General features: G+C 44.2%; 2 protein-coding genes and 1 long non-coding RNA gene across 7 annotated transcripts in view; 1 reads left to right on the top strand and 2 right to left on the bottom strand.

Moving 5' to 3' along the window:
* The window catches only part of TNFRSF19 (TNF receptor superfamily member 19), an 87,303-nt gene extending 65,892 nt beyond the window's left edge, over nucleotides 1-21,411 (bottom strand). Inside the window, exons 1-2 of one of the 2 annotated variants that reach the window (XM_056561764.1) lie at nucleotides 21,254-21,411; nucleotides 3,141-3,242 (exon numbers count right to left, since the gene is read on the bottom strand). In XM_056561764.1, coding sequence (XP_056417739.1) covers nucleotides 3,141-3,212 — 72 coding nt within the window. In that variant the 5' untranslated portion in view covers nucleotides 3,213-3,242; nucleotides 21,254-21,411. Of the gene's footprint in view, nucleotides 1-3,140; nucleotides 3,243-10,710; nucleotides 10,733-21,253 lie in introns of those variants that run through there. The other variant, XM_056561765.1, reaches the window with a different exon arrangement.
* Nucleotides 21,412-132,460: 111,049 nt separating this feature from the next.
* LOC130358466 (uncharacterized) lies at nucleotides 132,461-167,685 on the bottom strand. The gene is made up of 6 exons (XR_008889531.1): nucleotides 167,673-167,685; nucleotides 162,598-162,649; nucleotides 148,786-148,903; nucleotides 135,414-135,476; nucleotides 134,607-134,674; nucleotides 132,461-133,476 (listed from the first exon to the last, which is right to left on the bottom strand). It is a non-coding gene; the product is annotated as an uncharacterized LOC130358466 (long non-coding RNA).
* On the top strand, nucleotides 157,383-248,274 carry SACS (sacsin molecular chaperone). Of its 4 annotated transcripts, none has more exons than XM_056561760.1 (10): nucleotides 157,383-157,399; nucleotides 169,855-170,265; nucleotides 189,882-190,032; nucleotides 205,931-206,018; nucleotides 208,395-208,480; nucleotides 209,984-210,095; nucleotides 212,957-213,103; nucleotides 214,487-215,969; nucleotides 218,900-218,991; nucleotides 235,827-248,274. In XM_056561760.1, exons 2-10 carry the CDS (start codon nucleotides 170,243-170,245, stop codon nucleotides 247,373-247,375), a joined length of 13,731 nt encoding a protein of 4,576 aa, XP_056417735.1. In that variant the 5' UTR covers nucleotides 157,383-157,399; nucleotides 169,855-170,242; the 3' UTR covers nucleotides 247,376-248,274. The 4 variants fall into 4 exon arrangements, with proteins under 4 accessions (XP_056417735.1, XP_056417736.1, XP_056417734.1 ...); XM_056561761.1 differs by lacking the exon at nucleotides 157,383-157,399 and adding an exon at nucleotides 157,520-157,628; XM_056561759.1 differs by lacking the exon at nucleotides 157,383-157,399 and adding an exon at nucleotides 160,357-160,656.
* Nucleotides 248,275-267,117: the final 18,843 nt, after the last annotated feature.

Raw genomic sequence — 267,117 nt, 5'->3', positions numbered from 1 at the left:
AAACCATTCCTAAACATTATCCTGCTGAAAGAGGACACTGCCATTAGGAGAAACTGGTGCCATGCAGGGATGTACTTGGTCTGTACAATGTTTAAGTAGGGCCGGTACATATCAATGTAACATCTACATAAAGGCCAGGACCAAAGATTTCCGTATAAAACAACCCAGGGCACTGCCTCTTTCAACTTATCTTCTTCCCATAGTGCATCCTGCTGACAGCTCCTTCCTGGGTGACACACATGCACCCGGCTATCCACAAAACATGATTCAGGTGAAATTCTTGCATTGCTCCAAGGTTTCAATGCTCAATGTAGGTGATTTTGCCAGTTTACAGGAGTCTACATGGGCATTCTGACCAGTCTACTGCTAAAGTCCCATAAGACAGGGCTCTACAAATCCCAGTCACCAGGTCGACTGAGAATTTCTCCCTGGCGTCTAGGTGCTTGTCAGCCCTGGGACATGTGTGTGTGCAGCTGCCTGACAACCAGGATGACAGCTCGCACTTGTGCCGCACTTAACATAGACAACTTTACCAGATTTGTATCCCTCTTCATGGGATTCAGCCTTCATTGAGAAGGCTCAAAACTGGCCTTTGCCTTTCATTGGCTCTCTGAAGCGAGGGGTGGAGTGAGAAGCAGTTGTTGTAAGCAAGGGTCAGAATGATGAAGACAGCCACCGTTTTCATGGTATGGCCAGGTGAGCTGGTGGGCTTGGTAACTGAGCCTTTCCTGTTGCTGGGATGAGGAGCCTGGGCTCACTGAATCACAGCATACTGCTGAAGGGTGATCCCCTTCCCCAGCCATGACATAAATTTACATCATAGGTTGTGTGAGGGAGTACGATGTGCGACCAGAGCTACAGCTCATGGTGCAAAAAATCTGAAAATTTGCTGGTTTAAAAAAATCCTGGCTCTTAACTTTTCATGCTGGCTTCTAGAGCCAAAACAAATTTGTCAAGCCCTGCCATGAGGGGTAAGCAGAAATGCACTTTGTGTGCCTACAACTTTCCAACATAGCCAACATTAAAGGGGTACTCCGGTGGAATTATTATTTTTTTTTTTTAAATCAACTGGTGCCAGAAAGTTAAACAGATTTGTAAATTACTTCTATTGAAAAATCTTTACCCTTCCAGTACTTTTTAGCAGCTGTATGCTAAAGAGGAAATCATTTCTTATTGAATTTCTTTTTTGTCTTGTCCACAGGGCTCTCTGCTGACAGGAACTGTCCAGAGCAGCATAGGTTTGCAATGGGGAATTTCTCCTGCTCTGGACAGTTCCTGATATGGGCATCAGGTGTGACAAAAAATAAATTCAAAAAGAAAATAAATTCCTCTGTAGCATACAGCTGCTAAAAAGTACTGGAAGGGTAAAGATTTTTTAATAGAAGTAATTTACAATTCTGCTTAACTTTCTAGCACCAGTTGATTTAACAAAAATAAAATGTTTTCCACCCCTTTAGCTTCTTTAGCACTTTGTTCTACAGTAGTTTTTCTGTGGTTAGACTCCCTTACACCCATCAAAGAGCCTTGGGCACCCTCGAACCTGTATGGTTATTAAGGGGTTAAAGGGTCTTCAAAACAATAATGCATCTAGAGCTGCTGGACGATAAGTAGTGGAGCACCAACGTAAAAGTACAAATTTTACTGTACACCAATAATACTTGTGGTGGCAATCTAACAAATGGAAAATAATCTCCCCAGCCAACCGCAAGTAATATACAAGTTTCCTACTTGGTAGCTTATTAGCTTTAACCACACGTTTCTCTCCGTTTATATGGTATCTGGATTCAGTTTAAATAGGAAGACTTTGAAGTAGTTGAGTGTATTATGTGGAGACACCACAGCTATGCCGAGCGTGTTTGTACAGGACGCTATGAGATTATTCACTGGCTGTTGATAAACAGGATTCTGTACTCCAGGGTTTCCCAACGAGTGTGCCTCCAGCTGTTGCAAAACTACAACTCCCAACATGCTCGGGCAGCCTTCAGCTGTCCGGGCATGCTGGGAGGTTGTAGTTTTGCAACAGCTGGAGTCACACTGGTTGGGAAACACTGCTGTAATGTGTTACAGTATATACTGCGAGGCCGAGCTCTACAGAGTGGAATACGAGGCCGAGCTCTACAGAGTGGAATACGAGGCCGAGCTCTACAGAGTGGAATACGAGGCCGAGCTCTACAGAGTGAAATACGAGGCCGAGCTCTACAGAGTGAAATACGAGGCCGAGCTCTACAGAGTGGAATACGAGGCCGAGCTCTACAGAGTGGAATACGAGGCCGAGCTCTACAGAGTGGAATACAGTACGAGGCCGAGCTCTACAGAGTGGAATACAGTACGAGGCCGAGCTCTACAGAGTGGAATACAGTACGAGGCCGAGCTCTACAGAGTGGAATACAGTACGAGGCCGAGCTCTACAGAGTGGAATACAGTACGAGGCCGAGCTCTACAGAGTGGAATACAGTACGAGGCCGAGCTCTACAGAGTGGAGTACGAGGCCGAGCTCTACAGAGTGGAATACAGTACGAGGCCGAGCTCTACAGAGTGGAGTACGAGGCCGAGCTCTACAGAGTGGAGTACGAGGCCGAGCTCTACAGAGTGGAGTACGAGGCCGAGCTCTACAGAGTGGAGTACGAGGCCGAGCTCTACAGAGTGGAGTACGAGGCCGAGCTCTACAGAGTGGAGTACGAGGCCGAGCTCTACAGAGTGGAGTACGAGGCCGAGCTCTACAGAGTGGAGTACGAGGCCGAGCTCTACAGAGTGGAGTACGAGGCCGAGCTCTACAGAGTGGAGTACGAGGCCGAGCTCTACAGAGTGGAGTACGAGGCCGAGCTCTACAGAGTGGAGTACGAGGCCGAGCTCTACAGAGTGGAGTACGAGGCCGAGCTCTACAGAGTGGAGTACGAGGCCGAGCTCTACAGAGTGGAGTACGAGGCCGAGCTCTACAGAGTGGAGTACGAGGCCGAGCTCTACAGAGTGGAGTACGAGGCCGAGCTCTACAGAGTGGAGTACGAGGCCGAGCTCTACAGAGTGGAATACGAGGCCGAGCTCTACAGAGTGGAATACGAGGCCGAGCTCTACAGAGTGGAATACGAGACCTCCAGGGATTTCCAGATGATTCTAAAGTAGCAAACTTCTAGATTACTTACCAAGCATGTCAGGATTAACCACAACATCTTTATCAAAAATAGTCCTTTCTTCTGAGGTGCTGTACAGTCCATGTCTTTAGTCACCGCTCAATCCTTGGGTACCTGAATGAAACAACAGAAGCATGACCAATTCTGAATTATGTGGAGTACCATCACCCAAAAAACACTTCATATAACATTTCACATCATATAACTTGTGTATGCATAAGAGGACACACGAGTGGTAAATATTAATCTTTTCCTAGTATAGTATACAAAGTAGATATAAGGCATACGTGAAGGGGGGGGGGGCACCTACTGGTCATAAATATTAACTCACATTCATATTGGGCGTTGTTCACACTGGCCACATATCCTGTCTAGTTGCCATTGAAAATACTATGCTAATATTCCTATCATGTACAAGGCTTTCTAATGAGTCACGTACTAACATGGCACTTCTGGAGGAGAGCTAATTAGGAAGAGGCGTGTCTGAGGCAAGCACTGAGCCCGCCCTCACTCACCATGCATTCACTACCTCCCTGAGTCTGCTGTGATGTGCTGGGTCTCTTAATCCAATCACTTCAGGCTGCTCTGTAACCCCCTCCTATCCGTTTTCAGACAAGAGTCCGATTGGACAGGAGTGAGCCCAGAGGAGTGCTAGTCCCGCTCTCACTTACTGGACATTGTAGCCTGTATGGGGACCCCTAGTGTTATTTTTTATTTATATATTTTTTTTAATAAGCCATGATTTTTATAAAAAGAACTAAAACATTTTTGGGAAGTATATTGGAAAGGTGGGGCCTTCCCCGGATACTCACAGAGCCAACCTAAGAAAATCTGGACTTTACAACAACATCTTGACAGCTGGATCTATGCAGATTACCATATTGTAACCTGGTCTTGTTAATATGTAATGAGCTTTGTTTATTATTCTATGTACTTATCTTTACTGCCAAATATCTGTTTTAAAGAAAAATTATTTAATAATAAAAAAATATAATAATAATAAAAAAAAAAGGTTATGTTTTTGCCAGGATGTACAAAATAAACGTTTCTGATTCTGACACTGCCCATTTAAGGCCTTTAAGTCCACCGATTCATGCTCCCAAGTTAGTACAGCTAATCTCATCTGATCTCCGAGAAACAATGGAACAAGGCCTAATCATTAACTTTCTGACAAATTCAAAGCATCCTCATCCATCCCCTCCACACATTGAAGCCTTCACATTGAAGTAGTAATAACTTACTGATAAAAATCGCAGTCTTGGAGTGTGGCGTCGTGCTTGCTAACTCCGAGTTTATGGTGCATTTAAATGTTCCATGATAACATGGGGCAGTTTTATGCTACATAAACCTCCAGAGACGGCAGGAAATTAATTGAATTGCTTATCGTAAAAACAATGGAGACTTAAGTTCAAAGCTTCAGCCGAGTCGTCCGGAGGAGATTTTGGGAAGGCAAAAAAAAATAAATAATAGAAAAATAAAAAAGACCAGAAATTCCAAACACATAATTCTGGAGGTAAATGACTGGATGAGGATGGTTTGTAGTATTTTCTTCTAAGAGCAGCGATTTCCTTCCAGAAGAATTCTCTCACACATAAAAGAAAAAGGAGACTCACATCTACATATTTAGATAATTGCAAGGTCAGAACTGAAAAGACCCCGGGTTCAGACTGCTCGGCACGGTGTCAAGACCTGCAGCTGAAGGCGTTCTCCTGCCGCCGGATCTTGGATGGCTTCAGTCTTTTCGCATTCTCTTTAGAATGATCACTTTCATCTCACTTCCCCAGGCTATCGCAACAACGGCCATTAACACAGAGCCAGAAGGCTCGGAGAACAGGTATTTCTTTTCAGGAGTTCCTTGTCCCACAAGGCTAACAAGACTATTAATAATGGCTGCCGATCTCATTGCCGTGTACCGACTGAGAATTAATGCAAATAGGACAAAAATTGGGGTCTGATGATGAAGAAGGACAACGCCATTTTACAGCTTGTCTATGGAGATTGGTCAAAGCCAGCAAGAAAAGCCAAGGCTGTTACATAGAACAGTTCTATGAACTTTCACCTTTTCGGTTATGGTAACACAGTATTGTGAGCCATTTTATAAGCCATAAAATTGCCTTTTTATGCCCCCCCAAAAATACCAATAAGACTAGGTTCACATTACGGAATTTCTGATTGGAATTTCAAAGCAGAATTCCACTTGGAAATTCCGTTGTAGCAGAATCCAAGTGATGTTGATGGGATTCTGCTGCACAGTTTACACACGGAAGGTCAGCGATGGATTCTGCCACCAAAAGAATGGTCTCACCCATTCTTTAGGCCAATCTGAGCCACAGACATTGTTGTCTATTAAAACGGGAATATCTGTGTGGTTCTAGCACTGACTGATTTAGTTGGTGCTGGCTGCACTCGGAATCTATAAATTCTGTAGAGCGAACCCAGCTTAAATTATTTTTTTTTATTATTATTACTGATTTCTATTGAGCTCAATGAAAAAAAAAAAGCTGGATATTTACAATTAGTAACATTTTACAGCCATAAAACGACGTGCGAGGCCTTTTCGTTTTGTTCCCATTTTTTGGATGAACGAAAAAAAAAATTTTTTTCTTAGGCTACAAAACCAAGAAAAAACATAACATGTACATAACCTTAAACAAGATCCACAAGTCAAACCTTGTTTACCACTTTGTTCCTCAGCTATATTATCATGCTACAGCAGAAGCTCTGAACAAGAACCCTGCATTGGGATCGGGAATCCCCGGGAACCAATAAAAAACTTACGGGCACTAATGAGGTTGTTGTGGGCGGAGCGAGCAGTCAGAGCATACAGCTGGTCCTGCAAAAATCTTGAAAACCTCTGAAATGAAACAGGGGGCTGATAAAATGGAATAAGGGGGTACTATCTCTAAAAACTGTGACAAAATGTTTGCAGGAGTGAGCAGAATTGGACACACATTTTACGGGATAGGAGCGGGATTAAAGGGGTATTCCAGGATTTTTTTTTTATTTGATTATGCTACAGGGGCTGTAAAGTTAGTGTAGTTCATAATATAGTGTCTTTACCTGTGTGTGAAGTTTTTTTTCACAATTCTTATGTGATTTTCACCACAATATTTATTTTTAACAGCATACAAAATGACTGCTGTCTCGGATTTTTCCCAGCTTGCAATGTGGTCGAGACCTGACACACTAGTCCTCTGATGACAGGGAGCCTGTCTGCTTCAATGGGTGGAGAGAGACATCTGCAACTAATGCAACAGCTGGAGGCACCCTGATTGAAAACCACAGGTCTGCAGCTCATTTATGTTTCAATGGGTGGGGTGGCTGATGTGTGGGAAGGAGGGAAATGGAATCACGGGATTTGTAGGCAAACAAGAAAACTGAAAACAGGAAATACAAGTTCACAAAAAGCTAGCCACAGTGTTATGGTAATCTCACAGTATAGCCATTTAGCCCCAAGACAAGCGCAGATCCTTCCTAAGCATGTCCATTACTGTCTGCCAGGTACGTACTAAAATCACCTTATGCTGGATAACCCCTTTAAGAAAACAGTCCTATGCAGGGCTCTACTCTGCAACTTTCCTGATAAGGCAAAAAGCTACCTTTTATTTCCTCCATATGACAGGATTGGGGATAAGAATTTAAAGAGAACCTGTTACACTGAAAATGAAGTGCAATCTAAAGGCATCAGGTTATAGAGCAACAGGAGCTAAACAGATTGATGTATATAGTATTCAGGCAAAAAGATTTCTGAACAACATTTATTCAATTAGACCTCTGCTCATTCTGGGCTAAGTAGTCATGTGGGCGGAAATACTCAGTGACAGACAACTATCTATGTATAAGTGTGTATGTAGAGAGAGCTGTCAATTACTGAGTAGGACCGCCCACTTGACAACTCTCTCGATTATATATATATATATATATATATATATATATATATATATATATATACACATACATACATACATACACACACACACATACACACTATACAGCTATCATTCACTTAATCGGACCGCCCATTTGACTCCTCCCAGAACAAGCAGAGATTTACAAGAATAAATAACACATTTTCCCATAAAACTATATATCCTGCTCTATAACCTGATACCTGCAGATTGGCCTGTGCATTCAATGTAACAGTTTTCCTTTAAGACAGAATACCCCTTTAACTTGGAATATCCTAATATGGTATCAAAAGAAGTTTTCTACGCTGTTCTTTCTCATATGTATAAGCAAGTCTGGCACTGCGCCTTACTTTATTTCTTTAATAAATGACAGTACATGAGGTTATGAACGCGCAGTATGACAAGAGTCGAGCTGTATTTTTGCAGCACTTTATTACGGTCCTCTGCAAAGTCCGACTTGGCGTAGGCTTAATCCAACCTTCAGCTAAATGAGTTACTTATCACAGCTAGCGGTATCATAAAGGAAAAATATCTGGAGGCTCCGTCCTTAGATGTGTTTTTGATATAAATCCCTCTGATCACTTGGATGGAGCGTACAGTATTTGGAGGCCGGCTCGGCTCTGCCGTATATATTGTACATCTGTCTTTTGTTGGGTCTCAACCAGACGCGCAGAACAGTAGCATTTCAGGTAACCCTTGCAGGGCTGGAGCCGGCGTACAACAGCTCGGAGATCAAAAGTTTTCTGCGCTTTCAATGGTGAATGTCTTAAACCATATCTAATTGCACGAAGAATTACCATTCTGTATCTATTTACAGTGTCCATGCCAATGAGAGAACAATGGGTTCACGTCTCCAGCAGCTTACCGTAGGCTTTTTTTTTTTTTGGCATGAAAGATGTACAAGGATAAAGTGACTGGTTTCTTTTAAGGAGTCCGTTCCACGAGTCTTAAGAATCCATTCATCTTACGGTGAAAAAGGAAACCTCTGATCGCTCTTGCTGGCTAACCGAAAAAAAAACAGATCACGTCTAATCTGTAAGGGATACTTTTAGAAAACAGTTCATACGCCAGGGAATGTGCCATGATAGCGGGAGCAGACTATGGCAGAGTTTCCCAATCAGGGTGCCTCCAGCTGTTGCAAAACTACAACACCCAGCATGCCTTCGGCTGTCCGGGCATGGTGGGAGTTGTAGTTTTGCAACAGCTGGAGGCACATTGGTTGGAAAACACTGCTCTATGGACAAGAGTGATGCTCAGTATTTTTTCTAAGTGTGGATTTACAGTGTGGATTTTTCTAAGTGTGGAAAAATTATGCAAAAATAAAAATTGTCATTTAAAAGGGAATTTAAAAAAAATGAAAAAATTTAAAATTTAAAAATTTAAATTTAAAAAAAATCCCAGGAATAAAAAATTAAATTAAATTAAAAAAAATAATGTTATTCGGTATTACAACTTGGTTCCATTTACTTCAATGGTTCCATTTTATGCTAGGGACGTTAGGGACCCACTCTAAATAGGTGGCCTTGACGTGGCGAGTGGGCTTGTACTTTTTGATCAAAAATGTATACTAACTACCTGTTAGTTTTTGATATTATGCTGAGAAGCAATTAGATCATTATGCAAGATTGTAGATGTGCGACCATGCCTGTTTTTTCTACCTGAATTTACTTCAATAGAGCCGAGCTACAATACCACACACAACCTGAGGACAGGTGCAGTGCTTTTTTTTTTTTTTTTTTTTTTTTTTTTTAAGAAATCAGTTCTGCTTTCTATTCCCTTTCAATAGATTAGGGTGCCCTGGTCACACATCTTTTTACAGTTTCTTGATACTCCCTCCCGTTCCTGAGATATGAAGGCTTATATTTTGTCAGACAATTCAGGGAATCGGTCAAATGAATCGGTCAAATGGGAGTGAACTTAATTTTAATAATGGGAGTGACTATTAGGTGATGGGTGGGATTATTTAGTCAGGGGGGGTGGAAATTTTACATTGAAGGGTGTGTATGCCTAATACATGCCCCCTGACTGTATAATCCTGCCCATCACCTGATAGTGACTCCCATTATTAAAATTAAGCTCATGCCCATTACTCCCATTATTAAAATTAAGTCCCCGCCCATCTGACCATTTTCTGAATTGTCGGACAAACTATAAACCCTCATATCTCAGGAACAAAAGGGTGTATCAAGAAACTGTAAAAAAAAAAAAAAAAAGGTGTGTGTTCAGGGCAGTGCTGGGTGGTATACCATTCATACCGAATACCGAAATTTTTTTCCTGCACGATATGAATTTTTCCCATACCGCAATACCAGTTGGGCCCCTCGAATGAATGAATTATCAGCCGCAGCGCACTGTCCCAACATCGGGCAACTAATCATATGTGACCCGCGGGCGCTGTTCTGCTTCTCTTCCGCCCCAATGAATTATCAGAGCTGCGCTGACCCCCACATCGGGGAACTAATCATATGTGACCTGCGAGCGCTGCTACTCTCCACCCCCCCCAAATAATTATCAGCCGCTGCGCTGTACTGTACTATCTGGAGCCCGGGCTGCAAAAATAAAATAAACTTTAACTCACCTTTCTACGTTCCCCCGTTGCTCTGGTACCGGCCTCATGGTCCCTCCGCTGCTCTTGTTGCTTCCTGGGGATGGGAACGTCACAGAGCAGTCAGTATATAACCGGCCGCACCGATGTCCCGCCTCAGCCGGTGATAGGCTGAGTGCACTTTCATGTATGGAGCCGGCCAGCTTCTTATATGACAGTGCGCTCAGCCTATCACCGGTTGAGGCGGGACATCGCTGCGGCCGGTTATATGCTGACTGCTCTGTGGCATTCCCATCCCCAAGAAGCAGCAAGAAGATCACATCGCTGGACCATGAGGCCGTTACCGGAGCAATGGGGGTATGTAGGAAGAAGAGTTAAAGTTTATTTTGTTTATTTTTGCAGCCCGGGCTCAGGATAGTGCAGTGCAGCGCGGCGGCTGATAATTATTTTTTTGGGGGGGGAGAAGCAGCGGGTCGCAGGTCACATATGTTTAGTTTCCCGATGTGGGGGACAGTGCAGCGCTGGGCTGATAAACTCGGGGTGGGGTAGAAGCAGAACAGCGCCCGCGGGTCACATGAAGGGGGGGGGGGGGGGGGAGTACCGTTAAATACCATGGAACCGCCATAATTTACAAAAATACCGTGATAAACCTGTCCAGCGCTGTATGCTAATTAGTGGTGGCGGGAGCGGTGTGGGATCCTCAGGTAGGTAGTCACTGCACTCGAGGCTGCAATTACTCCTACTGGTATGATTAACAGCTTGGGCTCCTCTGACGGCACCGCTCTGTTCCTTCTGCACATGCCAGCCCAGAAGCAGCTTCATTCACAAGGATAGCGCTGCTTCTGGGCCTGCGTGAAATTTTGTAACAAACTGGTGGCGTTAGAGGAGTCTGGGCTGTCAATCACACTTGAGTAGGTGCGGTTCCAGCCCAGAGCACAGTGACTACCTGAGGATGCCGCACCGCCCTGGAGGCGACTAATACTAATTAGCATACGTTGCGGGACAACTTATTTTTGTCATGATCGCTGCCGACCCTGAGGACATGGAGCCATGGTATCATAGAAATCATAGTTTCCCTACAGTCCCTACAGAATATTCAAGCTATGATTACTCTAACTATGATACTTACCAACCCGAGCATATCAGAGTAATCCATAGTGTCCTGGAACAACGATGCTGGCACCAGTTTTATGCTGCAGATCACCCCGCTCTAAAACACATAGGAAATGCTGGCTCAGTCATTGACTGATGTAAGGCTATTTTCACACCACACAGAATTTCCGTGCGAAATTCCGCGGAAGAAATCCGCATGGAAATTCCAAAGCAGTTTTTAATGGGATTCTGCTGCACTGTGCACAGGGCAGAATTTCCCGATTCCTGAGTCCACAAAAATAATAGACATGTCTATTCTTTCTGTGGAGTCCACATGGAAATGCATGGCCGTCTATGAGACAGCACATTTCTGAGTGGTTCTAGATCCAGCATGTTCTGCCGGTGCTCTACTGTAGGGGATATGTCCGCACAGAAATTTTCAGTGTGGACGTTCGCCTGTGTGAACATAGCCAAACAGTGACCCACTTCAACCAGACTCTTATGTGTTGAGAGTAGAGGAGGGAGCGATTGGCAGTGCGGACAGACGCGGTTGGAATAGCAATGGAGAGAGATCAGTGTCAGGACAGTACAGATTCTTTTTCTTTTTACTCTGGGGGAATTATGAATAGTCAGAAAGACATAGACGAACACCAGAACATTTTAACAGTTCGCTGGTTTGAGATGAACAACATACAGCAGAGCCCAGTAGACCAATCCAGAACCAAGCTGGTTTGGACTCCATCTGTAACAGCAACAGGACGATTTATACATTTCTAGTCATACTGGATCCCCCACTATTTCCGGATCTGTATTATAACCCAGCACCTGTATTATAAAGTAAACAGCTGTCCATTAGTATAAGGGTATGTTCACACGGTGGTTTACCGACACCCAGCTGTGTAGAAAACTGCAGTTGACCCCATATATTCAGGTAAATAGGATCACACTGCAGGTCCCTGCACCCCTGGGTGGCTGTCAGCCATTGTTCAGGGGAGATACAATAATGGAGATACACCAGTCAGTCAGCACCATGGGCCTTTCCATCCTCAGCATCTTCGGGGTCCCAGAGGTCAAATATCGCCAATTATGTGATGGCAAATCCATACCCCAAGTGTATGGTTCAGGTAAGGGGCACATAATCACTACTGTTCAGAGTCCACTCTTTGTCCAACCATGGAAAATGGCAAGTCTTGTCAAGAATAGGCCATGTTGGCTTCAGCTATTCTACCACATCCCCGGCATCCTCTCAGGCACAGGTGGCATTAATAACACTGCGATTGCACCCCCCAAACATTGAATATCACTTATGTGCCCAGCACAACAAAAAGAGCATCACTTTACAATAATGATACAATTCTCACATGACCTGGACTGTGTAAAGCACGAGGCCCATATCACATATACTAACACAGAACAATACTACAAGTTAAGTACTACAGCTGAAAACAAGTACCCCAACAAGAATGCTTGGATGTATAGGGAGAGGTATTAGCAGTAGAAAGAGAGAAGTCCTCATGTCACTGTACAGAACACTGGTGAGACCTCACTTGGAGTATTGTGCGCAGTACTGGAGGACGTATCTCCAGAAGGATATAGATACTCTAGAGAGAGTTCAAAGAAGATACTAAACTAGTACATGGATTGTAGGATAAAACTTACCAGGAAAGGTTAAAAGACCTTAACATGTATAGAAGAAAGGAGAGACAGAGGGGATGTGATAGAGACTTTTATATACATAAAGGGAATCTACATTGTAAAAGGAGGAGAGGATATTTAACCCCTTAAAGGGGTACTCCGCCCCTAGACATCTTATCCCCTATCCAAAGGAAAGGGGATAAGATGTCAAATCGCCGGGGTCCCGCTGCTGGGGACCCCGGGGATCGCTGCTGCAACACCCCGCTATCATTACTGCGCAGAACGAGATCGCTCTGCACGTAATGACGGGCAATACAGGGGCCGGAGCATCCTTACATCACAGCTCCGCCCCTCGTGACGTCACGGTCCGCCCCCGTCAATACAAGTCTATGGGAAGGGGGCGTGGTGGTCGTCACGCCCCCTGCCATAGACTTGCATTAAGGGGAAGGGGCGTGATGTCACGAGGGGCGGAGCCATGACGTCACGCTACTCCGGCCCCTGGATCGCCCGTCATTACGCACAGAGCGAACTCGCTCTGTGCAGTAATGATGGCGGGGTGCTGCAGCAGCGATCCCCGGGGTCCCCAGCAGTGGGACCGCGGCGATCTAACATCTTATCCCCTATCATTTGGATAGGGGATAAGATGCCAGGGGCGGAGTACCCCTTTAAGGACCAAGCCCATTTTGACCTTAAGGACCAAGCCCATTTTGACCTTAAGGACCAGGCCAATTTTATTTTAGCATTTTCGTTTTTTCCTCCTCGTCTTCTAAAAATCGTAACTTTTATATTTTCATCCACAGACTAGTATGAGGGCTTGTTTATTGCGCGAACAGTTGTCCTGCGTAAGGACATCACTCATTTTACCATAAAATGTATGGCGCAAACGAAAAAAAATACTATTTGGGTGGGGAAATTAAGAAGAAAACCGCAATTTAGCAGATTTTGGAAGGCATAAGGCTATCCTTCATATAAGATAGGGCAGGGACTATTGATAGTATTCAGATTATTGGGTAAACTAGATGGGCCAAATGGTTCTCATCTGCTGACACAGTCAATGCATCAGGTATAGTCCTAGCAAAAGTGTCCAACAGTGACTGAATGCACACTATATCACAAGAATTGACTTTATTCATAAGAACTCGTTCCCACGTGGTTTAAAATAAATGCATTAAAACACCATTATAATTGAAGAAACAAAAAAAAAAAAAACTACAACACAGGTCACACAGGAAAATGCTACTTTTGATGCAGTTTTTGTGAAAATTGAGCCCCACTAGTAGTAAATGCAGTGAAAATATTCTACTCCTAAAGGAACACAAAAAAAAAAAAAAAAAAAAAAAAAAACAACAGGGCCAAAAATACCTGGGAATCAATAAGGTATGTTCACATGTGCCAAAAATGCTGCAGATTTTCTGGGTGGGTGGATTTGCATACTGAGACTCTAGAGAAGGAACAGCAAAGAAATCGACCCGGGTTGCGTATTTTAGAATTAGGACCAATGCAGATTTTAGCCATGGATTTCAGTGTGCCGGTGTGAAGTCCAAGGTGTCACATGTACAGGATTTTCTGGTTTTGGGGCCCAACACATTGATGTATTACGGTTGCAAGATCCAGCCTGACTACAAGTGTGATGACCTTAAAGGGGTAGTCCAGTGGTGAAAAACTTATCCCCTATCCTAAGGATAGGGGATAAGTTTGAGATCGCGGGGGGTCCGACCGCTGGGGCCCCCTGCGATCTCTCTGTACGGGGCCCCGGCTCTCCGCCGAGATAGTGGGTGTCGACCCCCGCACGAGGCGGCGGCCGACACGCCCCCTCAATACATCTCTATGGCAGAGCTGGAGATTGCCGAAGGCAGCGCTTCGGCTCTGCCATAGAGTTGTATTGAGGGGGCGTGTCGGCCGCCGCCTAGTGCGGAGGTCGACACGCCCCCTTCCCGCGGGCTGTCGGGGCTCCGTACAGGAGATCGCAGGGGGCCCCAGCGGTCGGACCCCCCGCGATCTGCAACTTATCTCCTATCCTTAGGATAGGGGATAAGTTGCTCACCACTGGGTCACCACTGGACTACTCCTTTAACTCAGTGTTTCCCAACCAGGGTGCCTCCAGATGTTGAAAAACTACGACTCCCAGCATGCCCGGACAGCCAACGGCTGTCCGGGCATGCTGGGAGTTGTAGTTTTGCAACAGCTGGAGGCACCCTGGTTGGGAAACACTGCGTTAAATGGGCACTCTCAGTAAGGGTGGGTTCACACCACGATTTTTTATACAGTTTTTGGATACGGTTTTAAAAAAACTAAAACGTATGCAACTGTACAGAAAACCGTGCCCATAGACTTTCCATTCAAAACCGTATGCACCATATTGCATACGGTTGTCTCCGTTTTTCACACCACACGGTTTTTTACTTTTTTTTTCTGGACAGAAAACCGTGGCCTACCACTGTTTTTGGTCCAGGTGAAAAGCCGTATTGACCCGTATACATTTTTTTTTTTTTTTTAACATGGGAGTCAATGGGAACTGTACAGAACTGTATGTGTGTACAGTTTCATCCAGTTTTCACCATACGGTTTTTGACTTTGCACAGTTTTTTTTTCTTGGAATTTCAATCAAACAAGTGAAACTTTATTCATAATGGAGTGAAAAGTTCAAAACGTATGCGGTTCTTTTCTTAAAAAACGGATGCAACCGGACATCACTTTTCAAACCGTATACAGATAAAACTCTGTACACACGTTTTGATACAGTTTAGTCAGGTTTTGAGGAATCCGCTTTTTTTATCACTCCAGGCTGCACTTCCTGTGTTTGGGCTTCAGTCCAAAGTCTGTGTATGAGATGGGAGAAAAATGTGCTCTTGAGCTCTCCCATAGATTTTATTTTTTATTTTTTTAAATCAACTGGTACCAGAAAGTTAAAACAGATTTGTAAAATACTTCTATTAAAAAAAATCCTAATCCTTCCAGTACTTATTAGCTGCTGAATACTACAGAGGAAATTATTTTCTTTTTGGAACACAGAGCTCTCTGCTGACATTATGACTACAGTGCTCTCTACTGACATCTCTGTCCATTTTAGGAACTGTCCAGAGCAGCATATGTTTGCTATGGGGATTTTCTCCTACTCTGGACAGTTCTTAACATGGACAGAGATGTCAGCAGAGAGCACCGTGCTTGTGATGTCAGCAGAGAGCTCTGTGTTCCAAAAAGAAAACCATTTCCTCTGTAGTATTCAGCAGCTAATAAGTAGTGGAAGGATTAAGATTTTTTAATAGAAGTAATTTACAAATCTGTTTAACTTTCTGGCAAAAACTTTCTGGAATTTTTTTTTTTCCATGGGAGTACCCCTTTAAGCACAAATAAAACATAGAAAACATAATTTTTTTTAAACAAAGTATATTAGAAATCTTTTTTATTTACCATAAGGAGTGCAATAGCAAAAATTAGAGTTTTTTTTAATGAGAGTTACCCTTTAACTGATCTGAGAAGACAGAAACCTCAACTACTGGAGCCCAGCCACAACCAACCGAACCATTTTCCCTGCAGCGCCCCTAGAGACAGAAATGCATATTGCTCTTCTTTAAAGATTGCAGTCTCAGGATCTGAATTGTTCCAGTTTTTTTTGTGTAGTTTTTTTTCCAGATTTTTCCATTCTTTTTCCAGGCCTTCCCATATCTACCCTTTTTATGACGCAGAGTGGGCGTGGATTATCCAAGTAGTAAAACAAGGTCATTTTTTTTTGTCAGACCATCTGACGCTATGGTCGCGTGTAGTATTTTCTATGGGTGTAATAATTGCACGCTCTAATGTTCAAACAGCTGAATTTCCGAGCAGAATCCGGCAGAAAAATCGGGCTCAGAAATTTCTGCGGTGGGAACATGCGCTGCGGAAATTCCGATTCCATCCTCTGCAGAAAATTGTTTTTACATATCAATACTTCGTGCGGAATCCGCCTGGAAATGCATTGTTGTCTATGCAGACAGCCCATTCCCAAACAGTCCTAGCGCCGGCAGGACAATTCAGAAGTTTTTCTGGCAAAAATTCCAATGTGTCAACACAGCCTTAAAGGGGTACTCCACTTTCTTTTTTTAAATCAACTGGTGCCAGAAAGTTAAACCAGAGTACTTATCAGCTGCTGTATGCTCCACAAGAAGTTTTTTTATTTTTGAATTTCCTTTCTGTCTGACCACAGTGCTCTCTGCTGACAACTCTGTTCGTGTCAGGAACTGTCCGGAGTAGGAGCAAATCTCCATAGCAAACCTCTCCTGCTCTGGACAGTTCCTGAGACAGACTGAGGTGTCAGCAGAGAGCACTGTGGTCAGAAAGAAAAGAAATTCAAAAAGAAAAGAACTTCCTGTGGCGTATATAGAAGCTGATAAGTACTGGAAGGATTAATACAGTGGTCCCTCAACATACGATGGTAATCCGTTCCAAATGGACCATCGTTTGTTGAAACCATCGTATGTTGAGGGATCCGTGCAATGTAAAGTATAGGACAGTGGCCTACAACCTGCGGACCTCCAGATGTTGCAAAACTTCAACACCCAGCATGCCCGGACAGCCAACGGCTGTCCGGGCATGCTGGGAGTTGTAGTTTTGCAACATTTGGAGGTCCGCAGGTTGAAGACCACTGGTATTGGAGGTTATACTCACGTGTCTGTCACCGCTCGTCACCGCTGCCCTGGATGTCGCCCTCCAACCCTGTCGCTGCGTCCCCATGGTGTCCCCGACGCTCCGGCAAGTCCTCTGCTTCCCCTACATCCTCGCTCTCACGTCACCGCCATCACATCGCTACACACGCCTCTCCTATTGGATGACGGAACGGTGTGCGCAGCGACAAGATGACGTCGATGGAGAGCGCCGACAAGGCAGAGGATCCCAAAGAGGATGCGTCGGAGCCCCGAGGACAGGTGAGTGATCGTCACCGGACCACACGGGGCACCGTAAATGGCTATCTGGTGGCAGCTGAAGCAGTCTGTGCTGCCGGACAGCCGTTTATGCGATGGCCCCGACATACGAAAGCATCGTATGTTGATGCTGCCTTCAATATGCGATGGCCTCTGAGAGGCCATCGCATGTTGAAATTATCGTATGTCGGGGCCATCGTAGGTTGGGGGGGGGTCATTGTATTTTTAAGTAGAAGTAATTTACAAATCTGAAAAACAAAAAATGTAGCCAGCACCTAAACCCAATACACGGGTGCACGCTGCTGTGGCAAGTACAAAACATGTAAAAAAAGAAAATTAAGAAAATGGCAGCAGCACACTTGGTCAACTTAATGGAGGCTCTTAGCGCACTTTTCGATCAAAACGTGTCCCCCCATCCACCACGCGGAGGTGGCCTCATATCGGATGGGACCCTAACACTAACTCACCTCTGCTGGGCATACAGCCTCTGACTGGGTGACATGTTGGATCCACTATCATTCCAAACCACCTCTTTTTTTTTTTGCTGTGCAATATGGGGGAGTGGCTCCCTCTGTAGCCATGCACCCCCCCCCCTCCCCTATTTCACAGGAGGTGGTTTGGATTGATAGTGGATCCAACATGTCACCCAGTCAGAGGCTGTATGCCCAGCAGAGGTGAGTTAGTGTTAGGGTCCCATCCGATATGAGGCCACCTCCGCGTGGTGGATGGGGGGACACGTTTTGATCAAAAAGTGCACTAAGAGCCTCCATTAAGTTGACTAAGTGTGTTGCTGCCATTTTCTTTTTTTTTAACATAATTTACAAACCTGTTTAACTTTCTGGCGCCAGTTGATTTAAAAAAAAAAAAAAAAAAAAGATTCCCAGTGGAGTACCCCTTTAAAGAAGTAGTGCAGCCATAGAACACTTATCCGGGCCAATGTGGACCATAACAGAAAATAACACAGAGATATATACGCCTTGCACGTCGGACAGTCAGCCATTAATAATAAATACCCCCATGTTTAAGCACGGCTTAATATATATCTAAAGAGCAATGTAAATAGATCATTCCACAGGCTACACTTGCACCATCCTACACTATTTTAGGAAACATCAGAAAACAACCTACATTTCTCTCCACCAAAACGGCAAATTTCCGCTTGGATTTCGCACCAATTCAGCACAAAATCCACATAAGCGGAATTGGGGCGGATAAGCTGAAATTCTGCCGTGTGAATAGACCCTCAGGCCGTGTTCACATGTACCTTTCGGAGCGCATTTTGAGGCACAAAACGGCCCGTTTATGTTCGTTTTTTTTACTTAAAGGGGTACTCCACTGGAAAACATTTTTATTTATTTATTTATTTTTTATCAACTGGTGCCAGAAAGTTGAACAGATTTGGAAATGACTTCTATTTAAAAATCTTAATCCTTCCAGTACTTATCAGCTGCTATATTCTCCACAGGAAGTTCTTTTTTTCTTGAAGTTCCTTTCTGTCTGAGCACAGTGCTCTCTGCTGACACCTCTGTCAATTTTAGGAACTGTCCACAGTACAAGCAAATCCCCATAGCAAACCTCTCCCGCACTGGACAGTTCCTAAAACGGACAGAGGTGTCAGCAGAGAGCACTGTGGTCAAACAGAAAGGAAATTCAAAAAGAAAAGAACTTCCAGTGGAGAATATAGCAGCTGAGGAGGATTAAAATTTTTAAATAGAAGTAATTTACAAATCGGTTTAACTTTCTGGCACCATTTGATTTAAAAAAATAATTGTTTTCCAGTAGAGTACCCCTTTAATAAATTACAATGAATTGAATGGGAAAGGTCTTGACAGTTCGCGCAGTTCATTACTATGCAAAAAATAATAATAATAAAAAAAAAATTGCACGTAAAGGCTTCAAAACACTTTCAAGCTGCCAACAAAGTTCTGATCTGCATAAAATAAAAAAAATACAAACAAATTGTGCAAAAGAAAAAGAAAAAAAAAAAAGAGGCCTATTATGCCTGTAAAACAAGTACATTTTTTTCAGCCTCAAAATTCACTGTATTCCTAACAGCATAAACTAGAAGTAATGTATTCCTCATAGAGTACAATCCATGCATTGCTCACGTCACCTAACTTCAATCTAGAGCTGTGATTCCCAACCTGCACTACAACTCCCAGCAGGCCCTGACAGCGGGGGGGGGGGGGGGGGGGTTGTCATTTTGCAACAGCTGCAGAACCACAGGCTGAAAGGAGGAGGGTCTAAGTGATCTATAGGGTTTGCATACAAACTATTGGGCTGCAGAAAAGTAGCATGATAGGAGTTTATAACAATACAATGTAACATAACATAAGGCTCTAGGGAGAACTTCTAGAAATACTTTAGGCCAGTCACAGAGACATCCGAACAGCAAAAAAGTATAGTAAAAGTAGAAATAAAAGTATACAAAAGTAAACTACGGTGTAAACTATAACAAACCTGTACACTATGTAAAACTATTTTTTTCCCATAAGTGTATACACAATGCAGATTCACTGTCGATAAGGTGCAGAAAATCTTCAGTATTTCTCCACCAAAAGAAAAAAAAAAAAAAAAACAACAAATCCATGTCAACAAAATCTGTTACAGAAAATCTGCAGCCGATCTGCATGGTGTGAACAACAGCCTTTGCGTAAGTTCACACAGGGCTGATGTGCTGCCAATTAGGACTTTCCTAATGAAGTTAGTTGGGAGAATCCAAAACAAATCTGCATTTTTTTTTATTTTACTATATAGTAGCGATTTTTTGCATACAATAGAACACATTTGGGGGGGGGGGGGGGGGGGGGGAAATCACATGCCAGATAGATATGAGATAGATAGATAGATATGCCCCCAAAATGTGGCATAAAACATGAAGAATACCCCATAAAATAGTGAAGGATGGTGAAGTGCACCATAGTTGTGAACATATAGAAATACAGTGAAGGGAGGGATCATAGAGCAGCGTTCTTTAACAACATGTGGCTCTCCAGCTGTTGCAAGACTACAACTCCCATCATTGCCCAGTCACAGTCATTGTCAGAGCATACAGCAAAATGGTTGCAAAAGATTTTAGTTAACATCAGTGTTTCCCAACCAGGGTTCCTCCAGCTGTTGCAAAACTACAACTCCCAGCATGCCCGGACTGTCCGAGCATGCTGGGAGTTGCAGTTTTGCAACAGCTGGAGGCACATTATTTGGCAAACACTGATGAAGACTAAAACTTAACCTATCTAGTGCACATAAATCTGTGCATGATTGGATAGATAGATAGATGATTGAATAGATAGATAGATGGTTGGATAGATAGAGGATTGGATAGATAGATAAAATTGCATGTCCTGTATACAAACTCTAAGTATCTGTGCATGATTAGAAACATAAATATGATAGACATAACTTATATACAGAAAAAGCTAAGTATGGGTAAATAGATAAAAGATAGTAGGACTGCTCCGTTTATTGTTAATTATAAATAGATAAAAGATGCAGTAAATAGATATGAAATAGATACAGTATATGCAATTCTATCTACAGATACTGAAAGCATTGTATCTAAGTTCTAAGTATGTGTGCATGATGAGATAGATAGATAGATAGATAGAAAGATATGAGAGATAGATAGATATGAGATAGATATGAGATAGATAGATATGAGATAGATAGATAGATATGAGATAGATATATAGATAGATGGATATGAGATAGATAGATATGAGATAGATATAATATAGATAAATAGATAGATAGATAGATAGATAGAGATAGATATATATGAGATAGATAAATAGATAGATGGATGATAGATAGATAGATATATTAGATAGGAGATAGAATTCTATCTAATCGTACACAGACCCTCAGAGCTTAGATACAGTGCATGCATTCTGAGGACCTGCACATAATTACACATATACGTAGATACTAGATAGATAGGATATACAATTGCACGTCCTGTATCTAAGCTCTGTATCTACACACACTGCATCCCCACAGCAGGCTCAGGACAAGGAATTCGCCGCACACATACACCGGGGCGCCCACCTGCTGCAGCCGGTCCTCCTCGGTGCCTTCCCCGGCGGTGTTCCGTGCAGGGTCGCCGAGGCTGACAGTTCACCCGGCAACAACCTCCCCTCCGCCAGTCAGCTCCTGCGCGGCCGCCCGGAGCTGTATGACCAGAGCAGCCGGAGCAGCGGGAGAGCTCAGTGGCGTCTCCTAGGAGACAGGCCACGCCCCCTTCACTCTGTTCCGCCCCCCGCCTCCCTCCATAGGGGCCGTACATTGTAGAGAGCGGAGCCCGGGGAGTAATGATCCGAACAAGGAGTGATCAGTGACTGAGCCCCAGCTCGGGGAGTAATGATCGGAGGATATAGAGATCTAGGGAGTGATCGGTGACTGAGCCCCATATAGTGTACTGTGATACCGGAGCCCGGGAGTAATGATCGGTGGAGATAGAGAACTAGGGAGTGATCAGTGACTGAGCCCCATATAGTGTACTGTGATACCGGAGCCCGGGAGTCATAATGATCGGAGGAGATAGAGAACTAGGGAGTGATCAGTGACTGAGCCCCATATAGTGTACTGTGATACCGGAGCCCGGGAGTCATAATGATCGGAGGATATAGAGAACTAGGGAGTGATCAGTGACTGAGCCCCATATAGTGTACTGTGATACCGGAGCCCGGGAGTCATAATGATCGGGGGAGATAGAGAACTAGGGAGTGATCAGTGACTGAGCCCCATATAGTGTACTGTGATACCGGAGCCCGGGAGTCATAATGATCGGAGGAGATAGAGAACTAGGGAGTGATCAGTGACTGAGCCCCATATAGTGTACTGTGATACCGGAGCCCGGGAGTCATAATGATCGGAGGATATAGAGAACTAGGGAGTGATCAGTGACTGAGCCCCATATAGTGTACTGTGATACCGGAGCCCGGGAGTCATAATGATCGGGGGATATAGAGAACTAGGGAGTGATCAGTGACTGAGCCCCATATAGTGTACTGTGATACCGGAGCCCGGGAGTCATAATGATCGGGGGAGATAGAGATCTAGGGAGTGATCAGTGACTGAGCCCCATATAGTGTACTGTGATACCGGAGCCCGGGAGTCATAATGATCGGGGGAGATAGAGATCTAGGGAGTGATCAGTGACTGAGCCCCATATAGTGTACTGTGATACCGGAGCCCGGGAGTAATGATCGGAGGAGATAGAGAACTAGGAAGTGATCAGTGACTGAGCCCCATATAGTGTACTGTGATACCGGAGCCCGGGAGTCATAATGATCGGAGGAGATACAGAACTAGGGAGTGATCAGTGACTGAGCCCCATATAGTGTACTGTGATACCGGAGCCCGGGAGTAATGATCGGAGGATATAGAGATCTAGGGAGTGATCAGTGACTGAGCCCCATATAGTGTACTGTGATACCGGAGCCCGGGAGTAATAATCGGGGGATATAGAGAACTAGGGAGTGATCAGTGACTGAGCCCCATATAGTGTACTGTGATACCGGAGCCCGGGAGTCATAATGATCGGAGGATATAGAGAACTAGGGAGTGATCAGTGACTGAGCCCCATATAGTGTACTGTGATACCGGAGCCCGGGAGTAATGATCGGGGGATATAGAGAACTAGGGAGTGATCGGTGACTGAGCCCCATATAGTGTACTGTGATACCGGAGCCCGGGAGTCATAATGATCGGGGGATATAGAGAACTAGGGAGTGATCAGTGACTGAGCCCCATATAGTGTACTGTGATACCGGAGCCCGGGAGTCATAATGATCGGGGGAGATAGAGATCTAGGGAGTGATCAGTGACTGAGCCCCATATAGTGTACTGTGATACCGGAGCCCGGGAGTAATGATCGGAGGAGATAGAGAACTAGGGAGTGATCAGTGACTGAGCCCCATATAGTGTACTGTGATACCGGAGCCCGGGAGTCATAATGATCGGAGGAGATACAGAACTAGGGAGTGATCAGTGACTGAGCCCCATATAGTGTACTGTGATACCGGAGCCCGGGAGTAATGATCGGAGGATATAGAGATCTAGGGAGTGATCAGTGACTGAGCCCCATATAGTGTACTGTGATACCGGAGCCCGGGAGTAATAATCGGGGGATATAGAGAACTAGGGAGTGATCAGTGACTGAGCCCCATATAGTGTACTGTGATACCGGAGCCCGGGAGTCATAATGATCGGGGGAGATAGAGAAATAGGGAGGGATCAATGACTGAGCCCCATATAGTGTACTGTGATACTGGAGCCCGGGAGTCATAATGATCGGGGGATATATAGAATTAGGGAGTGATCAGTGACTGAGCCCCATATAGTGTACTGTGATACCTGAGCCCGGGAGTCATAATGATCGGGGGAGATAGAGAAATAGGGAGGGATCAATGACTGAGCCCCATATAGTGTACTGTGATACTGGAGCCCGGGAGTCATAATGATCGGGGGATATATAGAATTAGGGAGTGATCAGTGACTGAGCCCCATATAGTGCACTGTGATACCGGAGCCCGGGAGTCATAATGATCGGTGGAGATAGAGAACTAGGAAGTGATCAGTGACTGAGCCCCATATAGTATACTGTGATACCGGAGCCCGGGAGTCATAATGATCGGTGGAGATAGAGAACTAGGAAGTGATCAGTTACTGAGCCCCATATAGTGTACTGTGATACCGGAGCCCGGGAGTCATAATGATCGGAGGATATAGAGAACTAGGGAGTGATCAGTGACTGAGCCCCATATAGTGTACTGTGATACCGGAGCCCGGGAGTCATAATGATCGGTGGAGATAGAGAACTAGGAAGTGATCAGTGACTGAGCCCCATATAGTGTACTGTAATACCGGAGCCCGGGAGTCATAATGATCGGTGGAGATAGAGAACTAGGAAGTGATCAGTGACTGAGCCCCATATAGTGTACTGTGATACCGGAGCCCGGGAGTCATAATGATCGGTGGAGATAGAGAACTAGGGAGTGATCAGTGACTGAGCCCCATATAGTGTACTGTGATACCGGAGCCCGGGAGTCATAATGATCGGAGGATATAGAGAACTAGGGAGTGATCAGTGACTGAGCCCCATATAGTGTACTGTGATACCGGAGCCCGGGAGTCATAATGATCGGAGGAGATAGAGAACTAGGGAGTGATCAGTGACTGAGCCCCATATAGTGTACTGTGATACCGGAGCCCGGGAGTAATGATCTGAGGATATAGAGAACTAGGGAGTGATCAGTGACTGAGCCCCATATAGTGTACTGTGATACTGGAGCCCGGGAGTAATGATCGGTGGAGATAGAGAACTAGGAAGTGATCAGTGACTGAGCCCCATATAGTGTACTGTGATACCGGAGCCCGGGAGTAATGATCGGAGGAGATAGAGAACTAGGAAGTGATCAGTGACTGAGCCCCATATAGTGTACTGTGATACCGGAGCCCGGGGAGTAATGATCGGAGGATATAGAGATCTAGGGAGTGATCAGTGACTGAGCCCCATATAGTGTACTGTGATACCGGAGCCCGGAAGTCATAATGATCGGTGGAGATAGAGAACTAGGAAGTGATCAGTGACTGAGCCCCATATAGTGTACTGTGATACCGGAACCCGGGAGTCATAATGATCGGAGGATATAGAGAACTAGGGAGGGATCAGTGACTGAGCCCCATATAGTGTACTGTGATACCGGAGCCCGGGAGTCATAATGATCGGAGGATATAGAGAACTAGGGAGGGATCAGTGACTGAGCCCCATATAGTGTACTGTGATACCGGAGCCCGGGAGTCATAATGATCGGGGGATATAGAGAACTAGGAAGTGATCAGTGACTGAGCCCCATATAGTGTACTGTGATACCGGAGCCCGGGAGTAATGATCGGGGGAGATAGAGAACTAGGAAGTGATCAGTGACTGAGCCCCATATAGTGTACTGTGATACCGGAGCCCGGGAGTAATGATCGGGGGATATAGAGAACTAGGGAGGGATCAGTGACTGAGCCCCATATAGTGTAGTGTGATACCGGAGCCTGGGAGTAATGATCGGGGGATATAGAGAACTAGGGAGGGATCAGTGACTGAGCCCCATATAGTGTACTGTGATACCGGAGCCCGGGAGTCATAATGATCGGAGGAGATAGAGAACTAGGGAGTGATCAGTGACTGAGCCCCATATAGTGTACTGTGATACAGGAGCCTGGGGAGTCATAATGATCGGTGGAGATAGAGAACTAGGAAGTGATCAGTGACTGAGCCCCATATAGTGTACTGTGATACCGGAGCCCGGGAGTCATAATGATCGGAGGAGATAGAGAACTAGGGAGTGATCAGTGACTGAGCCCCATATAGTGTACTGTGATACCGGAGCCCGGGAGTAATGATCGGTGGAGATAGAGAACTAGGGAGTGATCAGTGACTGAGCCCCATATAGTGTACTGTGATACCGGAGCCCGGGAGTCATAATGATCGGAGGAGATAGAGAACTAGGGAGTGATCAGTGACTGAGCCCCATATAGTGTACTGTGATACCGGAGCCCGGGAGTCATAATGATCGTAGGAGATAGAGAACTAGGGAGTGATCAGTGACTGAGCCCCATATAGTGTACTGTGATACAGGAGCCTGGGGAGTCATAATGATCGGTGGAGATAGAGAACTAGGAAGTGATCAGTGACTGAGCCCCATATAGTGTACTGTAATACCGGAGCCCGGGAGTAATGATCGGAGGAGATAGAGAACTAGGGAGTGATCAGTGACTGAGCCCCATATAGTGTACTGTGATACCGGAGCCCGGGAGTAATGATCGGAGGAGATAGAGAACTAGGGAGTGATCAGTGACTGAGCCCCATATAGTGTACTGTGATACTGGAGCCCGGGAGTAATGATCGGAGGATATAGAGAACTAGGGAGTGATCAGTGACTGAGCCCCATATAGTTTACTGTGATACTGGAGCCCGGGAGTCATAATGATCGGAGGAGATAGAGAACTAGGAAGTGATCAGTGACTGAGCCCCATATAGTGTACTGTGATACCGGAGCCCGGGAGTAATGATCGGGGGATATAGAGAACTAGGGAGTGATCAGTGACTGAGCCCCATATAGTGTTCTGTGATACCGGAGCCCGGGAGTAATGATCTGAGGAGATAGAGAACTAGGGAGTGATCGGTGACTGAGCCCCATATAGTGTACTGTGATACTGGAGCCCGGGAGTCATAATGATCTGAGGAGATAGAGAACTAGGGAGTGATCAGTGACTGAGCCCCATATAGTGTACTGTGATACCGGAGCCCGGGAGTCATAATGATCGGAGGAGATAGAGAACTAGGGAGTGATCAGTGACTGAGCCCCATATAGTGTACTGTGATACTGGAGCCCGGGAGTAATGATCGGAGGATATAGAGAACTAGGGAGTGATCAGTGACTGAGCCCCATATAGTGTACTGTGATACCGGAGCCCGGGAGTAATAATCGGGGGATATAGAGAACTAGGGAGTGATCAGTGACTGAGCCCCATATAGTGTACTGTGATACCGGAGCCCGGGAGTCATAATGATCGGGGGAGATAGAGAACTAGGGAGTGATCAGTGACTGAGCCCCATATAGTGTACTGTGATACCGGAGCCCGGGAGTCATAATGATCGGAGGAGATAGAGAACTAGGGAGTGATCGGTGACTGAGCCCCATATAGTGTACTGTGATACCGGAGCCCGGGAGTAATGATCGGAGGAGATAGAGAACTAGGAAGTGATCAGTGACTGAGCCCCATATAGTGTACTGTGATACCGGAGCCCGGGAGTAATGATCTGAGGAGATAGAGAACTAGGGAGTGATCAGTGACTGAGCCCCATATAGTGTACTGTGATACCGGAGCCCGGGAGTCATAATGATCGGAGGAGATAGAGAACTAGGGAGTGATCAGTGACTGAGCCCCATATAGTGTACTGTGATACCGGAGCCCGGAAGTCATAATGATCGGTGGAGATAGAGAACTAGGAAGTGATCAGTGACTGAGCCCCATATAGTGTACTGTGATACCGGAGCCCGGGAGTAATGATCGGGGGATATAGAGAACTAGGGAGTGATCAGTGACTGAGCCCCATATAGTGTACTGTGATACCGGAGCCCGGGAGTCATAATGATCGGGGGAGATAGAGAACTAGGGAGTGATCAGTGACTGAGCCCCATATAGTGTACTGTGATACCGGAGCCCGGGAGTCATAATGATCGGAGGAGATAGAGAACTAGGGAGTGATCAGTGACTGAGCCCCATATAGTGTACTGTGATACCGGAGCCCGGGAGTCATAATGATCGGAGGAGATAGAGAACTAGGGAGTGATCAGTGACTGAGCCCCATATAGTGTACTGTGATACCGGAGCCCGGGAGTCATAATGATCGGAGGAGATAGAGAACTAGGGAGTGATCAGTGACTGAGCCCCATATAGTGTACTGTGATACCGGAGCCTGGGAGTAATGATCGGGGGATATAGAGAACTAGGGAGTGATCAGTGACTGAGCCCCATATAATTTATTGTATCTCTATAAGACTCCACTTTACACACAGAAGTTTATTTCTGTCAGATCTGTATATAGAACCTGAAAAGATCCTGCATTTCTTTACCCCTTACAGACGCAGCGATTTTTCATTTTTGCGTTTTTCTCTCCTCACCGTCTAATAGCCATGTCTTTCAATTTTCCACGTGGAAATTCCGCCGTGTGCACGGTGCAGCAGAATCCAGCTGGAAGCAATGGGACTCTGCTGCAACGGAATTTCCAAGTAGAATTTTTCCACAGGCTTCTGTTAAAAAAATTCCATCATGTTAACATGGCCCATAGCTGCACAAGGGTCCCAAAAAACTCATAAAGTTTGTAGGGGGTCATATGGGGAATAACTTTTTACAGGACAAGTGTTTTTTACTGGTGCCCTTAATTTTACTATAATGTTTACTCCACAAAAAATATTTGTGGGGTAATAATTTTTTGGGCTCATTGTACTGTAAAACTGATATTCTATGAATAAATATAATTCCAACTATACCAAATTTGTATACGTTTTGTTTTGTTTTACGGGAAAAAAAAATTAGCACATTTTTTTTTTACCATCTGTGCTTAGATAAGACTTTGTATCACTCTTTATTCCATTTTTTGATGATGTCATATGATCAATAATCTGTAATTTTTTATTTTTTATTTTGTGCATTGACCATATACATTAATAACCATATATTTTATAGAATAGACAATTATGGCAACACCAAATATGCTTATTTATTTTTTGTTAACTTTTTATTATTTGGAAAATGGCAAAAGGGGTGACTTTAATTTTTAAACATTTTTTTTTTTTACTTTTTTGATTGCTTATACAGATCAATGGAATTCATATACAATACATTGTTGTATTTTAACCCTAGCGTGAGATTTTACCATATATATACCCTGTGGCAATGTGTTTCATATGGTAAAATCCTCATCCTCACCATCCCCGGGGGATGTTCCTACCGCAGGATTGGTGAGGATATACAGTTAGGGTGCATGCACACCACGTTTTTGCTATACAGTTCCCGTATACGGTTTCAAGTTAAAAACCGTGCGGAACTGTATAGAAAACCGTATGCATTGACTTAACATTGTAAACTGTATGTCAAACGCATCATCCGGTTTAGTCCGTTTTGCGTCCTATACAGTTTTGTCAGTTTTTTTTTACCTGTACCCAAAACCGTAGTCTACCATGCTTTTTGGTCCGGGTGAAAAACTGTATTAAACCATATACGTTTTTTTTTTTTAAACATGGGAGTCAATGGGAACTGTACAGAACCGTATGTGCGTACGGTTCCATCTGGTTTTCACCATACTGTTTTTGACTTTGCACAGTTTTTTCTTGGAATTTCAATCAAACAAGTGAAACTTTATTCAAAATGGAGTGAAAAGTTAAAAACGTGTACGTTTTTTTCTTAAAAAACGGATGCAACCGGACTTAATTTTTCAAATCGTTTACGGGTTAAAATTTGTACAAACATTTTGATACAGTTTAGTCCGGTTTGGAGGAATCCGCTTTTCATGAAAAACCTGATACGGGAACTGTATTGCATAAACTTGGTGTGCATGCACCCTAAGAAAGTCTGCCGCCCCATAAGTAGTCCCCTGGGTGGGGAGCTATACTTACCCAGTCCCTTCCTTTCCAGCTGTAATCACGTCCCTCAGCGTGATTGACAGCACATGTCACCACTCTGCTCCCTGTCAATCATGCTGAGGGGGCGTGTTTACAGCCATAGAAGACGGGACTGGGTAAGTATAGGGTCACAGTGTATTTCACGCTGGTGATGTGCCGATGGCAGTCGCAGAGGGACTACAAAACGAGCTCTCGGCTGTGGCAGGGTAGCTCTGTGTGTCCTCTCTAGTAGTGGCGGAGCCGGGAGCTCGCTCTGCAGTCCCTCTGTGACTATCGTTGGCACAACCGCAGCGTGAAATACCCTGCGCATGCGCTCAGTGTGACTCTGTCCTAAAGGGTTAAAATCTGCTCTGTAATTTTCACTCTAGTGTTTTGCTGGTAATGTAATTCACTAATTATTGGGGGAGATTTATCAAAACCTGCCCAGAGGAAAAGTTGCCCAGTTGTCCATAGCAACCAATCAGATCGCTTCTTTCATTTTTCACAGGCCTTTTCAAAAATGGAAGAAGCAATCTGAATGGTTGCTATGGGCAACTCAGCAACTTTTACTCTGGACAGGTTTTAATAAATCTCCCCCATTGTCTGCGCAAATTTCCACTTAGAAAATCTCCAATAAAACAGTCTAGTGTGCATTTTCCCTATAAGAAAACCCTTAGGGAGACATTTATCATTAAAAGTGTACCCTACTCTTTTTTTACTGGTCTTTTTTCCTTCTAACTTTTTGCTTAGCAGCGTGTAATTTATCATCTGTGTCTACCTAAGATAATGAATTCCCCGCGGCTGTTTGCACGTTTGTTTGTTTTGCGCAGGGTAGAGAGATTTTGTACCTGTGCTTTTGGTATGCATACTTTTGCGCCTAGAAATCGGGGTTAGCGCAATATTTTGCGACTTATTACAAATGTCGCATATGATAAATAAGGGTGCAGAGCTGTCTGAATCAGAAAACGGTGTACTGCTACGCAAAACGCTAGGAAACTTCTATTCAAAAAGTCGCATATAAGTCGCTAAATTTACATAACTGCGACATTCAAGCGCCAAGGATAGACGGAAAAAAACGTCTATATTGAATGATAAATGTCCCCCTTTGTGCGCTTCCTTTGAAAATCAGAGCAACACAAAGGGGGAGATTTATCAAAACCTGTGCAGAGGAAGAGTGGTGCAGTTGCCCATAGCAACCAATCAGCTCGCTTCTTTCATTTTTAAAGAGGCCCTTTTAAAAATGAAAGAAGCGATCTGACTGGTTGCTATGGGCAACTATACCACTCTTCCTTTGCCCAGGTTTTGATTAATCTCCCATTTGAACCCATAGCTGAGTATAGGTGGCGGATTATACGGCTGTGTGCATGAGCCCAAGGGTATGTTCACACTACGGAGTGTGAACGGAATCTCCGCTCGCAGAATTCCGCGAGCGGAGATTCAGTCTGGCAGCCGACGGCGGCGGTAGGACCGCGCGGCACTGCGCCGTCACCATTGACGGCTAGGCAGTCCTCGCGGACTTCCGCGCAAAGAATGAACATGTTCTTTCTTTGCGCGGAACAATTTCAGGCTGCTGAAATTCTGCAATGTGAACGAGACCCATTCACACTAATGTTAAGTTCACACCGCGGAATTCCATGGGAATTCCGTAGTGTGAACATACCTGTTACGCCGAGCGCTCCGGGTCCCCGCTCCTCCCCGGAGCGCTCGCTTCACCTCCTCCGCTGCAGCGCCCCGGTCACGTCCTCTGACCCGGGGCGCTGCGATCCTGCTGCTAGCCGGGATGCGATTCGCGATGCGGGTAGCGCCCGCTCGCGATGCGCACCCCGGCTCTCCTACCTGACTCGCTCCCCGTCTGTTCTGTCCCGGCGCGCGCGGCCCCGCTCCCTAGGGCGCGCGCGCGCCGGGTCTCTGCGATTTAAAGGGCCACTGCGCCGCTGATTGGCGCAGTGGTTCCAATTAGAGTTATCACCTGTGCACTCCCTATATTACCTCACTTCCCTTGCACTCCCTTGCCGGATCTTGTTGCCTTAGTGCCAGTGAAAGCGTTCCTTGTGTGTCCCTTGCCAGTGTTTCCAGACCTTCTGCCGTTGCCCCTGACTACGATCCTTGCTGCCTGCCCCGACCTTCTGCTACGTCCGACCTTGCTTCTGCCTACTCCCTTGTACCGCGCCTATCTTCAGCAGCCAGAGAGGTGAGCCGTTGCTAGTGGATACGACCTGGTCACTACCGCCGCAGCAAGACCATCCCGCTTTGCGGCGGGCTCTGGTGAAAACCAGTAGTGGCTTAGAACCGGTCCACTAGCACGGTCCACGCCAATCCCTCTCTGGCACAGAGGGTCCACTACCTGCCAGCCGGCATCGTGACAGTAGATCCGGCCATGGATCCCGCTGAAGTTCCTCTGCCAGTTGTCGCTGACCTCACCACGGTGGTCGCCCAGCAGTCACAACAGATTGCGCAACAAGGCCAACAGCTGTCTCAACTGACCGTTATGCTACAACAGTTGCTACCACAGCTTCAGCAGTCATCTCCTCCGCCAGCTCCTGCACCTCCTCCGCAGCGAGTGGCCGCTCCTGGGATACGCTTATCCTTGCCGGATAAGTTTGATGGGGACTCTAAGTTTTGCCGTGGCTTCCTTTCCCAATGTTCCCTGCATCTGGAGATGATGTCGGACCTGTTTCCCACTGAAAGGTCTAAGGTGGCTTTCGTAGTCAGTCTTCTGTCCGGAAAAGCCCTGTCATGGGCCACACCGCTCTGGGACCGCAATGACCCCGTCACTGCCTCAGTACACTCCTTCTTCTCGGAAATCCGAAGTGTCTTTGAGGAACCTGCCCGAGCCTCTTCTGCTGAGACTGCCCTGTTGAACCTGGTCCAGGGTAATTCTTCCGTTGGCGAGTATGCCGTACAATTCCGTACACTTGCTTCAGAATTGTCCTGGAATAATGAGGCCCTCTGCGCGACCTTCAAAAAAGGCCTATCCAGCAACATTAAAGATGTTCTGGCCGCACGAGAAATTCCTGCTAATCTACATGAACTTATTCACCTAGCCACTCGCATTGACATGCGTTTTTCTGAAAGGCGTCAGGAACTCCGCCAAGATATGGACTCTGTTCGCACGAGGCGTTTCGTCTCCTCGGCTCCTCTCTCCTCTGGTCCCCTGCAATCTGTTCCTGTGCCTCCCGCCGTGGAGGCTATGCAGGTCGACCGGTCTCGCCTGACACCTCAAGAGAGGACACGACGCCGTATGGAGAACCTCTGCCTGTACTGTGCTAGTACCGAACACTTCCTGAGGGATTGTCCTATCCGTCCTCCCCGCCTGGAAAGACGTACGCTGACTCCGCACAAAGGTGAGACAGTCCTTGATGTCTACTCCGCTTCTCCACGTCTTACTGTGCCTGTGCGGATGTCTGCTTCTGCCTTCTCCTTCTCTACAGTGGCCTTCTTGGACTCTGGTTCTGCAGGAAATTTTATTTTGGCCTCCCTCGTCAACAGGTTCAACATCCCAGTGACCAGTCTCGCCAGACCCCTCTACATCAATTGTGTAAATAATGAAAGATTGGACTGTACCATACGTTTCCGCACGGAGCCCCTTCTTATGAGCATCGGATCTCATCATGAGAGGATTGAACTTTTGGTCCTCCCCAATTGCACCTCGGAGATTCTCCTTGGACTTCCCTGGCTTCAACTTCATTCCCCTACCCTGGATTGGTCCACTGGGGAGATCAAGAGTTGGGGGTCCTCTTGTTCCAAGAACTGTCTAAAACCGGTTCCCAGTAACCCTTGCCGTAACTCTGTGGTTCCTCCAGTAACCGGTCTCCCCAAGGCCTATATGGACTTCGCGGATGTTTTCTGCAAAAAACAAGCTGAGACTCTACCTCCTCACAGGCCTTATGATTGCCCTATCGACCTCCTCCCGGGTACTACTCCACCCCGGGGCAGAATTTATCCTCTCTCTGCCCCAGAGACTCTTGCCATGTCCGAATACGTCCAGGAGAATCTAAAAAGGGGCTTTATCCGTAAATCCTCCTCTCCTGCCGGAGCCGGATTTTTCTTTGTCTCCAAAAAAGATGGCTCCCTACGTCCTTGCATTGACTACCGCGGTCTTAATAAAATCACGGTTAAGAACCGCTACCCCTTACCCCTCATCTCTGAACTCTTTGATCGCCTCCAAGGTGCCCACATCTTCACTAAATTGGACTTAAGAGGCGCCTATAACCTCATCCGCATCAGAGAGGGGGACGAGTGGAAAACGGCATTTAACACCAGAGATGGACACTTTGAGTATCTGGTCATGCCCTTTGGACTGTGCAATGCCCCTGCCGTCTTCCAAGACTTTGTCAATGAAATTTTTCGTGATCTATTATACTCCTGTGTTGTGGTATATCTGGACGATATCCTAATTTTTTCTGCCAATCTAGAGGAACACCGCCGGCATGTCCGTATGGTTCTTCAGAGACTTCGTGACAACCAACTCTATGCCAAAATTGAGAAATGTCTGTTTGAATGCCAATCTCTTCCTTTTCTAGGATATTTGGTCTCTGGCCAGGGACTACAGATGGATCCAGACAAACTCTCTGCCGTCTTAAATTGGCCACGCCCCTCCGGACTCCGTGCTATCCAACGCTTTTTGGGGTTCGCCAATTATTACAGGCAATTTATTCCACATTTTTCTACCATTGTGGCTCCTATCGTGGCTTTAACCAAGAAAAATGCTGATCCCAAGTCCTGGCCTCCTCAAGCAGAAGACTCCTTTAAACAACTCAAGTCTGCCTTTTCTTCGGCTCCCGTGCTCTCCAGACCTGACCCTTCCAAACCCTTCCTATTGGAGGTTGATGCCTCCTCAGTAGGAGCTGGAGCTATTCTTCTACAAAAAAATCCTTCCGGGCATGCTGTCACTTGTGGTTTTTTCTCTAGGACCTTCTCTCCAGCGGAGAGGAACTACTCCATCGGGGATCGAGAACTTCTAGCCATTAAATTAGCACTTGAGGAATGGAGGCATCTGCTGGAGGGATCAAGATTTCCTGTTATTATCTACACCGACCACAAGAACCTCTCCTACCTCCAGTCGGCCCAACGGCTGAATCCTCGCCAGGCCCGGTGGTCTCTGTTCTTTGCCCGATTTAATTTTGAGATTCACTTTCGTCCTGCCGATAAGAACATTAGAGCCGATGCTCTCTCTCGTTCCTCGGATGCCTCAGAAGTTGATCTCCCTCCGCAATACATCATTCCACCTGACTGCCTGATCTCCACTTCTCCTGCCTCCATCAGACAGACTCCTCCAGGAAAGACCTTTGTTTCTCCACGCCAACGCCTCGGAATCCTCAAATGGGGTCACTCCTCCCATCTCGCAGGTCATGTGGGCATCAAGAAATCTGTGCAACTCATCTCCCGCTTCTATTGGTGGCCAACTCTGGAGACGGATGTTGGGGACTTTGTGCGAGCCTGCACTATCTGTGCCCGGGATAAGACTCCTCGCCAGAAGCCCGCTGGTTTTCTTCATCCTCTGCCTGTCCCCGAACAGCCTTGGTCTCTGATTGGTATGGATTTTATTACTGATTTACCCCCTTCCCGTGGCAACACCGTTATTTGGGTGGTCGTTGATCGATTCTCCAAAATGGCACATTTCATTCCTCTTCCTGGTCTTCCTTCTGCGCCTCAGTTGGCTAAACAATTTTTTGTACACATTTTTCGTCTTCACGGGTTGCCTACGCAGATTGTCTCGGATAGAGGGGTCCAATTCGTGTCTAAATTCTGGAGAGCTCTCTGTAAACAACTCAAGATTAAATTAAATTTTTCCTCTGCATATCATCCCCAGTCCAATGGACAAGTAGAAAGAATTAACCAGATCCTGGGTGATTATTTGCGACATTTTGTTTCCTCCCGCCAGGATGACTGGGCAGATCTCCTTCCATGGGCCGAATTCTCGTATAACTTCAGGGTCTCTGAATCTTCCTCCAAATCCCCATTTTTCGTGGTGTACGGCCGTCACCCTCTTCCCCCCCTCCCTACCCCCTTGCCCTCTGGTCTGCCCGCTGTGGATGAAATTTCTCGTGACCTTTCCATTATATGGAGAGAGACCCAAAATTCTCTCTTACAGGCTTCTTCACGCATGAAGAGGTTCGCGGATAAGAAAAGAAGAGCTCCCCCCGTTTTTTCCCCTGGAGACAAGGTATGGCTCTCCGCTAAATATGTCCGCTTCCGTGTCCCTAGCTACAAGTTGGGACCACGCTATCTTGGTCCTTTCAAAATTCTGTGTCAAATTAATCCTGTCTCTTATAAACTTCTTCTTCCTCCTTCTCTTCGTATCCCTAATGCCTTTCACGTCTCTCTTCTCAAACCACTCATCCTCAACCGTTTTTCTCCCAAATCTGTTCCTCCCACTCCTGTTTCCGGCTCCTCGGACGTCTTCTCGGTCAAGGAGATTTTGGCTGCCAAAAAGGTCAGAGGAAAAAATTTTTTTTTAGTAGACTGGGAGGGTTGTGGTCCTGAAGAGAGATCCTGGGAACCTGAGGACAACATCCTTGACAAAAGTCTGCTCCTCAGGTTCTCAGGCTCCAAGAAGAGGGGGAGACCCAAGGGGGGGGGTACTGTTACGCCGAGCGCTCCGGGTCCCCGCTCCTCCCCGGAGCGCTCGCTTCACCTCCTCCGCTGCAGCGCCCCGGTCACGTCCTCTGACCCGGGGCGCTGCGATCCTGCTGCTAGCCGGGATGCGATTCGCGATGCGGGTAGCGCCCGCTCGCGATGCGCACCCCGGCTCTCCTACCTGACTCGCTCCCCGTCTGTTCTGTCCCGGCGCGCGCGGCCCCGCTCCCTAGGGCGCGCGCGCGCCGGGTCTCTGCGATTTAAAGGGCCACTGCGCCGCTGATTGGCGCAGTGGTTCCAATTAGAGTTATCACCTGTGCACTCCCTATATTACCTCACTTCCCTTGCACTCCCTTGCCGGATCTTGTTGCCTTAGTGCCAGTGAAAGCGTTCCTTGTGTGTCCCTTGCCAGTGTTTCCAGACCTTCTGCCGTTGCCCCTGACTACGATCCTTGCTGCCTGCCCCGACCTTCTGCTACGTCCGACCTTGCTTCTGCCTACTCCCTTGTACCGCGCCTATCTTCAGCAGCCAGAGAGGTGAGCCGTTGCTAGTGGATACGACCTGGTCACTACCGCCGCAGCAAGACCATCCCGCTTTGCGGCGGGCTCTGGTGAAAACCAGTAGTGGCTTAGAACCGGTCCACTAGCACGGTCCACGCCAATCCCTCTCTGGCACAGAGGGTCCACTACCTGCCAGCCGGCATCGTGACAATACCCTTACACTTAGCCAGTGTTTTCCAAAGTGTGTCTCCAGCTGTTGCAACACTGCAACTCCCAGCATGCCCAGACAGCCTTCATGCTTTATATATATAAATATATATATATATATGTATATATATATATATTAATAATGCATAGTGACTTTTACTTAGAGGACTTGTATATCCATAGCTATGTACATTAGTAATTCGCGCTCCCAGTCCGTCTCGCTCTTGTAGCTATATTAGCGCTGCCTTTGTTGACTTTAGCGAAGTGGTAGTTTGCATTACCGCTGACCTGTAGATAGTCATTTTCTAAATTAGGTGTGAAGTAATGTCTCACTCTGACAAGTCTCTATTATAGTGTACAATGGCCACTTTGAAATCTTCTTTCCAGGAGTGAAATAAATGTTTTAGCTCTAGTGACAGCTCGGTGGAAATCTCTGTATATTCTTTGTTTATACAGGTAAGAGAAGACAAAATAAATGGAGGCAATGTGCTGGTCTTCTTCTGCTGTAAAGTTTCGTCACTTAGTCCAAACCTTCCGGGAAGACCACCCCTTTGAGAAGACCCCCTTCTATCCTAGATCAGTTTTTTCTGTGAAAAGCTTCCTCCCATTATAGTCCAGGGAAGCCGCCCTTCTATAAGCAAACGACCCCCTTATTTGACCAACGACGACTTTTAAAGCATTTTTTTCAGTGGAAACTCCCTCTTCATAGAACCATATATTAGAGCTAGGCCATATTCACATGGTGTCAAATGTGCAAGATGTCTGCCCTTAAAAACAGGGGCGGAAATTTCACACATTCAAATAATCCGGGGGGAGGGGGGTATGGGGTTGGGGGCACTAGGGCCGCTTGGGAATCCGCTGTCTCATAGACAGCAATGCATTTCCAAGCGAAATCCGCAAAAAAGAATAGACAAGTCTATTGTTTTTACGAACGCCGTAATCACGTTTTCCACCGGGTGAAGAGTCCAGCAGAATCCCATTAAAATGAATGGCACTCTGCTGCAACGGAATATACATGCAGAATATTACAGTGGAATTCCTCAAGGACATTCCACCGTGTGAACATACCCATCGTGCTCTGATTTATCTCAATGCGGACATGCATTGTGCTACATCACCAAACTGGAGCAAGAAGGAGTAGAAGACTATTAAAGGGATACTCCAGTGGAAAACTATTTTTTTTTCTTTAATCAACTGGTGCCAGAAAGTTAAACAGATTTGTAAATTACTTCTATTAAAAAAAATCTTAATCCTTCCAGTACTTATTAGCTGCTGAATACTACAGAGGAAATTCTTTTATTTTTGGAACAAAGAGCTCTCTGCTGACATCATGAGCACAGTGCTCTCTGCTGACATCTCTGTCCATTTTAAGAACTGTCCAGAATAGGAGAAAATCCCCATAGCAAACATATGCTGCTCTGGACAGTTCCTAAAATGGACAGAGATGTCAGCAGAGAGCACTGTGCTCGTGATGTCAGCAGAGAGCACTGTGTTCAAAAAAGAAAATAATTTCCTCTGTAGTATTCAGTAGCTAAAAAGTACTGGAAGGATTAGGATATTTTAATAGAAGTAATTTACAAATCTGTTTAACTTTCTGGCACCAGTTGATTTAAAAAAAAAAAAAAGTTTTCCACCGGAGTACCCCTTTAAGGGACATCATTGGGGCCTAGAAAAGCAGGAGGGGCATTTTCAGGACCAACAAGCATAACTGGATAAGAAAAGGGAAGATGTCGGTGATAGGAAGGGTGCAACCCACTTCATGAGGCATTGGGAAGAGGTGCAGTGATGAACTAAAAATGAAAGAGGGAGCCATCATAGGGACCAGGAATGAGAGAGGGAGCCATTCTGGGGACAAGGAATAAGCTGGGGAGTCATGCATGGGACTAAGAGTGAGAGGGAGAATTATGCTTGGGACCAGGATTGAGATGGGGAGCCATGCTGGAGACAAGGCATAAGCTGGGGAGTGATGTATGGGACTAAGAATAAGGGGGCCAAAGAGAAGAATGTCCAGCAATCAAAGTGCAGTGAATCATGAACTCTATATTATCGGATTATATGACATACAGAGGACAGAACACTGACGTGTTTCAGATCAAGCAAGATTCTTAATCATGGCATGATTAAGGATCTTGCTTGATCCGAAACGCGTTGGTGTTCTGTCCTTTGTATGTCCTATGATCCGATAATAAAGAGTTCCTGATTCACTGCACTTTGAGCGCTGGACATTCTTCTCTTTGATTCTGCAATCCTGTCCGGGGATGCTGCCGGCCAGCCTGAGCGCAAGTGCTTGTGAGTATGCAAGTGTGAGCTGTCGACAGTGTTTGATTCGCAAGAATAAGAGGGTGATCCATGCTGGGGACAAAGTACTAGGTGGACTGCAGAGTGTCAGCACAACTGTAGTCAAAGGTAGAATAAACATTACATCCAGTAACTCACAGGTGGCGTCTTCTTTGGTGTCAGTTTCTGGCCCAGACAGCCATGATGCTCTCTTCTTTTTCCACTTCACACAATTTCCTGACACTGTCCAGCATTAGGACCTTGTGTGCCTTGCCACACAGTTGTTAGGCCAGGCTTTCCTGACTGAGGGGTTTGTGTTATTATTTTCTTCTTATACAAGTGTTGGCACCACCTCCATCTGAGCGCCACCCTAGGCTCTGGATATTTAATACAACCATTGGATGGGAGTGTGAATTTGTGGGGATGATGTCAAAGCACTGTAGATATCACTAATGCTATTAATACAGCTAATATACTGACACAAAGACATGGTGGGTGGAGTTTAACATTTAAGCTAAGTCTCCACTTGGGTTTTTGCACTGCATTTTTAGGGATTAAAAAAACGCCTGAAAAATCGCCAGTTCAATTGACGTCTTCATGCGTTTTTTCTTGCGTTTTTTCTTGCATTTTTTCTTGAGTTTTTTTCATTTGTGTGGAAATTGCACCTTGGCGTTTTTTTTTTTTTTGGTACCCAATATTTCTTGGGTACCAAAAAAAAAAAAAAAGGATGCAGCAGTGATGGAATTTTTTTTATTAAACGCAATGTATATATTTTGTAACCCAATTTTTATTATTTTTTAATTAAGTGTGTGTTCCACTTTTTTAATACATTTTTAAAAATTTTTATGTAGTACTACTACTCCCAGCATGGAACAGACTGTTCCATGCTGGGAGTGATTGTACCTGTACTATAGACATATATCGACCATAATATAGCAGAGAAGCGAGCGGGTCTATACAGCGCTCGCCTCTCTGCACTATACTCCGGCCACTGATGTCAACAGAAATTCATATTTCCCACCCAGAGCTGTGATTGGCCGGATGGTTTCAGCCAATCACAGCTCTGAGGAAAAGATGAATGAATGAGTGGCCGGCCCGGAGTATAGTGCAGAGCAGGGATGTGAGCGATGTATACAGCCGCTCCATCTCTGCTATAGACAGGACGGTCACAGAGGGTGTCAGTAGTGACATCCACTGTGATGTGTCCTTAAACAGGCACTACTACTCCCAACATGGAGCACACTCTGCTCCATGCTGGGAGCTGTAGTACCTGTATTAATAGACAGATCGCAGCGAGTGTAACTTCTGACATCCGCTTCGATCTGTCTATTAATGCAGGTACTACAGCTCCCAGCATGAGGCAGCATGTGCTCCATGTTGGGAGTAGTATTACCTGCAGTTATGGAAAGATCACAGAGGGTATCACTCCTGACACCCGCTGTGATGCTCCTGTATAATGTATGGATGCGGCGGCCGCTCTTCTATGGTCCCCTGCACGGCCGTATATATACACATGTTCCTATTTCTCACAGAGAGCTGTGATTGGCTGGAACCATCTGGCCAATCACAGCTCTGTAGGAAATATGAATAAGTGTAAATATACGTCAGTGCAGGGGACCATAGAAGAGCGGCCGCCGCATCTATATATTATCCAGAAAGATCGCAGCGGGCGATCTGTCTATTAGTACAGGTAGCACTACTCCCATCATGGAACAGTGTGTTCCATGCTGGGAGTAGTAGTACTAACTAAAAAAAATGTACAAAATAAAGCAAAAAAGTGAAAAACACACACACAATACATTTTTATAATTGTCGGCTACATTTTTATTTCCCCGCACACATAAATTGATCCCTGTTTAAAAAGTAATAGTTTTTTTTTTCAATAATATACATTTCGTTAGATATAATTTTTTCCTTCACTACTGTATATTTTTGAAATAATTGTTTTTTAATGGTACCCTACGAAATTTTATTAAAAACAGCTATCTACATCCGTTTTTTGGATAGCTAAAAGTCCAAAAAAGTTTAAAAACCGACTGCAAAAACGCCAAAGTTAAAATCCACATAGTGTTTTTCTTGGCGTTTTCTCACTCCCATAGACTTCTATTGGCGCAAAACGCCACGATTTTGACAAAAAAAGCCGGTTTGAGGGAACTACAGCGGGTTTTTTTTAAATGCCAAAGAGCAGAAAAAAACACTGAAAAAGTGAAAAAACGCTAAAATGATTAAAAAAACGCCAAAGTGAAAAAACACAAAGTTTGGGATTTCTCATTGGCTTACAGTTAACATCTGACCTCAGCGTTTTTTGACCCAAAAAAACGCCATGCGGCAGAATTGGCGTTTTTCTTTGCGTTTTGCAAAAAAAAAAAACAAGTGGAAACTTAGCCTTCATGAGAAGCGAATGGACCCAGTGGATTTATTCCATCCTGCGCTAACTCAATCCTGATTCAACAGAGCTGAAATATGGAACATTACACACACAGCGACCAGCTACCATGTCTACTACATTGTTTAGTATACTGTATACTGTTTAGAATTGTGACAGCTTTTGTTATGGAAAACATATTATATTTTTAATACATTTTTCAACTAAATTTTATTTCATAAAGTCTTCAATGTGATTTCCACCCTTTTTGATGCAAAGTCCTGAACCCGATGCAGTATCTTTACATTTCCGTCAACTTGAGCCCATTCATTCATGATGCGTTTCTTCAGATGATCCGTATCTGTGATTTTCATTCAGTACACCTTCTCCTTTAGCACTCCCCCAAAAAAGAGGGTCTGGTGAGCGAGGAGATCATTCCACATAACCATCTCATAACATCCAGTTAAAGAAATTGTCCTTCAGCCAATCTCTTACCACCTTAGCCAAATGGGAGCCACTCAGGGAATCCTCCACTTAGTTTTGGATAGGGGATAAGTTTGATCAGGGTCTACCGATCCACGACAAATTTAACTATAAGTGCGCCTTACAGACACACCTATAGTTAAATGCAGGGCTCAACTGATTGAAGAGCCATTGGCTCCTCGCCCAGTCAATCACTCTTGTGGCCGCCCACGATGCAGACAGCCACAAGAGGCCGCTGTACTACAATTACCTAAAGGGAGCTGCTGCACTACAAACACCAAAGGTGGGCTGCTGCACCTGCAATTAACTGAGGGGGGTTCCGCACTACAACTACCTGAAGGGGGCTGCTGCACTACAACTACTTAAAGGGGACTGGTGCACTTCAATTACCTAAAGGGGGCTGCTGCACTACAAACACCTAAGGTGGGCTGCTCCACCTTCAACTACCTGAAGGGGGCTGCTGCACTACAACTACTTAAAGGGGATTGGTGCACTTCAATTACCTAAAGGGGGCTGCTGCACTACAAACACCTAAGGTGGGCTGCTGCACCTGCAATTAACTGAGGGGGCTTCTGCACTACAACTACCTGAAGGTGGCTGCTGCACTACAACTACTTAAAGGGGATTGGTGCACTTCAATTACCTAAAGGGGGCTGCTGCACTACAAACACCTAAGGTGGGCTGCTGCACCTGCAACTACCTGAGGGGGCTTCCGCACTACAACTACCTGAAGGGGGCTGCTGCACTACAACTACTTAAAGGGAATTGGTGCACTTCAATTACCTAAAGGGGGCTGCTGCACTACAAATACCTAAAGGGGGTTGCTGCACCTTCAACCACCTATAAGGGGCTTCTGCACTACAAATACCTAGAGGGGACTGCTGCACTACAACTATCAAAAGGGGGCTACTGTACCTACAACTATCTACAAGGGGCTGCTGCAATAAAACTACCTAAAGGGGTCTGTTGCATCTACAACGACCTGATGGGGGCTGCTGCAACTACAACTACCTTAAGGGGGCTGCTATTACAACTACATAAAGGGGACTGCTACTACTACAACTACCTAAAGGGGCCTGCTATTACAACTACTACCTAAAGGGGGCTGCTACTATTACTATCTAAAGAGGACTGCTACTACCACTACCTAAAGGGGGCTGCTACTATTACTATCTAAAGAGGACTGCTACTACCACTACCTAAAGGGGGCTGCTAATACTACTACCTAAAGGGGGGCTGCTGCTGCTACTACTATATGTAGGAGGCTGCTGCTTCTACTACTATAAACAGGGGGCTTAAACTATATACAGGGGGATAGTATCTGCAGGAGGACCTACCTACGGAGTGTAACCTCTACTTATAGGGGGCTGTTACTACCTAAAGGGAGTAACTATCTACAGGGGCAGCTACCTACAGGTGGCACCTACCTGCAGGAGGTACCTACTTACTCAGGCCACCTGCGCAATGGAGAAAACTACATGAAGAAACCTGTACCTATTGGAGTGACCTAACTATTTAATAGGGGGGTGGGGGTGGGGGGGGGGGCTACCTACTCTTGCCCAACCCACTCTACTGTGTAGGACACTAAGAGGGTTTTTATTACTGTTTGGAAAAGTGCAGATCCTACCATGTTTGTCTGGCAGGCTCTGTGGAGACCAGTTGTGGCTGGAAGAAATTGTCATGACTGTCTGGGCTGAATGGAGAAGAAAACGGAAAATGAACGACTCCAATTAGAAAAGACGTCACCTGTGAATTACCTGTATGTAATCACTTATATGATCTGCACAGCCTGTGTAGAGCTGATATCTACCACTATATGGTCACTGTATGGGGGAATATTTTCTCCTTGTATACTGGTATTATTGGCAATATTGGTCTCAGTATACAGGATTTGGTCAGTCACAGTATGATGATAATATGTATGGTGATAATTTTCCTCCTTGTATACTAGTATTGTTGGTAATATTGGTCTCAGTATACAGGATTTGGTCATTAACAGTATGATAGTGATATATAAGGTGTTAATATTGCTCCTTGTATACTAGTATTATTGGTATTATTTGTCAGTATATAGTATTTGGTCAGTAATAGTATGATGATAATATGTATGGTGATAATATTCCTCCTTGTACTGGTATTAATGGTAATATTAGTCTCAGTAAACAGGATTTCGTCAGTAACAGTTGTAGTGGCCTAGTACGGGAGGTGCTCCTGCTGTCCTGTCAGGCAGCCTCCCAAGGCCCCCTTCACTTGTTTCCCCATTGTAAATATGTTTTACCATGTAAAGTGTTATAAAATGTAATGTTGCTTTAAGTGTTATACCATGTGATATGTCATATGATTGTTACCCAGGAGGTACCAGTGACCAGGTGATCCCAAGAGTGACCTATGGGCTCCCTGCTAGTCTCCCCCATATAAGCCCTGGGGGGAGCTTCTTTCTCTTTGTGCTCAGCTCTTCTGCTTATCTGAAGTCCAGTGCAGTCTCCTAGTGTGTGTGTCCAGAGTGTTGGAGACCTCAAAGTCAAGTCCTGCAGCCACCATCAAGTCAAGTAAGCTAAAGTCACAGCTTTATTAGTCAAGTCAGTCCCTGTCATCTGTCAAGTCAGCATGGTCTGCATTCAATTGTCCAGTCCTACTACAAGTACCAGCAAGTCTTAAGGTCCCTGCGTCACTGGTCACCTCCTTGGGCCCTGGCTTAACTGTATAGACTTTACCATCTGTCTACCCTCAGTATAGCTACCGTTGTCCGTAACTTGGCGTCGGAGTCTTTATTGCTCCTGTGCCTAGCCCAGGATCCAGCGGTATACCTTCGGGTGGTTATAGGCTAAACCACGCCCTGGCATCACAAATACAAGGGGTTAATGCCGTCTGCCCCTTGGGTAACAACATTTGCCCTGCACCACACACAACGCCACCACACAGTATAATGGTAATATGTATGGTGACGTATCATGCCGAACTATGATTTATATTTCGCCCTCCCCTTTGTGGCTCCGCCTTCCTATAGCCACACCAATGACCGAAATGGGCTGCTTAGTCTAAATTGCCCGGGCCTATTTTTTGTCACAGTCCAGCCCTGAGTTTGATGCTGGAGTACCCGTTTGAAACAACAGAAGAAAATTTGAATGCCTGCACTTATAATTCACTTACCGGTGGCTCTGTTTTCAATCTAGGAGGCAGAATGGACCGGATTTTACATCCTGTGATCACTGATCTGACTTGCCGAGTCGTCTTCTGCTGTGTGGACCAGAAGTCACTTTCACTGTTCTTTTCTATGGAACGTTCAATAGTGTTCCCATTGTGTTACCACTATATTCCTCCTTATATACTGGTATTATCGGTAATATTGGTCTCAGTATACAGTATTTGGTCAGTAATAGTATGATGGTTATATGGCATTCCCATTGTGTTATCACTATTCTAGAATGCAGCTACAATAAATGGAATTGTTGTAAAAGGAAGACTATCTATTGGGAAAGGAAGACTATCTGAGCTGCATGATGGGCTTTATGGGGTAATGTTTTCTCAGCTCCTTCCATAGCTCCAAAGACTTAAAGGGGTTATCTACCATAAGGTGATTTTAGTACTCTACCTGCCAGACAGTAATATACATGCTTAGGAAGGATCCGCACTTGTCTTGGAGCTAAATGGCTATGTTGTAAGATTACCATAACGCTGTGGCTATCTTTTTGTGAACTGATTATTTCCTGTTGGAGTTCCTGTTTGTCCCTTTCAAACACACCCCATGAAACATACCTGTAATCCCTTCAATGCAATAGAAGAAGGTTCTTCCAGTTGTTGCAAACCTCCAATTCTCTGCAGAATGATCTCCACCCATTGAAGCAAAGACAGGCTCCCTCTGATCACCTGACTAGTGATGTAATGCCTTGGGCCTCACTGCAACTTGGGACAACCCTGTGGCAAAAATCACAGAAGAATTGGGAGACCACCATGAAACACAGGTACAGACACTAACTTTATAGCCCCTGTAGCACAGTCAAATGAAACAAAAATGCTGGAATACCCCTTTAAGTGCACAAGCGAGACCACGGCTTCATTAGATTATATGAGGACAGTGACTAACGAAAAACTGTGAATGTGGGTCAAGGGACCCCTTTGCCTCAGAATAAGTAAGACTGTCACATATGAGACACACATGGAAAATAGTGAGGGTAAGTAATAAATGATTAAAGGGGTTATCCACGAATCGAAAAACAGAGCTAATTTCCTTCAAAAACTACTCACGGTCTGTCCCCAGGTTGGGTGTGGTATTACAACTTGGCTCCATTCACTATAATGGAACTGAGCTGCAGAACCACACCCAACCTGGAGATAGACAGGAAGACATTTTTGAAAGAAATTAGCTCTGTTTTTTTCAATTCCTGGATAACCCCTTTAAGTGTTAAATACCCCTTTTACCTAGGTAATAGTTTTCGAAACTGCGCTCTTTAAGGTTACTTTCACACTACCGTTGGTCACGTTAAAATTTTGACATTGAAGTCTATGGGTTACAGATGTTCACAATTGACATCCATTAGTGCCCGTTATTTTAACGTTTGTTAGGAGACATTATTTATGACTTTGTGTGATTGGTTATTTGGGGACATCATTGTATGTTCATTTTATTTATGTTTATGGTACCCAATGCAAAATGTGTGTGGTTGCACTGGAAAGGAAAGTAGGACAACCCCCTATAAAGAAGGTAGATTTAAAGGGGTATTCCAGGAAAAAACTTTTATATATATATATATAACTGGATCCAGAAAGTAAAACAGATTTGTAAATTACTTCTATTAAAAAATCTTAAGCCTTTCAATAATTATCAGCTGCTGAAGTTGAGTTGTTGTTTCTGTCTGGTAACAGTGCTCTCTGCTGACATCTCTGCTTGTCTCAGGAACTGCACAGAGTAGAAGAGGTTTGCTATCGGGATTTTCTTCTAAACTGGGCGGTTCCCGAGACACGTGTCATCAGAGAGCACTTAGACAGAAAAGAACAACTCAACTTCAGCAGCTCATAAGTACTGAAAGGATTAAAAAAAATTATAGATGAAATTTACAAATCTGTTTAACTTTCTGGAGCCAGTTGATATAGAAAAAAAAGTTTTTTCCTGGAATACCCCTTTAAGACTTTACCTTCTGTACCAGTGTTTCCTAACTAGGGTGCCTTCAGCTGTTGCCAAACTACAACTCCCAGCATGCCCGGACAGCCAAAAGCTGTCCGGGCTTGCTGGGAGTTGTAGTTTAGCAACAGCTGAAGGCACCCTGGTTGGTAAACACTGTTCTATCTTATAATACCAAAAAAACAGAAATTTCACATTTGCAAAAACTAGATGTAAGCCTTGCTGGGCACAGAAATAGGGGATTTTGTCTTAAAGGGGTACTCGGGTGAAAAACATTTAGTAAATCCCTTCTATTTAAAAATCTTAATCCTTCCAGTACTTATCAGCTGCTGTATACTCCACAGGAAGTATTTTTTAGGCTAAGTTTCCACTTCTTTTTTTTTCTGGCAGTTTTCGGATATCTGCCACTGCAGTTTTTGAGCCAAAGCCAGAAATGTATTCAAAAGGAATAGGACATATAAAGGAAGGACTGACACTTCTCCTCCCTTTTGGATCCACTTCTAACTTTGGCTTAAAAACTGCAGTGGCAGATATCCAAAAACTGCCAGGAAAAAAACACCAAGTGGAAACTTAGCCTTAAATGTATTTTCTGTCTGACCACAGTGCTCTCCGCTGACACCTCTGTCCATACCAAGTACTGTCCAGAGCAGGATAGGTTTGCTATGGGGATTTGTTCCTGTTCCTGACTGTTCCTGAGACAGACAGAGGTGTCAGCAGAGAGCACTGTGTTCAGACTGAAAATAAAAGTAAAAAGAAAAGAACTTTCTCTGGAGCATACAGCAGCTGATAAGTACTGGAAGGGTTAATATTTTTAAATTTACAAATCTGTTTAACTTTCTGACACCAGTTGATTAAAAAAATTAAAAACAATTTTACCTTTAAAAAACCCTTCAAAATAACAGGTAATGTATGGCCGTATACCGAAACACCACTATAAATACACCACTGATCTGGCAGGACATGAACAAAGGGTATCGGCCCCAATGGATTCACATTAGAATTCATATTGTAACGTTTGTTTGCATCTGCTTTTTGCTACATCTTGAATACATTTTAAGCACAAACTTTCATGCAGTGTTTAGTTGAGCAATACAAGTCATTCACCAGTGTGACGGGTTTAAAGAAAATAACGTTGCGGACATGTCTCTGTATAAACTAAAACCCGGTGTTGCTGTTGCTGTTATCAATCAGGATTATATAAAGCCCCAGGCATGGCTGTTGACAAGGAATTATGGATGAATTTGTGCCTGGACTAAAAAAAAAAAAGTTAATCTTAAAGGGGCCTTGCTTATAAAAAACGTATTCAAATAAGTAAAAAAAAAAAAAAAAACTTACCCTCAGCATGATGCGATTTTTAAAAAGTGGCACTGAGCCGTGATTTTATACTACCTGTAGTATGGCCAAGTGCATAACCGATTACTGGGGTATATCCAAAAACTAAAAAAAATGTAGAAATCTTTTTACCCCTTAGGCCTCATTCACACAGTGGAATCTGGTGAAAAAATTCTGCTCTTAAATTCTGTTGCAGCAGACTTCCATTGTTTTCAAAGGGATTTCCCCGCACTGTACACACTGCGGAATTTCCATGGTGGAAACATCTGCCGCCGAAATTTAAATACTGGACTCCGTAGAATGAAGACACATGTCAATAGATATCTATGGAGACGGCACATTTTCGAGCGGTCCTAGTGCCGTCTTGTTCTGCCTGCTGCCTGCGGAATGTCTGTCTGGAATTATTCTGGGCGGATATTATGCCATGTGAATGAGGCCTTAGTGAACATGCCAACTGGGACCTTATTGCCCAGTTTTCTTCACTTTTTTTTTTTTTAAAGGGAATGCCTCACCAAATGTAATATCTATTTATCTATCTATCTATCTATCTATCTATCTATCTGTCTATCTATCTACTGGAATCAGCCCGCAAGATTTGCGGACCAAGGGAACAGCAGCTCCAAAAGGCGCTTCACTTGGGTTCTTGTATAGATGAGGAAATTACAATAAACGGGGACTGAGCCGGACTTGGAGAAAGAAAAAAGGTTCTTTATTCGGAGTATAGCGCTGGGACCACGCGTTTCGAGGGGAGGGATCCCCTCTTCATCCTGACGAAGAGGGGGTCCCACCCCTTGAAACGCATAGTCCCAGCGCTATACTCCGAATAAAGAACCTTTTTTCTTTCTCCAAGTCCGGCTCAGTCCCCGTTTATTGGAATTTCCTCATCTATACAAGAATCCAGGTGAAGCGCCTTTTGGAGCTACTGTTCCCTTGGTCCGCAAATCTTGTGGGCTGATTCCAGTTGTTCCTGCACCGACTGAAGTTCATCTCCAGACGAGATAAGCTCCTGGCTGCACCCCGGACACCTGCCCGTCATACAGGGCGATACGCTACAGTAGATGTTGTTCTCTAAGTACAACATCAAAAGGTGAGCACCCACTCACTACCTGTTCTTTTCTAATTTGAATATATTTACAGCCCTTAGGTGCGCACCTTTGTCTGTCTTTTTTTCTCTTCCTTTAATATACAAGATATATATATATATATACATACACAATCATGGCCATAAATGTTGGCACCCCTGAAATTTTTCTAGAAAATGAAGTATTTCTCACAGAAAAGGATTGCAGTAACATGTTTTGCTATATACATGTTTATTCCCTTTGTGTATTGGAGATAAAGCAAAAAAGGGTGGAAAAAAAGCAAATGGAACATAAAGTCACACCAAACTCCAAAAATGGGCTGGACAAAATTTTATTGGCACCCTAAACTTAATATTTGGTTGCACACCCTTTGGAAAAAATAACTGAAATCATTCGCTTCCTATAACCATCAATAAGCTTCTTACACCTCTCAGCCAGAATGACACTGATGCTCCCTGAGCCTGTAGGACAGCTTGAATATCTTTGGAACTTGTTTGGGGCTGCTTATCCACCATCCGGACTATCCTGCATTGACAACTTTCATCAATTTTTCTCTTCCGTCCACGCCCAGGGAGATTAGCAACAGTGCCATGGGTTGCAAACTTCTTGATAATGTTGCGCACTGTGGAAAAAGGAAAATCTAGATCTCTGGAGATGGACTTGTAACCTTGAGTTGATATTTTTCCACAATTTTGGTTCTCAAGTCCTCAGACAGTTCTCTTCTCCTCTTTCTGTTGTCCATGCTTAGTGTGGCACACACAGACACACAATGCAAAGACAAAGGGAACTTCTCTCCTTTTTATCTGCTTTCAGGTGTGATTTTTATATTGCCCACACCTGTTACTTGCCCCACGTGAGTTTAAAGGAGCATCACATGCTTGAAACAATCTTATTTTTCCACAATTTTGAAAGGGTGCCAATAATTTTGTCCAGCCCATTTTTGGAGTTTGGTGACATTATGTCCAATTTGCTTTTTTTCCTCCCTTTTTTGGTTTAGTTCCAATACACACAAAGGGAATAAACATGTGTATAGCAAAACATGTGTTACTGCAATCCTTTTCTGTGAGAAATACTTCATTTTCTAGAAAAATTTCAGGGGTGCCAACATTTACGGCCATGACTGTGTATATATATATATATATATATATATATATATATATATATATGCTATACCTTTAAAAAAAAATTTCGTTGCTATAGCCATGCAAGGGCTTGTTTTGTTCTTTTTCTTTTTGTTTGCTGGACAATTTGTACTTTTTGATCATAACATTTTTGGGTTCCCGTAACTTCTTACATTTTAACTTTTTTTTAAAGTTTTTTTGGGGTGGGGGTGTTATCAATCGTGTGATAAATATACAATTATAATTGTATTCTTTAGGTCATTGTAATTACAGTGATACCAATTGTAATTACAGTGATACCATATATACCATTTATATCACATTTTTTGTTTTGTTTTAGTAGTTTGGCAGTTGGCACAATAGGAAAACTTTTGTAACAAATAAATTAATTAAACATTTAATTCCTTAATTAATTAATAAAAAAAATTGTTCACACATTCCAAGACCCAAAACTTGTATTATGTGGAAAAACATGTCATTGGTATCATTTTCTGGTACGTACAACCTTTTGACCCATATATTTTCCATTTTTTAGAAGGCTGCTAAACAACTTTCACCAGCGATCTTCTGATCGTTCATATAATACAGTGCACGGCTATTGTAATGCAGTGTATTATGCTGATGGGCGATGTATATAGCCGTTCCTCTGATCGTGCCAATGGGGTCACAGTCGACTTGCACTGGGGAGTTAGGCTGCCGCCATAATGGGGCGGTGGCCTAGCCTAAGACACCTTGGGTCACTAAGTGGTTAAAATAAACCATTTACATATCATTATGTAGAGAATTGCAGAGAATATGTGAATCATAAAACAAGATAATACATGCAGAAAATATAAAAATATATATAGTTTATACATAAAACATTTTGTTTGTTCTTTTTTTATATGGCCATTATTTTGGCTACTGTTTGCTAAGCATGGATTTTTGTTTAGGAAATGTGCTTCATAAATCAGATCATCATTTTGGACAAGCGGGGAAGTATCTTATTGAGAGGATGAATAAGCGTCCAACTGCTTGTTTAACTAACAATTTCCTCCAGCCATAAAGACGCAACACTTGAAGTAATTATCTACAGCCCTCGGGTACATCATGTACACACAGGACAGATGGAGGCTACAAAACCAGCTATAAACAACATGAAAATCTGCAGCGCTGCTTATACAAACAACATAGACTAATCTTATTGCCGTCCAGATGCAGAGACAACAAACATAGCCACTAGAATCTCTTAAAGGGGTATTCCGCCACAAAGTAAAGGGGATAAGATGTCTGATTGCAGACAGTGGCGTTGCTAGGGTTGGTGTCACCCGGTGCGGTAGAAAATGGTGTCACCCCCATACCTCCCCCCTCCCCCAGTAAGTTTTTAGCCTGTTGTGACAGACACCACTGTTGTAGCGCATTGTGAGAAATTCCAGAATAATAATCAGATATACCAGTTGCCACAGAATGGGAAAGTGTTAAAGAAGTTTTCACCATTTAAATATACAGCTCCCAGAATTACTTAAAGGGGTACTCCACTGGAAAACATTTACTTTTATATCAACTGGTGCCAGAAAGTTAAACAGATTTTTAAATTACTTCTATTTAAAATCTTAATACTTACAGTATTTATAAGCTGGTGTATGCTCCACAGGAAGTTGTGTAGTTCTTTCCAATCTGACCACAGTGCTATTTGCTGACACCTCTGTCCATGTCAGGAACTGTCCAGAGCAGGATAGGTTTGCTATGGGGATTTGCTCCTACTATGGACAGTTCTTGACATGGACAGAGGTGTCAGTACAGAGCACTGTGGTCAGACAGAAAATAAATTAAAAAAGAAAATAACTTCCTGTGAATCGCTTATACAGCAGCTAATAAGTACTGGAAGGATTAAGATTTTTAAATAGAAGTAATTTACAAATCTGTTTAACTTTGTAGCACCAGTTGATTAAAAAAAAATGTTTTCCAGTAGAGTGCCCCTTTATGCAGTGGTGAGGTTATGCTGGGAGTTGTAGTTTCACTGACCATAACTGTAGAACTGACAAGCGACTACAGCTCTGATAGGACATAGTGAGGAGAATGTACAATGATATCAGTGGCTACAGGTGACGTCTTCTCTATAGTGAGGAAAATGTACAATGATATCAGTGACTACAGGTGACGTCTTCTCTATAGGGAGGAGAATGCACAATGATATCAGTGACTACAGGTGACCTCTTCTCTATAGTGAGGAGAATACACAATGATATCAGTGACTACAGGTGACGTCTTCTCTATAGTGAGGAGAATGTACAATGATATCAGTGACTACAGGTGACGTCTTCTCTATAGTGAGGAGAATACACAGTGATATCAGTGATTACAGGTGACGTCTTCTCTATAGTGAGGAGAATGTACAATGATATCAGTGATTACAGGTGACGTCTTCTCTATAGTGAGGAGAATACACAGTGATATCAGTGATTACAGGTGACGTCTTCTCTATAGTGAGGAGAATACACAATGATATCAGTGACTACAGGTGACGTCTTCTCTATAGTGAGGAGAATGTACAATGATATCAGTGATTACAGGTGACGTCTTCTCTATAGTGAGGAGAATACACAGTGATATCAGTGATTACAGGTGACGTCTTCTCTATAGTGAGGAGAATACACAATGATATCAGTGACTACAGGTGACGTCTTCTCTATAGTGAGGAGAATGTACAATGATATCAGTGATTACAGGTGACGTCTTCTCTATGGTGAGGAGAATACACATTGATATCAGTGATTACAGGTGACGTCTTCTCTATAGTGAGGAGAATACACAATGATATCAGTGACTACAGGTGACCTCTTCTCTATAGTGAGGAGAATACACAATGATATCAGTGACTACAGGTGACATCTTCTCTATAGTCTTCCCTTATCTAATTCAGATGGTACATACCGCCTGGTCCAGCTAAAACTTCTCTCTGTAGAATGTGACGCCCAGACGTCTCCTCACTATGTCAGCGCATTCTCATCCTCTATATGAAAACAATAATTATTATAAACCTGCCAGACACTGTATCCTCTAAATATAATACTACTATACACTATACTCTTTGATTATAAACCTTCCATACACCATACCCACTGAATATAATAATACCACACACTGTACATTCTGAATATAATACCATCACATACTGTACCCTCTGAATATAAATCTGCCACATACTGTACCCCTGAATATAATACTATCACATACTGTACCCTCTGAATATTATACCAACACATACTGTAGCCTCTGAATAATATACTACCACCCACTGCGCCCTCTGAATATAATACTTAGAGATGAGCAAACTACAGTAAATTCAACTCGTCACAAACTTCTCGGCTCGGCAGTTGATGGCTTTTCCTGCATAAATTAGTTCAGCTTTCAGGTGCTCCCGTGGGCCGGAAAAGGTGGATATTGTCCTAGGAGAATCTTTCCTATGAATGTATCCACCTTTTCCAGCCCACCGGAGCACCTGAAGGCTGAACTAATTTACGCAGGATAAGTCATCAACTGCTGAGCCGAGAAGTTCGTGACGAATCGAATTTACTGTAAGTTCGCTCATCTCTAATAATACTACCACAAACTGCGCCCTCTGAATATAATACTACCACCCACTGTGCCCACTGAATATAATACTACCGCAAACATCGCCCTCAGAATATAACGTTGCCACACAGTGCACCCTCTGAATATAATACCACAACCGCAGTAACACCCCTCAACATCCATTAGCTGATGCTATTACCACGGGAGGGGGGTATTGGTGGTGTTGCTAGTGGATGATCGGGGTGCTACTACTGGGGGGGGTGTGTTGCTGAAGGATCATGAGGGTGCTACTGGCCATCCCCCCTGGCAGTATCACCCCCATCATCCATCGGCAGGATCATCCTCCTGGCAGGAGCACCGCCATCATCCACCATCAGGATCTGCTGATGGAGGTACTGCTGCTGGGGGGGGGGGTAGTTGCTGGCGGATGATGAGGGTGCTACTGCCAGGGGGGGGGAGCATTAGGTAGGCAGCAGTTCCCCCACATTAGGTAGGTAGCAGTTTCCCCACATTAGGTAGCATCTTTTCCCCACATTAGGCAGCATAGATTCCCCACATTTGGTACCAGTTTCCCCACATTAAGTAGGTACCAGTTACCCCACATTAGGTAGCAATTTCCCGACATTAGGTAGCACAGTTTCCCCACATTCGGTAGCACAGATTCCACACATTAGCTAGCATAGACTCCCCACATTAGGTAGCATAGACTCCGCACATTAGGTAGCATAGACTCCCCACATTAGGTAGCATAGACTCCCCACATTAGGTAGCATAGACTCCCCACATTAGGTAGCATAGACTCCCCACATTAGGTAGCATAGACTCCCCACATTAGGCCGCAGGTTCCCCACAATGCGTCAAAGTCTCCCCACACACACACACACACACACATGCACACACATGCACACACACACACAACACAGAGAGACACACACACAAACACACACAGTCAGAGAGACACACACTCACAGACAGACACACAGAGTCACACAGTCACACACACACAGAGTCACACACAGAGTCACACACACACACACACACACACACACAGAGTCACACAAACACACAGTCACACACAGAGTCACACAAATACACAGAGTCACACACACACACACACAAAGTCACACACACAAACATAGATAGAGACAGACACACACACTCACCCATCCAGCGCAGCGATCCTTCTCACCGGGCGCAATGCGAGTGACGTAACTGACGTCCCCCTGCGCGGCCATGCGGTGTGAGGTCAGGCCGGCGCAGACGTGGGAGCGGAGGCCGGGCACAGTACTGGTGACGGTGAGGGGGGGGGGCGTGATGACGGACGGGCGCACTGAAAGGGGGGGGGGTTGCTAACGGACGGGCGCACCGCACACACAGCACGGGGGGGGGGGGGGGCTTGCTGACGGATGGGAGGCCGGTCGGGCACATAGGGGGGTGTCAGTGTAGCTGGGGAGGGGGTGTGGGTGCGGCGGAGCGTCTTGGTGTCACCCCATTAGGTTGGTGTCACCCGGTGCGGGCCGCACCCCCCGCACCCGGGTCGCAACGCCACTGATTGCAGGGCCTCTGGCCGCTGCGATTTCCGGGAGGCACTCCGGCTTTTCTGAAAATTTTTGTTCAGAACGCTGGGTTCAGGGGGGCCATGATCATGACGTCACGCCACGTCCCCTCAATTCATGTCTATGGGATGGGGCAGGATGAGTGAAGACATGAGACATGAATGAAGGGGGAGTGGCATGATGATCACAACCACGGCCGGCCAAACCCAGCGTTCTGGGCAAAGTGTCGTCCGGAGATCACAGGGGTCCCAGTGGCTTGACCACCCATGATCAGACTTCTTATTTCCTATCCTTTGGATAGGGGATAAGATGTCCAGGGGCAGAGTATCCCTTTAAGGGAAGAGACACCTTTTATTGTTCAATTGTATGTAATATAAGAAAATGAAAGCAGACTTTGCAAAAAGATTTGACTGAAAATGTCAAATTATTTAAAATTTACAGCTCCTATAAATTCCTAGGTATCGCTATGGTAACAGACAACATACAAACCCTGTGTAGTCTGATCCTGCCTACTAGTTCCTACTTACATATATTTGGCATGTTATCAAGAAGAAGGGGAAAGTTGGATGACAATATTATTTTTGTGATAAAAAAAAAGCAAAAAAATAAAATAAAATCTCTTTTCCTATCTAGCCAATCCCACAGTGACCCGGCATAGAGGCTCTAGTGGTTGCCCCAGTGTTTGTTTACAAGCCAATCACTGTCCTCAGTATTTATGTGTTGGACTACTGTCATCACCATGTGAAAGGACCCTGATCAATAAAAACACTTGACAAGTCAAATTCCTCTGATCTGCTGCTTAATTTTTTGTTTCTGACAACCACTGCTCAGGATAGGGAATGTCTGAGGAAAGCACTGAGGCTGCCCTCACTCACCATGCATTTACTTCCATCCTGAGTCTGCTGTGCTGTGCTTGGTGTCTTTATCCAATCACTGCAGGCTGCTCTGTAACCCCCTCCTCTCTGTTTTCATGCTGCAGTCAGGACAGGAGTGAGCACAGGGGAGTGCTAGTCCTTACTAACTGGACATTGTCCCAGCCTGTGCTTCAGTTTTGACAAAGACGATGCTGCAGCCAAACAGGATTATGTTCTGGATGGTATGGGGACCCATAGTGGCCTTTAAAAAAACAAAAATGATTAATGATTTCTATAAAAAGGAGACATGCTGTTTAGTTGACTTTTCCTACCAATTGTCTTTTCTGAAGCTATTGTTTAAAATCCAGCTTTTCCTGCCAGTGGAGGCAGACACTTAAGAACAGTGCCTTTGGGGTTTCATACTTGTTCATGCTTGAACATGGGTGCTCCGCTCATACGGCTCATCTTTGCAGCTTAGCTCAGCCAGGGGGAAGAGGGTTAAGTGAAGTAGTAGTGTTTATACCAACATAACAAATCAGGATCATGATTTTTGTTGCACAATTGTCATATTTCTTGGTTTTAACATTTACGCTAACCATAATTCCCCCAGTAGTTATCCTGGTGATCTGTCCTATTGGCTGCTATATTGCCACCTTTTAGGCCCATTGAAGCAGATTTTGTATCTTCTCTTTTTGAAATGTTTTTCCATCTGTGGATCATGTTGCTTCAGTTGTATCCCTAAGTCCTAGGCATCCCCATCTTTTCTTCTTTCTTCACCCACCCACCCATACTATCTGTAGTATTTATGTCTCCCACAAGGAAGACAGAACCCCTACACACTGTCAATACAGCACTGGAAGAGACTAAGTAACTTCTTGTGCCACAACATTTTGCAATGAAAGGGGGATGAGAGTTTATTTCCTAACAACATTAAATTAATAAGTGCATTATTGCAAAATTAGAATTCCCTTGGTTTTCACCCTCTATCCCGCACCAGTATGCGAAAGTTGGACTTCAGATGCAGAGGAGATACCAGGTTGCTTTAAAAAAGAGTGATCCCTATAAAAACCCCAGTGCCAAGCACCAAGGATACAGGCAGGAGGAGCAAGCTGACACTGTAGGTGTCATTAGAGCAGCAAAGCAGAGTTCAATGTAGCAGCTGAGTTTGTTAAACAAATGAGCTGAGAAGCACAGATGCAGCCAGGTGGTGCAGGCTTAATGAGAGCACATGTGTGGTTGACAATCAAGGTCAGGCACAAGAGGTCAACAAGGTGCAACAGCATCAGACAGAGTCTGAAAACAGGTTTAGGTCAGATACACAAGAAACACAGTACAGACAACTTCACAAGCAGACGAGCTACGCTGAAATATTTCTCAGGCAACAAGGAACGGGGTGGAGCAGGGTTATATAGGCGGTGGCTGACAGGGATTGGAGGAGAACCAGAATCTAGGATGTGCACAAACCCTTAAAGAGACGGTAGGTGCACCTGCATGGCCCCTACGGTGTGTGCCAAAAATTGTAATTACATTACTGCATACCATTGAATGTCTTTCAGTTTGGAAGCTGGATGATTGGACTCACCGAACCAGCACTGGACAGGGCAACACATTTCGACGCGTTCCCTCATCTGGCGATTAGAAACACTGGACGCCGGATGCATGTTGTCATCAGTTGTGGCATCAATTGCATCAAAATTTAGGCTGGGTTTACATATGCCGTACATCGGACATATGGTAATCCTTGCCTTAGATACAACTAATGTTGGCTGCAGGCTGTAACAAGCAATTGATAAACTAGTTTATCTTGGGGCCCCTCTTGAGGGTGTTGTCTATGTTACCCCTAGATTTTCATCCATTAACCCTCTCCTGTGAGGACTTGGTCTTCACTGCTAGGAACTACCAAGTTGCTACCTCTGAGAGTCGTCCTGGTGAGATGGTGGCAAGAGACAACAGTTTAAAGCACGAAGGGGGACAGAAGTAAGTCTAGGTTTAGATCTTGGGCTAGTAGTTTAGTAGTGTAGTCAGGAAAATTTAAACAGGTTTGGGTAAGCTTAAAAGGTTTGTGGTTACCTGTCCAGATCATACACAGGAGAGGCAATATGGTACCGAGGATCAGGCAGTAACTCAGTCAGGTAGTAGGGATCAGGTCATACACAAATAAATCCACATGCAGAGGTTTACTTTCACCGGAACACAATGAGACATTTGCTTAGGCAAGGTGGAGCAAGTGTGACTTCTTAATACAACAGGTGATTGCAAGGGGAGGAAATTAATGCAACCACTGGCCCTTTAAGAATCAGGAAGGGAGTGTGTGCGCACCCTATGGTCAGAGCCATAAGTGGCAGTAACAATGGTAGAATACTTCAGAACCAAGTACTCTGTATCTCTGGTCATTGTGCCCCATAGCCTTTACTAAGGAGAAGAGTCTACACGACGCGTACTGGCAGCAGATGGAGGAATTTCATTAGGCAGAGACGTGTTGTTAACAATTGCTTTACACTAGTAAGAGGAATAATAAAGTTTTATGTGACTACAGACATGACTACTATCAGCTAATATTACATTCATAATGACCTGAAACTGGAAAATCCGGCCAATCCTTGTCATGTTCTATTCTCCTGGGTTAGGGTTAATGGTTTATGGATTTATGAGGATGTATAACAAGATGCAACAACATCCACCACCCATCATGGCCTATCCCTGACACTATATTCTGTGACATTGTAAAGACAGACAACTGAAAATCGTGAATATTACTATGTGCTGCAGCTTTAAAGGGGTACTCCACCCCTAGACATCTTATCCCCTATCCAAAGGGGGACCCCCGCTGGGGACCCCCGCAATATAGCATGCGGCTCCCACCTGTTTCTTGTCCGGAAGTGCTGGAGGGTCTGGGTCGCGACCACGGGAACGGAAGTCCGTGAAGTCATGACTCCGCCCTATGTGACGTCACGCTCCGTCCCCTCAATGCAAGTCTATGGGAGGGGGCGTGACGGCCGTCACGCCCCCTCTCATAGACTTGCATTGAGGGGACGGGGCGTGATGTCACACGGGGGCGGAGTTGTGACGTCATGGACTTCCGTTCCTGTGGTCATGATCCAGACCCTCCAGCACTTCCGGACAAGAAACAGGTGGGAGCCGCATGCTATATTGTGGGGGTCACCAGCGGCGGGCCCCCCGTGATCAGTCATCTTATCCCCTATCCTTTGCATAGGGGATAAGATGTCTAGTGGTGGAGTACCCCTTTAAGGCTTTTACATTGGTGAACACTTTTTATATACAAGAGTTGATAAATTGATTGAAAAATGAATATATTACAACGCAATTGTGTAAAATATGGTAAAACTTTGGAGAATGGTGGCAAAAACAGCTAGAATGTAGTAACAATTTGTGAAAAATGCAGTAAAAATTCAACCTGTGAACACACCCTAAAGACATCGAACCTTAATAAAACACTAAATTGTTATTATAGGTCAAATAACTTTCTTCTCATGGCAATATGTCTTTACAAAATGCAAAACACATGAAAACTGCAGATAAATGCAAATTTACCTCAACCCACTTATGAGTCTAATCACCTGGATTATGTGTAGCTACAGGAGCCTAATGAGATGACCCGCTGCAATAATCAAACACTGCACCCTCAGCCAAAGCCAGAGGATTCATGAGAAATGTAGGCTGCATTACAGAACCCACATTATTGTGCATTTGTAAACCAAAATAGAGCCTATCCCATGACTGCTACATGAGCAAAATTCATACACAAAAAGCTTTACATCATTCTTGTATAATAGACTAAACTGCAAAAAAAAAAACAATCCACAAATACTTCTTTAACCCCTTAAGGACACAGGGCATACAGGTATGCCCTGACATCCTGATACTTAAGGACACAGGGCGTACCTGTATGCCCTGGATGTTTCCGTTTGAACGGCACCTATCACCCTTTAGCAGCAGGAGTGAGGCGCCACCTCACAATCGTCCTGGTAACGGCCGACTAATCCGGACTTCTGCTGTGGGGGTGTCCCTAACGGCACCCGCTCCGCCCCTATTCCGGAGGGCGAGAGCGCGTGCCGGGAGTAAATACCTGGAGTGGGGGCACCTGATCCCCGGCATTGGCGCCACACCAGTGGGATGTAAATGCTCACTGCACCCCTTATAAAATTCTGTGAGGTGTGTAGTTTCCAAAATGGGGTCACATGTGGGGGGGGGGGGGTCCACTGTTCTGGCACCATGGGGGCTTTGTAAACAACTTCCATTCCAAACAAATTCTCTCTCCAAAAGCTCATTGGCGCTCCTTCTCTTCTGAGCATTGTAGTTTGCCCGCAGAGCACTTTACATCCACATATGGGGTATTTCCATACTCAGAAGAAATGGGGTTAAACATTTTGGGGGCCTTTTTCTCCTATTACCCCATGTGAAAATGAAAAATTTGGGATAACACCAGTATTTTAGTGAAAAAAATCAAATTTTTCATTTTCACGTCCAACTTTAGTGGACACCTGTGGGGTGTAAAGGCTCACTGTACCCCTTGTTACGTTCCTTGAAGGGTGTTGTTTCCCAAATTGTGTGCCATGTGATATGTTTTTGCGGTTTTAGCACCATAGGGCTTCCTAAATGCGACATGCCCCTCAAAAACCATTTCAGCAAAATTTGCTTTCAAAAAGCCAAATGTGGCTCCTTCTCTTCTGAGCATTGTAGTACGCCCGCAGAGCACTTTACGTCCACATTTGGGGTATTTCCATACTCAGAAGAAATGGAAATACTAATTTTGGGGGGCATTTTCTCCAATTACCTCTTGTAAAAATGATAAATTTGGGGGAAAAAATGCATTTTAGTGAAGAAAATAAAATGTCATTTACACATCCGACTTTACCAAAAAGTCGTCAAACACCTGTGAGGTGTTAAAGCTCACTGTACCCCTTGATACATGCCCTGAGGGTGTAGTTTCCAAAATAGTAAGCCATGTGGGTTTTCTTTTTGCTGTTATGGCATCATGGGGGCCATCATGTGACATGCCCCCCCAAAAACCATTTCAGCAAAATTCACTCTCCAAAATCCCATTGTCACTCCTTCCCTTCTGAGCCCTCTAGTGCACCCACAGAGCACTTTACATCCACATATGAGATATTTCCTTACTCAGGAGAAATTGGGTTACAAATTTCGGCGTCAGAGTCTTTATAGCCCCCGTGCTTAGCCCAGGATCCAGCGGTATACCTTCGGGTGGTTATAGGCTAAACCACGCCCTGGCGTCATGAATTCAAGGGGTTAATGCCATCTGCCCCTAGGGTAACAACATCTGCCCTGCACCATACACCCTGCCACCACATTTCTAATATGAAAGCCCCTCAAATCCACTTCAAAACTGAACTGGTCCCTGAAAAATTCAGATTTAGAAAATGTTTTGAAAAATAGGAAAATTGATGATGAACTTTGAAGCTCTTTCATGTCTTCCAAAAGTCAAAAAAAATCTCAACTTTATGATGCAAACATAAAGTAGGCACACTGTATATGTGAATCAATATATAATTTTTTTGAAATGTCTATTTCCCTTACAAGCAGAGAGCTTCAAAGTTAGAAAAATGCCAAATTTTCTAATTTTTCATGAAATTTTGGAATTTTTCACCAAGAAAGGATGCAAGTATCGATGAAAATTTACCACTATGTTAAAGTAGAATATGTCACGAAAAAACAATCTCGAAATCTGAATGATTAGGAAAAGCATCCATGAGATACTAACGCTTAAATTGACAGTGGTCAGATGTGCAAAAAATGGTCCTTAAGGGGTTAAAGGAGTCCTTAAGGTCATAATTGTCCTTAAGGGGGTTAAATGAGTACTGCAGCCTAAGACAACTTATCCTCTATTCGTTGGATAGGGATAAGTGTCTGATCGCGGGGGGTCCCCCATGATCTCCTGTACAGGGCCCTGGCTCTACTGCGTCTCTCCCCATGACGGAGGCGTCGACACTCCCCCTCCATGTATCTCTATGGGAGAGGAGGAGATGCAGCTTTTGTGCCTACCCACCTCTACCATAGAGCTGAATGGAAGGGACGTGTCTGTTCACCTCTTAGTGAGGTCAATGACACAAGCATTATCCACGCAGAGCCACAGCACATCCAGGTCCCTGTACAGGAGATCGCTGGGGTCCCAATAGTAGGACGCCCCACGATCAGAAACTTATCCCCTATCCTGCCGATAGGGGATAAGTTGTCTAAGGCTGCAGTACTCCTTTAACCCCTTAACGACGCAGGACGTATATTTACGTCCTGCGCCGTCTCCTGCGATATGAAGCGGGATCGCGCCGCGATCCTGCATCATATCGCATCGGTCCCGGCGCTCATCAACGGCCGGGACCCGCGGCTAATACCACACATCGCCGATCGCGGCGATGTACGGTATTAACCCTTTAGAAGCGGCGGTCAAAGCTGACCGCCGCTTCTAAAGCAAAAGTGAAAGTGACCCGGCTGTTCAGTCGGGCTGTTCGGGACCGCCGCGGTGAAATCGCGGTGTCCCGAACAGCTGACAGGACACCGGGAGGGCCCTTACCTGCCTCCTCCGTGTCCGATCGGCGAATGACTGCTCCGTGCCTGAGATCCCCGCAGGAGCAGTCAAGTGCCGATAACACTGATCACAGGCGTGTTAATACACGCCAGTGATCAGCATAGGAGATCAGTGTGTGCAGTGTTATAGGTCCCTATGGGAGCTATAACACTGCAAAAAAATTTAAAATTTTTTTTTTAATAAAGGTCATTTAACCCCTTCCCTAATAAAAGTTTGAATCACCCCCCTTTTCCCATAAAAAAAAATAAAACAGTGTAAAAAAATAAAAATAAACATATGTGGTATCGCCGCATGCGTAAATGTCCAAACTATAAAAATATATCATTAATTAAACCGTACAGTCAATGGCGTACGCGCAAAAAAATTACAAATTCAAAAAAAGCGCATTTTTGGTGACTTTTTATACCATTAAAAAATGAATAAAAAGTTATCAAAAAATCCGATCAAAACAGAAATCATACCGATAAAAACTTCAGATCACGGCGCAAGAAATGAGTCCTCATACCGCCCTGTACGGGGAAAAATAAAAAAGTTATAGGGGTCAGAAGATGACATTTTTAAACGTATACATTTTCCTGCATGTAGTTATGATTTTTTCCAGAAGTGCGACAAAATCAATCCTATATAAGTAGGGTATCATTTTAACCGTATGGACCTACAGAATAATGATAAGGTGTCATTTTTACCGAAATATGCACTGCGTAGAAACGGAAGCCCCCAAAAGTTACAAAATGGCATTTTTGCTTCGATTTTGTTGCACAATGATTTTTTTTTCTGTTTCGCCGTGCATTTTTGGGTAAAATGACTAATGTCCAATGACTAGAATTGGTGACGCAAAAAATAAGCCATAATATGGATTTTTAGGTGGAAAATTGAAAGGGTTATGATTTTTAAAAGGTAAGGAGGAAAAAACAAAAGTGCAAAAACGGAAAAACCCTGAGTCCTTAAGGGGTTAAAGGGGTGCTCCGGTGGAATACTTTTTTTTTTTTTAAATCAACTGGTGCCAGAAAGTGAAATAGATTTGTAAATTACTTCTATTAAAAAATCTTAATCCTTCCTGTACTTTTTAGGGGCTATATACTACAGAGGAAATGCTTTTCTTTTTGGATTTCTCTGATGTCATGACCACAGTGCTCTCCACTGACCTCTGCTGTCCATTTTTGGAACTGTCCAGAGCAGGAGAAAATCCCCATAGAAAACATATGCTGCTCTGGACAGTTCCTAAAATGGACAGCAGAGGTCAGCAGAGAGCACTGTGGTCGGGACATCAGAGAAATCCAAAAAGAAAAGCATTTCCTCTGTAGTATATAGCCCCTAAAAAGTACTGGAAGGATTAATAATTTTTCATAGAAAAAAATTACAAATCTGTCAACTTTCTGGCACCAGTTGATTTGAAAAAAAAAAAAAAAGGTTTCCACGGGAGTACCCCTTTAATACATTGTCTCAGCCCACTGTGTGTTATTCAAGCAAAACTACAATTTCCAGCATGCCCGCACAGCCGTTGGCTGTTCGGTCATGCTGGGAATTGTAGTTTTGCAACAGCTGGAGACACCCCTGGTTGGGGAACACTGACCTATACTATATACTACTACAGTGATCCCTCAACTTACAATGGCCTCAACATACAATAGATTCAACATACAATGGTCTTTTCTGGACCATTGTAACTTGAAACCAGACTCAACATACAATGTACAGACAGTCCAGATCTGTGAAACTTGTCACAACTGGAGGAACTGACCAATCAGAATGGGCATTCACTGGTAAATCACCTCTATTACTGAAGCATAAGCACGGACTGGTGTCTGGTAGCGCCCCCTACAGTACAGGGAGGTACTACAAGTTCTGTACTACTCCTTACCTGTGCCAGGGTTAGCTGCTCCTTTTGGACACCAAGTAAGGGTGGCTCCATTTGGGACACTGTGTGTACTGTATAGGACCCTGAAGAAGCTCCTGTCCTCTACATAAACCATTGTTTCCCAACCAGGGTGCCTCCAGCTGTTGCAAAACTACAACTCCCAGCATGCTCGGACAGCCAACGGCTGTCCGGGCATGCTGGGAGTTGTAGTTTTGCAACAGCTGGAGGCACCCTGGTTGGGAAACACTGACATAGACAGTGATTTACAGCTCCCAGCAGCTATTTCTTACTTTTATATGTAAGGATTTGCTTCATCTGTATCAGTTATTTACTTATTTTTCTTTAATCCTCACTTTTTCCTATTTTTGGATGACATTTTGGTGGCTTCAGAACCCATTACCAGGTTTCCATAGAGTTCTGGTCTCAACATACAACGGTTTCAACATACAATGGTCGTCCCGGAACCAATTCATATTGTAACTTGAGGGACCACTGTATATAGTCCAACATGCTGGGAATTGTAGTTTTCGTTTGGGGCCGCATGTTTTAATAAAGTTTGGAAAAGAACATACCTTTGGCTTCTACTTCATCCTGTTGGAAGAATCGGCAGCAGAGGAATAATCCCAAAAAAATCCAGTGTGCTTGATCCAGTTTACATGCCAGTCTGGCGTGGGATACCTGCATCAGCCATCCAGCATTTGAATAGTGCGATCCCTACTATACCCACAAGGTGAGCGTAACACTCACCCTTTGATTTCTCCTTCTGCCTAATGATCCTACACATAGAAGCGCTCCTGTTTCTTTCTGTTTTTTATTTATTTCAATGGGTCACACAGGGTCAGGTAGTGACTCAGGTTGACTCATTTTCCAACCATATCCATTTTACTGCACTTTTTAGTCTGGTTCGAAAACCGAATACAGATATAAAATGAGCCAATTAGAGACACTGGGAAAATGTATTGGTTGATAATTCATAATTAATAATGGGATCCACTAATCGTCTGATCGTGCAATTATTTGTGCCGACTCCGATCCTGAAAGTGCTGAACAGATGGATCAGGCTTTATGAGAACGGCAGTAGCTGGGGAGTAAGAATGGTAAGTATGTTTTTTTTAATTGTTTTTGTTTTTTTTCACATCTCCAACTCCCCGCATACCCGTTCAGCTTTGTCTGGGTATGTTGGGAGTTGGAGTCTTGCGACATATTCATGAGTGAACAACATATTCATGTCATTTAAATTTAAATAATGTACAAATTCTTCAAATTGTAATTCATCTCCATCCCAAATAATAAGGATGTCATCCACATATCTCAGGAATCCCTTCACAAAACGTGTGAAGGGATTCCTGAGAGTGTGGACGTAGGTCTGTTCAAATACTGCCAGGTATATATTAGCCAGTGTACATGATACCGGTGACCCCATCGGGGTTCCATGAATTTGTCTATACCATTCTTCATTAAACATGAATGTGTTGTTACTTAAAATGAATTCAAGGGCTTCACTAACAAAATCTATGAAATCTTTTGATTTTCCTGAATGGGAAAGAAAATGGGTCATAGCTCGTATCCCTGCTTCCCAGGGAATACGCGTATAGAGACTTTCCACATCTAGCGAAACTAGTTTGTATGAATCTTGCCAAGTATACAGTTCTAAAATACTGAGTAAATCACTTGTATCTCTAACATAAGAATGAATACTGGGGAGCAAGGGTGAAATTAACCATTCAATATAACTAGATAAATACTGTGTCGCTGACCCGATCCCCGCGACAATAGGTCGGCTGGGGGGTCGGGTCAGCGACTTTTGAATTTTTGGGAGTATATACCAAGTAGCGGGTTTTGGATGATCAGGTAGGAGTTTGGCAGCAGTGTGTTCAGAATAAATAGTGATCCAACCACCTATTACAAACAAGCAGAAGATCTGAAAAAAGACTAAAAGAAAGGAATTATCCAAAAAATGTAATTGATAAAGCATTTATGAAAGCAGAATCCAGAAAAAGAGAAGAGCTACTAATTCCCAACAGAGTAAAAAAGAGAAAACAATCCAATCTCAAACAGAAGAAATTTATTTTTTCGTTCGAAAATAGCCCTATGAACACTGCCATAAAAAATTCTATAGGATCAAATTGGTATATGCTGGAACAGGATCCTCTCGTATCAGATATAGCAAAAAACAAACCTATTATTATATTTCGAAAAAATAAAACAATAGCAGATGTAATTGAAAAAGATAAAAAAAATAAAGTAAATAAATCCGATTGGCTAAATAAACAAGCACCACATGGAAATTTTCCATGTGGGCATTGTAAATATTGTACTTTTCTATTAAAAAAGAAATCATTCCAATTAGGAGGTAATGTTATTAATGTAAATCAATTTATTTCATGTAAATCGCAATTTGTAGTGTATTGCATAGTATGTCCTTGTGGACAATACTATATTGGACAAACTAAAAGAAATTTAAACACAAGGTTCAGAGAACATATTTACTCATTAAAATCCAAAATAGGAGCGACACGTCTTATTACACATATAGAAGAAAAACACGAAGGAAAGTTTGAATGCATGAAATTCGCAGGCATAGAACATATCCCGCTACAACCGCAAGGTGTGGACATGCACCTTAAATTAATTCAAAGCGAAGCCAGATGGATAATGAAATTAAAGGCATTGGGCCCAATGGGATTTAACGATCGGAACGATCTTAGTTCTTTTCTATAAATTATAATATATGGTCCAGCAGTTAACAATAAGTATCCATGATAATAGGATTTATACTGTCCTCTCTGTTTTTAACTTTTATTGTATTCCTATGAGGTATTTTATATTGGTGATGGGTTCACTCCTCCCCTTCCCGTCTTTCCCGATATATACCTGAAAAGTATTCCAGAGAACCAGGAACCGGAAGAAGCGTGGATAACGCGAAACGGTGCTGTTGTTCCTGACAGCCGCTCCCAGTCTCCTTGCCAGGAGCAGCTCCCCCTCCCTGCACCCGGGTGTTTTTGATATTGTTTCTTATGGAACTCTGAAGACGCTTATAAAGCATATCATATTTTCTACGGCATGGTGAGTGCGGACATCATTTCCTTCTTTTATTGTGATTTTATCAGGACTGTTACCTGTGTATGTCCAGCACCATATCCAGCCACACCCGGGAATACTGATTATATGTCTGCATAGTGGTTTTTCAGCAGTGCCCACCCACTCCTCTCTTACTACTATTAATTTACAAATCTGTTTAACTTTCTGGCACCAGTTGATTTAAAAAAAAAAAAGTTTTCCACCGGAGTACCCCTTTAACATAAATTGCTGTATGGAACCCCTTTAGATGTACGTCTGACTTCTACATCCAAACAATGGATGCTGTCACGATCATAATTTAAAGGTTTTATGGTTTTATGACATTTATTCAAGTTTTCAACAAATTCTAGCAAAGATTGTTCGTCACCTTTCCATAAACTCAAAGATGGGTGGGCTCAGCGCCATCAATATACAGGGGGTGCTGCTGTACGTACCAAACCAGCAAGCACTACACCAAGAAAAAAAGAAGCACGTAATATAGCGCACACCCACAATCTCTGTGTTACAAAAAGGACTTGTCTTTATTGCACATACATAGATACAGAAAGCAGACAGTACAGTTAAAATCATTTAAAAGGCCAAAAGGGCCACCTGCACAAACAGGGGGAGACCCCTGTAAAAGGGGAACTCCAACCAGGGCACCTGCCTATAGAAATATGTAAACAGCCGGTCACAATGATTATGAAGACAATATAGCATCAATGCATACTCAACGCCACAATAAATGACCCTGATACAACCTGAATGGTCTATACTGGTAAGATGGGGAAAGGACAGAGGACGGCTGATGGGGGAATAACCAGGCAGGTGCCCCCCTAGGACCCCATGCGTTCTGTTGCCCGTCGGCAACTTCTTCAGGATGTTATATTGTCTTTATAATCATTGTGACAGGCAGCTTACATACAGTGACCCCTCGACTTACGATGGCCCCGACATACGACAATCTCAACATGCGATGGCCTCTCAGAGGCCATCGCATGTTGAAGGCAGCATCAACATACGATGCTTTTGTATGTCGGGGCCATCGCATAAACGGCTATCCGGCAGCGCAGACTGCTTCAGCTGCCGCCGTATAGCCGTTTACGGTGCCCCGTGAGCTCCGGTGATGGTCACTCACCTGTCCTCGGGGCTCCGGCATGTTCTCTTCGGGATCCCCTGCATCGTCGGCGCTCTCCATCGTCGTCATCACGTCGCTGCGCACGCCGTCCCGTCATCCAATAGGAGCGGTGTGCGTACAACGTGATGGCAGTGACAGAGAGCAAGGATGCCGGGGAAGCAGAGGCCTTGCCGGAGCGTCGGGGACATGGCGACAGTGATGGAGGGCGACATCCAGGGCAGCGGTGACGAGCGGTGACGGTCCGGAGCGGCGGGGACAGGTGAGTACAACTTTCTCTAACAGTGGTCTCCAACCTGCTGACCTCCAGATGTTGCAAAACTACAACACCCAGCATGCCCGGACAGCCAACGGCTGTCCGGGCATGCTGGGTGTTGTAGTTTTGCAACATCTGGAGGTCCGCAGATTGGAGACCACTGTCCTATACTTTACATTGCACGGATCCCTCAGCATGCGATGGTTTCAACAAACGATGGTCCGTTTGGAACGGATTACCATCGTATGTTGAGGGACCACTGTATTTCTATAGGCAGGTGCCCTGGGTGGAGTTCCCCTTTTACAGGGGTCTCCCCCTGTTTGTGCAGGTGGACCTTTTGGCCTTTTAATTGATTTTAACTGTACTGTCTGCTTTCTGTATCTATGTATGTGCAATAAAGACAAGTCCTTTTGGTAACACAGAGATTTTGGGTGTGCGCCATCTTACGTGCTTCTTTTTTTTCTTGGTGTAGTGCTCGTCACCTTTCCATGTCATGAGTAGCGAAGCCACGTGGATGGTGTGGTCATGGAATTTCCAAACACATACCGCTGTTCAACGTCTGCCATAAAAGCATTAGCGACACTCTGTGCCACTGACGACCCCATTGAAACACCATAAATCTGCAAATAAAAAGTACGGTCAAAACAAAAATAGTTAAGTGTAAGTGCTAGAGATGAGCGAACTTACAGTAAATTTGATTCGTCACGAACTTCTCGGCTCGGCAGTTGATGACTTTTCCTGCATAAATTAGTTCAGCTTTCAGGTGCTCCGGTGGGCTGGAAAAGGTGGATACAGTCCTAGGAAAGAGTCTCCTAATACTGTATCCACCTTTTCCAGCCCACAGGAGCACCTGAAAGCTGAACTAATTTATGCAGGATAAGACATCATCTGCCGAGCCGAGAAGTTCGTGACGAATCGAATTTACTGTCAGTTTGCTCATCTCTAGTAAGTGCCATATTCAGAAGTCCCATAAAGAATGCAATTTTTCTATTGTCAAGTGAAGAATCACTAGACAGTAGTTCACGCCTGCATGACATACCTTCGTTCAGTGGAATATTCGTGTAAAGACTTTGGACATCCAAAGTACACAAATAGTCCACGTCAGTCATTTGAATATCACTAAGATGTCTTAAAAAATCAGAGGTATCAGATAAGCATCTGGGAAGTTTTTGTTTACCAAAGGTTGGAGATAGTCATCCACAAGGAGCGCGAGAGGCTGAAGCAGGGAGCCCAATTCAGAAACTGGGCTCTGGTGGCTTCTTGTGGTCCTTGTGGATTTTAGGAAGGAGATACAAAACAGGTGTTCTAGGATATTCGGTAATAAGTGCTTTATTGTTAGAAATTATACCATCATCTACGTGAGACATAATATAATCATAGAAGCTGTGTAAAGAAGTGTTCAGCTCACCTCCCACGTCCTGCTGCGCTCGGACTGGTACGGACCGTACCCAAGTGTATGCAATGAAGAAAGAACTGATGTCCAGCGCTGCTCCCGTATAAAAGTAGAATTCTTTATTCAAAACATGACACCAACAGGTACAGGAGACACAGTAGTCACAGGTAGGTGACGCGTTTCAGCCCACCAAGGGGCCTTGGTGGGCTGAAACGCGTCACCTACCTGTGACTACTGTGTCTTCTGTACCTGTTGGTGTCATGTTTTGAATAAAGAATTCTACTTTTATACGGGAGCAGCGCTGGACATCAGTTCTGTCTTCATAATATAATCATCTACTGTACGTTTGTATTGTAATATAGGATCTTCTTTAAGAACTTTATACACATTACTATGAGATAATTGCCGCAAGGCCTCATCGATATAATTCACCCTATTCATAACCACAGTGGCCCCTCCCTTGTTGGCTCTTTTGACAACAAGGGGGGGGGGGGGTCTCTGTGAGGGCTGCTAGTGCTAGATGCTCATCCTTAGTTAAGTTTGGTTGGATATATGGAACAGATTTCCATTTGGAATCTATTTCTGACGGAACCCCCTGTATAAATGTGTCCCAAGTCCCGCTTTGTATATCGGGATCGTATGATGAAGTTTTTCTGAAATTATCAGGAATGTCTTTCAGAAGTGCTCGTTCTTGGCCCTTGGTCACATCATACAAGTACATCTTCATTCTAATACCAGAGACAGATCCTGTAAAAATCTACTTTAAGATCAAATTTTGTTTTTTCAAACAAGGGGACAAAATTTAGACCCTTATTTAACACCGCAATCTCAGTTGTAGTTTTGCATTAGCTGGAGGCACTCTGGTTGGAAAAACACTGGTATAGTATATGGTGCAACATTCCGGGAGTTGGAGGATTGGTTGGATAAATACCGCCCATTGCATTGCTGTATTTTTAATATAAAAATACCTGCAGGGCGGCCAAAATACCGGCTGTGCCAGCAAAATTCCGGCCAGGTGGCAACCCTAAGTGTTTGTGACCTGCAGATTGGACCTGGCTTAGTTCTGGTACCTGTCTTCAGGTAACAACCACTTGCCATGGCTGTACGGAGCTACAAGGTGTAGGAGCTATAATACAGCACCCAATACAGCACTTCTTAACCTCCATTTACCTCCATAAGGGCTCCATGCACACAGCTCTGCCAAGTGCCGAGGTCAATTGTCACCACCAAAACAAAGTCCCTGTATTTACTGAAATGGCCCCAATTATGAGCTAATCTCAGAGCCCATCACATATTGGGTGAGGGTTGTGACTCATTGGGAAGTTCCATTGAAACTCATTATGTGGTTGTACAATGAAATATTACAGACGACACTTTATTAGAAAAAATTAGGGATCATTGAGCTTGGTGACAGGTTAACAAGGGCGACTTGTGTTAAAGACTCCACTTAGTAAATAAATGCTCAGTCGGTTTCCTACCTGAATTTCAAGCATTTACTTGAACAGAAGCCAATTATGAGTGACGCCTAACCTGAGACATGTCTGTCACCATCAAAGGGTCACTTAGGCTCTTGGTATTCAGAGCATTGTCCATGAAATAAGTTCAGATAATCTGTCTGGACGAGGTCAGAGGTGCCTGAGAAGACTGACAAGGTTATTCTAGGCTCTTCAATAAATGGCATTATTAACTTAAAGGGGTACTCCAGCCCTAAGACATCTTATCCCCTATCCAAAGTAAACACCTTTATATAATTTCATACTTCTGTACAGGAATTTTATACTTCTGTACAGTAAACCATTTACATTTCTGACATTTTATGTAACCATCATTTTTTTTATTTGCTTGAAATACAACGGTTACATGCTAGCAGTTACATATAACGGTTACATATATTGAGGAGCACGAGGTTGGGCTTCCCACAAGGGGTTAACATTAGTGTCCCAGGCTACATTGGAGAGCCGGGACTGTGTTATTGACGGATTCACACTGACCACAACATTAATGGCAGCGGCTGAGGCCACTGGTACAACAGTTGGTGCCGGTTGGTTCGGCCTCACCTCCTTAGGTGGAGTAGGCTGTGGCACATCAGTCGGTGCCTGCTGATTAGGCCAAACCTCCGGCTTCGGAGTAGGCCTAGGCACATTGGGTGGTGCCCGTAGGTCAGGCCTCACCTCCTCAGAGGGAGTAGGCCTGCGCACATTCTCCGTTAAAGATGATACTGACGTGGATCTCTTCATGAACTCAGGCGCCATGATGGGTGCTTCATACATGAACATTTCTTCTTCACAGGCTGTGTCAGGCAACCTCATCGGCCAGATTACATGGGGATCTGCATCACAGTCGTCCGATAGGAAGTATGTGAAGGGTATCTGAGTTTGATTTTTGGGCCTAGTTATGGCTGCAGCCCATTCACCCTGCAGACTCTTGACTGGGGTATACTCTACTATCTCCCCTCACTCTAGGGAGTGATATCTTGTAGGAAGGTAGTCTCGCTGAATGGCCCTTCTGTTGACTAATATGGTCCCTCCATGCTGGCAGTCCTGAAGGGTACCAAAGCCTCATGCTTTATTAAATTTAACAACTGTGGAGCGTCGGCGCTCTAAGGGTGCCTCACCCTCTCGATGATAGTCCAGCATGCATATATATAGAGCTTCCAGCTTTTTAGTGTCCATCTGTTACTCTACTTGGACTTCATAAGGGAGGCGTTTCGGCCCATATCTCTCACTATGCTGGGCCCTTAGCTTTTCAATGATGCTGTGGGGACTTCCCTGGCTGGGGAAGGACGTGGTCCCACATGTACTATATGAGCTCAGGCTCGTCGCTGAACACCCACTGTGCAAGGGGGGGGGGGGGTGACCGCGGGCGTGCGCTAATGGGTGCAGACTTCTGCACTAGGGGTTCCCTGTCGGGGCTGGAGGAGGATGAAGGACTAGAAAAAGCGGCTTTGGCCGTCGTACTTACATCCAACTCCTTGGTTGCGATCTCCGCCTAGGATCCCCAGGATCTGTGGTGAGGGAACAATCTCACCGGCGATGCAGGTCCTGAAGTCTGCGGTGATTCACCTCTCGGGGTGACTGGCCATTTGTTGTCCTCTGGAAGTGGGGGGAAGGTTGCAGGACTCCTCGGCCCCAAGGGACAACTGCTGCAAGCGGTCAGCTAGATTTTGGAAAAGTTGCGCTGCAACCGCAGCAACTTTCCGTTGCTCCGGCACCATCTTGTTGCTCTCCTCACATGTTCCGGTGGGCTACGCCATCTCCGTACACCTAGCTGCCATCTCCGGACTGTAGAGGTCTGGCTGCGTGGCTGCTTTTACACATGGCCATAATACAATATTCTAAACCTCCCCCCTTACTTTTTCTTGCGCCCCAGCCAAGCACAATTTCAGCAACAATGTCCTGTACACTTTTGGGCGCAATTTCAATCACTACTTGTGAAAATCCTGGACAGTACTCTATACACATATTCCTGCATAGGGGGAGGACTAGTGGCACTTGCAATAACGGTGTACACCCGTTTTTCATTGCGGGTGGTCAGGGTAGCTGAGATATTAAAGGCACACACCCGTATCCTGTTCGTAGGACGCCAAAAGACATGTGGTGCTGGGGTGTTGCAATGGTGTAGCAGGGTCTGATGGTATTAGCCCTGTGAGGTAAGGTGTTATTAACCCCTGATTAGTCGTGATGCCAGGATGTGGTTGTTTCGGTATAAGGCCCTGCTGACAACCAACCCAGAAACGGCAGGCAATAAAGGAATGTCCACAGCAGGAATTGTGAAAATAACCAGAACTTTTACTTGGAATTCTTATTAAACAGTCTTTACAAATATGCAGTTTCTCTAGAGGCAACCGGGATGCAGGATACCTCACAGGCTTGCTGGTACTTATAGTATTGAGATGATTTATGCAGACCACTGTGCTACTAATATTATTCTTGCGTTGAGTAGTAGTCACTAGAATTGTAGATAGAGCTTGATAACTCACGTTTTGAAGTGGCTGCAGGTTCTTTAGGCTTTGGCCTAGATGAGATGAATTTAGATAGTACAGGTATTGTGCTTTCTTATGAATCCAGGAATTAAGAGAGAGATAGTTTAGAGACTACAGCCCCTTATATACTAGGGGGGGCTGGACTAAAGCCCATTGGTTGCAAAGCCTGTGGTTCCTGCACTGCAGGAACTGCTCTTCTTAACCAATCACTGACTGAGACGGACACTTCTGCGGGCACTGATTGGCTGAGGGTGGCAGGAATGATGCATCATCAGGAACCAGGAAGTAGCCTACAGGATCAGGGACCAAAAGTTCCGGCACAGTAGCTGCAGAGGATCGGGGTAGGTGAGTATACCTTATTTATTTATTTTTTTTATACCAGGTTGACCAAGTAGGACTACCCCTTTAGGTATAATTATTGTCTAATAAAATATTCTGCAGATTTCTAATACACTTTGGCCAACATTTATCAACTGGAGCCAGTTGATATACATAAAAAATTTTTTTTCCTGGAATACCCCTTTAACTTTAACAGTTACTAAAATTGTAACACCTTTACTATGTCAGGGTGTGGGTAGAATAAATATACAACTTTTTTTGCAACTTTTTACTGGGTTACTGATGCACAGACTTTCCAAAAATGCTAAGACCAGAAAGAAAATGAACAGCAGCAGCAAAGCAAGGAAAGGGTTGCACAGATCACTGCTGCTGAGATGAGAGGGAAGCCTTGGTTTGGACAGTTGCAAGGACAGTTGGGACCCCCCGCAATCTCCTGCACGGCACCCCGGCTCTCCCAAGTAAGGTAGGATGTCGACCTCTGCACGAAGGGGCAGCTGATACAAACCTCCATGTATCTCTATGGGAGAGCCAAAGATATACGAACACAGTGAAAGGGGAATGTCAGCCGCTGTTTCGTGCAGAGGTCAACACACTCCCTTCCTGGGGAAAGCTGGGGCGCCGTGCAGAAGATCGTGGGGTTCCAGTGTCGGACCCCCCCCTGTGATCTGCATGATCTGACACTTTTTCTCAATTCTTTGGACAGGGAATAAGTGTTAATGCACCACAGTAGTCTTTTAAGTTGTGTTTTAAGTTTTTTTCAGTTTTTCAAAAGCTTGAACCAGACCCAAAGCTGGTTGACCATTATGAACCGGCCAAAAGGCCAGAAAACTAGGTCTACTGGTTGGCATACTTAGAAAGTTGTTGCACCACATCAAAAGAAGCGCAGCCAAGGTCAACATAGAGAGCGATCTGTCAGTCATCAACTTTTTGGATGACCGTCTTTAGTCAAATGATGAAAACTTTAGAAGGACAGTGTAGGTTATAGTGTTAGAAGATTCGTACCATAACTTCTAAGACCATGCACAACATGTAGACAATCTGAGTATACCTGAGGGTGGCCAGCACCATACAAATTGCCTTTACACTAGGAGCATGGGAGTAGTCTCTAAAACTGTCACATGTCAATTCTGGAATTTACTTAAGAAAGGAAAGTCACACTAGACAATTGTGTACTTAGAAAGTATGAAAGAGAAGCAAGTGTAAATATGTTCTAATAACCTTGGGCACAGGTAAAGGCATGACAACCACTTAAAAAAACAAACACCACTTACCTATGAGCACTACAGAAAAAGTACAGCTAAAAGCGTCATCCTGAGAGGTGCACGTCATCACAATAGAATATATAGCCCGGTGATGCGAAAGTAAAGACACCGAACACCATTGAAAGGGAAGAACAATACAGTATATACTATTTATTCATGTTATTTGAATACGTTATATAGCACCAACATATTCTGCAGCGCTGTACAGAGAACATTCATTTACACCTCAGTCCCTGTCACCATAGTTACATTTCTCTATTTCAAAAGGTTTCCATAGAGTTATGGTCTCAACATACTATGGGCGTCTTGGAACCAATTATTATTGTAACTTGAGGGATCACTGTATAAATAAAAGTGTGAGGGGTGGACTCACTTTTGGGAGATACTGTGTATACATAATGTAAGGAGTGGATTTACTTACCGTATATACTCAAGTATAAGCCGAGTTTTTCAGCAAGATTTTTCGTGCTGAAAACGCCCCCCCTCGGCTTATACTCGAGTGAACTCTCCGTCTGTCAATCCCTTCTCAGTGGTCTTCAACCTGCGGACCTCCAGTTGTTGCAAAACTACAACTCCAAGCATGCCCGGACAGCCAACGGCTGTCCGGGTATGCTGGGAGTTGTAGTTTTGAAACATCTGGAGGTCCGCAGGTTGAAGACCACTGCGGCCTTCGTCATCATCCAGACCCCCCTTTAGTTTTCTACTCACTTCGACTTGGTGGGAAGGAAGGGTGAGCTGGATCGGGCCATCTATGCTGCAGGGACCGTCCGGTGGGGAGGGTTAGTCGTTCCGGGCTGTCCATCTTCATCGGGAGGCCCTCTTCTCCGCTCGGGGCCGGCCCCGGACCAGTTACGTTGCCATGATGACTACGAAATTAGGGGCCTCGGCTTATATTCGGGTCGACTTATACTCGAGTATATACGGTATGTGATTTACTCTATACATATATATATATATATATATATATATATATATATATATATATAATGTTTTTAATGCTGGTGTTTTTAATAATGCAGATTAAAATTGCTATAAAAATGGCACATATGTCAAACAGCGTAATTTATGTTACAATTCACTTCTATGGCAGGAAAAAAAAAAACACCATCCTGAGAGCATGCATGCATGTTTAAAAAAAATGCCAAAAAAACCCATTAAATAAATTGAAACGAGAACTTATATTATGATTTATAACTTATATTATCATTTATTCCTATAAGCTTATAAAAAACAAAAATGAAAAAATAAAACACTATGAAAACGAAACTCAAGACAGATGCAAAGTAGATCTTAAAGGAAGGACAATTATGATGGGAAGGATAAGATTAGGTCATAGGAATGCAGGATAACTTAAAAAAAAAAAAAAGCCTTAGGGCATGATCACACAGTGCAGTTTGGGTGCACTTCTCCACTAATGACCAGGAACACACAGGACAAAGAGAGAACAATCCCATTAAGTCATTAAATCCACTCACAACCTGATGGGGCAAAACATGAAAGCGATTGATGAAGCAATTGGGTCCTGTGAATGGCATACAGGCCTGTAATCATCAAGGGGGGCAATTTCAATGGGAATACCTCTCCAGGGCTGGCATCCAGTTTTGGAATGATGATGTAGGTTATAGAGGGCATTCCAGGTTCCCACATACTGTATGTCTCGTGGTGTAATGTAAACACACTGGGGGGGTCATGTTCAAAACTCTTCACATCAAAAATTTTGGCCATTAACGCCAACATTTTATCACAAAAAAGTCAGCTATTGAAAGTGTCTTATATGAGAATTATCCAAGGTTTACACTAGTCACATACATTTTACAAAAGTGGGCGTGGCTATAAAAATTTCATGTTTTACATGATATTTTCAAAGGGGTGAGAGTCCATTTTACATTAAAATTTCACACCAGCTTTTTGCTAGTGTAGAAACCACAGAAATTGTTATTTAAACAGTTATTATTTAATCAGTTATTAAAAAATAAATAATTATTATTGAAAAATGTTATAAAATTATTTTTTTTTTTTTACTTTCATGGTCACTGCACCTGCACTCACATTTAAGCCCTAGAAATGTTTTATTCATACAGTTATCGCTTGTCTGGGAATTAGTAATCATGGAATATTACATGAGATGCTTCCGTCAGAATTGTCCATGATGTAAAATTTGGTACCAAACTCGGCAATTTTGGCACAAAAAAAAAACAAAGAAAACAAAAGTGGCGCGAAATTGAACTCTCACATTTTCATATTTCATAAGCAGCAAAAGAGACCTTTGAAAATGCAAGGAGAAAAAAAAGGGTGATTAATATCACTGTCACAGAAATGACAGTCATTTTTGAATATCTCCCCCTAAGTTTTTTCCCAATACTGGGATCCAACTGGTTTTACCGAGAGTCATTCTAGTTTTTGCCTCCATAAGCCGGTCACCCAGTGAGATATCATGACTAGGGGATATTATAGCTGCTATGACCCCCACCAGATCATCTATCATTTAACACCTTTAACTTAATTTTAGCTTATTCCCTCCCATAAATGACACAAGACATGTGTTGGTTAAACAAAGGCCACAGCAGCCCATTTATTAAATAACATAAATAATCAATTACAACATTGTAAACCGATGTATGAACGTCATACATAACAATATAACCTGTCCTAACAATAGGATGTCTATTAGCGCAGGAGAAGAACCTGAGGGGCACTGTTACCAGACCACAGGTGATGGGATCTTCACTTGCTCCTAGCCGTAGCTCACCTGCACAGGAGCACCATTTTGTGAAGCCCACCAACCTGAATTCCACCTTCTGGCTGGGAACCGCTCCCAGCCCACCTCCACACCATCCAACATACCATGCCCATCCACTGGTGCCTCCCCAGATTCCTCTCCTGACCCCGCCACAACGGGGACAAGTGACCCCTTACTTGTCCCCGTTCCTCCACAGCCTCAATGCCCTCTCCACCGTCTCCTTCAACTCAAGAAGCCACAAATCCATACCCATCCCATTAAGATGAATACCATCCGAGGCCACAAAATCCGCACCCCCTTCCTCCAAATCCCGGTGCCGCGCCACCAAACCACCATTCCTGGCCACGAACTTACTCACCGCCTTATTCACCTTAATCCTCGCCTTGTTGATCGCTACCACCGACCGAGCCTGCCTCCATTTCTGCCTGGCAACCATCTTGGACCATACCAGGACCAATTCCGGGAAAGAGGACCACAAACGCAACAGGTCTAGTTTAATGTCCCTGATCAAATCCCGAGACCTGCGCACACCCAAATCATTCCCACCTAAATGGACCACTAAGATATCTGGGGACCGGTCCAGCTGAACAAAGAACTGGACCCTGGACAACAGTTCTGACCACCTCATGCCCCCCTTTCCCAACCAGCGAACCTGGGCCACCGAACCGTCCAATCCCAACTGTCTGCCCGCCGGCCGAACCCCCGCCCTAACTGCCCCTCGCGTCACATACGAATGGCCGACAATCCAGACAAGCCCAGCCGCACCACTTGAAACGACAAAAGAAAAGAATACAGTACAACCCACAGGCGCAAACACACGCACATCACAACAAATGAGGACGAACGTACAGCCTATACCTCTCAGATTCCCACCTCCCAATTTGCTTAACCATTTCCGGTCCCAGGCCCCACCAAGACGCCTCGGTCGCCGCACCTATCCGGAAGGAATGAGAACTGTAGTCCTCTGCCACGAATCCCGCCGCGCGCAAACACTTACGGAAAACCCCCACAAACTGAAAACGAGACAGAAAACCCCCGTCAGCATGGACCAGCAACGGACCCACAATCCCCACCCGCAAAGCCAAAAACGCGGAGTAACAAGCCACCGGGCACATCTCCGAACTCCCCAGGCGCGCCAAACGCACCACCGCCCCCCGACCCATCTGATCCGTCTTCGACCGCCGAACGCGGCACTGCAAAACCCCCTCCACCAAAACCACATCCGAAAAAAGAAGCCCCCCGGCCCGACAACGACTAGGAGACACCAACTCCGATATACGAAAACCCCCGAAAAACGCCAACGCAAAAGCCAAACGGAACAAACATAGCTCATATACCGAAAAACACACCCCAGCCAATAAAGAACCCAAGCGCAACAACAACGAAAATGTCACCGGTTTGCGCAAATCCCTAGAACTAGCCCCCTTACGAAACCCCCGCACCGCCTGCCGCACCAAAAAAGACTTCGTCCCATCCGGCACTCCCCGGACCTTGAACCAAAAAGACAGAGCCGCCATCCGGCGGCCCAGACCAGACGGGGACACCCGCTCACAAAAAGCCCTGCCCACATAAAATAAAAGAGCCGCCTCCGATTCCGAAGGGGCGCCCGTAATGGAAAGCTGCAGAAGCAATAACTCCCAATCTGCCCACCACCGACTATAAGACTCCCACGTTGACCTGATCACAGACTGTCCCACAAGGCCCATCGCCACAGCTAAACCAGCCTCCACAGCCACTCCGGACAATGGATCCCCTGCTCCTCGGCCTCCGGTGCCAACTCCCGAAATCGGTCCCATTGCAAACGAGAGAGAGCATCAGCGACTGAGTTAACCACCCCCGGCACATGCAAAGCGACAACATGCGAATTAAGCTCCAAACCCCGTAGCACCAGGTGACGCAGTAGCGTAACAACCGGCGGAGAATTCGCCGTCTGATTATTGATAGCCTGTACCACCCCCATGTTATCGCAATGAAAGCAGACCCTCCTATTGCGAAACAAGTCCCCCCACACCTCCAGCGCCACCACAATCGGAAACAATTCAAGCAAAGCCAAGTTCCGCGTCAAACCCGCCACCCGCCAGACCTCCGGCCACTGACCCACACACCATTGACCCTGCAAATAGGCCCCAAAACCGCAACCGCCCGCCGCGTCGGTAAACAACTCCAAATCCCAATTAGAAACCGGGCAACCCATCACCACTGACCGACCGTTGTACCTGCCCAAAAAATCCTGCCAAACCCGCAAGTCCGCCCTCAAGTCTGCCGACAACCTGACATAGTGGGTAGGCCGCGAAACCCCCGCAGTAGCCGCCAGCCGCCGGCAAAAAACCCTCCCCATAGGCATGATCCTGCAGGCGAAATTGAGACGACCCAGTAGTGACTGGACCTCCCGCAACTGCAATTTCTTAACCCTGCATGCCCTATCGACCTCCTCTTTCAGCTCACTCAGCTTCTCATCCGGCAACCGACACTCCATCGCCACGGTATCAATAATGATCCCCAGAAACTTAACCGCCGTAGACGGGCCCTCCGTCTTGTCCGGCGCCAACGGGACGCCAAACCATGTTGCGACCCGCTCCATCTCCTGCAACAACACCGCACAGACCCGAGACCCAGCCGGGCCCAAAAAAAGAAAGTCATCCAAGTAGTGCAACACCGAGTCCAACTGGGACTCCCGCCGCACCACCCACTCTAAAAACGAACTAAACTTTTCAAAAAATGCACACGAGATAGAACAACCCATGGGCAAACAAAGGTCAACGAAAAAACTATCACCTAAACAACAACCCAACAAGTAAAAACTGTCAGGATGAACAGGCAGCAGGCGAAAAGCTGCCTCTATGTCAGTTTTCGCCAATAAAGCCCCCTGCCCAAAACGCTGCACCCACACCAACGCAGCGTCAAAAGAAGTGTACGACACCGCACACAAAACCGGGTCAATGCCGTCATTCACCGATCCCCCTTCAGGGTGGGAGAGATGGTGAATGAGGCGAAACTTGCCAGGCTCCTTTTTGGGCACTAGGCCCAAAGGCGACACCCGCAATCCCTCAATAGGAGAGCCAGCAAAGGGACCAGCCATCCTCCCCAGCTCCACCTCGCGCAAAAGCTTTTCTTCCACCAGCTCCGGACGGGCCCGTGCAGAAACCAAATTCCGCACCAGCCCCCTCGAACCCGCCGACCCGGAAAAAGGGATCCGAAAACCCTCCGCAAAACCCAAGCGCAACAGCTCCGCCGCCTCCCTATTTGGGTAAAGCGCGAGGAAAGGCAACATCCTTTCCACCCGTACCGGCGTCACCCCTCTTCTGGTCAGCCTCTCCCGGCTTACCCTTCCCCCGCCGGAAACAGCGTGACAAACCGTGTCCCCCACCCCCGCAACCGGAACAATCGTGCTTGAACCGGCAATCCGCCCCCAACTTGCAGCTCCCTTCGTTGAACTGCCAACAAACCCCACGCCCGCCCCCCCCGGACCGCCCTGACCCCAAACCCGAACCCCCGACACCGTCCCGAAAGGACTGCGGCCCAGTCCCGCTACGAGAAGCCGCCATCAGCCGCATCCACAAACCGATATCCTTATGCTCCCAACGCAGATCCGAACGCACCGCCATGCGTTGCCGGAACTGCTCGTCGTACCGAAGCCACGCCGAGCCCCCATAAATCCGATACGCCTCCCCCACCGCATCCATGTAGCAGAAGAGACCGGAACAGGACTCCGGCGCCCTCTCACCCACCACGCTAGCCAAAATGGCGAAGGCCTGAAGCCAATTGGAGAACATCCGCGGTATCAGCCGATACCGCCGACGCTCCTCCTCCTCCACCTTTTCCAACCGCTTAGACTCGTCCGGCCGGACCCTGTCCAAGTTGAACTTATCCAGCGGCAGGAGCGAAAAAATGTCGACATACTCCCGCTTCCAAATTTTTTCCCGGACCTCCGCCTTGAGATGAGCGCCCAATGGGCCCTCAAAACAAACATAAATCTCCCCCCTTGCCGCATCCGCGAGCCAGACCCCTCCCCCAGAGCCCGACGCCGCCACTACCGGGGCCCCCACCGACGAGCCAGTCCCCCCAACCGGACCCGACACCCCAGCACCCCCCCCCAGCCTGCTGCACCCCCCCCAGCCCCCCAAACAGGTACCGGAGACACCTGGGAACCCCCCGCCCCCAGACCACTCCCCCGCAGTAAAGCATGCAAGCCATTAAAAAACAATTGTAAATGGCCCCCCCCCCCCCAAAACCCCCCAGACTGGAGACAGTGGTAGACTCACCCGACCTCACCGGCTCGGAACCAGCGGCCGTAACTTCAGCAGAAGGGCGACTCCGGACATCACGGGTGACAGACACATCGTCCAAGGAAAGGACCAGGGGGACCCCGTCCGACGACTCCGCAGCGGCAGAATTCGCCCCACCAGCGGCTTGGACGGACAGTGGCAGCGACCGAACCCCGCTGACGCCAACACCCGCTACAACCCCGGAGGGGAGCAGGGGACAAGACAGCGGGTCCAGGGTCTCTGTAGATTCTCCAGCCAGCAGCAGCAGATCATCCTCACTGACCTCACTGAGAGCAGCCTCGATCTCGTCTCCTCCCAGAAGCACCGCCCCCCTGCCGGCAGCAGCAGCAGGGGACACTGCAGAACCTGCCCTCCTGCTCCCCCTGGAAGAGGAAGCGGAGGGCGCAACATGAATCACGGCCCGGGTAGCAACCAGGCCTGCAGGAGACTGCCCCCCCGACTGAGGGGCAGAGGAAACAGCAGCTCCGGATCTCCGCCGGGCCCGCCCTCCAGAGCGGGCCGCACCACGCGCCGGTCCCTCACTGAAGCCCTGGGACGCGCCGACAGCACGCCCCGCACTGCTCCTCACAACAGGCTGACCGAGGGGTGCCTGCCCGGACCGCCCCCCGCCCGACGCTCCGGACCCACGGCAGGAAGCTGCCGGAGAAGGACTCACCCGTCGGCGCCTGGGAATAGGGGAAGCTGCAGGTGACAGGCGCTCCGGCGGGCGAGAGCGCCGGCCGCTAGAACGGGGCCCGGACTCCCCCGCCGAAAGCACCGGAGAGGCGGTGAGGGATGGGAGCGCGTCCTCCAGCCACTGGGAGCCGCACCGGAGAACCTCATCCCGCACGTGCCGCAGAATCGCCTCCATGTCTGCCATGGCACAGGTAGGGACACTTCTTCAGCCACGCAGATTGTCAGGAGAGGAATCTGGGGAGGCACCAGTGGATGGGCATGGTATGTTGGATGGTGTGGAGGTGGGCTGGGAGCGGTTCCCAGCCAGAAGGTGGAATTCAGGTTGGTGGGCTTCACAAAATGGTGCTCCTGTGCAGGTGAGCTACGGCTAGGAGCAAGTGAAGATCCCATCACCTGTGGTCTGGTAACGGTGCCCCTCAGGTTCTTCTCCTGCGCTAATAGACATCCTAATGTTAGGACAGGTTATATTGTTATGTATGACGTTCATACATCGGTTAACAATGTTGTAATTGATTATTTATGTTATTTAATAAATGGGCTGCTGTGGCCTTTGTTTAACCAACACATGTCTTGTGTCATTTATGGGAGGGAATAAGCTAAAATTAAGTTAAAGGTGTTAAATGATAGATGATCTGGTGGGGGTCATAGCAGCTATAATATCCCCTAGTCATGGTTTTACCGAGAGTCATTCTAGTTTTTGCCTCCATAAGCCGGTCACCCAGTGAGATATCATTTCTGACTCTTCTTTTACATATACTCTTGTCCTATAGAGAGTTCAAAATAATGGCTTTAGGGTACGTTGACACGGGCTGATTTTTTTGTGGGTTTTCCGTTGCGTATTTGAAAGGGGGCAGGCCCTTCTCGGCTGTCCGCAGAAGATTTTCCGCAGCGGAATTTACAGAAAATCTGCTTCGGACAGCCGAGAAGAGCCCGCCCCCTTTCAAATACGCAGCGGGAAACCTGCAAAAAAATCTGCCTGTGTGAACGTACCCTCAGGCTAGGTTTTTACACAGGTTTTTTTTCTGGCATTTGTGGAATACTGCCACTGCAGTTTTTGATCCAAAGCCAGAAGTGTATTCAGAAGGAATGGGAAATATATAGGAAGGACTTATATTTCTCCTTTCTGGTGGATTCACTTCAGACTTTGGCTCAAAAACTGCAGGGGCAGTATTCCAAAAATGCCAGAAAAAAACCTGTGTGGAAACCTAGCCCAACCGTGGTCAATGCAATGTAGGTGCACAGGCATTTATGTACCAAGTCGGTGACTAATGTGCTAGGATGAAAGAAAGGGGTATGGATATTTGTCTACACAAATAGATCTCTATGTACACATGTTTGGGACGACCACCGTAAAATTGGTCTTGTGTGGACCAGTGTTTCCCAAGCTCAGTCCTCAAATACCCCCCCCCCCCCCCCCAACAGGTCATGTTTCCAGGATTTCCTGAGTCTTTCCTATATGATATATTAATGGTCAGGCATCACCACAAGTGTTCTCATGACATGTTAGGGGTACTTTAGGACCTCTTTTGGGAAAAACTGTCCTAGGATAGTGGTCCCCAACCCAGTCTTCAATGTCCATCAACAGTTTGGATTTTTTTCAAATACTCCATCAGAAAGAAGAGGGAAAAATTTCAAATCCTGGACTGTTGGTGGGCCTCAAGACTGGATTGGGGACCTCTGTGTTGTATTGAGAGAGACATTAAAGGGGTACTCCGCCCCTAGACATCTTATCTCCTATCCAAAGGGACCGCCATGATCGCCCTGCTGCACCCAGCATTCATTTAGAGCGTCGGGTGCAACGTTACGGCCACGTCCTGCACGTGACGTCATGACCACGCCCTCTAAATGCAAGTCTATGGGAGAGGGCGTGAAGGCCATAGACTTGCATTCAGGGGGTGTGGTCATGACATCACGAGCAGGGCATGGCCGTGACGTCAGGAGCTTCCGCCCCGCATCGCTAGTCATCCGGCATGGAGCGAAGTTCACTCAGTCCACCGATCTCTGAGATCTCGGGGGTACCAGTGGCGGGACCCCCGCGATGAGACATCTTATCCCCTATCCTTTGTATAGGAGATAAGATGTCTAGGGGCGGAGTACCTCTTTAAGCTATATGTGTACAGGTTGGATTTTTAGGGTGTTTTGGCATTTATTGTTCAGGCCAATGACTTACATAGGCAGTCACAATGTTAGATGATGTCATTGTGGTAATTATGCAGCCCCCCACTGACTTTAAACTTCACAGACTTGACAATGCTGACTAGCCTTCTCCCCTGTATTTAGGCTTACCAGGATTTGACTTTCACCTGTAGGGGGTTCCTGTGCCTCCTGCCTGGCCCTCTTGGACACTGCTGCTGGAATAGGGGGATGTTCTTTTCCAGGCAGAGGGAGTAGGTACTGATGCATGTACCTAATAAGTTGCGGCTCATTGCCGAACACCCATTCTGGGAGTGGGGGTGATCTGGGGAGTATAGTAGACTTCTGGGCCTGGGGGTGGACTCTAGGCTGGACTGGATTGAAGGGGTAGAAAATGCAGCTTCCACCGGAGTACTCACATCAGACTCCTGTGTAGGTATCTCGGCCCAGGACCCCAGGATTGATGGTGTGGAGACAGTCTCACCGGCGTCGCTCCTCTGGATGATTTGGGCATTCTGTCCTCGGGAGTCACTGGCCACTGTTCGTCATCTTCCGGCAGTGGGACTTTTAAAAATGCCTCTTCTGCCCTGATCGATAACTTCTGCAGCTGGAATACTTGAGCCGCAGCCGCTGCTACTTTGCAGGCGCTGGGAGCCATCTCGTGCTCTCCTGTGTTTCCGCTATCTTGCTCTGCTCACCAACTTCCTGCACACTGAAGAGGTCCAGCGGCACTGCTCCTTTTATTAGATGGCCACCGGCAGGAAGTACGTCAGCGCTGTGTCCCTTATTTCCGATCCCCAGGCAAAAGGGGCGGACCTTTCTGGTTCCACTTTGGGTTCGAGACTGCAACTTGACTTCCATGCTCAGGGGTGGGACACTGACCTGAGCGGGACTTTTTCGCACGTTTTTCTTCTACAGCTTTAACCCCTTCAGGTACGGCAAGCATTTTACGACGTAGCGTAGCTTCAGTACGGATCTTACACATAGCGGGCACAACTTCAACACTGTTCACAATGGCAGGCAATAAACGCTTCTCCACCTCCCCCTCCATATCACCAGCGCCTCTCGACATAAAAGTTTTCACAGACAAAGTCCCGTACAGTTTTGGCGCAATTTCTTTTTGCAGGGACATGCAAATTTTTGGCAGTACAGACATTGTTGAGACTGGGGGGTATCTTCGCATAGGCGCACACCCGTATCCTGTTCATGACTCCAAAAGTTGTGGTGAGGGGTGTGATGAAGGGCAGATGTTATTACTCTTAGGGCAGATGTTATTACCCCTTTGTATTCATGACGCCAGGGCGTGGTTGTCCTCTACACCACCCGAGGTATGGCCGCTGGTTCCTGGGCCAGGCGCAGGGCAAATAATCACTCCGATGCAAGGTTACGGAACAATGGCAGCTTTACTGAGGCAGACAGATTTTAAAGTTTTTACAGCTCAGTTTAGGCCCAAGGGGGTCACCAGTGGATTTTAGGTGACTTGTGGGCTCGCTGGGACTTGTAGTGGACTTGGACTCAATTATGCAGTCCCACGCTGACTTTACACTTGACAGACTTGACTATGCTGACTAGACTTCTCCCCTGTATTTAGGCTTACCAGGCTTTGACTTTCACCTGTAGGGGGTTCCATGGATAGTGGCTGTGTGGTTAGGCCTTGGTCTCCCTCAGGAACACCAGACACTCTCAGGTCTTCCCTGTACTGTAGCTCAGCAAGGTCTAAACAGTGTCATGTTGCTTTCATAGTAGGAACAGCCACATTATATGCACTTAAATGGGCACTGTCACCATGAGCCGCAGCAGGATATGTTTAAACATCTCGGGCAATCTCATAGCCTGAGACTGACAAGTTAGAATGACTGGTAAGTCTCGGGCTGCGAGATTGTCCTAACGTTAAAACATATTCTGTCACAGCTGATCGTGACAGGTACACTTTAGGGTTGGGATTCCACTTGACTTTTCAAAAAAAAAAAAAAAAAAGAAGCGCCAAAAAACCTCCATACTCTTTATGGTGCTATTTTGGGCCAATAATGCTGCAGCCAGATGTTTGCTGGAAGTCAATAGGCAACAGTGCATTTTATTTAAATTTTTTCCCCCAATGCTAGTTTTCAAAAATCGTAGCATGTTAGGAGCATGGTTTTTTATTTTCAGCAAACTTAGACATTTTTTCTCCCATAAACTTCTATTGGAGAAATGCCTATATAAAAAAAAAAAAAAAAAAACAACAACAACAACACGAAAGCTGTGTGGAATCCTAGGAACACACAAGAATCAGATAGTCTCCTATGTACTAGAATAGGCATGCTACACATCCATAATACAGCAGTAAGGCATGAGGCCATGTAATGCTAAAAGCAACGAATATTCCAATATTTACTGACTGGAATCATCTCGGGTTGCTGTGACCTTTATAACAGCAGAGAAGGAAGCCTCCTAATCCCTCTGTGACATCTAATATCCATATAATTTCCAGGATGATGGGCAGTATCACCGCGGTTATTACCATTGCTCCACTTCACTGCTTTGATCTAATCTGCAAGGCAGGAAATAAATACAGATTAGTAAATCCATATTATAACAAGTATCAGGTATGATTGCCAGATTTATTGCCGTATAGTACCTGAGACTGAGATTTAGCTGTGGTTCACACAGAGCTTTTTGATGCAGTTTGTGATGCACCTTAAAGAAGTAGTCCGGCGTGCACTTTTCTTATTTTATCCGGTCCGGGCTGCAAAAAAAAAAAAGAAAACAAACTTTCTCTTGCCTGCCTACGCGGCCCCGAAGCTCCGGTACAGGTGTTCGGTCACTGGGCTGTTTGCTTCTTACTTCCTGTTAGCCCGGCACGTCACATGGAGCTTCAGCCTATCACCGGCTGAGGCGGGACTTTGCTGCGGCCGGTGATAGGCTTAAGCTCCGTGTGACGTGCCGGGCTAACAGGAAGTAAGAAGAATACAGCCCGGGGACCGAACACCTGTACCGGAGCTCCGGGGCTGCGTAAGAGAAAGTGTGTTTTCTTTTTTTTTTTTTGCAGCCCGGACCGGATAAAATAAGAAAAGTGCACGCCGGATTACTCCTTTAAAGAGAAGACAGTATACACCAGTGGTCTTCACTCCCAGCATGCCTACACGGCCAGAGGCTAAGTTCCACAGTATGGAGACCACTGTCATACATGAAAGACTTTTCCAAATCCAGGAAGAGAAAACAAATAAGACAATAAACAACAATACAAAACATAAATATGACTGCATAAGCGATGACTTAGTTTCAAATTCAGTTTTGGGGCCTGCATTATGGCTATAACACCTGAACCCCCTGTGCTTTTACTAAACCAAACTTAGTAAGGCTAAGTTCACACGGCTGTTGTGTTCTGACCCTTCCAGGGTCCATACAGCTCTTTTCTTATGTGACTCACACTGTCGGTCCCAAAGGATCCAATTGACTTGAATGGGGTCCGTCTGGTGTCCGGTGTTTTGGGAGAGTTGATTGGAGAAAAATGACTGGACTCGCAGTATTTTTTCTCCACTCAACTCCGTCCTTCCGAAGGACTAAGTGACAGAGCTACCTTTAACAGAGCACAACGGTCTTGTGAACTTAGCTTTAAAGCAGTAGTGCAGTGAAACATAACTTATTGCCTATCCAAAGCATAGGGCATAAGATAAAGATCCGGGGGGGGGGGGGGGTTTGATGGGGCCCCGGCAGTCTGCCTGAAGCAGTTGTCCCAACCCCCGCAGTGAGCCACAGCTGACACACCCTTTCCATGTACCTCTATGGGATACAAGGAGGGGTGTGTTGGCCACCGCTCCGTGTGGGGGTCAGCATGTCCCCATCTGGCAGACTGCTGGAGCCCGTTCAGGAGATAGCGGGGGGTCCCAGCGGTCGGACTCCCCCGCGATCTATAACTTATCCCCTATCCTTTGGGATCAGTTATGTTTCACTACAGAAACACTCTACACTAGGTGTATGTCTGCCAAACAGGAGCAGAGCTAGGAGAGATGTTGTACTAGTCTTAACCAGACTAGAACTGGTTTGGGTCCAGCCCTCTATGGAGAGGGGAGGTGGACCAGAGACTCTTTCCACAGTCTTTCTGGTAACTTCTGCATAGAAGTTTGGCTGGGGAGCAAGTCATGTGACCAACAACTTACTCTGGTACAGCTTATACAAATATGCAACCCTTATACTCACAGAATACCGCAGTGTATGATGCCATGGGAATAAAATACACAAACAGTTATGCAGGTCAACTCAGAGTATGCCATACAAAGTTTTAGGCAGTTTGAGAGGGGCTTGGATACTTGGGTACTAGAATACTGCATCATAACACAGGACCACATGAGTCATCCCTCTTCAGCCAGTTGTGCGAATCTGTCAAGGGTGCTTGGCTACCAAGAACACCCAGAATCAAATTGTTCAGGCATGTCAAAAGTTTAGCTCGCACCAGGTCACAGTCCTAAGATCCACAACGATCGTAAGATAAAACCAGGTTAAGTGTGCGGCAACGTGCTTCACTCCCTGGTTGTGAATCTAACATGACTCATTCAGTGCATTAGTCTATAGAGTGAATGAGTCGGATGCAGCCACCTTCTGGGGAGTGAAGAGTGATGCCACACACTTCACCGGCTTATAAATCAGGATCACAACGGGTCTGAGGAGTGAGACTCGGTGCAATCTAAATTTTTTACATGTCTGCACAACCTTTCTGAAATTTTTTTCAAATGACAGTAACACTTTAAAGGGCTTGTTCAGTGGGATAATTAATCTTTAAAACATTTTTTTAAAAGAAGGATTACTTATCTCTCCCCCATCTCCACCACTGCCAATTCGACTCTCACCTGGTCCTAACTGATCTTCATTTCCTGATCCCATCGTGACACATAGAATATAGAATTAGACACCATCTCAGCCGGTCACTGACTACAGTGGGATTTCCTGTGTGCCGAGGTGGAACCAAGAAGTGTGGAGATAAGTGTGGACCCAATTAGCACTGGGTGGAGGTTGTGGGGGAGGGGGGGGGGGTAGGTTGGGGAGGTCAGTATTCCTTATTTTATTTTTATCACCTTGTCAGCTCCTTTTCAAAAATAAAATGATCTTTCCAGACAACCCTTCCCTTGTAAGCGGTTTAGCTTTTTTTTTCTTTCTTCGAGCTACACATGCTCTGACTTTTCTAATCCTCCTATCTTTTGGCACCTGTAGGAAATTCTTTGTTGTTTTATACAAAATTGGACATGTGCTGCCTGTTTTAGAGCCAGGACGAAGTCCTAAATCCAGGAAATAAAATAAACCGGACAGATCAAAGTAGACGAACACCAGCACCAAACCCCGGTTATTGGAGGAGTGATCCATTGCCAAACATAAAAGAGCAGGATCTGAGCACAGAACCTCCACTTCCTGCTAATACCAAATGGGCAATAAGGCGAGTTCCTTCCCCGACCATTGATTTACATACGGGGAGACATTTCTTCTGTGGTGTTTCATTGCTGGTTTATATAATACTGGCCGGGCTGGATTTGTTCACATTAGAGTCAAAAAAAGCAGAAAGAAGATTATGTTTTGGATTCTTGCCTAGTGCCAGCGGGTTTTTACTTAATCCTTTTCATCTCACAAAGAGACAGATCCCATGACATCACTTACTGCTGCGGGACCGGTGGCGAGCACATCTCATAGACACAGCCTGTGGCAGAGTTTCACATAGCTCCCAATGTACCTGAGATGCTATATACTTGTCTCAAACACATCTGAAGTGTCAGTTTACCAGCAATTACCTTGTCTTAATTTTGTTTTTTTTACTGCTGAGAAAAAAAAAGGTCCTTAAAGGGGTACTTGGCCCCTAGTCATCTTATCCCCTATTCAAAAGGATAAGATGTCTGATCGGGGGGATCCCACAGCTGGGACCCCTGAGATCTCTGTGCAGCACCCGGCGTTCGTTTAGAATGCTGGGTGCGGGGGTTGTGACATCACTGCCACGCCCCCTCGTGATGTCATGCCACACCCCCTCAATGCAAGTCTATGGGAGGGGGCGTGACAGCCGCCACGCCCCCTCCCATAGACTTGCATTGAGGGGGAGTGACATCATGACCCCTACCGCGTGCTCCAAGAATTCGGAAAAAAATGTTCCGAACACTGGGGCAGCAGAGTACCCCTTTAAATAGCTTGTTGTGGTCTTATGTACACAGGAGAGCTTTCACACTTAGGGCTAGTTCACACTGCGGAAAATTTAAGATGGAATCTGCATGCATTTTCTGCTTTAAGCCCTTAAGGATGCAGCACATTTTTTTTTTTTTGCGCTTTTGTTTTTTCTTCCTCGCCCTCTAATAGCTATAACGCATTCAATTTCCCAGCTACAGACCCATATGAGGGTTTTTTTTTTTTTTTTTTCCGGCCCCAATTTTCCTTTGTGATGACATCACTCCTTTTACCACCAAATCTACAGTGAAACCAAAATAAAAAAATTTGTGGGGTGAAATTGAAAAAAACAAAAACACCATTTTGCTCATTTTGAGGGCTACTGTTTTTACGCAGTGCATGTTTAGGTAAAATTATACATTATTTTTATTCTGTAGGTCCATACGATTACAATGATACCCGATTAAAATGGTTTTTTTTGTTTTATTTTTACTGCTTTAAAAAAAATTATAACTTTTTGTACAAAAATGAGTATGCTCAAAATTGTCCTCTTCTGACCCCTATAACTGTTTTATTTTTCCATATACAAAGCTGTATGAGGGCTCATTCTTTGCGCCGTGATCTGTTATTTTATTGCCACCATTTTTGTTTTGATGGGACATTTTAATCGATTTTTCATTCTTTGTTTTCTGGTATATAAAATGCCCAATAATCAGCAATGTTGGACTTTATTTTTACGTTTACTTTGACTGCATTGTTTAATTAACATTATGGGGGAGATTTATCAAAACCTGTGCAGAGGAAAATTAGCCCAGTTGCCCATAGCAACCAATCAGATCGCTTCTTTCATTTTGCAGAGGCCTGGTTAAAAATGAAAGAAGCGATCTGATTGGTTGCTATGGGCAACTCAGCAACTTTTCCTCTAGACAGGTTTTGATAAATCTTCCCCTATATTTTTTATAGTTCGGACATTTCCGCACCCGGCGATACCACACATGTTTCTGTTTATTTTTGTTTACAATATTTGAAAAATGGAAAAAAGGGAGTGATTTAAACTTTTAAATCTTATTCACATGAATTAACTTTTTTTTTCACATTTATTTGATATTTTTTAGTCTTCATAGGGGAGTAAAGTTGCAACTTATCAGGTATATATCGCACTCAAAACACCGGGAGCCGGTGCAAGGCATCCTGCACCCTTAAAGGGGTACTCCGTCTCTAAACATCTCATCCAAAGGATAGGGGATAAAATGTAAGATTGTGGGGGTCCGGCCACTGGTGTTCTAAACACAGCCGTCAGGCCACCCAAGAAATGAATGAAGGGGTCGTGGCGTGACATCACAAACTCGGAAGCCCCAGGTGTGGAGATTGAGAGGGGTCCCAGCTGCAAGACCCCCTGCGATCTGACATCTTATCCCCTATCCTTTGAATAGGGGATAAGATGTCTAGGTGCGGAGTACCCCTTTAAGGGTTTCCACACGGATTCTGCCTTGCATCAGACTCCCATTGACTTTGGTGGCTTTTCTGCTACACTGTGCACACAGACTAATTTCCGCACTGACTATTCCGACGCAGAACCGAATTCCGACAGAAGAATGGGCATGGTCATTCTTTCAGCAGAAAGCAAATAAAAGGGGTATTCCAGGATTTTTTTCTTCACTCATTGAGCCCATGATGCCAAGTTATAATACAGTGCAATTCATTTCTATTGCCGCTTTGTCCCGTTTTTATGCACAGTGCCCACACCTTGAAGTGCTGTAGTGCGAGACTTTTTATTTTACTGTGTAAAGAGAGAGATGAATGGCACTCCTCGGACCACTCCCCCACGAGCGTCAGAGCAGGTGTTAAAGGGGTACTACGGTGAAAATCTTTTTTATTTTTTATTTTTAAATCAACCGGTGCCAGAAAGTTAAACAGATTTGTAAATTACTTCTATTAAAAAATCTTAATCCTTCCAGTACTTATTAGCTGCTGAATACTAAAGAAGAAATTTTTTTTTTAACACAGAGCTCTCTGCTGACATCACGAGCACAGTGCTCTCTGCTGACATCTCTGTCCATTTTAAGAACTGTCCAGAGTAGGAGAAAATCCCCATAGCAAACACATGCTTTTCTGGTCAGTTCCTAAAATGGACAAATATGTCAGCAGAGAGCACTGTGCTTATGATTCAGCAGAGAGCACTGTGTTCCAAAAAGAAAAAAAATTCCTCTGTAGTATTCAGCAGCTAATAAGTACTGGAAGGATTAAGATTTTTTAATAGACGTAATTTACAAATCTGTTTAACTTTCTGGCACCAGTTGATTAAAAAAAAAATAAATAAATAAGTTTTCCACCGGAGTACCCCTTTAAGGGACATCATTGGGGCCTAGAAAAGCAGGAGGGGCATTTTCAGGACCAACAAGCATAACTGGATAAGAAAAGGGAAGATGTCGGTGATAGGAAGGGTGCAACCCACTTCATGAGGCATTGGGAAGAGGTGCAGTGATGAACTAAAAATGAAAGAGGGAGTTTTGCACCGGAGTACCCATTTAAATACCTGAATCTTCTGATGCCAGTGGGCATATACTTTAATAGAAACAAGTGCAAAAGTGCAATTAAAAACAGTTAAAAACATACAAAAATACAATGCAAATATAGAACAGGTAACTTGATTAAGATAGCAAGATCAATTTTATCATTCAAACCTAGTGTGTCTTATGTTCTCATGCGCAGTATCCATCTGGCTTCGCTTTGTAGCAGAGCCTTCCTCCTGTCAGTGCCGTCCCTTACATTAACCCTCTCAATGCCAAAAAATTTGAATGCTTTAAAATCTCCTTTATGTTTCTCAAGTACATGATTAATCAGATGGGTAGAGCCTTTCTGGGTCTTAAAGGGGTACTCCATCCCTAGACATCTTATCCCCTATCCAAAGGATAGGGGATAAGATGTCTGATCGCGGGAGTCCCCTCAATGCAAGTCTATGGGAGGGGGCATGACGGCCGTCACGCCCCCTCCCATAGACTTGCATTGAGGGGACGGGGCGTGACATCACATGGGGGCGGAGTCATGATGTCACGGACTTCCATTCCCGTGGTCGTGACCCAGACCCTCCAGCGCTTCTGGACAAGAAACAGGTGGGTGCCGCATGCTATATTGCGGGGGTCCCCAGCGGCGGGACCCCTGCGATCAGACATCTTATTCCCTATCCATTGCATAGGGGATAAGATGTCTAGGGGTGGAGTACCCCATTAAGTGAATACACATGTTCACGGAACCTTGTGTGCATGGCTCTAACAGTACAACCTATGTAAAAGTCTCTTTTATGGTTTCCTTTGGGTAACGAAGAACTTGGCCAATCCTAGGTACCTTGTTCGGACTTGAATCTGCTGCTGAAGATTTTTAGCCTTCTTGAAGGTTATAAAGGGCTTCTCCTTTGTAAATTACCCTAACAACGGGTCCCTCTGAATTAAGGACCAGTGTTTATAAAATGCATTTTTAATAACATTTGCTAGGGGACTGACTTTAAATACAAAGGGGAAGCGGGATGGCTTGTCACCGGACTGTTCATGGAGTGTTCCTTTACTGTTATGGGTGGATGATTTACGTAACAGGGTAAGCCTATGCTGTTTGGAGGCTTTTTTCTTGGCAAGATCTAGTACTGCCGGCGGGTAACCCCTCTGCTGCAATATTTCTGTCAAAGTATCCGCTTGTATTTGAAAAAGAAAAACGGAAAGGCGCTCCTTGTGGAGTAATGTAGATGGTAAGGGTAAACAAATAGGTAGATTCAATGCCGCTTACCAGATCAGGTTGTGCAACTACATACACAACAATGGAAAAGGTGTGTAGTAAAATTGTATTTGAAAGGATGCATCAGTGCTGTTTATCTGTCATAATCTTAAATACTGCCCATAGGGCACGGCGGTCTTCACATGCTGGTGATGATAGCTAGAGAAGTGCAGCAAGGAGTTGCCCGCCGTCGGCTTTCTAAAACCTTCAGTATGCAAAACGCCATCTGTTGGTTTCACAAGGACGTCAAGGAACTCAAGTTCACTTTTACTTGTTTTGTGCGTGAATTTCAAATTCATGTCATTGCTGGTATTAAGGAACTCGACAAAGTCTGTGAGCTCTTCAATGGTCCCTGACCAGACGATGAAAACGTCGTCTAAAAAACGATTGTAACTTTTTATCCATTTGATGTATTTATTGGTAGTGGAAAAAATGCTATTTTTTTTTTCAAATACTGTCACAAACAGATTAGCTAGAGTGCACGTGACCGGAGTACCCATGGCAACTTCGCTAATCTGTCTGTACCGCAGCTCATCAAACTGGAATGCATTGTTTGTAAGGATGAAGGTGAGAGCGTCACAAAGTCTGAACACTTAACATTTGGGGGATACTGGTATAAAGGCTTTCTATATCAATAGAAGCCAATAGAAAACCATCTTCCCAGACTACCTCCTGTAAATTTTGTAGAAATTTGTTGGTATCCTTCACCAGGTCTGGTATCTCCTTGAGCAATGGGTGAAGGAGCCAATCGATGTATTTCGACAGTGGCTCAGTTAAGGATCCCCTCCCAGAGACAATAGGTCATCCGGGAGGGGAATCCAAGGTTTTATGAACCTTGGGAAGGAAGTACCAGCAAGGATGTTTAGCAGATAATGGTAACATTTTCATAGCAGTTTTACTGGATATAACTCCTCTCTCTGTGTACTGTCTAAGGAGGGACCGAAGTTTATCTGTATACCTCAAAGTGGGATTACTCAATAATTTTTAATAATGGGATGGATACCATACCATGACTGAATAACACCGCCATACCAGAAATGAACAATACCTCCATACCATGACTTAATAACACCGCCATACCAGAAATTAACAATACCCCCATTCCATGACTGAATAACACCACCATACCAGAACTGAACAATACCCCCATACCATGACTGAATAACACCGCCATACCAGAAATGAACAATACCCCCATACCATGACTGAATAACACCGCCATATCAGAACTGAACAATACCCCCATACCATGACTGAATAACACCGCCATATCAGAAATGAACAATACCACCATACCATGACTGAATAACACCGCCATACCAGAACTGAACAATACCCCCATACCATGACTTAATAACACCGCCATACCAGAACTGAACAATACCCCCATACCATGACTGAATAACACCGCCATACCAGAACTGAACAATACCCCCATACCATGACTGAATTACACCGCCATACCAGAAATGAACAATACACCCATACCATGACTGAATAACACCACCATACCAGAACTGAACAATACCCCCATACCATGACTGAATAACACCACCATACCAGAACTGAACAATACCCCCATACCATGACTGAATAACACCGCCATACCAGAAATGAACAATACCCCCATACTATGACTGAATAACACCGCCATACCAGAACTGAACAATACCCCCATACCATGACTTAATAACACCGCCATACCAGAACTGAACAATACCCCCATACCATGACTTAATAACACCACCATATCAGAAATGAACAATACCCCCATACCATGACTTAATAACACCACCATACCAGAACTGAACAATACCCCCATACCATGACTTAATAACACCGCCATACCAGAACTGAACAATACCCCCATACCATGACTGAATAACACCGCTATACCAGAAATGAACAATACCCCCATACCATGACTGAATAACACCGCTATACCAGAAATGAACAATACCCCCATACCATGAGTAAAAAAAATGGGTAAAAATTATCAATATGCTATTCATCAATATTAAGTCTGTACTGTGACTGAATACAGTGATCATATGAACCCATACCATCAGTAGCGTACTATCTACTGCAGACTGGACACATTTTTATAAGTTGTGTGAGGGTAATTTTTTTGCGCTGTGATCTGCAGTTTTTATTTGTACCATTTTGGGGGTAGATAGGACTTTATCACTTTCTATTCAATGTTTTGTGGGCAGCAAAATCCACTGCTGATAATCTGCCGAAAAATATGCACGTGTGAACATACTCTTAGTCCCTTAGTTGTACAGGGGCTAGGGTCATAGGGTAACTTTTAATATTTCAGATGATAAATACTGTAGAGACTACAACTTCCATTGTGGTCTATTTGTCTGTGCTAACTGCTCCTCCCCAAGGGTCACACCGCAGGGTGAACTCCTACCATTAGTGTAAATGGGTCTACCGTGGACCCGTTCACACTGCAGAATTTCAGCGGCAGACAATTCTACCGCTGAAATTGATCCGCACAAAGAAAGAACATGTTCTTTCTTTGCCTAATAGTTGGCAAGCACTGCATAGCCGTCAAAGGTGACGGCGCAGTGCCGCGCGGCCCTACTGCCGAAGCATTTCAGCGGCGGCCGCCAGGATGAAACCACCGCTCGTGGAATTCTGCGAGCGGATATTCCGTTTGAAATCCATAATGTGAACATACCCTTAGACTGTGCAGGCTTCATGGGCTTCGTGCAGGCAACGGACAGGCCTTCAAAGGGAGGGGGAGGGAAAACATTTCAGCAAGGTCTCTCAGTCCTGTCAGTCTGGCTGCGGGCCTGGAGGTGAGTGATAAAAGAGTGCCCGGCCGTGCGGAGGGGGAGCGTGCAGTAGGGATGCTGCATTTCTCTATCTGGCTGAAAGGAGCGCACTGATACATTAAGATGCAACTGTCCCATAAGGAGCGCTCGGTCACATTATGACATTGTACTAGCGCGCAGGTGCTTATTCCTACAATGATCTGGCTGCCTATCAGGACAGAAGAGCAGCATTATCACACAGTGATTTACTTGTGACAATGCTGTGGCCGCGGGTGCCGCCCTCATCGAGTGAGCGCTCTAGGCAGGTGCCTATCCTGCCTATATGTGACGCCGGCCCAACCTTCCACCCTGCTATCCACCCACCTACTGCAGCTTAGCCACACCTTCTAGAGACCAGGTGACTTATGACACATATTGTCTCTGGCCACATGGAATGCTGGGAAAGGTCAGAGACAACAGTAAAATACGAAGTCTTGCACTACAGCACTTCCGGGTGTGGGTCCTGTGTATGAAAACGGGACAAAGCGGAGCACAGAGGTAATAGAAGGGTATTACACCGTATTATAACTTGGCATTATAGGCTCAAAGGCTGGAGTAGAAAAAAAACTGGAATACCCCTTTAAGTCAACGACTTTGAATTTTGGTGCTATATTACACAGAAAATTCTGCAAAAAAAAAAAAAAAAAGCGCCAATTTCACATCATTTTTCCTCCATCTTACCATGGAGCAGAGAGAGGATTTCAGCAAGGAAAATTTCTTTGTTGAATTCCATAGTGCAGTGTTTTTCAACCAGTGTGCCTCCCGCTGTTGCAAAAACTACAACTCCCAGCATGCCCGGACAGCCTCTGGCTATCCGGGCATGCTGGCAGTTGTAGTTTTGCAACAGCTGGAGGATAGCTGGTTGGGAGACACTTCCATAGTGTAAAAGTACCCTAACAGCCCCTGCTATGGTCTATGGTGCCTACATAAGGCATCATATTATGAGGATTTACTCTAATATACAGCATCAAGTGGAGCACGTCAAGACTTTTTTTTCTACCAGATCGCACATCACTGTGTGCATTATTCCTGTGCTGTGACATTGCTTTGTACATTGTAGCTGTACCAATGTCATTGCACACAATATCCCATCCGAATGACATTATTGTCTTTACCATCCCTGTGTTAATCGCCTTTCTATTATAGTATATCTGCGTATGTGTCCCTGTACTTAGACATCACTGTGTGCATTATACTTCTTCTATTACACCATAACACAACTGTCACGATTCGGCTTACAGGTAGTGGATCCTCTGTGTCAGTGAGGGATTGGCGTGGACCGTGCTGGTGGACCGGTTCTAAGAGGCTACTGGTGTTCACCAGAGCCCGCCGCAAAGCGGGATGGTCTTGCTGCGGCAGTAGCAACCAGGTCGTATCCACTAGCAACGGCTCAACCTCGCTGACTGCTGAGAAGGCGTGGGACAGAAGGACTAGGCAGAGGCAAGGTCAGACGTAGCAGAAGGTCGGGGCAGGCGGCAAGGTTCGTAGTCAAGATGGATAGCAGGAGTTCAGGTAACACAGGCTTTGGACAACACTAAACGCTTTCACTGGCACAAGGCAACAAGATCCGGCAAGGGAGTGCAGGGGCAGTGAGCAGATATAGCCAGGGAGCAGGTGGAAGCCAATTAAGCTAATTGGGCCAGGCACCAATCATTGGTGCACTGGCCCTTTAAGTCTCAGAGAGCCGGCGCGCGCGCCCTAGAGAGCGGTGCCGCGCGCGCCAGCACATGACAGCAGGGGACCGGGACGGGTAAGTGACTTGGGATGCGATTCGCGAGCGGGCGCGTCCCGCTGTGCGAATCGCATCCCCGACGGCCATGTCAGTGCAGCGCTCCCGGTCAGCGGGACTGACCGGGGCGCTGCAGGGAGAGAGACGCCGTGAGCGCTCCGGGGAGGAGCGGGGACCCGGAGCGCTCGGCGTAACAACAACTTAATATCAGTCAAGTATAAGTGTACTAGAACACATTAATTCCTTTACTGTGATGTAATGTTTACTCGGTATCACTACAGTAACAGCGAATGAAATGGTATTCTCTGTAGCTGTGTCTTTATTGTTCCTTTCCTGTGCCTGTACGGTTTGTCTCTATATGTGCATTATATACATGTTCATTTATTACATTGTATATAAAGCATGTGCAGTGTCAGTACAGTCCGGTGATGTGGTATTATTGTGGTCAATCTCTCATTAGGGCATTGTATTCCACAGTGTTTTTTTGAAGAGACCTCGATTCATTGGAATGACATGACTTGGGTCTTCATTCATGTACTATTATATAGTAATAATTAAAGGGGTTATCCAGCTTTTAATAAAATGTATCTTCTATCCACAGGATAGGGGATAAGTGTATCGCTAGAGGTGCAACTGCTGTATGTAAGTAGGTACTTAGGTAGCCAGGTAGCTAGCTAGGTACTCAAGTAGGTAGCCAGGTATGTAGGTAGCCAGGATGTAGGTAGGTAGTTAGGTAGCCAGATGTAGCCAGGCACGTAGTAAGGTAGCCAGGTAAGTAGATAGGTAGTTAGGTAGCAAGAACCTACGTCTGTGATGATGGAGGCTGTAGATCTTTAGACATATTTCTATACTTAGTTTTTCTATAATTTTACATGGTTATTGAGTCACCCTTGATTCAATAATTTTTTTTTTATCCAAATAACCCTTATTGTAGTTCTCTCATTCCCTATTACCTGTAGATAAAGAAAAAAGAGAAGGCCCAAGGAGGCGTATAGTACATTACCCTAGATAGCGATTAGTACCCCACATAGAGTGGGGACAGGTGGGGGGGGTCTAATAGGTGGCCGCTGACCTGGAGCGTATATTAAATACGCATGTAACCTCAATCTGAGGTAGTGATGAAGGAGTCTGTGCAGGCCCGCAGGTCTCAGGATAGGTCCAGAGGGAAATCCTGTAGGTGAACTTGATAGTAGGAAAAAAGTGACCTTTTACCAGGCGCTCGGGGGTCCAAAGAGATCTCACAACCAAGTCATGGAAGTGAGTAGAAGTTCAAGCTTTATTGGTACACAACAACAACGCATTTCGGGGTTAGCATACCTCTTCGTCAGATTGACAGATTTGTCAAATCTGTCAATCGGAAGAAGGGGTATGCTAACCCCAAACGCGTTGTTGTTGTGTACCAATAGAGCTTGAACTTATATTCACTTCCATGACTTGGTTGTGAGATCTCTTTGGACCCTCGAGCGCCTGGTAAAAGGTCACTTTTTTCCTACTTTCATTCCCTATTAGGCTGCATTCACATCTCGGTTTTACACTACGGGTGCCGGATCCGGCTGGGGGAGGGCCAAACCGGGTTCTCCCATACCCCAGCCGGACCAGCGCTGAACTCCATTCACTTTAATGACCCGACCAATGTCAAACGGTGACTCCTGTCGGCTCATTTTTGACCCGTATCCAGTTTTGTGATCGGCCCTAGAACCATAGTACAGTATACTACGGTTTTAGGTCCGGTCAGGAAACCACATACGGGTCAAAAACGAACCGACCGGAGTCACCGCTTGACTCTGGTCGGGTCATTAAAGTGAATGGAGTTCAGCGTTGGTCCGGCTGGGGTACGGGAGAGGCCGCTTGCCCCTCCCCCAACCGGATCCGGCACCCGTAGTGTAAAAATGAGATGTGAATGCAGCCTTACTCTGGCTTCCCATCTTTGAACCCTCACCAGCTCCATTATGTGTGGTCTGACTAGTCATTTCCATAGTTTTAATTCTTGTATATATGACGTACCTCAATGACCCTTTATTTGCATGCATTGATTGATGCCTCAGCAGTATCTGCTTGTCTGGTTGCTATAGACATTGCTGTGTCTTGTTGTATATGTCTTATTAAAACTGGTGTGTCCGTCTCTTAGTTAGGCTAGCCTATGATACATTCACACTACTTTTTTGTGTCACTTTAACTGTTTTCATTCCAATATGTTTAATTTTGCTGTTAGCAGTACTTTTTTTTTTTTTATAATGTAAGTCATTGGGACTTGGACGGCATACAGCAGCATCTGTTTTCAGCATGCGCTTTTTCCCTAAAAAACTGATACGTTAAACTGAAACAAAAGCGTGGTGTGTGCATGTACCCTTATGCTATATTTGTTGTGCTCCACTAATGTATTCACTTATGTTGAGATCATACCGGAACACTGTGATAAGTGGTGCCCCCTAGTGTCACATTATGAGCATCATATTTGCTGATGATCATTCTGCTGCAGTAACGTATCTAGCAGCAATATGAATGTAAAATATGTCTCTGTTGTAACACTGGCTGCACATCCTCATCCTTCACCCACGCGTTGTTTTCATTGGTAAGTTACATGCTGTGGCAGCCTGATCATATCTCCAAGAACCACAGTGTAATATCAGGCCGTCATATTTCATGGCAGATACTATCTACGAGATCATATCACCTGTATGTGGGAGGAAAACTGCACTTCCTGCAAGCACTGTATACTGCACAAATACTGCTTACACAGATATATATTAGCAGACTCCTCAAATCCTGTTCTCATATCCTGTCCTAATATCCCGTTCATATCCCAACCCCCTATCCCATCCTCATACTCCTATCCCAACCTAGGGCTGCCACCTGACCGGTATTTTACCAGCACAGATGGTATTTTGTCCACTCTGCCGGTATTTCAGTATTTTATATTAAAAATACCAGCAATGCAATGGTCGGTATTTATTCAAGCAATCCTCCAACTCCCGGAATGTTGCACCATATACCATACCAGTGTTTCCCAACCAGAACACCTCCAGCTGTTGCAACCAACATGCCCGGGTTGCTGTTGCAGCCAACTGCTGTCCGGGCATGCTGGGAGTTGTAGTTTTGTAACAGCTGGAGGCACCCCTGGTTGGTAAACACTGACCTATACTATATACTACTATATAGTCCAACATGCAGGGAGTTGTAGTTTTAGTTTGGGGCAGCTGCTGAGCTACAGGCTGTATCTATCTCATATCTATCTATCTATCTATCTATCTATCTATCTATCAATCTACAGTCATTTTCTAGAAAATGAAGTATTTCTCACAGGAAAGGATTGCAGTAACACATATTTTGCTATACACATGTTTATTCTCTTTGTGTGTATTGGAACTAAGCAAAAAAAAAGTGAGGAAAAAAGCAAATTGTACATAAAGTCACCAAACTCCAAAAATGGTCTGGACAAAATTATTGGCACCCTTTCTAAATTGTGGAAAAATAAGATTGTTTCCTTTAAACTCACCTGGGGCAAATAACATGTGTGCGCAATATAAAAATCACACCTGAAAGCAGATAAAAAGGAGAGAAGTTCACTTAGTCTTTGCATTGTGTGTCTGTGTGTGCTACACTAAACATGGACAACAGAAAGAGGAGAAGAGAACTGTCTGAGGACTTGAGAACCACAATTGTGGAAAATATCAACAATCTCAAGGTTACAAGTCCATCTCTAGATTTGCCTTTGTCCACAGTGCGCAACATTATCAAGAAGTTTGCAACACATGGCACTGTAGCTAATCTCCCTGGGCGTGGACGGAAGAGAATAATTGATGAAAGATGTCAACACAGGATAGTCCAAATGGTGGATAAGCAGCCCCAAACAAGTTCCAAAGATATTCAAGCTGTCCTGCAGGCTCAGGGAGCATCAGTGTCAGCACGAACTATCCGTCGACATTTAAATGAAATTAAACTCTTTGGCAGGAGACCCAGGAGGACCCCACTGCTGACACAGAGACATAAAAAAGCAAGACTACATTTTGCCGAAATTAACTTGAGTAAGCCAAAATACTCCTGGGAAAATGTCTTGTGGACAGATGAGACCAAGATAGAGCTTTTTGGTAAAGCAAATCATTCTACTCTTTACCGAAAACTGAATGATGCCTACAAAGAAAAGAACACAGTACCTACAGTGAAATATGGTGAAGGTTCAATAGTGTTTTGGGTTGTTTTGCTGTCTCTGGCACTGGGTGCCTTGAATGTGTGCAAGGCATCATGAAATCTGAGGATTACCAATGGATTTTGGGTCGCACTGTACAGCCCAGTGTCAGAAATCTGGGTTTACGTCTGAGATCTTGGGACTTCCAGCAGCACAATGACCCCAAACATACGTCAAAAAGCACCCAGAAATGGATGGCAACAAAGCGCTGGAGAGTTCTGAAGTGGCAGCAATGAGTCCAGATCTAAATCCCATTTACTCATTGATCTTAAAATTGCTGTTTGGAAAAGGCGCCTTCCAATAAGAGAGACCTGGAACAGTTTGCAAAGGAAGAGTGGTCCCAGGGCCGGATCATCATTGGCGTTCCTGGAGCGCCTGCTCTGGTCCCCGTGCCCCGTCTTATTCGGAACATCCCTGTGTCCCGAAAAATTGTTTCAGGACACAAGGATGTCACTGTTTACCTCTCTGTGGCCCCGCTTTTAAAAACGCAGGGGCCGCTGGTAGGTAGTGCAGGCAGGGACGTCACTGACGTCCCGTGCGTGCACCCTTAGAAAAGCGGAGCTGAACAATGAGGAGCATGGTAAGTCACCAGCGGCACGTCATCTTCAGTGACTATGAATGACCAGACACTTCTGATGTACTAATACATATTTGACACTATTTTTATACATAAGCACTAAGTACACTAACTTGGTATATTTTATGGCAATGAGATAATTAGATATGCTTTTCCTTATGGGTTTAGGATACCTCCTGTATATCTGCCATAGCTAGCAGAAATATTGGACACTACAGACATTTTGTGCAAATATTTTATATACACTTTATTACAATATGTCCCAGTAGATTATCTTCAGATCAACATTTAGTATTGTGTATACTTGTGCAAAACAGTAAACAATATATTACCCTCTTTAGGTAAATTATAGTACTGCTCTACAGTTCTGGTACTCAAGAGTCTGTAGTAAGGGATCACGGCTAAGCCGGGCACAGAAGCTTAAAGGGTACTCCGCCCCTAGACATCTTATCCCCTATCCAAAGGATAGGGGATAAGATGTTAGATCGCCGCGGATCGCCGATGTCGATTCGCCGCTGAGGCACCCCGCTGTCATTACTGTACAGAGCGAGTTCGCTTTGCACGTAATGACGGGCAATACAGGGGCCGGAACATCGTTATGTCACGGCTCCGCCCCTCGTGACGTCACGGCCCGCCCCCTCAATACGGGTCTATGGGAGGGGGCGTGGGGACCATGCCCCTGCCATAGACTTGCATTAAGGGGGCGGGTCATGATGTCACGAGGGGCGGAGCCATGACGTCACGCTGCTCCGTCCCCTGTATCGCCCATCATTACGCACAGAGCGAACTCGCTCTGTGCAGTAATGAAACCGGGTTGCCACAGTGGTGATCCTGGGGGTCCCCAGCAACGGGACCTCGGCGATCTGACATCTTATCCTTTGGATAGGGGATAAGATGTCTAGGGGTTGGAGTACCCCTTTAAGTATTTTGGTTACAGGTAGTTCTTGGCTATTCCGCCAGGCACATCACTTAAACGTTACAGTGAAACCTGCAGAACAATAGTGGTACTCCACAAATCATTGTTAGTCTCATGACTGAATAGTAGGAAAACCATTTTAGAACAAGTGAGCTCATCCTGGAAACTTTCCATCCCAGCCTCGCCATCAGGATGCTTTCTAGGCTGAGACATGTAGCGGGGACCACATGACTGTGCCCCCTCCAAAGGACTGATTCTGGTGTTCCACGACACTTGGGATAGCTTGGAATCAGTGATGGTGGGGCTCACTGTTACCACCATCTGCACCGCAGCAGCTTGCGCCACTGGGGGACAAAGTGTATGTGCCTGTTGGGCCAGCAGGAGTAGGCAGAGGCTCTTTGGTTGGTGCCCGTTGAGTAGGCCAAACCTTCTTAACCCCAGGAGTAGGCCTGGGCACATCTGTAGATGACGTCTTCTTTGTTTCTGGATGATATTTGGGTGCCATGAGCGGCACCTCGGGCAGGAACTCTTCCTTCATGACTTGACCTTTGACTTGTGGAGGTAGTAGGCTAAAGGGATCTGACTCCCAATCCTCAGAGGGTAAGCAGACAAGGAGGAGCTGTGTGGCGTTCTTTGGTCTTGTCACAGCTGCCGCCCATTCTCCTCGTACGCTGCGGACTGGGGTGTACACCACTATCTCCCTGCTCTCCAAGGAGTGCAAGTGTGTGGGGAGGTAGTCTCTCTTGACTACCCGACAATTCACAAGGACGGTGCCTCCATGATAGCAGTTCCGAACCCCCGGACTCTGTCAAATTTAATTACTGTGGCTCTTCGTCTCTAAAGGGGTGGTTCTCCTGCTCTGGGGTGGTCCACCATGCAGATATAAAGGTGCTCCAAATTTTTGGTGTCTGGTTGTTCGGCCTGTTGCACCTCATATGGCATCTCTTTTGGGCTGTATTCGCGCCTCTTCTGCGCTCTCATTTCTTCTATGATTGCAGATACCTGGGCATCCTGCCTGGCCCTCTCGGACACTGCTGCTGGGACAGGGGGATGCTCTTTTCCAGGCAGAGGGAGTAGTTACCTGTGCATATACCTAATAAGTTGCGGCTCATCGCTGAACACCCATTCTGGAAGTGGGGGTGACCTGGGGCATGCTGTTGGTTTCTGGGCTTGGGGGGTGGATTCTTGGCTGGACTAGCTGGAAGGGGTAGAAAATGCGGCTTCTGCTGCTACTTTGGGGGTGCTGGGCCTCATCTTGGGACTCACAGACCTTGTGCTCTCCTGTGCTTCCACCATCTTGCTCTGCTCACCAACTTCCCTCCATTTATATTGGGCTTCGGCAAGATGGCGGCCGGCAGGAAGTACGTCAGCGGTGCGTCCCTTACTTCCCCTCTCCTGGCAACAAGGGGCGGACCTTTCTGGTTCCACTTCGGGTTTGAGGCTGCAACTTGACTTCCATGCCCAGGGACGCTGACCTGCGCGGAACTTTTTCGCTTATTTTTCTTCCATTTTACCACTTGGCATAGCTTCGGCATGGATTTTACATGTGGCGGGCACAACTTCAACACTTTTCACAATGGCAGACAATAAACGTTTCTTCACCTTTCACAAGCACCTCTTGACATACAAGTTTTCTCCTCAGACAAAGTCCTGTACAATTCTGGCGCAATTTCTTTTCGGATAGAAGTGCAAATATTCGGCAATACAGACATAGTTCAGACTGGGGGGGGTTTCACATAAGGCGCACACCCGTATCATGTTCGTGATGCCAAAAGTTGTGATGAGGGTGTGTTGAAGGGCAGGTGTTATTACCCTTAGGACAGATGTTATTAACACTTAGTATTCGTGACACCAGGGCGTGGTTATCCTCTACACCACCCGAGGTATGGTCGCTGGTTCCTGGGCCACATTTGTGATGGAAGAAAGCAAGGGGAGAAATAGTGCATGGATTATTTCTCTCGTTACCGCTCCCGTTGCAAAATAACATCTGTTATTAATAACAGGCTATGACGGGTTAAAACAGTTCATGTAAAAATCCCATAGACTATAATGGGATTTTGTAATGGACGTTTAACATCAGTTTTTAATGGTTTTGTTGACGGGTCATTACAACGTATCTTTAAAACGGAGCATCCTATAGTGTGAAAGGAGCCTTAAATTCATAGGCAGATAATCTATGTACAGTACTAAAGAACATAATTCCACATCGCCCTTGTGGAACTTTACTATTAGGCCAGGTTCACACTTCGGAATTTTTTGTCCGGAATTCCGTTTCTGAATTCCGCTTGGAAATTCCGCTGCCTGAGAGTAAAATTCTTGTGAATGGGTTTTCCGTTAACCCATTCACACTGCAAAATGTTCTGTCCGAATTCAGATTTAAAATACTTCTATGAGTATTAACCCGGCTTTAGAGCGCTTTCTTCTTTGTCTCTGTGAACCCATTTGTTCCTCATTCATGCTCACTTCCAGTATTGCTGATTTATATATTATTATTTTAGATGGCAATGGTAATAAAGGTTGATTAAAAAAAAGTTCTGGCAATTTCAGAATACATTTATTATTTAGAAAAAAAAAACAGCTCACTTTAAAACTATGGGATGAAGAAAAAGGGCAAGGTCCAGCTCCCAGGAAAAACGAATAAAATCCAAAATTTTTATTCAAGCCATTAAAAAGTGAGTGAACAAAAAGAGGGGGGGAAATAAAATTGTAGCAGAAACGCCGTTTCTGCTACGATTTTATTTCCCCCCCCTCTTTTTGTTCACTCACTTTTTAATGCTTTGAATTAAAATTTTGGATTTTATTCGTTTTTCCTGGGAGCTGGACCTTGCCCTTTTTCTTCATCCCAAGTCTTCACTCCAAGCATGCGGTTGGATGTTGTCCGTGCTTCCTACCTATACTTGAAGTCCTCCTCTTCCTAAGAACTTATATGGTGGTGAGCTGGTTTTCCTCTTTCATAGACTTTTTGTTACTTTAAAACTATACTTTATTTCTGTATGTTTTTCTGTCCTATGGGAGAATACACTTTACATGACTGATGCTTGGTCTCCCCCTGCTGGCCAAATGAAAAACTACAAGTAAAACTTACAACAGTGTTTCCCAACCAGGGTGCCTTTGGATGTCCGGGTATGCTGGGAGTTGTAGTTTTGCAACACCGATTTATCTATGTGGGGATTCTTGAATTATTACTCATGCTGAGTGAATTTTTTACAATTTGTATCATTAGGATTCGATTGAATTGGCTGTCAATACAGTTCAATATACAGTTTAAAAAAAACTAATTTGTATTTGGCCATACAGTCACTGGGCCAGGTACAGAGTTAGTGGTACACATTTTTTTGTGCATATGTAGGCCTATTCTGCAAACCCTAAGATATTTGAACATTAAATCTATAGAACAAAATGGATAAAAATGTACACTAAACCCCTTCAATTTACATGTACAGTATTCAATATTCACATCCTAAAGGGGGAAAATTTATCAAGACCTGTGCAGAGGAAATGTTGCCTAGTTGCCCACAGCAACCAATCAGATTGCTTCTTTCATTTTCACCAAGCCCTCTGGAATAATAAAAGAAGCGATCTGATTGGTTGCTATGGGCAACTGAGGAAATATTCCTCTGCACAAATGTTGAGAAATCTCCCCCTACGCCATACCTACAAGCCATACCCCTAACCACGATCTCAGTCCCGCTAACTACGCCTGCACCTGCAGAATGGGAATACCTCTTAACAGCAATAATATTGTCATTCTGTCACCTAAGTTTAAGAGGACATCTAATGGTGACAGACTGACAACAACCCCCATCATTACCACTCCAGACCATATAAGAGATTACATACAGTTATATCAGGTGACTGACAACAACTCCCATCATTACCACTACAGACCATATAAGAGATTACATACAGTTATATCAGGTGACTGACAACAACCCCCATCATTACCACTACAGACCATATAAGAGATTACATACAGTTATATCAGGTGACTGACAACAACTCCCATCATTACCACTCCAGACCATATAAGAGATTACATACAGTTATATCTGGTGACTGACAACAACTCCCATCATTACCACTACAGACCATATAAGAGATTACATACAGTTATATCAGGTGACTGACAACAACCCCCATCATTACCACTCCAGACCATATAAGAGATTACATACAGTTATATCAGGTGACTGACAACAACTCCCATCATTACCACTACAGACCATATAAGAGATTACATACAGTTATATCAGGTGACTGACAACAACCCCCATCATTACCACTACAGACCATATAAGAGATTACATACTGTTATCTCAGGTGACAACCCACAATGCAACGCGTTTCGCGGCAAACCGCTTCATCAGGCATATCAGATATGCCTGATGAAGCGGTTCGCAGCGAAACGTGTTGCATTGTGGATAATAAATCCTTTTGCTTCAAACAAGATGCAAGTGCCTGCCTGATCCTGTGGTTCTTTTGGAGGAAATTGTGTGATATCATGTTACTGACAACAAACCCCATCATTACCACTACAGACCATATAAGTGATTACATACAGTTATATCAGGTGATTGCTTCTCTGATCTCGTTCACTTTCCTTTTTCTTCTCCAGCTCAGACACCATGTGGATTTCGTCCGGCCATGACTCATCTCTGGAGAACATGGTGGGGAAAAAACATTTTAGGCTCCACACTTTTCCAATAACTATAATGCCCCAAACTGTAATAATGCCCTCCTTAGTAGAATGGGTAGCAGCAGAAGTTCCCCACATTAGATAGGCAGATGTCCCCCACATTAAGTAGGCAGCAGAACACCCCCACACTCGGGAGGCAGCAGATGCCCCCCCCCCCACATGTAGGCAGCAGTACCCCAGTGTAGGCAACAGGTTCCCCACATAGTAGGCAGCAGATTCCCCCATAGTAGGCAGCAGTTCCTCCATAGTAGACAGCAATTCCCCATAGTAGGCAGCAGTTCCCCCCTTTAGTAGGCAGCAGTTTACCCCACTGTAGGTAGCAGTTTCCCCCATAGTAGGCAGCACCACCCCTATAGTAAGCAGCGGCAGTACCCCCATATTAGGAAGCAGTACCCCCATATTAGGCAGCAGTATCCCATAAGAGGCAGCAGTCCCCCTATATTAGGCAGCAGTGTCCCCCATGGTAAGCAGCAGATTCCCCCATAGTAGGCAGCAGTTCCCCCATAGTAGACAGCAGTTCCCTCTATTTGTTGGTAAAGCTCCCAGCCCATATGCAACACATAATCATAGGACCCCATTATCTGGATGAATGCAGCCTGTGCTTTACTATACTAAAATTATATAAAATGTATACCATACAGTATATTTCTTTTTTTCTTGTCGCCAATGTCTAACTAAGGCCACATTCACATGACGGAGGGGAATCCGGCGGAAAATCTCTGCTTGGAAATTCAGTTGCAGCAGAATCTCAGTGCTTTGAATGGGATTCTGCGCCACCATACATGCAGCAGAATTTCTGAAATACCCAAATACCCATAGCAAACCTCCCCCTGTGCAAATCACCAATTTAGGCCTCAAATATATGTGGTGCACTCTCACTCCTGAGCCCTGTTGTGCGCCCACAGAGCACTTTACGTCCACATATGGGGTATTACAAATTTTGGGGCTCTTTTTTTCCTTTTTCCTCTTGTGAAAATAAAAAGTATGGGGCAACTTACACTAACATGTTGGTGTAGACCCCAACGTTTTCTTTTCATAAAGGGTAAAAGTAGAAAAAGCCCCCCAAGATTTCTTCCGAGTACGGACATACCCCATATGTAGCACTAAACTGTTGCTTTGAAATGCCAGGGCTCCACAGTGAGCATGTGCATTTGAGGCCTAAATTAGGGATTTGCATAGGGGCGGACCCGGATTAACCAAAAATACCCTATGACCAGTGGCATAGCTATAGAAGTTGTAAAGGTCACAATTGCGACCGGGCCTGGGAAGTTTTTAGCATCGGGGTCCTGTGGTTTCTAGCTACGCCCCTGTCTATGACAGTGTTTCCCAAACAGGGTGCCTCCATCTGTTGCTGTCCGACAATACTGGAAGTTGTTTTGCAACAGCTGAAGGCTCTGTTTTGGAAGCAGTACCATACGTAAAGTTTTTCATTTTTATTAGGGGGGGGGGGGTCACTGTGTAAGGGTGTGTGTATATGTAGTGTTTTACTCTTTATTTTGTGTAGTGTAGTGTTTTTAGGGTACATTCACAAGGTGGAGGTTCACAATGATTCTACCGCTGGGAGTTTGAGCTACGGTGGGAAATTTGCTGCAGCTCAAACTCGCAATGGGAAACTCACTGTAAACCTCACTCAGGTGAATGTGCACACTGTAGTGGTCTACAAACTGTGCCCCTTCAGATGTTGCAGAACTACAATGCCCAGAAGGCCTGATTGTCTGAGCATGCTGGAAATTGTAGTTTTGCAACATCTGAAAGGGCACAGTTTGGAGACCACTGTACTGTGGTCTCCAAGCTGTTGCCCTCCAGATGCTGCAAAACTACAGCTCCCAGCATGCACTGACGGCCGAAGGGCATGCTTTGAGTTGTAGTTATGCAACAGCTGGAAGGGCACAGTTTTGAAACCACTGTGTAGTGATCTTCAAACTGTGTACCTCCAGATGTTGCAAAACTACAACCCCCAGCATGCCCAGACTTTCCAGGCATGCTGTGAGTTGTAGTTCTGCAACATCTGAAGGGCCAGATGTTACAGAACTACAACTCCCAACATGCCTGGACTGTTTGGGCATGCTGGGAACTGTAGTTTTGTAACATCTGAAGGGGCACAGTTTGAGGACCACTGCACAGTGGTCTCCAAACTGTGGCCCTCCAGAGGTTGCAAAACTACAAATCCCAGCATGCCGAACAGCCAAAGGCTGTCTGGGCATGCTGGGAGTTGTAGTTTTGCAACCTCGAGAAGACGACAGTTTGAAGATCACTTACCGATCTTCACTGCTGCACTGCCGCCCGGTCACAATGCCACAGCCTGCAACCGGTCACATCGCGGCCACCCACCGATGCCACCACCAGTGAGACCGCCTCCGCCAGACAAGTTTCCCCCACTCTGCCAGAATCTTAACTTTCACCGCCCCCTCGCCCCTGCCCTGCGATTTGCCGGTCAGTCCTGACCAGCCAATTGCAGGGGATAGGGGGAGGTGGACCCCCTGCCACCTCACTCCTATCTTTCAGGGTGATTGGGGCTGTCTTGGACAGCCCCAATCCCCCTGGGTTTCCAGGTCATCGGGTCACCAGAGACCCAATTGGCCCAGAATCACCACAAATCGCCAGTCTGAATTGACTGGCGATTTGTGGCGACATACCGACATAGGAGGGTCTCAGGACCCTGTCAGCAGTCATCCCGTTCTAATCACCGCCCAGCGAGCGGCGGTGATCAGAAATATGGATGGCGTACAGGTATGCCCTCTGTCCTTAAAGGACAACTGTAGTGCAAGACTTTTATATATTGCTATGCCCGGGCTGCAAAAATAAACAAAATAAACTTCAACATACCTTCCTTCGTTCCCCCGTTGGTCCGGTACCAGCCTCACGGTCCAGCGGTGCTAACCTCATTCAACTTCCTTGGGACAAAGACGTCACAGACCCGTCGGCGTATCACCGGCCGCAGCGATATCCCACCCATGCTGGTGATGGGCTGAGCGCACTGTCCTGTAAGGAGCTCTAACAGGCTTCTTACATGACAGTGCTCTCAGCCTATCACCGGCCGGGGCGGGACATCGCTGCGGCTGGTGATACACCGATGGCTCTGTGACGTCTCCGTCCCCAGGAAGTTGAATGAGGTTACCCCTGCTGGACCGTGTGGCCGGTACCGGACCGACGGGGGAACTTAGGAAGGTATGTTAAAGTTTATTTTGTTCATCTTTGCAGCCCGGGCACAGTAATATATAAAAGTTTTGCACTACAGTTGTCCTTTAAGTACCGGGATGCAATGGCATACCTGTACGCCCTCCATTTCCAACAGGTTAAAAAATAACATTATTAATAAAATGCCAGAATTGCTGATGTTTAGTTACTTCTTATATCAGAAAAAAATTATAAAAAGTGATCAAAAAGTCCTGTCAAAACAAAAATGGTACCAATAAAAACTACAGGTGGAAAAAATGGTGCAGAAAAAACTACAGATAAGATTTAAAAAAACTACTTAATGGGGCAGCTGTCCTTAGGTAGACCTAATTAAAGGGGGTAACTACCAACAGGGGATAACTATGTACCAGGGTCTGATTTACAGAGGATGTACCTACAGGCAGGGCCAGACTGGGACCAAAAATAGGCCTAGGCTTTTTAGCCCATTTTTTGGGGGTGGGGGTCCCAGAAGTAGGACACCCACCCAAAAAAGAAATGGCCTACATAGTCTAAAGTCACCTTGGTTCAAATGACTCTCCAGCTGTTACAAAGCTAAAACTCCCATCATGCCTGGATGGCTTCAGGCATTATGAGAGTTTTGTAACAGCTGGAGAGTCATAGATTGGGAACAGTTTCACCCATTATCCCTCCCATTATCCCTGCAGAACTTACAAGTGACTAAAACTCTGATGGGACAGTCAGGCAGAATACACAGTGATTTTAGTGATTCACAAATTACATCTTATCTGTTGTCTTTCCTTTCCTTTCTACTTCATCTGGTCCCCACATGACTTTGAAGCCCAGACATCATTGGTTCCTCACTTTGTAAGCAGATCCTCATCCTCTGTCTAATGACAATGATCATTAGCCCTGCCAGACACTGTGCCCCCTGAATATAACCCTGCAACACACTGTTCCCCCTAAATAGAACCCTGCCAGACATCATGTCCCCAGAAAATAATATTGCCATACACTGTTTCTGTTAGGCTGGGTTCACACTACGATTTGAACCACAGTTCCCGTATACGGCTGGGAGGATGGGTGGGCAGGGCTTAATCGCGGCGCCCACACTCAGCCGTATTCGGGAACCGTAGTTAATGTATGTCTATGAGCTGACCGGAGTGAACCGCAGCCTCGACCACCGCATATGGCCGAAGAAGCAGCCGACAGGAGGCTGCGGTTCACTTCGGTCGGCTCATTAACTACGGTTCCCGAATACGGCTGAGTGCGGGCGCCACGATTAAGCCCCGCCCACCCCTCCTCCCAGCCGTATACGGGAACAGTAGTTCAAATCGTAGTGTGAACCCAGCCTTAGTTAGCAAAATCCCCCCCTTGCACTGTACTCCCCTAAAACCTTAAGTCCCCAAGACTCTTCTTTCCCCTCTTTCAGACCCCTAAGGGCTTGTCCACAATGCAGATATTGAGCTGGCAGTATTCTACCGGCTGGATGTCAGCTTGCAGCAGGCGCTGAGGAAGTCATCTTCGGTAGTACCGTACAGACATGCTCTGTCTCAGACAGCAAAGCAGTCCCGCAGAATTCCGTTCATTCTGTGGGCAGACGTCAATTTCACTGGTGGAATTTCGCTGTGGTGGACATTAGACTTGTGCACGACCAAAATTTACGTTTAGTTTCTTTTCTTTATTTTTTCGGCTAAAAATGTTTTTGGTTCTGTTGAACCTTCGGGATACAGTAATTCATTTTATTCTGTTTTCGGACGCATTTGTATATATATTTTTCGATTCTATTCGGAAACTGTTTGGCTGTCAGATACATCCGTTATTTCAGATCTATTTGTTATATATATCATTTGTTTCACTTTTGTTTTTGGACGATTTCGTTATTCGTTTTAATGCTTATTTCTAACGCAGGCCTTGCTGATCCTCTCTTGTAAAAAATAGCAGGTGTTACCTTAGCTTGTTTTGCAGTTGTCTCTGTGCCAGAAGCCAAGTTTTCCTCAGGTAAACTGTCCATTTCTGCAAATCCAGTGACTCCACACTCCAGTAACACCAGGCAGACTCTCACAGGACGACCTCACAACTAATTAAACAGCCTCACTGTCTGTGATACAGTAGGGATCGACTGGAATAAGCTAATTGGCTAAAAGGTATCCTGTGACAATGAACTCCGATCATCTGACCTCCCAAGGACCAATTGAAAAAATCGAATCAATTATTTACTTTCTTTTAACGGTTAACTATTGCATTCATTATTTTACGAATGCATTAGTTATTTTACAAATGTATTCGTTAATCTGATGTTCATATTATCGTGGTTATTCGGAAATGTTCCAAATATGTTTTTGTGTGTTCGGATCAATCCGAACACCCGAAAACGGTAAAATTCGTATAAACTTGCATTCGTGCCGAAACGAATTGCACATGTCTACTGGACACCTTGGGGGACTATAGGGGCTGGAAAAGTGCAAAGCCTAAAATGTTTATCTGGAAGCTTCTGCAGAGACGTGTGACGTGGCTGGGAGAAATTGTCATGAAGGACTGGACTGGATAGAAGTAGAAAAATAAAGTAAATTACTCCAATTAGAGAAGACCTCAGCTGTTAATCACTGGATGTAACTGCACTGTAATCACTAATATGGTCTGCAGAGCCTGTGTAGAGCTGATATTTACCACTATATGGTTACTGTATGGGACTATTTCCATTTGCACTATTTATTTGTCTCAGTAAACAATATTTGGTCAGTAACAGTTTAATAGAACTATGAATGATGATAATATTTTCTTCTTATTTACTGTAATTATTGGTAAAATGGTCCTCAGTATCCAGGATTTAATCAGTGACAGTAGGATGGTAATATGTAACATAGTAACATAGTTGATAAGTTTGAAAAAAGACCAGAGTCCATCAAGTTCAACCTATATCCCTAATGAGTCACTACTGAGTTGATCCAGAGGAAGGCAAAAAACCCTCATACTAGAGGTAAAAATTCCTTCCCGACTCCAAATATGGCATCAGAATAAATCCCTGGATCAACGTTCTGTCCCTATAAATCTAGTATCCATAACCAGCGATGTTATTATTCTCCAAAAATGCATCCAGACCCCTTTTGAATTCTTTTACAGAGTTCACCATGACCACCTCCTCCGGGAGAGAATTCCACAGTCTCACTGCTCTTACAGTAACCTGTTAAGAACCCAGGGCGTACCTGTATGTCCTGAGTCCGCTCCCATTCTATAACGCGGGGCCACGGCGTGGCCCCGCGTCATAGCGGGTCAGACCCGGCCTCTAACAACGGCTGGGACCCGTGGCTAATAGCGCGCGGCATTGATCGCGGTGCCGCACACTATTAACCCTTTAGACGCGGCGTTTAAAGTTTAACACCACGTCTAAAGTGAAACTAAATCACTGTTGGTTAGCTCAGGGGGCTGTTCGGGATCGCCGCGGCAAAATCGCGCCGTCCCGAACAGCTGTAGGACAAGAGGAGGGTCTCTTACCTTGCCTCCTGGTGTCCGATCGCCGAATGACTGCTCAGTGCCTGAGATCCAGGCATGAGCAGTCAAGCGGCAGAATCATCGATCAGTGGTTTCTTATGAGAAACCACTGATCAATGTAAAAGATCAGTGTCTGCAGTGTAAATAAAAATAAACATATGTGGTATCGCCGCGTGTGGAAATGTCTGAATTATAAAAATATATAATTAATTAAACCGCACAGTCAATGGCGTACGCGCAAAAAAATTCCAAAATAGTGCATTTTTGGTCACTTTTTATATCAGAAAAAATTTATAAAAAGCGAACAATAAGTTATATCAATGCAAAAATGGTACCCCTATAAAATTCAGATCATGGCGCAAAAAATTAGCCCTCATACCGCCCCATATGCGTAAAAATAAAAAAGTTATAGGGGTCAGAATATTACAATTTTAAACGTATACATTTTCCTGCATGTAGTTATGATTTTTTCCAGAAGTACGACAAAATCAAACCTACATAAGTAGGGTATCATTTTAATCGTATGGTTCTACAGAATAAAGAGAAGGTGTCATTGTTTCCGAAAACTGTACTGTGTAGAAACGGAAGCCCCCAAAAATTACAAAATGCGTTTTTTTTTCAGCTTTGTCTCACAATGATTTTTTTTTCCGTTTCGCCGTAAATTTTTGGGTAAAATGACTGATATCATTACAAAGTAGAATTGGTGGCACAAAAAATAAGCTATGATATGCATTTTTAGGTGCAAAATTTAAAGACTTATGATATTTTTAAGGTAAGGAGGAAAAAATGAAAATGCAAAAACGGAAAAACCCCAGGTCCTTAAGGGGGTAAGGAACCCCCGTCTGTGCTGGTGTAGAAACCTTCTTTCCTCAAGACGTAGAGGATGCCCCCTTGTTATAGATACAGTCCTGGGTATAAATAGATCATGGGGAGAGATCTCTGTACGGCCCCCTGATATATTTATACATAGTTATTAGGTCGCCCCTAAGCCTTCTTTTTTCTAAACTAAATAACCCCAATTCTGCTAATCTTTCTGGGTACTGTAGTACTTTCTGGGTATCTGCCACTTCCCAGCCCAAACCTCCAACCTATCCAGATCCATTTGTAACAGTGCACTGTCCTCTATAGTGTTTACCGCTTTACAGAGTTTAGTATCATCTGCAAAGATTGCTACTTTACTATTCAATTTTACTATAAATATTAAATAGAACAGGACCCAAGACTGACTCCTGTGGTACCCCACTAGTAACAGTCACCCAATCAAAATAAGTACCATTAATAACCATCCTCTATTTCCTATCACTGAGCCAGTTACTTACACACATTCTCTCCCAGCCCCACCCTTCTCATTTTATGCACCAATCTTTTATGTGGCACCGCATCAAATGCTTTGGAAAAATCCAGATATACGACATCCAGCGATTGCCCTTGGTCCAGTCTGGAGCTCACCTCCTCATAAAAGCTGATCAGGTTAGTTTGACAGGACCAATCCCTCATAAAGCCATGCTGAGATGGAGTCATACATTTATTTTTATTAAGATACTCCAGAATTGCATCCCTAAGAAAACCCTCAAACAATTTACATACAACGGAGGTTAAACTAACAGGTCTATAATTCCCGGGGTCACCTTTGACCCCTTTTTAAATATTGGTACCACATTTGCCATGCGCCAGTCCTGGGGAACAGTCACTGTTACTATAGAGTCCCTGAATATTAAAAATAGGGGTCTGTCTTTCACATTACTTAATTCCTTTAGAACACGGGGTGAATGCCATTTGGACCTTTTGATTTGTCTATTTTGATTTTTTGTAGGCGGCACTGTACTTCTTCCTGGGTTAGACAGGTGGCCTGTCCTGGGGAGTTTACCTTATCTCGCTGTATTTCACCTGGCATTTCATTTTCCTCTGTGAATACAGTGGAGAAGAATTTGTTTGATATATTTGCTTTTTCCTGATCCCTGTTTATAATTTCTTCCTCATCATTTTTTAAAGGGGTACTCCGGTGAAAACCTTTTTTCTTTTAAATCAACTGGTGGCAGAAAGTTAAACATATTTGTAAATTACTTCTATTAACCCCTTAAGGACGCAGCCCTTTTTCACCTTAAGGACTGAGCCCTTTTTAGCAATTCTGACCACCGTCACTTTACGAATTAATAACGTGAAAACGCTTTTACCGAATATTCTGATTCAGAGAATGTTTTTTCGTGACATATTCTACTTCATTTTTGGGGGTAAATTTTCGGCGTTACTTGCATCCTTTTTTTGGTGAAAAATCCCAAAATGTCATGAAAATTTTGAAAATTTTGCATTTTTCTAACTTTGAAGCTCTCTACTTGTAAGGAAAATGGATATTCCAAATAAATTTTATTTTTCTTCACAAATACAATATGTCCACTTTATGTTGGCATCATAAAATGGACATATTTTTGCTTTTTGAAAAAATTAGAGGGCTTCAAAGTAGAGCAGCAATTTTCAAAAATTTCATGAAAATTGCTAAATCTAAAGGGACAGATGTTACAGAACTACAATTCCCAGCATGCCTGGGCAGTCAAGGCATGCTGAGAGTTGTAGTTTGGCAACATCTGGAGGGCTAACGTTTGGGCACCACTGTAACAGTGGTCTCCAAACTGTGACCCTCCAGATGTTGCAAAACTAAAACTCCCAGCATGCCCAGACAGCCTTTGGCTGTCTCGGCATGCTGGGAGTTGCAGTTTGGCCTTCCTAGTAGTTGCCACAGTAAAGATCGTTTTACTTTCACTTTCAATTCCCCCCCACCGTCGATTCCCTACCTGATCCAGCAGGGTCCAGCGAAGATCCCGGGTCCCCAGGCATCTTCTCCTGCAGGTATGGCCTCCATCTTCTTCCCGGATCCCCTCGACATCCAGGGGCAGGCAGAACGGGGGGTTGCCATGGCAACCCCCTGTCCTGCGCTGCCATTGGTCAGAACTCCGTTCTGACTAATGGCAGGGGATAAGAGGAGATTGCAGCTCTGCGACCTCACTCCTATCCCTTAGGCTGATCGGGGCTGTTGCTGACAACTCCGATCAGCCCTATTTTCCGGGTGATCGGGTCACCAGAGACCCGATCAGCCCGGAATTGGAGAAAATCGCATGTCTGAATTGACATGCGATTTTCTCCGATTGCCGACATGGGGAGGTCTCAGGACCCCCCTGGGCAATGTGCCGGGGTGCATGCTGAATGATTTCAGCAGGTATCCGGCTCCGGTCCCCAACCGGCTAGCTGTGGGGACCGGATTTCCCACGGGCATATGGATACGCCCTGTGTCCTTAAGGACTCGGAATGCAGGGCGTATCCATACGCCCTGTGTCCTGAAGAGGTTAAAAAATCTTAATCCTTCCTGTACTTATTAGCTGCTGAATACTATAGAGGAAATTCTTTTCTTTTTGGAATGCTCTCTGATGACATCACAAGCACAGTTCTCTCTGCTGACATTATTATAATAATAATAATGCTTTATTTATTGTTGTCCTTAGTGGGATTTGAACCCAAGTCCCCAGCACTGCAAGGCAGCAGTGCTAACCACTGAGACACCATGCTGCCCTTAGCACACAGCTGCTATGCATGGTTGCTAAAATGGACAGAGATGTCAGCAGAGAGCACTGTGCTCGTGATGTCATCAGTGTTCCAAAAAGAAAGGAATTTCCTCTGCAGCATTCAGCAGCTAATAAGTACTGGAAGGATTAAGATTTTTTTAATAGAAGTAATTTACAAATATGTTTACCTTTCCTCCTTGTGTACTGGTATTATTAGTAATATTGGTCTCAGTATACAGGATTTTGTCAGTAATAATATGATAATATGTATGGTGATAATATTCCTCCTTGTATACAGGTATTATTGCTAATAATGGTCTCAGTATGCAGAATTTGGTCAGTAACAGCAATGTGATAATATATTTTGTGATAATAGTTCCTTCTTGTATACTGGTATTATTGGAAATATTGGTTTCAACACCAGCACAAACAGGGGTTCTTTACTTTAGGAGATGTAAGACTATGGAACTCTCTGCCAGAGAAAGTGGTCAAGGTGAACCATGGTGAAGGGGCCTGGACGTGTTTCTGGACAGTAATAGATTCAGAACATTGATTAAGGGAATTATTCTGATTGCCATATTGGAATCGGGGAGAAATTTTTCTCTAGTATGGGACACAATAGAAATATAGGTTAAACTAAATGGACTAATTTCAACCTAATGATCTATGTAACTATGGTCTCAATATACTGGATTTTCTCAGTAACAGTATGATGTTAATATGTATGGTGATAATATTTCTCCTTGTATACTGGTAATATTGGTCTCAGTATACAGGATTTGGTCAGTAACAGTATGATAGTTATATGTATAGTGATAATATTTCCTCCTTATATACTGGTATCATTAGTAATATTGGTCTGAGTATACAGGATTTGGTCTGTAACAGTATGATATGTATGGTGATAATATGCCTCCTTGTATACAGGTATTAATGGTAACATTAGTCTCATTACACAGGATTTGGTCAGTAACAGTATGATAGTGATATGTATGGTGATAATATTCTTCCTTTTATACAGTTATTATTTGTAATATTAGTCTCATTACACAGGATTTGGTCAGTAACAGTATGATGGAAATATGCATGGTGATTCCTCCTTGTATACTGGTATTATTTGAGATATTGGTCTCAGTATACATGATTTAGTCACTAACTGATGTCCCATGCTCATGATAGCCACTGATGTTTGATGGATGTGCAATCAAACTTCCAAGACCCCCACCCACAGTAACTGCGACTCTCAGATTATTTACATGGGCACAGCACGTATGCATGGATTTTCCTGTAATTGCTTAAAGGGGTACTCCACCCCTAGACATCTTATCCCCTATCGAAAGGATAGAGGATAAGATGTCTGATCGCGGGGGTCCCGCCACTGGGGACCCCCGCAATATAGCATACAGCACCCACCGTATCTGCTTCCGGAAGCACTGGAGGTTCTGGCTCCCGACCACGGGGACGGAAGATTGTGATGTCACGACTCTGCCCCGTGTGACGTCAGGCCCCGCCCCCTCAATGCAAGTCTATGGGAGGGGGCGTAACAGCCGTCACGCCCCCTCCCATAGACTTGCATTTAGGGGGCAGGGCTTGGCATCACACGGTGCTTCCGGAAACAGATACGGTGGGTGCTGCATGCTATATTGCGGGGGTCCCCACCGGCGGGACCCCCGCGATCAGACATCTCATCCCGTATCCTTTGGATAGGGGATAAGATGTCTAGGGGTGGAGTACCCCTTTAACTTCTCATTCAACTGATTGGCATGGACTATAAAACCAGGCAAAGCCACTTGTATGGATGAGTCTTATAGAACCCCTATAATGTAATATATTTTACTATATGAATTTTTTTTTGTAGAAGGATTTTTCTCTGTCAAGAATACAGCCTAAGAATATATGACCGTTGTGCATAAACTTGGATTACATATACATTTCATAGATATCCAAGCTGCTACATGACACGTCTGCACTAGCTTGGCCTGAGGTTGGCTTGGACTGAGGCATAAGCTAAAAATGCCTTACGCAGCTTTTAATTTCCATATATACTGTACATATATGAATGTAACTAATAAAAAATCTATCCAATACTAAGACAATGTCTGATGAAGAATAAATCATATCCTGACATGACTGATATCTCAACTGTTCGGACTTGAAGCAGGAGGCTGATATTAAATTCCCTGGTGGACAAGAAGAATGTAGGTCCAAACATTAATAATAACATAATGTCCAATGAGCAACATGATTAATGGACTTCAGGAAATGCTGAATCTTTTATAGAAAAGGTAAAAATTTCTCCATGAAGGAAACAAGTTATGGTGGAGTATTTTTTTATATTGATCCCATTCTTGCTCTATATCTATATGTTGCCCGTCATCACCTTCATACATTCCTTTCCTCTGACTGTATAATGTGAAGAAACGAGATTAATGAGATGCCTACAATACCTATCCAGGGGTCATCTACCTGACCTGTATGGCAGAGCAACCTCTGCCTTTTAGACATGTGCAATTAGTTTCGGCACGAATGTCTAATTTACCAAATTTTACCGTTTTCGGGCATTCGGACCGATCCTGCCACCATAATACGAATAGCAAAATAACGAATGCATTCGTTATTTACCGAATGCATTCGTTATCCGTAAATGAAAGTAAAGAATTAATTCTAATTTTTTTATTGGTCCTTGCGCTAACACTGTTGCGCTACACACTGTTTTTGTTACTCTTACTAGGGTGCCTCCAGCTGTTGCAAAACTACAACACCCACCCAGCATGCCCTGACAGCCAAAGGCTGTCTGGGCATGCTGGGAGTTGCAGTTTTGCAACGGCTGGAGGCACACTTCGGCAAACATGCGCAAAGCTTTTTAATTCATTTTCAAATTCCGCTCTCTTTTTTCAGAAATGTGTTAGTAGGTCAATGACAAGCATATTAATTGCCGTGGGAACATTTGTCATTCATAAAACCGCAGACTTAATTGGATAATTGCAGTTTAGAATGTTTGGGGTCCCAACGTTCTACACGTCAACTATCCAATTAAGCCTGCAGTTTTATGAATGAAAAATGTTCCCACAGCAATTACTATGCATGTCATTGACCTAATATAACCCATTTCTGAAAAAAGCTAGCGTAAGTTAAAAATGAAAGAAAAAGCTGAGCGCATGTGTGCCAACGTACCAAGTGTGCCTCCAGCTGTTGCAAAACTGCAACTCCCAGCATGCCCAGACAGTGTTTGGCTATCAGGGCATGCTGGGTGGGTGTTGTAGTTTTGAAACAGCTGGAGGCACCCTGGTAACAGTAACAGTGTTAGCGCAAGTGACATGACATGTTATACATAAATCACCCGACAATCAAACACATCGATCCAACACATCAATCATTCATACAGCATTCATTCATTCATTTACTCATTCATTCAACATTACATTATGTATTAATAATAAATCACATAACATTTTATTATCTTATGTGTCTTCCAATGTTCCGATCTCTGCGGCTGACCTGTTTTCCTGCACACACACGCTCCCGATAATGGTCCCCTGCTTTAAAAAGATTTACCCGAATGTACCCAAATACCAAATGTATTCGAAAGAAAAGAAAAACCTGAATACCAAATGTATCCGAAAAATCAAACCGAAAATATTACCGAATCGAAAATGTTATCCAAAACGAAAAAACTAAACAAAACTAATATTTTTCTTGTGCACAAGTCTACTGCCTTTTCCATTATAGAGAATATACGATTATGAGTACATTTCCAACCTCATTGGCCGAAACCCCAGATCTGAAAGGCAATAACATACAATGAGTTATTGGCAATTATTTGCCAAAAGAGAATTACAAACATGTTACCAAGTGGCTGAGATATCTATATAGGGAGCTTAGATTTCTACAGAAATAGCTTAAATAAATTCATAAGGGGCTTAAAGAGGTTATCCAGACTTATAAACGTATCCCCTATCCACAGACAAATACATAAAGCTTATACAAAAACTCGATATTAACAGTGTTGACCCTTCTTTTTTTTAAAGGGGTTATCCAACATAAGGTGACTTTAGCAATTACCTGTCAGACAGTAATGCACATGCTTACCAAAAATTTGTTTTTGTGTTGGTGGTAAATGGCCATGTCCAGTGTCCCCCCATTACGCTTCTGGCTGTTTTGTGTGAACTGGCTATTTCCTGATTCTGTGCCCTCCCTACAACTACAAACCCCATGATTCCTTGTTTATAGGTGGAAGGTGACTTATCTCCCTCCCACACATTAGCCACCAAACCCATTGCAGCACAGCTAGGCTCCCTCCCATGCATGCTGTGCTTGAAACTACAATTCCCTGCAGTCCTGTGGAGAATGATCTCCCTTCCACCCAGCAGTTGTTTCACCCATTAAAACACAGATACCCTCCCTTTCAACACTTTACTAGCAGGGTCGTAGCTACTGTATAGAGGTTGCAGAGGTAGCAGTGCCTAAGGGGGCCCCAAAACACATCTACCCCATAAGAGAGCAGTATTTTAATTGGCATATGGGGCCCTGTTGCAGATTTTGCATCGGGGCCCAGAAGCTGCAAGCTATGCCTTTGCTTACTAGTGATGTACTGTAATGTCTTGGGCCGCACTGCAACCTGGGAAAAGCTGAAGCAACACTCATTTTGTAGCTGGCAAAAATGAGCATCCAGATCACATAAGAATTGCAAGACCAGCCCCCAAACACAGGTACAGACACTATATTATGATCTACACTAACTTTACAGCCCCTGTAGTACTGTCAAATAAAAAAAAAATCCCTGAATACTGTGGTGAGCCAGGGTGAATGGCGGGACCACGGGGTGTAGCAGTGTAGGTGAATGAGGCAGAAGGTATTAACCCCAGGGGCAAGGTGTTATTAACCCCTAATTTTCATGACGCCAGAGTGGTTTTTGGGTATTGGGAACCAACCAAACGATATCTGCGCTATCACAATGGCAAGGCAGTGAAATGAGAGTCCACGACCAGGTTGTGGTTTAACAGAGGCTTTACTGAGGTCAGACAGGTGTTATTATCTTCACAGCTAGGCCAGAATCCCAGAGAGGTGGCCAGGAACACAGAAGGACCTTGCAGCTTGCTGGGACCAATTATACTTGTAATGGACTTGAGATAATTGACTTTAGGCTTGACTGGACTATAGGCAGTGACAGCAGACATAGACTTGACTTACTGGAAGTGACTGTAGATTTGAGGCCTTCCAGGTAGCTGGACACTAGCACTGAGACATCTGGTCTCTCTGTTCCTCAGCAGCAAAAGAGAAAGAGAATTGTAACGGCCGCCCCCTTATATAGAGGGGGGCTGAGCCAAAAGCCCATAGGTCAAGCTGCGGGTCATGTGTTAAGCTGGTGACTCTCTGGGTAACATAAACATAACATGTTACTAACGAGACTGCTCTTGACTTGTTATTGTCTTTTTTATTTTTATATTGTTTATATCTTAAATAACCTGATGAAAACAATAAATAAAACAGTTATATAAAAAAAAACATAACATGTGACATCTCAAAGGTCCTTTAGACAATTACATTAGTCCTCCAAAGATCCTTTATACTGTCTATACATTTGCATACTGACTATATACTTATTACAATAAATAACATTAAAGTAACAGCAGGAGAGATACTGCAGGGGAGCTCCCAGGCCACTGAGGGACTTAACCTGACATGGCCTAAGTGTAGTGCAGGACCATGTGCTGTACTGGGACATTACAATACCATTTTAAGACTTCTACCATTTGCCTTGACATGTATATTGGCTTCTGGGCCAAATCCTGTCTTGGAGTTTGGAGTTACAATATTACATGAAATATCACAATTTCTGTGTTTTTTTTTTGTCCACCTCTTTTATGAGACTTGACCACAGGTTCTCAATGGGATTAAGATCTGGGAAGTTTCCTGGCCATTGACCCAAAACTTCAATATTTTGTCTTCATCATGCTAGAAAAAGCATTGTTCATTACCAAATTGTTCCTGGATCTTTGCGAGAAGTCGCTCTTGGGGACGTTTAGATGCCATTCTTTATTCACGGCAGTGAGCCCACTCCTCAGGATGAAAAGCAAACCCAAACATGAATGGTCTCAGGAGGTTTTCTGTTGGCATGACACAGGACTGATGGGAGTGCTCATCTTTCTTTAGACAATCATTCTTCCAGATGTCCTAAACTGTCTGAAGGGGGCTTCATCATAGAAAATAGCCTTTGGCTAAGTTTTCACTGGCTTTTGTGCCCCCAAAAATGCCATTACTGCCGCACTGCATTTTTCTTGCAGCAAAAACGCTTGAGCCAGATGTTTGCAGGGAGTCAATAGGGAAATATAAAACACCAAATCCACTTTGCATTTTTGGGTTTGGTGTTTTCTCCCAGCATTTTTGGGCTCAGTGGCAGTTTTTCGAAATCACAACATGCTGAGACTGTGGCGTTTTTTAAGCAAAAACACATTATGCTCAGCCCAGTTAGGAAACAGTTCACTAGCACTGTCGAGCATTGCTAGTTAACTCCTTGGGGGAGGGGGGTATACAGTATATACAGCCATCTGTATAGATGGCTGTATATACTGTATACTCTGGGCAGAGACGATCACCATCCTGGCTCCTGTTCCGGCCTGGTCCTGTGTAGCCCCTTCTCTAGTAATGACTTCACTAGAGGCAGAGCTTAAATGGACACTCTCATTAAAACTAATTTTTGCAACTGCACTCTGTGGTGTACGGTTCATGGTACACGGTTCTGTACAGTCCTTAACCCCTTAAGGACCAGGCCATTTTACACCTTAGGACCAGAGCGTTTTTTGCACATCTGACCACTGTCACTTTAAACATTAATAACTCTGGAATGCTTTTAGTTACCATTCTGATTCTGAGATTGTTGTTTCGTGACATATTCTACTTTAACATAGTGGTAAAATTTTGTGGTATCTTGCATCATTTCTTGGTGAAAAATCCTGAAATTTGATGAAAAATTTTAACATTTTGAATTTTTCTAACTTTGAAGCTCTCTGCTTGTAAGGCAAATGGATATTCCAAATAAAAACATTTTTTATTCACATATACAATATGTCTACTTTATGTTTGCATCATAAAATTGATGTGTTTTTAGTTTTGGAAGTCACCAGAGGGCTTCAAAGATCAGCAGCAATTTTCCAATTTTTCACAAAATTTTCAAACTCACTATTTTTCAGGGACCAGTTCAGGTTTGAAATGGATTTGAAGGGTCTTCATCTTAGAAATTCCCCACAAATGACCCCATTATAAAAACTGCACCCCTCAAAGTATTCAAAATGACATTCAGTCAGCGTTTTAACCCTTTAGGTGTTTCACAGGAATAGCAGCAAAATGAAGGAGAAAATTCACAATCTACTTTTTTTACACTCGCATGTTCTTGTAGACCCAATTTTTGAATTTTTGCAAGGGGTAAAAGGAGAAAATGTATACTTATGTTTGTAGCCCAACTTTTCACGAGTAAGCACATACCTCATATGTCTAGGTAAAGTGTTCAGCGGGCGCAGTAGAGGGCTCAGAAGCGAAGGAGCGACAAGGGGATTTTGGAGAGTATGTTTTTCTGAAATGGTTTTTGGGGGGCATGTTGCATTTAGGAAGCCCCTATGGTACCAGAACAGCAAAAAAAAAACACATGCCATACCATTTTGGAAACTAGACCCCTTGAGGAACGTAACAAAGAATTAAGTGAGCCTTAATACCCCACAGGTGTTTCATGACTTTTGCATATGTAAAAAAAAAAAAAAAATGTTCACTAAAATGTGTGTTTCCCCCAAAATTTCACATGTTTTCAAGGGTTAATAGCAGAAAATACCCCCCCCAAGATTTGTAACTCCATCTCTTCTGAGTATGGAGGTACCCCATAAGTTGACCTGAAGTGCACTACGGGCGAACTACAATGCTCAGAAGAGAAGGAGTCATATTTGGCTTTTTGAGAGCAAATTTTGCTCGGGGGGCATGTCACATTTAGGAAGCCCTTATGGTGCCAGGACAGCAAAAAAACAAACACATGTCATACCATTTTGGAAACTAGACCCCTTGAGGAACGTAACAAGGAATAAAGTGAGCCTTAAGACCCCACAGGGGTTTCACGACTTTTGCATATGTAAAAAAATATATATATTTTTTCACTAAAATGTGTGTTTCCCCCCCAAATTTCACATTTTTGCAAGGGTTAATAGCAGAAAATACCCCCCAAAATGTGTAACCCCATCTCTTCTGAGTATGAAGGTACCCCATAAGTGGACCTGAAGTGCACTACGGGCGAACTACAATGCTCAGAAGAGGAGTCACATTTAGCTTTTGGAGAGCAAATTTTGCTTGGGGGGCATGTTGCATTTAGGAAACCCCTACGGTGCCAGGACAGCAAAATAACCCCCACATGGCATACCATTTTGGAAACTAGACCTCTTGAGGAACGTTACAAGGGGTACAGTGAGCATTTACCCCCCACTGGTGTCTGTCAGATCTTTGGAACAGTGGGCTGTACAACATTTTTAATTTGCACAGCCCACCGTTCCAAAGATCTGTCAGACACCAGGGGGGTGTAAATTCTCACTGCACCCCTCATTACATTCCGTGAGGGGTCTAGTTTCCGAAATGGGGTCACATGTGGGGTTTTGTTTTTTTCGCATTTGTCAAAACCGCTGTAACAATTAGCCACCCCTGTGCAAATCACCTCAAATGTACATGGTGCACTCTCCCTTCTGGGCCTTGTTGTGCGCCCCCAGAGCACTTTGCGCCCACATATGGGGTATCTCCGTAGTCGGGAGAAATTACATTACAAATTTTGGGGGGCTTTTTTCCCTTTTATCTCTTGTCAAAATGAAAAGTATAGGGCAACACCAGCATGTTAGTATAAAAAATTACTTTTTTTACACTAACATGCTGGTGTAGACCCCAACTTCACATTTTCATAAGGGGTAAAAGGAGAAAAATCCCCCAAAATTTGTTAGGCAATTCCTCCCGAGTACGGCGATACCCCATATGTGGCCCTAAACAGTTGCCTTGAAATACGACAGGGCTCCAAAGTGAGAGCGCCATGCGCATTTGAGGACGAAATTGGGGATTGCATAGGGGTGGACATAGGGGTATTGTACGCCAGTGATTACCAAACAGGGTGCCTCCAGCTGTTGCTAAACTCTCAGCATGCTTGGACAGTCAGTGGCTGTCCAGAAATGCTGGGAGTTGTTGTTTTGCAACAGCTGGAGGCTCTGTTTTGGAAACACTGCCGTACAATATGTTTCTAATTTTTATGGGGGAGGGGTGTATATGTAGTGCTTTACCCTTTATTATGTGTTAGTGTAGTGTAGTGTAGTGTTTTTAGGGTACATTCACACTGGCGGAGGTTTACAGTGAGTTCCCTGCTAGGAGTTTGCGCTGCGGCGAAAAATTTGCCGCAGCTCATACTTGAAGCAGAAAACTTACTGTAAGCCTGCCATGTGAATGTACCCTGTACGTTCACATGGGGGGGAGGGCAAACCTCCAGCTGTTTCAAAACTACAACTCCCATCATGTACTGACAGACCATGCAGGCTGGGAGTTGTTCCCCGTCCTGCCCCGCCTATTGTGGGTGGGCAGGATGGGGAAAACGAAAGTTAACCCCCCCCCCCCCGCCCCCGGTCTGCTATTGGTGGTCGCGTCTAGACCACCAATAGCAGGGATAGGAGGGGTGGCACCCCTGCCGCCTCACTCCTATCGCTTCAGGGGGATCCTGGGTGTCTTAGACACCCGCGATCCCCCTTACATTCCGGGTCACTAAAGACCCGTAATGACCTGGAATCGCGCAAATCGCAAGTGTGAATTCACTTGCGATTTGCGCCGATCGCCGACATGGGGGATCTGATGACCCCCCTGGGCATTTGCGCGGGGTGACTGCTGATCGATATCAGCAGTCACCCCGGTCCGGTCCCCGCCCGGCGCGCGGCAGGGGCCGGAATTCCCACGGACGTATGAGTACGTCCCTGGTCCTTAAGGGGTTAAAGGGGTATACCTATCACTAAATAAACTTTTCAAAACTAACTTAGGGTATGTTCCCTAACATGTAGATCTGCACTATATTTTAGAGAGGTGCTAGCAGCTAGCCATTGGGGGATATTTATCACAAGTCAGTGTAGGTGCGCTGATGTTATACACAGGTTTTGATGGTGTAGTTGGAGTGTGCAAGCATCAGATTTATTAAATGGTGCAGGGCCTGTGATAAATATGGGGCTAGCACACATTTTTGTGATATTTCACTTCAGAACACCACTTTGTATTAACCTCTTCTCTGCCACTTTTGTGTGACTTTTTCAAGCACACAACTTTTGTGTGACTTTTTGAATCTGCTGTCTGCAGCTAGTTTTGTAAGCCAGGTCTAGGCTTATGTGATGTACTTGAGGGTTGCACGACAATTCTATGAGTTTTTATTTATTTATTTATTTATTTTTTTAGAAAAGTCACACGTCATAAATCTCTGACCACTGCAAAGTGAAAATGCTAAAGTGGCCAAGAGCCACATTTATGTGACATATGTACACAGAAAAGCCATGTAAAAACCTTGATAAATATCCCCCAATGCATTTCAGTCATTTAGTTATTTTACCAGTTAAAGAGGTACTCCACTGCCCCAGCGTTCAGAATATTTTGTTTCCAACGCTGGGTGAGGGTTGCGGGGATCGTGATGTAATGGCCACGCCCCTCATTACATTACGGCCATGCCCCCTCCCATAGACTTGCATTGAGAGGGTGTGAAGTGATGTCACAAGGGGCGTGGCCGTGACATAACAACCCTCCTGTAGCCTGCACCCAGCGTTTGAACAAAATGTTCCAAATGCTGGGGCAGTGAAGTACTCCTTTAAATGCCCATTCATATTGGTTGGATCTTCCAGCTATTTACACGACCCATGAATCCAGATTGTACCATGCATTGTATGTTGATTATTGTTTCAAGTTACACTGGTCTAGGAAAGTCCATTGTATGTAAAAAATATTTTCACTTAAGGCCATTGTAACTTGCGGGATCACTGTTGTTTCTATTGTGGTTTTTGCCATTGTGTGGTGATTTTTTCTTTTCATATGGTATTTTGGGGTACAATGCACCTAAAATTATGTGCGGAATTCTGCGCAGAACATCCATCGTGTGAACATACCCTAACAGTGTAAAAACTTGTGAAATGCTTATGATTATAGCTCAGTTACTGTAGAACCATCGAAATAAAAAAAAAATCTGAAGACACAGACAGAAAAGTTTGTAAAAACTACATTTTGTGTCAGTCTCAAAACATTTGGCATGTACACCAACAAAAAAGCTAGCAACTACTGTATACAACAATGCACACCCAATAATTAGAAATAATAAAAAAACAACTTTATTAGACAAAAAATTTGTACTAAAACCGCTAAAATATAAAAATTTCAAATATGGTGCAACTCACAACGAAAGGTGCGAGGTAGTTAAAGCTATGACCGGTCCCCACCGGCGCCAGAGAGAAAATTGAAGTCAAATATATAGCTGTTACCTCAAGCACCTCACCAACTAGGGTGCATAATGATATGTGTGGATTAATGAATAAAAAACAGCATCACTAGTACAAAAATGTAATTAAATATAATTCAATAAAATATAATAAAATAAAATATACTACACATGTACAGGCACTAGTACATACCCCACTGGGCCCTAGTGGGGTAATAATACTGGATGAATGACTAAAATATCATGAGCATGTACAGTCCGATAATCCGGCACCTGGTTTGTTAGTCCCGTAACAGAGCAGATGGTTGAAATGCACTTGATAGATACTGCAAGATCAGACTCCAGATAGTCAATAGATGGAATAAATATGATAATGGAGGAACATTAAAATTATATTTCTCACCGCCTGTAGCCGCCTGGTTCTCACTGGCGTGGACCTGTGGAGTGCGGCTGTAGAAAATTCCGCCGTGGAGCAGCAAGATGGTAAGTGGCAATCTCACGCTGGAATTAGCGACCCCGATGGCAGTGGGGTGCGACACCATGGTCAAAGCCGTTCCTGGCAGCCGCTCTTCCGTGGATGGTTAGATGGTTACAACGCCGACACTCTGGCAGGAGTGTCAGCATACACGGGAGCGGCGTCCCACGTGGGGAACTGGAGGTGAGATGCCGACACACAAAGCGGGAGGCTGGAGCTTGGATCGACTCCTCAGGTGAAGCGGGAGGCTGGAGACTAGGTTAACTCCTCAGGTGCCGGGATTCAGTATGGATGCTGGTAATGGGATGAGTACCAGTAGATGGTGTGAATAGTGCCAAGTCCTAAACGCGTTTCAGGGTACTGGGAACTATAGTCCTCCGACCCCTTCTTCAGTAGGTAAATGTGCATATAAAACTTAGAAAGTGATGCTGTTTATATCTTAAGACTACACCTGTCGTGAATCATTGTTCCTAAAGAAAACAAGGTATTCGCATTATAGGATTAGGAATAGATCATGAGCAAATATATGGAGTGGAGCAACTGAGAATAGGTTCAATAGATCCCCATTCACATTGAACTTATCGAAAAGTAGCTAGACTTGCTATAATAGCTACAAAGAAACATTAGTTGAGCAGTACACAAAATAATATTTACAATAATAATATTTACTACAACCAATATGGCAGACATAATATAGAATAAATTACTCCTTACAAATGGTAGTAATATACAGTTAGTTGTATCCAACTTCGTATTGTGTATATGATTAATTTATATACAATAAAATGTAAAATATTATATAAATTATATGAATTATGAATGAAAGATGGGAATATTAATCTATAAAATAAAATAGAGATAACTGCATAAAAATACAAATAAAATAAAAATATAAATAAAAATACAAGATAAACAATAAAAAATGTAAAAAAATGTAAATAAATATAAATAAGAAATAAAAAATAGAATATAAAAAAATAAAAAATAGAAGTAAAAATAAAAAAATTAAAAATTTAAAAAATATATTTCAAAAAATAATAAAAATAAAAATCAAAAATCAAAAATAATACAAAATAAATAAAAAATATAAGATAAAGAAAAATGAAATACAAAGATGAATGAAAAAATAAAGGTAAAAATTAAATAAAAGATACAAATGAATAAATGAAATACCGTATTTATCGGGGTAAACCACGCACCAGCCTATAACACGCACCCTCATTTTACCAAGGATATTTGGGTAAAAAAAGTTTTCTACCCAAATATCCATGGTAAAATGAGGGTGCGTGTGTGCGCGTGTATACCCCGATACACTCCCAGGAAAGGCAGGGGGAGAGAGGCCGTTGCTGCCCGCTTCTCTCCCCCTGCCTTTCCTGGGGTCTAGAGCCCTGCTGCCGGCCCTTCTCTCCCCCTGGCTATCGGCGCCGCTGCCCGTTCTGTCCCCCTGACTATCGGTGCCGGCGCCCCATTGCCGGCGCCGATAGCCAGGCGGAGAGAAGCGGCGCCGATAGCCAGGGGGAGAGAAGCGGCGCCGACAGCCAGGGGGAGAGAAGGGACAGCGGCACCCATTGCCTCCCCCCATCCCCGGTGGCATAATTACCTGTTGCCGGGGTCGGGTCCGCGCTGCTGCAGGCCTCCGGTGTGCGTCCCCTGCGTCGTTGCTATGTGCTGCATGGCGCGGCGCATGACGTCAGTAAAAATACAAAATAAACAATAAAAAATGTAAAAAAATATATAAATAAATATAAATAAGAAATAAAAAATAGAATATAAAAAAATAAAAAATAAAAATAGAAGTAAAAATAAAAAATGTAAAAATTAAAAAAATATATTTAAAAAAATAATAAAAATAAAAATCAGAAATAATACAAAATAAATAAAAAATATAAGATAAAGAAAAATGAAATACAAAGATGAATGAAAAAATAAAGGTAAAAATTAAATAAAAGATACAAATGAATAAATGAAATACCGTATTTATCGGGGTATACCACGCACCGAACTATAACACGCACCCTCATTTTGCCAAGGATATTTGGGTAAAAAAAAGTTTTCTACCCAAATATCCATGGTAAAATGAGGGTGCGTGTGTGCGCGTGTATACCCCGATACACCCCCAGGAAAGGCAGGGGGAGAGAGGCCGTTGCTGCCCACTTCTCTCCCCCTGCCTTTCCTGGGGTCTAGAGCCCTGCTGCCGGCCCTTCTCTCCCCCTGGCTATCGGCGCCGCTGCCCGTTCTGTCCCCCTGACTATCGGTGCCGGCGCCCCATTGCCGGCGCCCCATTGCCGGCGCCGATAGCCAGGGGGAGAGAAGTGGCGCCGACAGCCAGGGGGAGAGAAGGGACAGCGGCACCCATTGCCGGCACCGCTGCCCCGTTGCCTCCCCCCATCCCCGGTGGCATAATTACCTGTTGCTGGGGTCGGGTCCGCGCTGCTGCAGGCCTCCGGTGTGCGTCCCCTGCGTCGTTGCGCTGCATTAAAAATACAAGATAAACAATAAAAGATGTAAAAAAATATAAATAAATATAAATAAGAAATAAAAAATAGAATATAAAAAAACAAAAATAAAAATAGAAGTAAAAATAAAAAATTAAAAAATTAAAAAAATATATTTAAAAAAATAATACAAATAAAAATCAAAAATCAAAAATAATACAAAATAAATAAAAAATATAAGATAAAGAAAAATGAAATACAAAGATGAATGAAAAAATAAAAGTAAAAATTAAATAAAAGATACAAATGACATCGACATGCGATGGCCTCTGAGAGGCCATCGTATGTCGATTTGATCATATGTGGGGGCCATCGTAGGTTGGGGGGGTCACTGTATATGATCACAATGTCCCGGGCAGAAAGCAAGATGATATATGAATTTGGAACCATGGAACCAAGGGGTCTCAACTCCAGTTTTGAACTTTTTGGTTTCTTGTAATGGGGTTGCCCTTGGACCACCGACCACCACCAGGTACAAATCTTGCCGGTGGTCGGTGTTCTGAAGGTTACCCCATAGTTTCTCCTACAGCCCAGATATTCCACGTTTACCATTGTATATATGTATTTTTTATATGATGTCTCTTCTGTTCTATTTATTTATTACTGTATATTTCATTTATTCATTTGTATCTTTTATTTTATTTTTACCTTTATTTTTTCATTCATCTTTGTATTTCATTTTTCTTTATCTTATATTTTTTATTTATTTTGTATAATTTTTTTATTTTTATTATTTTTTAAATATATTTTTAAAATTTTAAAATTTTTAATTTTTACTTCTATTTTTATTTTTTATATTCTATTTTAATTTCTTATTTATATTTATTTATATTTTTTTTACATTTTTTATTGTTTATCTTGTATTTTTATTTCTATTTTTATTTTATTTGTATTTTGATTTTTATGCATAGTTATCTCTTTTTTATTTTATAGATTAATATTCCCATCTTTCATTCATCATTCATATATTTTTATATTATATTTTACATTTTATTGTATATAAATTAATCATATACACAATACGAAGTTGGATACAACTAACTGTATATTACTACCATTTGTAAGGAGTAATTTATTCTATATTATGTCTGCCATATTGGTTGTAGTAAATATTATTATTGTAAATATTATTTTGTGTACTGCTCAACTAATGTTTCTTTGTAGCTATTATAGCAAGTCTAGCTAGATTTCGATAAGTTCAATGTGAATGGGGATCTATTGAACCTATTCTCAGTTGCTCCACTCCATATATTTGCTCATAATCTATTCCTAATCCTATAATGCGAATACCTTGTTATCTTTAGGAACAATGAATCACAACAGGTGTAGTCTTAAGATATAAACAGCATCACTTTCTAAGTTTTATATGCACATTTACCTACTGAAGAAGGGGTCGGAGGACTATAGTTCCCAGTACCCTGAAACGCGTTTAGGACTTGGCACTATTCACACCATCTACTGGTACTCATCCCATTACCAGTGTCCATACTGAATCCCGGCACCTGAGGAGTTAAGCTAGTCTCCAGCCTCCCGCTTCACCTGAGGAGTCGATCCAAGCTCCAGCCGCCCGCTTTGTGTGCCGGCATCTCACCTCCAGTTCCCCACGTGGGACGCCGCTCCCGTGTGTGCTGACACTCCTGCCAGAGTGTCGGCGTTGTAACCATCTAACCATCCACGGAAGAGCGGCTGCCAGGACCGGCTTTGACCATCGTGTCGCACCCCACTGCCATCGGGTTCGCAAATTCCAGCGTGAGATTGCCACTTACCATCTTGCTGCTCAACGGTGGAGCTTTCTACAGCCGCACTCCACAGGTCCACTCCAGTGAGAACCAGGCGGCTACAGGCGGTGAGAAATATAATATTAATGTTCCTCCATTATCATATTTATTCCATCTATTGACTATCTGGAGTCTGATCTTGCAGTATCTATCAAGTGCATTTCAACCATCTGCTCTGTTACGGGACTAACAAACCAGGTGCCGGATTATCGGACTGTACATGCTCATGATATTTTAGTCATTCATCCAGTATTATTACCCCACTAGGGCCCAGTGGGGTATGTACTAGTGCCTGTACATGTGTAGTACATTTTATTTTATTATATTTTATTGAATTATATTTAATTACATTTTTGTATTAGTGATGCTGTTTTTTTATTCATTAATCCACACATATCATTATGCACCCTAGTTGGTGAGGTGCTTGAGGTAACAGCTATATATTTGACTTCTATTAAAATATAGTTGATCAGAGCGGAGGAATGTAATCCTACTACGCTCTGCCCTGTGCTAAGTACAATAACCAAAAGAGGAAAGAGTCCCAATGCAATACAATAATAAATAACAATAACATACAGCTGCACCCACAGAAGTAAAAATCTGATGATAATACTATAGTAATACATACAAACCACACAAGGTGCAAATAACACTAAACCTACCTTAAAATTATAAAGTGTCAATATTACCCAAAGTGCTATATGCATATGAATGTGCAAAAATATGTGTAGTAGAGGTAGAACCACTGGGGTGTTCTAAAGCTGACCAATGTGTTCGCAACACTACCGGTACTCCATGACCCAAGCACAGGGAATAGCAGACTGCACGCGCTCCACTACCAGCTACGGCGGCTTCCCCAGACGGCTTCCTCATAAATTCGGCAACTTGTTGCACCCTTGTAGTTTACATTTCAGGCTGTGCCCGTCTTTTGGTGTGTCTATCAAAACATTTGGCCACGACTCTACTTGGAAAAAAAACATGTGTAGTACTTTTTATCTGAATGTGAACACAACATGTTTCCTGGAAGTTGCCTGCAGGAAACTCACTGTTATATCCCTCTCTGGTGGATTGTAGGATATCACATTTCGGGAATATCCTTCACCCATCTGTCCTAACAGAGCCTCAAATATTGCCCCGACAGGACAGCGAACATATGTTGGTTTCACCATTGATTTACCATTCTGTTACATTATACATACACTACAATTATCAGGTTGGCCTTAAAACTACCAGCTGTCAGGGCCTGCTGAGTGGAGAGCCATAGATTATAGACCACTTGTTTGGGATCCGAGAAATCCTATTCAACACAACTGTCTGTTTCCCTTAGACAGTATTGATGTATGAGGCCCTAAGTGATCTGTCTCTTCATCCCTGTTACAGTCAAGGCCCTTTTTGTGTTGCGGTATGGTTCACTCTGGAGGTATACCGTACTTTATTGCGATAAATGTTAATGGGTTCACAGTAAAGATGGTTAACTCATCCTCTCATGTATTTATTGATATATTTAAAACAAATGTAACTGCTCAATGTGAATGTAATATTGTATGAGACCCATCAGGGGATTACTTGCAAAGATGAACATACATCAATAGAGAATTCATTATAACTATACACAGATCCACCATAACAACCAGCAGCATAAAATTGTGTAGGCTCCTTCTTCAGGCTGCGAACAGTCACAATTTCTTTTGGTGTTTGTTGGACCTAATAAACTGCCAAAAAACATCACTAAAGGGTGAAAAATGTCAACAATAAAGACACCATGTGGGTATGGTATGTTATATTTCTCTATTGACTCCCAGCTAACATCTGGCCACAGTTTTTGGCCCCAAAAAATGCCATGCAGCGAATATGGCTTTTTTGGGCAGTTTTTTGGATGAAATCTGTTTCCAGTTTCATGCTGCAAAACAACAACAACAAAAATTATTAGCCATAAAGGCATTGACTCCATATGGTGTCCTGTGGTATCTCCCAGAAGACATCAGAAACAGTCCTCTAAGTTTTGAGGTGCGACCACAATGGATCAGACTTGCTTTCTCCAGCACATCCCACAGATGTTTGCGAAGATTGAGATCTTATAGGGGTACTCAAGCCCTAGACATCTTATCCCCTATCCAAAGGATAGGGGATAAGATGTCTGCTTGCAGGGGACCCGCTGCTGGGGACCCCCGCAATCTCTCCTGCAGCACCAATGTCATCAGCCTCACGGTGACCGACACACCCCCCTTCAATAAGCTTGCATTGAGGGGGCGGAGTGTGATGTCACGAGGGGGCAGAGCCACGATGTCACAATCGTGAGTCATCAGACACAGAGCGATCTTCGCTCCGTGAGGCTGATGACAGGGGTGCTGCAGGAGAGATTGCAGGGGATCCCCGCGATCAGACAACTTATCCCCTATCCAGGGCCCCCATCAAGGGGGTACAACCCATACTACTCTAAGGGACTACTCTAAGGGGCCCGGAGCTTTAGGGGGGCCCGGCCGGCCCTGGACCTTTTTTTTTGCTTGTCAATGAGTGGCTGTGACTGTCCCTCACTGACCGCTGGGGGCCCGTCACTACTCGCTGACTGATTGACTGACTACGTACAGTCAGTCAATCAGTCACAAACATGCTGCCTGTCACTGTCAGAAAATAATCCCTGCAGCAGTGCATCGCTGCTGCACATATCTTTGCTCTGCTCCCTCTCATGCACAGTAGCGCTGTGGCAGAGCAGAGAAGAGTCCCTCTGATGCTGCTGTGTGGCGACGCTGGACCTGGCTATTAAAGAGGTGAGTGGTGGCAGCGGCAAATGAGCCTGAGAGGACTGGAACGGAGCCTGTCATAAATTTGAGGGAAAAAAACTGAACTATATTGCAGTGGCAGGCAGCTGAGCTGGGGCCTGCTGCCTGGGGGCAAGATTTCAGGCCTACAACTATATGGGGGCAACAATTAGAAGCAGAAAGGGGCATACAACAACTATTTAGTGGCAAGATGTGTCCAATACAGTTGTTGTAGGCCCCTGTTTGCTAATAGTTCCCCTTATATAGTTGTTCACCTCTTTGAGAGGGGCCCGAGCCTACCACAGCTATGGGGGCAACTATTAACAGAGGGGCCTACCCAAACTATATGGAGCACCCTATTTAGTTTGGGTAGACCCCTCTGTTAATAGTTGCTTCCATATAGTTTGGGTAGGCCCCTCTGTTAATAGTTGCTTCCATATTGTTTGGGTAGACCTCTCTGTTAATAGTTGCTTCCATATAGTTTGAGTAGGCCCCTCTGTTATTAATTGCTCTCATATTATTGTTGTAGGACCGGGCCCCTCACAGAGAAGCCTACAACTATATGAGGGAGAAACTACTAACAAAGGGGCCTACCCAAATTATATGAAACACATATATAGCTTAAACCCCTCTATATAGCTTTTAGTGCATAACCCCTTAAGAAACATGATGTAAGCAAATGCCCTGCAACCGCTTCTGCAGTTTGAAGCGTGCTCATCTCCTTCATACCCAGTGGGTCCAGGCTGCTATTAGTAGCCAGGACCCATGGCTAATGGCTAACATCGCCAATCAGGCCGATGTTTGATATTAACTTTTTAGACGCCTAAATGGGATGAGATCTCCAGCTGGCTGATTGAACGTCCGATCGGGGTTCCTTTAGTGCAGAAAGCCATGTCAGGCTGCACTAATGGAGCGCCAATAACACTGATTTCTATAAGATACATAAAATAGTTTCCTATAGAAATAAAATTATTGTAAAAAAAAGTAAAAATAAAAAAATAATAATAATTGTGAATAAACCCCTTCCAAATAAAACGGGACTATCCCCCTTTTTCCCATTTTTCAAGTAAAATGATGTAAATAAAAATATATGTGATATCACCACATGTGTAAATGTCTGAACTATTAAAATATTAGATTACTTAAACCGCATGGTCGATGGCGTACACGTAAAAAAACTCTAAAGTCCAAAACTGCCCATTTTTGGTCACTTCATATACCAGAAAAAAAAAATTAATAAAAAGCGATCAAAAAGTCCCATCAAAATAAAAAAGAGAAACTACAAATCACGGTGTAAAAAAAAAAATTTGCCCTCATACCGCCCTGTATACGCAAAAAATAGAAAGTTATAGGTCTGTCTCACTTTTTACTGTCTCTGTAGTACTAAAAAGAAATAAAAATAATTGGGGTGGGTCATAGGGGAGGTCTAGGGGCGGAGTCAGGGGCCTACGGGCTGAGTCGGGGCTGTGTAAGGGGCTGTGTAAGTTGGAGCTGTGTAAAGGTATGGAATGCACATGCCCCCGGCCATGTGTAAAAAAAAACAATGAATGATTCCTCAGGCAAGCCTATATTCTTGCATTGCCCCTTGGTTGAGTTCTTCTGCTCGCTTCCCCATCACAGATGCTTTTACTAGCGGACAGGGGTCAGCATTCTGATTGACTATGCAAGGACCATACACAGCAAGCAGTGAGGGCCTTTGTTTCCTAACACCTTTCTATCATAGTCGGGATTAACTGTTTAATATGTCTACAGTAGCTCTTCTGTGGGATTGGATGATCTCCTCTTTGGTCACAACATGCATCAATAAGCCTTTGATGCCCGTGATGCTGTCCTTTCTTGTAACACTTTTTTGGTAGGTGCTAACCACTGCATACTGTGAACACCCTCACAGGACTTGTCACAGTCATTCAGAACCAATCATTATGCTTGCTCATGCGGTGTTGCGCTACCCATATTCCAACTACAATGTATAAAAAGTCTTGAGAAACCCCTCTGCTAGCTGCCTAAATCTGTGTATGGGGTATTGTGAGTTAACCAGCATTTTTGTTTTTGCTATAACTAAACACACTGGAACGTCACAACTGTGCAGAAGTTCACATTTGCATATTATATGAGATTCATTGGGCACATTCCCCAGCTAAGCTTCTATACAGAAGCTTTCAGAAAGGCGGTGGGAAGAGTTCCTAATCCAATCCCCTCTCCCCAGAGACCTGGAGCCCCCCCCAAGAAAAAAACATCAACAACAACAAAAACTGATCCGAATCTGGCTTTTGCCAGAGCAACATCTCTTCTAGCTCTGCTCCGGTTAAGCAGACTTGCACCTAATCTAGAGTGTACATCAATGATCCAGTACAGTTCATGCAAGAAGAGAGAGAAAACTCCTAGTGTGGCGCACCGGGGGAATGATAGATATGGTATGAGTGGCAATCTAACAGGTTTTGTAATTTGGCTGAGGTATGCAAAAGTGTTAAATAGAGATGAGCAAATTTTTTGAAAATTCGATTCGGCCGATTCGCCAAATTTCCCCCCCAAAAATTGGTTAGATCTGAATTTATTTGTGGCAAATTTCTATTTAAAAAGGCTATTTCTGGGCTACAGAGAGTCTCAATAGGGGTGTAGAACACTTTGCCTTGCCGTAACGCGCATAGGGAGTGTGCTGGGTTAGCGAAATAATGCTGTTATTCAGTATGACATGCAGATTTACAGGCTTCGCTATTAGAATCACTGTCGCAGAGCGTCTGGATGTGGCAGCAGAGTCGGGAGACCATAAGGCGTCACAATTGAAGAGATTAAAGAGATTTTTTTAATACAATTTTTATTTTATTTCATTTTAATACATTTTACTTTTTTTAAGTCCTTTTTGAGGACCCATTGGAGGGCAAGTCTGGTGAGCATCGAGCTGACGGTCCGACACAAGGCAAGCTACCACCTGTTCCAGCTTCTGCCTCTCAGCCAAACACAAATACCCCCCTCCCCCCGCCCCCCCAATGCTCATAACTGAGTATCCCGGGTGCCCGACAGGTTTACCTTGAACAAATACTGTATGACAACCAAAGAAATATAACAAGGAGATTGTGGTCAGCATGACGAGATCATAGGGCGGCACTATGACACAGTCTGGAGGTGGCGGCAACCTATGTAGACCGCAGAGCAGGCCTGACCCGGGAGGGCTACTGGGTAGATTCTGCCAGTATTATATGCTTGTCTAAAATATTAAGCCATGCACGTGTAAACAAACACATCTGGTACAGTATGAAACTGTGAGTGTGTCATTTCATCATTTATGGTTTATTTTATCGCTTCAACCTTTGATTCTTGTGGTAATTCCAGAGCTAATATATGATGACGAGCAGCTTAAGGAGGGTGTGCTTTGCGGTGTACCAGTGACTGAAGTGCATGCAAAGTTTCCAGGCCATTTTTAGGATGTCTTGCAGATGGGTGGAAGACTTAAAGAAAAGCTGTCACATGTTCACTCCCGCACTAACCACAGGAAATGACGGATAGTGCGGGGGACGCTGATTCATATGATCCCTACCTTGCCCAGATCCATCCGGCCGTTTGCCCACAATCTTAGTTTTTCTATATATGCAAATGTGGCTGTAACTGGCATGGTCAGGGTTTGCGCAGTGAAGACCAGTTAAGAGCGGAGGGGAGAGGGAGAGGCGGAGGGAGGGGGGATAAATATTCATAAGCGGGCAGCGCAGACGTCACAGTGCCACTAGGCTCCTGAAAACCCCACCTGTGCCAGTTACATCAGCATTTTCATATATAGAAAAACTAAAATTGCGGGTGAACGGCCAGACCGATCCGGGCTAGGTAGGGATCATATGAATCCCTACCATGAGGAGACCAAATGGCGGCAGGATGACACAACCTGGAGGTGGTGGCAGCATGAGGAAACAAAATGGCAGCAGAATCACACAGCACTTGGCATCAGATGTGTGGCATCGGGTGGGTGGCAGGTAGGCAGAAGAAACCGCTCTCTTTTGTCAAAGTGTTGGTGTGCACAAGTAAGTATTGAGGATATGCATTAGCTAAAACTTAACTTTTAATAATATTCTTAGGATAAAATAAATAGACCCAAATTTTTTTTTTAAATCAAACAAAAGGAAAGGTGTGCAAAAAACACCATGTGCCACCTACACCACGAAGTATTGATGTGATGCAAAAACCTCTTTTACCATTTTACAGGGTAAAATTTGACCCTGTAAGGCCCTACTCTTGCCCAATTAATTTCCTTTTTGGCAAGTGTTCCTAGCTCTAAAAAGGGCGGCCCCACACACAAACCTCTCCCTACTTCCACCTAAAAACCCTGGGAAATGGAAGGGTTTTTAGGTGTAAATAGGGAGAGTTTCCTGTGTGGGGCCACCCTTTTTAGGGCAAGTAACACTTGCCAAAAAGGTAATTAATAGGGCGAGAGTGGGCCCTTACAGGGTCAGTTTTTACCCCCACCTGTTACAAGGAACCATACGTTGTTCCCTTCCACCTTTTAGAGTTTTTTTGCATCACATCAATACTTGGAGGTGTAGGTGGCACATGGTGTTTTTTGCACACCTTTCCTTTTGTTTGATTAAAAAAAAAAATTGGTTCCATATATTTTATCCTAAGAAAAGTTTAGTTTTAGCTAATGCATATCCTCAATACTTACCTGTGGTCTAATGCGGAGGAATTTCTGTAACTGGGGAGCAGCACCGTAAATATTTTTTGCTGAATCCATATTTGTAAAGTAATGATATGGCACCATGGTCAATCTACTCTGATGCATCAGGCATTAGTGGGTGGAAATCCTGGCTGATCCAAACCTGATTCATTTTCACAAAGGTAAGTCTCTCCACATTTTTGGTGGACAGGCGAGTTCTCCTCAGGGTTACTGTGGCCCCCGCCACACTAAACACCCTCTCTGATGACACACTACTGGCCGGGCAGGGCGGCTTTTCCAGGGCAAACTCTGCTAGTTGCGGCCACAAATCCAGTTGATATTTTATGTGATTGGGGGGTTCAAGTCCAAGTATGGCACCACCTGCTGGTTCAGGTCCTGCTCCAGGTCTACCTGCTGCTGATGAGTTGCTATACTATGCAGATGAAGAAAGCTACTCAACAGCGACTGTAGACTCAGGCTGCTGCTGATCGAGCTGTTTCTGCTCCTGCCACCCCACCCCTCCCCAGCAGCCATGGCAGTGGAACGTTAGCGCAGACCAGCGATAGCTCGTAGCGAGTGTCCAACAAGGTGGAGAGACAGAAGTCATTCCACGGCCGAATGGTGACAATTCAGCAGTCACTACACAAGCAAGTGAGCATGCATCGTGACATTTGTGCAATTGACTCGGAGGAACTCTCTGCCTCCCTCTCCACTGCATACTGCCACAGTGTGCCTGGGTCCTCTGTATCGTCTTCCTCATCACCCTGTAGCTCCTCTGGCTGCTCCTGCTCCACCTCTCCTGTCAGATGACTATAAAAACCACCCATTTGTCTACACATTTCCTGTGCTCCACTGTCCACCTCCCCCTCCTCCTCTTCCAATTCAGCCCCCACAGGGCTGTGAGATGTACGCGCCACGTCTCCAGTGCCCTGACCAGCCATTGTTTCCACCATCCGTTGTAGGAAATGAAGCAGTAGAATGATGTTGTTCATCCTGTCGACTGACTAATAATGTGGCTTCCTCAAAGGGCCTGAGCAAATGGCAGGTGTCACATGTTAGCAACCACTGGATGACATCAAAGTTATACAGGGGAGTCCCCCTATCCGCTTGGATCATCAAGAAATTGGTGATGGCCTTTCTCTATTCACATAGTCGGTCCAACATGTGGAAAGTGGAATTCCAATGGGTGGAAATGTTGCATATCAGGCTATGTTGGGGGATGCCGTTCTGATGCTGCAGCTCAAGGAGGGTGTGCTTTGCGATGTACGAGTGGCTTAAGTGTATGCAAAGTTTCCTTGCCATTGTTAAGATGTCTTGCAATTGGGTGGAAGACTTTAGTAACCGCTTGACAACCAGATTGAACACGTGTGCCATGCAGGGCGCATGGCTCAGGCTTCCTTGATGCAGCGCAGACAAGATGTTCATCCCGTTGTCAGTCACCATGGTTCCCATTTCCAGTTGTCGTGACACATGGTATGCTGGAGGGGCACTGTGACTTTTCCGTACAGTGGAGGCTGAGGACATGGTGGAGGATGAGGAGGCAGAGTCGGACATTGTCACAGGACCAACTGCGTGAGAGCGTGGAAGCGGCCAAGTTGCTGGTTTGGCTGTGCAAGAACCACATTCACCCAGTGGGCCGTAAAGGACATGTATTGTCCCTGACCGTAGTTACAGCTCCACACATCTGCGCTGCCATGCACTTTGGTACACACTGACAGGCTCAAGGACTGGCCCACCTTCTCTTCTACATGTTTGTGCAGGGCTGGTACTGCTTTTTTCAAAAAGAAATGAGGGCTTGGGACTCTCCACCTCGGCTTGGCACAAGCCATCAGTTCTCTGAAAGGTGCAGAGTTCACCACTTGAAAAGGGAGGGACTGCAGCACCAGCAACGAAGGGCGTACAGGTATGCCCTTGCATCCTGGTACATAAAGGGTACTCCACCCCTAGACATCTTATAAATACATAAAATGTCTGATCACTGGGGTCCCGCCGATCAGGTGCACCGAGTGAACTCTGATCCATGCCTGATGATTAGCGATGCGGCACTAATGTCATGGCCACGCCCCCTCGTGATGTCATGCCCTCCCTTTCAGTCCAAGTCTATGGGATGTTAACGGGTTTAAACCATTCTCATGAGCAGAGAACGCTTTAAACACGGTGGGTTCCAGTTGCTACGGGCAGCCAGGACCCAGGGTTAATTCCGGGCACCACCGATTGGGCTGATGCCTGGCATTAACCCTTTAGATGCTGCGATCAAAGTTGATTGCGGCATCTAAAATGCAGGGTTAAGGGTGGCGGAAGCTCAGTGGAGATGATCGGGACATCCGCAGAGTGGATGGCGGGAGTGCCCTTACCTGCCTCCTTGCTGTCCGATAGGTCTTCTGCTGCTCCTAGCCTGCTATGCAGGCTTGAGCAGCAGAGCACCAATAACACTGATCAAGGCTATGCTATGGCATAGCCTTGATCAGGCTATGCAATCAGAAGATGACATGGTATGGCCCCCTATGGGGGCTAAAAAAAAAAAGTAGAAAGTGTGAAAAAAAGGTAATAAAAGTGAATTAACCCCTTCCCTATTAAAAGTTTGAATCCCCCCCCCCTTTTTCCCATATTTAAATAATATAATGTAATAAAAAATTGAAATAATCCTATGTGGTACTGCCGCGTGCATAAATGTCCGAGCTATTAAAATACAAGGTTAGCTAAACTGCACGGCCGAGGGCGTCCACGTAAAAAAGATACAAATGTCCAAAATTGTATACCAATACCATTTTTTTTTATAAAAAGCGATCAAAAAGTCCGATCAAAACAAAAATGGTACAAATAAAAACTACAGACCACGGCGCAAAAAATTAGCCCTCATACAGTCCCGTGAGTGGAAAATAAAAAAAGTTATAGGGGTCAGAAGATGCCAATTTTAAACATAGTAATTTTGGTAATTGTAGTTATAATTTTAAGTAGTAAAATAAAATAAAACCTACATAAATTGGGTATCCTTGTGACCGTATGGACCTACAGAATAAAGATAAGGTGTCATTTTTGCCGAAAATTTTACTGTGTAGAAACAAAAGCCCCAAAATTTACAAAATGGCGTTTTTCTGTTAAAATTTTACCCCACAAATATATATTTTTTGGTTTTGTTATTAAATGATTGAGCCCTTATTTGGGTCTGTAGGTGCAAAATTGAAAGCGTTATGATTTTTAGAAGGGGAGGAGGAAAAATAAAAAGTGCAAAAATGAAAATTGGCCTGGTTCTCATAATGGGCTTCGTACAGAACGGGTTAAAGTAGAATTCTGATACAGTTGCAGATATGTAGGAAAAAGTCGGCCACTCACCAATCTTCTTATTTCAGCAAGATTCTTTTATTCAGCACATACTTACAACCATGTTGCCCAGGGAGAAGACATAGATGGTAACAAACGGGGGGTACCACTGAGAGGCGACAACGCTGTTTCGCACTGAATAAGTGCTTCAACTGGCCAGTTGAAGCACTTATTCAGTGCAAAACAGCGTTGTCGTCTCTCAGTGGTACCCCCCCCCCCCCCCCGTTTGTTACCATCTATGTCTTCTCCCTGGCCGACTTTTTTCTACATATCTGCAACTGTATCTGGATTTACCTTTGGTATAGTCTGAGCACCACCTGCTTCTAAAGTGCATGCCGCTACAGTGCTTACTACCCAGGGATCACTATCCAAGCTGTGCCGAACTACCTTTCTCTATCTATTAAAGTAGAATTCTACTGAGCAAGCTACTCGGGGTCTTAATGGGGTGGTCAGTGGTAAATTATTGCAAAGATCCCTTCCCTTACAGTTTTGGGTATACTGAGACACAACTTCTTGAGGGTATCCAGAAAGGAAATCCCCAGATGTTAACTAACTAGGCCAGGCCCATAGCGCACCTTGTCTTTCTTTTGCAATAGGGCATAGTGGTGGAGATAGACAGTCCTTAGCACAAATTGGCTAAGGGGTTGAAATGTAAGCACAGTTCAATAGGCTTTTGGGTAGAAATTGTTAACCCTTTACACTCAATATAAGGCTCACTGCATGTAGGGAATTCATAGAAACACAGAAAATAGATAGATATTGGCCACATTTAGACAAACCAACAAACCTTTAATGACTGCAGCCACTCGCACAGCTGGGGCTTCCGCTCTGGGCCACCGCACTAGATGAGTGCACCTCCTGGGATAAGTTCAAATTCAGTGTCCTGTACTCTGTTTAAAGAGTTACTCCAATGGAAAACAAATGTTTTTAAATCAACTGGTGCCAGAAGGTTATACAGATTTGTAAATTACTTCTATATAAAAGTCTTTATCCTCCCAGTACTGATCAGCTGCTGTATACTACAGAGGAAGTTGTGCAGTTCTTTCCAGTCTGACCACAGTCCTCTCTGCTGACCCCCTTTGGTTGAATTCACATGGGTCAGAACAACTACATACTTTACCTGCAGATCTTCAGCCGCTCATTATGTTGTGGATTTGTAATTAATAATGCCATGTTCTGGTTACAGGGGTGATATCCATCCATTGGTTTTGCTGTTTATTTAGACAGATCTGCATTAAAAAAATTCAGAAGCTTGTGGAATCACCCTAATGGGGCGTATTCAGTCAGAGTGCTTAGAGCAGCACGAGCTGTAAATACAACCCTGTATATTAGGATAAGTGTTAAGCATCATAGGCTATATTCCAATTTGCGATATTTCGCTAATATATGTACGAATATTCCTCATATATTAGCAAAATTCTCATATTTGCAATATTCGCGGCCTTTTTTTAACTATACGCCATAAAATTTGCATGCGCATTCACCATAAAATTTGCATATGCAAATTTTCCGGCGCCCGCCAGTCTGACACAGTAACTAGTATTGGAGCCTTGTTTACACCATAAGCTGGAAGCAGGGAGGGATGATCACTGTGATGTGTACTGTGAAAAAAAAAAAAGCGAATATTTCTAATTGCAAATATTTAGCGCTATATTCGCAATATTCGTGAATATGCGATATTTGTGATAAATATTGGCAGTGTGAATATTCGCGCCCAACGCTAATCAGGATAATGAGGAAGATTTATCAAAACCCATGCAGAGAAAAAATTGACCAGTTGCCTATGGCAACCAATCAGATTGCTCCTTACATTTTTATAAGGGCCTCTCAAAAATTAAAGAAGAAATGTGGTTGGTTGCTATGAGCAACTTGTCAACTTTTCCTCTACACAGGTTTTGACAAATCTCCCTCCATTATACTTTTAATTATATAAACAATAACCTTTATTTGCTAAATCCAGAAAAAAAAACTTTTAGTTATGTGCCCCTGTAGCATACATATAGATGGTTTCCTTCCCATGTGTGCCCAGTGCCCGTACCTGGTGATATAGTGGACCAGCCAAACTGCGGCTAATACTGTTCTCTTCTGGTAGGAATATATTACATGGAAAGAATGTGTAAGCCTCAGAGTATGTATGAGCATGAAGTCACCAGCAGACTAAACATAATCCCAGCTTCATTGTAACCTGCAGGATACTATATTTGTGTCGACTCAAATGTGCAGACTCAGTGAGTGCTGGGTTCTCCTTAAATTGCCTGCACATTGTAAGGGTGAATTCACGACCATATATTTTTCGCTACTGTCTTATTCATCTGGAACTTGCTGTAAATTATGTGCTTGTCCCTAAAACGACCCTACTGATTCCTGCAATAAAATCTACCATGTGTGAATCCCCCCTTAGGGTATTCCGGGCAAAAACATTTCATCCCCTAAGATGTCTGAACGCCGGGGGGGGGCGGGGGGGGGGTTGGGGCCGCTGCGATCTCCCTGCAACACCCGCATTCTATGCGAGTGCTGAATCTCCAGTTTCGGAAACCTCCGGGTTTCTGGGACTGGGGATGTAACACCATGCCCTCTCCATTCATGTCTATGGGAGGGGGCGTGACGGCCGTCACGCCCCCTCCCATAGACATGAATGGAGGGGGCATGGTGTGACCTCACGTCCCCAGTCTCGGAAATCAGAGGTTTCCGAAACTGGAGATTCAGCACCCGCATAGAATGCGGGTGTTGCAGGGAGATCGCAGCGCAGCGGGGATAAAATGTTTTTGCCTGGAATATCCCTTTAACTATGTCCCTCCGCTCCCCTACGCAGTTTCGTGTTGCCACTTTCTCAAGGGGCCGCACTTGAGAAAGTGGCAGCATCAAACAGCGTAGGGGAGCGGAGGAACATAGTTAATATGGGTAAGCACTGAGACACCTTATTATGTGTAATCTGGAGTGATGCACTTTAGTGATCTGATATCTTTATTGTTGTTATTGTGTTTATAGCCCATTAGCGGGAAGTTGATAAAAGGGGATAGGGACGTGCAATACAAAGGAGTAGATGTGGCATACAGTACAGACCAAAAGTTTGGACACACCTTCTCATTCAAAGAGTTTTCTTTATTTTCATGACTATGAAAATTGTAGATTCACACTGAAGGCATCAAAACTATGAATTAACACATGTGGAATTATAGACATAACAAAAAAGTGTGAAACAACTGAAAATATGTAATATTCTAGGTTCTTCAAAGTAGCCACCGTTTGCTTTGATTACTGCTTTGCGCACTCTTGGCATTCTCTTGATGATGAGCTTGAACAGGTAGTCACCTGAAATGGTTTTCCAACAGTCTTGAAGGAGTTCCCAGAAATGCTTAGCACTTGTTGGCCCTTTTGCCTTCATTGGGTTCAGGTCCGGTGACTGTGGAGGCCAAGTCATCTGGCGCAGTACCCCATCACTCTCCTTCTTGGTCAATTAGCCCTTACACAGCCTGGAGGTGTGTTTGGGGTCATTGTCCTGTTGAATAATAAATGATGGTCCAACTAAACGCAAACCGGATGGAATAGCATGCCGCTGCAAGATGCTGTGGTAGCCATGCTGGTTCAGTATGCCTTAAATTTTAACTTAATCCCCAACAGTGTTGCCAGCAAAGCCCCCCCCCCCCCCACACCATCACACCTCCTCCTCCATGCTTCACGGTGGGAACCAGGCATGTAGAGTCCATCCGTTCACCTTTTCTGCATCACACACAGACACGGTGGTTGGAACCAAAGATCTCAAATTTGGACTCATCAGACCAAAGCACAGATTTCCACTGGTCTAATGTCCATTCCTTGTGTTCTTTATCCCAAACAAGTCTCTTCTGCTTGTTGCCTGTCCTTAGCAGTGGTTTCCTAGAAGATATTCTACCATGAAGGCCTCACACAGTCTCCTCTTAACAGTTGTTCTAGAGATGTGTCTGCTGCTAGAACTCTGTGCGGCATTGACCTGGTCTCTAATCTGAGCTGCTGTTAACCTGTGATTTCTGAGGCTGGTGACTTGGATGAACTTATCCTCCGCAGCAGAGGTGACTCTTGGTCGTCCTTTCCTGGGGTGGTCTGCATGCGAGCCAGTTTCTTTGTAGCTCTTGATGGTTTTTGTGACTGCACTTGGGGAAACTTTCCACCTAGAATATGACATCTTTTCAGTTGTTTCACACTTTTTTCTTATGTCTATAATTTCACATGTGTTAATTCATAGTTTTGATGCCTTCAGTGGGAATCTATGATATTCATAGTCATGAAAATAAAGAAAACTCTTTGAATGAGAAGGTGTGTCCAAACTTTTGGTCTGTACTGTAGCTCCATATTGGATATGCATGTTTACCCATTTGTGTTGTTTAAAATAGAGATTGGACTCAATACTGGTTATATCTATTTAGCTGCGAGGGTTGAGGTTTGTTCACACTAAATGCAGTTTTAATGCATTCTCTTATTCCAAGTGTGTTTTTGGAAAAATATTACCATGAGGTTAAAGTGATTTGCTCTATAACCACAACTGAAGTGTTTTATGAAGATTTGAAGTCTTTAGGCTGTGTTCATACCTTGAATTTTTATTTTGTTCACGTGTTTACAGGCTATTCCTGCTGCAATTTTCCAAAACTGACGTGATACATCCAGTTTTTACTGTGATTTGCACAACTGCAGTCAAAAAGCACAATTTTTGCCACAATATTGGGAAAATCACAACAAAAACAGAAAAAAAACACAGCAAAAAACGCAATTTGTGAACACAGCCTCAGGGCAAGTATATGTTTACTATATATCCTTATCCCATACAGAGAGCAGCAGCAGTATACAGATGTAGGTTGGGAGAGGTCTGGGAACTAGTAAGAGGGAAACTAGTAGGTGGTGATGTCATTCTGTAGTCACAGAAAGTCAGCTGACTCAGGACTGACATCCCCTGCCACACATTAAGCCATGTAACTTTGTAAGGGTCAGATTGGTGATCACATGACCAAGTTAGTTGAGTAATAAAACAAAAAAAATGCAGTTGCACTGGAATAAGGCAGAGTGAGTGTGCATGATATTGGCAATAAAAAAACGAAAACCGGAAGCGCTTTTTTTTTTTAAAGGGAATCTGTCACTAGGTTTATGCTGCCCTATATGATGCTCTACAGAACAATGTATAAGTTACAAAGCAGTTTTGGATCATACTCATTGAACATGTCAAGATTTTTCTTACTAAATATATTTCCAAAGGTGCTATTGACATGAAATGTTCACCAGATGTTGGTTGCAACCCAAGTAATACATATATACCTAAACAAATTTATACCTAAACAAACCTAAACAAATAAGCTCAGAAATAAAGTCATGTGAATTAATGTAAAAATAACACAAGGAAAAAGTATTGATCACATGTAGAAAGGAAGGTACAAAAGGCATGGAAAGCCAAGACAACAGCTGAAATTTATCAGTACTTAAAAAGCAATCGAGCCCCTTATCAGTGTGAATTAATATCATCTAGTTAAATGGGCACTGTCATGAAGCACAAAAATTGATATGTTGTAGTACTTAAGTACTACAACATATCTCTCATATACTTTAATTAAAAAAAGTGATTTTAAACAAGTTTAAAATCACTTTTAAATTCGGCCACTAGGGGTCGCCCTCCTAGTGGCCAAATGCATTTCGACTTATTGAAGACTGGCAATGAGTCGAAATTCAGGCACTGCGGTGCTCGCTCCCGCCTGTCAATCAAACAGGCGAGAGCGAGCACACTAATAGCTGGGGCTGCATGCATTGGCCAGCTCCACTGGCCTCGCGCACTGCCCCGCCCGCCCGCCCCCTTTACCTTGTCCCTGTGCCCACTAGTGTCACATGTGCCCCCCGCGAGCGCGAGCGCTACCATCACCGCTAGCGGGGTCCCTGTGCCCACTAGCGGTGTCAAATGTGCCCCCCGCGAGCGCTACCATCACCGCTAGCGGGGTCCCTGTGCCCACTAGCGGTGTCACAAGAATGCCGAGCGCGGCTCTGTTCCCCGTCCCTGTCAGCTGTCAGGGTACGGGAACAGATTTAAAAGCCCCGCGCGCAGCTAACGCTGCCTACGTTAGCCCTACGCTACTTGCGTAGTGCTGCGCCTGCGCAGTACTACGTTAGCTGTGCGCGAGGCTTTTAAATCTGTTCCCATACCCTGACAGCTGACAGGGACGGGGAACAGAGCCACGCTCGGCATTCTTGTGACACCGCTAGTGGGCACAGGGACCCCGCTAGTGGTGATGGTAGCGCTCGCGGGGGGCACATTTGACCCTGCTAGTGGGCACAGGGACCCCGCTAGCGGTGATGGTAGCGATCGCGCTCGCGGGAGGCATTCTTGTGACACTATGACATTAGACAATATGGTGCCTCCAGCTGTTTCACAACTACAATTCTCAGCATGGCCTGACAGCTAATAGCAATCATGGCATGCTGGGAGTTGTAGTTGGGAAACAGCTGGAGGCACCCTATTAGATAAATAAAACACTCATGCATAGACAATGTGAGGGTGTAAGCAAGCGCCCAGCAAGGCATCAGCACTAAATCTGCTCTATTAAAGCGATTAAAAGCATTTTTGAAGGCAAGTAGGGGGTTAGGGCTAGATTACTACTAGGTAGGGACATATTAGATTATATAGTACTTGGCGGGAGTTACCCTTTAAGTCCCAACTGATGGCTTCAAAAAGGTCTCATTGCTAAAGTGTCACACAAGACACATCTCATGATGGGTAAAAGCAAAGAGCTGTCTCAAGACCTTCACAACCTAGTTGTTGTAAAACATAACAATGGCGTTGGTTACAGGTGCATTTCTAAGCTTCTGAATGTTCCAGTGATCACTGTTTGGGCCATAATACGGGAGTGGAAAGACGATCATTTCACCATAGATTTGCCCCAAGCAGGTGCTCCTCAAAAGATTTCTGACAGAGGAGAAAAGAATAAACAGAAGAGCCGTGGGCACTTGTGGAGAGCTTCAAAAATACCTGGAGTTAGCAGGTTTAGTAAGAAAAATGGTGACATGTTCAATATTAATTTCACCCGCTGTACATACAGTATTCCATTCAGTCATAGAAGCCTATTCTGCTACAATTGGGTCCACAGCGATATGGGGTTGAGCACTGCTACACCTTTCACCCTCTTCTGCTGGAGCATGCATGGAGTATAGAAAGGGCCCAGACTACCAGTGAATGTGTGTGCGTGGGGTGTGGGCGGGTGATGCATCCATATTCAAACTTCAAATATTTCATATATTTAATCCGCCCGGATTACTTATTACGCCTCAATCCCTGGAAAGTTGTTAAAAGTTTGAAAACTTATAGAAACCAAGTGTCCTTCTATACAAAACGAAATAGATACTTCAGGCCAGACGCTTAACAGCAATAGACAAAGAATTACCCTGGAGCAATGCTGAGTACGTGGCGAAGTGACATGTCAGCATTAGGGTATGTGATACAGTATCTGCGCTCATTCCCACACAGGTCACTGTATCTCAGCCTTCTATGTACTAAACTACTAAGTACTGGCCTGATAGAACTGACATTGTAACCTATAATATATATATATATATGAGCAAAAGACAGTATATAGCAAAATGCTTGCCACAATATAGCCCTACAAATCTGCCTGATGGCCAAAAATTTGCAGGGTCAAGAGGAAAAAATTTAGTTGACTAAAAGGGAGTTAAAAGTCTTTTGCATTGTGTATTATAAAGAGAGAAAATATAAATTGTTTAAACCTTTATTAGATTTTTTGGGATTTATTGCAATAGTACATCCTTGCAATGTCTAACAATGCCAGCTATGATTTGGTAAGATGAAAGTGTATTGAGACATGCCCAGATGACAAGGAATGGTAACACCCAGCTGTCAATTATTCATATGTGATAGCCTGGGGGGTGTAGGGTATGGGGAGTGTAGCTGTGCAGTAATTAAAGGGTGCCTGTTAACCCTTGCTATTCGTGACGCCAGGGTGAGGGTTCCTCATTAACGCCTTTCCTACCGCCACCCTTCCCAAAAGTGAAAGTGAAACCATGCCGGTTAGCTAAGGGAGCTGATCCGGATTGTCGCGGTGAAATCGCGGCGCCCCGAACAGCTGTTAGACACGAGGAGGGTCTCCTACCTTGCCTCCTGGTGTCCGATCGCCGAATGACTGCTCAGTGCCTGAGATCCAGGCATGAGCAGTCAAGCGGCAGAATTATCGATCACTGGTTTCCTATGAGAAACCAGTGATCAATGTAAAAGATCAGCGTGTGCAGTGTTATAGGTCCGTATGGGATAACAATGATCAGTATAAGAGATCAGTGTGTGCAGTGTTATAGGTCCCTATGGGATAACAATGATCAGTATAAGAGATCAGTGTGTGCAGTGTTATAGGTCCCTATGGGAGCTATAACACTGCAAAAAAAAAGTGAAAAAAAAATGTGAATAAAGATCATTTAATACCTCCCCTATTAAAAGTTTGAATCACCCCCCTTTTCCCATTAAAAAAAAAAAACAGTGTAAATAAAAATAAACATATGTGGTATCGCCGCATGCGGAAATGTCTGAATTATAAAAATATATTGTTAATTAAACCGCACGGTCAATGGCGTACGTGCAAAAAAAATCCAAAGTCCAAAATAGTGCATTTTTGGTCACTTTTTATATCATGTAAAAATGAATACAAAGTGATCAACAAGTCTGATTAATACAAAAAGGGTACCGCTAAAATGCGCTAAAAAAATGAGCCCTCATACTGTCCCATAGGCGGTAAAATAAAAAAGTTATAGGGGTCAGAAGATGACAATTTTAAACGTATACATTTTCCTGCATGTAGTTATGATTTTTTTCAGAAGTCCGACAAAATCAAACCTATATAAGTAGGGTATCATTTTAATCGTATGGACCTACAGAATAATGATAAGGTGTTATTTTTACCAAAAAATGTACTGTGTAGAAACAGAAGCCCCCAAAAGTTACAAAATGGGGTTTTTTTTTTTCAATTTTGTCTCACAATGATTTTTTTAATTAAGAGTCTTTTAGTACTATGCGTTGTTCCACTGGATTTAGGGGTTAGTTGCGGTCCAGTAGTCACACTAGCATTAGCAGGGATTTTGATGTGAACTCACGGTTTTGGTTCCGCTGAGGCCGGCAGGTTTTTGAGGCCTAGCGTGTCTTTGAAAGTTGCGTAGCTCCATCCTGTTAGTCCGGCATCCACGAGAGCAGCAACCCAAGAGAGTGATAATTGGACATAGCTCCCTTATATGGGCAGGGGCTGGACTAATGCTAATTGGTCCATACGGATGTCAATCACCATTACAGAGATTTGTAGGTAACATGTGACCCAAGGACCTCCTAAGGTCCTACAACATACCATAGAGGTTACTAGCATGGTCACATGACCGAAGGTCCTGCGACGCTGAACAAGGTAAGTACTATACATCACTATAGAATATAGATAATTATTAAATATATATCAACATTAGAGAGAGACTTTAGGAGAGGCAACTAGGGGCTGTCCCACCTGAGGAACCCTACCTGAAGGATTAACAGAGGGATACTGTGTGCAGGGTCCTATGAAAAGATTCTCTAGCATTTTCTCCATGACTTGGTGGAAGCAATCACAGAAAACTGACAAGTACTTAGCATTGAAGGAGGTTGGCATCCTAGTCCATAAGCCACGGCCCATGTCTATATGTGCCACCTGCCTCCTATTCTGGAGGAAGTGACATCATATTTATATGAATTTCAAAATCAGGTGACTGCATCAACATCAAGGAAGTTTCCTTTATAATCTCGTCTTTAAAGTTTACAGCATCTAAATTTTTCTTTAGATGATAAACTTTTAGGATTATTTTCTTATAATGTTTGTTTGTCTTTTGTGGGAGACATTGGGGGAGATTTATCAAAACCTGTGCAGAGGAAAAGTTGCTGAGTTGCCCATAGCAACCAATCAGATCGCTTCTTTCATTTTAAACAAGGCCTTTGGAAAATGAAAGAAGAAATCTGATTGGTTGCTATGGGCAACTGGGAAACTTTTCCTTTGCAAAGGTTTTGATAAATCTCCCCCATTGTGTATGTAACGTTATATATATATATATATATAATGTACACTCACTGGCCACTCTATTAGGTACACCTTGCAAGTAATACTGTTAACATACAATGCAATATATATATATATATATATATATATATATATATATATATGTATATATATATATATATATAGTGCATTATATGTTATCAGTATTATAGTGTTTTGTGTAAGAATATATATATATATATATATATATATATATATATATATATATATATAGTAAATTTGAGTAGCCGTATTAGTCCAGTCATGCAAATCAAAAAATGTTGCAGTATCTTGTAATACCTTTTTTTATTGGACTAACAGTGCGTTTCCCATAGATGCTGTTAGTCCAATAAGAAAGGTATTACAAGATACCGCAACATTTTTTGATTTGCATCTATATATATATATATATATATATATATATATATATATATTATATGTGCATTATATGGGCACATGACAGGGGGCCCCTGTCATGTGCCCCCACATATATTGCCCCCTGACATGTGCCCCTCACATATAATGCCCCCCTGTCATGTGCCCCCACATATAATGCCCCCCTGACATGTGACCCTGACTCCCTGACTTATAATGTCCCCTGTCCTGTGCCCCTCACATATAATGCCCCATGTCCTGTGCCCCTCACATATAATGCCCCCCTGACATGTGCCCCTCACATATAATGCCCCCTGATGGGGCAGGACAGAGGGCATTATATGTGAAGGGCACATGTCAGGGGGGGCATTATATGTAAGGGGCACAGGACATGGGGTATTATATATGAGGGGCACATGACAGGGGGGGGGTCCTGTCATGTGCCCCCACATATAATGCCCCCCTGACATGTGCCCCTTACTCATCATTTGCCCCTCTCACTTATAATTTGCTCCCCCCTCCCCTTTCTCACGCCCGTCACCTTTCTCCCACGCTGCGGCTGCTCCATTCCTGCAGTCAGTGAGAGCCGCGGGGACGTGATCTCCGGGCGCCGGCGCAATGATGTGATGTCATCGCACCGGCCTGCCGTGATTGGCTCTCACTGACTGCAGGAATGGAGCAGCCGCGGCGTGTGATAGCAAGGTGATGGGCGTGAGAAAGGGGTGGTGGAGCGGGACAGCCGACAGCTCCCGCTCCACCATGCGATAGTTCAGGAAGAGGGGCAACAATCTCGGAGGGCAATTGCCCCGTTCCCCCCCCCCCCTGGATCCGCCACTGCCTCCACAGTGGGTGGCGACCCGGCGGCTCGGATCGGATTCGCACAGCCAGCACTGCAGAGAGAGTGAGTGAGCCAGGCAGGGGCAGAGAGCTGCGAGTGCGAGCACGCCCCCCCCCCCCAGATGTTGCGCCCGGTGCGGCTGCCCCCCCTGCACCCCCCACGCTACGCCTCTGCAGTGATCCCTCAACTTACAATGGCCTCAACATACAATAGTTTCAACATACAATGGTCTTTTCCGGACCATTGTAACTAGAAAGCAGACTCAACATACAATGCTATGGAATGTGCGAAACGTGTCAATGACTGGAAGAACCAACCAATCAGAATGGGCATTCACTGGTAAAACCCCTGTATTCCTAAAGTGTATGCACTGACTGGTGTCTGGTAGCGCCCCCTACAGTACAGGGAGGTATTACATGTTCTGTACTCTTTACCTGTACCAGGGTTAGCTGCTCCTTTGGACACCAGGTGAGGGCGGCTCCATTTTCCTTTTTTTAGGACATTGTGTGTACTGTACAGGACCCTGAAGAAGCTTCTGTCCTCTACATAGACCAGTGTTTCCCAAAGAGGGTGCCTCCAGCTGTTGCAAAACTACAACTTCCAGCATGCCCGGACAGCCCGGACAGCTGTCCGGGCATGCTGGGAGTTGTAGTTTTGCAACATCTGGAGGCACTCTGGTTGGGAAACACTGAAATAGACAGTGATTTACAGCTCCCAGCAGATCGTTCTTACTTTTATATGTAAGGATTTATTTTATCTGTATCAGTTATATATATATATATATATATATATATATATATACACATATATATATATATATATAATGTATTTTGTATGCTATGTCCACTATATTATAGTTTTATATATAATATATATTTGTATAAACACCGGACTCTCTCAGCATCTGCAGCTAATACAGACTACCTCCAACTCCCTGAACTCACAGGACACGAGCACTGCCCTCAAACATGGAGTCACAATATCTGCATCACCCATCTGAGCATGCTCATTGCCCTTAAACATGGCGTTCTGGAATCATCTAGCAGGGTAGTGCGCATGTGCAGTGCCCATACTGGCTCCAGGCAGCTCTAACGGTATGAGGGATCTGCCGTGATGTGTGCTGTCCTGGGAACTCCCATCTCCACTTCTCAAACATGATCTTCAGTGGTCACAGGAGACTGGAGGGACTCACAACTGGGAGGACTGCAGGAAAATGCAAGCTGTGTCTTTAAGGGGGGAAGCATAAAGGGGGAGCTATAGCTTGTGCTGCATTGAACTTGTTTGGATCTGTTCCTGGTGCAGCACTATGTGGGGAAGCTGCTGACTGACTGAGATCCCCTACAGCTAGCCCCAGTGTGCACTCAGCCCTAAATCTCTGCAGCCTCTGGTGAGTAGCATCTCCCTTCCCTGCTGCTGCTTCATCTTCCATCTGATCACCTTCTTAGTCCTTGTAGCTGACTTGGTTACATTCTATCTGTTTGTTGTTTTCCTTTTGCATTGTATCTGTTTGTTGTTTTCCTTTAGCATTGTATCTGTTTGTTGTTTTCCTTTTGATTGCATCTGTTTGTTGTTTTCCTTTAGCATTGTATCTGTTTGTTGTTTTCCTTTAGCATTGTATCTGTTTGTTGTTTTCCTTTTGATTGCATCTGTTTGTTGTTTTCCTTTTGATTGCATCTGTTTGTTGTGTCTACTCTGTAGAAATCCAGGCATTTGTCTCTGGCTTTGCATTTTCTGTTGCCCATTGAATGAAGGACGCAGAGTTTTGCAGTCTCAGCACATTTCACTATGGTGCACTCTAGGGACATGTTATCATTTTATATAGGAGACATGTTATACGTCCTCTAAACTTTGTGTCAGGTGATACATTTGCTGTCTATTCTCTTCCTGTCTGTGGCCTTATACTGTGCTATGTCTGGGCACTGGGCACTCCCCATTCATGTACCTAAAGTCTCTGACAGAACCAAGTGGACCATTGATTCTACTAGTGTGAACTGTGCCATCATGGTATGATCAACCAATACTGTCCTAGCAGAACGTGATGGACCAGAAAATGGATTTTGTTGTCAAGACTTTTTCCGTCAAAGCATAATGGAGCAGAATATAGGACTTACACTCTACACTTTGTCATATGGGCATGATGGATCAGGATTCAGGACTTTCGAATGATTCCATCTCAACATAACATGATGGACCAGCATCCCGGACTTCTATACTCACCCAGCATGGCTAGGATACAGAACTCAGAGTCTATTTCGACCTTATGGAACACGATGGACCAGGATATAAAACTTGTGCTCTATCTTATCCAAACAAAAAATGTTGGACCATATTGCATGACCAGAACACCACAAACTAGAATTCAGGACTTGCATTTACTCAACATGATAGACCAGGATTCTCAGCTTTAGGCTATGTCATAGCATCACAGTATGACAGAAACTTGGGCTTACAGACTATCCTATCCCACCAGAACACGCTGGACTTCAGGAACTTAAAGGGGTACTCTGGTGGAAAACATTTTTTTTTTTTTAAATCAACTGGAAAGTTAAACAGATTTGTAAATTACTTCTATTAAAAAATCTTTACCCTTCCAGTACTTTTTAGCAGCTGTATTCTACAGAGGAAATTCTTTTCTTTTTGGATTTTTTTTCTGTCTGACCACAGTGCTCTCTGCTGACACCTCTGTCACTGTCAGGAACTGTCCAGAGCAGGATAGGTTTGCTATGGGGATTTTCTCCTGCTCTGGCCAGTTCCTGATACAGGCATCAGGTGTCAGCAGAGAGCACTGTGTACAAGACAAAAAAGAAATTCAAAAATAAAAGAATTTCCACTGTAGTATTCAGCTGCTAAAAAGTACTGGAAGGGTAAAGATTATTTAATAGAAGTAATTTACAAATCTGTTTAACTTTCTGGTACCAAAAAAAAAAAGTTTGCCTACCAGAGTACCCCTTTAGATCAAAAGTTTCCAACCTATAATGTCTTTGCAGAATCCAATTCATTAGGATCTAGAACATGCTGGACCAGGAATCAGAACTCAGTGTATCTTGCCCCAACAGGACATAATGGACCAGGGCCCAGGACTCACAGTCTAAATTGTTTCAACAGGACATGATGGACTAGGATCCAGTTCTCAGTCTTTCTTGTTTCAACAGGACATGATGGACCTGGATCCAGAGCTCATGGTCTATATTATATAAACAGGACATGATGGACCAGGATCCAGAGCTCATGGTCTATATTATATAAACAGGACATGATGGACCAGGATCCAGAGCTCATGGTCTATATTATATAAACAGGACATGGTGAACTATAATCAAGGACTTACAGTCTATGTTGTCTCATCAGGACACGCTGGATCAGAATCCAGGGTTGTTAGTCTGGAACAGAATAATAGATCAGGACTTAGAACTTTATACCATTGCAGGCTATACTGTCCCATAAGACCTTGATGAATTCAGGTCAAGAGCTTTCAGTCTATAACAGCTTATTGTACCCTGATCCATTCTTCATTGTCTATAAGATCTCATTTGGAGCATTATGGACTTTATTTCAGGTCTTGCATGTACTCCACGACTTGCATACTGTACTTCTTTGACAGAGCTTGAAGGACCTTTATCCAGGGTTTTCAGTTTATACTGTGCTTATAAAGCTAGATGTACTTCATCCAGTGTATGATGTCTACACAATGGAGCATTATGGACTGCGGTCCAGGGCTTGCTGCTTATACTGTCCTGGGATTACACACTACCCTGATATAGGAAAGGAAAATTATAGCCAGCTCACCGCTTGGAATGAATCAGTCTCTAAGCATTCGTCACTTGTATCCGGAAGCCAGGAGGAAGCCGAGCCATTATCCCCGGTAGCATAAAACGAGAAAGGAAGGGTTTCCAACTCCCTGGAAAAATATAGAAAGAAATTATTAAAAGTCCAAAATGTATTTAGTCCATATTAAAAACCAACAAAAAAAAAAAAACACGCCGACGAGTTTCGGACTAATATGTCCTTAGTCATGGCTGTAGCCATGACTAAGGACATATTAGTCCTAAATGCGTTGGCGTATATATATATTTTTTTTATCCTCACTGGGTGTTTTTTTTTCGTTGGTTTTTAATATGGACTAAATACATTTTGGACTTTTAATGATTTTTTTCTATATTTTTCCGGGGAGCTGGAAACCCTTCCTTTCTCATGATACCATGATGCCAGGACTTACACTCTACACCAGTGGTCTTCAACCTGCGGACCTCCAGATGTTGCAAAACTACAACTCCCAGCATGCCCGGACAGCCGTTGGCTGTCCGGGCATGCTGGGAGTTGTAGTTTTGCAACATCTGGAGGTCCGCAGGTTGAAGACCACTGCTCTACACGAACCGGACATGCAGAACTGCAGTCCATCCCTGACTCATAGCCTTACATCACTTCCCAATGCGGCAGCACAGTACAACTCTTGCTGTCTCGCTCTTCACCCTCTACTGAGCTATGAATAAGGATTTGCTGCGATTAATCTGATACTCATCATAGTAAAGACATTAACGCTGCTTATCCGGTCAGAAGTTTACGCGCTAACCATTGACTGTTTCAGTGCTTGTCATACGTCTATTGAGGCGGTTGTAATAGATGCTTGTTTTATAAGTGTCAGACCTAGATCCACATAGTTTTGCTGCCGTTGGCGCTGATCTATTAATACAGACCGCGCTTTTACTTCTGGCTTGGATGATGTAGATTCTTGTGATGCCATTGTTTATAGGAGTGACTGATGTCTAATATTAGCATGAATGAGTGGGGGTGGGGGGTAAGGGGTTTGTGCTAAAATCATTAGGACATATGTTTCATTGTCTACCGGTGCAGATACATTCTATGACAGCTTGATGCTGCGACAATGGGAGTGTATACTGTGAGTACTCAATCAAAGCATTTATAGAGGTTATAACCTTTGGCTGCAGAGAGAGAGACTGGTTCTAAACCTGGGGTCTGTCTGTAAACCTGCATAGAAAACATCTGCATCTACATTTTTTCAGTACCTACCTATAAATGGAATTTGTTATTTACTTCAGTTTTCACATAAGATTACATAGATATAGTCAGAAGTATCCTTTATTGCAGTGTTTCCCAACCAGGGTGCCTCCAGCTGCTGCAAACTACAAACTCCATGCTGGGAGTTGCACTTTAGCAACAGCTGGAAGCACCCTGGTTGGAAAACACTGCTTTATGGTGGTGGGGAAAGCAGTGTTCCAGTGACTGTGATAAGTGGTAGAGATCGACCGATTATCGGCTTTTCCGATATTCACGATTTGGACATTATCAGTATCGGCAATTACCTTGCCGATATGCCGATAATGCCCCGCCGCGTCCCCGGCCAGAGACCACCACCGCCACCGCTGCCCCATTGCCTCCCCCATCCCCGGTTTTACATTTGCCTGTTCCCGGGGTCCACACTACTTCTGGCTCCTGCGATGTCCTGCGCACTGCTCTGCGCAGCGCAATGACGAGTGACGTCCTCAACACAACGTCACAGTGCGCACAGTGACAGCTCAGGATGCCGCCGGACCCAGAAGTAGCGCGGACCACGGGAGCAGGTCATTATAAAACCGGGGATGGGGAGGCAATAGGGCAGCGGCGGTGGTGGTTGGACTAGGGAAGACCCCAGGACAGGCAGGGGGGAGAGTAGCGGGGGCGGCAGTGGTGGTCTCTGGCCCCCACAAAAGCCACTGCAGTTCTTTGATTTAAAGCACCCGCTTTAAATCATTGATCTGCAGCGGCTTCTGTGGGGCCGGGTGGGGGGGGGGGGGGTGATGGTGGGGGTAAATAGCCGATAACTTATACCAGAATATCGGTATAAGTTATTGGCTATTGGCCTGAAAGGTCACAGATTATCGGTATCGGCCCTAAAAAAAAAAAAAAGCTGTTTCAGATAAAAGTGACGCGAACAATTGAATCATTACATTGCTGGCATAGCTTTTATTTTTACCCTAAACCACCATGTGGTGGTTCAGGTCACACTTTCATAGAAACCTGTCACATAAATGTACTTAAAGCGTACATGTCATATACAGTGATCCCCCGACCTACAATGGCCCCGACATACGATAATTTCAACATACGATGGCCTCTCAGAGGCCATTGCATGTTGAAGGCAGCCTCAACATACGATGCTTTTGTATGTGGGGGCCATCGCATAAACGGCTATCCGGCAGCGCTGACTGCTTCAGCTGCCACCGGATAGCCGTTTAATGTGTCCCGTGTGCTCCGGTGAGTGTCACTCACCTGTCCCCTTCAGGCTCCACTGCATAGCCGTCGCTCTCCTTTGTCGTTATCACGTCGTTGCGCACGCCGTCCCCTCATCCAATAGGAGCGGCGTGCGCAGCGATGTGATGGCGGTGATGGAGAGCGACGATCCAGGGCAGCGGTGATGGTCCAAAGTGGCAGGGACACGTGAGTATAACGTTCTATTATACTATTGCAAGGATCCCTCAACATACGATGGATTCAAGTAACGATGGTTCATTTAATACAAATTACCATCGTATGTTGAGGGATCACTGTATGTTACTCACTAGGTCATGCAGATTCTTTACATGTCCTTTTTATGTGTCTTGCTTCAGTATTTGGCTCACAAATCCCTCTGTACTGCTGCTCACTCATTCTGGCATCCACTGCTCAGGAAGGGAAGATGTCCGAGGCCAGCACTGAGCCCTCTCTTACTCACCATGCATTCATTTCCTCCCTGAGTCTGCTGTGCTGGGATTTTTCATCCAACCACTGCAGGCTGCTCTGTAAACCCTCCTCCCAGTTTTCAGACAGGAGTCTGAGAGACAGGACAGGAGTGAGCACAGAGGAGTGCTAGTCCCATCCTCACTGGAATTTGTCCCAGCCTGGATTTCAGCTGAGACAAAGATGATGCTGCAGCTGGACAGGATTATGTTCTGATTGGTATGGGGACCCCTAGTGGTCTTTTTTTTATTTTTTATTTTTTTTATAAGCCATGATTTCTATAAAAAGGAGATAAATTTTTTTTTATGAAGTATATTAAAAAGGTTAATGTTGTCCTGAGATATACAACATATAAAACGTTTTTGATTCTGATGCCTATATAAAGGAAATGGGCATCAACCCATTTTCCAATCCTTTGAGCCAGAAGGTCCTGCAAGGGATGGGGGCCAATAGACTGCGGCCTACACATTCACTAAAGTGGGGTTTTCTACTTTCTACTCAGTTTTTTACTCTGCAAAGGCATGCGAATCATAGTGCCCCCCCCCTTGTCCTGTATACAGCCCTCAAGTGCTCCCAGCAGGTCATGAATTAAAGGGGCACTCCACTGCTCAGCGTTTGGAGCCAGCGCCGGGAGCTCGTGACATCATAGCCTCGCCCCCTCATGACATCACGCCCCACCCCTCCCATAGACTTGCATTGAGAGGGCGGGGTGTGATGTCATGAGGGGCGGGGCTATGACATCACAAGCTCCCGACGCCGGCTCCAGCGTTTGGAACAATTTTTTCCAAACGCTGAGCAGCGGAGTACCCCTTTAAGGACATCCCATACAGAGAACACATGTGGTAATGCTTGATGCACTGACCATTATTATATCACTTGTGAAAGACTAAGAGTATCCTAAAAACATGACCTGTTGGGGTACTTGTGGGCTGGGCTTGGGAAACACTGCTGTAGACCTTGGGAGAGACAGGCATAGGTGTACAGCACCCTGAAAATTAATATGGCAAAATGTCTTCATTGAACATAAGGCTGGGTTCCCGCTACGTTTTCCCCCATATGGGAGCGCATATGGCAGGGGAAAGCTAAAACCTCGCGCTCCCGCATGTAATTAATTTCAATGAGCCAACTGCAGTGAAACGTTCGGTCCGTTCGGCTCATTTTTGCGCCGTATGCGCTTTTCCCCCGCACCTAAAACTGTGGTCAACCACAGTTTTAGGTCCGGTTGTAAAAGCGCATACGGCGCAAAAATGAGCCGACTGGACCGAACGTTTCACTGCGGTCGGCTCATTGAAATGAATTACATGCGGGAGCGCATAGAAAGGCATACGGGAGCGCAAGGTTTTAGCTCCCCCCTGCCGTATGCGCTCCCGTATGGGGGGAAACGTAATGTGAACCCAGCCTTAAGTGAAGCACCAGAATGAGTGGCCGCTGTATTATTTGCTGTCAGGATTCCTTATATCCATGTATGTTACTAGTTTAGACAGTGACATGACTTGGTGTGACCTTGGAGCAGCCTAAGTATATCTAGAGGAAAGATGAGCTGATGGTGGGGCTGAACCATATGTAGTTTTGTCCATCATCTGTAGGGAAGAAATCCTATGGAATGAAGGTTCAGCTATTTGCATCTGCTCCAAATATTGTATATCAGTCACTTGTGTATGATGTGCGCTGTACGCTGACATTCCTTACCTATTACTGCACGCCTCCTGCCAAATCCCTATTCCAGATGAACTTGGGGGAATAAAGCAGATTGTTTAGATTTCCATACATGGCTAAGTAAAAAAGAGGCCTTTAAAACAAAGAGTAAAAATGAGGCCTTTTTAAAAAGTATTTTTAAGGGAGTAAATCTCGCTGACTCTCCGCTCACGGGATGAATGAAAGAAGCGATCTGATTGGTTGCTATTGGCAACTGTTCAACTTTTCCAGTGCACAGGTTTTGATAAATCTCTCCCTATATCTTTTCATTATGAATGGTGAATTATAGTTCAAAATAATTTGGGGGTAGATTTATCAAAACATGTGTAGAGGAAAAGTTGCCCAGTTGCCCAAGCAATCTGATTGGTTGCTATGGGCAACTGCATCACTCTTCCTCTGTACAGGTTTTGATAAATCTCCCCCCTCTGTCTTGTAATATAAATGGGCATTGTATTGCAACAACTTCCTCATGAGACTGAACAAGCAAAGCTGCAGTATAAATCATAGAGCAGTTTAAAGGGGTACTCGGCCCCTAGACATCTTATCCCCTATCCAAAGATAGCTGGGGTCCTGCTGCTGGGGACCCCCGGGATCTCCGCTGCGGCACACCGCTATCAATACTGCACAGAGCACGCTCGCTTTGTGCGTAATGACCAGCAATACAGGGGCCGGAGCATCGTGACGTCACGGCCCCGCCCCTTGTGACATCACTGCCCACCCCCTTAATGCAAGTCTATGGTAGGGGGCGTGATGGCCTCCACACCCCATCCCATAGACTTGTATTGAGGGGGCGGGCTGTGATGTCACGAGGGGGCGGAGCCGCGACATAACGATGCTCCAGTCCCTGTGCCGCCCGTCATTACGCACAGTGTGAGTTTGCTCTGTGCAGTAATGATAGCGCGGTGCCACAGCGGAGATCCCGGGGGTCCCCAGCAGCAGGACCCCGGCGATCTGACATCTTATCCCCTATCCTTTGGATAGGGGATAAGATGCTAGGGGCGGAGTAACCCTTTAAGCTTCTTGATAGATATTTTTTTGGTATACCTTTTAAAGACATAAGGACAACCCTTATTATATTGAAGTCACTCTAGCAGTTAAAGGAGTACTATGACATAGGGCAAGTTATCCCCTGTCCAAAGCATAGGGGATAAGTATCTCATCGCAGGGGGTCCGATCACTGGGACCCCTGCAATCTCCTGCCTGGCGCCCAGCCGTCCTCGTGCACAAGGAATAAATTGTCCTATGCCACAATACTCCTTTAAATGATTGTCGTGGGTCTGGCTTTTTAAACCCTGAGCCATCAGCTGTGATCATTGAGGGAAGCTAAGGCCAACCATACCTTTCCCACAGAAGGAGAAATGAAGAATGTCAGACTCCTGTTGTCTTCAATGGGATTCTGCTGCACTGTGAACTGCTAAATTTCTACCATGGCCACCAAACACATGGCCTACACTGCCATCAAAAGAGAACAGCACAGGTCTGCACAGCTGACTCCAGCTAGGAGTTGTAGCTTTGCGACAGCTGGAGGCACATTTGGTTTGGAAGCAATGGTCTAAGGCTGGATTTACATATGTCTGGAGTGCAGCTCAGCCAAAACCTGCTGTAACTGATGCCACCACTCAAGTGTATCAGTTGGCATCAGTTGTTTAGGATCCAGTGTTATGTATTGTGCATGCAGGACAGGGGAATGCAGCAAGATGCGTTCCCCTGTCCGGCACCCATATGATATGTTTCATCATCCGGTGTTTCGAGACTACGGGATAAATGTGAACTGTCCCATTCAAATCAATGGCTTCAGTTCTGCAATCAGTTTTCCTCCGGTGCGCGCTGGAGGGAAGTGCGGTGGTGGCCTCCTGACTCTTTCCAAACAGGTGATGTTGAGGGAGAGAAGGATTGGGCATGTTACATTTATACTTCCCGACCCTATTGTCCTTATAGAGATAAGCTGCTGCCAGAGCTGCCTGGCCGTGACTCATCCCACCCCTCTACATAGAGGCTATGTGAATGTTTGGCTGTGCCGAACATTGATCTGTATCTGAAGATCAGGAGAGATCCCTACCGGCAGAATGAATGTTTGGGCCGACATCTATTGCTTGTGTATGGTCACCATTGCATACATCCTACAACATTGTCCTCCTTTGTATTAATTGACCTTCCGTTCATCACTTTTTCCCAGGTACGGTGCCACATTTTTGATCACCGCAGGCTACCAATAAAAGTGGAGGAGAGGAAATCCCCTCTGTGAATTGGCTCCATGTGCTGAAAGACAAGAAGATAGTCAACACCCAGAAGAGATCCTGTGTTGCGAGTAGATGAACGTGTCCGTTTTGGGAATCCGAAAGTCTCAGATGAGTTATTTGCTCATAGTGTAACGTTAATGAAGGTTCCAATCTGAGAGCCATACAAGTCCCCCGGAATAAGAGGAGTAATAGAGTAATTCAAGTCAAAATGTCTGCTGTTAGGTAGCGCACAGACTTGGCCAAGTCAAGAAAATTTACAGAGCTCAGAAGACTCGAAGAAGAGTCCATGTTTTCTACTTGTGCTTCCAGAGTCACAAGATAAATATGACGGAAGCCATGGATGAACAGTAAGTCTTTTTTCTTTCTTTTTTTACATTATTGTTTTGTTTAACAATTTAATATTGTAACTTTTAGTCTGTCTAGAAATTATGTACCGTATTTTTCGCCCTATAGGACGCACCGGCATATAAGACGCACCCAGGTGCAAAATCTAGAAAAAGAAGATTCTGAACCCAACAGTGATCTTCAACCTGCGGACCTCCAGATGTTGCAAAACTACAACTCCCAGCATGCCCGGACAGCCAACGGCTGTCCGGGCATGCTGGGAGTTGTAGTTTTGCAACATCTGGAGGTCCGCAGGTTGAAGACCACTGGTATAGGAGGTAATACTCACGTGTCCCCACCGCTCCGGACCCGTCACCACTGACCTGGATGTCGCTCCATCGATGTTGCCGCGTCCCCGTGGTGTCCCCGACGCTCCGGACGTCTTATTCCCTGGGATCCACGCTCTCCGTCGCCGTCATCACGTCGCTCCGCATGCCACTCCTATTGGATGACGGGACGGCGTGCGCAACGACGTGATGACGTCGAAGGAGAGCGCCGGCCATGCAGGGGATCCCGGCACTGAGCAGACACCGAGGAGGCTGGTAAGGTCCCTCCCGGTGTCCTGTAAGCTGTTCGGGACGCCGCGATTTCTCCGCTGTGGTCCCGACCAGCCCAACTGAGCAGCCAGGTTAGTGTCACTTTTCCTTCAGACGCGGCGGTCAGCTTTGATCGCCGCATCTGAAGGGTTAATACAGGGCATCACCGCGATCGGTGATGTCCTGTATTAGCCGCGTGTCCCAGCCATTGATGGCCGCAGGGACCACCGCGATAGGGGTGTATTCGATGTATAAGACGCACCAACCCCCCCCCCCCCCCCCCCAGTTTTAGGGAAGAAAAAGTGCGTCTTATACGGCGAAAAATACGGTAGATCAAAAACTGCAGATCATTGAAGTTGGTTTATCCAATTTTTAAGGGGAGATAGCCCTTGGTCAGGGGAGATTCTGTGACGAGTTATAGTGCAACGTCCCCGTTTGAAATAATTTAGCTTTATTTTAGATTAATACATAGACCATTCTCTATGATGACTTCATAGAGCATATAGACAAAGTAAATCAATATAGCAGCAACAGGGAATTCAGCAAACCAGATCCAGGTGAAACCATTTTCCTTAAAACATAGTTTATGCGACAAGGAAATGTGCGCGACAGGCCTGGGGTGTTTGGGTCATTAGACCTAATCAGAAAGGGTCTATGATGAAGGTCTAATGACCAAAAAGCATCAGGTCTGTTGCGCAAATATCCATGTCGTTAAGAAAATTAATATTAGGACAAAATTGGTCTTAGGCACTGCTAAATACTGGCATAAACACGACTATAGGCAATGCACAGGACGAAAATGACTTTATTGAGTAAACAGCCAGACAACGCGTTTCGGCACTATTGTGTACCTTCCTCAGGTCTACCAGAGTAACTGATGCTGCGTCCTTATGTGATGCTGAGTGGCCATAAGATCACGGCAACACACCATCCTATTAGAATGCAGCATCAGCTGTAATCGATGTGTACATATTTAATATATTGATGCACGCCCCTATATAGTTTTACCTATGATCAGTATTGAATGAGAGGCCCGATGAAGCACAAATGGTGCAAAACGGCTGCTGTAGCCTCGTCTCTTCTGTACCCCCTGTCTGTCTCCCCCCCCCCCCCCTGTAATTATGTAAGTATCGTTGATAATAAAAGAAGATACGAAGAAGATTGGCTGTGTCACCGTCCCCTTACTTCTATTTATTGGAAAATCAAGCTACCCCCACTGTTCCTTAGAATGAAGACAATATTGCCCCTTAGAATAAATAATTCCCACCGCATGTGCATGGCCAGTGCTCCATTGATTCTCTATGTAGCCGCTGAACTTGGCAATGTTCAGTGGCACCACAGACAATGAATAAAGTGCTGCGTCACTCATTTGGGGGGGGAGGGGGGCAATTTTGTTTCTGTTTTTGAAATTGATGTGGGTCCCAGTGGCCAGACCCCACAATTCAGCTTGTTATGTCTTCCTCAGATGGGATTAGCTCTTTAAAGGGGTTCTCCACCATAAGGTGATTTTAGTACATACCTGGCAGACAGTAATGGACATGCTTAGGAAGGATCTGCACTTATCTTGGGGCTAAATGGCTATGTTGTGAGATTACCATAACACTGTGGCTAGCTGTTTATGAACTTGTATTTCCTGTTTGACTTTTCTTTCTTTGACTACAAATCCCACAATTCCATTTTCCTCCCTCCCACACATCAGCCACCCCACCCATTGAAACATAAATGAGCTGCATCCATTCAAAAGACCTGTGTTTTTCAATCAGGGTGCCTACAGCTGTTGCATTAGTTGCAGATTGATCTCTCTCCCACCAAGCGATCGCTCCACCCATTGAAGCAGACAGGCTCCCTGTCATCAGCTGACTAGTGATGTCAGGTCTCGGTCGCATTGCAAGCTGGGAAAAATCTGAGACAGATCTGCTGCATTTTGTATGCTGTTAAAAATAAATATTGGGGTGAAAATCACAGAAGAATTGTGAGAAAACCGTCACACACAGGTACAGACACTATATTATGAACTACACTAACTTTACAGCCCCTGTAGCATAGTCACATAAAAAAAATCCTGGAATACCCCTTTAATTTTAGAAAACAACCTTTATCCCACGAACTATGGGTTTCACTGTGTTTTACCTAAATGTTATGTTGTCTGTTTGCCTATTCTTTACAGAGTACATGACCTGAATATAAACATAGGTGCTGAGTCACTATTTCTAGTCCGCAGTCATGTAGACTGTGGTATCTGCAGATTTGCATCTTCCTTGCTATTTTTTCTATGCCATCTGCAGAGAAGGACTTGCCCTGCTCCGCTCAGCCTTATATGCACTATATTAATCTAGGACAGTGTTTCCTAATCCGTGCGCCTCCAGCTGTTGCAAATCTACAACTCCCAGCCTTTGGCTGTGCGGTCATGCTAAGAGTTGTAGAGTTGCAATTGCTGATGGCACAACGGTTGGAAAATACTGATCTATAACATATAGATCCTAATCATATTTCTTCTACTATTAGGGTGCGTTCACACGTGCGTGTTTTCTGCTGCAGAGCCGATTTATCTACCCATTAAAGTCAATGGGCAACAAAATCTGCAGCAGCAAATCTACAGCAGATCTGCAGCAAAAATACGCACGTGTGAACGCACCCTTAAAGGAGTAGTCCAGTGGTGACCCAGTGGTGAACAACTTATCCCCTATCCTAAGGATAGGGGATAAGTTTCAGATCGCGGGGGGTCCGACCGCTGGGGCCCCCTGCGATCTCCTGTACGGAGCCCCGACAGTCCGCGGGAAGGGGGCGTGTCGACCTTTGCACGAAGCGGCGGCCTACACGCCCCCTCAATACAACTCTATGGCAGAGCCGGAGCGCTGCCTTCGGTAATCTCCGGCTCTGCCATAGAGATGTATTGAGGGGGCGTGTCGGCCGCCGCTTCGTGCGGAGGTCGACACCCGCTATCTGGCCGGAGAGCCTGGCCCCCGTACAGAGAGATCGCAGGGGGCCCCAGCGGTCGGACCCCCCGCAATCTCAAACTTATCCCCTATCCTTAGGATAGGGGATAAGTTTTTCACCACTGGACTTTCCCTTTAATATGAATTAACCGGCAGCTCTATGTAGTTCATGTTGCTTAAAACTATAATTTGACTTGAGTTTAAGCGCACCTTTCATATTACAGAACAAAAAAAATTATGCAGGTCATGCAGATGTCTTTTTTTATGTGACTTGCTTCTGTATTTGGCTCACAAATCCGGCCATTCTGCTGCTCACTCATTCTGACATCCGCTGCTCAGGAAGGGGAAGTGTCCAAGGCAAGCCTGAATGCCTGAAGAAATCACCTTCCCGGCGCCCGTGCCGTAAAATTTCGTTCCATGGGCCACAAATGGCCCGCGGGCAGGGAGTTTGAGACCCCTGGATTAAATACTGTCATCCTTTTAGATTTCTATTTTTAATCTTTGTGGTTTACCAGGGTTGAACGCCCCACGTGACCAGTTTATCATTGCACAGTGCTTTTCCTCCTTATAATTTGCGCTTTGGGTAGGACAATGAGCGACGTATTTCACTGAAGCTGTTGATGTAGCGTGACTCACAGCAGAATAAACCTTTTTATTACTATAGATAGGAATCACGCTGCCTTCTTCATGGAGCTGCCAAATGAATTTTGCGAAGTTGAGGCCAAATACTCCATTACCTTTTATATAGAATTCCTGTCTCCAATCTTTCTTGGATTTTAATGTGAAACTCTATACACTGCTCTCAGACGGAAGGGAGGTCATTTTTCATTATTTACCTGTATGACCGTTCTCATTCTTATCACGTTAGTCATGTGATGAAAAGGTACAGCGTACATGTCAGAAGCTAAAAAAAAAAAACTGGTGCTCATGCGGTCTGTGTGCGTAAATCCTGGTTTTCATCCTTATTCCCATGTTTATATTACTCGCATTGCATGCAGTTCACTGAGGAGGAGGGGCGTTCCCTTACTTGTACTTACATCTCATGTGGGACTTCTTCCCACACTCCTTCCAGCTCAAAACGGGCTTTACTGTGCTCTTATTCTCTGTGACGCTCCCCCAACACAGCAGAATTATTGACAAGCCGGAAGACTGCACAGAGCCCTGCTTGTCCCGTCCACACTTTCTGTATTTTGTTTCGGAGACACACAAGCAATAGCTGCAGGGACTAGACAGTGTCCTTAAAGGTGTACTCCGGCGCTAAGACATCTTATCCCCTTTCCAAAGGATAGGGGATAAGATGCATGATCGCGGGGGTCCCGCCGCTGATCTTGCACGCAGCACCCCGGTTACAATCATACCCCGGGGCATGTTCGCTCCGGGTCTGATTGCTGGTGATCACAGGGGCCGGAGCATTGTGACGTCACCCCCACGATCAGGCATCTTATATAGAATATAGAAATTTTTTTCAATTCGTCTTGTTTGAAACATTTCCGTTGTTTTGTGTCTACAGCTCGCATGCAGCTCCATAAAACTCTATGGCAGTGGTCTCCAACCTGCGGACCTCCAGATGTTGCAAAACTACAACTCCCAGCATGCCCGGACAGCCGTTGGCTGTCCGGGCATGCTGGGAGTTGTAGTTTTGCAACATCTGGAGGTCCGCAGGTTGAAGACCAGTGCTCTATGGTAACAGGCTACAAACAAACCCTGTAAAGTCTGACCATGGAATACTTTATCAGTACCCTACTCTTTGCTAACTTGATGACTAGAATAGTTAGTTCTACTGTATGTAGAGACGGGGTTCACACATAGAATTTGATCAGTATTTTTAGCCAAAACCAGGAGTGAGTCAAAAACACAAAACAACATTTTTCAACTGTAGTTTTTTTCTGGGTCAGTTTGACTCCTGGTTTTGGATAAAATTACTGACCAAAAATCTGACCAAATACTATGGGGGGAATTGATCATTGGTCCATGCATGTAGTTGCCTTTCTCAGCGAAGTTTAGAGAAATTTGTTAAATGTTTCCACAATGTATGGTAAATTTTGTCTAAGTACACTAAAGAAGGCTGTGAGATTAAAGGGGTACTCCTGTGCTTAGACATCTTATCCCCTATCCAAAGGATAGGGGATAAGATGCCTGACCGCGGGAGTCCAGCCGCTGGGGACCCCTGTGATCTTGCACGCGGCACCCCGTTTGTAATCAGTCCCCGGAGCGTGTTCGCTCCGGGTCTGAATACAGGCGATCACAGGGCGGGCGGCGTGTGACGTCACGCCTCTGCCCCCGTGTGACGTCACGCTCCGCCCCTCAATGCAAGCCTATGGGAAGGGGCGTGACAGCTATCACGCCCCCTCCCGTAGGCTTGCATTGAGGGGCGGAGCGTGATGTCACACGGGGGCGGAGGCATGACGTCACACGCCGCCCGCCCTTTGATCACCTGTATTCAGACCCGGAGCGAACACGCTCCGGGGACTAATTACAAACGGGGTGCCGCGTGCAAGATCATGGGGGTCCCCAGCAGCGGGACTCCCGTGGTCAGGCATCTTATCCCCTATCCTTTGGATAGGGGATAAGATGTCTAAGCACCGGAGTACCCCTTTAAGGGGAAGATTTATCAAATCCTGTGCAGATGGAAACTTGCCCAGTTGCCCATAGCAACCAATCAGGTTGTTTCTTTCATTTTTAGGAAGGCCTGTGAAAAAAGAAAGAAGCGATCTGATTGGTTGCTATGGGCAACTCAGCATCTTTTCCTCTGCACAGGTTTTGATAAATTCTCCCCCCTAAAAACCTGTAAGAAAGCCTTTTTCTAGAGCTTTGCTTGGGGTGGTGTAGATTTGCCAATTATTTTGTGCTTTTCATTGTATTTCTAAAAAATACACACTTAGGCTGCGCAAAATTTGCGGCAGCAGCGCGAAATACACTGCGTATTCCTTGCTCACTATACACACAGGGCTTTCCGGTGGCAGCCCTATGTGTGCAGTGTGTTTTGGAGGCGGAGCCGTGTGCCGGCGTGACTGTGACGCGCGGCTCCGCCTCCAAAACTTACTACACGCATAGGGCTGCCGGAAAGCCCCGTGTGTATAGTGAGCAAATTTTGTGCAGCGTGGGTGGGAACGCACCCTTAGGGTACAGTCCCACATAGCGATAATGCATCATATTTCACGCTGCGCAAAATGTGCGGCGCAGCAGGGAATATGCTGCGTATTCTCCGATTAGCATACACACAGGGCTACACGGCGGCAGCCCTATGTGTTCAGCCAAGTTTGGGGGTGTGGCCGCGCGTCACAGTCACACCGGTGCACAGCCCCGCCCTGCCCCCAAACCTCACTGAACACACAGGCTATCACTGGTAGCCCTGTGTGTATTTTGGTCGGAGAATACGCAATGCATTTCCTGCTGCGCAGCACATTTTGCTCTGCATGAAATATGCTGCGTTAGCGCTATGTGGGCCGTAACCCTTAAATTTCTGACCACTGCATGCACAACCAGTTAAAAAAAATGTTCTCTTTGGGGTCCCTAATTCTGAAACAGAGTAGATTCAGTATTTGACTCTAGCCCTGTAACTGGCTAACACCAGCCCTCTCTTGCCTGAATTGGTAATAAATTGTACCGTGTAAAACTTTTCACACTTCAGAAGTATCCAGTCTAATCTGAGCATTAAAGGGTAACGTGTTCTATCTTATTTTATGTGCAGTAGAAATCCGCAGCACAGTTATGCAAATAGTTCCATAGGGCTCACGCACCTCCAAGGGCCGTAAGAAAAAGAAAAGGACCGCAGCACTCCAGAATTCTTGCGAAACAAAGTGGTGTGGTTTATTACATCATATGACGCACATTAATAACACAGCAATGTTTCAATCCCCTCTCAGGATCCTTATCTAGGCTTAATAGGGGATTGAAACGTTGCTGTATTCCTAATATGTGTCATATGATGCAATAATCCGCACCACTTTTTTTTTCACAAGAATTCTGGAGCGCTGTAGTTCTTTTCCTTTTTTATTTATGACTTATTTTATGTGATTTATATTTAGAATTTGATATTACACAGAGAAAATGTTTCTTGAAAAGGGCAATAGAAAAATGGTATTTGCATGATGATGTAAACCATGTTCGTACCGTGTTCCAGCTGTTTTTTCCTTGGCATAACATTTTACATGAGGTTCGTGATTTTCATGTATGTGAGTGTCGTTCTCTCCAGACCAGATCCCTGTCAATATGGTAAAGACCATCTATTGATTTCTCAACTAATAACTCTATATTGATCCATATAATGTTGAGTCGTAGCAAATACCATTATATAGATTCTGGAAAGTGACTCCTTAAAGGGGTATTCCAGGAAAAAACTTTTTTATATCAACTGGCTCCAGAAAGTTAAATAGATTTGTAAATTACTTCTATTAAAAAATCTTAATCCTTTCAGTACTTATGAGCTTCTGAAGTTAATGTTGTTCTTTTCTGTCTAAATCCTCTCTGATGACACCTGTCTCGGGAACAGCCCAGTTTAGAAGAGGTTTGCTATGGGGATTTGCTTCTAAACTGGGCATTTCCCAAGACACGTGTCATCAGAGATTACTTAGACAGAAAAGAACAACCTTAACTTCAGAAGCTCATAAGTACTGAAAGAATTAAGATTTTTTAATAGAAGTAATTTACAAATCTGTTAAACTTTCTGGAGCCAGTTGATATCCAGGAAAAAAAGATTTTTTTATATAACCCCTTTAAGCATGTTGTCTATAAAGGGGTACTACGGTGGAAAACTATTTTTTTTTATATATACCAACTAGCTCCAGAAAGTTATACAGATTTGTAAATTACTTCTATAAAAAAATCTTAACCCTTCCAGTACTTATCAGCTGTTGTATGCCATAGAGCAAGTTGTGTAGTTCTTTCCAGTCTGACCACAGTGCTCTCTGCTGACACCTCTTTCTGTGTCACGAACTGTCCAGAGCAGAAGCAAATCCCCATAGCAAACCTATCCTGCTCCGGACAGTTCCTGACATGGACAGAGGTGTCAGCAGAGAGCACTGTGGTCAGGCAGAAAAGAATAACTCAACTTCCTGTGGAGCATACAGCAGCTAAGTACTGAAAGGATTAAGAATTTTTTTATAGAAGTAATTTACAAATCTGTTTAACTTTCTGGCACCAGTTAATTTGAGTAACCCTTTAAAGGAGTAGTGCAGCAAAAAATAACTTATCCCCTAGGGATGAGTTATAGACTGTGGGGGATCCAAGGGCTGCGACCCCCTGCAATCTCCTGAACGGGGCCCCGGCAGTCTGTCGGTAGCGGCCTTTCTGACCCCCGCAGGAAGCCGCGGCCGACACGCCCCTCCATGTATCTCTATGAGATACATAGAGGGGTCGTGTCAGCCGGCACGCCATGCAGGGTGGGCATGCCCCCTTCCAGCAAACTGCCGGGGCCCCGTTCAGGAGATCGTGGGGTGTCCCAGCGCTTGGATCCCCCGTGATCTAGAACTTATCCCCTATCCTTTGGATAGGGGATAAGTTATTTTTCACTACAGAACTCCTTTTTTGGGCTTTGACTTGGATTTGCTATTCCTGTAGTTATTGACAGAGGAAGATACTGTCAATAAATGAGAACTAGCTAGAATAGTGGTCTCAAACTGTGGCCCTCCAGATGTTGCAAAACTTCAACTCCCAGCGTGCCCGGACAGCCAACGGCTGTCCGGGCATGCTGGGAGTTGAAGTTTTGCAACATCTGGAGGGCCACAGTTTGAGACCACTGAGCTAGAAGAAGAAAATCTGTCCAAGCGTATTACATAGACTACTCTCTGTTATAAGGATTATAGATAGCAATTGGTATTTGGGGGCCCTGTTACAGATATTGTATTTTAGTCTCGGATCCTCATATTACAATTCTGGCTGTATCTTCGCATGTGGCACATTTGGCGCCAGCGCCATAGTAAACATCGCTTGGCACTGTTTGAGGGCAGACGTTGGCTTTCCTTGCTCTTTTCTCTGTTAAGGGAAAGAACCAATAACTCTTCTCAAACCATAGCTACTGTCTGAGTGCTTGGCTTGGAGCTTCTGTACATGTGGAGGCATATTCCGAAACAAGATAGAGAGGCCTTGCCCTTGTGAACCTGCAGCAGGATCCCGCCCGGGGCTGACGGTTACAATGACGCAGTGTCACAGAATGCTTACTTGTGGATTTTTGGGTGAAATTTGTATAATTCACCTTTTCATTTAGAAGTGCTGATGGTAGCAATAGCTGACAACCTTTCACCCTGACATATTTATTACGGCAATAAAACGTATGCACAGCACTTTTTTTTTTCATTCGCATGGACCATTTTGTATGGTTCTGAAATGATTACGTTTCCTGTATAGTCAAGTTGTCTTTCAGTTAATACTGGGGGATTCCATGATTTTTTTAAATTTGACTATGCTACCGGGCTGTAAAGTTAGTGTTGTTTGTAATATAGTGTCTGTATTTGTGTTTCACGGTGATCTCGCACATTTTTGCCCCAATGTTTATTTTTAAAAGCATATACCAAATGACTTTAGTCTCAGGCTTTCCCTGGTTGCATTGTGGCCCGAGACATTACATCACTAGTCAGGTGATGAAAGGGAGCCTGTCTTTGCTTCAATGGGTGGAGTGACCCCAATGGGTGGGGGGTGGGTGGGAATTGGGAAATCATTCTGAAAGGAATTGTAGTTTTGCAACAGCTGGAGACACCCTGGTTAAAAAGCACTGGTCTACAACAAGGAAGGCAGCACAGGTGTTTTTCAATGAGTGGTTTGGCTGATCTGTGGGAGGGAGAAAAGTGACCTCACACTTACAAACAAGGAATCATGGGACCTGATGTTGGAGGGAGGGAACTCAAACAGGAAATAGCCATTTCACAAAAAGTAAAGTAGCAGCATTATGGTAATCTCACAACATAGCCATTTAGCCCCAAGACAAGCATGGATCCTTCCTAAGCATGTCCATTAATGTCTGCCAGGTATGTACTAAAATCACCTTATGGTGGATAATCCCTTTAACCCTTGCCCCTCCCCAGTTTTCAGAACCTGGTGTCTTAGGACCCATTCACACTACGAGATCTCCGCCCGGGATATTTTGGGCACAGGTTCCATTTGTTGTGGGAGCAGTCTGGACTAGTCTAGGGCCACTTGGAAATTCGCAGTCTCCATATATGACAATTCATTTCAGAGCCGGTTCTGGCGAATTTGTGGTTTAGGATCTGGATTTTCTGTGGCGGAAAAATGTTGTTAATGTCTACTTTCTTTGGGCCGATTCATACGGCAGAGTTTCCTCACTGAATCTCCTCTACGTTTCCATACAAAAACCACGGCACACAAAGAATTTGAAGCAGATTCAAGCAGAATTTCCATATGGAATTACTGCCTGCAATTCTTATGGAATCAAAGTCCCATAGACATCAATGGAAGGACCTGATGAGGATTACTTTCTGTTCCATGAAAGGAAATGTCAATTCTTCCATGGACATCAATGTGGCTTTGGTTCCATGTGGATTTCATGTGGAAATTCTGCATGGCTTTTGCTAGTTGGATGTAGAGGAAATTAAGTGAGACATTCTACTGTGTGGATGGGCCTGTAGGCCGGGTTCACACTTCAGAATTTCCGGCCAGACAAAAACCGGTTGAACATTCAGAGTGCGGTCAGCGCAGACATTGCCGTCCCCATAGAAGGCAATATCTGCAGAACTGAAATCCGTCAGGACATTGAACAAGTTCAGTTTTCTGGCAGATTTTTTTTGAGTGGATTTTCCGGGTGGAAAATCCACTTCGAAAACTCTGCAGTGTGCAATGCAGCGGAATCCCATTGCCAACAACAGGACTCTGCTGCATCGGAATTTCCCTCTTGAAATTCCATTTGTAAATTCCGTAGTGTGAACCCGCTGTGGGAGTGTAGGTAGATCAATTTATGAGACAACTTAAATAGAATTGTGCTCAGGGTGTGCTAAAATATAACCTTTAATGTTCATTATCATAAAAATCACCAAAATTGTAATGTGCCTGTGCACCCCAAAAAGAAAAAAAGATCAAACTAATTATACAATTTGCGGCATAAATGCTAGTCCATTAGACAGTCGGGTAGTGTGATACCCCTATCGTCACAGGTACTAGTCTTATCAATCAGCAACACCGGCCCATTGTCCCAGCAGGGACAGATTATGGGTCCGTATGCTCAGGATTTAACCACCAACGCGTTTCTGCCTCACTGTATAGCCAGGCGTTATCAGGGGGGTTATTCACGTTTTAAACCACAAATAGATAAATAGCCGTTCAAGGGCAAAACAATATTTGTAAATTAATTAGCTACGACCTGTTGAGAGAAGCATGGCAACACTTCATAAGTAGTAATTATGTATTTTGGCATAAGGGGATTTCGTCCCCCAACCTGTAAAGAAAAAATGCACAAATAACAGACACTAGTGTGTTGTGGCCAGTTCTCTATTTTTCCAGGAGTGTCGTCATTGGACCTGCAAAGACAAAAGCGGGACAGGCACAATCCCGCTCAGTGCTCGCCCTGTGGATAAAGGAGGAGGATGTATGTATACATTCCCCTATTATTACTCACGGTTCTGTAGAGTGGACAGCGGGCGATGCACCAACCTGCATGTAGCGCAGGGAGCCGCTAGCTGTGGCTCTTACCGCCTAGTATGGCGGGGTGCCGGCGTCTGACGCAGCTTCCGGTCATTGCAGGTCCAATGACGACACTCCTGGAAAAATAGAGAACTGGCCACAACACACTAGTGTCTGTTATTTGTGCATTTTTTCTTTACAGGTTGGGGGACGTGCGGAGGTCGACACCCGCTATCTGGCCGGAGAGCCTGGCCCCCGTACAGAGAGATCGCAGGGTGCCCCAGCGGTCGGACCCCCCGCGATCTCAAACTTATCCCCTATCCTTAGGATAGGGGATAAGTTTTTCACCACTGGACTACCCCTTTAATTCCGAACGCTGGCCAGTGGAGTACGTCTTTAAACATTGTTTCCACCCTTACTGACTGTAAGGAACGAACAAAAAAAAGGGAGGAAAAAAATGTGAATTTTATTACTTCACATTTGTGAAATTAATTCTGTATATTGCCGAATTTAGTATAGGCCAGTGGTCTTCAATCTATGGATCCGGAGGTGGCATAACTACATATCTCATCATGCCATGACTACACTAGAATAGAAAGAAGGATCCTCATTTAAAGAAGATTCTCTTGTGTCTAGTCTTCTATTACATTCACGTTTAATACCACTTGGACCTGAATGTGATCTGCACGCACACATGGCATGCTTGATACTGTACAGGACACTCCGGGAGCGTATAACAAAATCTCTTCTACTCTAGTGACTCATTCATGCCCATACATTAGTAGAAGTAAAGGCCCATCATACACGCGGGTGACTCATGGATAACATTGACTCCGTTTTCACTCTACTTTACTTCTAAAACCACAAAATATTAAACGCATAACTGTGTCAGTGGGCAATGGAAAAATACCTTTATTCCTGGCATCTGACCAACTCTGTCCGGGGGAAATTCTTATAAAATGAAGACGTGTGGACTGTAAAGCATTTCTACACACTAAAGCTCTCAGCATGCGGCTGCCACGTGACACAATTCTGCAACTATTTAGTGACTGAAAGTGTTAAATCACTGTGACAGTCTCTGCTACTAGATGTAAGAAAGAAATGGAAGTCCAGCGTGGTATGATCAAAGCAGATTGTGCGGTTTATTATAACAAGCGCGCAGTACACGGTGGATGCATGATGGTGACGCGTTTCGGCCTGTGGCTACCGGCCGAAACGCGTCATCATCATGCATCCACCGTGTACTGCGTGCTTGTTATAATAAACTGCACTATCTGCTTTGATCATACCGCGCTGGACTTCCATTTCTTTCTTACATCTTGTCTCCGATGAGGTCCGCACCTGTCCGGGTCGCGGTTGGTCATCCTGGGTGAGCTGACTATCACTTTCTTCTCGTGTCTCAGCTACTGGTGCCTTTCTTGATGCAAGAAAACCCTGGCCTTATGGAGGGGGAGGGTCAGTGATAAAATAAACTCCAAAATCCAACCTCCTGTTAAATATATATATAATTTTTTTTATTATTATTATTGTATTTGCCTTTGTTGCTTGTTTTGCTATTTTTTTTTTTTGTTTTTTTTAATGTATATTTTTGTCTGAAAACTCACTCAAAACAAAAACCTTTGGTCATTATCAGGGTTGGGTGTCCATCCAGGCATAACAGGCACAGTAGGCATGTGCCTAAAGGCAGGTCTGACCGAGGGGCATCTATTAGGCTGGAATTCCACTGAAGTTTTTTTTTTTTTTGCAAAAACGCCATAAAAAGTGCCAATTTTCCCGCACAGCGTGTTCTGCGAAAAAACGCCACATCCAGATGTTAGCGGCAAGTCAATAGAAAACTGCAAAATGCAAGATCCACTTGGCGTTTTTCAGTTTGGCGTTTTTTTAATCCTTTTGGTGTTTTTCAGCAATTTCGGGCTCAGAGGCTGGATTTTCAAAACTCCCGACAAAACCTACTTTGGTGTCTTTTGTCCTGAAATCGTGTCGTTTTCCTCCCATAGAAGTCTATGGGAGAGCAAAAACGCCAAGAATAACGCCATGTTGGTTTTAAATTTGGCGTTTTTGCTGGCGGTTTTTATTCTTTTTTGGACATTAGCCAACCAAAAAAGTGATGGAGATACCTTTTTTATTAAAATTTCATAGGGTACCATTCAAAATAATAATAAAAAAGATAAAGTAGTGATGGAAAAAATAGTATCTAACAAAATTTATCTTTTTTATTACAAAATGTTTATTAATTTTTAAACAGGGATCAATTTATGTGGGCGGGTAAAGCACTAAAAATGTAGCCGACAATAATAAAAATGTAGTGTGTGCGTGTTTTTCACTTTTTTTCCAACATTTTTTAGGTAGTACTACTACTCACAGCATGGAACACACTGTTCCATGATGGGAGTAGTAGTACCTGTACTAATAGACAGATCGCTGGTTGCGATCCTCCTGTATAATGTATAGATCCGGGTGGCCGCTCATCTCTGGTCCCCTGCACTGACGTATACATACACCTATTCATATTTCCTGCATATAGCTGTGATTGGCTAGAGGGTTCCAGCCAATCGCAACTCTCTGTGGGGAAATAGGAACAAGTGTATATATACGTCACTGCAGGGGACCATAGAAGAGCGTCCGCCGCATCTATACATTATACAGGAGCATCACAGTGGGTGTCAGGAGTGATAGCCGCTGTGATCTGTTCTTAGCTACAAGTACTACTACTCCCAACATGGAGTACACTCTGCTCCATGCTGGGAGCTGTAGTACCTGCATTAAAAGACAGATCACATCATGTGTCAGAAGTTACACTCACTGCGACCTGTCTATTAATGCAGGTACTACAGCTCCCAGCATGGAGCAGAGTGTGCTCCATGTTGGGAGTAGAAGTACCTGCAGGTAAGAACAGATCACTACGGGTATCACTACTGACACCCGCTGTGATTGTCCTGTCTATAGCAGAGACGGAGCGGCTGTATACATCGCTCGCATCCCTGCTCTGCACTATGCTCTGTCCGGCCATTCATTCATATTTTCCTCAGAGCTGTGATTGGCTGCAACCATCCAGCCAATCACAGTTCTGGGCGGAAAATATGAATGGCCAGTGATGTGAATAGAACATCACTCAGAGTACAGAGCAGAGGTGCGAGAGCTGTATAGAGCCGCATCTCTGCTATATTATGGACGATCGCATCGGGTGTCAGACTGACACCAGGGCGATATGTCTATAGTACAGGTACTACTACTCCCACCATGGACACATGTACTACATAAAAAATAAAAAAAATAAACACTTTATAAAAAAATGTATTAAAATTTTGTGACAAAAAATAAACATTTAGTTAAATACATTTTTATATCCCTACTGCGTCCTTTTTTTTTTTTTTTTGGTACCCAACTACCGTATTTATCGGCGTCGCTGCCCGCTTCTCTCCCCCTGCCTTTCCTGGGGTCTAGAGCCCTGCTGCCGGCCCTTCTCTCCCCCTGGCTATCGGCGCCGCTGCTTGTTCTGTCCCCCTGACTATCGGTGCCGGCGCCCTATTGCCGGCACCGATAGCCAGGGGGAGAGAAGCGGCGCCGACAGCCAGGGGGAGAGAAGGGGCAGCGGCACCCATTGCCGGCGACGCTGCCCCGTTGCCTCCCCCATCCCCGGTGGCATAATTATCTGTTGCCGGGTTGGGTCCGCGCTGCTGCAGGCCTCCGGCGTGCGTCCCCTGCGTCGTTGCTATGCGCTGCACGGCGCGGCGCATGACGTCAGTGCGCCGCGCCGTGCATAGCAACGACGCAGGGGACGCACGCCGGAGGCCTCCAGCAGCGCGGACCTGACCCCGGCAACAGGTAATTATGCCACCGGGGATGGGGGGAGGCAACGGGGCAGCGGCGCCGGCAATGGGTGCCGCTGCCCCTTCTCTCCCCCTGGCAGGGGGAGAGAAGCGTGCAGCGACGGCCTCTCTCCCCCTGCCTTTCCTGGGGGTGTATCGGGGTATACACGCGCACACACGCACCCTCATTTTACCATGGATATTTGGTTAAAAAACTTTTTTTACCCAAATATGCTTGGTAAAATGAGGGTGCGTGTTATAGGCCGGTGCGTGGTATACGGTATTTTGTAAAGGAAAAAAAACGCCTAAGGGGCCAAAAAAGGCAAATTCCACAGAAAGGTAAAAACGCAAGAAGAAAAGCCAGAAAAAACGCCAAAATGCAGGGAAAAACTGTGGCAGTTTTTCTGGCGTTTTAAAGCCTAGCCTTAGAGGGAATGTTTATGTATAGATTTCTGATGGGTGCCATATAGTCTGTGCCTATTTTTGCAAATCAGATATATGGTTAATACATTAAACCATCTGCAAATGATGGGATCTATGATGATCAGAGCCAAGTTATGGATTACACCCTCTTTATGCCATTAGATCTGAAAGCTATGTAACACAGGGATTAAGTGTAAGTTTAGTAACCCTTATTGCTCCTCCTATGCTAAGATTGGGTGTCTTGTATGGTGTCTTGTCTACCCTCCACACCTATTGTTTGTCTCCTGGTGTTAGGAGAGAAAAGAGAGAGGTTTGCCCATTGTGGAGATCTGCTCTGATGCTTGGGATTGTGCCTGGCATGTAGATTCCTTGGTCCCAGACACTACCGGATGCCAGGTAGGCCTGATCCATTGCACTGTGGCCATCCATATAGCCAGGGCATACCTCAGGAAGAGGAGGCATAAGGTTATGCCTGGGAGCTGCCTTAACATATATACATCCTTTAAGAAAGATAAATAAGGAGGGAGGTTTCGGGGGATATTGTGTTTCTCACAACATGGCTTAGTGAGGAAGATGTTTTTGGCTATAAAATAGCTGTCAGATATTTATTAAATATAAAACACACAAATACGTAAATTCAAAGAAAAACAACAAGAGCAAAAACGTGATAATTTCAAGTATCCCCCCCCAAATAATAATAATACAACAAATAAATATAAATGGTCACAAATATATGTGTACCAAGTACCATGAAGTGCTTCAATATTGACAATATTATATATAATCATATACCATATATTGCATACCCCAAAGATAATAAATGCAAAAATACCAAGATCACAGTAAGATGCCAAAGCTGGAATGAACAAAAAGGTAATGCTGAAAATAAAGAATGAATAGTAGCAAACAAAAGAGGAGGGGGGTGGGACTGGGGATACATTAGGGAAAGAGACTCAACGAGTTTCGCTACTCAAAGCAGCTTCATCAGGAGAAACGGGCCTGAATTCCTATTGGCCTGATGCCAGGTTGAAGTTCAGGAAGCAGCCTGGTCATATAAAGGATATAGAGAGAGAGCAGCGTACAGAAGTATCACCTCCTTTCATCTAGATTGGCACAGCTCAGGAACCCATACTTATGAGTTAAAAAGAAACCTCCTTCATATTATGCCTCCCTTTATTGTTTCTGTAAAGACCTGATTAGATAATGAACAGTGTTCAGAATGATTTGCTGAGACATGCAGTTTTTTGACATTTGTTCTCCATTTTTAGGGTGCATTCCCACATGGCGTATTTTGCTGCGTATTTGCTGCGTATTTGGTGCTGCGTATTTTCCTACCAATTGACTTCAACAGGGAAAATAAAATACGCAGCAGCAAATACGCAGAAAATACGCCGTGTGGGAACGTACCCTAACACTCAAAAATCTGACCAGAGATGTGCAGCATTCGATACTTTATGGTGCATAACCACCCAATGATATATTTTATATTTATAGAGTGCTGACAGCCAGCAGATTGGCTCTGACCTGACCATGTCTTTTCCTTCCTGTATGTTACTCTATACAGAATGTGTTCAGTCAGGGCACAGACCAGGAACAGATGGGGATCAGTAATTCATCCATCTGTTCTAATGAGTAGACACCAGGCGGGTGTGAAGTGATATCACCGTGCCACATGGCTCGCAACTGTCACCAATTATCACGTACAACATATGCTTAGTACATAGAGTCAGAATACTCCTATAATGTTGGTTTTCTTGTGCATTTGCATGTATTATACAAACACATTGGGGGGTATTTATTAATATTAGCTGTGCGTAGTCATTTTTTACCTCGGTTTTTCCTGCAGTGTTTTTCACGGACGTGCGCCAAATTTATCAATTATCGCACATCCGTTAATAACTTTGGCGCAAATTCCGAAACTAACAGACCACAGCGTCTTCCAGTCAGAAACGGCCGCCATTTCTCCCGCGCTGCTAGCTAAATATTGTAGAGTAAGGGATAGCGTGGAAAATGTGTTTGTGCCTCACATATGTGAAGGTTTTGAGGAGTAATAATTTAACCAAACAGTACCAGATTTAGAGCATTATTATTTATGTCAATTGGATGAATTAATTGGGGGGACATTTCCAACCCTTTCATATTTCAGGATCGCAATCTTTCATAGAAAAGCCCCGAATTTGCCTAAACTAATATTAAAGGAGTAGTCCAGTGGTGACCCAGTGGTGAACAACTTATCCCCTATCCTAAGGATAGGGGATAAGTTGCAGATCGCGGGGGGTCCGACCACTGGGGCCCCCTGCAATCTCCTGTACGGAGCCCCGACAGCCCGCGGGAAGGGGGCGTGTCGACCTTCGCACGAATCGGCGGCCGACACGCCCCCTCAATACAACTCTATGGCAGAGCCGAAGCGCTGCCTTCGGCAATCTCCGGCTCTGCCATAGAGATGTATTGAGGGGGCGTGTTGGCCGCCGCTTCGTGCGGGGGTCGACACCCGCTATCTGGCCGGAGAGCCTGGCCCCCATACAGAGAGATCGCAGGGGGCCCCAGCGGTCAGACCCCCCGTGATCTCAAACTTATCCCCTATCCTTTGGATAGGGGATAAGTTTTTCACCACTGGACTACCCCTTTAAGGCCAATTACAATACAGTACTAAGCTTGAAATGTGTAGATATAACAGGCTTTTTAAGAAGAAGAATAGGGGTCTGGTTGCAATGGCATAGATTTAGAATATTTCCGAGGTGTATTTTATCATGGCGTTGAGATGCACCTCGTTTGCGGTATTAGTGAACAATTTTGCGACAAAGAGTAAAAGGCGCAAATAGTAAATTCACGTCCACTACAGCTAAAGTAGCTATGCCGCGTAAGAATAAGGTTCGACGTTAAAAACAGTGGAAAACGTTTGTCGCACCAAAAGTCCCAAAAACCTATTGGCGCACGTGATTAGCGACAAACAACCGTCAAAAAACAGGGGTAAAACCAATGATAAATACCCCTAATTGTTACTATTAGACTGGGTCCACATTAGCATATTACAAATGCATTTTTACATCTATACCATGGCTGTAAGTCCCAGCCCAAATGTGGCTATCATGACCCGAACTGATACATTTTGGCCATCAGACCTGCAGTCGGGCCAGGGCTCCCAGCCCAAAATTGGTGAGCTAAGCCTTTTTTGTAGATGATGTATACAAATTCTTATGTCTACACCAGGCAAACAAGTCTACAGTATGTTATTTTTTTTTCTTTTAGCCCTTTTTAATCTTTTTGAATTGTGTTCTTCAATCCTATGCACTCTTTATCTTGATAGGTTGTCCAGGGTGACTGTCCTACATGAGTATGTTGGCTGTAGGACATACGAGGTGCCCTCTTCCGCTGCTATCAAGGACATCAAACAGCTCATCTACAGAGAAACCGATTTTCCTGTCTCAGAACAGCGTCTTCTACTACACAACAAAGAGGTCAGTTGTGAACAGGACCATTTAGAATGGAGGATAGTAGGGCACTGCCGCATGATATACTGAGGATGCAGCTGCAAAGGAGCCCTTTAAAGGGGTACTTTTTTTTTTTTTTTTTTTTTTTAATCATCTGGTGCCAGAAAGTTAAACAGATTTGTAAATTACTTCTATTAAAAAATCTTAATCCTTCCAGTACTTATCGGCTGCTGTTATAATCTACAGGAAGCTCTTTTCGAATTTCCTTTCTGCCTGACCACAGTGCTCTCTGCTGATACCTCTGTCCATTTTAGGAACTTTCCAGAGCAGGAAAGGTTTGCTATGGGGATTTGCTCCTACTCTGGACAGTTCCTAAAATGGACAGAGAGCACTGTGGTCAGACAGAAATTAAATTCAAAAAGAAAAGAACTTCCTGTGGAACATACAGCAGCTGATAAGTACTGGGAGGTTTACGGTTTTTTTAATAGAAGTAATTTCCTTAAATGGACAGAGAGCACTGTGGTCAGACAGAAATGAAATTCAAAAAGAAAAGAACTTCCTGTGGAACATACAGAAGCTGATAAGTACTGGAAGGTTTAAGATTTTTTAATGGAAGTCATTGACAAATCTGTTTAACTTTCTGCCACCAGTTGATTTAAAAAAAATGTTTTACCACTGTAAAACCCCTTTAAAACCAAACACAATCTATCCGTCCAGATTCAAGTGTGTGAATGCTGAGGGGGGCGTGAGGGGTGGTCAATGACAATCCTGTGATTACCCTAAGGCCCCAATGCAGACAGTAGCGTTGTACAATATTGCAGGGTACAGAGTCAATGTAGCCTCAGGGGGATATATGGTGCTGAACTAAGAGCTGTATTATGGAGTTACTTTCGAGAACAGTGTTTCCCAACCGGGGTGCCCCCAGCTGTTGCAAAACTACAACTCCCACCATGCCCGGACAGCCGATGGCTGTCCGGGCATGCTGGGAGCTGTAGTTTTGCAATAGCTGGAGGCACCCTGGTTGGGAAACACTGCTCTAAAAGAAATGTTTCTACAGTGCATTTGGAAAGATTTCAGATCTTATCACTTTTGTCCACAGTTTTGCCGCCTTGTGGTGAAATAAACAAATGTTAAAGGGGTTCTCCACCATAAGGTGATTTTAGTATGTACCTGGCAGGCAGTAATGGACATGCTTAGGAAGGATCTGCTCTTGTCTTGGGGCTAAATGGCTATGTCATGAGATTGTGGCTAGCTTTTTGTGAACTTGTATTTCCTGTTTGACTTTTCTTTTTTTGACTACTAATCCCATAATTCCATTTTCCACATCAGCCACCCCACCCATTGAAACATAAATGAGCTGCATCCATTCAAAAGACCTATGATTTTCAATCAGGGTGCCTACAGCTGTTGCATTAGTTGCAGATTGATCTCTTTCCCACCAAGCGATCCCTCCACCCATTGAAACATAAATGAGCTGCTTCCATTCAAATCAGTGTGGTTTTTTATTCAGGGTGCCTACAGCTGTTGCAGATTTAGCTCTCTCCCACCAAGCGATCGCTCCACCAATTGAAGCAGACAGGATCCCCGTCATCAGCTGACTAGTGAGTCAGGTATCGGCCGCATTGCAAGCTGGGAAAAATCTGAGACAACAGTCATTTTGTATGCTGGTAAAAATAAATATTGGAGTGAAAATCACAGAAGAATTATAAAAATAAAAACATCCCACACAGGTACAGACACTATATTATGAACTACACTAAATTTACAGCCCCTGTAGCATAGTCAAATAAAAAAAATTCCTGGAATACCCCTTTAAGTTTTCCCTTATCAGTCTACATTCAGTAAATTACAATGAGTATGTGAAAGCAGAACTTTAGAAACTTTGGCAAATTTTGTAAAAAGGAAAAACTAAAATCTCTGCATGAACATAATTCTTCAGACCCTTCCCTCAGTACTTAGTTGAAGCCCCTTTGGAAATGCTGACATCCTCCAGTTTTCTTGGGGATGAGGCCACAAGGTTTACACACCTGGATTTGGGGATTTTCTGCCATTCTTCTCTGCATGTTCTCTCAAGCTCTGTAGGACTGAATGGGGGCTGATGGTGGAAACCATTTTCAGGTCTCTCCAGAGGTGTACATTAGGTTCAAGTCAAGGCTCTGTCCCTTAAAGGGGTACTCTGCCCCTAGACATCTTATCCCCTATCCAAAGGAAGGTGTCTGATCGCGGGGGTCCCGCACCTGGGACCCCTGCGATCTCTGTGCAGCACCTGACATTTGTTTAGAATGCTGGGTGCGGGCGGCGGGGGTCGTGATGCCATCGCCACGCCCCCTCATGATGTCATGGCCATGCCCCTTCATAATGTCACACCATGCCCCCTCAATGCATGGTGTGACATTATGAAGGGGCGGGGTGTGACGTCAGGAGGGGGCGTGGTCATTACATCACGACCCCCGCCGGCTACAAGCATTTGAAACAAAATGTTCTGAAAGTTTGGGCAGCGGAGTACCCCTTTACTGATCCTGTGTTGCCTTGGCTGTGTGCTTAGGGTCATTGGTTTTTTGGTAGATGAACCTTCAGCCACTCTTAGGTCTAGAGCACTCTGGATCAGTACATCTGTACTTTGCTCCATTGAACTTTCCCTTAAACCTGACCAGTCTACCTGTCCCAGTTTCCGAAAAACACCTCTACAACAGGTTGCTGCTAACACCATACTTCACTGTAGGGATGGTATTGGGCAGGTGATGCTTGGTGCCTGATTTGCTCCATACGTGACACGTAGAATAGAGGCCAGAAAGTTCAATCTCTTTTTTTTATCAGACCATAGTCTTTTTTTTTTTTACCAAAACAGTAACAAATCCCCATAGCAAATTTCTCCTGGTCTGGATATTTCCTGACATGTACAGAAGTTGTAGCAAGGAGCACTGCGTAATGTCTTAAAAATCTGTATATCTTTCTGGTACCAGTTAATGTGACATTTTTTTCCCCTCTCTGTAGAATAGGAAAAAAAGTGTTTTTACAGCCCTCTCCCACAGAAACCAGAGAGTGAAAAGGGAACATTTAGTCTCATACTGTATACAGTCATGGCCGTAAATGTTGGCACCCCTGAAATTTTTCAAGAAAATTAAGTACTTCTCACAGAAAAGGATTGCAGTAACACGTTTTGCTATACACATGTTTATTCCCTTTGTTTGTATTAGAACTAAACCAAAATAGGGAGGAAAAAAAGCTAATTGGACATAATGTCACCAAACTCCAAAAATGGTCTGGACAAAATTATTGGCACCCTTTCAAAATTGTGGAAAAATAAGATCGTTTCAAGCATTGATGCTCCTTTAAACTCATATGGGGCAAGTAACAGGTGTGGGCAGTATAAAAATCACACCTGAAAGCACATAAAAAGGAGAGAAGTTCACTTAGTCTTTGCATTGTGTGTCTGTGTGCGCCACACTAAGCATCAGAAAGAGGCGAAGAGAACTGTCTGAGGACTTAAGAACCAAACTTGTGGAAAAATATCAACAATCTCAAGGTTACAAGTCCATCTCCAGAGATCTAGATTTGCCTTTGTCCACAGTGCGCAACATTAATCAAGAAGTTTGCAACCCATGGCACTGTAGCTAATCTCCCTGGGCATGGATGGAAGAGAATAATTGATCAAAGGTGTCAACTCAGGATAGTCCGGATGGTGGATAAGCAGCCCCAAACAAGTTCCAATGATATTCAAGCTGTCCTGCAGGCTCAGGGAGCATCAGTGTCAGTGCGAACTGTCAAAATTTAAATGAAATGAAATGCTATGGCAGGAGACCCAGGAGGACCCCACTGCTGACACATTTGCCAAAATGATCTTGAGTAAGCCAAAAATCCTTCTGGGAAATCGTCTTGTGGATGGATGAGACCAAGATAGAGCTTTTTGGTAAAGCACATCATTCTACTGTTTACCGAAAACTGAATGAGGCCTACAAAGAAAAGAACACAGTACCTACAGTGAAATATGGTGGAGGTTCAATTATATTTTGGGGTTGTTTTGCTGCCTCTGGCACTGGGGGCCTTGAATGTGTGCAAAGCATCATGAAATCTGAGGATTATCAACGGATTTTGGGTCGCACTGTACAGCCCAGTGTCAGAAAGCTGGGTTTGCCTCCGAGATCTTGGGTCTTCCAGCAGGACAATGACCCCAAACATACATCAAAAAGCCTCCAGAAATGGGTGGCAACAAATCGCTGGAGAGTTCTGAAGTGGCCAACAATGAGTCCAGATCTAAATCCCATTGAACACCTGTGAAGAGATCTTAAAATTGCTGTTGGGAAAAGACGCCTTCCAATAAGAGATACCTGGAGCAGTTTGCAAAGGAAGAGTGGTCCAACATTCCGGCTGAGAGGTGTAAGAAGCTTATTGATGGTTATAGGAAGCCACTGATTTCAGTTATTTTTTCCAAAGGGTGTGCAACCAAATATTAAGTTAAGGGTGCCAATCATTTTGTCCAGCCCATTTTTGGAGTTTGGTGTGACTTTGTGTCCAATTTGCTTTTTTTCCTTCCTTTTTTGGTTTAGTTCCAATACACACAAAGGGAATAAACATGTGTATAGAAAAACATGTGATACTGCAATCCTTATCTGTGAGAAATACTTCATTTTCTTAAAAAATTTCAGGGGTGCCAACATTTATGGCCATGACTGTATGTATATTATGATTTAATAACTATCATTAAAGGGGTACTCCTGTGGAAAACTTTTTTTTAAAAATTAACTGGTGCAAGAAGGTTAAACATATTAGTAAATTACTTCTATTAAAAATCTTAATCCTTCCAATACATTTTATGGGCTGTATACTAGGGATCGACTGATTATCGGATTGGCCGATATTATCGGCCAATATTCACGATTTTGTTAGTTATCGGTATCGGCATCTAACCTTGCTGATGCGTCTTGCCTGTGACACCCGGGCCCGGAGAACGGTGCTGCTGGCTGCTGTTTTGCATCTTCCACACAGCCACGGCAGCCCTGTAAGAGAACCGCAGTGGCTGCCTGGGAGAGGCGCTTTGAACTCCAGCGTGGCGCTGCTGCGCTTAGACGTGAGGTCACGTCACCGTGCGTCTAAGCGCAGCAGCGCCACGTCAGAGTTCACTGTGCCACCGATCAGTGCGCCCGCCGCTCTGCTCTCTCTCTCTCTCTCTCGTACAGAGCCCTGCTTGTCCTCAGGTACAGAACCCTGCTTGTCCTCAGTGTACAGAGCCCTGCTTGTCCTCAGTGTACAGAGCCCCGCTTGTCCCCAGTGTACAGAGCCCCGCTTGTTCTCAGTGTACTGAGCCCTACTTGTCCTCAGTGTACAGAGCCCTGCTTGTCCTCGGTGTACAGAGCCCTACTTGTCCTCAGTGTACAGAGCCCTGCTTGTCCTCAGTGTACAGAGCCCTGCTTGTCCTCAGTGTACAGAGCCCTGCTTGTCCTCAGTGTACAGAGCCCTGCTTGTCCTCAGTGTACAGAGCCCTGCTTGTCCTCAGTGTACAGAGCCCTGCTTGTCCTCAGTGTACAGAGCCCTGCTTGTCCTCACTGCACAGTCCTACTTGTCCTCAGTGTACAGAGCCTTGCTTGTCCTCAGTGTCCAAAGAAGCATATGTTTGCTATGGAGATTTTCTCCTGCTCTGGACAGTTCCAAAAATGGACAGCAGAGGTCAGCAGAGAGCACTGTGGTCATGAGATCAGAGAAATCCAAAAAGAAAAGCATTTCTTCTGTACTTTATAGCCCCTAAAAAGTACTGGAAGGATTAAGATTTTTTAATAGAAGTAATTTACAAATCTGTCTAACTTTCTGGCACCAGTTGATTTAAAAAAAATAAAAAATAAAGTTTTCCATGGGAGTACCCCTTTAAAGCCTCCTATACTTATAATGTTATGACTCTGCTTCTCTGAGTCTATACAGCAAAGCATATTGCTTATTCTAAATCCTGTAGTGATCAGTGTAAAATACTGTGAAATACAGGGTGCAATTTTCATGAGCTTTTACAAAAAAAAACACCAGACATATAAAAAAATGTGTCCGTTTTTTTCGTTTTTGATTGGTCATTGATTTTGTTTTTTTTCATATCAACTGGCTCCAGAAAGTTTAACAGATTTTTAAATTACTTATATTAAAAAATCTTAATCCTACGAGTACTTATCAGCTGCTGAAGTTGAGTTGTACTTTTCTGTCTGACAATTGTGCTCTCTGCTGACATCTCTGCTTGTCTCAGGAACTGTCCAGAGTAGCAGCAGATCATTATAGCAAACCTCTCCTGCTCTGGATGCTCTTGACAGTTTCTGGGGCAGAAAGAAGTGTCAGCAGAGAGCACTGTGTTCAGACGGTAACAAAACAACTCAACTTCAGCAGCTGATAAGTACTGGTAGGATTTAGATTTTTTAATAGAAGTAATTTACAAATATGTTTAACTTTCCAAACCAGTTGATATGAAAATAACAGTTTTTTCATGGAATATCCCCTTTTAATCCTTGTCTCAGAGCGATTTCTGTACTGGAGCCCCATTATTTCTATGGGTCCACAGGATAGAGATTGCTGCAAGCTGAGGAGTGAAGCGATTGGGTTTGCACTTCTTCCTGCTTATTCTCCTCATCAGTGGGCACTAGTTCTTTGTAGTATTATCTAATGTAGCATATCTAATGCTTTGATGATACATCCCCTTTAAAGGAGTAGTCCAGTGGGGAACCCAGTGGTGAACAACTTATCCCCTATCCTAAGGATAGGGGATAAGTTTGAGATCGTGGGGGGTCCGACCGCTGGGCCCGCCGCGATATCCTGTACGGAGCCCCGACAGCCCACGGGAAGGGGGCGTGTGGACCTCCGCACAAAGCAGCGGCTGACATGCCCCCTCAATACAACTCTATGGCAGAGCCGAAGCGCTGCCTTCGGCAATCTCCGGCTTTGCCATAGAGATGTATTGAGGGAGCGTGTCGGCCGCCGCTTCGTGCGGGGGTCGACACCCGCTATCTGGCCGGAGAGCCTGGCCCCCGTACAGAAAGATCGCAGGCGTCCCCAGCGGTCGGACCCCCCGCGATCTCAAACTTATCCCCTATCCTTAGGATAGGGGATAAGTTTTTCACCACTGGACTACCCCTTTAATAAAAGCCAAGATTTCCTACAATAGCTATTCAGTAAGAAAAGAATGCTCAATTTTTCATAAACATCAATCATTGCTGTGTGCTGCTCAGTATTATCTTTGATGCTCCTCTACATAACCAATTTCTTAACAACTTAATCTCCGGTGTCACGTGTCTTGAATTTATGGGGAGGCTCGTGAACAGGAATAAAACATTACATAATTTGGCTAGAGGCCACATCTTGATTCACGGCCCCTTCATGATTTAAAACAGGTGCCCAGTGTTCTGGAGGTCACAGTGAGGAGACACGGAGCTGGATCCAATTGGAGCTTATTAGATAAACGTAACCATGACTGTGTTCTAAAATCTCTCTGCTGGAATCCTTTTCTTTAGATTCTATTAAAGAGACATTGCAGATGTTTCTGTGTGATGCCTAGTGCAGGCCTGAGGAGGTGGCGTATAACCTTCTTTGAAATAAGAATTTGCTTTGCCTCTTTTTTGTTTACAGCAGGGGCTCTCAACCAGGGGTACGCGTCCCCCTATAGGGGTACACCAAGGGTTATGTGGGGGTATGGCAATTTGCTGACAAATACCGGCCATGCATTAGCTAGTATTTGTCAGCGCAGAGCGAGGATTGGATGCCGCATTAGCTCACTATATTGTAGCTGCGGCCACTTTAAGTGAGTTGCAGTGGCTGTCGGGCCTGATGTGTGACCTCCCTGACGTTTCGCGGAGGTTCCGGCACAGCGCAGAAGGACATCACCCGTCAGTGCAGCCCTCCGACTCCTGCCAAACGGGATAGACACAGGCCTGGTAAGCCTGCTAAACCAAGTGTAACACCGCAGTATGGGAGGGTGTTATGGTATGTATCTCATATATTGGACCAGGGGGATAATGGCACAAGGGGATTAAGATGGAGGAGGATGGGCATAATGGCACAAGGAGATTAAGATGGAGGGGGAGGGGGATAATGGCAAAAGGGATATAAAATGGAGGGCGGGATGATGGCAAAAGAGGATCAGAGGGAGGAGGGAATAATGGCACAAGGGGATTAATATGGGGGGGGGGGAGGGGTAATGATTCCCCCCCTCCCCTTCATCTTAATCCCCTTGTGCCATTATTCTCCCCTTCCTCTGATCCCTTTTGCCATTATCTGATTATGGCAAAAGGGAACACGAGGGAGGGGGGAATAATGGCACAAGGGGATTAACCCCTTAAAGGGGTACTCCGCCCCTGGCATCTTATCCCCTATCCAAAGGATAAGATGTTAGATCGCCGCGGTCCCGCTGCTGGGGACCCTGGGGATCGCCGCTGCAGCACCCCACCATCATTACTGCACAGAGCGAGTTCGCTCTGTGCGTAATGACGGGCGATACAGGGGCCGGAGCAGCGTGATGTCATGGCTCCGCCCCTCATGACATCACGGCCCGTCCCCTTAATGCAAGTCTATGGCAGGGGGCGTGATGACCGCCACGCCCCCTTCCCATAGACTTGTATTGATGGGGGCGGGCCGTGACGTCACAAGGGGCGGAGCCGTGATGTCACGATGCTCCGGCCCCTGTATTGCCCGTCATTACGTGCAGAGCGATCTCGCTCTGCGCAGTAATGATAGCGGGGTGCTGCAGCAGCGATCCCCGGGGTCCCCAGCAGCGGGACCCCGGCGATCTGACACCTTATCCCCTATCCTTTGGATAGGGGATAAGATGTTTAGGGGCGGAGTACCCCTTTAAGGACGCAGCCCTTTTTCACCTTAAGGACGCAGCCCTTTTTTTGCAATTCTGACCACCGTCGTTTTACACATTAATAACTCTAAAACGCTTTTACCGAATATTCTGATTCTGAGATAGTTTTTTCGTGACATATTCTTCTTTATTTTGGTGGTAAATTTTCGGCGTTAATTGCATCCTTTTTTGGTGAAAAGTCCCAAAATTTCATGAAAATTTTGAAAATTTTGCATTTTTCGAACTTTGAAGCTCTCTGCTTGTAAGGAAAATGGATATTCCAAATAAATTTTATTTTTATTCACAAATACAATATGTCCACTTTATGTTGGCATCATAAAATGGACTTATAGTTTAGCAACATCTGGAGGGCTACCGTTTGGGCACCACTGTAACAGTTACAGTTTGGCACCCACTAGGAGCTAGGAGTTGCAGTTTGGCACCCACTAGGAAGGGCAGCAGTAAATATTGCTTACTGCCCCCTTCCCCCCCCCCCCACCCCCGACTGACGTTTCCCTACCTGCGTCTGTCTCCAGCGACAAAGGTCCCCACGCCATCTTCTTCTCAGGTACCGGCCTCCCTCTTCTCTCCCCGTTCTGCCCGACATCCAGGGGTGGGCAGAACGGGGGGTTGCCATGGCAAACCACTGTCCTGCGCTGCCATTGGTCATAATCAGTTCTGACCAATGGCAAGGGATAGGAGGAGATCGCAGCACTGCGACCTCACTCCTATCCCTCAGCTGTCACTGACAGCTCCGATCATCCCTATTTTCCAGGTGATCGGGTCACCAGAGACCCGATCAGCCCAGAATAGCAGAAAATCGCATGTCTGAATTGACGTGCAATTTTCTGCGATCACAGACATGGTGGGGTCTCAGAACCCCCCTTGGCGATGTGCCGGGATGCCTGCTGAATGATTCCAGCAGGCATCCAGGTCCGGTCCCCAACCGGCTAGCGGCGGGGACCGGAATTCCCACGGGTGTAAGCATACGCCCCACATCCTTAAGGACTCGGGATGCAGGGCGTATGCATACGCCCGGCGTCCTGAAGAGGTTAAGTATTACATTAGAAAGGTAAGCACACGTCATTATGAAATTAAGTACTTTTATGATATTTTCTTCATGGGTATTTTCTTGAGGGGTACCCGCAGACATACTTTCACCCTTTGGGGGTACAGTCGTGAAAAAGGTTGAGAACCACTGGTCTACAGAGTTGTGTGACGGCTTATTATTTTAGCATAGTAGAATTGAAGTTTATATTCGTTTTCTGGTTCAGGATAAATAATGTTATATCTTAGTAGTTAGGTTGTATCCCCTCCCATGGTAATACCAATTATGTCATGATTACATAATACTTATTTTTTTAACATTTAATTTAATTATATTTTAAATCCTCGTGGGGTTCTTTTTTATATGATCACTTGTACAGTTTACTGCATACAATTATATTAGAGTGACCTCTCCAACTCCTATGACAGCATACCTATGGACCCTGGCCAGCCTACTGTGATATTTGGCAATGGATTGCATCCGTTTAGATGCCGCAGTTGCTTCTACCAGCAGCATTTATGAGCTAACCCTGATGCCGCGGGGGGGGGGGGGGGTTGGTTCTGGATTTTCACCACCCGATCCTGCTGTTGTTGAAGAGAGAAGCCACCTCCGGGCTGTCCGGCTTCAGCTTACCCCTTCCCTCTTCATACAGAACACATGAACGTTTGGCACAGCCAAATGTTCATGTGTACGGGGAGGTTGGGAGAGATAATGGTCGGCCAAAATGTCAACAGAGGGGCGTTGGTTCCCCTTATGAACCAGGGCTCAGTATAACTCTCACTTCTTATAGCTTGGACCCTATTAGAGGGTACTTGGATGCTGTAGACAAAATGTATGGCCTGGACCAGTGTTTACCGAACCAGGGTGCCTCCAGGTGTTGCAAAACTACAACTCCCAGCATGCCTGGACAGCCAAAGGCTGTCCAGGCATGCTGGGAGTTGTAGTTTTGCAACATCTGGAGGCACCCTGGTTGGGAAACACTGGCCTGCACTATGTTTGGGCCATTAGAGGGTAAAGCTTTTTTTTTTCTTTTCAATGAAAAATCTATTGAATTGTATAGGATGACACATACGGCCGTAAAAACTTTAACAACCACATCATCCCCGATTCTCATCGATATTTGTTTGTCTTCCTGGAACTAGACATGAGCACTGTATACTTTCTATATCTGAGTAATGCATTCTGAAACCAGTTGTGTTGCTTTACAATCCACAGGGGCTTTATTAACTATCAATACTCCTGATTGGGTTTTTACTGGTTGTAGCATCAGGATTTTTCTCATTACTTTGCCCTTTCCCTCTTGTTTTTCTTCTTGTGCAGAGAATCAGATCTGATGATCTAATTCTAGATCTATGCTATCTGGTGAAATTTAAAGGGGTTATCCATCATAAGGTGATTTTAGCATGTACCTGGCAGACAGTAATGGATCTGCGCTTGTCTTGGGGCTAAATGGTTATGTCATGAGATTACCATAACACTGTGGCTAGCTTTTTATGAACTTGTATTTCCTGTTTGAATTTTCTTTTTTTGATTACAAATCCCACAATTCCATTTTCCTCCCTCCCGCACATCAGCCACCCCACCCATTGAAACAAAAGACCTGTGGTTTTCAATCAGGGTGTCTCCAGCTGTTGCATTAGTTGCAGATTGATCGCTCCACCCATTGAAGCAGACAGGCTCCCTATCATCAGCTGACTAGTGAGTCAGGTCTTGGCCGCATTGCAACCTGGGAAAAATCTGAGACAACAGTCATTTTGTATGCTGTTAAAAATAAATATTGGGGTGAAAATCACAGAAGAATTGTGAGAAAACCGTCACACACAGGTACAGACACTACATTATGAACTACACTAAATTTACAGCCCCTGTAGCATAGTCAAATAAAAAAAAAATCCTGGAATACACCTTTAATATAAGCTTCAGGTTGATAGAGCAGGATTTGCACAACAGCTTGATACTGTATATAGTGTGCAAAAACATGAATTATAATTTATAATCTGTTCATTTAATTGCCTGCTAACGATGGGTTTTGGAATCCAGTGGACGGTCTTAGCCACTGATTGACAGCGATCACTGTGTGCACATTAGCTGTCAATCACTGATTAGGACCTCCCACTGGGCTCCTAAATTAAAGTGTACCTGTTATTTTCAAAAATGTTTTATAAAATGAAGATAATAACATTATGGGGGAGATTTATCAAATCCTGTCCAGAGGAAAAGTTGCTGAGTTGCCCATAGCAACCAATCAGATCACTTCTTTCATTTTTAACAAGGAAAGAAGCAATCTGATTGGTTGCTATAGGCAACTCAGCAAATTTTCCTCCGGACAGGATTTGATAAATCTCCCCCTATATGTATATTTGTAATATATATTTGTTAAAAATTTTTTTTTTATATTTTTGGGTGAAAAAATTCCAGGGCTCTAGCTGCAGGAAGAAGACAGCATTTTTCACCCAAAAATATGCACATTTTTTACCCCCAAAAAATACAAATTTTTTTTAACCAATGTATATTGCAAATATCCATATAGGGGGAGATTTATCAAAACCTGTCCAGAGGAAAAGTTGCTGAGTTGCCCATAGCAACCAATCAGATCGCTTCTTTCCTTTTGTAGAGGCCTTGTTAAAAATGAAAGAAGTGATCTGATTGGTTGCTATGGGCAACTCAGCAACTTTTCCTCTGGACAGGTTTTGATAAATCTCCCCCATAGTGTTATTGTCTACATGATATAAAACAGTTTTGCAAATGACAGGTATACTTTAAATAATAGATTAAAAGTTATAGAGGGAGATTTATCAAAACCTGTGCAGAGGAAAAGTTGCTGAGTTGCCCATAGCAACCAATCAGATCACTTCTTTCATTTTCAACAAGGCCTCTACAAAAAGAAAGTGACGTCACGGTCGTCACGCCCCCTCTCATAGACTTGCATTAAGGGGACGGGCCGTGATGTCACGAGGGGCAGCGCCATGACGTCACGCTGCTCCGTCCCCCGTATCGCCCGTCATTACACACAGAGTGAACTCGCTCTGTGCTGTAATGATAGCGAGGTGCCGCAGCGGGGATCCCAGGCGTCCCCAGCAGCGGGACCGCGGCGATCTGACATCTTATCCCCTATCCTTTGGATAGGGGATAAGATGTCTAGGGGCGGAGTACCCCTTTAAGGGCTCATTCACACTATGGAGGTATTCCAGGCAGAGATCCCATTTGTAGCCATGCAATGCATTTCTGAGCACATTGAACATGGTCATTCTTTCGGCTGGGTCGGGGGTCCTGAATTCTGTAGTGTGAATGGTGCAGCAGAATCCTATTGAAAGCAAAAGGAGGCTGCTGCACCGTATTTTCAACAGGGGAGCTTCAGAGCGAAGTTCCGCTCAGAAAATATGTAGTGTAAATAAGCCCTAAAGGGTCACTGTCATTTAAAAAAATTGCCATCTTGTCCAGACATGTGGAAAGTTGTGATCGCAGCAGGTCTCACTCCTGACATCCCCTGTGATCACAAGTTACAGCGGGTGAACTGTGCAGCAGTGTGCGCCTCACTCCCTGCCAGTCAATTAAATCCGACTTTTTTTCTATGTAAGTTTATACAGTGGTCCCTCAAGTTACAATATTAATTGGTTCTGGGATGACCATTGTATGTTGAAACTATTGTATGTTGAGACCATAACTCTATAGAAACCTGGTAATTGGTTCTGAAGCCACCAAAGTGTCATCCAAAAATAGGAAAAAGTGAGAATTAAAGAAAAATAAGTAGATAACTAATATAGATAAAGCAAATCCTTACATATAAAAGTAATAAAGATCTGCTGGGACCTGTAATCACTATCTATGTCAGTGTTTCCCAAGCAGGGAGCCTCCAGCTGTTGCAAAACTACAACTTCCAGCATGCCCGGACAGCCTTTGGCTGTCCGGGCATGCTGGGAGTTGAAGTTTTGCAACAGCTGGGGGCATCCTACTTGGGAAACACTGGTCTATGTAGAGGAGAGGAGCTTCAGTACACACAATGTCCTAAAAAAAGTAATGGAGTCGCCCTCACCTGGTGTCCAAAGGAGCAGCTAACACTGGCACAGGTAAAGAGTACAGAACATGTAATACCTCCCTGTACTGTAGGGGGCGCTACCAGACACCAGTCAGTGCATACACTTCAGTAATACAGGTAAAGAGTAGTACAGAACATGTAATACCTCACTGTACTGTAGGGGGTGCTACTAGACACCAGTCAGTGCATACACTTCAGTAATATAGTTAAATAGTAGTACAGAACATGTAATACCTCCCTGTACTGTAGGGGGCGCTACCAGACACCAGTCAGTGCATACACTTCAGTAATACAGGTAAAGAATAGTACAGAACATGTAATACCTCCCTGTACTGTAGGGGGCGCTACCAGACACCAGTCAGTGCATACACTTCAGTAATACAGGTTAAGAGTAGTACAGAACATATTTCTGTACTACTCTTAACCTGTATTACTGAAGTGTATGCACTGACTGGTGACTGGTGTAGGGGGCGCTACTAGACACCAGTCAGTGCATACACTTCAGTAATATAGGTAAAGAGTAGTACAGAACATGTAATACCTCCCTGTACTGTAGGGGGCGCTACTAGACACCAGTCAGTGCATACACTTCAGTAATACAGGTAAAGAGTAGTACAGAACATGTAATACCTCCCTGTACTGTAGGGGGCGCTACCAGACACCAGTCAGTGCATACACTTCAGTAATACAGGTAAAGAGTAGTACAGAACATGTAATACCTCCCTGTACTGTAGGGGGCGCTACTAGACACCAGTCAGTGCATACACTTCAGTAATACAGGTAAAGAGTAGTACAGAACATATAATACCTCCCTGTACTGTAGGGGGCGCTACTAGACACCAGTCAGTGCATACACTTCAGTAATATAGGTAAAGAGTAGTACAGAACATGTAATACCTCCCTGTACTGTAGGGGGCGCTACTAGACACCAGTCAGTGCATACACTTCAGTAATACAGGTAAAGAGTAGTACAGAACATGTAATATCTCCCTGTACTGTAGGGGGCGCTACTAGACACCAGTCAGTGCATACACTTCAGTAATACAGGTAAAGAGTAGTACAGAACATGTAATACCTCCCTGTACTGTAGGGGGCGCCACCAGACACCAGTCAGTGCATACACTTCAGTAATACAGGTAAAGAGTAGTACAGAACATGTAATACCTCCCTGTACTGTAGGGGGCGCTACTAGACACCAGTCAGTGCATACACTTCAGTAATACAGGTAAAGAGTAGTACAGAACATATAATACCTCCCTGTACTGTAGGGGGCGCTACTAGACACCAGTCAGTGCATACACTTCAGTAATATAGGTAAAGAGTAGTACAGAACATGTAATACCTCCCTGTACTGTAGGGGGCGCTACTAGACACCAGTCAGTGCATACACTTCAGTAATACAGGTAAAGAGTAGTACAGAACATGTAATACCTCCCTGTACTGTAGGGGGCGCTACCAGACACCAGTCAGTGCATACACTTCAGTAATACAGGTAAAGAGTAGTACAGAACATGTAATACCTCCCTGTACTGTAGGGGGCGCTACCAGACACCAGTCAGTGCATATACTTCAGTAATACAGGGGTTTTACCAGTGAATGCCCATTCTGATTGGTCGGTTCTTTCAGCCATTGACACGTTTCACAGTTCTGGACCGTCTGTACATTGTATGTTGAGTCTGGTTTCAACTTACCATGGTCCAGAAAAGACCATTGTATGTTGAAACTATTGTATGTTGAGGCCATTGTAAGTTGAGGGATCACTGTATAGCAAAACAGCGGGGAAGTCGAGCATGATGCTGCACACTCCCTCAGCCTGAAACTGCCAGTTGCGGATAGTCTCAGGATTGAGACCAGTTGAGACCATGTTTTAAATGACAGTAACGCTTTAACATGCTTCCCATAGCTCATACTGCATGTTTAGCATGATAGGTTCTGTTGATGTAAATTAACATGTGATTTTCTGTTTTCTTTTTGCATTCTAGTTGTGACTCACATTTTCTGATTTTTTTATTTTATTTTTTTACCTGTCTCATAGTTATGTGACAGGACCAAGATTGAAGACCTGACCTCTGAGAAAACAAATATATATTTAAATCTCCAATCGAAGGGACTAAAAGGAGGAGGTAATTGTCATTTTTTTTTTAACTTTGTTTCCAATTGAGGCCATGTTCATACGGCAGCATTTCTGAGCAGAATTCTGGGGGAATATTCCGCTCGGAGTCCCATTGTTTTCAGTGGGATTATGCTGCACTGTTCACACGGCGAACTTCCCACAGAAGATGTTTCTGCCACGAAAATCCAGATTCCAGTGTGTGCAGAAAGAATAGACAAGTCTATTTTTTTTCAGCGGATTTTGCTCGAAAATGCATTGCCGTCTATAAGACGGTGCATTTCCAAGTGGTCATAGTGCCTGCCGGAACATACAAATGTGCCAAATGTTTGCCCTTGTTTTCCAGGCGGACATTCTGCACATTTTCAGCCTTGTGAACCAGGTCTGAAGAAGAACTCCAGCAAGCAGAATTAAAGGGGTACTCCGGTGGAATTATTATTTTTTTTTTAATTAAAGCGCAACTGTCATGAAGATTGGGGCATATAAACTAAGCATAGTCTGTGTATTGTGTGTAGACTATTAATCCAGCATTACTTTTACCTTCTTTATACCACAAAAAACACTTTTCTTTGGATTTTATATTCTTTCGGATAGGTGTGGCCAGGGGTTCGCTATGCCCTCCTGCCACCACGCCTATCCCCTATACCTCAGCGCTGGGACTGCTGTGTGATTGACACAGGTCCCAGCGCATGCGCCCCCTTTGATTTATTAGTGTGCACGGACCAATAGGAATTTACACAGCAAGCGTTGGCTCCCCCGGCCAGCACTCGCTCCTGCTGTCTGACATCGCTGCCCGTACAATGCTAGAGGCTGGGAGTGAGTGAGCTCTCTAGCATTGCACAGGCGCACGGAGATGTGAAACAGCGGGAGCGGGGGCTTGGTGGGTAAGCGATAACAGTTCCCGTTCTCCCCTTCTTTGTGTGTGCCTGCATTCACTAGAGGCAGAGAGCTCACTCGCTCCCAGCCTCTAGCATTGTACGGGCAACGATGTCAGACAGCAGGAGCGAGTGCTGGCCGGGGGAGCCATCGCTTGCTGTGTAAATTCCTATCGGTCGGCGCACACATATAAATCAAAGGGGGCGCATGCGCTGGGACCTGTGTCAATCACACAGCAGTCCCAGTGCTGAGGTATAGGGGATAGGCGTGGTGGCAGGAGGACATAGCGAAACCCTGGTCACACCTATCCGACTGTCAGAGACTGAAAAGATAAGTGTTTTTTGTGGTAATTACAACCGGAATAAAGAAGGTTAAAGTAATGCTGGGTTAATAGTCTACACACAATACACAGACTATGGTTAGTTTATATTCCCCAAACTACATGACAGTTGCGCTATAAAGGGGTACTCCGGTGAAAACCTTTTTTCTTTTAAATCAACTGGTGGCAGAAAGTTAAACATATTTGTAAATTACTTCTATTAAAAAATCGTAATCCTTCCAGTACTTATAAGCTGCTGAATGCTACAGAGGAAATTCCTTTCTTTTTGGAACACTGATGACATCACAAGCACAGTGCTCTCTGCTGACATCTCTGACCATTTTAGCAACCATGCATAGCAGATGTATGCTAAGGGCAGCATGGTGGCTCAGTGGTTAGCACTGCTGCCTTGCAGTGCTAGGGACTTGGGTTCAAATCCCACTAAGGACAACAATAAATAAAGCGTTGTTATTATTATTATTATAATAATGTCAGCAGAGAGAATTGTGCTCGTGATGTCATCAGAGAGCATTCCAAAAAGAAAAGAATTTCCTCTGTAGTATTCAGCAGCAAATAAGTACAGGAAGGATTAAGATTTTTTAATAGAAGTAATTTACAAATATGTTTAACTTTCTGCCACCAGTTGATTTAAAAGAAAAAAGGTTTTCACCGGAGTAACCCTTTAACTGCTGCCAGAAAGTTAAACAGATTTGTAAATTATTTCTGTTTAAAAATCTTATTCCTTCCAGTATTTATCAGCTGCTGTATACTACAGAGGAAGTTCTTTTCTTTTTCAATTTCTTTCCAGTAGGAGCAGATCCCCATAGCAAACCTATCCTTCAATGGACAGTTCCTGACAAGGACAGAGGTGTCAGCAGAGAGCACTGTGGTCAGGCTGAAAAGAAATTAAAAAAGAAAAGAACTTCCTGGGGGAGCAAACAACAGCAGCAAGTACTGGAAGGATTACGTTTAACTTTCTGGCACCAGTTGATTTAAAAAAATAATAATTGCTTTTCTACCAAAGTACCCCTTTAATCAGGACTGGACTAATCCTTGGAGCTATTTGGCTAGTTCTAGAAGTTGGGCTAATAATGCCTAATGGTGAAAATTCTTATTATCATGCTTCTAGTGTAGTCTATTGTTTTTATAGCCTAACAATTTATATAATGTAATATACGTTGCTTTATTTTATAGGTAAATTTGGACAGACCACACCACCCCTTGTTGACTTTCTCAAGGACATATTAAGGAGATACCCAGAAGGAGGGCAGATCCTAAAGGTAAATCAATGTTCCTATATGTCAGTGTTTCCCAACCAGGGTGCCTCCAGCTGTTGCAAAACTACAACTCCCAGCATGCCCGGACAGCCAACGGCTGTCCGGGCGTGCTGGGAGTTGCAGTTTTGCAACAGCTGGAGGCGCAGTGCTTAGGAAACGCTGCTATTTGCCGTACATACAGAATGACATAGACATGTGCTAAAAATTAAAGCACTGAAGAAAAGCGTACATGTTTTTGTTTAGTGCAGCTTTCTCCTCTTTTGGTTGTATAGTTTCTTTCATATACCGGTACAGTTTACCGCATTCTGTCCTGGTATTATCTACGGTAAATTTATACCTATACTCTCAATAAAAGGGAATGCCAGTTCGGGCAAAATGGGCATTTCCTTCTATATCCAATTTTTTGTGTAGTTTTAACTGTTCAAAAAGGATAACATAGTGAGGGACATATCCAAAAACTGGTCTTGCTTAGCTCAAGCAATCTAAGATTGTGCCAAATTATTAACAAGCTGTTTAAAGGGGTAATCCACCCCTAGACATCTTATCCCTATCCAAAGGATAGGGGATAAGATGTCTGATCGTTGGGGACCCAACGCTGGGGACCCCCGCAATATAGCATGCAGCACTCACCTGTATCTGCTTCCGGCAGCCCTGGAGGTTCTGGCTCCCAACCGCGGGAACGGAAGATCGTGACGTCAAGACTCCGCCCCCGTGTGATGTCATGTCCCGCCCCCTCAATTCAAGTCTGTGGGAGGGGGCTTTATTGCAGGGGTCCCCAGCGGTGGGACCCAGGCAATCAGACATCTTATCCCCTATCCTTTGGGTAGGGGATAAGATGTCTAGGGGTGGAGTACCCCTTTAAAGATCAGGCCTATCTAACACTGTGTGCACAGTATGGATTTTTTGGCTTGATATAAGCTCCACCCCCATGCCTGTAACATCCCTTAAAAAAATGCTGAACAGGGTGCAAATAAGGCAAAATTCTTTTTAAAATGTTTTCTACGCCCCTTTTTTTCAACCAAAGTGGCGCAAATAACACACAAAATAATAGCAAATTCAGTTTGCAATTTCCCCCTTAGTGTCCCTACTAGAGATGAGCGAACTTACAGTAAATTCGATTCATCACGAACTTCTCGGCTCGGCGGTTGCTGACTTTTCCTGCATAAATTAGTTCAGCTTTCAGGTGCTCCGGTGGGCTGGAAAAGGTGGATACAGTCCTAGGAGACTCTTTCTTAGGACTGTATCCACCTTTTCCAGCCCACTGGAGCACCGGAAAGCTGAACTAATTTATGCAGGAAAAGTCAGCAACCGCCGAGCTGAGAAGTTCGTGACAAATCGAATTTACTGTAAGTTCGCTCATCTCTAGTCCCTACACTAGGACTTACCTGCAACACAACCACAGTGTAAGTTCTGTATTGATCAGTTTTCATCTATGCGCCGTCCATGTAATGCTTGGTAGCATTCAAGTCTATATTACTAAACTTATCCTATTATTGTGCATTCTAGGAGCTGATTCAAAATGCAGAAGATGCTGGAGCCAGTGAAGTCAAATTCCTCTACGATGAAACCCATTATGGCACCGAGTCCCTCTGGTCAAAAGATATGGCTCAATACCAAGGTAGCTATTGTTTCTGAATACCTACAGGTTACTCACTCCATTCCAATCTTTCTTGATACATGTAATATAAAGGTATATCAACAGCAGAGAACTCGGCAAACTGGATCTAGGTAAAACCATCTTCTTTATTAGACTAAGTTTAAAGGGGTACTCCCGTGGAAAACTTTGTTTTTTTTTAAATCAACTGGTGCCAGAAAGTTAAACAGATTTGTAAATCACTTCAATTAAAAAAATCTTAATCCTTCCAGTACTTTTTAGGGGCTGTATATTAAAGAGAAATCCAAAAAAGAAATGCATTTCCTCTGATGTCATGACCACAGTGCTCTCTGCTGACCTCTGCTGTCCATTTTAGGAACTGTCCAGAGCAGCATATGTTTGCTATGGGGATTTTCTCCTGCTCTGGACAGTTCCTAAAATGGACAGCAGAGGTCTGCAGAGAGCACTGTGGTCATGACATCAGAGGAAATGCATTTCTTTTTTGGATTTCTCTTTAGTTTACAGCCCCTAAAACGTACTGGGAGGATTAAGATTTTTTAATAGAAGTGATTTACAAATCTGTTTAACTTTCTGGCACCAGTTGATTTAAAAAAAAAAAAGTTTTCCACGGGAGTACCCCTTTAAACTTAGTCCACAGGACATGTAAATATGTGTGACAGGCCTGACGTGTTTCAGTAAACAGACCTTAATCATAGACCCAAGGTATTACATTAGTATAGGAACTTCTGATCACTTGTTTGTGAATACTTACATGTTACTCACTTCATTCAACTCTTTCTTGATACATTCATTATAATGTGTAAAAAAATCACTCTTTGGTTGGGTTCACATGTAATGTTTCTGTCAATATTTTAACTTCAAACCACTGAAAGAAATGCAAATCTTTTTCCCTTATAGTTTTATTCTGTGTTGACTCCACTCAGGGATTTGTCTACAAATTCTGCCCGAAATACTATGTGTGAGTTCAGCTTTAGTATTTTGGACAGTTTTTTGAGCTGTAAATGGCTGAAACGGGGCCAAAAGCAAAAAATGGCCGATAAAACTGAGTGGGAACATGGTTTAGACTGGGTCAGTATTTTTAGCTAAAACCAGCTGTGGAACCAACACAGAAAAAAAACTATAATAACAAGATTTATACCTTCTTAAAGGGTACCTCTCATGAAATAAACTTTTGATATATTTTAGATTAATGAATGTTGAATAACTTTCCAATAGCATGTTAATGAAAAATATGCTTCTTTCTATTGTAATTTTCCCGATCAGTCCTGTCAGCAAGCATTTCTGACTCATGCTGGAGTCCTAAACACTCAGAGCTGCCAGCCTGCTTTGTTCACAGCCAAACAGGCTGTGAACAAAGCAGGCTGGCAGCTCTGAGTGTTCTCCTTTGTGAACAAAGCAGACTGGCAGCTCGTAGTGTTTAGGACTCCAGCATGAGTCTGAAATACTTGCTGCCAGGACTGGTAGGGAGACCCCTAGTGGTCATTTCTTCAAAGTGGAAAATTAAATAGAAAGAAGCATATTTTTTAATAACATGCAATTGTGAAGTTATTCTGCATACATTAATGTATAATATATCAAAAGTTTTTTTGATGAGAGGTACCCTTTAATGTGTCTTGGACCCAATATAGATTTTTGGTAAAAATACTTCTCAAAGTATTATGTGTGATCCCAACCTTAATGGGATCTGCAGTTGTCACATTTTCAGCTCTGTTATCAAACTTGCTACCCAGTTTCCTGTTGATTAGTTAAAGAGTTGTTCCCACCACCGATAAGAAGCAATAGATGGGTCTCCGACCACTGAGATGATGTGGTTGAGACCTCCTAGGACCTTGACAATTGACAAAATAAAGGCTGCAACTCTCTGCAATAAGATCTAGTGGTAGGAAACTCACAGTTCTGTGAGTTAAGAGAAATTTCCTCCGTATAGGAAGTGATGACACACTCTCTAAAGTATCACTCATAGGTGTGCATACGGCACTGAGGACGTGGGAGGATCTCTACAGTTTACTGGGGAACGCCGGTGAGAGTACTATGGTGCTCTGGCTTATGGATGAGTGTTCATGGTAATCCAACATAGAAGATAATAGAAATAAAGCCGGCACTCACCGTTCTTCTCAAAATTCTTGCTTTATTGTGCTCCACATAAATTCAGGGGTAGGGAACAGACTTGGAGGGGATTACATAGGCGACAAAAGCTCCGTTTCGTGCTGTGGATGCATCCACAGCACGAAACAGAGCTTTTGTCGCCTATGTAATCCCCTCCAAGTCTGTTCCCTACCCCTGAATTTATGTGGAGCACAATAAAGCAAGAATTTTGAGAAGAACGGTGAGTGCCGGCTTTATTTCTATTATCTTCTATGTTGCACTCTCTAAAGTATTTCGCTTTATGAGTTGGGATCTCACAGGACCCCTTGATCCATAAAATTAGAGGGCTCCAATACAAATGTTCCTTACACAACTTTGGGACGGGGCACCAGCTGTGCAGAGAACTGTAATGCCAACCTATTCATCTTCACAGAGCTGTGTTACAGTTTCCTGCACAGTAGATGGCCAGGAGCTGCCAAAATGCTTTCTGGTATTTTGTTTTTGGAAATGGTCGGGATCCACAGGGGATAAGAATGTTACTGTATATCTCAAATGAGAAGGCTCCTTTAATGTTGATAAAATATGCAATCAATTTGCAGTTCAGAGTTGATACATAATATGAATCCTAGTCATGGTATGACCATGTTGTTCAGGTGGTGAACCCATATAGATTCATGGACTTCTTTTGTTGATATACTCTACTGGTGTTCTTCAAATATAGCCAAACATGTGATGCGTATATTTTATCTTTAACTTTACTTTTCTTTGTAAATACCTAGGTCCTGCACTGTATGTACACAATAATGCAGTTTTCACTCCTGAGGACTGGCATGGAATCCAGGAAATTGCCAGAAGTAGGAAAAAAGATGACCCACTAAAGGTCGGAAGGTTCGGAATTGGATTTAACTCCGTTTACCATATAACAGGTGATATGATATGGTAGAAACAACTTTTCAGTGTTTATTATTGTGATTACTAACAGCTCATCTTGGCAGGAGCTTGCACAGCCTTAAAGGGGTACTCCAGTGGAAACCTTTTTTTTTTTTTTAATCAACTGGTGCCAGAAAGTTAAACAGATTTGTAAATTACTTCTATTAAAAAATCTTAATCCTTCCAGTACTTATCAGCTGCTGAATACTACAGAGGAAATTATTTTCTTTTTGGAACACAGTGCTCTCTGCTGACATCATGACCACAGTGCTCTCTGCTGACATCTCTGTCCATTTTAGGAACTGTCCAGAGACAGTTCTTAAAGGAGTAGTCCAGTGGTGACCCAGTGGTGAACAACTTATCCCCTATCCTAAGGATAGGGGATAAGTTGCAGATCGCGGGGGGTCTGACCGCTGGGGCCCTCTGCGATCTCCTGTACGGAGCCCCGACAACCCGCGGGAAAGGGGCGTGTCGATCTCCGCACGAAGCGGCGGCCGACACGCCCCGTCAATACAACTCTATGGCAGAGCCGAAACGCTGCCTTCGGCAATCTCCAGCTCTGCCATTGAGATGTATTGAGGGGGCGTGTCGGCCGCCGCTTCGTGCGGGGGTCGACACCCGCTATCTGGCCGGAGAGCCTGGCCCCTGTACAGAGAGATCGCAGGGGGCCCCAGTGGTCGGACCCCCCAGCGATCTCAAACTTATCCCCTATCCTTAGGATATGGGATATGTTTTTCACCACTGGACTACCCCTTTAAAATGGACAGAGATGTCAGCAGAGAGCACTGTGGTCATGATGTCAGCAGACAGCTCTGTGTTCCAAAAAGAAATTAATTTCCTCTGTAGTGTTCAGCAGCTAATAAGTACTGGAAGGATTAAGATCTTTTAATAGAAGTAATTTACAAATCTGTTTAACTTTCTGGCACCAGTTGATTAAAAAAAAAAAAAAAAAGTTTTCCACCGGAGTACCCCTTTTTGCCAGTGTTTAAAAAGTATCCAAATTGGAATAAAATCTTGATATTATTTCTTCAAACTCCAAAAAATACATACATTTTACAGAAATACAGCTTTCATGTACTCATAGCACAGGAGAAGCCCCAAAAATCCACTGATGTGTTTCAGGTCTAAACCATGAGTAAGGTCAATGTGAGCCAAAACATATCCGATAACAGTTGACAATATGAGATTGGCCCTTTAATGTAAGATGGTTTTAATATTCCCATGACTTATCTACTGGTGTATCAGAATGTACCGTAATTTGTCATTTGCCACAAAAATAGGAGTGAATTGACAAATACAGGTCTTCAGCATTAGCAAATAATATAATTTCTCTTTATATCTCCTGACGCTCACTAATGTTTTTGTTTTTTCCTCAATAGATGTTCCCAGTATTTTTAGTGGTGATCAGATAGGGATTCTGGATCCCCACCAAGTACTCTTTGGTCGTCATGAGTCAGGCCAGTGTTGGAACATTAAAGAAGACAGCAAAGAAATAAGTGAACTGGTGGACCAATTTGCACCATATATTGACATTTTTGGCAGCACAAAAGAAACCTTTGCAGAAGGTTATTACCCAGGAACTTTCTTTCGATTCCCCCTTCGTGTCCAGCCATCATTGCTGAGTCATAATCTTTATAATAAAGAAAAGGTTCTAGAACTGTATGAGTCCTTTAGAGCAGATGCGGACACTGTGCTCCTGTTTCTGAAGAATGTCCAGAAGGTGTCTTTGCACGTTAGAGAGGCAGATGGATCTGAAAAGCTGGTTTTCCGTGTGACAGCTAGTGAGAACAAGCTACTAAAACATGATAGACCCAACTCGATCAAAATCCTTGGAACAGCCATTGAGAATTACTGTAATGGGGTCCCAAGCAATAGCATAACATGTGTTGCCTATCACGTAAACATTGTTGTAGAGGATGAAAGTGTGAAAGAAACCCAAACCTCATCATGGTTGGTGTGCAACAGTGTTGGAGGTCGAGGTATCTGTATGGCATTAGATGCTCTTGCTGATGACCTAAAATTTGTTCCAACTATTGGCATTGCCATGCCACTGTGGCATAATGTAGAAGAAAAGGGAGCAGAGTCCCAATTTGTTGGAAGAGCATTTTGCTTTCTTCCCTTACCACCAGGAGATGAGAGCAAGACTGGTCTCCCTGTTCATATCAGTGGATTTTTTGGCTTGACAGACAATCGAAGAAGCATCAAATGGAGAGAACTGGACCAGTGGCGAGATCCGGCAGCTCTTTGGAATGAACTACTGGTCAAAAATGTTGTCCCAAAAACATATGCAACTCTTATTTTGGAAGGTATCAAGAGAATGAAGACAGAAGAGAACCCTGACTTCCCTCTCTCCGCTGAAAGCATTTATCAAATGTGGCCAGAGGTGGACCAAGTAAGAACACACTGGAAACCTGTCATAGAACCTCTTTTTAAGGAGCTATTACAGAATCCTGTCATATACACTTCTAAAAAATGCTGGCTGAAAGAATCAGATGTAAACTTTACAGAAATGGATGAAAATCAGGAGTACACAAAAACTGTCCTGAACTACCTCCAGAACTCAGGGACTCAGATCGCCAAGGTACCGGCTAATGTTGCTGCTGCATTCCAAATTCCCATAAACAATTCTAAGCCGGTGAAGAAGGTCAACCCAGCACTGGTCCGGCAGGTGCTGAGGAAATGTGGACATCGAGGACCTACTCATGAGAAGCTTCACATCCTTGAGTTCATACTTAGTGATGAGAATTACAGTGATCTTATCGGGCTTGAAATACTTCCGTTGCAGAATGGGAGCTTTACTTCTTTTTCTTCATCTGTATCAGATAAGGATGTTGTTTACATAACCTCAGAGGAGTACCCCAGGTATGAGCCAATAGACAGAAGTGCAAGGAGCTGGTTATGTTAAAAGGGTACTCCGCTGCTCAGCATTTGGAACAAACTGTTCCGAACGCTGGAGTCGGCGCTGGGAGCTTGTGACATCATAACCCCACCCCCTCATGATGTCAAGCCCCACCCTCTCAATGTAAGTCTATGGGAGGGGTTGTGACAGCCGTCACACCCCTCCCATAGACTTACATTGAGAGGGCGGGGGCGTGACGTCACGAGGAGGCGGGGGGCTATGATGTCACAAGCTCCCGGCGCCGGCTCCAGCGTTTGGAACAGTTTGTTCCAAACGCAGAGCAGCAGAGCACCCCTTTAAATATAGAAGCGCATAGGCTTATGTTATCTCACTTTACAGGCTATTAGTGAATGTTAGATGAAGATAGGGGCAGTTGGGGTGCTGGATCTATTTCGATATGTCTACTGTATTGTGTGATCTTATCGACCCTGATTTCAGGAGTTATTTAGGGTCAACTATACAGAAATACTTTAATAACTTCATCAGGTTCCAAACAAGTAAAACCAACTGTAATATATGGATGTTTCCTTTCTTGAAGGGGTTATCTGGCCAAAATCAACTTAACACAAATCAGTGTGCCTGTGTATGATAAGCAAATATTACATATATAAATAGTATTTTCAATACTGCCTGCAAACACAGTTTTTCTGCCTCCCCCACCGTCCGTTGGATGTAAGGAATCCCTGGGAATAAGTCTTCATATCATCGGTAACAGCCGCTTCATACAGACGACAGGTCACCATCCTGTGACATCCGCTGCCCAGATGCAAGTTCCTGCCCCATCCTGTGATGACCCGGCCATGTTCACACCTTCTCCATTACATTACACAGATTGCTTTATATTTATTATATATATATATATATATATATATATATATATATATATATATATATATATTTTCAAACCGCAAGGTGGCCGCAACCCTTAGAGGTGACAGATATGATTCAGAGCACAGTAAGCAGACTAACTTAGCAAAAGACCTGTAGTCCGTCTGTCATCTCTGATGGCAATGGCCACTTTGGGGATCGAAGATATATATATATATATATATATATATATATATATGAAATATAAAGCCGTCTATATAATATAATGGAGAGGCATGACCATGGCCAACTCCCGTCAAAGGACGGGGAAGGGAACTTGCAGATGGCAGATGTCACAGGATGGGGGAGTGAAGACATGCCTACTGTATAAGGCAGCCATTACAGACAACATTAAGACTTATTTCTAGGGATTCCGTACATCCAGCTGGCTGTGGAGGAGGCTAAAAAATGGTGTTTAGGGGCAGGATTGAATGTATACTTATATTTTATATACCTAGCTCAGTGTTTCCCAACCAGTGTGCCTCCAGCTGTTGCAAAACTACAACTCCCAGCATGCCCGGACAGTGGGAAACACTGACCTAGCTTATATAGATACATTGATTTATGTAAAGTTGATTTTGGCCAGTTAACCCCTTCGGGAAAGGAAACATCCAAATATTACTGCTGTTTTTCTTGTTTGGAACCTGATAAAGTTAATAAAGTATTAATGTATAATTGACCCTAAATAATTCCTGAAATCAGGGGTGATAAGATCACATAATACAGTAGACAGATAAAAATATATCGAGCACCCCAACTGTCCCAATACGAATGTCCTTTATGTCCTTTCTTATCTCTAAACTCGATATATTCTGAGATTTTGATGGCTGTTTGCTCCATCCGTCGATCGATCGTGCCGCCCTCCCTGATGATGCTCGAGCTTTGTAATAGGCTCTGTCAATGAGAGCTGATCACTGAGATAACTATGTGTTTACAGCATGTCTGGTGCTGTCTAATAGAGTCCTAAGTATATACTGTGTTTCTCTATGTGTAAAGCCTTGTCAGTGTTCTGAAACCATGCTGTGTTGTTTTGATTTTGTTAGAAATTCGAATCTTTAACTTAACTAAAGAAAACGGAAGGATGGGCAGAGCTAATTTCTTTGCTCCGAGACGGGGACGTGACATCACGACCACGCCCCCTAGTGACATCACGCCACACCCCCTCCATTTATGTCTACGGGAGGGGGCGCCACGGATGTCCTTTGGATTGGGGATAAGATGTATAAACCCGGAATACCCCTTTAATATGTTGTATATAACAGCTCATAGACACAGCAGGGTTTTTATTCTTCCACCCAAACTCCATATAGTATTGATTGTTGATTGACCCTTTAGAGTATGTGCACACTACAGAACATCTGCCTGGAGAAATTACAGGTGGACATTTTGTTTGTAGCCGGCGTTGATGTAATGATTCATATTACTATATAGTATATAGATGTATGACTACACAGACAAGTGACATCCAAATTGACAGCTATGCAGTTCCGCACGGTATAGCGCCAAAGGAATGAACATGTTCATTCTTTTCGTGGAGTCTGTGATTTGAATTTCTGCAGTGTCCACGGTTCATCAATATACCATTGAAGACAATAGGAGGCTGCTGCACTGGTGTCTCCACTGAGAATTTCTTCAGGTGGAAATGGGCCCTTAAAGGGGTACTCCACTGGGCCAGCTTTCGGAAGTAAATGTTCCGAACGCTGTTTTGCGCCATGCAGGGGTCAGCCACTCCTCTTGTGACATCACGGCCACGCCTCCTCAATGCAAGTCTATGGGAGGGGGCAGTGCAAAAACAGCGTTCGGAACATTTACTGCTGAACGCTGGCCAGTGGAGTAACCCTTTAAAACTTTGTGTATTATGAAAATGCATTGTTAGCTATTCCTGAATATTTTACAAGTTAAAGTTCATGAAATTTTACCGACAAGTGGGAAACATGACATTATAATTCGTATGAATAAGGAGAATGTCCTGTTCCCTCAGCATATAAGAGATTAGTGACTGAAACAGAACTGCTGTGTTTTCCAGAGCGCTATTTCCAGGACTGGAAGGAAGGCTACTGTCTGAAGACTTAAAGCCTAAAATTCTTACAGCCTTGAAGGATGCTGCCACAAGTAGGGGTAAGGATGTTGGATTCTGCCCTTTCCTTTTCTACTTTTTTTTTCTTTTCTGTTTTCTTTTTTTAATCATTTGCAATACAGAAAATTCTCATTTCAGCAGTAACATGTTTAGGTGCAACGCACCATAACGTACGGATATGTGGTTTTATTTAGGGGCTATTTAGACGGACTGACTGCACAACGAGCCTTCACACAGCCCCAATATCTTGTAGGCATCATGAATGATCACTAGATCGTCCGTACAAACCTTTCCTATAATCATTTGTTGGCTGCAGAAAGACAAGGATATTTTAACCTGTTAAAACAATGTGACCAGCTGACGAGCGAGCATTTGCACGTTCTATGACTGATCACTGGGCCAATTTCACAAATTGAAAGAAAACTCATTAAACAGGGGGTGTTACCTTGTGCCATTATCTTAGGTTATGTTAGGTTAAAAGGGGTTATCCAGGAATAGAAAAACATAGCTACTTCCTTTCAAAAACCGCTCCCTGTCTGTCTCCAGGTTGGGTGTGGTTCTACAGCTCAGTTCCATTGAAGTGAATGGAACCAAGTTGTAATACCACACCCAATCTGGAGACAGACGTGGAGCTGATTTTGAAAGAAATTAGCTGTGTTTTTCTATTCCTGGATAACTACTTTAAGGGTCTATTCACACGTACAGTATTCTGTGCAGATTTGATGCGCAGGATTTCAAGCTGTGTTCAGTCATTTAGTTTACATTGAGATCTGCAGCAGAAAATCCTGCGCATCAAATCTGCACAGAATACTTTACGTGTGAATAGACCCTTAAAGTAGTTATCCAGGAATAGAAAAACGCAGCTAATTTCTTTCAAAAACAGCTCCACGTCTGTCTCCAGGTTGGGTGTGGGATTACAACTTGGCTCCATTGACTTCAATGGAACTGAGCTGTAGAACCACACCCAACCTGGAGACAGACAGGGAGCGGTTTTTGAAAGGAAGTAGCTATGTTTTTCTATTCCTGGATAACCCCTTTTAACCTAACATAACCTAAGATAATGGCACAAGGTAACACCTCCTGTTTATTGAGTTTTCTTTCATAAATCCCCTTTGTGAAATAGGCCCAGTGATCAGTCATAGAACGTGCAAATGCCCCTAAAGGGCTATTTTGTCCCTAGACTTCTTATCCCCTATTCCAGTGGTCTCCAACCTGCGGACCTCCAGATGTTGCAAAACTACAACTCCCAGCATGCCCGGACAGCCATCGGCTGTCCGGGCATGCTGGGAGTTGTAGTTTTGCAACATCTGGAGTTCCGCAGGTTAGAGACCACTGCCCTATTCTTTGACTAAGGGACAAGATGTCTAGGGGCAGAGTACCCCTTTAAGAAATGCTGATAAACTGCTTACCTTGCGGTGTTGGGCTAAGAGCTCAACACCTAATATTGCATATAGTATTTTATTTTTAACACAGTTTATTATTTTTCAAAGGAAAAATTGTCAACAATGGTCTATAAAGTATAAATAAGGTACACAATGCAGCAGAACAGCAAGTAATATTGAATACAATGGGGATTAAATGGCAAACCACCCTGGGCAGAGAGGTCCAGCTGAGCCTAAAGAGCTCGGGCATCATTGGCCAGGTCCATAAATAGCTGGCAAATCATAGGCAATACAGCTTCAAAGGAGGGATCAAAGCAAAATAAGAGAACATAAAAAAAAATAGACAAACAGTCACTGAATAAGAGATTCCAAGGTCATAAAATTCTACCAGCGTTCTGAGGTATTAACTAGTAAAGAGAAGAGTCACCAATAGAGACCTATATAACAACTATAGGAAGAAAGAAAAGTGTGGTAGCAGATGGGAGCAGAAGTTTCACCCTGTCATATTGATAAGCGGGTGCATGGTCAACCCCAACTCCTGGGGGTCATAATACAGTGACCCCCTGACCTCCGATGGTCCCGACATACGATAATTTCAACATGCGATGGCCTCTCACAGGCCATTGCATGTTGAAGGCAGCATCAACATACGATGCTTTTGTATGTCGGGGCCATCGCATAAATGGCTATCCGGCAGCGCAGACTGCTTCAGCTGCCACCGGATAGCCGTTTACGGTGCCCCGTGTGCTCCGGTGATGGTCTCCTACCTGTCGTCGGGGCTCCGGTGCGTCCTCTTCGGGATCCCCTCCATCACCGGCGCTCTCCATCGTCGTCATCACGTCGCCGCGCACGCTGTCCCGTCCTCCAATAGGAGCAGCGTGCGTAGTGACGTGATGACGGCGACATGAGAGTGACGTACCTGGGCAGCAGAGACATTCCGAAGCGGCGGGGACACTACGGGGACGCGGTGACATCGATGGAGCGCAACATCCAGGACATCGGTGACGGGTGACGCGGCGGGGACAGGTGAGTACAACTTCCTATTCTTTACATTGCACGGGTCCCTCAACATATGATGGTTTCAACCAAAGATGGATCATTTGGAACGGATTACCATCGTATGTTGGGGGACTACTGTAATGGGTGAGAATTAGTTTCCAGTTATTAAAAAAACCTTTTTGCCATGTGATCCTTATGTAGCAAGACCTCCTTCCTGTTCAAAGTAAACAGGTGTTTCAGCGCCGTAATCGGGTGCGCCATAGTTGTAGCTGAGATTACATGTAGTATTATTTGTGATGTCCAGCAGCTGCCACAAACCCAGACCAGTCTAAGAGACCAGTCACTTCTCAGAAAGACAACAATTCCCAGGGACTTGCAGGAAAAATTAGTTTTAATAGAGGAGCTCAGTGGCTGGTGCTCTGAACAATCCCAGACTCAACTGGGATAAATGAAAATACTTTATTGGGACAGTGCGTTTAGAGAGACTTATTCTCTGTTCGTCATGTCCAATGGCGAGTGATAAATGTGGCACATTCTTAGACTGTCTAGTTTAGGTTTACACAGTCTAAGAAATAGACACTTTGTATATTCCCCTGTATACCCAGTAACTTCATACATTTATCATTCACTTTAGCTGTTCTGCTGTGGCCTGCTCGTCCAAACCTACAGGCCCCTATTTTAATGTCAAGTGGATGCTGGCACACAGATATTACAGTAAGATTAAATACACTATCACTAAATGTAGTACTGAACTGCATTGTGGGGGACTTTTTTCCCTACAATAAATTTGCCCCAGTAGAACATAGTCTGTACAGACATTGAATCAGCAGGGGATACTGGTAGCCCACATAGTTATGAATGTGGACTAGAAGAGACTACGGTGTAACTCAATAATTGATTCTTACCCAGGCTATGTTACCCAGGATTGTATGCAGATTATGTCCACACCTAAACTGTAGCTTGTTTTTTTAGACTATATTCACATCTCGTTTTTACATTTTGGGTGCCGGATCCGGCTGGGGGAGGGACAAACCGGGCTCTCCCGTACCCCAGCCGGACCAGCGCTGAACTCCATTTACTTTAATGAGCCGACCGGAGTCAAACAGTGAGTCCGGTTGGCTCATTTTTGACCCGACCGGAGTCAAACGGTGACTCCGGTTGGCTCATTTTTGACCCGTATGCGGTTTTGTGACCGGACCTAAAACCGTAGTATACTACGGTTTTAGGTCCGGTCAGGAAACCGCATATGGATCTGGCACGCGTAATGTAAAAACGAGATGTGAATGCAGCCTTAAGATGATTATACAACAGATTCCCGATTAGGTCAAATTAAATTGTTCACTAATGACATCATCTATTGATGTTTTAAACAATATCCTGTATTATATTGTAGCACAGCAGCTTCTCTGGGGATATGCAGGTACAGTACCATCTGCTTGTGGAACCTCCAGTCTAAGGAATGTTGTTGTTTTTGGTGCATTTTACAATTTTTTCACCCTGTAATCTAACAAAAGTCTTTGATTGCCTGGAAAAAAAATAATACAATTCCTGAATGATCCCAATACTAACCTTTAGTCTTTTGTATATGTGAAAATTTAGGATATTTTCTTAAATAATAAAAATTCAGCATGATTAACTCTTTACGGGGTTATACCACCATAAACACTTATCCTGTATCCACAGGATGGGTGATACGTGTCTAATTATGGGGGGTCCGACTGATGGAACCCACCACAATCTCACCGATACTCTGAATGGAGCACCAGCGAGTAATACTCAACTGTGAAGGGTCCCATAGGTTGGAACCCCCAAGTCTCGTTGTAAGGGCCAATTGCAGAATAGTTGCTGCCAACATTTGATGGATTTTGTGGATAAGGGAAAAGTGTATATTGTTGTATGGTAGTAAAACCCCTTTAAGGAAGAAGCCTATTTTGGCTTCAAAATGTGGCTATTTTTATTGTTTTTATTTTTGTGTTGTAGTTTTTGAGAGCTTTTTTTTGTGTACAGGACAAGTGCTACTTTTAATGGCACCATTTTTACTTTCATCTTTAGGGCATTCTTCTTGTATTACACATGACAATTTAACTTTATTCTGCATGCCAAAATCTTTCCAGCCTGCGTGCTAAAGATGAGCGGTGATGCACACAGTACTGTGTGCATCGCCACTCAGTAACAGATGAGCAGTAATGCACATTGTACTGCATGCTTTGCCGCTCATTACATTTACCAGGCCAGGTGCTCTCGCATGAATGTGAAAGGTGATGCATGCTGTATTGTCTGCATCGCCCTCAAGGTACAAAGAGCAGAGAGCCCACGTATAAAGTCCTTGCTCCTGTATTTACAATTTGTGGTGTGCTACGCCAATAGTGCCCTTTTTGCCTCATTCCTATTTATATGGGTTTTATATATTCTACTACCGTTGCACAATGACAACTTTTTTTGTGTCATTCCAAGATCGATAGCATTTTTATAGGCTGGAGGGCTTGATGGCCCCTCCTATAAAACACATAAAAAAATGATAATCGTCAACTTAAGGGCTTGGGTCCTCCATTATTAGTCCCTGAACACTCAGGTCTAGATCCTATATATAGTACCTGCCCGTTGTCCCACAGTGATGAGATTAGGCCTCAATCAACCCTCACAAAAAATACAGAGGATTAAATGGCCTGTACCTAAATAGACATAGATATTGACAAATAAATAGCCATATCTTATAAACATAAAAACACTAGTCTATTCACCCAAGTGGAACTTTTTTCTTAAATTCTGGCATTGTTTTATATGCCTTGAAAAAGGGTTATCAAAACATGTTGGTGTTATATGTTGGTGTTGGTGTTTTATGTTAAATTCTCTGTGAGTGCTGGACTCGTCTCTTGATGGGAGTAACACTTTTCCTGAATTCATTGGAAGGAGGAAACTCTGGTTTCCTAGATGTGGTGAACTGTAAACTTTATTTATTTATTTTTCCTAGTGAGAAATACCCCTTTATAGGAGTAGTCCCATGTAGGAAAATTATAATTGTCTGATTCCTGGGGGTCCGACTGATGGGACCCCCCATGATGTCCTGTATGGCTCTGTACTCATGTATCATCGGTTCTCCCATAGGGATGCATGGAGTGCATGTGCCGACCCCTGCTCCATGTCTAAGGAGAGGAGGGGATGAGAGTACTAATTTAAGTACCAGTAAATTAAAATCATGTTCTACATCTTAAAGCTATAAATTAATAAAAAATATTCATCTAATGAAGGAAAACAATTCAATTAATCTGCATTGTCAGTGTTTTCTCCAATTGGATACATTTAGTATGTCTGCATGTAGTGTTCTGTGTGGAAATCATTACTAAGAATTCTTTAGCATGGATTTGACATGTCTGATATCTCCTGCATGCACGTTTTTATGTTTAGTGCTTGGACTTGATGTTAGGCGTCAATAATGAAATAGAAGATCTTGTGGGTGCTTGCAAATGTAGGTAGATGTATAATGCATATATATATATATATATATATATATATATATATATATATATATATATATATGTGTGTGTGTGTGTGTGTGTAAAAATGATACTGCAGCACTCCGTAGCATGCGGTGAAAGATGAGTTTTCTCTAGGAGCTTTGGGGTATAGTAAAACCCTATAATTCAATTTCCAAAAGGACGCACAGTGATTCATATTAACTGATGCCCTCTTAACCTTTTTAAAAACATCCTCCCATTCCTCCTCCGTTATACCTCCTAAATCCTCTTCCCACCTCTTTTTACACTTTATTTTCTGGGCGTTCCCAATACCATTCACAGCTTTTCTATACACTACCCCTAGCAATGTTTTAACCTTTTGTACCTTTACTCCCCTCAACAAATCTCCTGTGTTTCAATTTTCCACCTTTGATTCTCCTTATCCTTCACCCATGCTTCTTTCACTTGCAAATAAGCAAATTTCTTCTCTTCCTCGAACCCAAACTCATTACAAATATGTATCCACCCCTTCAAATTCCCCTCTTCAAATAAATGGGGTACCTTATCTGATACCCTTCTCTCTCCAATTTGTGAATTTCTTAATTTTCAAGAATTCTTTCATGTGTATATTGTCCCATAATGGTGTGAATTCAAAACTCCCTTTTACTCCCAACAATTTTATAAATTTCAACCACCACAAATCCAGTGCTTGTATACCAAACTCTTTTCTAAATTCGCTCTTCCCTAATTTCACACTCTCTAAAAGCTCCCAAATGTCCTCCCCTTTAATCCCTTTTTCTCTAAGAATCTTACTCAATAATTCACCTTCTTGTGCAATATATATTATCTGTGTTGCTACATAGTAGTAATAGAAATGGGGAAGACCCAGACCCCTTTCTCCATTGGATGATTAACTCCTTGGGGACGGAGCCCATTATAACCCTAAGGATGGGAGCATTTTTTGCAATTCTGACCACTGTCACTTTAAGCATTAATAACTCTGGGATGCTTTTAATTTTCATTCTGATTCCGAGATTGTTTTTTCGTGACATATTCTACTTTATGTTAGTGGTACATTTTTGTCGATACTTGCATAATTTCTTTGTGAAAAATTCAAAATTTGATGAAAAAATAGAAAATTTAGCATTTTCTAACTTTAAAGCTCTCTGCTTGTAAGGAAAACAGACATTCCAAATAAATTATATACTGATTCACAAATACTATATGTCTACTTTATGTTTACATGATAAAGTTGACATGTTTTTACTTTTGGAAAACATCAGAGGGCTTAAAAGTTCAGAAGCAATTTTCCAATTTTTCACAAAATTTTCAAAATCTAAATTTTTCAGGGACCAGTTCAGTTTTGAACTGGATTTGAAGGGCCTTCATATTATAAATACCCTATAAATTACCCCATTATAAAAACTGCACCCCTCAAAGTATTCAAAATGACATTCAGAAAGCTTGTTAACCCTTTAGGTGTTTCACAGGAATAGCAGCAAAGTGAAGGAGAAAATTCAAAATCTTCATTTTTTTACACTCGCATGTTCTTGTAGACCCAGGTTTTGAAATTTTACAAGGGGTAATAGGAGAAAAAGCCCCCAAAATTTGTAACCCAATTTCTCTCGAGTAAGGACATACCTCATATGTGTATGTCAAGTGTTCGGCGGGCGCAGTAGAGGGCTCAGAAGGGAAGGAGCGACAATGGGATTTTGAAGAGTGAATTTTGCTGAAATGGTTTTTGGGGGCATGTCACATTTAGGAAGCCCCTATGGTGCCAGAACAGCAAAAAAAAAACACATGGCATACTATTTTGGAAACGACACCCCTCAAGGCACGTAACAAGGGGTCCGCTGAGCCTTTACACCCCACAGGGGATTGAAAACTTTTCGTTAAATTCGGATGTGTAAATGAAAAAAAAAAGTGCTGTTTTTTCCCCAAATTTACCATTTCTACAAAGGGTAATGGGAGAAAAATCCCCCCAAAATTTGTAATTTCTCCGAGTACGGAGATACCCCATATGTGGCCCAAAACTGTTGCCTTGAAATACGACAGGGCTCTGAAGTGAGAGAGCACCATGCGCATTTGAGGCCTGAATAAGGAATTTGCAATAGAGACGGACCTGGATACAAGGATGGGGCTTGTCTCCACCAAAACCCTACAGCAGTGTTTCCCACTGCTGTATGGGACATTTTTCATTTTTATTGGGGGGGGGGGGGGGGGGGGCGACATGTAAGGGGGTGTATGTGCAGTGTTTTACTTTTTATTATTTGTTAGTGTAGTGGTGTTTTTAGGGTACATTCACACAGGCAGGGGTTCACAGTAAGTTTCCTTGAAGGAATCCCACTGTAAACCCGCCTGTGTGAATGTAACCTTTAGCTGTGGCAAAATGACAACTCCCAGAATGCACTGACAGACCGTACATGCTGGGAGTTGTAGTTTTACAACAGCTGTAGGCACACTGGTGGGGAACCACTGAGTTAGAAAACAGACTCTAGCTCAGTGATTCCAACGCATGTGCCTCCAGCTGTTGCAAGACTACAACTCCCAGCATGTACGGTCTGTCAGTGCACTCTGGGAGTTGTAGTTTTGCAACAGCTGGAGGCACACGGGTTGGAATCACTGAGTTAAGAAACAGACTCTAGCTCAGTGTTTCCCAACCAGTGTGCCTACACCTGTTGCAAATCTCCAATTCCCAGCACGGCCAGACAGTCAGGGATGCTGGGCGTGTAGTTCTGCAATATCTGGCCCTTCAGATGTTGCATAACTACAACTCCCAGCATGCCTGGACAGTCTGGGCATGCTAGGAGTTTTAGTTATGCAACAACTGGGGAAGAACAGTTTGGAGACCGCTAAGTAGTGGCCTCCAAACTGTAGCCCTCCAGATGTTGCAAAACTACAACTCTAAGCATGCCTAGACTGTCCAGGCATGCTGGGAGTTGTAGTTCTGCAACATCTGAAGGGCCAGATATTGCAGAACTACATGCCTAGTATCCCTGACTGTCTGGCCATGCTGGGAATTGTAGTTTTGCAACATCTGGAGGGCTACAGTTTGGAGACCACCATATAGTGGTCTCCAAACTGTGCCACTTCAGATGTCGCAAAACTACAACTCCCAGCATGCCCAGACAGTCAGTGCATGCTGAAAGTTGTAGTTTTGCAACATCTGGAGGACCACAGTTTAGAGACCACTACACAGTGGTCTCCAAACTGTGACCCTCCAGATGTTGCAAAACTACAACTCCCAGCATGCCCAGACAGCCTTTGGCTGTCTGGGCATACTGGGAGTTGTAGTTTTGCAGCTTTTAGAAGGCCACAGTGAAGATCACTTATCGCGATCTTCACTGCAGCCTTCTCCGCCGCACTTTCCGGCCGCCGCTCCTCCTGCTGCAGCCGCTGCTCCGGGATGCCGCCTCCGAAGGTCCGGGTAAGCCGGACCATGCTCCCTCCTCGCCGCCCGTGTTCCCCCCGCTCTGCCCCGACTTCGATCGGTGGGCAGAGCGGGGGGAAATGAACTCTAACCGCCCCGCCCCCCTCCTGCCATTGGTGGTCAGCCTTACTGACCAATGGCAGGAGATAGGAGTTGGTGGCAAAACTGCCACCTCGCTCCTATCCTTTAGGCTGGTCGGAGCTGGCTCTGACAGCTCCGATCATGCTTATTTTCTGGGAGATCGGGTCACCAGTGACCCGATTTGCCCGGATTGGGGCAAATCGCAGGTCTGAATTGACCTGCGATTTGCTGTGATCGCCGACATGGGGGGGGTCTCAGGACCCCCCTAGGCATTGCCACGGGATGCCTGCTGATAGATATCAGCAGTCATCTCGGTCCGATCAGCGCCCGGTGAGCTGCGGTGATCGGAAATACGGAGGGCGTATGGATACGCCCTCCGTCCTTAAGTGACGGGACGTGATGGCGTATGCATACGCCCTTCGTCCCCAATGAATTAAAGAAAACCTTTTTTTTTTTTTTTTTTTAAATCAACTGGTGCCAGAAAGTTAAAAAGATTTGTGAATTATTTCTATTAAAAAATCTTAATCCTTCCAGTACTTATTAACTGCTGAATACTAGAGAGGAAATTATTTTCTTTGTGGAACACAGAGCTCTCTGCTGACATCATGACCACAGTGCTCTCTTCTGACATCTCTGTCCATTTTGGGAACTGACCAGAGCAGCATATGTTTGCTATGGGGATTTTTTCCTACTCTGGACTGTTCCTAAAATGGACAGAGATGTCAGCAGAGAGCACTGTGCCTGTGATGTCAGCAAAGAGCTCTTTGTTCCAAAAAGAAAATAATTTCTTCTGTAGTATTCAGCAGCTAATAAGTACTGGAAGGATTAAGATTTTTTTTAATAGAAGTAATTTACAAATCTATTTAACTTTCTGGCACCAGTTGATTTAAAAAAAGTTTTTCACCGGAGTACCCCTTTAAGGTTGCAGCTCTTAAGCCAAACTTTTTTCCTACCCCATATGAACTCAGTTATCCTCCTGTCTATCTCCTCAAAGAATCTTTTTCTAATCCCAATAGGAGTCACCCTTAAATAATGCAACGCCATTGGAAAAAGTACCTTTTTTACCAAATCAATTTTATCAGCCATATATAATCCTAGTTTATTCCATATCTGACATTTGTTTGCAATTTTTTTCCTCAACAGGCAAATATTCAGTTTCTCAAATTCTTGAATATTATTTAAAACTATTACCCCAAGATATTCGAAGTTTCACCTAAATTCAGAATTTTAATATTACCTATTGGTCTATCTATTGGTTCATCCGATGGGAGAAGTACAGATTTCTTCCAATTTATTCTAAGCCCTGATTTTTCCCCAAATTGTTCTACTTCCCCCATTACTCCTATAACACTATTCTCTGGGTTGCACAGTGTATGGCTGGAGGCTGTATGTCTGTGTGCTGCCCCCACAGTGTTCTGCTCACCGCTCCTCTGGCCCGGTGTCACAATCTACTGCTATGGCCTATGGACCATAGCAGTAGGTGCTGGGACCGGGGGAGCGGTGACCGGAACACTGAAGATTATGCGCCGCCGGTCACTCACCAGGCCCTGGCCGGCGCGCGTCTTCCTCTGGTCCTCCTGTGCCTCTATGGTTGTACACACGGGACGTCACTGAGGTCCTGTGCGTACAACCATAGAGAGGCGGAGGATCGCAGGCAGACTGCAGGAGGACCAGATGAGGACGCGCGGCGGGCGGAGAATGGTTAGTGACCCGCGGACATCCTTATGTCCCGAAAAGATTTTTCGGGACACAGGGATGTCCGGCATAGGAAAACCTATGATTATCTGCCTGGGCCGGCTCCTGTGTGCGGCTGCAGGCGGGGGCCGTCCAGAGCAGGTAAAAACTAATTCATGTATACTAAAAACCAGGGTGCCTCCAGCTGTTGTGAAACTACAACTACCAGCATGCCCGGACAGCCTTTGCCGGTCCGGGTATGCTGGGAGTTGTAGTTTCACAACAGCTGGAGGCACCCTGGTTTTTAGTATACAGTTATTAGTAATTCACCTGCCCGGCGCCCGGAGCTGTATGTTCCAGGCGTAGGGCAATAAACATAGCCGGTGTGAGGTGAAAAATTCACCGGCGGTCATGAGGCTGCTGCGGACGGGGAGCGGGTAGTCAGCGCTGCAATGCACCGCCGCAACCTCTGTACTTACCGCTGACTTCCCGCTCTCGCCCGCAGCAGCCTCTGGCGTATATTCGCCGTATAAGACGCACCAACTCCCCCCCCCCCCCCCGTTTCGGGGAAGAAAAAGTGCGTCTTATACGGCAAAAAATACGGTAGGTTTGATTTTGTCGTACTTCTGGAAAAAATCATAACTACATGCAGGAAAATTTATACTTTTAAAATTGTAATTTTCTGACCCCTATAACTTTTTAATTTTTCTGCGTACGGGATGGTATGAGGGCTAATTTTTTGTGCTGTGATCTGAAGTTTTTAGTGGTACCATTTATGTATTGATGGGACTTTTTCATCACTTTTTATAAAATTTTTTATGATATAAAAAGTGACCAAAAATATGCTATTTTGGACTTTGGAATTTTTTTGCACGTACGCCGTTGACCGTGCGGTTTAATTAATTATATATTTTTATATTTCTGACATTCCACATGTGGCGATACCACATATGTTAATTTTTATTTTTATTTACACAGTTTTTTTTTTTTTTTATGGGAAAAGGGGGATGATTTTAACTTTTATTAGGGAAGGGGTTAAATTATCTTTTACATTGATCTTTTACGCACTGATCTTTTACATTGATGAATGGTTACTCATAGGAAACCATTGATCAATTATTCTGCCACTTGACTGCTTCACCGCGGCGATCCCAAACAGCCCCCTGAGCTAACCTGCAATGTCTTACTTTCACTTTAGGGTTAATAGCGCGCGGCACCGCGATCAGTGTTAGCTATTAGCCACGGGTCCCGGCCTGTTAGAGGCCGGGCCAGACCCCCTATGACGCGTGGCCACGGTGTGGCCCTGCATTATAGAAAGGGAGTGGGCGGAGGGCGTATAGGTACGCCTCCGTACCCAACAGGTTAAACCGCACGGTCAATGGCATACGCGCTAAAAAATTCCAAAGTCCAAAATAGTGTATTTTTGGTCACTATTTATATCATGAAAAAATTTATAAAAAGCGATCAATAAGTCCGATCAATACAAAAATGGTACCGCTAAAAACTTCAGATAACGGCGCAAAAAATGAGCCCTCATACCGTCCCATACGTGGAAAAATAAAAACGTTATAAGGGTCAGAAGATGACAATTTTAAATGTATAAATTTTCCTGCATGTAGTTATGATTTTTTTCAGAAGTACGACAAAATCAAATCATCATAAGTAGGGTATCATTTTAATCATATGGACCTACAGAATAAAGAGAATGTCTAATTTTTACCAAAAAATTTACTGTGTAGAGACGGAAGCCCCCAAAAGTTACAAAATGGCGTTTTTCTTCAATTTTGTCACACAATGATTTTTTTTCCGTTTTGCTGTAGATTTTTGGGTAAAATGACTGATGTCATTACAAAGTAGAATTGGTGGCGCAAAAAATAAGCCATTATATGGATTTTTAGGTGCAAAATTGAAAGGGTTATGATTTTTTCAAGGTAAGGAGGAAAAAACGAAAGTGCAAAAACAGAAAAACCCTGAGTCCTTAAAGGGGTTATCCAGCCTAATGTGTTTTCAGTACCTACCAGCCAGTCCTGAATGGACTTGTGCGTGGAGTCAGTTTTTTTTCTTGTTGTCTGCATGGCTCAGTGTTTTTTTCTCTCATTTTCGCGGTGCTTGCGTTTTCTGATCTTTGTGTTTCCTGTTTGCCTTCTTTTTGTGAAACTACATTTCACAGGATTCCTTGTTTTGTTTGGTGAGGTGACTTGGCTTCCTCACACATTTATCTCTCCACTCTTTGTAGTATGTTTGTGTGCGTGCCTTTGTTAGAAACTACAGGTCCCAGAATGCCATTGCCAATAGTCTCCTCCAGCACAACCATCACATGATCAAATACAAGTCATCAGTGTAGCAACGTAGGTACACATAGGGGGAGGAAATCAAGCTAGAAGGGGGCGAGTACAGAGGAGAGGCCTAGTCCACATACATCACATGACTAATAATCATGTGACAGAAAAAAATGCCATGACGCAAACGCACAGCTCTGTGCCAGGAACATCATCGAGGGGCCGAGTTCCCGCAGAAAGAAACTGGATAACAAGCAGTGATGCACAGTCTCGGCCCACACAGAAACATGGGAAACTGTGGAGACATACGTCATATGCAGGGCTCAAGTCCTGCAGGAACGTGTGGGAACTGAGTTCCTGCACTTTTTCGACAACAGGAACACCATTCCCATTAGCAGTAGCAGCCCTTGAGTGGAAATCTTGGGTGAGTTCCCACACTTTTTTTCCCCAGGACTTCACCCCTGGTCATATGGTAGGCAGAAAATAAACAACTTCCTGTGGAAAGAACAAGAAAGAATGGTCTATAAATAAAAAAAAGGTAAGGTAAAAACATATATTTACAAAAATCCTGATCTGGACAACCCCTACAAAATGCAAAGATAAAAATAATTCCTGGAAACCCCTTTAAGGGGTTAAAGTACATTAACATTCTAGGGCCATATTTTTTCCAAACTGTTCTGTTTACTATAATTCTATAAAGGTGTATTCAAGTCCCAACAAAATTTCAAAAATGAGATTGCTAATTAATTTAAGAAAAAAACATACTCACCAGCTCCTGGTTCCCTCTGCTCACCCCTAGTTCCTGTGATGTGTTGTCCCTGCAGGAACTGGCCACCCAGGCAATTGCCGCCCTTGGAACTGCCCATTCAACCAGTCAGAGGCAAGTCACTGACCCATCTCAGACTGGCTGAATGGGCAGTTCCTGGAGGACAACATGCCACAGGAACCAGGAGGCACTGGGGACTGGGAGCTGTTTAAACAGCAGCTATGGGAAAAGTAAGTATGATTCCTTTATTATTTTTATAGCAAACTTAACTTTTAAACCAAAGTTATTTTTGAAAAATGTTCTGGTGCTGGAATATCCCACTAACACATCAGGACTATATAAAAGAAGTTGCCTCTTTCTTTGCAGCTATTGGCTTAAGCAGAACTTCAAAGCCTTCCTGCTTAAACTTTTCTGTACAGTTTCAGCCAATCGCTGAAGACCAGGAAGTATGTCAGAGTGGGGACAAGGTTGGTCACTTAAATGGGGTGTCCAGTGGAAATAGTAAATTTACTATTGTTCTCAGGCTGTCTACAGAAATTCAAAACCCTCATAGCTCCAGTATCGGGGAGGCCCATCACTGGCCAATCTCCCCTGACAGTCTTATTTACCAGAGCTGGCAGGAGCTGTAGATGTGATGTCACAACAACGCCAATCATTGGCCACAGCAATGTCCAGTCTTGGCCAATAATTGACAAGCGGCAGTGCCACTTATGAATGTAATTAGTTCACCCAGATGAATTCCAGCCTCAGCAGCCTAATTAGATTAATTGCAGTGATGAGACTCCACCCTCTCTCACTCACTCTGCAAAGCCAGGGGCATCATGGGAAATATAGGCAGCATATAGAAATTTTTTCAGTGGGAAATCAAGATGGCTGAAAACCCATTCCTGTCACATCGGTTAAAACAGGTAAGCATAGGGCAAATACGAGAACCCCTATATTACTAATAGCCTATGCTGCACTATATAAAAAGTAATAAATCCAATGTTTGCTTCTTCAAATTCTGGCTTTTTTTCTATAAATAAGCAATTTATGGCTTTAAATGGAGAGTGATTCTTAAGCTGTTTTGTTTTCTAGGGCTCTTTAATTTTAAATTGTTGAGACATTGTTGAAATATTGCATATTTATTTTACTTTTGTATTACGACTTTATTAAGAGCACAACAAAGGATGAATAACTGCATTGTGTATGTGTTTTTTATTTGGAATGTCTCTTCATTACAAAAAAATTTTTTTTTCCAGAAAGCTGTTAATCAAGTGTTCTTAGATAGTAGGAAAGAGTCACACGAAAGTGCATCCGCAGTGTATTTGATGCTGTGGATGCACTTCTGGCAGTCACAGAGCGACGGCAGAACAAGCTCCCTGCTGCTGCCATAGCTCTCTGCTCGTGACTGCCTGTGGGAATCTGTAGCAGCAGCAGGGAGCTCGCTCTGCCATCGCTCTGTGACGGCCATGTAACCCTACCCTTAAACAGAGTTTCTGTCAACAGGAAATATAATCAGAGATATTGAGCACATAGATTAGCTAATGTTGTGTTTTGCCTACTAGGAGAAAGTGGCTTGTATCTCCTGGTATAAGCCGCTTATGGATAGATTCTTTGTTTGCTGGTATTCATAAATGGTGCATGTGTTAACCTATGTACATGGGAATGGGAATAATTAACTTTGTTTTTCAGTAAGAAAAATGCAAAAAGGTTTTAAATTCTAATAAGTTTGTGGTGCTTTTATATTAATCGTTATGCATTTTATATAACTCAATGGTGTTCTTTGGTTATTGTACAATCAAAAAAATTAAAGGATTGTCCATGATTAGATAACCGGATCTGTCCATAGGCTGTGTCTGATATGGCAGACTTTATTGTGGTCAAGCTGCAGTACTAGACACAGCTAATAAATAGATGTTGGCTTGTTTATTTTAAAAGACTGTCATGCCCATCCATCCTAAACGATAGATCGACAACTGGGCGCCTGTCCCTTCCTGGGATAAAGTGCAGTGGTGTAAAAACACATAATATACATAGTCGGTCACAGGCCAGAAACGGAATACAACTAGACAACCAGATATACCAAACAGGATACAAATACTAACAGGGCAGAATATAAACTGATAAGGAAACATAAGACACTGTTCACACTGGGACACAGAACAAACAAACTGGACACCCCACTCCACAAAATGAGTAGCCATTAATAATAAAGCCAAATAGGCTACTGGCCAGCGTACATAAAATGCTGACCCAGTAGGAAACAGAAATATAATACATGAAACACTAGACTAGAAACGGATGAGTCTGAAAAGACTCCAGAATACCAAACAGGAATATAACATACAGAGCACAGGGTACAAGCAAGACTCAGACACAATATGAACACAGACAGAGCAGAACGAACAAGCATAATCCTAAAACCGACTAATGTAACGCAGACTAAAATCTACAAAGAACAAGACTATTTAACCATGGCTAAAACTCAAATAAATAGAAGGTAAATGCTCAAGCAGACTTGAAAGTGTATTGCACAAACTGACTTAGTGGCATTAAACTAAATAACCAGCCCTGAATGCAGGAGAAGTCTGGCTTAAAATAGACACACCCGAGTTTTCATTCGTTCAGAGCATTAACCATTCCCTACCTAGGAAGAATAAAAAACTCCTCTGAACATCCTAGTGTGTGAATACACACCTAAACAGAAAAATACAAAAACAAATGAACGGACATTACAAAGACAGTAAACCCTCTTTTTTTAATCATAGACAACCCCCTTTAAGAATTCATATTATAGAGACCTAATTTTTTTTCCTATCTCCCCACAGGTAGACCCTGTACCCAGCTTCAACTCTTGAATCCTGAACGATTTATACGTCTTACAAAGGAAATTATGAATACAACTTGGCCAACAAGAGACTTGGTCGTGCAGTGGCTTCCAGGCAAAGACAAAAAACATCCTCCTATGTCGTGGCTTAAGATGGTCTGGAGACTGTTGTACATTCATTTTTCCGAAGATTTGACTTGTCTAGATGATATGCCGCTTATACCTACAAAGCTGCTGGAAGAAGAAGTAGAACCCATACTGGAACTCATTCGTCTCAGGACACCTTCTCCTGTTATTTATGATGATGCGACTGACACTCAGCTCCCAGAACATTTGCCCGAAATAATTAAAAATCTGAGTGGCATTGTCCTCACATGTTTAGATCCATCTGTACAGCATCCTCTTCTTAAAAAATATGTCTATCCCCCTACACCTAGTGCCCTTCTTCAAATAATGGACAGGATGTCTCTTCAAAAGCTGTCCAGTCAGATTGCTTCACTGACCCCAATCCAAAAAGGCGCCTTGCGGAGGTTCCTTGCTAGTTTAACAGACATAAATGAAAAAGAGAAGAAAATCATTCAAGAGCTGATGGTTTTTAAAAGAATTGAACAGACTTCCGAACAAAAGAATTCCTATGTTTTCTTGAGAGGGTGCAAAGTACTTCATCACAATGCTAAGCTTCCACCCAAAACCCGTCTTTCCTTTCCTATAATTGATAGCAGTGATGAGGAAACCATTCGACTTACCAAGATGCTAAAGGTAGAACAATTGAAAAGCACTGACTGCCTAAAAATTATATTGCAAGACATAGAGAAGGGATTTTATTCAGCTGAAGAGCGGACAACCGTTATGCTATGGGTTCTTGAAAATTTAACCTTCTTAAAGAATGAAAACCATGCAGTAATTCAATGGTTGTCGAGCCTTAAATTCATACCTGCTCACAAAGATCGACTTGTTTTAGCCAATGAACTTTTTGACCCGGAGGTAGACGTCCTCCAAAATCTATTTTGTGCTGAGGAACAAATGTATTTCCCACCTGCTATATTTACATCCTCAGATGTCTTACATTCTCTTAGGCAGATTGGCCTAAAAAATGATTCTCACATTTTAGAAAAAGACATTGTTCAGATTGCTAAGAAAATCGAAGCTGTATATAACGGATCAGGAAAAAATTACGAGGTTGTTGTAAAAAAGGCAAAAACTTTACTCAATATATTAAAAAGAAATTATAAACTTGTACAGTCACCAGAGGGAAAAGCCATATTAAAAAAGATCAAATGGATACCTACTATCAAAGAGCGCCCACCAAATTATCCAAATTCCTTGGTTTGGATTGGAGACCAGTTCAAGTTATATTCTCCTGGAGAAATGTGCAGTGTGTCTTATGCTGTCCTGGTGGGCTCTTCTATTCCAATGTTGGAAAACATGCATGACAATATTGAAAAAGTCCTTGGCATTTCGAGGGAACCTAGTATTGAAGCCGTATTGAAACATCTCAAAGTTGTCGTCGATTGGTATAATTCTAAAACTATTACTGATGAAGACTATTATCAGTTTCAGCACATTCTGCTGGAGATATATAGTTTCATGCAGGAATGTCTTGATAAAAGCAAAGAACTATACAAAGCCCTGTCCTTTCCATGGGTCTGGACAGGCAAAACGTTTTGCTCCCCAAGGCAAGCCATTATAACTTCAGCCTATAGTCTTGACCTTCAGCCCTTTTTGCACAACATACCAAATACCATGGTGAAATTTCACAAATTGTTCAAGTTTTGTGGTTCAATTGAGCAGCTAACACCTGAACAAATCTTTGATGTTGTTAAGATAATCTATGAACGTAGCAAACAACCCATGCATAAAGAGGAGAACACGCAGAACATTAACATAATGCTGAACATTGTAAGGTGGATGTATAGTCATCAGATTGCTGTAAGTCTAGATACACCCTTGCCTGTGCATTTTAACAAAGACCCTTTAAAACTTGTAATGAGACCCATCCATGAATGTTGTTACTGTGACATCAAGGTTGATGATCTAAATGATCTCCTTGAAGACTCAGTGGAACCAATAATATTAGTACATGAAGATATACCAATGAAGACAGCAGAATGGTTGAATGTACCGTGTTTAAGTACACGGCTTATTAACCCAGAAAACATGGGGTTTGAACAGTCAGGCCAAAGAGAGCCACTTACTGTGAGAATCAAAAACATTTTGGAAGAATATCCTTCTGTTTCTGACATCTTCAAGGAACTTCTCCAAAATGCTGATGATGCGTCAGCGACTGAGTGCAACTTCATGATTGACATGAGACGAAATATGGATATAAGGGAAAATCTTCTAGACCCAGGAATGGCAGCATGTCATGGTCCTTCACTATGGTCTTACAATAATTCCGAGTTTACTGATAAAGATTTTTTAAACATTACAAGACTTGGAGAATCCTTAAAGAGAAGTGAAGTTGACAAAGTCGGAAAATTTGGTCTAGGATTTAACTCTGTCTACCATGTCACGGACATTCCCATTATTATGAGTAGGGAGTTTATGATCATGTTTGATCCAAATATCAATCACATCAGCAAACACATTCGAGACAAGTCCAACCCAGGCATCAAAATTAACTGGAGCAAACAGCAGAAAAGACTTCGCAAATTTCCCAACCAGTTTAAGCCATTTTTAGGTGTATTTAATTGTCATCTACCACTTGCTGTAGAAGCTCCATACTGCTACAAAGGTACACTTTTCCGGCTGTCCTTTAGAACCCAACAGGAAGCCAAAATGAGTGAAATTAGTAGCTGTTGCTACAACACAGCAGACATTTATACGCTGGTTGATGAATTTAGTTTATGTGGCTACAGATTAATACTTTTTACTCAGAATGTGAACTCCATGGTCTTGAAATACCTAAAGCCTGAAGAATCAGATCCAGGATTAGCTCAAGACACTGTTACTATTAAAAAATCTATGTGCTCCTCCAAGGTTTTAGCTGATCCAAAAAGACTACTCACAGAGGCTGCCAAAGTAATGAATACCTGTAGTATTACCAAGAAATACCCAAATGAAATGCCCAAATCATCATGCATTTTGCAGATCGTGGTTCAAGAGTTTCACCACGTGTTCAGGCGAATAGTTGACCTTCATTCTCCATTGTTCCGAGGTCCTGAAGATGAACCAGCTAACATTTTTGAGCTGGCCAAGTCGGGGCAGACAAAGAGGATGACTGAGGAACTGCCACAGAAAACTGTGGACTCAACATCATGGCTTACATGTTCTTGTATGGATATAGGTGAAGCTTTAAAATTTGCTTTGAGTGATAGTGGCAAGAGACTTGGGCTTGTGCCATGTGGTGGGGTGGCTGTAATGCTTTCTGGAAGTCAAGATGGAAAATGGACCGTAAAACCATTTTCTGGTAATATTGGAGAAGTCTTTTGCTATCTACCACTCCGTATAAAAACTGGGCTTCCACTGCATATAAATGGATGCTTTGCTGTGACTTCAAATCGGAAAGAAATTTGGAAGACAGACACAAAGGGGAGATGGAATACTGTATTCATGAGACATGTTATTGTGCGGTCTTATCTAGAGGCCCTTTGCGTCTTAAGGGACATGTCTACCAGTGGAGAGCTGATGAACTACAACTATTATTCAGTATGGCCAGACCCTGACTATGTCCACGATGACTTTTCTGTCATTTGCCAAGGACTATATGAAGACATTGCCAAAGGAAAGGGCAAAGATCGAATGAAAGTATTTTCTGATGGAACATCTTGGGTTTCCATGAAAAATGTGCGATTACTTGATGACTCTTTACTCAAGAGACCAGACATTGGACCAGCTGCATTCCAGATTTTCATGAAGTATTTGAAGAAGACTGGCTCAAAAAACCTCTGTGCTGTGGAACTGCCCTCTTGGGTTAAACTAGGATTTGAAGAAGCAGGGTGTACTGATGTGCTGATTGAGAATACGTTTTCAGAAAGACAGTTTTTTTCAGAAGTATTTTTCCCACACATTGCTGAAATTCAGCCTGAATTACGAGATCCATTGATGCTTTTTGTTTTGAATGAAAGGATTCAAGCATTTAGTGAAATTCTTCAAGTTACACCATGTATTCCATGCTCCAGTGAGAACCACTCTCTGGTCGTTCCCTCAAGGCTCATCCATCCTGAAGGTAGAGTAGCCAAATTGTATGACAACAATGATGGAAGATTTCCCTATGGCACATCTCAGAATTACTTGAACCCAGTAGTGTTGGTGAAGTTGGTGCAACTTGGCATGATGAAGGATGACATTTTATGGGAGGATTTAATTGAACGTATTGAATCCATTGCACTAATCAATAAAACGGATCATGCAGCAGCTTGTGTAAGGAGCAATATTATTCTAAGTTTGGTCGATGAGAAACTTAAGTTTAGAGATCCCAAGTCTAAAGAATTTTGCAAGAAATGCCAAATCTCTAAATTTTTGCCTTTTCTGAGTAAACCAGCTGGTTTTACCCTTCATTGGAAAGGAAGTGACTTCAATAGTGAGGAAATGTTTTCAGCTACAGAGCTTTACACAGTTGAGCACCAAGACACAGTTTGCCTCCTAAAACCAATTCTGAATGAAAACTCTCCTTCTTTTAAGGGCTGTGGATCCATATCCTTAGCAGTCAAAGAATATTTAGGTTTACTCAAGAAGCCTTCACCTGAATTGGTACTTGATCAGTTAAAGGAAATTGCAAAATACACAGATGGAGGCACCTTGTACCAGGAAAACATTACAAACTCCTGCTATAAATTCCTCAATGAAGCTATACTTTTGAACGAGGCTACAAAGACATTGGTTGTTACAGAGCTGAAGACATTTCCTTTTATATATATTGAGGGCATCTATGTTACTTCAGAAAAAGTTTCCTTCCATCTAAACTTTGAAGCAGCCCCTTATCTCTACCAGATGCCTAACAAATACAAAAATAATTTTCGGGAATTGTTTGAAAGTGTTGGTGTGAAACATGCCTTCACAGTAGAAGATTTTGCATCAGTACTTGAAATGATCAAAAGTGGTAATTCGAACAAAAAAATATCAGAAAATGACTTCCAACTTTGTAGACGAATTGTTAGTGAGGGAATATGGGGACTTATCAGAGAAAAAAGTCAAGAATTTTGTGAGACAACTTATGGCCAAATTCTTCTACCAGATGCCAATCTCTATCTCCTTCCAGCTAAATCGCTATGCTACAATGACTGCCCATGGATTCAAGTAAAAGACACTGCTGTGAAGTACTGCCATTCAGACATTCCAAGGGAGGTAGCAGTAAAGCTTGGGTCAATACCAAAAAGACACAAAGCTCTAGAAAGGTATGCAACTAACATTTGCTTCACGACTCTCGGAACAGAATTTGGACAGAAGGAAAAGCTTACTAGCAGAATCAAAAGCATCCTCAATGCCTACCCTTCAGAAAAAGAGATGTTAAAGGAGCTTCTTCAAAATGCTGATGATGCAAAGGCCACAGAAATATGTTTCGTCTTTGATGGCAGAAGCCATCCATCTGACAGAATATTTGATGAGAAATGGGCATCACTACAAGGTCCAGCACTGTGTGTATACAACAACCAGCCATTCACAGATGATGATGTAAGAGGCATCCAGAACTTAGGGAGAGGAACGAAGGAAGGCAATCCTGGTAAAACGGGTCAGTATGGAATAGGCTTCAACTCTGTTTACCACATTACTGACTGTCCGTCTTTCCTCTCATCCAATGACATTATATGCATCTTTGACCCTCATGCACGATATGCTCCAGGAGCAACCGCACTTAGCCCTGGACGCATGTTTCGAGATTTGGATGCCGATTTTAGAACCCAGTTTTCAGATGTTCTAAATCTATACTTGGGAAAGCACTTCAACCTCTCCAGTGCAACAATGTTTCGTTTTCCACTACGAAATGCTGAAATGGCCAAAAGCTCTGAGATCTCATCAGTCCCTTGCTCTGACAGGATGGTCCAGAACCTTCTTGACAAGCTGCGAACAGATGGAGCAGAACTTCTAATGTTTTTGAATCACATGGAAAAGATTTCTATCTGTGAAATAGAGAAGACAACAGGTGCTCTGAAAGTATTATACTCTGTTCAAGGCAAAATTACAGACGGTGACCGGCTGAAACGCAAACAGTTTCATTCATCTGTAATTGACAGTGTGACCAGGAAAAAACTATTGAAAGATATACCAGTCCAACAGATTACTTATACAATGGACATTGAAGACACTGAAGGAAACCTCACAACATGGTTAATCTGTAATCGCTCTGGCTTCTCTAACATGGGTAAAGTCTTAAAGAGTGTGATCTCCGCGCACAAAAATCAAGACATCACATTGTTTCCACGAGGCGGAGTTGCTGCTTGCGTAACCCACAATTACAAGAAACCCTACAGAGCATTCTGTTTTTTGCCACTGTCTCTTGAAACAGGACTTCCTTTTCATGTCAATGGACATTTTGCTTTGGATTCAGCCAGGCGTAACTTGTGGCGAGATGATGATGGAGTTGGGGTGAGAAGTGACTGGAATAATAGCTTGATGACGGTCTTAGTGGCTCCAGCTTATGTAGAGCTATTGGTGCAGCTCAAGAAACGAAACTTTCCTGGAACCGATCCCACAATCTCTATATTACACAATACTCCAATCCATGCTGTGAAGGATGTTTTAAAAAAGTTCTTGTCTTTTTTCCCAGTAAACAGACTTGACTTACAGCCAGACTGGTATTGTCTGGTGAAAGCTGTTTATGCTTGCATTTATGAGGAGTCAAAGCGCCTCTTGCCTGTAGTACGAGCCCCAAATGTTGATGGCTCTGACATGCAGTCAGCTGTCATTATTACTTGGGTAAACATGTCAGCTGTGAACTCTGGGAAGCCATACTTTGACAATTTATTACAAGATGAACTACATCACATGAAAAACATGGAATACAACATAACTACTCGCAAGACAGTAGCCGAAAATGTCTACAGGCTCAAACATCTCCTCTTGGAGATTGGGTTTAACTTGGTTTATTACAGTGATGAGACTGCAAATCTTTATCACTGTCTGGTGGACGCAGGCATCCCGGTTACTTATGCAACTCCTTCAGATGTCCGTCAGTTCCTGATGACTTTCTCGTCTCCTGACACAAACTGCCACATTGGAAAACTACCTTGCCGCCTGCAGCAGACCAACCTAAAGCTGTTTCATAGTTTGAAGCTCCTTGTAGACTATTGCTTAAAAGATGCCGAAGAAAATGAAATACAAATCGAAGGTTTGCCACTTCTAATTACCTTGGACAATGTATTGCAAGTTTTTGATGCAAAACAACCAAAATTCCTAACCACTTACCATGAACTTATCCCATCTCGAAAAGATTTGTTCATGAATACTTTGTATCTGAGGTATAACAGTATTTTACTTTCAAGTAAAGTTGCCAAAGTATTTGACATCCACAGTTTTGCTGACCTTCTCTCCTCCGTTCTTCCCAGAGAGTACAAAACTAAAGTTTTTGTATCATGGAGAGATAACTTTGCCAGTGAATCGTGGCTAAAAAATGCTTGGCATTTCATCAGCGAGTCCGTAAATGTTAAAGATGACCAAAGCAATGCCACTACATTTGATGCCGTTGTAGAGACCCTAAAAGATTGGGCTCTGTTACCAGGAATAAAGTTCACTGTGTCTCCCGGCCAGTTAATCATTCCAGACGGTGATGTATTATTGCCATTAAGCCTCATGCATATCGCCATCTTTCCAAATGCGCAGAGCGATAAAGTGTTTCATACGTTGATGAAAACTGGTTGCATTCAATTGGCGCTGAACAAAATTTGCTCAAAAGACAATATATTGCTTCCCTTGTTGGCTGGACATACTGCAAATATAGACAACCCAATGAGCATTCTCCGAGCTATACATCACATGATTCAGTCATCAACATTTAGGACTGAGAAGATTGCTGAAAATGACTTTGATGCCCTTTTGATGTATTTCAACTGCAATTTAAACTTCCTCACATCAGAAGATGCAACTAACATTTTAAAGTCCCTCCCATGCTATAAGTCTGTTAGTGGGCGTTACGTTACCCTGTCTAAATATGGCACATGTTACGTCCTTACAAAGACCATACCAGCAGCTGAAGTGGATAAATGGTCTCACTCATCATCCTTTGCATTTCTTGAAGAGAAGATACATTTGAAAGAATTGTACACTGCATTAGGATGTGTCCCTGTTGATGATCTTGAAATTTATTTGAAACATATTCTGCCAAAATTTGAAAACCTCTCCTATCATGCTAAAGTGGAACACTTGATTTACCTAAAGAATTGCTTATCTAACCTAGAAGACAATTGTACAGTAAAAGAGCAACTTTTTGCAAAACTAGAAGACCTAGCCTTTATTCATGATGCCAGTGGCCGACTTAAACCTGCCAAGAACTTTTATGATCGGACTGTGAGAGTTTTTGAAGTCATGCTGTCTGAAAAATTGTTCATACCCCTGGAATTCTTTAAAAAACTAGAACAACTCACAAAGCCAAAAAACCAATCTGCATTCTTTCTCTCATGGATTAAATTTCTCCGCAACATAGGCCTAAAGCATGTTATTTCCCAACAACAGTTGTTGCAGTTTGCAAAAGAGATCAGTATGCGAGCTAATTCAGAAGGTTGGACAAAGGAAGTGCTTCAAAACACTGTGGATGTCCTTCTTTATCATGTTTTCCAAGAAAGAACAGATTTGTTTTCTGGAAACTTTTTGAAAGAGTTGTCTATGGTACCCTTTTTGTGTCCTGAACGAGCACCAGCAGAACTTGTTCGTTTTCATCCTCAGTACCAAGAGGTAAATGGAACACTCCCCCTGATAAGATTTAATGGAGCTCAAGTAAATCCAAAGTTCAAACAGACAGATGTAATGCAGTTGTTGTGGACATCTTGCCCAATTCTCCCTGAAAGGGCAACCCCACTAACCATTAAAGAACAAGAGGGAAGTACACTTGGTCCACAGGAGCAGCTTGAACAAGTATTAACAATGCTTAATGTAAATTTGGATCCTTCAGTTGACAAAGTGATAAACAATTGTCGAAATATATGCAACATTACCACCATAGATGATGAAATTGTGAAGACAAGAGTAAAGGTTCTAAGGAGTATCTATGAATTTCTCAGCACAGAAAAAAAAGAGTTCAAGTTCCAGCTCAGAGGAGTTGCTTTTGTGATGGTTGAAGAGGGGTGGAAACTTTTAAAGCCAGAAGAGGTTGTAATAAATCTGGAATTTGAGTCGGATTTTAAACCGTACCTCTACAAACTTCCTCTGGAGTTAGGCACCTTTCATCAGCTATTTAAGAATTTAGGCACAGAAGATGTAGTTTCAACAAAGCAGTACGTTGAAGTTCTTAGTCGTATTTTTAAGAATTCTGAAGGAAAACAGCTGGATCCTAATGAAATGCGCACTGTAAAGAGAGTGGTTTCTGGCCTACTCAAAAGTCTCCAGAATGATTCTGCTAAAGTACGTAACGACTTGGAAAATATTCGTGACCTCGCACTTTACCTCCCAAGTCAAGATGGAAGATTGGTCAAGTCCAGCATTTTAGTGTTTGATGATGCCCCCCATTATAAGAGCAGAATTCAGGGAAACATTGGTGTTCAGATGCTTGTTGATCTTAGCCAGTGTTACATGGGAAAGGATCATGGCTTCCACACAAGAATCATAATGCTTCTTCCTCAAAAGTTAAGACCGCGACTTCTCAGCAGCATACTTGAAGAACAGCTGGATGAAGAAACGCCCAAATCGTGCCAGTTTGGTACACTTTGTTCTTTGCAAGGCAGACTGCAGTTATTACTTTCTTCTGATCAGTTCATCACTGGACTTATACGAATCATGAAGCATGAAAATGATAATGCATTTTTGGCAAATGAGGAGAAAGCCATAAAGCTCTGCAAAGCTTTACGAGAAGGCCTAAAGGTGTCCTGCTTTGAAAAGTTGCAAACAACGTTAAGAGTAAAGGGTTTTAACCCAATCCCTCACAGCAGGAGTGAAACTCTTGCATTTTTGAAACGATACGGCCATGCAGTGATATTACTTTACATACAACACTCTGACAGTAAGGATATAAATTTCCTGTTAGCTTTAGCTATGACCTTGAAGTCTGCAACAGACAATCTCATATCCGACACATCATATTTGATAGCTATGTTGGGTTGCAATGACATCTACAGGATCAATGAGAAGCTTGACAGTCTAGGTGTTAAATATGACTCCTCAATTGAGCAATCAAAACTTGAACTTCCTATGCCTGGTACACCAATACCAGCAGAAATTCACTATACACTGCTCATGGACCCCACCAATGTTTTCTATCCAGGTGAATATGTTGGATATTTAGTGGATGCTGAAGGTGGAGACTCATTTGGCTCATACCAACCAACATACACCTACGCCATCATTGTGCAAGAAGTAGACAAAGTAGATGACAACTCAGGTTCTCTGGGGAAGTTTTATCAAATAGACATTGGTTATAGTGAATATAAAATAGTTAGCTCACTAGATTTGTACAAGTTTTCAAGACCAGAGGAGGGTGTTCCGAACAAAGACAGTGCCCCATCAACACCAACAAGTCCAACAGAATTTCCTCCCCCTGGCCCAAGGACAGCGCCTTCATTTGCTAACAAGGAAAGTAACAAAACAAGCTCCTCCAAACATCAGTCACCTAAAAAGATAAAGTTAAATTCTTTACCAGAGATTTTAAAAGAAGTTACTCTTGTGATGGAACAGGCCTGGAAGCTTCCCGAATCAGAAAGGAAGAAGATAATAAGAAGACTGTATTTAAAGTGGCATCCAGATAAAAATGCAGAAAATCTGGATATAGCAACTGAGGTGTTTAAACATCTTCAAAATGAAATAAACCGACTAGAGAAGCAAGCCTTTGTAGATATCAATGTTGAAAGGACAGCAAGAAGAACCTACACCACCCCATCTTCTAGATTTCAGTCTGAAAAGTCTTCCTTTCAAAGGTTTTATTCTTCTTGGAACCAAGAGGCAACAAATCATAAATCTGAGAGACAACAATATCGAGAAAAATTTACTGCCCCTTCAGGATCATATGATTCAAAGCGCTTCTTTGTTCCACCAACATTCAAGTCCGTCGGTAACCCTGTTGAAGCTCGTAGGTGGCTTAGGCAAGCTAGGGCAAACTTTTCCGCTGCCAGAAATGACATGCATAAGAATGCAAATGAGTGGGTGTGTTTTAAATGCTATCTCTCTACCAAATTAGCATTGATCGCGGCGGATTATGCTGTTAGAGGAAAATCTGACAAAGACGTCAAACCGGCGGCCCTTGCACAAAAGATTGAAGAATACGGCCAACAGCTAGAAGGTCTCACTAAAGATGTCCAGACCTTGGAGGCTTATGGGGTGGATAGCTTAAAGACTCGCTATCCTGATATGCTTCCCTTCCCACAAATCCCGAATGACCGGTTCACTTCTGATGTTGCCATGAGGGTAATGGAATGTACTGCTTGTATAATTATAAAACTTGAAAATTTTATACAAAATAAGATTATTTAAACTGACAAACATCTTTTTTTTTACCTATGCAAATAGGGTTAATGTGATTTTAAAGCTGCACAGGACAGGAGCTCATTTCACTAATGCTATCACAGGAAGAAAGTTCATTCGGAAGGTTGTTTAGAGGAGATTTGTTAAAAAAATATAAAAACAAGTAAAAAAAAATGTAACTAAAATAGAATAAAAAATTGCAGAATTCTTGCTGCTAATTTGGGATAGGATGATATTACAGGATATGGATCATCCATAGGCTCTGAAAATCCCAAATTTGTATAGTTTTATTGGAGGGACTTTTTTTTAAAGTTGATCTGCTTTCTGTGCACATCACTAATGTGCTGTAGCTGGGCCTAGTTTTATGTAGCTAAAGCTGGCCATAAACATAAAAGTTGGTTAAGTCTGATTTTTTGGCTAGAATTTCTCTTGATCCTACTCTCCTGGCTACTTTCTTTCAGGAGGAAGGAGGGATTGGGCATCTCCAATTTCAACACCCCGATCCTTTGTTCCCTTAGGGGTAAAGCCCCTCTCTCATTTAAAGTCAAGAAAAAACACTGAACAGTAATCTTATGTGTACGGCCAGCTTTCGTCTAAGTCTGTGTCTTTCTTGGCTCTATTCCCCCCTGAAATCTATGCTTTCATACCAAGTCAAAAATGTTGTACTTACTTCCTGAAATGTGCTATTGTAAAAAAAATCTATTATAACTTGTTATACTTGCCCACCTTAAAAGAAGCTACATATAGAAATGTAGGATATGAAGACGTATAAAAAAGGCGTTGTCTGGTTTAGAAAATCCAGTTGTAAGTTCCCTATGGAATTCTGAATAAATGGAAGGAGGTCCTCTTGGTACTCATCTATAAGGCTGGGTTCACATCCCGTATGGCAAAAAAACAGATGGAACAGTATGGGAAAAAGTAAACCATATGCGTTTTTAAACTGTATACTGTTTTTAAAAGTGCAGACAGTTCTGTCCGTTTTTATTGAACAAAAAAAACCATACGTTTTTGAAAATTTTGCCCATTTTTAATGGGAGGGGTGTTGGGTGGGGACTTTAGGATGCAAATGCACATGTGCAAAGTAAAAACCGTATACGGTTTCCCGTATGGAACTGTATACATGTGCGTTTCCCATTGACGTCCTTGTTAAAAAAAAATGTATGCGGTTGCAGTACGGTTTTTAAACCAGAGACAAAAACATGGTCAACCACGGTTTTGACTCCGGTTTAAAAACCGTGCTGCAACCGCATACGTTTTTTTTTAACATGAACGTCAATGGGAAACGCACATGTATACGGTTCCATACGGCGAAACCGTATACGGTTTTACTTTGCACATGTGCATTTGCATCCTAACATCCCCACCCAACACCCCTCCCATTAAAAATGGACAAAATTTTCAAAAACGTATGTTTAAAAAAAAAAAAAAAAAAAAAAGGCCGGAACTGTTTGCACTTTTAAAAATATAATACAGTTTTAAAACGCATACGGTTTACTTTTTCCCCTACTGTTCCATCCGTCTTTTTGCCATACGGTTTTCTTTAGAAAAACTGATTGAAAACAGTATGGCAAAAACGTGATGTGAACCCACCCTTAGTCAGAGTGAAGGGTGACTACAAAGAGTGCCTTTAGAAGTCCCTTTACATCATAACCATCTCCCAGCACTTTTTGCCAGATCACAAGTTATCATCAGGGGATCCCTTCAAACAAAAAGGATTTTCCAAACATACAACCCCTTTAATAAATGAATAATAAATGTCCCTTATTTTTGCACCTTAACTATAAATAGGTCAAAATTGGATCATACATTTTACTGGTAAAGCCTTATAATGTATATACCTAGGAAATGGAAAATAAGTAGTAAAAAAAATCTTTTTTTTTTTTCTATAGCAAGGGCTTTATTTGCTAAATATTAAGAAGCGGCATCTCCGAGCTTTAATGCAAAACGTGTAATGTGAATAGTACAGAAATTGTGTATATACTGTACAAATGAATGTTTATTGTGCATACTCGAAACAAGCACTTTACGTAACCAAAGCTGGGCAGCACATTGGACAATCCCTTCGTACAAGGCTGGGTTCATACAATGTAAAATTTTCAGCGCCTATGGTGTTTTGCGTGCAGATATCCCAGAGAAATGCAGCTGCGTTTTTTTTTCTTTTTTTTTTTTTGTGGGTGGCATCTACTGGCAAATCCATGGTTAATTAAAATATGCACCGAATTTTACGCAGTGTGAACCCAACCTAAAAGTCTCATTGCTCAGTTTTTAGGCCTACAGTATTGCCATAGATTCCCTATTCATCTACGTCGGTGGTCTCAAATTGTGGCCCTCCAGATGTTGCGAAACTTCAATTCCCAATGGTGGAATTGAAGTTTGCAACATCTGGAGGGCCACAATTGAGACCACTGATTTACGCTCTCCCCTACAGCGCCTTGCTTTCCTTTACCCATACCATAGGACTATAATCAGCTGGATCTGGTTGTGATATTATTGCAGTTAAAGAACAAAGTACAGTTATTCTTATTCCTTGCTCTATCACTGTCTATAGCTGCCTTGCTTTGTATTTGTCCTTTTATACTGTGCAAAGTTGGTTTTCATTGTATTTTTTTTTTTTATTCATGTGATATTTAACTAAAAAAAAAACATGTCTGGTGATCAGAAACGTGCACTGAAAATAGCTTGTTTTCTTGTCCCGTGTCCTACAGATGCTGGAGCCTTAATTATTTTGTCTACATGTTTTTATTTTTTGGAACAAATGTATAAAGCATGTAGATGAGTTTAACTTATACTTGTCCCATTGCTTTGGGTATTGCATCAATGATCAGATTAATTCCTTCAAGTTTTCTTTTTATACAAGCCTTAAATTGCTTAGTTTCATCCATATTGGTCATTTCTAATAAACAATAAAATGGTCAAACTAAATAGTTGATTTTGTTTTTAATCTATCTCATATCTTTCTCTCTCATATCTATATATCTATCTCTATCTCATATCTATCTATCTCATATCTATATATCTCATATATATCTATATATCTATCTATCTCATATCTATATATCTCATATCTATCTATCTATCTCATATCTATATATCTCATATGTATCTATCTCATATCTATATATCTCATATGTGTCTATCTCATATCTATATATCTCATATTTATCTATCTCATATCTATATATCTCATATGTATCCTATCTCATATCTATCTATCTCATATCTATCTTTCTATTTATCTCATATCTATCTATCTCATATGCATCTATCTATCTCATATCTATCTATCTATCTATCTCATCTATCTATCTCATATCTATCTCATATCTATCTATCCATCTATCTATCTATCTATCTCATATCTATCTATCTATCTCATATCTATCTTTCTATCTATCTCATATCTATCTATCTATCTCTATTTCATATCTATCTTTCTATCTATCTCATATCTATCTATCTCATGTCTATCTATCTATCTCCTATCTATCTATATCATATCTATCTTATATCTATTATCTCTCTATCTATCTCATCTCTCTCTCTCTCTCTCTCTCTCTCTCTCTCTCTCTCTCTCTCTCTCTCTCTCTCTCTCTCTCTCTCTCTCTCTCTCTCTCTCTCTCTCTCTCTCTCTCTCTCTCTCTCCTCTCTCTCTCTCTCTCTCTCTCTCTCTCTCTCGTGGACAGGATATCTGTTTACACCCTCATAGCCCGAGATAACTGGGTTATAGTGTGGGCAAACAGGATTATAACAAGGGGTCACTTACTTATTTTGGTCCACTGGCTGCCAAGATATTTTGCCTGTAAAGTTCTCGGTATTTCTTCCATGACTAGCGCTTTGAAGGCGTCGTACTCCCCCCGGCTGGCCGCCTCTTCCTCCTGGAGTGAAGGGTCCTAAGCCCGCCCCCGCTATTAGCATATTCATTATCTCCCACATAAACCCATGCTGATATGGGGTCATACATTTATTTGTATCAAGATACTCCAAAATAGCATCTCTTAGAAAACTCTCAAACAATTTACATACAACGGAGGGGTACAGTCCCTGTTACTAAAGAGCCCCTGAATATTAAAAATCTATCTATCTATTACATTACTTAATCCCACGGGGTGAATGCCATCTGGACCTGGCGATTTGTCTATTTAGATTTTTTGTAGGCGGCACTGTACTTTTTTCTTGGGTTAGACCGGTGACCTGTGACGGGGAGTTTACCTTATCACACTCTATTTCACCTGGCATTTCATTTTCCCCTCGGTGAATACAGTGGAGAAGAATTTGCTTAATATATTTGCTTTTTCCTGATCCCCGTTTATAATTTCTTCTTTATCATGTTTTAAAGGGCCTACACTTTCATTTTTAACCTTTTTGCTATTCATATAGTTAAATAACATTTTGGGGTTAGTTTTACTCTCTTTGGCAATGAGTCTTTCTGTCTCTATTTATGCGGGCTTTTATCAGTTTTTTACATATTCTACATTTTTCTCTATATCTTTTTAATGCTTCCTCACTGCCGTCCTCTTTTAGTAATTTAAATGCTTTATTTTGTAATTTATTGCCCCCTTAACGTTCTTATTCATCCATATTGGGTTTCTCCTATTCCTGACCCTTTTGTTCTGATATTTTTAAAAGTCTCCCCATTTAGTGTCAGTATTCTTGTTTTTTCCAGGACGTTATCCCATTTTATATATTGTTAAGGGCTTCTCTGGGTTGGTCAAACTTTGCCTTCCTAAAGTTCATTGTTTTTGTGGCCCCTCGAGAGTTTCCCTTATTGAAGAATAAGTTATAATGTATTATATTATATTATGATCACTATTTCCCAGGTGTCCTTTTACCTGCACATTAGTTATTCTGTCAGGTCTGTTGGTTAATATTAAGTCTAGTAGGGCGCCCCCTCTGGGACAGATAATTGTCTTTAGCTATAGTCAGAAATCTGTTTCCTTTATAAGATTCACAGGACTCAGTCTCCCAGTTTATATCAGGATAGTTAAAGTCCCCCATTATTATCACCTCATTCTGATTTGCTGCCTTGTTTATTTGCCTCAGTAATTGATCTTCTGCCTCTTCCATTATGTTTGGTGGCTTATAACAAACCCCTATCAGAATTTTTTTTTTTTATCTCCATATATTTCTACTCATAATGACTCCACATTATCGTTTCCCTCCCATATATCCTCCCAGTGCGGCCTTCAGACTGGACTTTACATAAAGATAAACTCCTCCCCCTTTCCGTTTTGTCCGATCCATAGACTATATGTATGTTGACCGCCCACTCACAGCTATCGTCCAACCAAGTCTCTGTTATACCCATTATGTCATAATCCTCCTCAGACATCAACCACTCCAGTTCCTCTGTGTTATTGGACAGACTTCTGGCATTAGTCAACATGCAATTCAATGGTGTATGTTTTTTTTTTTCTCCTATGAAGCCTATCCCTATTAACTATTCTAACCCCTCCCTCCGCACTCCTCCACCCTTCTGGCCATCTTCTCCCCAAGTACAGCTGCACCCTCCCCATTGAGGTGCAGCCCATCCCTACGGTAGAGCCGGTATCCAACAGCAAATTCAGCCCAGTTCTCCATGAACCCAAACCCCTCCTTCTTACACCAGCTTCTGAGCCACTTGTTTACCTCCCTGATCTCCCGCTGCCTCTCTGATGTGGCTCGTGGTACAGGTAATATTTCAGAAAATACTACCTTGGAGGTCCTTGCCTTAAAGGAGATATCCAATAGTGAAAAATCTGAAATAAGTACCTGCCACAGGTTAGACCTTGACTCCATGATGCCACCACACTTTTCATTATATGTCTGCCCCATCCCGTTTGTATGCTATGCCACTGTGAAAATAGCAGCACTTCCTGGTTATGGAGCCTGAGCTCCCATCATCCTCTTCACTTTGAAAAAAATTACTTCCTCTCAAGTCTGTAACATAATGAACACCCCCAAACCCCACGCCCATATCACGCCCTACTGTGCTAAATCTCTGCCCTTCTTATTGCTTACCAATCACAGCACTCACATATTGAACCAATCACAGCACTCCTGCTTGAGCCTGAATGAGGCCGTACACAGCTCCTCCCCTGCTCTGTTTACACAGGACCTAATTTATCATGGGGAGGTTTCAAGTTTGCATGGGAAAGCACTGAGCAGGGAGGGGGGGGGGAGAGGACGTCCACAGCTCTTCACCTCCATAATGTTTTCAATGTGAGGAGACATACTGCACTGCACGGGCTGGGGATGATTTCTATATGTGAGGAGAGATATTACACTGCACGGGCTGGGGATGATTTCTATATGTGAGGAGACATATTACACTGCACGGGCTGGGGATGATTTCTATATGTGATGAGACATACTGCACTGCACGGGCTGGGGGTGATGTCTATATGTGAGGAGACATATTACACTGCAGGGGCTGGGGATGATTTCTATATGTGAGGAGACATACTGCACTGCAGGGTCTGGGGATGATTTCTATATGTGAGGAGACATACTGCACTGCAGGGGCTGGGGATGATTTCTATATGTGAGGAGACATATTACACTGCAGGGGCTGGGGATGATTTCTATATGTGAGGAGACATACTGCACTGCAGGGGCTGGGGATGATTTCTATATGTGAGGAGACATACTGCACTGCAGGGGCTGGGGATGATTTCTATATGTGAGGAGACATATTACACTGCAGGGGCTGGGGATGATTTCTATGTGTGAGGAGACATACTGCACTGCACGGGCTGGGGATGATTTCTATGTGTGAGGAGACATATTACACTGCACGGGCTGGGGATGATTTCTATATGTGAGGAGACATATTACACTGCACGGGCTGGGGATGATTTCTATATGTGATGAGACATACTGCACTGCACGGGCTGGGGGTGATGTCTATATGTGAGGAGACATATTACACTGCAGGGGCTGGGGATGATTTCTATATGTGAGGAGACATACTGCACTGCAGGGTCTGGGGATGATTTCTATATGTGAGGAGACATACTGCACTGCAGGGGCTGGGGATGATTTCTATATGTGAGGAGACATATTACACTGCAGGGGCTGGGGATGATTTCTATATGTGAGGAGACATACTGCACTGCAGGGGCTGGGGATGATTTCTATATGTGAGGAGACATACTGCACTGCAGGGGCTGGGGATGATTTCTATATGTGAGGAGACATATTACACTGCAGGGGCTGGGGATGATTTCTATGTGTGAGGAGACATACTGCACTGCACGGGCTGGGGATGATTTCTATGTGTGAGGAGACATATTACACTGCACGGGCTGGGGATGATTTCTATATGTGAGGAGACATACTGCACTGCAGGGGCTGGGGATGATTTCTATATGTGAGGAGACATATTACACTGCAGGGGCTGGGGATGATTTCTATATGTGAGGAGACATATTACACTGCACGGGCTGGGGATGATTTCTATATGTGAGGAGACATATTACACTGCAGGGGCTGGGGATGATTTCTATATGTGAGGAGACATATTACACTGCAGGGGCTGGGGATGATTTCTATATGTGAGGAGACATACTGCACTGCACGGACTGGGGATGATTTCTATATGTGAGGAGACATACTGCACTGCAGGGGCTGGGGATGATTTCTATATGTGAGGAGACATATTACACTGCAGGGGCTGGGGATGATTTCTATATGTGAGGAGACATACTGCACTGCACGGGCTGAGGATGATTTCTATATGTGAGGAGACATACTGCACTGCACGGACTGGGGATGATTTCTATATGTGAGGAGACATACTGCACTGCAGGGGCTGGGGATGATTTCTATATGTGAGGAGACATATTACACTGCAGGGGCTGGGGATGATTTCTATATGTGAGGAGACATACTGCACTGCACGGGCTGGGGATGATTTCTATATGTGAGGAGTGTTACGCCGAGCGCTCCGGGTCCCCGCTCCTCCCCGGAGCGCTCGCTTCACCCTCGCTACCGCAGCGCTCCGGGCAGCTCCACTGACCCGGTGCGCTGCGATACCGTCTCCAGCCGGGATGCGATTCGCGATGCGGGTGGCGCCCGCTCGCGATGCGCATCCCGGCTCCCGTACCTGACTCGCTCTCCGTCTGTCCTGTCCCGGCGCGCGCGGCCCCGCTCCCTAGGGCGCGCGCGCCGGGTCTCTGCGATTTAAAGGGCCACTGCGCCGCTGATTGGCGCAGTGGTTCCAATTAGTGTGTTCACCTGTGCACTCCCTATTTATACCTCACTTCCCCTTCACTCCCTCGCCGGATCTTGTTGCCATTGTGCCAGTGAAAGCGTTTCCTTGTGTGTTCCTAGCCTGTGTTCCAGACCTCCTGCCGTTGCCCCTGACTACGATCCTTGCTGCCTGCCCCGACCTTCTGCTACGTCCGACCTTGCTTCTGTCTACTCCCTTGTACCGCGCCTATCTTCAGCAGCCAGAGAGGTTGAGCCGTTGCTAGTGGATACGACCTGGTCACTACCGCCGCAGCAAGACCATCCCGCTTTGCGGCGGGCTCTGGTGAAAACCAGTAGTGACTTAGAACCGGTCCACTAGCACGGTCCACGCCAATCCCTCTCTGGCACAGAGGATCCACCTCCTGCCAGCCGGCATCGTGACAGTAGATCCGGCCATGGATCCCGCTGAAGTTCCTCTGCCAGTTGTCGCCGACCTCACCACGGTGGTCGCCCAGCAGTCACAACAGATAGCGCAACAAGGCCACCAGCTGTCTCAACTGACCGTGATGCTACAGCAGCTACTACCACAGCTTCAGCAATCATCTCCTCCGCCAGCTCCTGCACCTCCTCCGCAGCGAGTGGCCGCTTCAGGCCTACGACTATCCTTGCCGGATAAATTTGATGGGGACTCTAAATTTTGCCGTGGCTTCCTTTCTCAATGTTCCCTGCACTTGGAGATGATGTCGGACCAGTTTCCCACTGAAAGGTCTAAGGTGGCTTTCGTAGTCAGCCTTCTGTCTGGAAAAGCTCTGTCATGGGCTACACCGCTCTGGGACCGCAATGACCCCGTCACTGCCTCTGTACACTCCTTCTTCTCGGAAATTCGAAGTGTCTTTGAGGAACCTGCCCGAGCCTCTTCTGCTGAGTCTGCCCTGTTGAACCTGGTCCAGGGTAATTCTTCCGTTGGCGAGTACGCCGTACAATTCCGTACTCTTGCTTCAGAACTATCCTGGAATAATGAGGCCCTCTGCGCGACCTTTAAAAAAGGCCTATCCAGCAACATTAAAGATGTTCTGGCCGCACGAGAAATCCCTGCTAACCTACATGAACTCATTCATCTAGCCACTCGCATTGACATGCGTTTTTCCGAAAGGCGTCAGGAGCTCCGCCAGGATATGGACTTTGTTCGCACGAGGCGTTTTTTCCCCCCGGCTCCTCTCTCCTCTGGTCCCCTGCAATCCGTTCCTGTGCCTCCCGCCGTGGAGGCTATGCAGGTTGACCGGTCTCGCCTGACACCTCAAGAGAGGACACGACGCCGCATGGAGAATCTCTGCCTGTACTGTGCCGGTACCGAACACTTCCTGAAGGATTGTCCTATCCGTCCTCCCCGCCTGGAAAGACGTACGCTGACCCCGCACAAAGGTGAGACAGCCCTTGATGTCAACTCTGCTTCTCCACGTCTTACTGTGCCTGTGCGGGTATCCGCCTCTACCTTCTCCTTCTCTACTATGGCCTTCTTGGATTCCGGATCTGCAGGAAATTTTATTTTGGCCTCTCTCACCAACAGGTTCAACATCCCGCTGACCAGTCTCGCCAGACCTCTCTACATCAATTGTGTTAACAATGAAAGATTGGACTGTACCATACGTTTCCGCACGGAGCCCCTCCTAATGTGCATCGGATCTCACCATGAAAAAATTGAGTTTTTGGTCCTCCCCAATTGCACTTCCGAAATTCTCCTTGGACTACCCTGGCTTCAATACCACTCCCCTACCCTGGATTGGTCCACTGGGGAGATCAAGAGTTGGGGCCCCTCTTGTTCCAAGGACTGTCTTAAACCGGTTCCCAGTACTCCCTGCCGTGACCCTGTGGTGCCTCCTGTAACCGGTCTCCCTAAGGCCTATATGGACTTTGCGGATGTTTTTTGCAAAAAACAAGCTGAGACTTTACCTCCTCACAGGCCTTATGACTGTCCCATTGACCTCCTCCCGGGTACTACTCCACCCCGGGGCAGAATTTATCCTCTCTCTGTCCCAGAGACTCTTGCTATGTCTGAGTATATCCAGGAAAATTTAAAGAAGGGCTTTATCCGCAAATCTTCCTCTCCTGCCGGAGCCGGATTTTTCTTTGTGTCCAAAAAAGATGGCTCTCTACGTCCTTGCATTGACTACCGCGGTCTTAATAAAATCACTGTAAAAAACCGCTACCCCCTACCTCTCATCTCTGAACTCTTTGATCGCCTCCAAGGTGCCCACATCTTTACCAAACTGGACTTAAGAGGTGCCTATAATCTCATTCGCATCAGAGAGGGGGATGAATGGAAAACGGCATTTAACACCAGAGATGGACACTTTGAGTATCTGGTCATGCCCTTTGGCCTGTGCAACGCCCCTGCCGTCTTCCAAGACTTTGTTAATGAAATCTTTCGTGATCTCTTATATTCCTGTGTTGTTGTATATCTGGACGATATCCTGATTTTTTCTGCCAACCTAGAAGAACACCGCCAGCATGTCCGCATGGTTCTTCAGAGACTTCGTGACAATCAACTGTATGCCAAAATGGAGAAATGTCTGTTTGAATGTCAATCTCTTCCTTTCCTAGGATACTTGGTCTCTGGCCAGGGACTACAAATGGATCCAGACAAACTCTCTGCCGTCTTAGATTGGCCACGCCCCTCCGGACTTCGTGCTATCCAACGTTTTTTGGGGTTCGCCAATTATTACAGACAATTCATTCCACATTTTTCCACCATTGTGGCTCCTATCGTGGCTTTAACCAAAAAGAATGCCAATCCTAAGTCATGGCCTCCTCAAGCGGAAGACGCCTTTAAACAGCTCAAGTCTGCCTTTTCTTCGGCTCCCGTGCTCTCCAGACCTGACCCATCTAAACCCTTCCTATTGGAGGTTGATGCCTCCTCTGTAGGAGCTGGAGCGGTCCTTCTACAGAAAAATTCTTCCGGGCATGCTGTTACTTGTGGTTTTTTTTCTAGGACCTTCTCTCCAGCTGAGAGGAACTACTCCATCGGGGACCGAGAGCTTCTAGCCATTAAATTAGCACTTGAGGAATGGAGGCATCTGTTGGAGGGATCAAGATTTCCAGTTATTATTTACACCGATCACAAGAACCTCTCCTATCTCCAGTCTGCCCAACGGCTGAATCCTCGCCAGGCCAGGTGGTCTCTGTTCTTTGCCCGATTTAATTTTGAAATTCACTTTCGGCCTGCCGATAAGAACATTAGGGCCGATGCTCTCTCTCGTTCCTCGGATGCCTCGGAAGTAGAGCTCTCTCCGCAACACATCATCCCCCCTGACTGCCTGATCTCCACTTCTCCAGCCTCCATCAGGCAAACTCCTCCAGGGAAGACCTTCGTTTCTCCACGCCAACGCCTCGGAATCCTCAAATGGGGTCACTCCTCCCATCTCGCAGGTCATGCGGGTATCAAGAAATCCGTGCAACTCATCTCTCGTTTCTATTGGTGGCCGACTCTGGAGACGGATGTTGTGGATTTTGTACGAGCCTGCACTGTTTGTGCCCGGGATAAGACTCCTCACCAGAAGCCCGCTGGTCTTCTTCATCCTCTGCCTGTCCCCGAACAGCCTTGGTCTCTGATTGGTATGGACTTTATTACGGACTTACCCCCATCCCGTGGCAACACTGTTGTTTGGGTGGTCGTTGATCGATTCTCCAAGATGGCACATTTCATCCCTCTTCCTGGTCTTCCTTCAGCGCCTCAGTTGGCAAAACAATTTTTTGTACACATTTTTCGTCTTCACGGGTTGCCCACGCAGATCGTCTCGGATAGAGGCGTCCAATTCGTGTCAAAATTCTGGAGGGCTCTCTGTAAACAACTCAAGATTAAATTAAACTTTTCCTCTGCATATCATCCTCAATCCAATGGGCAAGTAGAAAGAATTAACCAGGTCCTGGGTGATTATTTACGCCATTTTGTTTCCTCCCGCCAGGATGACTGGGCAGATCTTCTACCATGGGCCGAATTTTCGTATAACTTCAGAATCTCTGAATCCTCCTCCAAATCCCCATTTTTTGTGGTGTACGGCCGTCACCCTCTTCCCCCCCTCCCTACTCCCTTGCCCTCTGGTTTGCCCGCTGTGGATGAAATATCTCGTGATCTTTCCACCATATGGAAAGAGACCCAAAATTCTCTTTTACAGGCCTCATCACGCATGAAGAAGTTTGCTGATAGAAAAAGAAGAGCTCCCCCCATTTTTTCTCCTGGAGACAAGGTATGGCTCTCCGCTAAATATGTCCGCTTCCGTGTCCCTAGCTACAAATTGGGACCACGCTATCTTGGTCCTTTCAAAATCTTGTGCCAGATTAATCCTGTCTCTTACAAACTTCTTCTTCCTCCTTCTCTTCGAATTCCTAATGCCTTTCACGTTTCTCTTCTTAAACCACTTATCATCAACCGTTTCTCTCCTAAGTTTGTTTCTCCCACTCCTGTTTCCGGCTCCTCGGACATCTTCTCCGTTAAAGAAATACTGGCCTCCAAGAAGGTCAGAGGGAAAACCTTTTTCCTGGTCGATTGGAAGGGTTGTGGTCCTGAAGAAAGATCCTGGGAACCTGAGGACAATATCCTAGACAAAAGTCTGCTCCTCAGGTTCTCAGGCTCTAAGAAGAGGGGGAGACCCAAGGGGGGGGGTACTGTTACGCCGAGCGCTCCGGGTCCCCGCTCCTCCCCGGAGCGCTCGCTTCACCCTCGCTACCGCAGCGCTCCGGGCAGCTCCACTGACCCGGTGCACTGCGATACCGTCTCCAGCCGGGATGCGATTCGCGATGCGGGTGGCGCCCGCTCGCGATGCGCATCCCGGCTCCCGTACCTGACTCGCTCTCCGTCTGTCCTGTCCCGGCGCGCGCGGCCCCGCTCCCTAGGGCGCGCGCGCGCCGGGTCTCTGCGATTTAAAGGGCCACTGCGCCGCTGATTGGCGCAGTGGTTCCAATTAGTGTGTTCACCTGTGCACTCCCTATTTATACCTCACTTCCCCTTCACTCCCTCGCCGGATCTTGTTGCCATTGTGCCAGTGAAAGCGTTTCCTTGTGTGTTCCTAGCCTGTGTTCCAGACCTCCTGCCGTTGCCCCTGACTACGATCCTTGCTGCCTGCCCCGACCTTCTGCTACGTCCGACCTTGCTTCTGTCTACTCCCTTGTACCGCGCCTATCTTCAGCAGCCAGAGAGGTTGAGCCGTTGCTAGTGGATACGACCTGGTCACTACCGCCGCAGCAAGACCATCCCGCTTTGCGGCGGGCTCTGGTGAAAACCAGTAGTGACTTAGAACCGGTCCACTAGCACGGTCCACGCCAATCCCTCTCTGGCACAGAGGATCCACCTCCTGCCAGCCGGCATCGTGACAAGGAGACATACTGCACTGCAGGGGCTGGGGATGATTTCTATATGTGAGGAGACATACTACACTGCACGGGCTGGGGATGATTTCTATATGTGAGGAGACATATTACACTGCACGGCCTGGGGATGATTTCTATATGTGAGGAGACATACTGCACTGCACGGGCTGGGGATGATTTCTATATGTGAGGAGACATATTACACTGCACGGGCTGGGGATGATTTCTATATGTGAGGAGACATATTACACTGCACAGCCTGGGGATGATTTCTATATGTGAGGAGACATATAACACTGCAGGGGCTGGTGATGATTTCTATATGTGAGGAGACATACTGCACTGCAGGGGCTGGGGATGATTTCTATATGTGAGGAGACATATTACACTGCAGGGGCTGGGCATGATTTCTATATGTGAGGAGACATACTGCACTGCAGGGGCTGGGGATGATTTCTATATGTGAGGAGACATACTGCACTGCACGGGCTGGGGGTGATTTCTATATGTGAGGAGACATATTACACTGCAGGGGCTGGGGATGATTTCTATGTGTGAGGAGACATACTGCACTGCACGGGCTGGGGATGATTTCTATATGTGAGGAGACATACTGCACTGCAGGGGCTGGGGATGATTTCTATATGTGAGGAGACATATTACACTGCAGGGGCTGGGGATGATTTCTATATGTGAGGAGACATATTACACTGCAGGGGCTGGGGATGATTTCTATATGTGAGGAGACATATTACAGTGCAGGGGCTGGGGATGACTTCTATATGTGAGGAGACATATTACACTGCACGGGCTGGGGATGATTTCTATATGTGAGTAGACATACTGCACTGCACGGGCTGGGGATGATTTCTATATGTGAGGAGACATACTGCACTGCAGGGTCTGGGGATGATTTCTATTTGTGAGGAGACATATTACACTGCACGGGCTGGGGATGATTTCTATATGTGAGGAGACATATTACACTGCAGGGGCTGGGGATGATTTCTATATGTGAGAAGACATATTACACTGCAGGGGCTGGGGATGATTTCTATATGTGAGGAGACATACTGCACTGCACGGACTGGGGATGATTTCTATATGTGAGGAGACATACTGCACTGCAGGGGCTGGGGATGATTTCTATATGTGAGGAGACATATTACACTGCAGGGGCTGGGGATGATTTCTATATGTGAGGAGACATACTGCACTGCACGGGCTGGGGATGATTTCTATATGTGAGGAGACATACTGCACTGCAGGGGCTGGGGATGATTTCTATATGTGAGGAGACATACTACACTGCACGGGCTGGGGATGATTTCTATATGTGAGGAGACATATTACACTGCACGGCCTGGGGATGATTTCTATATGTGAGGAGACATACTGCACTGCACGGGCTGGGGATGATTTCTATATGTGAGGAGACATATTACACTGCACGGGCTGGGGATGATTTCTATATGTGAGGAGACATATTACACTGCACAGCCTGGGGATGATTTCTATATGTGAGGAGACATATAACACTGCAGGGGCTGGTGATGATTTCTATATGTGAGGAGACATATTACACTGCAGGGGCTGGGGATGATTTCTATATGTGAGGAGACATATTACACTGCAGGGGCTGGGGATGATTTCTATATGTGAGGAGACGTATTACACTGCAGGGGCTGGGGATGATTTCTATATGTGAGGAGACATACTGCACTGCACGGGCTGGGGGTGATTTCTATATGTGAGGAGACATATTACACTGCAGGGGCTGGGGATGATTTCTATATGTGAGGAGACATACTGCACTGCAGGGGCTGGGGATGATTTCTATATGTGAGGAGACATACTGCACTGCAGGGGCTGGGGATGATTTCTATATGTGAGGAGACATATTACACTGCAGGGGCTGGGGATGATTTCTATATGTGAGGAGACATATTACACTGCAGGGGCTGGGGATGATTTCTATATGTGAGGAGACATACTGCACAGGCTGGGGATGATTTCTATGTGTGAGGAGACATACTGCACTGCAGGGGCTGGGGATGATTTCTATATGTGAGGAGACATATTACAGTGCAGGGGCTGGGGATGACTTCTATATGTGAGGAGACATATTACACTGCACGGGCTGGGGATGATTTCTATATGTGAGTAGACATACTGCACTGCACGGGCTGGGGATGATTTCTATATGTGAGGAGACATACTGCACTGCAGGGTCTGGGGATGATTTCTATATGTGAGGAGACATATTACACTGCACGGGCTGGGGATGATTTCTATATGTGAGGAGACATATTACACTGCAGGGGCTGGGGATGATTTCTATATGTGAGGAGACATACTGCACTGCACGGGCTGGGGATGATTTCTATATGTGAGGAGACATACTGCAGGGTCTGGGGATGATTTCTATATGTGAGGAGACATATTACACTGCACGGGCTGGGGATGATTTCTATATGTGAGGAGACATATTACACTGCACGGGCTGGGGATGATTTCTATATGTGAGGAGACATACTGCACTGCAGGGGCTGGGGATGATTTCTATATGTGAGGAGACATATTACACTGCAGGGGCTGGGGATGATTTCTATATGTGAGGAGACATATTACACTGCACTGCAGGGGCTGAGGATGATTTCTATATGTGAGGAGACATATTACACTGCACAGGCTGGGGATGATTTCTATATGTGAGGAGACATGCTGCACTGCACGGGCTGGGGATGATTTCTATATGTGAGGAGACATACTGCACTGCAGGGGCTGGGGATGATTTCTATATGTGAGGAGACATACTGCACTGCACGGGCTGGGGATGATTTCTATATGTGAGGAGACATATTACACTGCACGGGCTGGGGATGATTTCTATATGTGAGGAGACATATTACACTGCAGGGGCTGGGGATGACTTCTATATGTGAGGAGACATACTGCACTGCAGGGGCTGGGGATGATTTCTATATGTGAGGAGACATACTGCACGGGCTGGGGATGATTTCTATATGTGAGGAGACATATTACACTGCACGGGCTGGGGATGATTTCTATATGTGAGGAGACATATTACACTGCAGGGGCTGGGATGATTTCTATATGTGAGGAGACATATTACACTGCAGGGGCTGGGGATGATTTCTATATGTGAGGAGACATATTACACTGCAGGGGCTGGGGATGATTTCTATATGTGAGGAGACATATTACACTGCAGGGGCTGGGGATGATTTCTATATGTGAGGAGACATATAACACTGCAGGGGCTGGTGATGATTTCTATATGTGAGGAGACATATTACACTGCAGGGGCTGGGGATGATTTCTATATGTGAGGAGACATATTGCACTGCAGGGGCTGGGGATTATTTCTATATGTGAGGAGACATATTACACTGCAGGGCCTGGGGATTATTTCTATATGTGAGGAGACATATTACACTGCAGGGGTTGGGGATGATTTCTATATGTGAGGAGACATATTACACTGCACGGGCTGGGGATAATTTCTATATGTGAGGAGACATATTACACTGCAGGGGCTGGGGATGATTTCTATATGTGAGGAGACATACTGCACTGCAGGGGCTGGGGATGATTTCTATATGTGAGGAGACATATTACACTGCAGGGGCTGGGGATGATTTCTATATGTGAGGAGACATATTACACTGCAGGGGCTGGGGATGATTTCTATATGTGAGGAGACATACTGCACAGGCTGGGGATGATTTCTATGTGTGAGGAGACATACTGCACTGCAGGGGCTGGGGATGATTTCTATATGTGAGGAGACATATTACAGTGCAGGGGCTGGGGATGACTTCTATATGTGAGGAGACATATTACACTGCACGGGCTGGGGATGATTTCTATATGTGAGTAGACATACTGCACTGCACGGGCTGGGGATGATTTCTATATGTGAGGAGACATACTGCACTGCAGGGTCTGGGGATGATTTCTATATGTGAGGAGACATATTACACTGCACGGGCTGGGGATGATTTCTATATGTGAGGAGACATATTACACTGCAGGGGCTGGGGATGATTTCTATATGTGAGGAGACATACTGCACTGCACGGGCTGGGGATGATTTCTATATGTGAGGAGACATACTGCAGGGTCTGGGGATGATTTCTATATGTGAGGAGACATATTACACTGCACGGGCTGGGGATGATTTCTATATGTGAGGAGACATATTACACTGCACGGGCTGGGGATGATTTCTATATGTGAGGAGACATACTGCACTGCAGGGGCTGGGGATGATTTCTATATGTGAGGAGACATATTACACTGCAGGGGCTGGGGATGATTTCTATATGTGAGGAGACATATTACACTGCACTGCAGGGGCTGAGGATGATTTCTATATGTGAGGAGACATATTACACTGCACAGGCTGGGGATGATTTCTATATGTGAGGAGACATGCTGCACTGCACGGGCTGGGGATGATTTCTATATGTGAGGAGACATACTGCACTGCAGGGGCTGGGGATGATTTCTATATGTGAGGAGACATACTGCACTGCACGGGCTGGGGATGATTTCTATATGTGAGGAGACATATTACACTGCACGGGCTGGGGATGATTTCTATATGTGAGGAGACATACTGCACTGCACAGGCTGGGGATGACTTCTATATGTGAGGAGACATACTGCACTGCAGGGGCTGGGGATGATTTCTATATGTGAGGAGACATACTGCACGGGCTGGGGATGATTTCTATATGTGAGGAGACATATTACACTGCACGGGCTGGGGATGATTTCTATATGTGAGGAGACATATTACACTGCAGGGGCTGGGATGATTTCTATATGTGAGGAGACATATTACACTGCAGGGGCTGGGGATGATTTCTATATGTGAGGAGACATATTACACTGCAGGGGCTGGGGATGATTTCTATATGTGAGGAGACATATTACACTGCAGGGGCTGGGGATGATTTCTATATGTGAGGAGACATATAACACTGCAGGGGCTGGTGATGATTTCTATATGTGAGGAGACATATTACACTGCAGGGGCTGGGGATGATTTCTATATGTGAGGAGACATATTGCACTGCAGGGGCTGGGGATTATTTCTATATGTGAGGAGACATATTACACTGCAGGGCCTGGGGATTATTTCTATATGTGAGGAGACATATTACACTGCAGGGGTTGGGGATGATTTCTATATGTGAGGAGACATATTACACTGCACGGGCTGGGGATAATTTCTATATGTGAGGAGACATATTACACTGCAGGGGCTGGGGATGATTTCTGTATGTGAGGAGACATATTACACTGCAGGGGCTGGGGATGATTTCTATATGTGAGGAGACATATTACACTGCAGGGGCTGGGGATGATTTCTATATGTGAGGAGACATATTACACTGCAGGGGCTGGGGATGATTTCTATATGTGAGGAGACATATTACACTGCAGGGGCTGGGGATGATTTCTATATGTGAGGAGACATATTACACTGCACGGACTGGGGATGATTTCTATATGTGAGGAGACATACTGCACTGCATGGGCTGAGGGTAATTTCTATATGTGAGGAGACATACTGCACTGCACGGGCTGGGGATGATTTCTATATGTGAGGAGACATACTTCACTGCAGGGGATGGGGATGATTTCTATATGTGAGGAGACATATTACACTGCACGGGCTGGGGATGATTTCTATAGGTGAGGAGACATACTGCACTGCAGGGGCTGGGGATGATTTCTATATGTGAGGAGACATATTATACTGCACTGCAGGGTCTGGGGATGATTTCTATATGTGAGTAGACATATTGCACTGCACGGGCTGGGGATGATTTCTATATGTGAGGAGACATATTACACTGCACGGGCTGGGGATGATTTCTATATGTGAGGAGACATATTACACTGCAGGGGCTGGGGATGATTTCTATATCTGAGGAGACATACTGCACTGCACGGGCTGGGGATGATTTCTATATGTGAGGAGACATACTACTCTGCACGGGCTGGGGATGATTTCTATATGTGAGGAAACATACTGCACTGCACGGGCTGGGGATGATTTCTATATGTGAGGAGACATATTACACTGCAGGGGCTGGGGATGATTTCTATATGTGAGGAGACATATTACACTGCACGGGCTGGGGATGATTTCTATATGTGAGGAGACATATTACACTGCA

This window comes from Hyla sarda, chromosome 2, assembly GCF_029499605.1.
Source record: "Hyla sarda isolate aHylSar1 chromosome 2, aHylSar1.hap1, whole genome shotgun sequence".
NCBI lineage: Eukaryota > Metazoa > Chordata > Amphibia > Anura > Hylidae > Hyla > Hyla sarda.
The sequence above is the reverse complement of the archived record's forward strand: the minus strand, read 5'-3'. Positions and strand labels throughout refer to the sequence as shown.

Coding starts and splice junctions, on each gene's coding strand:
- SACS (XM_056561760.1), top strand. CDS start 170,243: ATGACGGAAGCCATGGATGAACA. Junction 208,481..209,983: donor AAGGAGGGCAGATCCTAAAG/GTAAATCAATGT, acceptor TGTGCATTCTAG/GAGCTGATTCAAAATGCAGA. Junction 215,970..218,899: donor ACCTCAGAGGAGTACCCCAG/GTATGAGCCAAT, acceptor TGTGTTTTCCAG/AGCGCTATTTCCAGGACTGG.